The sequence below is a fragment of the Podarcis melisellensis genome (genome assembly GCF_964234715.1).
Source record: "Podarcis melisellensis genome assembly, chromosome: 5".
Taxonomy (NCBI): Eukaryota; Metazoa; Chordata; class Lepidosauria; order Squamata; family Lacertidae; genus Podarcis; species Podarcis melisellensis.
Genome location: NC_138537.1, coordinates 68,013,747 through 68,302,104, shown reverse-complemented (window position 1 = coordinate 68,302,104; position 288,358 = coordinate 68,013,747). Strand labels below are relative to the sequence as shown.

The 288,358-nt window shown below is 42.9% G+C and overlaps 2 protein-coding genes and 1 long non-coding RNA gene across 7 annotated transcripts; 1 reads left to right on the top strand and 2 right to left on the bottom strand.

The window, feature by feature from the left end:
- Positions 1-8,972: 8,972 nt before the first annotated feature.
- LOC309370943 lies at positions 8,973-48,551 on the top strand. 2 transcript variants are annotated; one of them, XR_014168751.1, is made up of 6 exons: positions 8,973-9,114; positions 15,650-15,818; positions 39,601-39,708; positions 44,467-44,780; positions 44,890-45,009; positions 48,425-48,551. It is a non-coding gene; the product is annotated as an uncharacterized lncRNA (long non-coding RNA). The 2 variants fall into 2 exon arrangements; XR_014168750.1 differs by lacking the exon at positions 44,467-44,780.
- On the bottom strand, positions 46,521-73,856 carry DNAJB12 (DnaJ heat shock protein family (Hsp40) member B12). 4 transcript variants are annotated; one of them, XM_081913166.1, is made up of 10 exons: positions 73,672-73,856; positions 67,660-67,834; positions 63,947-64,092; positions 61,915-62,100; positions 58,512-58,631; positions 57,650-57,729; positions 55,606-55,715; positions 51,532-51,704; positions 50,726-50,877; positions 46,521-48,767 (listed from the first exon to the last, which is right to left on the bottom strand). In XM_081913166.1, exons 1-9 carry the CDS (start codon positions 73,802-73,804, stop codon positions 50,756-50,758), a joined length of 1,245 nt encoding a protein of 414 aa, XP_081769292.1. In that variant the 5' UTR covers positions 73,805-73,856; the 3' UTR covers positions 46,521-48,767; positions 50,726-50,755. The 4 variants fall into 4 exon arrangements, with proteins under 4 accessions (XP_081769292.1, XP_081769295.1, XP_081769294.1 ...); XM_081913169.1 differs by lacking the exon at positions 73,672-73,856 and adding an exon at positions 73,005-73,256; XM_081913168.1 differs by lacking the exon at positions 58,512-58,631 and having other exon boundaries at positions 73,672-73,855.
- Positions 73,857-99,873: 26,017 nt separating this feature from the next.
- Positions 99,874-234,127, bottom strand: MICU1 (mitochondrial calcium uptake 1). The gene is made up of 12 exons (XM_081913160.1): positions 233,991-234,127; positions 217,251-217,412; positions 196,421-196,607; positions 190,591-190,753; positions 183,761-183,804; positions 167,477-167,591; positions 152,866-152,948; positions 150,193-150,390; positions 132,257-132,394; positions 125,618-125,726; positions 107,359-107,448; positions 99,874-101,102 (listed from the first exon to the last, which is right to left on the bottom strand). The coding sequence occupies exons 2-12, from the start codon at positions 217,409-217,411 to the stop codon at positions 100,942-100,944; spliced, it is 1,449 nt and encodes a 482-aa protein (XP_081769286.1). The 5' UTR covers position 217,412; positions 233,991-234,127; the 3' UTR covers positions 99,874-100,941.
- Between the last annotated feature and the right edge of the window lie 54,231 nt (positions 234,128-288,358).

Here is a 288,358-nt window from a genome sequence, read left to right as displayed (position 1 = left end):
AATCTCTGGAACCTGAGAATTTGTTATTAAAGTATTAACAGCACGTTATATGGTACACTTTGTGAGAGAGTACCAACAAAGCAAATCTGGTCAAAATGTGAGCCCACAAAAGTCATCTATGCCCTTCTACCGGCCAAAGATGCCTTTGAGCATCAGCTGAACTCCTCAAAGCTGTCAAGATACACACAAACTGCACTGGCCCACCATGCTGTAATGTTTAAGGGAATCCATGTTTTATGCATTCCAGTTCACTGGCCTCTAGAGTAGATACTGCTGGGTTCTACACAAAGCTCAGCAGCTCTAGAGACTAAGCCCTGAGGCAATTGGCCAGAGAGAGAGAGAGATCTGGTGGCCTCTCCTCAGGCCTAGTCTGTGCCGAGTTTGTTTCTGAATCAGGGGCCCCCAATCCAGTGAGCCGCATTCAGGAGATCTGTACAAATGCAATTAAAAATCATACAGCATCTAGTACAGCACGTGACAACTGCTGCAATAGACAGAAAAATCATTAAGTGATCCCCAAGACCCTCAGTAATTTTCACGTGATGTGGTGGTGGTTGGGGTTTGGGAACCCCTGTTCTAAATAAAGTGGTTTGGTCATCATCATTCCTGTAAATCAGTGTTTCCCAACCGGTGTTCCGCGGCACACTAGTGTGCCGCGAGACGTTGCCTGGTGTGCCGCGGGAAAAATTAAAAAATTCGAAAGATATCCAGAGAGGCGGCCTTCAGGCGAGTTTTAATTTTAATTTTCCTTCTCCCACTTAATGCCCCACGCTCGCCCGAGCAGCTTGCAGTCCTCGGTAACCATGGCGACCCGAGAGAGGGGAGGGAACAGGGAAGTCGAGGGCGGCGGCGAGCCGCGATGACGTCAGTGGGCCGCGCCGCCTCGCCCTGGCACGGTGTGAGAGCCCCGGCTAGTGGCGCGAGCTTCGGAATAAGTGGGATCCGCGTGCGCGAGACCGAGATCGCGGGTAAGGAGCTCAGCCCTGGGCAGGAGGAAGCGGGGCCGCGCGTGCGGGCCACATCCCCACAGAGAGCGAGCCTCCCCCGGCCCACCACTCCGGGCAGGTCCACTCGCATGAGGGGGCGGCGATGGCGACGGCCGGCAGCTTGCCTGCAATGCCATCCCTCGAGCAGGCGAGGAGCCCGGAGGCTACCAGATGCGAGTCCTCTTTCCCACCCTGCTCGGGAGTCCAGAGCACTTGGTCGCATTCAGGATCTAGAGTGGGGAAGCGGGGCTTGTGTCTGGGCTGGACACATTGGGCTGCCTGTGCCGCTCGACCTGCGGGGAGAAATCAGGGTGGGAGTCATGACCGTGAGGCAGGGCTGCCAAGTGTGGCAGAAGAGGACACGGCCGTCGCACCTGTCCTTAGGTAGGAGCTTCTTCCGTGTCGACCTGCTGCCCTAAAGTCTTGGCTTTTTTCTTGGCTTTTTGGCGGTTGGCACAGAAGGAAGGCAAGGGGGAGGGGAAAAAATTGAAACTTACACTTTCGTGCGTCCCTCCCGGCGTGACGCTGTGCGCTGACGTCACGGGGCTGTAATGGTGGTGTGCCTCGAGATTTTTTTCATGAAACAAGTGTGCCTTTGCCCAAAAAAGGTTGGGAAACACTGCTGTAAATAATATATCCTCTTTAACTTTTTTATATGTTTTTACTGTGTGTCTTTACGTATTTTTTATGTCAACCACTTTGATATTTTTATGAAATAGCGGTTATAGTTTTTAATAAATACATTTATGCATTTGTTTATTTATATACAGTTTAATGGCTTCTCAGCTGTTTCCAAGTATTAAAACTATATCAAACAAATATAAATCCATTTAATTAAAATTCAGAATAAAACAGTTGATGGTGCCAAGTTTAATTGCTTCTTCTAGTCACTACATGGTTGATATTCAACTTGTTTGTTTTTATTTGTTTACCACCCTTCATCTGAAGATCTTGGGGCGGTTCACAGAATAAAGATACAAAATGAAAACACAAAATACATAATAAGAACAAGAACAAACAAAAAAACCCAGATGCAATGAGCATGGCTAAGAGAAGTCCATTAATTTCAATGGATCTGCCCTGAGGAAACTTTAGTAGAGCCATGATTCCAATTCCAGGAACCAATCAAAAGAGGACCTCAGTCAGCTCCTGTCAAGAACAGTGACATATCTTAAGACTTAGACAGCACTTTATGAATGGCTTCTTCAGCACTCAGCATGTTGGGCAGCAGCCCAGGACAGGTCAACTTGACCCAGGTTGGCACAGCTTTTCTAAAATACATTTGAACCCATAGGGATTTTCACATAACAGACTGCAGGTCCCAGGATAGCCTGTTTCCATCACATGACAGCAGTGGCAGCATTTAGATTATCAGGTTTACCAGGCAACCAAACAATGGTAAATCACTCCATTGTGCTTCCTGTAACACCATCTGCTTATTGGTGATGGGTGGCATATGTGCCTGAGGACATCTATGCATATTTACAGGTTAAAAATAAGGCTGTCAACCAACTAAATAATATTTAGTATGTTAGCTGCCTATTAATGGATGGATGGATGGATGGATGGATCAATTGTTTGTGGTTATTACTATTCCTTTATGAATTGATCACCTTATAAAAGGTAAAGGTAAAGGACCCCTGGACAGTTAAGTCCAGTCAAAGGCGACTTGGGGTTGCAGCACTCATCTCGCTTTCAGGCTAAGGGAGCCGGCATATGTCCACAGACAGCTTTCTGGGTCATGACTAAACTTGTGCAACAGAACACTGTGACGGAAGCCAGAGCGCACGAAAACACTGTTTACCTTCACACCATAGCGGTAGCTTTTTAACTACTTGCACTGGTGTGCTTTCAAAGTGCTAGGTTGGCAGGAGCTGGGACAGAGCAATGGGAGCACACTCCATTGCGGGGATTCAAACCGACCTTCCGATCGGCAAGCCCAAGAGGCTCAGTGGTTTAGACCTAAGGTAACTTACATCAAAGTAAAGAAAGCCAGGTAGGAGTACTATATTTTTTTACCTGGACCCAACCAGCCAAGCAGGACCAGAGCCACTGCAAACCAGCCCTGCTCATCCTCATCACAGACAGTCACACCAACAGGATACCATGGTTGATGGGAGCAAAAGCCGCTGAGAGATCAAGAAACAGCTGGCTCACATTCCCTCTGCCTTTCTCCTGACCAAGGGACAGGGTGGTCAAGGTGGTTTCAGTACTAAAGCCAGGACCCTGGACTGGGCCTAGGAAATCAGTCTCATCTGACAGTGCCTTGGTGGAGGGAAACAAACAAACAACGGAATGATAGAGTTCAATGGCAAAATAGTAAACATGGTGTCAAATCTGTTAATGTTCAAAGTTCAGTTTTCTTTTTACCCATGTACTTTGATGATATGCCTTCATTTGTGTACTTCTTAAAAAGGTTCAAAACATGGTAGAGGAAGACAATCTAATAACCTAGATGTGATTTCTTTTGTGAGAGTCAGCAGAGAAACGGTTAAGAAAGCTGACATTTAATAGTCATCACATCTGATCCCTCAGTTGACTGTGCAGGGGGAAGTTCATACCTCTCTTGGCTTTTATTTTTATAGCCTCTCTGGAGACTCCCAAAGACAAGAAGTCCACAGTCACACTTTTGAAGGTTATCTGAGCCGAAAGAAGTGGCAGGTTTTTCCTTCCTTTGCTCTTTCCCTCAAATGAAAAAGCCTTGTAAGCCAGCAAAAACAACAAAACTTTTGAGGGGAAATGTGTGCTGCGATCCCAAATCACACCCACTGATTAATGCAAAGTCCGCTCAAAGGGCCGATTTGCCAGCGTCAATAATTTGTTCAGGGAATTTGAGCACTGAAATGCAAGGCAGGAGAAACCCAGCCTCGCCCTTTCCCCTCATTTTGAGAACTGATCAAAAAGAGGAAAAGGGACAAAAAAAATAAAATAAGTCACCTTCCTGGTCAGGGCCTGCCCAAGACATTATGCTGCCTGTAGGGGCAGGAAATGGTTCTCTCCACCTTTCAAGATCAAGGTGGCTTTGTGGTTGTAAAATGTTGCATTTGTTGCATAATTTTATTGTTGTAACCTGCCCTGTGACCTTGTGGCAAAGCTGGGTCACATCCACACTATACATTCTCCCAAAGAACCCTGGGAATTATAGTTTGTTAAGGGTGTTGTGGACTGGAGCTCTGTGAGGGGTAAATTATGGCCCCCAAGATTCTTTGCAGGAAGCCTGGGCTGTTAAAGTGGTATGTGTGTGCTTTAAGTGTACAGTGTGGACTTAACTCAACAATTGAATAAAAGTGCATAGTACCCAAGCTGGTTAAGTCATTTTTGCACGTGTGGCAGAAAAGATCCTATGAACCTCCCTTCCCCTTTGGAAGTAGAAATATAATGACGTGTCTCTTCCCTTACTGCATATTTATGAGCAAAACTCATTTTCTCTTTATTTGACCAGAGCTGAAAAGAGAAATGGATTTGAGACAAACGTTTGGCTTTTCCTTGATGCAACATATCCTAAAATGTTGGATCAGAGGGGGAAAGTGTGTGTGGCCTGTCTTTTTGAGAGACATGCCTGATCTGTGATGGAGACTCTGGGTGTGGTTCTCTCTGTAGCTCAGTGGCAAACAGTTGGAACCTTTGTTTTCTTCCCAATGGAATAAGTCACAGTTGTTTTGCTGAGCTGTTTTTTTAACAAATAAGTACAGCTATTGAAATTTCATGGACTCCTGGTATTAGGATAGGCCCATTGCAAAGTTTGCCCACATATTGAGCACCCTTCACAAACCCACAGAATACTACAGAGGCAAAGTGCCACCTTGACTTTGAGGCAATGAGCAGCCATGAACCAGAAATCATTAAACCAAAGATTTTGGATTTAAGCCAACTTGCTTTCCAATCCTTTGTTATTGTTAAGATAGGTCATTAGAAATTGAATGCTCAGAGTTAAATATTCTCCCTGAGTTAAGGAACACTGGGTTGCATACAGCTAAGTTATACGAAGAGCAGATCCACTGAAATGGATAGACCCGAGTTCATGCCCATTCATTTCAGTGGGTCTACTTTGAGTAGGACTAATATTGGACACAGCCCATCAATGGAGAGAGGGGTGATTATGCTACGTTTACTCTGAGATATCTTAATAGCAATAAATTAACACCAGTGTCAACTTTCCTCCCAAGGCAAATAGCAACCACAAAGACACCAGACTGGAACTGTAGCAGGGACTAATGTTAAATTCTTCCCGACTGTGGTCCCAATCCAGAGCCTCCTCCGGCAACTGTTATTTAGTAAACGAAAAGCAAACACACAAAGATCAGCCACATGATTGACATCACCATTTGACACCTCAAAAACCCCTGAGGCAGTTTGGATGAAAATCTGCTACCTGGTCATGTTCAAGGTGCTGGTATTAACACAGGGGTCAGCAACCTTTTTCAGCCGTGGGCTGGTCCACTGTCCCTCAGACCATGTGGTGGGCTGGACTATATTTTGGGGAAAAAAATGAATGAAATTCTATGCCCCACAAATAACCCAGAGATGCATTTAAAATAAAAGGACACATTCCACTAATGTGAAAACACGCTGATTCCTGGACCGTCTGCGAGCCAGATTGAGAAGGCGATTGGGCCGCATCCGGCCCCCAGGCCTTAGGTTGCCTACCCCTGTATTAACATATAAAGCTCTATACATTTCTGGGCCAGGCTACCTGAGAGACCATTCAATGAATTGCTGCAGAGAGGTTTTTTTGCTGCAAATCTTAAATATCTCAGAAACCCACTCTGCAATAACTCAGAGTAGGGCTTTAAGTGTAGCTGCCCCTGTTCTGTGAAATAGCATTCCTTTTGAGATATGGCAGCCACCCACTGCCTGCAGTTTGTGGAAACAATGGAAGAGATTTTTGTTCCAACAGGCTTTCCCAGCCAGATAAATGGGCCATCGCTGAGTGCCTATTTTGTATGGTTTTAACATGTATTTGCTGTTTTAGAGTTTTTAATTCTTTAGAGTAAATCACTTTAGGATGGTTGTTTAGAAGGCAACTGATAAACAGATGGAGAATATTTAGCTCAGTGGGTAGAGCATGAGACTCTTAATCTCAGAGTCTTGGGTTTGAGCTCCACGTTGGGCAAAAGATTCCTGCATTGCAGGGGGTTGGACTAGATGACCCTGGGGGTCCCTTCCAACTCTGTGATTATGATGTTAATAATAGTAATGAGAGTTTAGTACAATCAAGGAAGTCACAGCAGCAGTTTAGCAGTTGTAGGTCAAGATGAACCAGGATTGCTAGGCAGGGTATTTAAGGCAACCATTGACTCATAACTCAGCTAGATAGGATGAGCTGTCAGCAGTGAGCAGAGCAACCCAGGAAAGGCCTCCTGTCTCTCATGACACCAACAGTTGAAGTCATGTGGCGCTGGCATGCATGCTGCAATGCAAAGCAATTCCGTGCAACACAGGCCACCGCTTTTGCCGCAGCAGTTGCATCATGAAGGCATGCTCGGTAAGCACTGACATGAGCAGTATCTGATTTTCAGAAGTGAAAAGTCTTGACTCATCCCACTTATTAAGAAAGTTCACGAGGAGAGGAGGGGTAAGTTCCTTACAAAGGCATTCACCCCATGCACATCGAGGTGTAGCTGTAGAGGGCCCTAATGTGGCAGTACAGAAATACTTTTAAAGGAAGGAATGAAGGACCCCTGTGGCTCATGTTAATGTTATCTTCGATCATGGGAAGGCAACCTATTGGCCCGGGGGCCAGATGCGGCCCAATCGCCTTCTAAATCCGGCCTGCGGATGGTCTGGGAGTCAGTGTGTTTTTACATGAGTAGAATGTGTCCTTTCTTTAAAATTCTCTGAGGCCTGTCTGGTGTTTTTACACGAGTACGATGTGTGCTTTTATTTAAAATGCATCTCTGGGTTATTTGTGGGGCATAGGAATTCGTTCATTTTTTCTTCTTCAAAATATAGTCCAGCCCCTACAAGGTCTGAGGGACAGTGGACCGGCCCCCTGCTGAAAAAGTTTGCTGACCCCTACTAGTTGCTATGAATGAAAGGGGATCTTCCACGGGTAGTAACTGTAACGGTGAAAGGCTGACCGTGCTAGGACAGCCTCAATGCATCTTGGGAACATCAAGATGATAAACAAGACTATCACTTTCCATAAGGTTGGAGGGGGACAGTATGGGATCCTTTTAAAGCAATACCTTCAGCACCAGACCTTTTTACTGTTCTTGTTACATTTTACTGAAAAATTTCAATGAGAAAATAAAGTAAAAGAAAGAAAAAAACAAAAAGGAAAAGAAAAAAATATTTGAAATTGCAATATGGAATATACGTATATAAGTAACACAGTTATTCCAAATAATGAAAAATTACTAACAATATATTATAATTTCTATAAGTGCATTATAACCAGCATTAAGGCTGGTTTACTCTGTGTGTTCACAGAGACAAGTAAAGATATGGAGTTTTAACTTACAAGGCTCGGAATGGCTTAAGCCCTGCAAACTTTAAAAATGACCATCTCCACATCTTCCGCATAATGTAAATGCAGTTTTCAGTTTATTGTGGCTAAACAGCCAGCATAGTAAAACCAAAATGTCAGCATAATTTTCACATAAACATTAAAATGGTCAAAGTGGAATTTAACAATCAATATACTAATTAAATAGATTTTAAATATGTATCCAGGGAAATATAAACTCCATTAAAAGTTTTTTTAAAAAAGTAGAAGGATTTGACTCTGAGCTGTGTCAATTTGTGACTGTTTGTGGAGCTGTATAATCTTTTGTTTTCTTTGACTTATGGCTATCACATAATGTGTATCTGCCTCTATGAGGGAAGTGTGTCTTGGGCTCTATTTTCTCATTGAGTGAAAACACATGGTACAGCCATTTTGTGCTTGAAACCCACTCTGATACACCCACACCCAGTGCCCCCCCCTAAAAATATGTTTAGGGGTACTGTCATTTTCCTACTCATATTGAAATACAGTACTGCCCCTCAGTGAGGCAAAACTTAGATTCACAAAATGTTTAGGGGTATGCATCCCCCTGCATCCCCCCAGACACCTGACATTTAGAGGCCATGGCTTCCTACCAAGGTATTCTGGGAATTGTAGTTCATGCCTCACAGAGCACCATTAACAATCTACAGCTCCCAGGATTCTTTGGGGAAAGCCATGTGCTTTAAATGTGCACTGAATGTGCTTTACAGTATGGATGTGACAAGTACTTGCTTTCTCACCTTGGTCAGTATTTTGTGGGATACATTCAAGTACATACAGTGGTACCTCAGGTTACATATGCTTCAGGTTACAGACTCCGCTAACCCAGAAATAGTACCTCGGGTTAAGAACTTTGCTTCAGGATGAGAACAGAAATTGCACGGTGGCAGCGCAGCAGCAGCAGCGGGAGGTCCCATTAGCTAAAGTGGTGTTTCAGGTTAAGAACAGTTTCAGGTTAAGAACGGACCTCTGGAACGAATTAAGTACGTAACCAGAGGTACCACTGTACAGTAATTATAGATTTACGCAATTAAATTGGATGAAAGCATTCTGTCGCCCTAATGCAACAAATCCACTTTAAAAAGCATCAGATTTTCTGTGCTTTGGAAAGTGATGGGAAAAAGGTATTGAAAGGTGTTTATTGAAAATTCATCCTGATTTCCTTACACAGAGTCTGACTACGTCTGCTCTTTTATTGAGCATTCATTCTTTTACGTTTGTGGGACAGTTATAGGACAAGGAACACTTATCCTGATTTGCTTGTGTGGGAGATTGCAGTCAAACATAACTATCCACAACTGCTAGTTAATGCATGAAGGGGTTAAGGACCACAGAGTAGTATTGCTAGATTGTCTCAGTTAAGCCATGCCCCCTCTTCTCCAGAGAGGAAGTGAAGCTCCCTTCCCCTTCCCCTTCCTTCCTTCCTTCCTTCCTTCCTTCCTTCCTTCCTTCCTTCCTTCCTTCCTTCCTTCCTTTTTCTGCAACATTTAACCAATGAAGGAGGACATGTACTTTAAGGTTGCTTCCAAGCTTACAACAAGCGTTTGGAACTATATTCTGTATTTTCTACCTGACAGTATTTCCCCAGTATTATCCTTGCTGCTGCATGGAACAATGCACAACTGACACCTTAAATCTGTAAGTAAATCATTTTAATCTTACCTCACAGTGTGTGGCCTGCTCATTCCCAGAGGGATAGAAAGAGGTCAGCTGTCTTGTGCAGCTGAACAGGATAAAAAAGGTTTAACAACCTTTATACCTAACCCTATACAGGCAACTCCCCATTTACAGGGGGGGTTACGTTCTGAGGCACCGCGTATTTATGTGAAATAATATATATTTGAAACACCATTGGAAAAGCCTGCAAATACCCTCTAAACATTTGGAAACCCTCAAATACTCCTTTAAAAAACCAGCAGCACTTACTAAAGGAGTTGGAGAGCTGAAAATAATATCAATATATTTCACATCTGACAACCAAGGCATCCCTTGGGTTTCAGATAGTACATGGGTAGATGAGTCTAAAAAGCCCGGAACACACATTTTCATGCCCCTCTAGCAGCTATGGTAGCTCATTTACCAGAGGTGTATACTCAGTTCTGACCAAACTACAATACAGTGGTACCTCAGGTTACAGATGCTTCAGGTTACATACGCTTCAGGTTACAGACTCCGCTAACCCAGAAATAGTACCTCAGGTTAAGAACTTTGCTTCAGGATGAGAACAGAAATTGGGCAGCAGCGGCGGCAGGAGGCCCCATTAACTAAAGTGGTGCTTCAGGTTAAGAACAGTTTCAGGTTAAGAATGGACCTCCAGAACGAATTAAGTTCTTAACCCGAGGTACCACTGTATACATAAGGAGGCTTAGTTTGGTCAGAATTGAATATACACTTCTAGACTTAACATTAAATTAATTGCTTCTGTTGCTGGATTACAACTCCCATCATCCCTGACCACTGGTCTTGCTGGCTAGGAATGATGGGAGTTGTAGTCCAACAACATATGGGGACCCAGAGGTTGAGAAACACTGTGCTAGAGGGCTGTGAAAATTTGCATCCCAGACTTTTAAGGATTCAGGTAGTTTTGAGCCAAGAACATTCAGCAAGTGAGGAATGCAGTGAGTACCTGGGCTGCATCTGGATGCACCAGTTTGCAGATATCAAATTGTAGCATCCCTTTGCTACAGCAAAAAAAATATGCTGGACTAGACAGGCTAATAGTGTGACTCAATGTATGACAGCGTCATAAAGTCGTATAGTACCGGGAAAGAAAAAGTGTGAGCGGATGATTACACAACACCAATTGAAACATTAAAAAAGGGGAAGATCTATAGCTCAGAGCCAGCGTTTTCTAGGCTACATGCAAATGACGGTTTGCCTTATGTGAGGTCAGATTCCTTGTCCATCTAGCAAAGCACCATGTAGCCACGCCCCCACAGCCACACACCCTGATAGCCACGCCCCTTCTGCAAACTTCTAAGTTAAACCATAATCCTGTCGTCATACAATAATTATTATTAGGGATGTGTTGCAACAATCAGTGCAGATTTCCATGTGTTCCCTTTCAGCGAGAGCTATTTTCTGTGCATATTTTATTTTGAAGTCACTTCGGTTGTGTTTCCCTTTAAGTTCCATTGCACGTAACGGAACTTGAACGCTATTCTCTCGAAATAGAAGCCCTTAGTATTTTTAGTTCCTAAATGCTAAACTTTAGAGCATGTGGAACAGCTCCTCTGTGTTCTTCCCATGTACTTTCTCCAGAGTGACCCTAGGAACCAATTCGCTGTGACTGACATACCTCCATTGACTGTCATTGGCTCCAATCAGCACAAAGGGGGATAAAATTGGTGTTTTTATAATGTTAAAATACCCTGTGATCCTCAAATAAATGGTGGTATAATAGTAATAGTAGTAGTAGTAGTAGTAGTAGTAAATAATAATAATAATAGCTCAGTTGGCAGCACATGAGACTCTTAATGTCGGAGTTATGGGTTCAAGCCCCATGTTGGGTAAAAGATTCCTGCGTTGCATGGGGTTGGACTAGATGACCCTTGTGGTCCCTTCCAACCCTACAATTATATGATTCTAATGCTCATTGTACCGTAAGTGTCTAAAAAGCTCCCCTTTCAGTTTATGCACCCAATGAGGGGAAGGCAGAGTTCTTCAAGAAGTTGCATGAGACTTTAATGGACTTTATGGACTTTAAAATCATAATGATGGGAGATTTCAACGGAGTTGTCTCCACAAACATGGACAAGGCACAAAGACAAGTAATATCTAAGGACGGGAGACTACCAAAGACTTTCTTTGAACTCACTGACACCATGGACTTGATTGACATTTGGAGAACTAGGAACCCTCTGGAAAGAGAGGGAACCTTCTTCTCGGAAGCAAAAATGACCTGGACTAGAATTGATCAAATTTGGATTTCTAGCAGTCTGGCACCAAGAGTGAAAAAAACAGAAATCTGCACAAAAACCTGCTCCGACCATAACGCAGTCAAGATGGAAATGAAATTAACAACGGCTGGAACCTTCAGATGGAGAATGAATGACACCCTATTTAGAGATGAAGAAATTTATCAAAAGGCCCAAAAAATATTGAAGGATTACTTTGAGATAAATTTGAGAACGGAGGTGGAAAAAAGAATAGTATGGGACGCAAGTAAGGCCGTGATGCGTGGATTCCTAATTCAGCAAAATTCTATAAAAAGGAAGAAACAAAATGAGAGGAAGGAAAAGATTTTGAACCAGATAAAGGAAGGAGAAAAGAAACTGAGATCTAAACCGAAGTCTCATGAGATCTTAAGAGAAATAAAATATCATCAGACGCAATATATGGAATTGATGAATCAAGAAATAGAATGGAAGATAAAGCAAATGAGACAAAAGACATTTGAATCGGCAGATAAATGTGGGAAACTGCTGTCATGGCAACTGAAAAAGAGGCAAAAGTTAAACACTGTGACATCCCTGGAAATAGATGGGAAAATTATCAACAAACCAAATGAAATAAGTAATTGTTTTCAAAGTTTTTTCAAAAAACTTTATGCACAAGGGCCTACAAACGAACAAGAAATAGAGGAATTTGTTAAAAAATATGGACTATCAAAGATTTCAGAACAAAATAAAAAGATTTTGAATGAAAAAATTACAGAACAAGAAATAGAGGGTGCCATCCAGAATATGAAATTGGGGAAATCACCAGGACCAGATGGTTTGACTGCGAAATACTATAAAGATCTTAAAGAATGGCTAATACAGCCATTGAAGGAAGTATGCAATCAGATATTAGAGGGGAAAAAGGCTCCCGAATCGTGGAGAGAAGCATTCATCTCACTTATACCGAAGACAGAAACTGAGAAACATCAAGTCAAAAACTACCGCCCTATATCACTCTTGAATGTGGATTATAAAATTTTTGCAGACGTTTTGGCAAAAAGATTTAAGAGAGTTTTGGTGGAGGAGATTCATAAGAACCAAACAGGCTTTCTCCCAGGGAGACATATGTCAGAGAATGTGAGGAACATTATAGACATTTTGGAGATGCTAGAGGTAGACATTAATAGGAAGGCAGTTCTGATTTTTGTGGATGCGGAGAAGGCCTTTGACAACATTTCTTGGAAATTTATGAAGAAGAATCTCCATGGGATGGGGGTAGGCCAAGGGTTTGAAATAGGTGCAATAGGTATAGGTGCAATATATTCTGAACAAAGAGCGAAGCTAATTGTGAACAATGTGGTAATGGATGAAATATCAATAGAGAAAGGTACACGACAGGGATGCCCTATATCCCCTTTACTGTTTATATCTGTCCTGGAGGTTTTATTAAACATGATTAGGAAGGACCAGCTGGTAAAAGGAATACAGGTCGGATCCAAACAATATAAGTTAAGGGCATTTGCAGATGACTTAGTGCTAACTCTGCAACAGCCAGAAGCTAGTACCAAAAGAGTTTTAGAATTAATGGAGATATTCGGCCAGGTCGCAGGATTTAAATTGAACAAACAGAAAACAAAGGTGCTGGAAAAAAATCTAACAAAAGAGGAGAAAGATAGGTTTCAAAGTGAAACTGGGTTGGAAATAGAAAAAAAGGTTAAGTACCTGGGGGTAAACCTGACATCAAAAAATGTGAATCTATTTAAGGATAACTATGAAAAATGCTGGACAGAAGTTAAAAAAGATCTAGACATATGGTCTAGGCTGAAACTTTCCTTGTTAGGCCGAATTGCTGTTATCAAGATGAATGTATTGCCAAGAATGTTGTTTTTATTTCAGACGTTGCAGATTCTAGACAAAATGGACTGTTTCAAGAAGTGGCAGAAAGACATATCTAAATTTGTCTGGCAGGGCAAAAAGCCCAGAATAAAATTTAAGATCTTAACTGATGCAAAAGATAGAGGGGGCTTCGCCCTGCCGGACTTAAGACTTTATTATGAATCAGCAGCCTTTTGCTGGTTGAAGCAATGGCTACTTCTTGAAGACACAGATATTCTTGATCTGGAAGGATATGACAATAGTTTTGGTTGGCATGCATACCTGTGGTATGACAAGGTAAAGGTTTATAAAAGTTTTAAAAACCATATTGTCAGGAAAGCATTGTACAATGTTTGGAATAAATATAAGGATTTATTGGAAAGTAAAACCCCTAGGTGGTTGTCACCAATGGAAGCGAAAGCAGTGAAAAAAATTAACATGGACTCTAATTGGCCTAAGTATTGTGAAATTTTAGAATATGATGGCGAAAAATTGAAGCTACAAAGTTTTGAGAAGCTAAAGCATAAAGTTCGAGATTGGTTACACTACCGTCAGATAAATGAGATGTTTAAGCAGGACAGGAAACTTGGTTTTCAGAAGGAGAGGTCAAAGTTAGAAACAGAATTGTTAGAATCCAATACTAAAAATCTATCTAAAATGTATAATTTGCTGCTGAAATGGAATACACAGGATGAAACAGTGAAATCAGCTATGATTAAATGGGCACAGGATATTGGTCATGACATTATGTTTGACGACTGGGAACAGTTATGGACCACCGGTGTTAAATTTACGGCATGTAATGCCCTGAAAGAGAATATAATGAAAATGATCTATAGGTGGTACATGACCCCAGTCAAACTTGCAAAGATCTATCATTTGCCCAATAACAAATGTTGGAAATGTAATGAGGCTGAAGGTACTTTTTACCATCTTTGGTGGACCTGCCCAAAGATTAAGGCCTACTGGGAAATGATCTATAATGAAATTAAAAAAGTCCTTAAGTGGACATTTGTTAAGAAACCGGAGGCTTTTCTCTTGGGCATGGTCGGCCAATTGGTATCAAAGAAGGATAAGACATTCTTTATGTATGCAACCACAGCAGCAAGAATCCTGTTGGCAAAGTATTGGAAGATGCAAGAATTACCTACTCTGGAAGAATGGCAATCGAAGGTGATGGAATATATGGGACTGGCAGAGATGACCGGCAGAATCCGCGACCAGAGGAAAGAGACAGTGGAAGAGGACTGGGGGAAATTTAAAATATATCTAAAAAACTACTGTAAAATTGTGGACTGATAAGATGTTAAGGGGTAGGAAACAAAGAATTACAGCTGTAAATCTTAAACTTTAAGAAAATTCAAAAGGGACTTGACTAAAGACTGATCGATGAGTTGCTCGAAAAAATGGTAAAACAAGGATGTGGCGAAGGGAAGGCATGGGGAAGTCAATTTTTGTTGTTTGTTTTTAATGTTTATGTTTGTTTTGTTTGTTCTTATTATGTGTAAAAACCAATAAAAATATTTTTTTTAAAAAAATTAAAAGCTCCCCTTTCATGACAATTGGGCAGTTCTAGGACAATGGAGACAGGGATATTGCTGGGTACTGAAGAAATAGTAATGGGTCTTCAACCCTCTACAACTTTGGACCACTTACATACCTTTGTTAAGGGATGAATCTGGGATCTTCTGAATGTGAAGCATGTGCTTGGAAAAGATCATTCTAGGTTTGTTGTTGTTTAGTCGTTTAGTCGTGTCCGACTCTTTGTGACCCCATGGACCAGAGCACGCCAGGCACTCCTGTCTTCCACTGCCTCCCGCAGTTTGGTCAAACTCATGCTGGTAGCTTCAAGAACACTGTCCAACCATCTCGTCCTCTGCTGTCCCCTTCTCCTTGTGCCCTCCATTTTTCCCAACACCAGGGTCTTTTCCAGAGAGTCTTCTCTTCTCATGAGGTGGCCAAAGTATTGGAGCCTCAGCTTCAGGATCTGTCCTTCCAGTGAGCACTCAGGGCTGATTTCCTTAAGAATGGATAGGTTTGATCTTCTTGCAGTCCATGGGACTCTCAAAGAGTCTCCTCCAGCACCATCATTCAAAAGCATCAATTCTTCAGTGATCAGCCTTTTTATGGTCCAGCTCTCACTTAAGGCAGATTCCTATATTAACATTTTCCCCAAGGTAGTGTTTGTTTGCCTGTAGGCAAATGACCTGTGACATTCCAGGCAAGGTGCAGCCTTTTCCCCAACCTGCTTCCCCTCAGATGTTTTGGGCTACAACCTCCAACAGCTCCAGCCAGTATGGGCAACAGGCAGGGATGATGAGAACTGCAATCCAATAATATCTGCCTCTTAAGGAAGGCTGTTTGTAGGACCACACACTGAGGCCTCATCTGCACTCTCTGTTTTTTCCTTGCACCAGTGTCCACTCATGAGGCGGACTGTAGAAGCACACTTGAATAATGAAATCCTCTGGGGTGGCACCACCGTGGGTGCCCACCCACCTCGGCGATGGCGTCTTCCAGTGAGATCTCATGAGACCTCACAAGCTCTTGCGAGATCTTGTCAGAAGCTGCTGCTTCATGACCCTGGTAAGTGAGACTTGGGCAAAGCGGGCAGCAGGGGACAGCACATTCCTGTTTTGCTTCAGGTGGTAAAATGGGATGGGCCACCTGAGGCCTGCACCTATATTTAAAGCGGTGTCATACAGCTTTAAACAAGCCATGGCTTCTTCCAAAGAATCCTGGGAACTGTAGTTTGTGTAGAGTTATCTGGGAATTGTAGCTGTGTGAGGGGAATTGGGGTCTCCCTACAACTCTCAGCACCCTTAATAAACTACAGATCCCAGGATTCTTTGGTGAGAAGCTATGACTTTTTAAAGTGTAATAAACAAAAATCTGCCCTTATTCCCGTATGGGGGACACAAGAGCCCTTATAGAGTCCTTTGTAGGTTCTCCATCGGTCGGAGAAAATAACAGAAGCCAACCAGAGAATATTGAGAAGCAAAGCAGCTCATAAGCTTGATCTTTATTCAACTGTTGCAACAGGGTGCTCCCCTCACATGCAGGAAAGGAGGAGGACCCAGAACAAAGGTGTGCCCGCCCTTATATAGACATTTTAAATTGCCCGCCCTGGAGTCCAAGACCACCCTAAGAAAGATCATACCTACATCACAGAAGAGGAGGTCTAAAACAGAAAGCTGAGTGCCTTGTTTATCTCCTGTCTGGCAGGTTACCTGTTAATGGTTACTTGATTGGCTACCCTGGGGAGCCTGGTCAGTCTTTTGTAATGATAAATACGGTACTTAGTTCCTGAGCCAGGTCACAGGCTCATCCTATTCATACACAGGCATACCCTTAAGACAGGATTTGTGAATGAAAAGACAATGGGGAGGCTTTTCCATTTTCCTTTGACCTTGCAGAGAAATATTTGAGGTCAATTTGGGAGTCAAAATGGTTTCAGGGTGGTTTTCCTGTGCTGTTTCAGACATGTGGTTTATATATTTATGTACGTGTTTGCTTGGTACATTTATGAATGTTTATTATATACTGTATATAAGACCTTATTTTTTTATTTCAAAAGTAATATGATCCTGCTTTAAAAGTTGGCTCTGGGATCCAACAGGAAGTATATGTAGAAAAGAGAGTGAAAGAGCGATGTTTTCCTGCTTTAGTTGTGTTGTTAGTTTTTATTGTCTTATATTGTATTTATTTTGCTTTGTGGCCTATCTAGAGGCAGCTATATAGGTTCAGTTAATAAATAGCTAAGAGTTTAAGTCTTGTATGCAAGATCCAGGCACGTAGCTGCCAATTCCTATCATGTGTGAAATGGGTGTTGGTCAAGGGGGGTGGTGTGGAGTGTCTTCTGTCTACGTGGAACAGCCTGGGATTTCCTTCTTTTTTTTACTGGACATTGGCTAATAGCATCTGAAGCAATTGTAAAAAGTGAATAATGAGGAGTCAGGGTTCTCTAAACACTCCCCAGGTGGCTCCATGAGTCACAAGAAGCCTGTGAATTGGCTTGTAACTGGCAGGAGCTTATGAAGCAACAGAGGCAAGAGGAGCAGTAAGAACTTTTTTTTTTAACCCTCCTCTGAACAGAATGGTCAGTGTGACATTCCTCACGTATTTTTACCCCAGGCCATTAAGGCTGACTCTCCTGCACTGTCTGGAACTTGCACCAACTGAAACCTTCCAATTCCAGTACATTGGTTATGATGTCCTTTTCAAAAAACAGACGCTTTACTTAATGCTTTTATATTTCTGATTTTTGTTCAACATAGCTTATCTGGTCTGCTAGGTAGAGCATTTAAAATAGGAGGGATTATTTATATAAAGGTCATTCTATGGGTGGACAATTTTGCTGCCAGATTCAGGGGACCCTCTTATCCTGGACAAGGGGGAAATAAATGAATAACATAGCTGTTTCTGATCTTACTTGGGTGTCTTGAGAACTGAGCTCTTTTCCAATTTTTTTTAAAAGGTATTTATTTCCCAGCTTTCTTCCCTAGGAGCAATGGGAAGTACAACGGTAGGGATCATTCAGTCTCTAATGTAAAGGGTTGATTTTGTTCTCAATCAGTTACCTATGGGTGGTGATGGTGTCGCTTAGCAACAAGGCTGAGTAGCATGATCTGCACTGAGGTGACACATGCTCTGATTGGCCTGTAGTTCTGAGGGAGTTTTCCTGTGGTATGTTTTTGCTGAATGTCTTCCTGCTATGTACATAGTTCCTGCTATGAACTAAGGAAGACTAATTTCTCCTTAAATTGTATATGGTTTTGTTCAGTTTCCTCAGTAAAGCATTATCAAGACTTTTGTCTCTTGACTCCAGCTGTGTTATTCATGTGACTTCACTTAACAAGGGGTTTTCAAGTAGCTTCCCAACTCCAGGATTTCAGATAGGGTTCTCTCCTGGTCCTAGCTAGAGACACAGGGAGTTGAAACTGGGACCTTGCAGATGCTCCACCATTGAGTTATGGTCCTTCCCAATAGTACTAACGTACAAATCCCTAAATGGCTTGGGACCCAAATACCTAAAGGAGCATCTTCCCTAGTATCAACCATCTTGGACCTTATGATTTGCAGGGGAGACTCTTTGGGTGGTTGTAGTGTTGCTGATAATTCCCTGTTTGCGGAATACCCTTCCTGGTGTAGTGCAATTTGTTCCTTCTCTGTCACTTCCCTTATTATTAACACTCAGGAAGAATTAAAAAAAACACACCATTCCTGTTCATCCAGTCGTTTGATGGCTGAAAGATATTGTTCCTGGCAACCTTGGAATTATTAGCTGTGTGGGGGTGTGACCGTTTTGAAATGTTGTTAGATGTTCTTAGCGTTTTATTTTAAAACATATCTTTATTTTATTTTTAAATGTACAGTATTGTTTTATTAGTTCGTTGTCTGCCCTGGGCTCTTTTAGGAGGAAAGGTGAGATAGGAATTTAACAAATAAGTAAATACATTTATAATATTGGGACTAATCCAACGGATGCATCCCAAGGCTCCTACGGGTGACCTGTTCATCGTCCTGATCTCCTTGCCCAAAGCCTACATGGAGGTTATATGAAGTCCATTCTTTATTGTGCATTGTGATTAATTTGTGAAAGTTATACGACAATCAGCACCCGTCATAATTTACTTGTGTGGAGGTTATACATCATCCTGCCAATCAGTTGTTTATCTCACACTTTTTAGTGCATTTCCTTGTCACTTTTCTGTTTTTCAGAAAGGGAGTCTGTTGCACCAGAGCACTTAAGTCCACTTTAATCTTTCAAACCTCATTTTCTAGTATGCAAATTCCGTACCCCTCCCACAAAATGATGGAGGAGGCAGTAGTTGTAGATACTCTGTGTCATTGTTTCAGCAATGTTTCATGTTAGGTGCTAGCTCTTCTGGGGCGTTTTGGCTCTGGGGGCTGTGTGGTTTCATGAAAAAGTAAGATATCCTGCTGAGTCAGCCTTGCTTGAGTCTTCCAGCCTGTTCATATCATCGGATGATTCAAAGTTAATTGCTGGTGTAACCCTGGAGGCGTAGTAGAGATGGGAGGGTTCAGCCCAGTCGCCTGATGTAGAGTTCCACTGAAACACTCCTCTTCTGCCTGCAATATGGCAATCAGTGACATCACATCCTGGCCACAGTGTCGCTTCCTGCTGAGAAGAGGCTCAGATCACGGCTTGCCTGAAGCCTTCCAAGCTCTGTGGCATCTCAGTTCAGTTCAGTGTAAATTGCACTGGTCCTATTCCTTCTGAGTTCAGCTTCTTGTCAGTTAGGGACTGTCAGGACTATGGGGCATACCCTTCAAAATGAAAATAGGGACATTTCTCATTCCTGCCCCCCCCAGGTGATGCTCCTCAACCCAGCGTTTTTGTCGTGGAGCATTTCCTATCAGAAAGAGGACAAGTGTCGCCGCCACTTCATCAATGGGACTCAGCACACATGTTCTTCAATGTACTGAGAAAACCCCTTAATTCTTGTGTTATTTCATTTTATTCTTTGGGAGGTTTTCTTCTTGTAAACAGCAATAAATGAATTTTAGAAAGGGGCAAGATTAGATGTGGACGCACAAAGCATTTTTTTTTTTTAAATCAAGACTCCTTGTGCCCTGCTGCACTCCCCCTTTCTCCCCACCCAGGGTGGCCCTGCCCTCTGCCCACCCCCTTGAGCCAGCATGTCATGTGGGGCTGGGCCTTGGTGGTGGCAGTCTCTCTTCTGCCTTCTTGCCTGCTCTCTCTGCTTTGAGCTGGCCAAGGGAGAAGGTCAGCAGCAGTGGCCACAGAAAGAGCAATGGGATGTTCCAGTTGCTGCTGCTGCTCGGGACAAACGCTGGTGGTTTGGACAAACATAAGTGGCTTTCCACTTACCCTGCGCTGTCTAGGCATGGGTTCAAGGACTTTCCCCTTTGCCTGCCACCGTCCCTCAGAAAACCTGCTCTTTTGTGGTAAATCAGAACAAATAGCAATCTGCAGCAAACCCAGTTGCCATTTGTTTGTGGGTTTCCCGGGGTGGGGGCAGGAATTGGAGGTGTAGCTAAGCCCATAGTACAGTGGTACCTTGGTTTAAGAACAGCTTAGTTTATGAACAACTTGAATTAAGAAGGCTGCAAACCCAGAAGTAGGTGTTTTGGTTTGTGAACTTTGCCTTGGAAGCAGAACATGTTCCGCTTCCTGTTGAGTGTGTTCCCTTTGTAAATTGAGTCCCACGCTGTTATGGGGAAGCGCGTCTTGGTTTAAGAACACTTTGGTTTAAGAACGGACTTCCGGAACGGATTAAGTTCATAAACCAAGGTACCACTGTATCAGTGAACATTGTGCACTTCCTTGGAGGCCCCATGAGGGTGAAGAGTCAGGTTGTTATATATATATATATATATATATATATATATATATATATATATATATGTATCTATCTATCTATATCTATCTATCTATCTATCTATCTATCTATCTATCTATCTAATATATATTTCCCGCTGGGTGCTGTCTTGGATCCTAAAATATTTAACTAAAGGTAGTTTTGGAACACTGACTCCTTTGACAAACGCTAAATGCATATTGTCATTTTGATTTTTATAAAAAAAGAACAAGAAGGCTGCGAGCCGCAGGGCTTGTGTGTGTTTGCCTTGGATAGAAATGTAGCTTGGCCAGCCGAGAGTCATGCCACACTGCATCAGCCTATTTTGAGTCAAGGCATTGGCCACTTAGAATAAAACAAACAAACCCCTACAAGGAAATTAGTCACCCGAAGTCTCAACAGGTGAAGAATGAATGAGTCCCATTCAGGTGAGCCCTTCCCTTGCCATTCGCCAGGAAGGGTGTTTGTGATACCAGTCAGGCAACAATCCTGATTGTGATGACAGGCAAGCAACACATTTGGATTCATTTCCAGTTACTGCACCTGAAGAAACTGACCGTGTTTGTCCCTAGCATTTGTGCGGTGAGGCTCAGTGCTTTGAATATACAAAGTCTTGAGGGTCAGCCTTAGGTTAAAAGATCTCAGAGAGTGAGGCTAAAATAGACAATGGAGATAGGGTTGCCATACGTCATAAAAATCCAGACATATAAATTGTTTGTTTCAAAGAAATTTTCTAAAATAAAGCTCAACAAACTTTTCTGTTCGGATTTTGAAATATGACTGGAGATCTATGGCCACCTCTCTAGTCTAGGGTGACCAGTCATGCCCATTAATCTCAATGAGTCTACTTTGAGTATGACTAATGCCAAATACAACCTAACTACTGTAATTGAAATTGAAATTCAGTACATCTAGGCAACATCAAAGCCTCTGCTATTCATTTTTATCGTTTCTTTTCTTTAAAGCAAACTTGAACTGACCAGCCAAGGCACTTTAATGATTATTTGCATTGTTTTTTGGGGGGTGTTTTGCATATTATTGCTGTAGAGGGCCCTAATGTGGCAGTACAGAAATACTTTTAAAGGCATGAATGAAGGAATGAAGGACCCCTTCAAAACAGAGGACTCTTATTTATAAAGTATATCTGCTTCATAGCACTCAGAATCCCGAATGCAGTGGGGTATTTCAGACCAATCTGGCAATGCTAAAAAGATGCCTGCATGTGAGTTTCAAACAACCACCTTCTTGGGTCTTTCCCACATTTTCCAAGCCGTAGAGAATGCCTCAGTTGTACCTGAGTGTTGTAATTTACAGAAACTTTTAAATGAGTGCAGGGTTTGCAAGTCCCCCACCCAAAAGTTGTTAAACATCGGTGTGATTGTTGAGGGTCATTTAGCAAATTTGTGGGACTGAGGTAGGTTAACAATTGGGCAACTGTGGCTGCGCTTTTAATGATGGCTTGAAACGCAGACATGATTCATCTCAGTGCTGCGAAAAAAGTCATCTGCTAAGTACTACAGTTAAAAGCCCCGGAGCAAACTAGGCCCTTTATCTCTCATCAGTTGGCAACCCTAGAATTACAAAGGATAAGCAGGACAACCCACCACCACCAAACCTTCACTTGCAGGTGAAGTTGACAGGGGAGGTCCCGTCACCCCCCCCAAAAAAAATATTTGAGAGGGCCAAGGGCCCCCAAAATTGATGGGCGTTGCTGCTGCATCTTGTGATCAATTATGTGGGGTGGGGCTTACCTGTCCCCCCCACCCCAATATTTTATTCAGGTTGGCACCCTGGCAAAGTGTATGGGTGTGTGTTGTTGACTTGCAACATTCACTTGCTTTGCTGAATATTTGTGCCTACTGATTTACTCTCAAGCCAGTGGACGATTGCACCTTCACAGATTCACAGGTGATTTCAGCAGAGCAGGGGAAGAGCTTCAGCTTTCCATGCAGACGATATTGGGTTCATTCCCTGGCATTTTGAGGGAAAGCTAGGCAACGTCCCTGCCTCAAACCCCAGAGAATGGCTACTGATTGGTAGACATGTAGGGCACTTCCAGATGACCTGTTCATTGAGCAGTCATCCTGATTGGATTATCTTACATCAAAGCAAGGGCTATCTCACACTTTCCAGGGCAATTCTCTATCACTTTCCTTGCCACAGATGGGTTTGTTCTGGATAACGGCCCAATCAACTATAGTTGTGCAACCTGTATTTGCTGGCCTGTGATTGATTCCTGCCTGAAAATAGCAACAGTCTGGAAGCAGCTACCTGTGTTCCTATGCATGGGCTTTATGTGGACTCCAAATCAATGCTGGCTTGCAAACAGTAAGTAAAAACTAATTCTACTGTAACTGTATTCAAATCACCTGAAATAAGGGAGGGGGTCAGTTTCTACTGGCTTGTTTTCCTTTTCAGTGTAAAGAAGTAGAAAGGGTCCTTAAAAAACCATGGGAGCGGCTCTGAAGTTCCAAAAAGTAGTTCCCCCAACTTGGGGGTGGGGTGTATTGCAGTTCCAGCATGCATAAGTCAAAGTATTCCATTCATTGGGGATTGTGAGGCAGAATATATAAACTCAGGGGTATTTGCAGTTGTTCATATTTCCAGCAGCAAGTGTATGTGAATGAAGGTTACCAGATTTTTTTCAATGATTCCAGAGACACTTTTCAACTTCCTACTAAATAGATGGATTTTGTCAGGGGACTGCTTTGTAAATCCAGGGACTGTCCCCAGGAAAAGGGGGCATCTGGTAACCTTAATGTGAACACTGGCTCTTGTGAGATGGAGGTTATTTCAGAGAGATTTTCTCAATATCCAGGAGTATGACTGGGGACCCTTGAGGGGTGAACCAAAGACACCATGCTGCTGCTGCTGCTCGCCTTTACCCCAGTAGTCCAGGACCTCTTCAGCCAATGAGGCTCCCCAGGAACCAATGTTCCTGCTCCCACTTCTATAGTAGCTGGCATCAAAAGGGAGAACGTCTGTCCTCCATCCCCAGTTCCCATAACTTCTGTCTCGCTGCTTCCTCATTCTTCATCTCCATCTGAGCCTGCCAATCCATACCCAGTTCCCCATGGGTCATTGGACTCATGCTAGATTCCACCAAGGCAATGCCATAACACTACAGTCCTTGAGGAAATCAGTGGGACTAATAAGAAAGTGGGGGGGGGGCAGGCAGGCAAGGAGGTCAAGCCAGGCCTTTCCCAAAGCTTTCCATTTCTCCTGCCCTAGTTTGAACTCTTCTCATTCCAACCACCAGTGTTGCAATGGAAAGATGGAACTACATTACAGTCCCATAATAAAGGCTTTCTTTATTGGAGTCCCACAGAGAAGAAAGCAATTCTATGATTGTAGAGTTAACCCACTAGTGATGTTGATGAGTCAATGAGTTCAGAAGATGGAAGTTGCAGGTCTTCCTGTTGCAACGCTGGTGGATGAAATTAGTCAGGGAAGAGTGAGCTGAATGCTTTGGAAGAGATCTGGGCTGTCCCTAAGTATACACACGCATGGACACACACAGAGACAGACATGACAGTGAAATCTGTTTCTTATTGGGGCAGGGGTTGGAAAACTGCAACATACATATTGAATCCTTTGTACAGCACCTTCCATTAGAAATCCCAGAGTAGTTAGAAACAATCTAAAAAATCAATAACAATAAAACCAGAAAATATTCAGTCCACAGTAGATAAAATACATGCTAAAATCTAGGCAGAACAAATGCTTACCTGTTTCAATATGTGCAAATGTAGAATTGCCCCATTAGCAGCACTAAGGTTGATTTAAAGAGAACACTCTTCCAAGTTTGTTTGTTTCTATGGGGTGGGTGGAGGGGAATCGGGTACCAAGAGTGGAGATAGAGTGTTGACTTGATGAGAAAGGGGGAGGACCAAACCTCCACTCAGAGCCACAGAGTTCCTTGGCTGGCATTGGGCAAATCATGCTCTCTCAGCATCACCACTTCCTAGCGTTGTTAACGAGGTAAAAAGCTAAACGGCTGCTTACCTAGGTCCTTGGAAGAAGGGTTGGATACAAATGAGTTCAATTTATAAGCTGTACTTTCAACTTCTAGTTCAGAAGCTAGAAGTAGAGGGGAAAATAGGAAACTTCATCTCGTATCCAGACATGGAAGCTAGATGGAGCCTCCACATACCGGGGCAGGATACCTCTAGGCATGCCAGATGCTAGGGAGGGACAAACTTCTAGCGAAGACCATCTCCTTCATGCCCTGCTTGTGAGGACTTAGAGGCCACTTGATGGGAAGAGCGTGGGTGAAATAGGGGCTTCCCACTGATCAAGCAGAGACTTCTTTGACATTGACCATGGAGCATTGATTGCATGCTCTCAGGCTTGCATGGGAAAAATTGTCTCTTGCCGAAGTGATAGGGAACCAGTATGGTCCTCTAGGTGCCAGTGGACCACATCTCCTTGACCATTGACCCTGCTGTCAGGGGCTGATGGGAACCAGAGTCCCACAATGTCTGGATGGTCACAGGTTCCCCATCCCTCGAATGAATGGACCGCTGGTCTAAGCTGGTATGTTACATTACAGCGAGAGATCTACTGGCTGTGCTGCCTAGGGCTGATGGGAGTTGCAGCAGAAAACCTATGGTCGGCAAAGGCTGCCTTATAACAAGGCCATTGCTGGCTTTAAAAAGTAGCACGTGCTTGCTGTTCCAGAATAACCGAGAAGACACGGCCATACCATGCTGATTCTTCCCAAAATACCACAGACTCCAGGCTGTAGAAATGTGAGGAACTCTTCTGACACACATTTTTCTCCAGTGATGCTTCGAGTTCCTTTTAGTCTGCAATAGAGGACTTTGTTTTAATATGTTAAGAGTCTGATAAGCCGTAGAAGAGAGCCTTTTGAAACAACTGAACGTCTTTTCCAGCCAATGAAGAGTTTACAGATCTGGAAAGCGCAAAATCCAATTTACCATATTTACTCGAGTCTAATGCGCCATTGAACCTAATGCGCACCTCAATTTCCAGAACCTTGAAACAAAAAAATAGTATTTGCTGGCAAATGTACCGGTAAATGTGCCATCGAATCTAATGCACACCTTAATTTTTACAACATAATTTGGTCAAAAAAGGTGAGCAATAGAGTCGAGTAAATACGGTAAGCACCACTCATAAAAAAACATGGTGCAAGTGTAATTGTTGGGGTTTGGTTTTTTTTTATGGCAATGATGATAATGAAGAAGGGACAAGCGATACGTAGATGGAAAGGGAAATGGATTTTCCAGGTCAATCACAGGATGGGTTTTAGTACTTTAATGAGAAATGTGCTCTTAGCCTGGATTGCTAAATGGTCTCCACATACAGAGTCCAGGAACAAACAAGAAGGGGAGCCAGTTGCCTTCAGGCCCTGCTTCTGAGTTTCCCTGTCAGACAAGAGATAAAAGTTGGACTGCTACTTGGACCATCACCAGGCAATTCATATTCTTGTGAAATCCCAAAGTGCAATACTAAAGAGGTGCAATCTGATGACTGATCATGCTCTGGGCTGCACCCCACCCCAGCAGCAGACTCAAATGCTTTATGTGCTGGGCCACTGTGGCAACGATCGCAGATTGCAGACCAGGCCTGTGCAGGTGCTCAGAAGTAAATTCCAGGTGAATTCAGTGGGGCTGGCTCCCCAGCAGGACTGCTGGGAATTGAAAGAGGGATGGAGGCCAAGTGCAGCCCACTCTGGCCCTCAGGAGTCTCTCCAGGCCACACCTCCTCTCACAGGCCACACCCACCTTGAGGTGTTTTCTTTTAGCTGGAAGGCATTCTTGAACTCTGACACTGACCCTTGCATGCCTGGATGGACAATGGAGAGCGGTGCTTAGGTCAAGACCAGCTGTGCAAAGGTAATATTTGCATTCCTTGATCCACCCATGCAGGCCTCTGGCCCTGCCCACCACAGGCTCGTGGTCCCCAGGAGATTCAGTTGCCCAAAGGGAATGTGGTCCTGAGGTTGGAAATGGTTCCCCTGAATGAGATGAGCACACCTCAGCAAATTGAGTAGAATCATAGAATTGGAAGGATATGCAGCTGCCCTTTAAGGGAATCGAACCTGTGACCTTGGGGTTATCAGCACCACGCTCTAGCCAGCTGAGCTATCCACAAGTAGCATCCATAACTGTGCCTGATCCGCTCCTCCTATCACTGAATTTGTCTCTCCTGGCTTCCACACTGGAAACTGCTTCAGCAGGACTGGCTTTCACATTTGGCTTTATCAGCGGAGCTTTGTGCCGTTTCCCGGGCAACAGCGTGCAAAGGGAACACCAGGAATGCGCAGGCAGCAGGCCTGAAGCCGTCTCCTGACCTGCTCCCTGCAGGCCCCAACGCAACCGCTGCTCCAAATGGAATTTGTTCCCGCGGCACTTTATAGACAGAGTGTTCCCCTCCCGGCAGCGCTTGCATGGCACAGAGGCAGCGTGACGACAATGGCAGCTGAGCCGGCTGCCCATTTATAACAAGGGCTTGTTTATTTCTCGACTGGGGACACATGCGCGGAGCAGGGAACAAGGGTGGGGCTGTTCCCACAGCTTTCTGAGAAAAGGGTGAGCTAATGTGTCCTCGCCAGAGAGGCACAAAACAAAAACAGCAGCAGCAGCGCATGCAGCAATGAAGATTAGCAAGGAGAGAAGCCCAGAGCTGGCAGGGAAACAGCAGCAGAGAAAGAAATGCAGGGATCAGGAACAGAAATGGAGAAGGGAGGCACAAGCCCATTTATTGGGGAGGTAGCCCAAACTGAGCTAATGCAGCTCCTGTTTGTCTATTGATCCGACTCTCATCTGAGAGTTGAAAGGTATCTCAAGGGTCATTATTCCAATCCCCTGCAATGCAGGTATCTCAGCTAAAGCATCCATGGCAGATGTCCCTCCAACCTTTGCTTTAAAAAACCCACTTTCCGAAGGAGACCACTGCTGAACAGCTTTTGCCACCAGGAAGTTATTCCTGAGGTTTAGTTGGCATTCTTGTAACTTGAAGCCTCCAGGGCAGCAGAAAACAATTGGTTTATGCAACTGGGATCTAGATCATTGTGTGTGATGATTGCACATGTTGTTGTTGTTCAGTAGATTAGTTGCGTCCGACTCTTTGTGACCCCATGGGCCAGAGCACACCAGGCACTCCTGTCTTCCACTGCCTCCCACAGTTTCGTTAAATTCATGTTGGTCACTTCTGCCCTCAATCTTACCCAACATCGGAGTTTTTTTCCAGAGAGTCTTCTCTTCTCATGAGGTGGCCAAAGTATTTGAGCCTCAGCTTCAGGATCTGTCCTGATGATTGCACATACGTGTGACAATTCTCACACATGCATGACCATTACTTGATGGTGTGTTTGTGTTAATGAACATCCTAGGTGTAATGCCATGGGTATAACTTTTATTATTATAATTGGAATCAATTCATACATGCGGACAACAGTCATCAGACACTGGGTCACAGCCAATCACACTGCAACATCATGGTGTTTTACATCAGTGAATTTAAAATCACATAAAGAACTTAAGCATTGCCTCAAATGAAATGCTTTTTAGTGGATGTTCATACATTCAGCTGCCACAATACAATTTTCCTGTACAGGGGAGAGCAGTTATATCTGTGCAATGCCTGAATCAACTTTCTGTAATTTCTACATAAAAAACAGTCAAGATTTATAACAATGGCAGGACATATTCAGGAAATATGGCAGGACATGTCAGCAATATACTGATGACACACAGCTCTGCTAAAGGTGTGGCAATGGATTGCTGGTGGACCGTTGTCTTGCCTCGGTAATGGACTGGATGAGAGCCAACAAACTGCAGCTCAATCAAGATTAAGACTGAGGCACTGTTAGTGGGCAACTACCAGGAGGGAGACTGTCTGCTTTTAAGGGGTTGCATTCCCTCTTAAGGAGCAGGTGCGTAGCTTGGAGATGCTCCCGGATCCATTGCTGTCACTTGAGGCCCAGGTGGCCTCGGTCGCATGGAATGCCTTCTGTCAACTTCAATTGGTGGCCCAGATACACTCCTATCTGGACATGGGTAGCCTAACTTCTGTGGCCTATGCTCTGGTAACCTCTAGGTTAGATTACTGCAATGTGTTAGACATGGGGCTGCCTTGGAAGATGACTGAGAAACTTCCTTTGGTGCAAAATTGAACGGCCAGGTTGTTCACAAGGCCAAGATGAGTGGAGAATATAATACCAATCTTGGCCTGACTGCACTGGCTGCCGATTAGTTTCCAGGCCCAAATCAGAGTGCTGGTGATGACCTGTAAAGCCTTACATGGCTCAGGGTCACCTCACTATCTTAAGGATTCTCTCTTCCCATACGAACCAACCCAGACTCTGTGCTTGTCATCCGAAGCCCTTCTCTGTGTCCCTCCTCCCAAGGAGGTTTGGAGGGCGGCAACATGAGAACGGGACTTTTCTGTGGTGGCTGCCTGTTCGTGGAATGCCGGCTCGCTTGATGCAATCATCACATGTCTTTAGATTCAAGGGGAAAATATTCCTCTTTACCTATGGCCTTTGGCCATAAAACAATCTATGGGCTTTAAATAGGGTGGGGACTGTTATTATGATTCTTCTCTGTGATTCTTTTATTTTTATTATTATGCTTTGTAAATTGTTTTATAATGTTGTGCACCACCCTTGTTTGATTTGTGAGCTATCAGGGAGTAAATTTTTTCACAGGGCAGCCTCGCAACCAGAGAATCTTGCGGCAGCTTAAAGATTAATACATTGATGGGAGAATAAGCTTTCATATCCACATTGTCTGATGCATCAAGTGAAATCTTAATAGGCAGGTCTACAAGGAGGAAATTGGAAGGTGGAAGTTAAATGGCAATGATACGCAAAAATCTGTGATAATTGGAGCTTAATTATATGCTAAATAGGCATGCCTTTAACCTTTTACAGCAGCAGGTGATTGTTAAAACGATAATAGAATCATCACCTCTAATGGGACAGGAAACCTTGCCCAAGCAACAGTCATAAGATATCCTGGGTAAGCCATCACACGTGTAGAGCCGTGGCATTAAACTTCAGCTGTTTCCCTTGTATTTTCCCTTTGAAGTTATTTTGTTACTGAACGGTCAGTTACAGGACATCCTAGGAGGTTAAAATGTCCGCTCAGTGGTTTATGAATATTGCTCTTTCTGACGTCAGATGTATTCTTTTGCATGGAACTCCCCTGCCTGTCCTTTGTAGAAGGCAGAAGAGCATCTTTGGCGGATAATGGCATACATCACTTTGGAAGAGGGTCAGGTGAACGTTGTTGCAGATGACATTACTGGGTCCTGTTAGAAGAAGGCTTTTTCATGTGGCATCTCCCCCCCCCCAAGCATTTCTGGACATTCAGTTCGCATCAAATCACTGCTGGTGGTGACAGCACACACGTGCGATTCATTGCATGCGCCCACACTGAGAAGTTACAATCATCCGCCACAACTTCCCAGTCAATGAATTGCAACTGTTGATGCCCATTATAATCTACATGCCTTCTCCACCACTGCGGTGTTTTCTGATACGACAAAGCATAATTTGTGGAGCAGTCCTATCTCTTAATTATATAATGAGTTATAAATATTAAGGAAGTTTGCTGGGCATGCCTTTGATAGATCCGCTACTAGTCTGGTGATGATGCACAGCAGCCCTTTTTTCTGTGGTGCAGCCACATTTATGGAACACCACGTTTATGGAATTCCTTCTTGGAAGAAGCCCTCTGGGCTTAGAAAGTTTTGTTAATTAAGTGCTGCATTTCTTCCAAGCCAGCTTAAACTATGGGTGGGGGAAGACTCAGAAATTTGGGTTGCCTTTGCAAAGAAGGAAAGCTCTTCTGGGAGAACTTTTATCCCGGTGCAAAAAGCAGACCCAGAATGCCCCCCCCCCAATACCGAGTAGGATCACAGCAGGGGGCAAATGGTACAAGCATGGGAGCCCAGGGCCTGATTTTAAAAAGTACACATATTCACGTAGCTGCTAATCGCTTGAATAGCGATCACGTCTCATTTGGCCCAGAGACCTTGGCGAACTGCGCCGGTTCAAGGAGACAAGCGTGTTTTGGATACACACCATATGTCTGACTCTGTATAAGGCAGATTCATCCATTCAGATTATATAGGTGCAATGCCCCACTGTGCTCCTTAGTAAATGAATTCGCTTGGCACAATAGTAAACCCTCAAAATGGCACCGCGGGATAAATGAGATCGCCACCCCAATCTTCAATGCATCACACATGGACCGAATTTTAAGAATACTAATGTAGTTTGGAGGAAAGCTGGGAAATGCTAGGGGGAGGGGGGGAGACTAATATCCAGTTACATCCTTTGCCTCTTTCCAAGCCTAACACATCCTTTCTCTTCTCATTGGAAAATACAGTTCTTAGAAATATAAAGGGTGGCCTTTGGCCCACAGTCCAAAATCAACATCTCCCCTCTCCACCCCCAAATTCCTATCATACTTCACTTTCAGTCCAATTCTACATATTGCCCCTCTGGCTCCACACTGGGAGCCAGTGTGGTGTAGTGGTTAAGAGCGGTAGTCTCTAATCTGGGGAACCGGGTTCGCGTCTCCGCTCCTCCACATGCAGCTGCTGGGTGACCTTGGGCCAGTCACACTTCTATGAAGTCTCTCAGCCCCACTCACCTCACAGAGTGTTTGTTGTGGGGGAGGAAGGGAAAGGAGAATGTTAGCCGCTTTGAGACTCCTTAAAGGGAGTGAAAGGCGGGATATCAAATCCAAACTCTTCTTCTTCTTCTTCTCTCATAGGGAGGAAGCTGGATTTAGCTTCTCGGTGCTCAAATTTCATGAGCTGCCCTAGTAATGAGGGACGATCAAGAGTTTCAGCATTCGCCCACTGCATGCATCAGAAGCGATGCATGAAAGTTATCTGAACTGGGTCAGAAGAACCACAGAACCGGCCAGGCTACATGGAGAAATCTCCCCCCCCAGAGGCCATTGACAGATTTCTCAAGCTAGCATGGAGCCTGGCCATCAGTTTTCCATTTGATTGCAATGTTTTGGCTGCCTCCACCCCTCCTGTCAAGATATATTGGGGATCCAAGGCAAGGCATAAATCATTTGTATTTTGCAAAGTGGTGAGCTGAGAATTTCCTAGAAAGACCCTGTTGTCAGCCTCCTGATATTTCCACCAACGCCTAGTTGTTGTTGTTGTTTTCTTTCTGGAACAGCCCTCCCTAGTAAATGGAAACATACCATCGAGAATGCCAAGAGTTCCCCGAATGATTTCACAGCCCCGTTTGTGATTCTCAGAATCTGGATAATAAGAAGACCTAGGGCATGTAATACAATCGCAGTGCCAGCAGAACGACCTTTGGCTGAGCTGCTGGGGACGGCGATTGGGACATTTGCCACTTAATGGCTTCCTGCAAGATCAGGGAGGTGGCCCACATTCCCAGCTCTCTGTGGGAAAGCAAAGAGCCAGAAGTTCACTTTCAAACATGGGAAAGCGCCTGCATGGAAAGCACTTGCTGATTGGGCATCCAGCCGAATCCACACGTAAGATTGAACTTGGGCTTTCTGCATGCAAGGCAGATGTTCTGCCGCCTGAGCAAATGACGTCCTGACTCCCCTAGTGGTGCAGCAATAAAACTGCAAGAACATTTGCAAAGCTCAGCAGGGTCTGGTAGGGTTTCAAATTGGATGGGAGAATGTTGAGATTCCTGCATTCAAGAGGGTTGGGCTAGAACTAGATGAACCCTCAGGATCTCTTCCAGCTCTACAATTCTTCGATTCGCTGGGATTGCGTGACATTTGCACATGCACATTTCATCCTATATGGAATAGCTTTTCAGGTTAGGAATTACTTGACGTTTGCGGTGGTCCTAAGATTCCAGATGCATGCCCAAATGACACTGATGGGATTCAACTCCTGTGTTATTATTTAAAAGATTTATAGCTTGTGCTTCCATTGTAAAAGTTGGTCTGAAATACCGGTAATACAACAATAGGCAATCTAGACCAGAAAAGAGTTGAAAGTTCTTAATTATTTACTTCAGGCTGATCGCCGAAGAATTGATGCTTTTGAATTATGGTGCTGGAGGAGACTTGAGAGTCCCATGGACTGCAAGAAGATCAAACCTCTCCATTCTGAAGGAAATCCGTCCTGAGTGCTCACTTGAAGGACAGATCCTGAAGCTGAGACTCCAGTACTTTGGCCACCTCATGAGAAGACTCCCTGGAAAAGACCCTGATGTTGGGAAAGATTGAGGGCACAAGGAGAAGGGGACGGCAGAGGACGAGATGGATGGACAGTGTTCTCGAAGCTACCAACATGAGTTTGACCAAACTGCGGGAGGCAGTGGAAGACAGGAGTGCCTGGCATGCTCTGGTCCATGGGGTCACGAAGAGTCACGACTAAACGACTAAACAACAACATCTTTGTCATGGGAGAGGAAAGGGGGTGCCACAGGTGCACCATAATTGATCTTGAATCTGGGCATTCCTGCAGGCAGAACAGAGAAACAATTAACCTCTTTTCCTCATCTCTCCTTCTTGCAATCTTCCCCATATTCGACACTTCCAGGCTAGATCAAGAGAAATCTTAAGGTGGATTCTATATGGATGGACCCTAAATGCATAGAATTTGCAGCACGTTATGTGCACAATTATCCATGACTGGGTAGGGTGGCCAGATGGCAACTCAAAAGACTCCACTGGTTCCTTTCAATTCCCTGCTGACTCAGGAGTTGCAGCTGTGGTAATTGCTCCTTCCACCTTTTTTTTTCTCCAGGTCATTTCATCTGCCACCATTCCGCCTGCTGTTCAACCTACCTTCTGCAACAGGAGGGAGAGGGGCAGAAGGAGGAGGGGAGGAATGAGAGGGAGAAGCCACTGATTCCTTGTTTATCAATTCAAGTGGGGATTTAAAAGTACACTGAGTGTGTGTCTATGTATGTTGTGCCAAGAGAGAAATTTCGAGTCTGCAATCTGCCAACCCTGAGCTTACAGAGTATGGGAATTTTGTCACACATGAAACATCCCATTTTCTTTTGGATTGGATGCCATCTGCGATTTTATAGCAGTAAGATGGGATTCTGTAGTAGAAGGAACTGCTGAGGCGATCAAATCAGTCTCATTGTTAAGCTAAAGGGCCTAGCAAGCCTCCTAAGCACCCCTTTCACATGACTAAAGCGTTGGCTGCGTTGTCATAGAAACAACTAACCGGTGCTGCTGCCAGATGGACACGGCAGGCCTTCACCCCTCACCTGGCTGGGCCCCACATCTGAACAACCCTTTACAAAATTAAGCCTCCCTCTGAAAGCACTTGTAGTGGGAGCACTCGAAGCACTGTCTCAGGTGCTCAGGCTGACAGGCTCTCCAACAAGTCTCCCAGCCTTGCTGTCTCTAAGGCTGCCAGGCAGTGCACAATTAATTACCTGGGAGCAAGCCTGGGAGACTCAGGTCTGAGGAAACATGCATGGGATTTTAGCCCACAGGGTAGTGCCACATGTGAATCCATGGCCTCACAGTCATGTGGTGTGTGTCAGCTCGAGTGAGGGGTTACTTAAAATCCTGATGTGCACACTCACTTATTCACACACGCATGTGGAAGGCAAACAAGCTGTGGAGATGCATTGGAATGCTTTATTTAAACAGATCCCAATATAGATCCACTGCTTATGCCAGCACACAGGACGTTCTCTTAAAATACACATTGGTTTTTAGATGTAGCTTTTGATAGCAATGAAGTTCAGAATGATTATTTACTAGTAAAGCTTCCATTTATCATACCCGGTGCAGCGTGGCTTCATAGTTACGCCGAGTCTGTGAGCATTGTGTACTGTTCTATTCAAAGCTTAAATCTGGTCGCAAAGAGTCGAGGGAGAAAGAGCCCCCTTATATTTTGTGATTAGAAAGGTCTGGAGTGGGGCGGCAGCATGGTTTGGTGGGAGTCAGGGTTTGGAGCTTGTGGATTTCCTAAAATCCGCTCTTAAATTTGACTCCATAATCAGAGGTGTCACCCATGCATCTGATGGAATAGTGATGAAAGTTCAGGAGCAGACTTAAAGGCTGATGTCTCTTTGTGATGGGCCATTTCAGGTTGCAGAAGAGAAGGCGGCATTGTCCTCCCCGATTAGGAAGCACGTTGGTTCCTACTGACCTAGAATGTCTTTAAATGCTTCCGGGTGCAACTAGATATTTGTGTGGGCGTGAGCCAGACTCTAGTCTCCCTGATCTTGCTCTGGGTGGCTGCCTGTCAACTTGTTTGTTCCTGCTCTCTCCCTCCCTTTCTTCCTATCAGTCTGCCAGCTTCCCTAACCATTCCTTGTTCCATCCTTGCTCCATCCTACTTTGGGTGGACTTCTTGGCTTAGAAGCAGTAGACTTTGCCTTCTGATTGACCCTCCTATAGATCTGCCCCGAGAAACCCATCTATTGCTGGTCCCGATCCTGCTGGGATTCATGCTTTCGGCTCCCTGACACCACCCAGTGCTGGCACAGACAAATTATTTTTTCACAGTTCCTATCTGTTGCAATCACCTGCAGCACCACTTGGATAGACGGCTTATCCCGGGTTAAGGAAACAGTTCTATCAATTAAGCGATCCTGTTCACTGCACCAAAAACATAAAAGGAAGTACTGTTAAATCCACACTTTGCTTTTTTTATAGGCCATTTTCACATGCATATTAAATAATTTCCCCTTTTTAAATACAGTGATTAAGAATGGCCATGTGATTCTCCGATGAAATAGTGTGGGAATTCAGGAAACACCTGAATTACACTTTTCTGTGGTGTGTTGACATCTCCCCCACCCGGCTTGGTGGATGACATCCAGCTTTTAGATCACTGGTTGCTTATCTATCCCTGATATGAATGGTTATTGCTAGAACTGCGTCCTGTTTTGAAGGGGTCGTTGTTTGGGAGTGGAAGCTATTCAGGCAGAAATTCAATTGGTCAAAAATTTTACCCATTATTCCAATTCCATGTTACAAATTCTGCCGGAAAAATTTGATTGGTGGCTGGCCAGACAGCCACAGACAGATGGCAATCTGGCTGCTAATTATATATAGTGAGCAAAAATAATAGCAGGTATTCCTCACTAAGGTTTTGTTCCCTACGCAACCTTCCATTAAGCCAAACTTCTCCTGCCTTTTCCTTGTTAGCAGAGATGTCAGAGTTACAAAAAGCTGCTCTGGCGAACCTGTTCTGCAGATGGGAAGTATGAGGTTCTGTCTGATAGGTCATTCAGTGCTAGATAACAATGGTTTACAGCCACCCTCAGTTCCGGGACATTTAAAATGTGGGTTGCACAACACGCTACGTCAGTTGCAATGTTAACCTCCACTGGTTGTTTTCCTGCCTCTCCAGCACCTGTAGCAATAACCCTGAGGTTGTAATTAACTCATCGTAGTGGTACCACTTTTAAGAGGAGAGATGGAGAAATTGAGAGTGCAGAGATTTTCAGGCAACAGGGTTGGGTGTTGATCTTTTATGGTTGGAATGCCCACTTCTGTGTTTTCATGGGGCTCTTTGTTCTGCAGACAATGAGAATCATAGAATCTGAGAACCATAGAATTGTAGACTTGGAATATGCAGGAATATGCAGTTATCCCATATGGGATCGAACCTGCAACCTTAGTGTTATCAGCACCATGCTGTAACCACCATGCTCTAACCAACGTCAAGTCTGTGAGCATTGTGTACTGTTCTATTCAAAGCTTAAATCTGGTTGCAAAGAGTCGAGGGAGAAAGAGCCTCCTTATATTTTGTGATTAGAAAGGTCTGGAGTGGGGCGGCAGCATGGTTTACCTAAAATTTGGTGGGAGTCAGGGGTTGGAGCTTGTGGATTTCATAAAATGCACTCTTAAATTTGATTCTCTAATCAGAGGTGTCACCTATACATCTGATGGAATGGCGATGAAAGTTCAGGAGCAGACTTAAAGGCCACCCTAGATGCCGCGAGTGGCGCTGTGGGTTAAACCACAGAGCCTAGGACTTGCCAATCAGAAGGTCAGCAGTTCGAATCCCCGTGACGGGGTGAGCTCCCGTTGCTCGGTCCTTGCTCCTGCCAACCTAGCAGTTTGAAAGCATGTCAAAGTGCAAGTAGATAAATAGGTAACGCTCCAGCGGGAAGGTAAATTGCATTTTCCGTGCACTGCTCTGGTTTGCCATGCTGGCTTAGTCATGCTGGTCACATGACCCGGAAGCTGTACGCTGGCTCCCTCAGCCAGTAAAGCGAGATGAGCCCCGCAACCCCAGAGTCGTCCGCGACTGTATATAATGGTCAGGGGTCTCTTTACCTTTACCTAGATGCATAGAACTTAATATGTATTTTTTAAATAAAAAAACAAACGGTCATTTTTCATGTTCCTAAATACCTAGGGTTGCCATATCTCCAACAGAGCTCTTTTTTTGGTAAAAGCTACAAGAATTTTTGAGTTTGGGAGGTTTTTAAAGGCATTTTTAGCACAATTTAACTCCCATTGCCAGTTTTCCAGGACATTTGCCTGTATTTCCGAAAATAATCCAGGATGCCATTTTCGGAGGCAAATTCCAGGACATGGCCTGGAAAATCAGGATGCATGGCCAGCCCTATGTAATCAGAGATCAATAAGACTTACCGGGGGAGAATCAGAATTGCAGCAGCAATTTTAGAAGCTATGCATAGAAGAACAGAAGTGTAAATTGACAGGTCTCAAGCAACAGGGACTACTCCTGAAATGTGGCATTCTAATAGAGCTCTGAAATCTCATGAGGTTTCCTAACCATGGAAAAGCCTTGCTAGTCATACTACAGGCAAAGGCTTGGACCCCAAGATGCCGTGAATGAGTGAAAAGGTACTTCTGCTCAATTCCTCCTTCCTGCTGTGGGACATTTGCTATACCAGGTAGTGTCTGGAGCCTGACAGCTGCTGTGTTGTATGGCAACGGGGTTCATTGGCATCCATTTGTCTTGGGAGAGAATGGAAGAGTGGGAGGTTGCAGCGCTCGCTGTGGCTGTAGAGACCAATATGGGAGAGACATGTTTTGTTGCAGCCGAGGCACATGAAGGTCTCCTGTTGTTCTGCTGCAGATGCACCATGGTGTTTCTTTTCTCTGCGCTTCTCCCAGCAGTCCTTCCTCCTCTGTCCACTGCTATGGATGCACAACCTGTCTGTCTCCAGGCACCGCAGTCGCCTGCAAGGAATTCCCACATGGCGGCGTTGATGCTGCCAGCCTTCATGTGACACTTGCAGACAACTTTGTAATGCAGAGTTGGTCTGCCAACGGGCTTGGTGCCTGAAGCCAGCTCTCTGTCAAGCATGTCCTTGGCAGATCCTGCCAATATGCCTTATGGTAGAACCTCACAATGGGCAAAAGCTTAGGGCTAAAAAGACAACAGAGACCCGAGTTGTAGGCTTACTGGAGGGGTTGCCATCCTGGCGCCTGTTGGTGCCTGCAGAGGTCTTCCCTGGCGCCCTCTGGGTCCCTTCCGCCTGCTGAAATGAGGCTTCAAAGCCCATATAATAGGCCATGGGTAGGCAAACTAAGGTCTGGGGGCAGGATCCGGCCCAATCACCTTCTAAAACAGGCCTGCAGACGATCCGGGAATCAGCGTGTTTTTACATGAGTAGAATGTGTGCTTTTATTTAAAATGCATCTCTGGGTTATTTGTGGGGCATAGGAATTCGTTAATTTTTTAGTCTTCAAAATATAGTCCGGCCCCCCACAAGGCCTGAGGGACAGTGGACTGGCCCTCTGCTGAAAAAGTTTACTGACCCCTGTAATAGGCTGTCATCTGTGCTTGGTTGTGTGGTGTGTGTAGTATCCACAACAATTTGCAAATGTGCTCATGGACCCCAGAAGATTGGTGACCCCTGGGCTTAAGGGCCATAGCTTGATGAGAGGTCAGTGTGGACTATGCTGTTTGCCTATTGGCCTGTGGCTCCTTGGTGAGGCAATATGAGTACCGCTTTTAGCTCATCTGCCACTCCTAGGCAGCTGAGCTTGCTCCTGATCTAACAAGGGGATGTGCAGCCACAACCCTTCCGAGAGGCGCACCGTACGCCAGCCAACTGGGAAATGTGCCAGGGAGTTTGTTCGGATCCATTTCGGGACATGGTCAGATCACTGAACGTGCATGTGTGGGGGACATGGGAGGTCAGCTCTGAAGAAAATAAGGGACATAGTGAACAGGCAGAAGAGGATAAGTTGCTTGCTAGAAAGGCTTGCTTGCACCACTAGCAGGCATCAAAAAACGAGCCCATCAGCCACACATGTTGGGTCAAGCTAGGAGCTCAGTAAACTTGTCTGGGTTTAGTTGTTTTATTGTTTTCGGAAAGTGAAACATAGCTCATAAATAACTTAGACCATTTGCCAGAAATCAGGAGATCCCAGAAATCACGCATTCCTAAGTTATACCTAAAATATATTTATAAAGGCTGCATCAGAGCATAATTCCAGTTCTGAGCTGGTGGAGGACAGTGACTAGAGGACTGCTTTGTTTACGTGAGTGATAGAAGGAGATATCATGCTGAAACAAATAAACCTTGCTACCTTAATCAGTAAACCTGCCTGAGGGTGCCAAGTAGGTACCTTAGCAGACGTGGTTAGCAGACTGTGGATCACAGTTGTGACGACAATCTTATCTCTGTTTTTCAATGGATTGTATTTTATTTTACAACATCAATTTTGCAACATCACTGCCCCATGTTCCATACTATATTTTTCTTCTTTCCCCACTTTATTCTATGTCGGTCAGTACAACTCCTCCAAGGTGTAGCTGTTTATTTTCTTACTTCCTTTAGACTTTTGTTGATTTGGGCACCTGAAAATTCTAACTAGGGTTCATATGAAATAAGAAAAAAAGAAGAAGAAATTTTGGGATTCTCACTAGAGCAAAATAATTTTACTGGGTGGGGTGACACAAGCATAGTCCCGTCTGTGTAGGCCAGATGGCAAGAAGGGGAATGTGGTTTGGCTGTGTGCTCAGGGGAAAAAAATATATTTGGGGAACAGGAGGGGACAGATGGAGAGTTCTTCCAGAAAAACAATCAACACTTTTGATTGCAGCTGCCCTGTGTCTTTTGACAGCTGCACAACAGGAAGAAATGCATGCACTCCAGCTTCTCTGACATTGCAGCATCTGAGTCCTTGAAGAAGCAGCACCAGTTGAGTTTCTGCCCTGGCCTGGGTGGGTAGGTAAGTGGGTGACAACACTCCTGTTTAATGACAACCCCACCACTTCACTGATTCTAATATCACCCTGTTGTTATTTTAAATGAAAACACCCATGGAAACTCATTTTGCAACTCTCTCACATCTCCTGGATTTTCTTTGTATTGTCAAACCTTAAAATCATCAGCTGCGAAGTAGAATTCAAGAATAAATTGACATTCCCAGTTTGGGGGAGGACAGGATAGAAATAAATATAACAATAATAAGAATCATTATTATTATTACTACTACTATCCACAACTGATATTTATGCTTTGTTCTGCTCTGTAACATTATGACTAGCAGTTTCATTTATATTAAGGGGTTTTGAAACAACATAAGCCTCTTAAGACACTCTATCACTTAAAGCAGAATGTAATCAAATCACCACATTTTGTTTGGCAAACACAAACACACACACACACACACACACACACACACACACACACACACACGGACAGAGACAAGGGACATGGACACACCAGGAAAAGGAAAAGGACGCAAAAAGCCCAGATGGTTCAGGTCAAGGCAGAGTGGATTTTCCACCTACTAAAATAAAACGCAAAACTGATGCATCAGGGCTTTGATGAGCAGAGGTCCCTGGGCAGGCGTCTGCAACAGGAGCTGGAGCTGTTATGCCTTCTCCCTGGGACCTGGAGTTTATGGTGGGAAGAACAGCTGTGGAAGGAGGGGGGGGGAGAAGAGACCCCTTCAGGATTTCAGAGAGGGCACGTAGCTCATGTCCCACATGGCGAAGATAAGAAATGTTGGGGGCGGGGCGGAGGGGGTTGTAGGAAATGGCTTAGGAAAACCCAGCAGCACAAGCTAAACTGCAGCTGCAGCAACAGCTCAGGGGGGCTGGGGGGGGGGGAGAGGAAAACTGCACACAGTCAGCAGATTCAGCTCCTCTCCAGTGAGAAAAGCAAAGGGCTGCCAAACAAATTCCTGCCTGGAGGGAGAGGGGGCTCCTCCCAGCTGCTCTCTGAGCTGCCTCCAGCTCTCCAAGAAGTTGGCTCCGTGCGGGAAGGGCAGAGTTAACTCCGCAAGGCCTTACATGTGGTTCATATCAACAGAAGGGAACTTGGCACCAGGAGAACACGGGCTATCAATTTACCCCAGTCTGGATGACGTTTCCTCCCCTCTCTGCTTTTCTGGGTCTTTGCACACTCAACACACAGGAATCAATACATTGGCTGTAGGTGGATTTCTTTCTTTCTGGGCAGCAATGTTGTTTAAGGAAGTTTGGAGTGTGTTTTCTAAAGTCACCGTTCCACTTCAAAGTGGACAAGGTGCTATAAATAAGCATGTTAACTGTATTAAAAACACTCAGAGGAGTCAAAAACTGAATACGATGCTTTAAACAGCAGATCAAATGTCAGGGGTCTACTACACCAGGAAAATGCCTTTGGAAAACTCAAATATCCAGCCAGTTGGACATTCCATTGGATTCCACATTGCAGATGTTGACAGAATCAGCATCATCATAATTTTATTTATGCCTCGCCCACCTGGCTGGGTTGCCCCAGCCACTCTGGGCGGCTTCCAACACTATAAAAACATAATAAAATGTCAAACATTAATAATAACAATCTGATCCAATACAAAAAGTCACAATAACTTTAAAATAAACCACTTATATTGAAACAACAATCCATTATAATGAGGATGTGGTTGGTACTGTGGTCTAAACCACTGAGCCTCTTGGGCTTCCTGATCAGAAGGTCGGTGATTCTTATCCGCACGACAGGGTGAGCTTCCATTGCTCTGTCCCAGCTCCTGCCAACCTAGCAGTTTTAAAGCAAGCCAGTTCAAGTAGATAAATAGGTACTGCCGAGGCGGGAAGGTAAACGGTGTTTCCGTGCTCTCTAGTTTCTGTTACGGTGTTCCATTACACCAGAAGCACTTTATTCATGCTGGCCACATAACCCAGAAAGCTGTCTGTGGACAAATGCTGGCTCCCTCGGCCTGAAAGTGAGATGGGTGCTGCACCCCATAGTTGCCTTTGGCTGGACTTAACTGTCCAGGGGTCCTTTACCTTTTACCTTTTTACCATTATAATCTAATAGTAAGCAGTAAAATTAAATATCAGCATATAATAATTAAGCCGTTTACACTTATAACAATAAACAATTGTTAAACTACAATCAATAAAACTAATGGCAAGTCGCAATGCACAAAATACCACAAACATTACAAGGACATCATCCTGCCAGTGGCCAAACCATTTTTTAGCCAACAGGAACACCCTCACAGGCGGATGTAGTCCTCTTGGCCCTGGTCTCATTCTCTAGTCTGAACGCAAACTATGGTTTGCGGTTCAGTTGTCATAATAAACCATAATTTTTGCTGTGAGAAAAATATGAGCTGTTGTGGGGCAGGAGGTACAGGGTGCTTTTCTCATTGCTATCCCTCGAGCTACCATTCCCAGCAAACTAAAGTTCCCAGCATTCTTTGGTGTGTCGGGATGTGCTTTAAATGGATGGCATGTAAGCCAAACATCTCGTGGTCTAGAGAGGGAACTTCTGAGTTTACCCTGAATGCTAAGGCAGGCACTCTCCTTTAACCGAGTGTGCATGGGCAGAAATGGCAACATTGCTACCCAGTCACACCAAGCTGGATTGATTCCTGCATTGCAAGGGGTTGGACTAGGTGACCCGTGGAGCCCCTTCTAACTCTAAAATTCTATGATTCTTTGTTGTTTTCACTGGGTTGGTCTCATGCCCAGCTCTCCTCCTATAGTTCTATCCCTGCTATAATGTAATAAAACGTTTGGGCAATCCTAGGCCCTTTAGCACCGTATAGTTAAGGTAAAGGGACCCCTGACCATTAGGTCCAGTCGAGACCAATTCTGGGGTTGCAGCGCTCATCTCGCTTTATTGGTCGAGAGAGCCGGCGTACAGCTTCCGGGTCATGTGGCCAGCATGACTAAGCCAGTTCTGGCGAACCAGAGCAGCACACAGAAACAGCGTTTACCTTCCCGCCGGAGCGATACCTGTTTATCTACTTGCACTTTGATGTGCTTTCGAACTGTTAGGTTGGCAGGAGCAGGGACCGAGCAACAGGAGCTCACCCCGTTGCAGGGATTCAAACTGCTGACCTTCTGATCGGCAACCCCTAGGCTCTGTGGTTTAACCCACAGCCCACCCGCATCCCATTAGCACCATATAATACTGTGCTAAACATTTGGGGAGGGTAAAAAAAAAAAAGGTGACCAGTATGAGCACCCCAGACATGACTCTTGTTCCAGGATGAATAGCAGCACTCCTGTTTGGGGCTGGAGATACGCTGCAGCAATTTGTTGTGGGTCCCCGCTCCCCTTACCACCACTAGCCAATTATATTCTATGTCGGATTTTAATCATAGCCAGATTATGCCTGCGCTGTGGCCTTTCTCCACACCAGGTCAGGTTTAGATTATTTCATGGCGCTCTCTACCCCAGGCCTCCCCTGCTTTCTTCCTCTGCTCCTATCTTAATACATCTCCCGCTGAGTCTCAGCCAACAAGGAAGTTGCATCTTACTTCAAGGCAGCTATATTTCCTCTCTTAACAAAGGCAGGCTAGAAGTCTACTTCTCCTCCACCCATCCAGGCCCAGGCAAAGCAAGGGACGGGGTCCTAAGGCAATTTCCTGATGAGTGTCAGCTGTCACACTCTGTCGCACATTCAGTAAAGATCTGAAGGGCCTGGCGATGAGTGACTGGCCATAATAACGCCACACGGAAGAGAGAGAGATTTGGGGCTGGCTGGGTGGAAATCGAAATGGCACTCCTTGTCACAAATTAAAATTGTGGTGCCAGGCCCTCAGAAAGTTTTCTTTTGGGGATGGCCACAAGAGGACTTGCCCTCCCCCAGAACCACCCATAAAAAGCAGGAGGGTGACAGGGCAGCAGAGGTAGTCCTGAGGCTCTGAAACGAGTTGTTAAAGTATCTATTGACTTGGACCTTGCTTGTTTTTTTTTTTTTACTGAACTCGCGCAGAAGGAGGTGAGGATTTTTTCAAAAGAAGGCTGTGAGCCAGTGTTGGTTAAAATGGGGGCAAACCACTTTATTTGTACTCGTCTTAAAATGGGTTCCCAAGACCTTAATCAGACATTGTTGTTGTTGTTGTTTAGTTGTGTCCGACTCTTCGTGACCACATGGACCAGAGCACGCCAGGCACTCCTGTCTTCCACTGCCTCCTGCAGTTTGGTCAAACTCATGCTGGTAGCTTCAAGAGCACTATCCAGCCATCTCTTCCTCTGTCGTCCACTTCTCCTTGTGCCCTCCATCTTTCCCAACATCAGGGTCTTTTCCAGGGAGTCTGCTCTTCTCATGAGGTGGCCAAAGTATTGGAGCCTCAGCTTCAGGGTCTGTCCTTCCAGTGAGCACTCAGGGCTGATTTCCTTAAGAATGGAGAGGTTTGATCTTCTTGCAGTCCATGGGACTCTCAAGAGAATCAGACATTATTTATTATTAAATTTTATATTGCTTTCATATCCCACCTTTCATTGAAGAAGCTCAAGGAGTTATCCTTCTCCCCATTTTATCCTCACAAGAACCCTGTGAGGCAGGTTATGCTAAGATGTTAACACACTGGCCTGTTTTTACTTTTTTAAATGCTCTGCATAAAACAATAAGTGTGGCTCTCTTGTTCTATTTTCCTCTCTGTTTTCTAGCAAGGCTCCGGTGCTGTTGTTGTTGTTGCTGCGCGTCTGTGCGTGATTTTCTTGCGTTGCAAAAATATGTGCATTGACTCTATTTTCAGGTCATAAAGTCTCTTCTACAAATCATTAATATTGTGCACAGTATAAGGCTGAGGAGCATCGTAGGCAGAAAATTAAACAAGGGAGCTTGCCACCCACTCACTGCACACCTTAATGTGGCACATCACCCGATGAATTTCTGCCTGGCACATGCCAATTAAAGGCACAGCAACCCTGCCAGCAAAGAAAGTGGCAACTCTATCAGCTTGAAAGCATACTTCCCTGTCAGCAAAACTGGTGGGAAAAAGGATAATCTGAACGACTTTCCTTTTTGGGGAGAAGGGAGAACTGAATACCAGCCACCCTTGTAACAACTGTAGGTAGAATTGCTGTTTTCGATTCTAATTTTCCATCCCTTAATTGAATGGATTGCTGCCAAGGACACCCACTCTGTTTACATTCCATCTGCTTCTCCTGTTTTTCAGTAACAGCTTGGTGCAACAGCCTGCAGCTTCAGCTCCAGGCAGCTGGGGAATAGACACTCTCACTCTTTCTCAGCATCCCATCGCTTGTACTTAAACATCTTTATTAATGGCTTGAAGGAGGTGAGTAAACAGCACATGATGTTCTCAGTGCCAGGTAAAGGCCAATATATTTTACTTCCAGCTGTCTATCAGCTACATATTACAGATGGAAGTTGCAGACCAAGGGAAATCTGTAAATCACACAGGAGAGGCAGTTTCAGGAGGAGATGCTCACACCAGGGGCAGATTTTGGCAATATGGCACCCTGCACAAGGGCATAAATCCCACCCATCCCCAATTTCTTATTTTCACAATGATTCCTTTTGGTACAGCTGCTTTTTTATGGATCTTCTCTGCAGGTACCCATATAAATATAGGTATTGTTGTTTTTACTAATACTCCCTGGGCTCTGCGCCCTGTGCGGGGGACGGGGACGACCCGCACTGCTCTAAATCGGGCACTGCTGAAACAAGTAAATTTGCATGGGCTTGTGTTTTTGTGAGGAAAGGCCTGCCAAACTTGGGGTATCCTCCTTCAAGCATATTTTTCCAAATAATTTTCAGATTCCACCCCACCCCAGATGACTTCCTTTCCCACAGGTGCTACTTATCACTGTGTGGACATTCCCTTTGAATATGATCTCTAACTTTGGGCCAAAGCTGTCCTCTCAAAGGTTTAGCATGAGCTGCGCCCCGGATGAATATGCAGCAGCATGCGTCAGAAGTTAACAGACTGTGTGGCCCCACAGCCACCTCCGTATCTCAGTAGGGAGTCCCCAAACATCACCACCCTTCTCTTCTTCCTGCAGTGCTTGAGTCCCTGAAGGGTTGAGAGCCTTCTTTATGGTATCCCATACTATACAATGTGCTCTGTGTGTTGAGCACATGCTGGAGCTCTGCCACAGTAGGGCCTGTGTTGGTCAAAGCCAATCCACCCAGCTTCGTGGAAAGTGGGCAGGTTCCAGATCCTTTACAACACTGTCATCAAATGCAGTTATCCCCCCAGAATAGCAAATTATTGCTCTTCGTAATATTTCTTACACCCGGGGTCAGTTACAATAATGTAAAAATACAGTATTAGGCAGCTGAAACGCTAGGCATTCACTTATACGAAAGTAAACAAGGCTCCACTTTGGGGTTTTGTCTTCCTGCAAGCTTTAGCCAAAAATGTCAACCAGCCAGTGCTTAGGCCTGAGTTTTGATTCTTGGTCTTGCTAGAGTAGGACAGAATATCAGGCAACAGCACAGGCTGAAAGTTGCTGTGGCTGAAAATGTGTTCTTCGTTAGATAGCCTGACAAAAATGCTCAGCCTACAGCAGCTTTTCACATACAGAACTAGAAAACTCTCTGGCTTATGTTGTTTGTACCAGCAGGACACTTAATCCCTTCTGCTGCTAACAACTGGGTTTTGCCAGTCTTGAAGGGCAGAAGTATGTGTTCAGCACTAAAAACAAGTATCAGCTCAGCATAGTTCATTGTAAGGGCACTTGGCCCAGGAGTGCGCAGTGGGGCAGTGGTAGCATTGCATCCCCTTTTTGAGTGGACGACTCCTCTTTGCTTTGACCTTTGCATGACATAAATGCTGGCAGACAGTTTCCATGTTATAAATCTTTATTTATAGATGTACAATTGTATAATTCTAAATTAACAAACACAGCCTTTGCAAGTATCTCTCAGGATCTATGCTTTTTTATTGCACATCGCTCATAACATCCATGGCTATCTATCTACTTAAGAAATCAAAAGGTTTGTGGACAGGTAGGCACCGGGACTGCCAATGCCGTTTTCCGAGACGTCGGCAACTTCATGCTGAATGGGGTGACCCTCCAAACACGGTTGGAGCTCAAGGGATCACTGCAGGTTAGTTAACAGGACTAAAACAAAGATGTGGCCCAGGTCTTCCGTCACAAAACAACATGGGGCAGGGCGGTCTTCTTGGGGTTTTTAATACACACTGAGCGAATCCGTCCTTCAGTGTGGGCAAACGTATGACAGGTATCAAGACTGATTGAAAGGCAAACTCAGTGGCTTATCTTAAATGAATATCCAGTTTGTCGGCTCCAAAAGAACAGGATGAGTTAAAAGGATATTTTTCCAGTTACACCTAACCTGTCATTTGGTACCTGGTATTCTATTTTGAACAAGTGAATTTCCAGAAGGAATTCTGAATGCTCTGTATAGAAAATGCCAATGGATGAAAGGAAGAGCAAAATAGAGAGGAATTCAGCCGGTGTGGTCAGTGGTAACTCAGCGTAACTAAGTCTTCTCTTAACAGGACACATTTGCCTTGGTCAAGAGCACCTATTTAGTTCCACGCAGGAGGAATGAATGCAAGCTAACCTTCCTCCTTAGATGACAATGGAGGATCCAGCACAGAGACAGGAGGAGCACACAACTAGATTCGTCAGAACTGTGAGCATTAACCTTTACTCAGCTGCATGTAGTCATGTTAAAAGCACAGAATCTGCTTCTAAAAACACAAAACAAAACAAAAAACAGGATGGGCATCACTAAGGGAAATGAGTTACTATTTTTTAAAAAATCCAATGGAAAATAGACTATACTGTCCGGTCAAGTAAAAAGAATAGTACCAGTCCCTTCTTTTAACTTGCTCAAGCAAACAGAGATAGTAGCAAAACCTCTTTTGACAAAAAGACCCTGTTCTCTTACAGAAACCGATAAAGGGCAAAAGCCAGCAAACAAGGCTGCCATGCCTTAGACTTCCCTTCCTTGGGCTACCAAAGCCCCACCAGTATGAATGGAGGATGTGTATTGGGGGCGACCCACTTTGCTGACAGACACCAGGTTCCTGGAATGAAATCAGCAGTCGCTGTTTGCCAAGAAAAGGAGGCAGCTTTGCTTACAACTTTATAGCACTGCAAGATGGAAATAATCGGGGGGGGGGGGGGAGATGGCCAGGAGGAGGTTTCCACAAAGAACGTCCATGTACCAGAATGAACACTGATTAAAAGGCAGAGAACACAGGGACTGCAAAACATAAAAATAAGAAGTTCCACGCGAAAAGCACAAGCAACCTCAACAAAGTAAAGGGACAAATCTCTCTCCTCGCTCTATGAGCATCAAGCCCTCTGTTGAAAGGTCACGGATTTAGACCACAAATCCAAAACTGGGCCGAAAATTGTGTGTAGAAAAAACCTCCCTAGCAATTTTAGTGATTCTCTTATACAAAAAAAGGGGGAACGATTTCTCCAGTAAAACCAAGCTATTAAAAAATACAAAACTTGTGTGTCATCAGACAAGGTTGCTTTATGTAGGAAAGTTTTCACGGGGTCAAACAGAGAGAGAGAGGGAGAGAGGGGAAAAAGGCTAAAATTCACACATCTTGGGTTATGAAGTTCGGCAAAATAATGAAATAATTTAATTCTATCCCTGCATAGTTTAGAAGTACAACATATTTACAGCTATAAGTTAATTCTAAATAATTTATCTTGCTTTTTAAAATTGATTTTTTTTCTTTTTCTTTTTTACTCCTACAGATCTTCCAATTTCTCCCACTCTCTTCGAAGTGACCAGTGCAATTTCAAAAGCTCTCTGATTTTCTCCAGGCTTTAAAAGAAAAACAACTCAACGCTTGCTCTCAGAGACATATGACAGTTGATAGTGAAGGAAGCAGAAAAAAGACATGGTCTTCCCCCCCCCGTTCTAAGAGATGTCCGAGTCTTAACGCTGGACAGAGACACACACAGAGAGAGAGAGAGGAGAGGGCAGTTGTGCGTTGCTAATTCTCCAATTCCATTTTAATTTAAGGTCTGATTCTTTAAATAGAAAGTCTCCTTGGCTCAGTGCACTTCCCCCAAAGTCTTGAGGCATCTGAAGAGTCTGAGAATAAAAGCAGTAACAGTATTAGAAGGATAATGATAACCCCAGAAAGCATGTTCCACGGTTTCTCCCACCCCTATAAACTGGACTAACTGGAAATGCTAATCTGCACATTTAAATATATATAGTCTTGCCATTTGACAACTTGGTACATGGGGAAATTCCCGTAACAGTCAACAATGAGGCCTTGCCACTTTCTAGGTAGAGGAGATATTAAAACAGCATGAAGCACCAGAAGAAAGAAAAACCAAAATATGTCCATAGCTTCCGAAACAACAGGTGTAGCGATGCAGTCCAGGGCTTCCAGAAGAGGGTTTGGTGGGGGTGGACAGGTTTGAGAAAAGCAAATGCACATTTTAATTACCCCAGGAAAACCAGTGTGCCTTCACTACGCTCTGTTAAACAGAGTTGTCTCACTTCCAAAACCCTGACCAAAACTGAGGTAATTCATTTGTGGCTGGGCTGAACTACTTCAGACTGGAGTTGTAACCTAGCCATAGCTGTCAACGTTTCCCTTTTTAAAAGGGAAATTTCCTTATTCCGAATAGGATTCCTTGCAAGAAAAGGGGAAAGTTGACAGCTATGAACCTAGCCTACTCCCATAGTTTTCTACATAGAGGGATTTGTTTTCTGTATGGAGATGCATTCAGTCATGGGAACCCCCATCTGCATTCTGAAGTGGTACAGCCCAGGAACAGGTTTACCAGCCCGCTGGGTCAAATTACAGCCTGACCTCCTTGCCATTGCTTCAATTGAAATGCAGCTGTGGGGCATCTGAATGGGATTGTGTGTTGTGTTGTCTGAGGAGGGCGCGGGGTATTAACCCTTCCTGATGTCAAACCTACCCCCCCCCCCAAAAAAAGCTACTATTAGCCTGGCTGGAGAAACATGGCAGGTGCCTGCCTTTTTTCCTAATTGGCCTAATAACAGATTCCAGGGCTGAGCAATTTTGATTGGACAAACAGCCTGGGGAGAAAAGGTTCCCACAGCATCATAGCCCTGATCTACTTGGTCCCCCTACTGGCACAGCTGCTTTTAAGTTTTGCAAGGTTTTTGAAACTGGAAATTTCAATCACAGCGCTTCTGAGTATTACGCAGTTAGACCCTTAATGGGGAAGGAGAAGATACGCTCCTCACTGGCATATTTTTATACAGATCTTTTTTGAACTTTGCATTGGTTTTGTATTGTTTTAATTTCCTCTACGTCTCTCTATTCCAATATTTACAGGGAAATCTCACCACAAAGCGATAAAATCCTTGCCGTTCTCTGCAAACTCATTTGCACACATTGTATGCCACATTTGTACACAAGCAGCTCCTCAAATGGTTCCGGAGATGTCATGCTGCTGCAAAACCAGCTTTTTTTGGTTGTTTGCAACGACACAATGAAAATCGCAATTCCTCTTTAAAGAGACCCCCCCCCCCCAATTTCCTAGTTCTTTCAAGTTCTGTGCTGGTACCATAGAACCATTTTTCCCATTCAGGAGGCAGCAGGCAGTACACATGGGCTTATCACAGGTGGGCAAAGTGGTCCAGTTGCTCAGAGCAGCTTCAGATATCAGAGAAGCACCTTCAATGGAATGAGAAGTTACTAAACTGCTCATTCCGCTTCCGTGGTAGTAGCTGGAACCACTTTCTTTTCAGAGAAGTTCTGAAATTCTCAGCTAGATGAGAAAATAGAAGGATGCTCTCAAATAAACATGTGACAGCCCAATCAGCTGCAAGGTCATTTTTTTCTATCCCAAATGCTATAGAGGAGAAGCTGAAAGGACCCCAAAAGGCCAAAGTACAAACCAAGCCTAATGTCCTGGCGTTACGTGTGACTTCTTGATTAAGGGATGTCTGTGCATGAAAAAGGAGACCTACACCTATAAGTTAGACTAAGCCAGCAAATAAGGACTATGGTGCTGTGCTTGAGAATCGGGGGGGGGGGGGAGGCATTAATCACCAGCTCTTACCTAGCTCTCTATGGACTGTTTCCACAATAGTTATCCATGCATAGATGCCTGAACTTCAGACAGCCTGCTGCAGCTTGGCGTGCCCATCTTCTGTGCTCTCTGATACAGATCTGAATCTCCAAAGTAACGTGCCCGGTACAGCAAGCCTTCCTCTGCAAAAGAAAGCCATTGAAGCAACTATCATGACGGCTGGCAAGCATAATTATTCCCTTGGGCCTGTATAATACTTGTTCCCAGATACTCCCCATGCAGTTCACTGGAGAGATGGTTTGCTTCCTAGCTGCTTCTGGAAAGAGGACATTTCCCATCACCTATCCCGTTTTGTCACGGGTCCCTTTGAGCAGGGAGCTGTAAGGGAGTCAACAAAAACATTCATCTACTGCTATGCACCTGCCTCAGACATTGCAACTACAGCTTATTTTAGGGACGATTTCTAAATTAGGGTTGGAACAGGGCAGACAGCTTGAAACTGTCTAATGTACTGAAAGCACATCAGAACCTGTCTTTGTCTCTATCTTTTGGAGGATTATATCAGCAAAATTATTGTGCTGACCATAGGTGATGATGATCAGCTTTGTCTAAAACAAGATTTAGCTGTAGCATCTGAATACACTGGACCAAGGTCCTTCCGTGAACCAGACTTGTAAATATGTCAAAGTTGTCTTTTCTTTAGATCAGAACCTTCCAAAACCTTTGTCAAGCTCTAGGGATGAAAAAGTCAACTTGGAGAGACAGCTTTCTCTAAGGGATGGCCCAATAGCCAGCCTGAAAACCAGATCTAGCTCCACAAAGGTTGGGACACTCACTCTGTTGTTTTTCCTTCCAACAGTTATTTCGGAGATTTGCAATATAGTCGTCTTCCACGCTCCTCTCCACATTTTTCAGATTTGTCCCAGTGTATTCTTCTGCAAAGTTGTCAGCTACAAAGTAAGATACTTTCAAGTGTTCGGTCGTTCTCTTGTATATATGGCCGACCGACCTGGGAAAGGGGAAGAAAAAGAAAGATCTAAACCAACAACACAAATTAGTTTGAATAAGGAGATAATAAGCCATAGATCAGTCTTGCTAAAATGTGAGGCCCACCCAAACCAAATGCAGGACCCTCGGCCATGTAGGGTGGCCTATAAGGTGGAAAAAACAACAACCTCTGTTCCCCCCTGTCTAGCAAAACCAAAGTGGTTGTGAAGTACCTTGCAGGCCACAGTACCTTGCTCAATGGGACACAAACTGCAAGGGCAGAATGGACTAGGGACACGGGAGACATTCCCAGCAGGATAATACTAAATCTATTAAGCAACTACAATTTCACTTACTGCACTGAAGTACTTTGAAAAGTGAATAATAGTACACATGTTTTGGAACAGAAAAAGTGTAATTGACTTCATCAGTCTCTCCTCAGACCCAGCAGCATGCTCTTGCACCTTCTTTTGCCATTTCCTCCCCACACATTTATATGCCCAAAAGATGTTTATATGCCCAAAAGATGTTTGGTCACATTTATCAGCTTGGGACCTCTGGGCTGCCAACTGAGGCAGGCAAGCCATCTTCAAGAAAACCTCTTCGCTCTGCAAGCGAACTCCGGATATGGGTTCCAAGCAGAAGAGGCGTGTGCCCATTAGCTCACATTCACTTAATATGGCTGATGGGAATAGGAACATGGGGGGGCGTTCACTCTTCCTGATGGCAACCAACCCTAAAAACACCAGCTTGTGCTAACAAGAAATGACTTTCAAGTCCCATTATTCACCTGGAAAGAGAAAAGATCTGCTCTTCCCCTAAAGCAACAGGAGGCCAGACTAAAATAGGCTGCTGGCAAGATTGATATGCTTGCCTGAAAATATTCCCTAACATTGTCTCTAATAAGCTGTTGCCATTTTTCTTCTTCTAGGGAACAGAGTATAATTTCACAGTCTTTTAAACAAAATCAAAATCCATTCAATTTTCTTTCTTTTATTTTTAAATGCTGCCTTTTATCTCTAATGCAAGAAATCTGCCCATGGCAAAATTTACAGGAGCTTGTACTCCTGGAAGAGGAATTTTGAGTGATCATCTGTGGAGTGACTCCATCTCTCCGACTGACCCCCAACACACACACACACACACACACACACACACACACACACACACGGATGAAGAGCATGAGGTCACTTGGCCTTGCATCAAAATCCAGCAACAGGCCAAGGGAAATGCAAAAAGCAAGACTACCTGTACCCAGAGCATAGGGTAGTAGCAAATATTAAGGGGGGACTTAAAAAGAAACATGCTAGAGGTTCTTCTCAAGGGTTTATTTACACAGGTGACGATTTACAAAGAGTATTAAACTGATCACTTGGAAGCATTTAGATGGCTTCTGAACTTTTCAGCAGCAATGCACTTCCTTTTACCAGCCAAGACAGATGGTGAGCTCAGCTTACCAGATTTCCCCAACAGCAGCAGGGTCTAGTGCAAAGCAGTAGCTGGCGAGTCAGCATCGCCCCCTGCTGGCTGACACTGCACATTTGTCAGTCATAATTGCTGCGGCTGCAATGACGGAACGCTAGCAGAATGCGTTTATATTATATTCAGTTGCTCAGACAGGGGATGGGCTTGCTGCCAAGATGTTTGCCACTTGGATGAGGCAGCTAATTTGCTTGTGATGAGCCAACAGTGGAATTGATGCATTTGGCTTTCCATCCAAATCTCTATGGGGGAAGGATATGCAGTTTGATAAAAGGAGTCTGAGAAAAGAGGCAGCTCAAGGGCCCCAAACACAAAGGGGAAATCACAGGCTTAAGGGTTCAGACCCTTTTCCTGACTACTAAATATACAAAGGGACCCGGAACAAAGTATCAAACCTTAGCAACGAAGCTAATGTAAGGACCACCAAAACGAATTAATCCAATCCTTACCATTGATGGAGTGGAAGCAGTTGAGCGACATCACCCAAAAAGCCTTGATTTAATAAATATACACAAGGAAAAGCCTGTGTTACAAGCTACTAGCTTCCTCCTGTTTGGTGCTACTTTGGTAACTGCTTTCAATATGATGCTGCAGCAAATGAACGTTGGCTGCTCAGGGAAGCAAATAGTGCAGATGTGGATTTTCATTCAAAGTCTACCCCTGCCCCACGGCTTGTATCAAGCAGAAGCCATGGACTCAGTACTGTGGGCCCAATTCTGTGGAACTGCCTCCTCAGATCAGACCAGTTCCCTCCCTGTTGAACTCCTGATTCTGGGTGAAGACATTTTCTTTAAAACAACAACAACAAGCCAACAAACCAGCATGTATTTTAAGTAAGCCCCCCCCCCCCCGATTTTATAGCTGACTTCAACTGTATGAATCTATTATGTCTATCGTATCTCTTTTGCAACCTTATTATGCACTGCTCAAAAATTAGAGTGTTACATCTATGTAGCATACATCCATTTTGCAGTTTGTAAAATGGGATGGTAATATTTTAAATCTAATCATCCTCCCTGTGTTACATATTTGGGCTCCTGTACATATTCCAAATCATTCAGATGGCTCCCTTCTGTCAGGGGAATATATTCCAAGAAATAACAGCACATCCCTGGGGTTTTCCAACCTACTGAATAAGGGTAGAGACAGATTTCACTTGGGTATACAGAACCTGAGCTACCCGCTGAGCCCCTTAGCAGTAAGCTACCCTTGCCTACTCAGCCTAATCCTCAAACATCCCATCTCACAGATAAGGGCCGCAGCTTCCTATCAGGGGCACAACATTCCCAGTGAGCCACTCCAAGGGGAGTTTAGGCCAGAAACGTGCATTGCAAAGGACAAGCCCAAACGGAGCACTCTTCTCCGTGGCATCTCGTTCTCCTAGCCATCCCTCTCTTCCTTCCTGGAAGGCAGAATGGAAGGGAAAGACCAAAACAGATCAGTAAAAAAAGGACACCTCCTCTTTCTCATGGGCTCAGGTGTCCAGATGCCCTTTCCCTTCTAGAAGTGGAAGTAGCAGATGAGAGAGGAAACACAATCATCACAGGAACAGATCCAGCCTGTGGCTTGCAGAAAAAGCACGGGGGGGGGGGGGAGAGTCCATGGACTAAACATTCAGAAATGTTCTCCTTGCAGTATATCTAGTTCTTTCCCAGATAGCACCATCGTCAGTCTTAATCAGCTGGTCAACAGATGCACCATGAGAGATGAGCTGAGCTTATAGTCTCAAGCACGTTACAACTACTGAAACCTTTCACATGGCAGAGAAGACGCCAATTATTACAGAGGATACAGGTTTTGTCTCTCCCCCCCCAAAAAAAAATTTGATAAGCAGCTTGCAGGAATCAAGAACCTCAACTTGACACCACAGGGAACAGCCTGTGGGAAGAGGTGAAGGGTTCTCTTCACTCCTGCAAAACTTTTTTCCCAGAATAGTTTTTTCTTAACCCCTGCATAACTTGGAATGCCACTTGACACTGACCCATGCAAACCATGCTGGATCCTAGAAGCTTGTGCCAATGTCACTTGGAAAATTTATAAAATGAATGCATGAAAAATTCCAAACCGAAGATCTGCCGATGTAGAAAGCAACACAAGGGATTTGTTAAGTAACACATTAATTTGGGCAATGGCCACAGAATGTTTCTTTCTGAAACAGCAACCATTTTCATGATAACAAATCTAGTTGGGTTTCTGCCGAAGACATGTGCAGACAGATTCTGATCTAGGGGAAGTTTCACACAAGTGAGTCCTGCCCCGCATGCATCCTGAAGTCCTGTGCACAGAGCATTCTGACCACGTGAAGATCTAAAGGGTTTAATCAGCGTGAGAGAAAGAGACGGAAAGGAAAAGAAGCAACACAGGGGAAAGAATGCATCAAACAAAAACAGCAATTGGCAAAAGACTTAAGCCAACTGTGTAGAAGAGTAAAGGGAACTAACGGTCTGTGGCTCAAACTGTAAGGTGGACTGGAGACCATCATCTGGCTGAGAGCAGAAACGATGATGAGGATGAGAATAGGCATCAGCTGGACAAACAGCCCAAGGCCACCCTGGGGAGGAAGAAGGGAATGTCATCAGTGCATTTGCATTCACAGAAGGGCCTCCTCATTCTTGCTCAGACCAAGCCCCGAGTGAGGGGAGGAAAGGAGGGACTTGATGTTGAAAGACCAGCCACTGCAACAGTAATAACACTGAGCACTTTCACAGCACATTAAGAGTACTCAAAAGTTATTCTGAAGGCCTTATCTCAACAATAATTGCAACGGAGATGTGGTCTTCCATATGTTGTTGGCGCTACAATCATAAGGACACAAGGAAAGCTCTGATGCCAGCGGTTCTCAACCTGTGGGTCCCCAGATGTTGTTGGACTACAACTCCCATCATCCCTGAGCTCTGGCCTTGCTAGCTAGGGGTGATGGGAGTTGTAGTTCAACAACATCTGGGGACCCACAGGTTGAGAAAGGCTGGGTTAAACCCAGGAATTCTCCAGTCCAGCATTCTGTTCCCACAGCGGACAACCAGATTCCACTGGCAAACCCACAAGCAACATGTGAGTGCAGTCACGCTTTCCCACTTGTGCTCCCTAGTTACTGCTATTCCGGAGCACGCTGCTTCCAATACTACAGTGGTGCCTCGCAAGACGAAATTAATTCGTTCCGCAAGTTTTTTCTTCTTGCGAGTTTTTCGTCTTGCGAAGCACGGTTTCCCATAGAAATGCATTGAAAATCAATCAATGCGTTCCTATGGAAACCACCTTCAGACCAGGTCCTGGGACAGTCTGTCCCCCGACCTCTTCTGAAGGCTGGGGGGACAAGGGCTTTTCTTCCCACCCCCAGCATTTTAAAAAACCCCGGGACAGCGGAGGACTTCTCCGCTGTCCCCGGGCGATTTTAAAATGCTGGCGGGCGGCAGCGAAGCCTTCGCTGCCGCCCGCCAGCATTTAAAAAAACCCTGGGGCAGCGGAGGACTTCTCCGCTGTCCTGGGGCGATTTAAAAGCCCCCGGGAAGGCAGGCAGGGGGGACAAAGACTTTTGCCCCCCGCCGGCCTTCAGAAGAGGTCCAGGACCTCTTCTGAAGGCCGGCGGGGAGCAAAAGTCTTTGCTCCCCCCTGCCTTCCTTCCCGGGAGAGCGGAGAAACGCCTTCCTGGACCTCCTCTGAAGGCCGGAGGGGGGGAAAGGCTTTGCTCCCCACCGCCAGCATTTAAAAGAGGTCCCCGGAGATTTCCCTATGGGCTTTCTTCTTGCGAAGCAAGCCCATAGGGAAATTCGTCTTGCGAAGCAACTCGCAAATGGAAAACCCTTTCGTCTTGCGGGTTTTCCGTCTTGCGAGGCATTCGTCTTGCAGGGCACCACTGTACAGGAAATATACAGCCATCATAACTAGTTGCCATTGGTAAGTCTCAATGGACAGCCATCCACAACGGTTGGACATGCTGGCTGGGGCTGGCGGGCATTCTGAGCCCAACATGGCCCACAGAGCCCCCAAATCTGCCTTTTAACATGGCTGTAGGGTAGGCCAGTATCATCATCGCACCTTGTTGGGTTGAAATACAGATGGGGGCAAGGACTGAGAAAACAGTCTCTCTTGCCTAATGCCGCAAGCAAGTTCAGAGGCAAGAGGTGAACATCCTAGTTCACAGCCTGGCACTTGGCTTTTCTGTATCTGAATTATGAAACTTTAAAAAGGCACTCAGAGCAGTGCATTGGAGGATGCAATTGTACTGGTAGTTAAACACAATGGAAGACGAGTAGTCACTCGTCCTCTATTTGGCAACTCAGTCCTAAGGGCGTAAGCTGCATCCTGGGGAAAAAAATCCCAATCAAATATAAAAGCAAAAACCCAGTGGGTTTGCTTTAGCTTTCGGCTAATTAACAGTTAACAAACCAGCTGGGACAGAGGAGTACGGAGGAGCAATGTTTTACTGGAACAGGTCAGTATGTTTTGAAGCATTTTTACTTTCTCTTCCTTCTGGCCGCAACTTACATCGCCTTGATGCTCCCGCCTGTCTTGCCTCTGGTGGTAGGTATAGCGCATCCTGCCGTTGCTGTATACGTGAACGTTACCTGTGGGTGAAAGTGGGAGCTGTTAAGAGCAACTAATAATATGGTGTCAGCAAATTGAGGCAGCGTATGGCTGAGGCCACAGCAAAATTTGGAATATTTCACTGCTGGAATGGAATTTAACCAGGCCCTAACAAGTGCAGCGACAGGTTAGAAGGTGATAGTAAGAGCCCCCTTCATGAAAGGACAAACTCCATAATGGGAGAGATGACAGGCTGGGTTGTTCCAAAGGCTGCAACAGAGAAACCAGCTTAACCAAGACTTTATACTGAGTTACGCTCATGTGTGGAAGATGCGTTCCACTGCACTAATAGGTAGGTCATATTTACGATCCTTTAGCAACTAACCCCTTGGTGCGTCAAAGGAAATATGCATGGAAGAACAATGCAACTTTAAAGGCTTTCTCAAAAAGTAAGCGGCAAAACCGCTCAAGTCGCAACTGCAAAAGTAGACTAGGCTATTGACATGGGTGCAGTTCGGCTCGAGAGAAGAATGACAAAACCTTGTCTTATTTGCAACTTTTACTTTTATCGCAGGGCATATGCCACTTGGCAGGTAGATCACCCGGCACAGAGTTGTGAGTCTCTCGCTCAGGAAAGATGGGCAGTGGTCATAGAAATGGACCTTCACAGTCCCCTGGCGTTACTTTTACAGGCCTGTTCCCCTCATTCCTGCATGTCCCACTTTGTAGCTCTTAAGACAAATGATCCCCAGGCGGTTGCTATTCAGCCACCCCACTCCCTGAGCCGGGGGGGCTCTGGTTCCCAGGAGGTTCATCATCTCACGTGGCTCTCCCCGACGTTCCCTCCAGGCAGATTCCACCACTCTCGGAGGCTTCCTGCTGCAGGCAGAGACGGTGCACTCCCTGTGTCGTCTTCCTTTGGGCTCTCTATTAAGGGTGGGGCCTGCCAGGGAGACTCAGATAAGTACAACCCCCCTCCTCTCCTCAAAAGCCCTTCCTCAGTTCTTGAGAGCCCTACAGGTCACTTGGCCTCCATCTCATCTGTTCCCCCTTGCTTCTTTCCCCCCTTCCTGCTCTGGCTACCTGTTCACCATACTGTCTCCTAGACGTGGTCAGGAACTGGCACCAAACTGACACCGACACGCCGGTCAGAAATTACTCCTTAGAAAGAGGAGGGAGAGGTCAGGAATTTTCTTAAGATTGGTGCAGGCAATGACACCTTTGCTCCTGATTTCTTGGCTAGGCTCCCTTGCATCTGTCACACATCTGCCACTACGGAGCTTTCCAATCTTTAAGGGACGTTTAGTGCTTTCAATAGCCAGGCTCTAAGGCATGCTAAAATCCCTCCAAAAGCTTATGATAGAGAACAGCAACCTGCTGGGGATCACAATAGGTTAGAGAGCCAAAAGCTTTGGGAAAGTGGAAGGCAAGGAGTACATGCATCAGTCTGGTCACTAATTTTTGTATCTTAAGTGCCTTTAAAGCTCAGAATTCCGACATGCATATCAGGCATAAGACACACTGGAGAGATGGAGAGTAAACAGTGCGTGTTCATGGATGTTTTGGAAACTGAACATGTGCTTGCCCCCTTTGGATCTGACATTACTGCTCAAGGAGTACTTTTTGGCAAGGATCTGTGCTGTGGAAACATTGAAAACAAATATAATTTGGCCAATGTGTGTTTTTCTTTGAAAAGCACCCTAATATTGCACCTGTACATCATCTAGGAGTCTTTATCAACACGTAAATGTGCATATTTAACACACTGGCTTTGATGCTATATAAATATTTTTTAGATTTTTTTTTAAAGCTGTAATTTTCCGTTGCTTTTTCCATTTGTTATTTCCATTCAGCTGCAAGCTGTAATATTAGCAACATGCTTATTGTTTTTATGCCCTGAAGATTTGTGAATTCCTACAATGGGCTTCTCATCAATGGGCCGCTATCCATTTCTCTCATCTACCTGAAGGGCTTTTTCCATTGAAACATGCACTTCTTTTATAACACACAGCTATGGAACTAATAAAGCTTTTTGCAAAGGCCTGGGATTTTCTGCCTTTAGGATACAGTACAGCAGACTTATATTTCACACGAGTAAAGATAGGAGCGGAGATATGTTAACAGTGACTATTGTCCAGGCAGCACAAAAGCACCAGCAACTTGCATTTTTAAACTAGAGCAAGATATGGTGGTTTAATCCAATCCCTGGACCGCAAAGCCTTTCTCGGTGGCATGCAAAACATTTAGAAAGCCAGAGTCTTGTTTCAACGCCAAGCTTCGTTGATCACAAACACCAGCGAAGTGACCAGGGGAAGAAATCATAAAATCACAATGGCCAGGGACCATAGAGAAAAAATGGGTGCTCTTTCCCCATGCGTAATCACACCATAGTGCATGTTTTAGGCGAGTCAGCTGTCAAATGGGAGCTGAGTAAATATTGTTTCATGGCATCAGTTTGGATCCAAATGCTAGTACAGAACTGAATGTAGCAGGTCATAGGAAGCGCATATATATACAGGGTGAGTCTTTTAAAAGAGGGCCCGTGGAACATGTGTACTCTGTATCCACGAGGCCTCTTTTAAAGGACTCACCCTGTGTGTATGTGTGTGTGTGGGCTAGAATTCAAGGCTAGAACTCCTTTCTCTGATATGTCTGCTTTCTATGTGCCGAGATCTTTTTTTATTCAAGGATCATTCAATCACACAACCCCCCACCTGTACTTTGAAGTGGTACAGTTCACCCACAGTTTTGCCAGCTCATCTGCTGTTTATGTGAACCCACGAGTGACTTTAGAACTGGTTAATGTGTTGGGAGGCCTACGGCACCATTTCCTATATAACCTGCTACCCTTGCAAGGTTGAAATTTAGCTAGATGATGCAGATCAGATCCATTCCTGCTGGCGGACGGTAGAGCCTCCAAATTATCTAGTGCAGAAGGAAGAATGGGAAGGAGCTCTTACGAGGGCAAATGGCCGCGGACTAAGCAATCTGTCACCAGCAGCTCTACCAATTATTGAAACCACAAACAGTGTACCCTGCGGAAAAGGAACCGGGACGGCAACTAATTCCAAAGGATTCAAGCAAGGGAGCCAAGGCACATGCTGCCGGGAACACAACCTCTCCCAAACACTCCATCCTTCACCCCTCTAGTCAATTTCGACCCCAAGGAAAAGGCCTTCCTAGTTCCAAGTATGGTGATCATCTTGGGCCTCAGACACAGCACCTCTCTATGTTGTGAGTTCTGCAGGATGAGAGGGGGAGGCCCGCAGCACCTCCACTCAGCTGGCCGAATGATCTCTCCAGTAGGCAGCAATGATTTCCCTTTCCTTACCCCTGGGATGGGGCCCTGTTGCCCCCCTGATGTTGGTGGACCTCAACTGCCTTCATCCCTGACCCCTGGCCATGCTGAGCAGGGATGATGGAAGTCCAACCACACCTGGAGGGCGACAGGTCCTGTCTTCTACCTACAGGGAGGGAAAGTGTACTTCAAGCACAATACAGCCCCTGAGGGAATCTTTCTCACTCAACAGCTCCATTTTCGGTTGCACAGCCCAAGCAGGCAACCGCACCGGTGCTGGGCTGGAGTTGGGCAGCGCTCAGGAATTTGGGTGCCTTTGGCAAAGGACAAGATGGCGCCCCCTCTTCATTTCATATGCAGAAGCCAACTGGGCCGGCAGACGACTCTTGCGCCAATGCCAGTGACAGGATCATGTCCTCCACCATACCTAAGGCAGCAGGTCAGATCAGGCCTTGTAACAACAGAGAGGAGTGGCTGAGGAGGAACCGCCAGGGAATGCTGCTGCCCACCAATGTCCTCTACCTGAAGCAGTTGCCTAACAGTAGGGCCGGTCCTGGTTGCACCGATAAGGAAACCTAGGAGGGTGTATTGGGTCAGAATGGTTTTCATTTTCATGCAAGGTTAGACAGGAGAGAAAGGAAGCTTCCTTAAAACAGTAGTCTCTTTCCAACTCAACTTTAAAGGGAACTGCCACCAAATACGTTGCGGAAGGGTCTTTCACACTGCTTGCTAGAAAGTCGAGTTGTTGCTCTAACATCTGGATTCTATTAGCACATCCCTGCTCAACTGGGAGGGGGGGTTATCTTGCCTTACCTAGGGCCTGCTTTGGTTCTGGTAAGTGACTGTGGAGGGAAGCCAGCTGAGTGGGTGACTCCTCATTTCCCCAACCTTCTCCCCACCCCCCACGGATTTAAAACAAAAGGCTTACTAGAAGGAAAACCACCACCAAAGAACATATTGAAGAGGTCTTCAGGAGAGATGTCGGCCTCAAACCCTCGGTTGAAGTCCGTAGGGCTATGCCCGTGCCGTGTGGGACTGACTTTTGCATCTCCAAACTGGTCGTACTGCTTCCTCTTCTCTGGATTACTCAATACTGCGTATGCATTACCAATAGCTGAAATGTAAGAAAGAAGAAAGGATTCATATTTTTGCCTCCAGCGACAGCAAATGTCAGCCAGTGGCCTAAAGCCAGCAAACTGGAAAAGTCCCCAGTTTGTATCTCACATCAGGCAGGAAGTAAGTGGGTGGTCTCGTTCAGCCCACCTGTAGAATGGGGATAGTGAATGCAGATATACCCTACATATTCATTATGAAGTGCCTCAAGCATTTAAAAGAATGTGTTTTCGATACTCATAATAACAGCAGCCTCTCTTCTGTCTGCTTTCCATCCTTCTCTAGTTGATTTTAAAGCCCTTACTAAATCTCCATTTTAAAAAGGCATCTAAAGGATAAATGTGCATGAAAGAAAAATCTGGCCTACTGATGCAGCGGGTGCAACCGGTTTGCTAAGTTCATGGAATCATAGAATTGTAAAGCTGGAAGGGACACCAAGAGTCAACCAGCCCAATTGAATAACAATAATCAGTTTTTGTTTTAATGGCCTGCCTTTTCATAATGGTTCTGCTTTTATTGGAAAGGGAGTTCATAAATGATGAACGAAGTCCAAGCGTTCCAAACAGGGTATGCCAAGAATTTTATAAGCTATTAGGCCCCATCCCGATCACCTTTATGACTTGGACATATTCTTATGTCCTGGTTCAATTTTATTGAGGATATATCTGTCAGTGGCTCTACATTCTGATGCAGCAAAGCAGTTATTTTGTTCTTGCAAGCACACTCCTAAGAAAGAAGAGGACCATAAACAAGGTCCGAAGGCAAAAAATGTCACACTTATCAGAGATCACTGGGGGAAAGGAACACTAAAGCACCAGCTAACATCTGAAAAAATATTAACCAAGAGATTTCCAGAAAGGAGTGCATGCCTCTTTCCATTCCCCAAAGGTAAAGAGGTGAACTTTAGTGGGCACGTGGGTGCTAACACAGAGAGGGTAAAAGGAGGAATGAAATCGGCTTTGGTAAAGATAACCTCCTGAAAAATGGCCCTGTCAGGGAGGATAAAGCATTATCTTGCTTCATGCCCGAGTTGTGACATGCAACTCTTAGTAAAGCCTTCAGTAAACATAATAACAAAGTCTACAGGTGAAGAAACCTGCCTTTCGCCACCCTGGAGAACACACTATTGAAGAGCTTTTTTTGTGCCAGATGTCTAGACAAGTGCAGTTTTAATATAACCTGAGCACACAAAGGGTCAATTAGACCCTTTTCCTGTCAAATGAAACAGGCCCAGATTTAGGATCCCAAAAGGGACCGAACAGACTTGCTTTCTGTTTTCCAATAACATATTGGAACACATTCTGTATTCTGTATAATTACTCCTCCATTATTTTACTCAAATGAGAGCTCTGATCCAGTTCCAATTCTGAAAATCAGGAGGGACGCCCCCCCCAACCAGAACCTTTGGATTTTAAAGCTGCGTTTGAACTCAGCCACCATGATGATTTCCAATACAATTAGGAGTAGTAAAGAAGCTATTAAGAACCTAGAGAGGTAGTTTAACCCCCCTTAGTGCAAGGGTAACTTTCTGCCACTGAAATCAAGGGGACTTGCAGGGCAATCTTAGATGCTGCAATTTTAAGATGTGGTAGAAAAGTCTCAGCGTCAGATCCACGAATGGGACAAATAAGCTGGCCTCTCCTAGATTTTTCAAGGTGTTTGCAGTGGCAACAAGCAATACACTAAACCCCCAATCTCCAAGACTGAAATGCAAAGACACCAACAACAAACCCACTAATTCTAACCAAGAAAAAGCTACTAACCCTCATCTCTTGACCTCTGCCATCCCAAGGTACTACCTTTCATGGTCCTGAGAGACGGCTCACAAAAAAGAGACTACATTTTACCTTTAAAGGCCTCCGTTGCACCAGGTGCATGATTCTTATCGGGGTGAAATTTCAGTGCTAATTTCCGGTACGCCTTTTTCAGATCCTCGTCGGAGGAGTCTCTGCTCACACCCAGAATTTCATAATAGTCTTTACATTGTTTTACCCTAAAAAGTAAAGAGAAGAGCACATAGCAGCTGTTAATAAGAGACAGAAAATCTACTTTAAAAAATAGTTTAACTTTCCATTTACCCCAAATTACAATTCAGACTAATACTGCCCTCTAGTTTTATTTCCTCAACTGGTTCAAAAGCATTCATTGATGCTACACCATTAACTAGGACATCCATTCACCCTTTCCCCATCAGAGGTTCAGCTACCCAGCTTAACCATTTGCTACTCACCTGCAGCAAGCAACACCTGACCCCTTGCAAATCCTAAATTGCCAGCTGCACCTGCCTTACACACAAGGATTTCTCTTTTAGCCTTCAAGCTCTACTGTCCCTTTAAGGCCAGGGGAGAGAGAAGCAGAGCTGTGTGTGCAAGCTGGCTCAGCCCTGAGCTGCGTTTAAGGGATGCAAGCAAGGTTTCTCAAACATTTCTGAATTTGAACCTTTTAAACTCTTCTGTCTCAGCTCACTGACGACTACTTCTTTAGCAGGAAGGGGCACAGATTCCTCACACAGAGCTGCATGTATGCAGTCTGCTGCTATACATGTAAAAAGATCTGTGGGCTTGGACGCTAATCCAACGCCAGCTTTCAAAGAGGAGCAGGGCATCCCTGACTCTCTCTCCCAAAACCAGCCAACCAGGGAAGAAGTTCCACCGCCACCCTAAACGGCCATATGTTCCCTGTCCCTTTACGAGGTGTCTGGAGGCTGCAAAGCTCAATGTTTGTGGTAAGGAGGAATGTTTCCTTTACTCTCCAAGATGCAGGATAGTCAGGCATCATGACACAGAAATCACTTTGGGGAGGAAGGGCCTTTGCAACAGCAATTCACTCTCCAGACTCTGCACTGCTTCCAGTCATCTGGTGCTGCCACTGTGGCATAGCGTATAAGCTCCACTTCTGTCTTTTCTAAACAGCAGCTCTCAGATGGCAGGACAAATTCTCCCTCAAAGAAGCAGCAGTAATGCAGGCAGAAGTTGCCTATGTAGATCCATAGTAGATACATTTAAAGTCTACATTAAAATAGATTTCTATGGTCACAAAAGCTCTGGAGATGCCGCTTCCCTCAATGGCTTCCCTATCCATCCACAAGGAATAAGCAGGTCTACATGCACATTCATTGGTGCAGGAAGATGTCTGCTCCCTATACTGAAAGGAATGAGGAAGTCTGTATGCACACGAACACCATGTGGAGCTCGGGGGCCAAGTAAGCACATTATGCACATGATGAACTGGTTTCCTACAATGCAGATGATAATCCAAAGCTTGGCTACAAAAAAATAATAATCAAATATACAAAGTGCAAGAAAGCAACTTACTGATAACCATTTGTATGCGACTTATATGTGACTTGTGGGTTCAGTTCTAGAGAACTGGCCCTCAAAGATCAGACGCAATGCAGTGAAAATGCTGCCCCCAAGTGACACAACCTTGCATTACTCTAAAGAAAAAAAAAACTCGGAAACAGCTTGCCTTTATCCTGACCTAAACTTTAGGCATGTTCTGTTAGCTTTAAAATTCGGGGCGTCAAGACGAACTTCCTTCATTTTAGGCAAAAGGCACAAAAGACTAAATGGCCTTGTATAAAGAAATACCCTTCCTCGCTGAAGGGCAATGACCAAACAGACAACTGGTTTCGTATATAAGAAACCAAAAGTTAACCGAGACTCACAATGCAATCCTATACATGTCTACTCAGAAGTAAGCCTTACTGATTTCAGCTGGACTTACTCTCAGGTAAATGTGTAAAGGATTACCTCCCAAGTCTGAAGCCACATGATGCAGTTCTATTCCTGAAGCTAAAGGGATCTGTCTCTAATGAGAGATCATCTAGGAATCACATGTAAGCCACTGAGAGTTCTCTGGAGGAAGAGCGGATTGCAAGTGTAATTTAGAAACCATACACAATGCCCAGCAAGTAATTAACCCCCACAATAAAAGACAAAAACCCACAGGGCTCTAGCCCTTAGAACACAGCTTGCTTAAATTCTAGTGGTAAGGCTAATGGGTGTGCAATCTCTGATGCTGAAAGGTGTGCATGGACTCCTCCCAAGGATAAGGGTTCTCTATTGGGAATGGTCCTGCCACCCGCTGTGGTTCACCTCTTCCCGTTTCAGCCTCCCCAGCTGCTAAGGTCATCACATGAGGCCCTAGTCCATCTGCTTGTCTGGCTCAAGCGGTGGCACTTTTTCAGTGTTAGTATCCTTGCTACGGGGACGCGGGTGGTGCTGTGGGTTAAACCAGAGTCTAGGACTTGCCAATCAGAAGGTCGGCGGTTCGAATCTCTGTGGCGGGGTGAGCTCCCGTTGCTCGGTCCCTGCTCATGCCAACCTAGAAGTTCGAAAGCACATAAAAGTGCAAGTAGATAAATAGGTACCGCTCTGGTGGGAAGGTAAACAGCATTTCCGTGTGCTGCTCTGGTTCGCCAGAAGCGGCTTAGTCATGCTGGCCACATGACCCGGAAGCTATACACCAGCTCCCTTGGCCAATAAAGCGAGATGAGTGCCGCAACCCCAGAGTCAGTCACGACTGGACCTAATGGTCAGGGGTTCCTTTACCGTTACCTTATCCTTACTACACAACTCCTTCCCCAGAGAAGCTTGGTGGGTTTACTTGAATTGATTCTTAGACGCCAGCAAAGACTATTCTGTTTTGGAAAACTTTTAGAGAAATTACACGCTGCCCATGTTGCTTTAGGAGACTTTAATGGGGATATTAAATTGCTTTGATGAACTTTGACTGCATTTTTTATGGCTTTATGGTGTTGTTCTACTTCATCCAGCTTTTACAACCGCATGTTGTTGTTTTTAGGTCTCTGCCTAGGATCGTGGGTTTTAAAACAATGTTTTCCGCATGCTTTTAAAACACATTTTTAGTTGTTTTTCTTGTAAATCACATTAAGACTTTATTGCACATTAAGCAATAAATAAAAGAATAATAATGCTTTTAATGTACTGTATTTTAGTACATGTTTTATTCACTGATGCATATATTGTACGCAGCCCTGGGGGCTCATCTGAGCTATTTGGAAGGGTATAAAGTTCCAAAGTAACACAGGAACAAAAGGAGGCTGCCTTAATCAAACTGCTGGTTCATATAGCTCTGTATTGTCTACCCCAGTATTGTGATCCAGGAGCTTCATTCAGGTAGTCTGCAGCCTGCCTGTGGATTTGCAGTTGAAGGTGTAATTTCTTCTGTTGTAATTTACTGCATTATAATCATAACCAATAAGTTATACCACAAGACACACACCCCCAGCAATTTTCAAGTGGTCTGTGGGGGTGGGCGTTTGGGAACCAAATAAAATAATAAGTCCTTATTGTGCAATTTCAGCATCTTCAGCAAAAGCAGCCCAGCTCCTCTTTGGTGAATGCAAAGAAGCAATTTCTAAGGTAAACAGACCTGTCTTACCGTAGATGTTGCTCTCCATGACTACGTTGCCATAATTCATTGTAAGTCAGCACCTGCACCCTGAACTTACCTCCCAAATGTGACCGAAAAATGACTCTGTTATAGCAAGCCAGGGCCCTCCAATAAACAAACAAAATCTGATGTGTACACTTACCTCTTAACTGCATCTACCTGATCCTGAGTGTAACCTTTACTGATATCCCCACCTGCCTCTCCATTGGCTGCAGGGATGTCCCCACTCATTTTTCTAAGGTGGGGGTTTGTGGATTCCTTGGTTTGCGAATGGCCATTTGATGATTTTTCACTCCTGGTGAGAGAATCGAGCAGCACTGCAAGGAAGAAAACACAGGAATGGGTCAAATTTCTTCCGCTCTTTCAATATTTTCATTTCTTTCACAGTTACTACCAAATGTTCTCATATTCCCCCCCCCCCTTTTGCTGGTCCTCTTCCAAAAAGCTTCAATACTTTCATCCAATTTTATTTTATTTTTAATAAATCTAGCCAGCTGAGATGTTCACTCTTTTACATCCTGACAGACAGAACACCATTTGATGCAAATCATTTGTTGTCTAATCTACTTATGCTAACAAATCAATAACCCCTTAAGTTTTGAATGTATCTATGGGTTCATGTTCAATCAGAGGGCACAAGACAAGAGGAAAATTAGAAAAAAACAACCTGATGATTAAAATGAAATATATAAAGTGATTATAATATTTAAAAGAAAGCACCAAACTAGACAGTGTTCAATAATAAGCAGAAACCACCCCAAATTGATACAGTTAGCAAGTTCCACATGCCAACAAGATGATGATGATGATAATAATAATAATAATAATAATAATAATAATAATAATAATAATAATAATAATAATTTATTTATACCCCGCCCATCTGGCTGGGTTTCCCCAGCCACTCTGGGCGGCTTCTAACAAAAGATTAAAAATACATTAAAACATCAGTCATTAAAAACATCCCTAAACAGGGTTGCCTTCAGATGCCTTCTAAACGTCAGTTGTTTATTTCCTTGACATCTGATGGGAGGGCGTTCCACAGAGAGGGTGCTACTACCAAGAAAGCCCTCTGCCTGGTTCCCTCTAACTTCGCTTCTCACAGTGAGGGAACTGCCAGAAGGCCCTCAGAGGTGGACCTCAGTGTCCGGGCTGAACGATGGAGGTGGAAACAAAATAAAAAAAACTCCTTCCAGTAGCACCTTAAAGACCAACTAAGTTAGTTCTTGGTATGAGCTTTCGTGTGCATGCACACTTGTTCTTAGTTCTTGGTATGAGCTTTCGTGTGCATGCACACTTCTTAGTTGGTCTTTAAGGTGCTACTGGAAGGAGTTTTTTTTATTTTGTTTTGACTATGGCAGACCAACACGGCTACCTATCTGTAGATGGAGGTGGAGATGCTCCTTCAGGTATACTGGGCCGAGGCCATTTAGGGCTTTAAAGGTCAGCACCAACACCTTGAATTGTGCTTGGAAACACACTGGGAGCCAATGTAGCTCTTTCAGGACCAGTGTTAGGTGGTCTTGGCAGCTGCTCCCAGTCACCAGTCCACCTGCCACATTCTGGATTAGTTGTAATATTGTTTGTACTATCACTCATCCTACGATATTGTATGCTTGACCTGCTTTTACTATCACAGAATCATAGAGTTGGAAGGGACCCTGAGGATCACCTAGTCCAACCCCCTGCAATGCAGGAATATGCAGCTCTCCCATATGGGGATCGAACCTGCAGCCTTGGCGTTATCAGCACGGCACTCCAACCAACTAGCCATACTATGGTTGGAGTAAAAAATCTGAGGTAGCTATCAAGTTCACAGGGTAATCTTAGGTCTGTCACTCTCTCTTTCACAGCGTTGTTTTGAGAATGAAATGGATGGTGGAGGGGACCGGGGGACTATAAATGTCAACTTGAGCTCCTTGAAGAAAAGGTGGGACACAAATGTAAAATATAAGAATTAAAAATAATTTGCTAGCCTCTGACAGTGAGTAGTAGTTACCCACATAGGATAATGAAATAGCATAAGCTAAGTGGTTGTTCATTTTCTCTCTCTTAGGCTAGCAGCCTCTAAGGCTACTACAGCAAGAAGCACAGCCATGTGGCTAGATGACTGTACTCTGTCCACTGTTCAACACAGGACAGCACTGAACCCAGTCCTGGGTTCAAGGGAGGCAACAGCAAGAAAAAAAAGAAGAAAAAAAAGGCCAGTCCCTGTATTCAGACTCCTATTGGGAGGAAAGAAAGAACAAAGGGATCAATATCCTTCACCAATTCCCCCAAGTTTTAGGGCACAAGAAGCTAAGGTTGCCAACTATAGATCTGACCTGGCCGGGCTGTGTCTTTTACAGCTAAATATGCAGACATCAGCAAGTAGAAATATTTATCTCCATGCAATGAAACATTTTCAATACCAAACTGCTGTTCAAGGTGCAAGAGCAGAACAGGCTGCGTTTTTGCCCTGGTCAGTTGGCAGCCCAATAGCCCAGATGCATCTATTTCCCCAGCTTTAGAGGAAATAAAGCAAATAAAGGCTTGCCATAGTGGCACAGCCAAAAGCCAGTCAAAAGATCACCATTAAATCCAGTCACGATTATTTTATACAACTTCTCAAACACAGTCATGTCGCCTCCCTTCAGATTAGTACTGCTGGGGAAAAGCATCTCTCTATATCATACTGGTTGGAATGTTGGACTAGGACCTGGGAGACCAGGGTTTGAATCCCCACTTGGGGTCATGAAGCTCACTGGGTGCCCTTGGGCCAGTCACTGCCTCTCAGCCTAACCTACCCCACAGAGTTGTTGTGGGGACACACTGAGGAGGGGGGGAGTCATGCATGCACCATGAGCTCCTTGGAAGAAAAGGTGGGTTATAAATGCCATAAATAAAGGAAGTATTTCTAAATAAGTGCAAATAAATTTTGTATCAGATCTAATGTAAGCTTCTATATCTTGCAAAGGGACGTGGGTAGCGGTGTGGGTTAAACCACATAGCCTAAGACTTGCCGATCAGAAGGCCAGCGTTTTGAATCCCCGTGATGGGGTGAGCTCCCACTGCTTGGTCCCTGCTCCTGCCAACCTAGCAGTTCGAAAGCACATCAAAGTGCAAGTAGATAAATAGGTACCGCTCCGGCGGGAAGGTAAATGGCTTTTCCGTGCACTGCTCTGGTTCGCCAGAAGCAGCTTAGTCATGCTGGCCACATGACCTGGAAGCTGTACGCCGGCTCCCTCGGCCAGTAAAGCGAGATGAGCGCCACAACCCCAGAGTCGGTCACGACTGGACCTAATGGTAACGGGTCCCTTTACCCTTATCTTGCAAAACCAAACAAAAACAAGCACCAAATCTGGAGAGTAGATACAATAATTTGTTCTATCAACATTTATAAGCGAGCCAATGTGGTCACAAAGTGGTCACTGGCACTATGTACGCTCCTTCTCCCCAGTTTAAACACCAGATCATCCATTGACCTAATGGCTGTAGGGAAGCCACTGCCTCCTTGCTTGAGTTCCCTATCAGCAAACGGGATTTTTAAAAAGACCCATTTCACAGGGTAGATCTGATGATGAAAAATAAATTGTAAGGGATTATAAATCTAAAGACTGGTGGCGGCAGCAGGGAAATAAGCAAGCCTACATTATTGCAAGCAATTGCGCAAATTAATCTACAGTTCCCATAGGCATTGGTTGGCCACTGTGAGAACAGGATACTGGACTAAATGGGCCACTGAAGTGATGTAGTAAGTTCTTCTTAGGTACTTAATTATACATTTAAACTACAGAAGACATAAGTGACACCTTATCAAAAGCCTTCATTTTGTTTTGTTCCTGTCCAGCCTTAACGAGCCATTTTTAATTAAGGAAAAATAGGTTAAAAACAAACTTTTAAAAATGTTCCAACCCAAGGAACTACGACAGAAACAAAAAAGGAAGGGAACATATCCACAAGCAGAACTATGGGATTCAACTGCTTATGACTTTCAAGAAAGTTCAGGTAAAAACAAAGTGATTTCAGTAGATATTGCCGTTTGTTATATTTTCCCTGAATGCCACAAAATTATTAAAAAGAAAGCACTTCTTCATAGGAATAAGCATAGCATCCACATTACCACATCAATCCTAAGTGTGTACACGCCGAAAACTGAAGCCGAGCAGTTCTTCCCAGTCACACACACCAAAATCTGTGAACACTATCCCCACACAGGCATTCTTGTATAAAGTTAAGCTGAAATATAGAAAGGGCCATCTGCAAAAACAAACCTCCTCTTTGCTTATTGTTTGTATTATCCTGCAACACAGGATAAAGCATTTCCTCATTCAAAGTGAAAACAGGAAGAACATCATGACATCATTGTGTAACCAAATCTGATTGGCTATGAGATAGGCTGACTACCTGATTCCCAATTGGCTGGGATCACTTTCCATGAATCAGCTGCTCTAGTTTTCTTAAAGCAAGATTGAGGGCCAAACCCCCACAAAAATATTTTAAGGCCAAAATAATAATAATTTCATATTTGAATATTCAATACTTCCTTATTCTGTAACTATTTTATTTCTGTCTTTCTTGGTAAGGCTTTTAAAAGTTGGTCTCTTAATATTCATTTCCTTTCTCTCAAAGTTGTAAATTATTCTTGTTCCATGTCTGAGGGCTAAGATGAAATAAATAGATGTTGGAAAACACTATGTGAAATTTTCTCTGCTCCACATCACAAAATTGACAGCAGCAGAGCAAGCGGTTGCAACATTTTCTTTTTAACAGTTGTATGACAAACAGAAATTCAATACGTATATCTATCCCTAGAGATGAAGCAACTAGAAAGTGCACTTGTTTACTCAACTTTCAAAGACAGAAAAAGCAGCAACTCTAATTCCATATTACTAGATTGCATCTGTTTGGCTCCCCTCAGAAACGTGTATTGTAGGAATGGGAAATAAGACAGTGGGGGGCAAGACAGAGGAACTCCATATTTCTGTAAAGTGTAGAGGGGCTTCTGTGCTGTAACTAAGAATATAGAACAATGCTATAAGTTAAGGGGCCGAAAAGTTGTAATGCTCCGAGAGATGGGTGGCAAAGTGCAAAGCAAGAATAGATGAGATGACCACTCCATCAGGGGGGAAAAAGAGAGGAAGCTGAGAAAACAGAATCACAAAAAGCAAAGATTCTGTGCTGCCATCTTAGCTTAAAGCTGGACAAGTTGTTTAAGAGCTGAGGGGTCAACCGGAGACCAGGAGATTGGGGCAAGCAGTGGGCCAGGATGTGTGTAACCATTTCAGAGAGGATAAAGAGCCTCTCTCTGAGGATCAGCCCAAGCAATCCGTACAGCAGTAGCCCAACGTCCTGCTTCCACCCCAGTGACCAGCAAAACTACTCTCGCGGAAGCCCACGATCAGGGAGGGCATGAAGGCAGCAGCCTCCGATAACACCTAGTATACGTGAGACACACGCGATCTCCAGCGATATACTGGGGGCCAACGGTGGCAGATTTCTGCTTACCGTATGGATTTGGCGTCGTTTCTAAAAAGGAAGTGGCTAAAGAGGGGACGGGGGAAGATGCTCAATTGTGGGGCTGAAGGAAATCAGATGCTACGGATACAAGAGCGAACGGGGGGCTTCGGGGAAGGGCTGGGGGAGCACGATGAAGGGGGTTGGGGGACGAAACCCCAAACTAAGGCCTAGAGGAAAGATATAGCGAGCCACTGATTTGGGTGCGGGGGGAGCCTAAGCGTGTCATATCTAACACGGGGAAGCAGCAGAGAAAGGGGGCCGAGGGGGGGCACACAAGGGGGCTATTCCGCTCCCTGTATTGATGTGGTGTTGCCCCCCCTCCACACACGGCGCGGTGGCTTCTGGGAATTGTAGTCTCCCCAGCCCAGCTTCGCAAGGACCAGCGGCTGACTCTTCCTGCTCAAGACACCCAGGCGACTCTCCCAGCCAGGTCTCCCCTTACCCCCCGCGCCCACCGCGAAGTCTCCCTCCAAGACTGGCTTCGCGGCCCGTATCCCGCTCGCGGCACAGAACCGCCAGGGACTCGAACTCCCACGGTGCCCCGCGGCGTCGCAGCTCACTGCGCACGCGCTGTGCGGGTGAGAGGTCATTCCCCAGCCTCCACAGGCCCCGCCGGCCTCCCCAGCCCTTCCCGCCCGTCTCCGCCCCCGCTCACCGCGGACCCGCTGAGACGGGTAGAGGCGCTGCGCCTTCTCCAAGAAACGACGCGCCTTCTCGACCTGGCCGGCCTTGATGGCGCCCACCGCGATAGCGATACAACGCTCCGCCTCGTCCCTGTTGGATTCCATGGTGGCGGCGGCAGCGGCGGAGGAAAGCGCCGGCGCGCGGTGATGTCGTCACGCGGCGATGGCGCAGCGGCCCCTGCTGGAATCTCCCTAATTGCGCCTGCTAGCTCTACCGAACTCTTCGGGGTAGCCGCGGTGTTTGGTGCCGTATTGACCCGAATAGCCGGGCAATAAGCGGATAGGGAACCTGTGGCGGTTGCGCAGAAAACCAGTCAGAGTACCTGGAAATCTGCTCCTGAGAAGTCCGAGGGTTCGTGCCGGGACGGAGAAAAAAGATCCCGTTGAGAAATGCTTTGTTTGCCTTGAGGTCGCGATTCTATGGCCAATACAAGGGGACTTCTAAGGAAAGCCGCCTAAGATTGTGCTGCAAACTGCGTAATACGCTCTTGGTGTGTGCATTGCTCAGTTATCCCTGCATTGCGGATGCTGTGTAGTGTCAGATTTGATGGCAACAACGAAGGGATACTTTCATGCTGGATGTTTCATTTTGTCAAAATTCCAGCTTTCATTATCCTTTTAAACAGCAAACAATCAGAGTTGCACAATTCCAGTGTTTATCATTGTTACCAAATATCATTTAGCTTACTGGGACGCTTCTTTACTTCACTCTACAGAAGAGAGACCTTAAGGTTGTCTTATTAATAAAAAAAAGCTGGCCTTTCACTATGTATAATGAAATCTGCAAAAAAAAATTTTTTTTTAAGTTTTTAGCACTGTTATATGCGGCTGTATGAGGAAAAGTGCAGGCAAGCTTCCACCCAAACTTATCATCTAGTGCTCTCACCAATGAGCACAAAGTCACTGGAATGATTGACAAGCACTGGGCCTTGAGTGTATGTCAAATCTTAATTAAAATTTAAAACTAGCTCCCCAATTTGATATTCATAGAATGCATGCTTGCTCAGGAAATATAACTAGTTGCTTTAACATTTGACAATTTCATAAACACAGTAGCTCTTTCTGTGTATGTTTTTCTGGCACTAATTTTCCACCACATTAAGCACTCTAAATCTCTAGCTATGTGCTTGCTCTCCATTCTTTATAATTCATGAGATGATCATTCAGAATCAGAAGCTTAGCTGAAAATTAAACTGCAGTTCCATGATAATTGGGGACTGGGATATGTGTGTCTGTGATGATATACCGCCTTCAGAAAGTACCAGTTTCATTATGTTACGTGTTTGATAAGATGAGCTATTGCATATGAAAACCCATGCTGTAGTCAATTTGTTTCCAAGATAGCAAATTATCTTAAATCAGGTCAGACCATTGGTCTGACTGTGTTTAGCTCAATGCACTGACTGGCAGTGGCTCTGCAGAATTTCAGAGTGGTGAATTTCCCCACCCTTGCTGAAGATGGCCAGGGACTGAACCTGAAACTCTTTGCAAAACATGTGCTCCCACCACTAAGCTATGACCTTTCCCACATGTAGTACCAGCACTTTCTGGCTTCTTAGACAGGCATGTAAACACTCTTAGACACATGGCACACATATGCAAGAAAGGAGAATCCAACTAAACATTGACAGCAAGAGCTTCTTTGACCGTGGAATGGACTCCATCAGAAGGTGGTGGACTCTCTTTCATTGGAGGTTTTTAAGCAGAGGTTGAATGACCATTTGTTGTGGATGTTTTAGTTTAGATTCCTACATTGCAGGGGGTTGGACTAGATGACCCTCAGGGTCCCTTCTAATTCTACAATTCTTTGTTTCTATTATGGGCTATTAAGATATTCTCTCCACAGTTCTCTTTACAATCAAAAGCAGCCTTCTGAAAGTTTAGAAGATAATCCTAAATTCAGTTTTAGGAGATAATACATTTGCATTAAATTCAGACTTCATATCTAACCAGCATTATTTTTAAATGAAAATGTTTATATAAGTGAAGCTTTCTAATTTTTTTAAAACCAATTTTGATCCAGCACACCCACCCAGAGGAAGGAAAGCTGAAAACAAACAGTGAGCATTAAAGTATGATAACTTGGCATACACAGTATTGTTCCCTTGATCTCTTGTTATAGAACTAATATCTGATTTCTTCCAGCTTGGATACTTTTCTCAAGTGTAAGATTAATGTGCCCAATAAAATAAAAGCAATTTTGACACACAGGTATCTAACCCCTTGTAGGAATTCAAGTAATTTTGATTTCTCTCTCATTTCTTTTTGTTAGTGATCGCTGGACAGAATGATAGTTCTACCACGCAGTTTTCCAGTACTTGATTTTATTCCCTTTACAATCCACAAAGATGGTCCAAATTATTACCTTGCATCTGATGGAAAAGAACAAATGCTGTGGCAATTAAGAGGGCTCCCAAACAGTTTCCGACACTAAATTCCCATGGCGTGTTCTGACAACACATTATATATTATATCTTGCTGAAGCTAAGCAGGTGTGTCTCTGGACCTTTGAGTGAATGGGAGACTGCTCAAAACTTCTTGTAGGCTCTGGATGGAAGGAACCAGGCAGAGGGCCTTCTCAGTAGCGGCGCCCGCCCTGTGGAAGGCCCTCCCATCAGATGTCAAGGAAATAAACAACTGATGTTTAGAAGACATCTTAAGGCAGCCCTGTTTAGGGAAGTTTTTAATGGTTGATGTTTTATCGCATTATTATTATTATTCTGTTGGAAGCCGCCCAGAGTGGCTGGGGAAACCGAGCCAGATGGGCGGGGTATAAATAATAACTTCTTGTTGTTGTTCTTGTTAGGTTGTGTATGGCTGCAACAACTTCTTATGCTTGATCTTTCTCTAGTATTTTACTTTTCTGGAGTTTTAATTTTAGAGAAGTTCAAGAGGTTCACTGGGATAACGTTTGTATGGGGGGAAAGATCCTATCAGAGGAGTCTTTTGAATGCACAGGTTCCAAAGCCCTCCAATTCCCTTTTTTAAAAATAATAATATTTTATTGGTTTTCAACACCAGCACCACCACAAATTGACTTCCCTCTAGTCCCTTCCCTCTAGTTCCATTATTTGTCAACATGCTGCATGTCCATTATTAAATTTATAAAATATTTAAATCACTATTATCCATGCATTGTAAAATTACAAGAACTTTTAAAACCCTGCTGTTGTATTAACCTGTGTACAATGCTTCTGTATACATGCAATAAACATCTTCCATTCTTCCTTAAATTCATTGTCGTCTCTGCTTCTTAATTTCATTGTCACAAAGCCCTCCCATTCCCAGCACAAACACCCCTGACAAAACTGACAACTACACCACCAAGCAGTTGTAGTTAATTTCCACTCCAACAGAAACAAATGGGATTGATCTTGTTTTTATTTTTCCAACAGGGCTTTGGTAGTAGTTCTTCCTTTACTACGGTCCTTTACTCTGTCTCCTCTCCATGGCTGTAGGATTGCTCTGTTAGTTGCCTGGAAACTAGGTTTGTTGCACACCTACAACCATTTACTTTTAAAAGCCTGCCTTTTATCTAAAATTAAGGCCCAGTTCTGATGGTCAGGGTCAAGCCTTATTAAGTGTGCCTGTGGTGAAAGGGGAAAAGAAGCGGACAGAAGTGGCAGACAACATAAGGGAGGTCTGCCAAATGTTCTATGCACATTCATCGTTAAGTTTACAACAGTGGCGAAACATGATGACCCACTCCAGCCCTACACATTGCAGAACTCAGCAGATGGCGTCCGACTGCTTTAGTGTTTGCATATGGACTCAGGCCTGTGAGGAGCTCTGAATGCATGTGCTCACGCTGTGTGTATTCTAGGCAAATACGATAATAAATATTTCAAAAATCATATTATTTGCCAATATTGGCCCAGATTATATTGCGGCGGGGTAGAGGTTAGATTCTGTGCCCTGCTGCAGTTATGGAACTCTACATTCTTTTGCTTATTTTGAATAATGTATTCCATTTCTGGTCATCATGGAAAGAGGCACTTTGTAACTTATAAAGTAGCACTCTATACGTGGCAGCTAAGAAGATCAGGAGGAAAGAACTTGATAAAATAGCAGTCAACTGCAAAGGGGATTCGGATATTTAATTTGGCACATTTTACTAGAGAACCTTCTGCTATTCTATTTTATGCAGAATCTTAGTAGTTGTCACCATGATTTTTATTGTATGTGTGGTGCCCAATGATTTTTATGGTTATTGCTGTTTTTCCTTTTGTTATTTTTCTGAATGATGCCATGGCCTACAGCTAGCTCAATAAAAGTCTATGATGATGATGATGGACAGAGGCAAGGAGATATGCAGAGTACTGCATATCATCCATTCTTACTGGATTCTGCCTTGTATTTTATTATTGTATTGGTTTTATATTTTTAGTGATGTAAATCAATAAGCTGTGAAGTCTATAACTGATAACCAAATAAATTCAAATTAATCCATATAAAGATTACATTTATGAAGTGGGAAATGTTACACTAGCAAATAAAAGTATATAAAGCTCCCAACTCCTTGCATTTATTTTGTTCCCATGATGCAACAGATAAGATTGGCTCAGCCTGTCTAATATGCCAAAAATAGTAATACCCAGTTTTCCAAAACCTAAGAAGGGTGTGAGTTTCAATTTGTCCCTTCTTGCTGAGTGGAGGTTTGTTTACTTCAGGCACAGGCAAACTTGGCCCTCCAGATGTTTTGGGACTACAATTCCCATCATCCCTGACCACTGGTCTTGTTTGCTAGGTATCATGGGAGTTGTAGTCCCAAAAACATCTGGAGGGCCGAGTTTGCCTATGCCTGGTTTACTTCAATCCATAAGCTTGAACAGTCTTTGAAAGGGGAGATCACCTGAACCTACCTGGCCTGCCAAGCAGATGGGGGGGGGGGTATGTGAGAGTCACTCACTCTCATCAGGTTGAGGTTTTTTGGGTTTTCCCCTCTGCTGAAAGGTCACCCATTAGCCATGCTGAATCAACTGCCCAAGACATCCCTGCTTGCAACAGGCCAAAATTTAATTATGCACCTTCATTCTGTAGCTATTGTATCAGAGAGGTTAATTAATTCCAAAGCTGACGAAGCTTGGAACCTATTAGACTGAATTCAATAGAGGCCAAATGGCAAATGAGAAGGGAGAGAGTGTGAGGCCCTTGTGTCCTAGAGATTAATTAGGACTTGGCCACTCTTAATGCAACGAGGCAATAAGTTGGATTTTTGCCGGCTCATGTTGTAGCCAGGATAACACAAGGTTGTTGCCCCAGAACAACTCACAAGAGTTTCCGGAGGGGCAAGAGGTCTGTAAAAGAAATTATTATTTGAACCAGGAGCCGGGAAAATCCACCCATGAATGTTTCCATGGCGAATTGCAGAAGTCTAGAACACTAGATCTCAAGGTCACCCAAAATAATAATAATAATAATAATAATAATAATAATAATAATAATAATAATAATAATAATTTAGTTATACCCCACCCATCTGGCTGGGTTTTTCTGGAAGCCAAGCATGCTCCATTTTGAGTGTTATGCTGGTGACTTGAGTGCCACACTGAGGTCTGTCTGTTTTTGCTATTTATTTTGCATTTTTGTTTTTGCATCTGTTTTTGTTTTTGCGACTGTGTGGAACCCAGTTCAGCTACTGATTGATTGATTGATTGTGTGACTGCAGCACATTGTTTATTGCTTTAGTTTTTATGGATCAATGGTCTCATTAGATAGTAAAATTCATGTTAAATTGCTGTTTTAGGGGTTGTTTTTAAAAGTCTGGAACGGATTAATCCATTTTGCATTACTTTCTATGGGAAAGTGTGCCTTGGTTTCGGAACGCTTTGGTTTTGGAACAGACTTCTGTAACGGATTAAGTTTGAGAACCAAGGTACCATATTGAATCCAAACATATTACATGGATGTATTTTTCCAATAAAGCCCCACCATGCTGATTGAGGAGGATCACAAGAACTGGTGTGGCCAAGCAGTGCCATCAGCAGATAACTTATAGTCCAACCAGAACAGGTCATTTCCAAGAACAGAGGAAGGAGAACAGTTTGCTAATGGCACTACAAGCACTTAGCAGCAGATTTTTCAAGCTTTGATGGATTTGTTAGCTTTATCATCTGTAATAAGGAAATAATCAGCTGCCCCACCACCTAGCCAGCACAGACCTTGCCCTGAAGTGCTGATTACCAAACGCCTCTGACAAGACACACAGCTCTGATGAGCCTATCTGGAGTCATATGTGAGTGAGAGCCACTTAAAAAGCCATCAAGGATACAGAGTGGGCATGCCATATTAATAATAGACAAAGCTCAAAAGGAAATTAATGTTGGAAATTATTAAGACGGGAATTAAATAATAATATGTAACATCTGTATAGCGGTTTCAAGTGTTCAAAGCACTTCACATGCATTTTTTAGCTGTAACACTTTCCACACTCTTGTAAGGCAGAGTTAGCCAAGGTGGAAAATGTTCTTGGACTCCCAGTTCCCAGCCAGCATGGCCATTGGTCAGGGATGATACTCCAACATCTGTGGGGAATCACATTGCCCTTAAGTCAGCATTACTATCTTCCATACTGCAGGTGGGCAAGTATATGAGGACATTGTTCTAAACCTGTCAGAAGACTGTGTACATTTCTCAGATGGTGCCGTCCCAAAAAGGATATTGGTGGGAAATGAAAACGATTCAAAGAGTTGGAGCATCCATCATATGAGAAATGTTCAGAGCTTTATAGTTTGAGGGGGAAAGATGACTAAGGGAGGCCATGAAAGAGATTTATAACATTATCAACTGTGTGGAGAGAGGAAGAGAGAGAAATTGATTTTCAAGTAGTTGTGGGACTAACAAAAAAAGAAAATACATCTTCACACAAGTTATGGAGTCAGTTATGGAATTCACAAACATATTGCTGCATATGTTGGCTTCCGTCTGTCTCGGGAGACAATGGAGGAGTGTGCCTTTGGGGGTGAAGTCAAACTGTTAGAAGGTCACGGTGCCTGCTGTGGCTGTGGCGATAGATACAGGAGAGACATGTTTTGTTGCAGCTGAGGCAGATGAAGGCTGTAGTGCTCCAAAAGGGGAAAGCTCTTGTCTCATAACATCTTTCTATGTGAATCTTGGAAGACATTCCCCCCCTCCTACTGCAACCCTACACAGAGTTATCAGGAAACGCACCTCACTTAACACAGTGGATTTATTTCCAAATAAACATGCATAGGATTGTGCTACATTTAACCTTACTGGTAAGATTCTTCTTCCCATTGCTCACCTCTTTTCTACTTTCTTTCAGAATCACTTTGGGTTGGAGAGGCAGGTTCTCTAATAAGGGGTTGCCAATGGGGCAGCCATGGGAAATTAGGCTTGACATAAGCACTCTGTTGTAGCCCATAAAATACTTGGTTGTGGGGTGTGTGGAGTGCTCACAACAGTTTCTCTGGTTTGCAAATGTGCCCATGGGCCAAAAAAAGGTTGGCAAGCCCTGCTTTAAAGATACTGGGGAGAGGGGGCAAATCTCTGAAAGATGTGCCATGGTTTACAGGATGCTCCGTAAAGTGAAAAAAGGATGTCCTTTGTAGACTAAAGTCTAGAAACCACCTATATGCTGGGGTATGAGGGAGATAAAGAGGAGAACAAAAGATAGCAGCCATGAGATCACACACAAAACTGTTTAGTTTTTTTTTTTAATGGTCAAGGTCCTGGTCAAATCATGACAAAGAGTGATTTTATGGAGAAAATGGCAGACTTGTCGTTGTCAGAGTTTCTCTTCATAGCCATTATTGTGGAGGAAATATGGAAGCATGGCTATTTTAGTGTTTTCCACAGTGGAAGAAATTAACAATTTGTTTTGGAATTCCCTGCTGGGCCATCTCTGCTAATGAACACATGTGATAGCAGTGATGAGTGCCATGACAGAACACTGATAAGATGAGGCAATTTCACACAGTAATGAGATAAGCTCTTAAAGTCACCTTATAGTTACTATGGCTTTTTTTTTTTATTATCCAGCATTCTGTGGAGGAAATAAGAAATTTCCAAAGCAGTTAATTTGTGTAAGAATTCAGCTGCAGGGCTTGGTGCCAGGGGCTGAAGTATGGGTTTTCATAAGGCACTTAAATAATTGCAGGGTGAAGTGAAGCTCTTAAGTCTGCAAGAGACCAACATTGGAGGAATATACTTAACAGAAGTGTGAGGCGAATGCTGAGAAGAAGAAAGGAGGGAGGGGCAAAACAGGGATAATCTGTATTCAAGCATGCCAGCTTATTCTAAAAGAAGTGTGCTTTGCAACACAGTGTTGAGAGATAACACTTTGTGAAAGAAACTGTTACCCACAACACCCCTTCTGACATGAAAGACAACATGGGGAAAATATGTCAGTCAGAGGGAACAAACTATAGACATTGTCTTCCTGCAAAAGCCAAATGAACTTTTTGTTCCAATTTTACCTCAGGTTTGTCACTTCATACACTCGCATGCCCCTCCCTGCAAGATTCCTGGGAATTGTAGTTTGTTAAGAATGCTGGGATTGCAGCTATATGGAGGATAAATTACAGTTTCCAGGGTTCTTTGGGGGAGAGGTTATGCTGTAAATGTATGGTGTATATGCTCAACCTAATTTTTCCATTGGGAGGGGGAAACATAATGGTTTGCGTCCAGCAAAGTTGTCCTGTTAGTGCAAGGACTTTTCCATGCACAATAGGACTTTCTCTTTTCACTCCCCCCCCCAACCCAACCCAATCTGCTCCAGAAGGTTAGAGGAAAACCCAGTACAGTTTGGGGAGAACACAGGGGACAGGAAGTCCTGTTGTTCAGGTGAAAGTCCTTTGTGTCAACAGGACAACTTATCTGGATCCAACCCAATAGGGCCCCAAGTCAATGACCTCCAAGAAGTCACTCTTGCAGTTCCCTTTCCCACACCACAAACCCACCTATTAAAAAATAACAATAATCTAGGAGAGAAAAATAACTTCTGCTGTCTGTTAAAAAGCTTCCTGATTCTGCAAGTGACTGCTGTTTATCGGATATGTACAGAAGCACATTGTCCTCCTGACTCTCAGTCGTTCCTTATCAGGCACAAAACTGTTTGACAGCTTAAAATATCAAGTTACATTTGCATTTGGACAGAGAATGTACAAATAACTGAGACAGCGAGGCACTGAATTGCCTCATTTAGATTACCCTTGAAATCATCCAGGCACCTTCAATCGGATGCTTTTTTTGGTCTACATAACTATTGACCATATATAATAAGGAGTAACTGAGTGATGTGGAGCTCAGTGGAGTGTAAACAGCTTCTCCTGCTCATTGCTGGATCTATGGGGAAAGTTACACTCATCATCTCCATGATGTATGTGGGGTTGCTACCCTATTTACCCAGTCGTCAGCTCTGAATGTTCAAAATGCTGGAGGCATTTTCCGTGTTGACATTCATACCTACTATACACATGGATTTATGCCTCAGAAAATGCTTGTGCCTTCTGCGTTGGAAAAAAAAAAAGAGTTCTGTCACATTCTAGATTCTGTAAATGAGTCCTTATATCAAATGTCACAGCATTTATTGTAAGAAAACTGGTTTTCCCAGCATGAAACCTTGGCTTGAATTCATCCTCTGCTCCAGTTATTCAGTCTACCGTAACTAACACAGCAGAATTGGGCTCCCCACTCTCTTATCTCCTTGGTCAAAATCCTGGTCCATCCTCTGATTGACCTCTGTGGCCTTGGCAAATGCAGTTGCGGTTTCTTACTGCATCTTGCTGCTTTCTCCCTTATACCCAAACACTCCGCTGCCAAAATCATGTGCCTTTATCCCTGCCCCTTCTCAAACCCATATCCTTCCCTTTCTCTTCCTAACACTAACACATTCTCTCTCTCTCTCTCTCTCTCTCTCTCTCTCTCTCTCTCTCTCTCTCTCTCTCTCTCTCTCTCTCTCTTTCACACACACACACACACACACACACACACACACACACACTGCTCTTTCTGACTCTCTCCAGCTTGCTGCTTTTCTTCTCGGTCACATCACTGCCATGCCCTACTCAAAATTCTGGCTTTGTATTCTAACCAGCCATGAGGTGGGGCCCCTTTTCCATCTCACACAGAAGCCCCTTTCCTTTGTTTCCCTTAATGGCCCATCGCCCAGGCTATTACCTCAACACAGGAAGATAGACTAGCTTATATTTCAACACTTGCTGGGTCCAAGGGTTAGAAGGGTCTCTCATGCGGCCAACTTCCTCCCCTCCAATTCATAAACAATATCCTTGCCACCTTCAGCTACCAGAATTATCAACCTCCCGCAAATTACTGCCCCTCTTTTACTACACTGTCCCCTTATTCCTGGGAACTTTCCCCCAAGAGTCCTCCATTGTGTTGCTGCCAATCTCCCTTCACATGGCTCCTCAAAATCTGCAAACCTTTACGCCATAAGCATTTTGGCCTACTCTTTAGTCCAATTAAAATGAAGTCTAAATACATGTAAAATGTAAATCTGGATGGCTAACCTTTTGGGCTCCAATTCCCATGAGCCTCAGCTGTTGCTTGCTCTCTATACCTCCTCAAACTGCAGTCCTCTTAGGTGAGGTTCTTTAAGTAGCATCAAGACAAAGTGAGCTTTTGTGTCTACAATCCATGGTTCTGACAGTGGCATCTGAGCTCAGCCAGGCCCTTTCAGAGGTATAGGTCACTTCCAGCTTTTGACACACAAAAACAAGGTAAGGTACCAAAAAAAGAAGTGAGCAATTTATTTCTATAATCACCTGATCTGAGTTCATCAAGACCTAATATTTTGCCATCAGAACTGGCATATTTTTTATTAATATTTATAAACATTTTAAACCATTTTAAAATGATAAAATGCACATCAGTCAACGAGGGACACATGTATTTTACCACAACACATTTCTCAGTTTTGCAGCTCTAAGCTGAGAGTGTGTACATGCCACATTTTGGTCTGATGCACATAAAACAAGTTGAGAGACTTATCAAGTGCCAAAATGAAAATAAAAATGATCAAGTGTCTAAATCAGTTGTCGTTGTCCCCCACCATTTGAGCCTGAGGCTCAGATCACATTGCCTTCCTGGCCCCACCTCTGACCCCCCCCAAGGAAAAGTGCTTACACCTTCCAGCAAAGCAAGCTGTATGATGAGCCCTGTAGAAGTGGGTCCCAGGGACCCAGCCGCTGCCTCATTACAATTACACCTATATCACCTTCATGCACAGCCATACATCACCCTGCTTGTCAAGAGCTCCCTTCTCTGTAGGAAATAAAGCCCTTCATGGGGAATGATGCATTACCATATATTTCCCATCATCCAAGTTTTATCTGTACAGGTCCCATTACTATGGTGCACGTCACAGAGGCATTAGTATTATGGAGGCAAAATTGGTTTCCTTTTTTCGGATTTGGATAACCTTTATATCCTGCTATGAGGGAGCAGCAGCCTATTAACCTGCAATATGCCACTGAAATCATAATCCTTTCCCTGGCTTTTGTCTCCGCTGCTATCAGATGCCTGTCATTTGTTGATAATACAGCATTCTCTTAAAACCTGGGGGCTTGGTATGCAGAGGAGGTTTACATACGTTTGGAGGGGGGGTGCACCATCATACTGTTTAGCCCAGTCTTGTCTACTATGACTGGAAGCAGCTCCTCAGGGTCTCAAGCCAATCTTTCTCCTTACCTGCCACCACGAGGTACCAAGAGCTTGAATCTGGGACCTTCTCCATACCTGTGCTCTGCCAAAGCCCCTCCTTAGAGGCCTCTGCTGACAGAATGGGAACATGATGTGCTGACATCCGTATTGCTTTATTTCTTTATCTGAAATATTACTAAGCCACTCTTCACCCAGTAGTTTTGTTTTAATTCCTTTCCTAGGTGGCGCTGTGGGTTAAACCACAGAGCCCAGGACTTGCCGATCAGAAGGTCAGCGGTTCGAATCCCTGCAACGGGGTGAGCTCCTGTTGCTCGGTCCCTGCTCCTGCCAACCTAGCAGTTCGAAAGCACGTCAAAGTGCAAGTAAATAGGTACTGCTCCGGCGGGAAGGTAAATGGCGTTTCCGTGCGCTGCTCTGGTTCGCCAGAAGCAGCTTAGTCATGCTGGCCACGTGACCCGGAAGCTGTACGCCAGCTCCCTCGGCCAATAAAGCGAGATGAGCGCCGCAACCCCAGAGTCAGTCACGACTGCTTATGTCCCTTTACCTTTAGAGACCCCTAGCAGGGAATCTTGTTTTTTCACAGCTGCTACACCGTGGGTCGGCATCTTCTTTGATCTATTATGAACCCAAGGTCTTGTTCCTGGTCTGTCACTGCCAGGTTTTTTTTTCAGCTGGAACTTTCCAGAACTCAGTTCCGTCCCCTCTCAGGTGGGCACCATTGCCCTCTAAGAGAACAAGAAAAGAGAACATTCTAAGAGATTCTAGAAAAATAGCACTGGTCACTGTCAGTTCAGTGAACTGGCCCCACGCCCAGTATAATCCAGCCATGCTCCCATCTAGGCACCAACCAGGCCAAGGTGGCTGCAGCATGTGTGTCCTTTATGTTCACACCATGTTCCTTGTGCTTGAGTGACAAAGAGTCTTGGATCTCCAAAGCAGGCTTTTTGTTTTAGATATTCTTTCAGCTTGCAGCACTACTGGCTCCTTTTTGACCCATTTACCTGCCCAGATACTTTTTATTTCCACAATGCCTGACCTATAAAGCTATAAAGCTGTATACCTCTTCCCAGATTCACATCCCTTTGCCCTAAGATCCTTAATGGAGGCTCTTCTCTGAGTGCCACCTCAGTATAAAGGCTATAAAGGAGGAGGCCCCTCGTGGGGATTATCTGGCACCCACATTAATAACCTTATTGTGTCAGGTAAAATGTCTTCTATTCTCCCAGGCCATTGAACATCACTGAATATCATTTTAACATTAGTCTCTGCTGATTGATGGTGGTTGGCTGGCTTCAGCTCCTATAAAAGGTGGCATTTAGCTCTTTTCTGATGTGTTAAACATTTCTGTTGCTGTGGCTGGCCTTTGTTCTATTCTTTTCATTCTGGGTTTAGATTCACTGCTGAATTGACTGCACTTCTGTTGCGTTCTGTTTTCGAGCTGATGTATTTATTGTATGTCGCTTAGAGGAAATTGTTTTATGAGGTAATTAATAAATATGAATAGCTAAATGGCTGATGATGTAGGAGGTACAGGGAGGGGCCTGCAGCACCCACCATTTTAAAAATACTGAGCTCCTTTCTCATTGGACTCAAACATTATTTTAAACTGCCACACAGTTCTGTATCACACCCTGCTCACTACTCACACCTCTGCCATGGCTCAAAGTCACACTTTCCCCATTTCCTTTATCCAAGCCTCTGCCTTATTCTAACCTCTAAAAGGTAAAGTACCCCTAAAAGTTAAGTCCAGTTGCGAACGACTCTGGGGTTGCGGTGCTCATCTCGTTTTGCTGGCCGAGGGAGCCGACATTTGTCTGCAGACAGTTTTTCTAGGTCATGCAGCCAGCATGACTAAGCCACTTCCGAGCAGCGCATGGAAACGCTGTTTACCTTCCCGCCGGAGCGGTACCTATTTACCTACTTGCGCTTTGACGTGCTTTCAAACTGCTAGGTTGGCAGGAGGCTGGGACTGAGCAACGGGAGCTCACCCCGTCGCGGGGTTTCGAACCGCCAACCTTCTGATCAGCAAGCCCTAGGCTCAGTGGTTTAGAGCACAGCGCCACCCGTGTCCCGTTCTAACCTCTGCTGTTGTCTAAAACCGTCATTCAAAAGCCAGCCTTCTGCATTGCTCCGTCCCCAACCTGAATTCATGCAAATCCTCCAACCAGGTGTGTGTGATGACAGCCTTACATGTTTATATGTATATAGGAAGACATTGTCCTATATTTAGCAGCTGGCTTAGGTTTTATGGAAAGAAGCTCTGGGCTCCTCCACACTTCTGCTCGTCCCGCTGTTTTACCCCAGGGGTAAATTGCCGCTGAATCGGGCTCTCCCTAAATTAATATTTGCTCTGATTCAGCGGTAAAGAGTAGGTTTTCCTGGGGAAAGCAGTGAGGCAAATGGAAAACTGCTTGGACCCATGTCTTAGAAAGCACAGGACAAGCAGAAATCTCATCAGACCTGTGCTTTCTAGGCACAGGACTAGCAGAAGTGTGGATGGGCCCTCTCATTCTACAATGCATTCTGGTTTTGCCAGAGCTATCCCTTCTGGGGCTTTCTCTTCAGCAACACCAGAGTAATTACCAAATACATGAGCATGCAACACATTAAGCTGAGGTGGTGGTGGGAGGAAGAGAAAGAAGCAGGCAAGACTGGGGCGAGAGACAAGTTTACATCTTGAGGCACCTCACACCTGCTTCAGCTCATTCCAATTTATTGGCAATATCCTCTTTTTCAGAGCTAACTGTGTTTAATCAACAATCTTAAATTGCCTTTTCACATCCAAGGGAGACTTTGGGGAGCACTGCTTGTAAAAACAATAAGATGGGAAGGCTGTTGGATGAAGAAAAAGGCCCGTGTCTGTTTACGGATGTAGGCCGGAATCCTGCTTTGAAGAGAGCCTAGGGAAGCAAGCAAGTTACAGAACTGAATCCGTGTGAGGGAGATTTATGGCCTGCTATACAGTCTAGAGTATTTCACAATTACCTAAACAATCAAGTTCTGGCCTCCAGTATTTCAGAAGTACAGCACATTAGATGAGCCTGCAGCCAACCTGGATGGTTTTCTGTAGAGATGCAGTGTAATTTCTTGTAGCCTTCCGGGCCTGATTCTGTACCTCAGGACTTTGCTACTGGAGAATGAATGGGACAAATATTTCAACATCTATATTCTGAACTAGGGATGTGATTAGTACCCTGGCCCAGGAGCCTGGCTTCTACTATCAGTTTTGCTGTGCCACTGTGCCCTCACCCCAAAACAGCACCTGGTCTATGGTAGACCCCACTTATAGTTGCCAGAAAAGCAAAGAGTAAACCCAGTCCCCCCTCCTCCCTCCATTGGTTCTCTTTAAAACAAATAAATTTAATTGTTTCATATCCTGCCCTTCTTCCCAAAGGAGTCCAGGGAGGCAAACCACAAGTGATAAAACAACAGAACCATCATAAGAGCAACTCCAATGCAGATGCAGACTAGGAAAGGTCTCAGCTTAAAAGGCTTGTTGAACAAGGAAGGAGTGCTGAAAAGACAGCAGAGATGGTGCCTGTCTAATATTCAAGGGGAAGGGATTCCAAAGGGCAGGTGCTTCTGTACTAAAGCCCCAATTCCTACGTTGTGTAGAAGGAAGCTCCTTATAAGAGGGCCTTCTTGGTAGTGGCGCCCATCCTGTGGAACTCCCTCCCATCAGATGTCAAGGAAATGAATAACTATCTGACTTTTTGAAGACATCTAAAGACAACTCTGTATGGGGAAATTTCTAATGTCTAATGTTTTACCATTTTTAATGTGCTGTAAGCCCCTCAGAGTGGCTGGGGAACCCAGCCAGATTTGGGGGGGGGGTATAAATAAAACTACAACTACTACTACAACAACAATAAATGCTGGCTATCTTTGCCTGCAGAGCCCACAGGTCGACTGGGTATATAAGGGGTGAGACGAGATTTCAGATATACTGGTCCCAAACTGCATGGGGCTATAGACACCAAAACCAGCACAGCACCAGATTTGGGAAGATGCAGGCAGGGCCAAGCCAAGGAGGCTAAAATTGAGAAGATCCATTTGAAGGCGCCAAATTTTCGCCTTGCTTGGGGTGCCATATTACCAAAGATAACCAAAGTCTGCTCTGACCAGCACTTCAAACTTAGCCCAGTAACTAAAGGTTTATATATTATATTGATAAATAAAGCTTTTATGCTGATTGTGCCCAGCCATTAGATTTTTCAAGAGTTGACAAGTCAAGCTTCACTACAAAACAAGGTTATTAGCTTCATGAAAGCCATTACAAATCCACATGTGGATTTCTGTAAAAATAAATGGAAAGTGGGGGGAGGGGGGAGTTCCTTGACTGAAGGCTGCTGTATTAGAGCTCTGAGTGTTTGTGAGGTATCAGTTTAGCTGTGGAAGCAAGCATTTGTGTTGCCATAGCTAAGACAGGTGAGGGTCTGATGTTGTTGGGCTTTAACTTCCACCAACTTGAGCACTGACCATGTTGCTGCAGCTGATAGGAGTTTGAGATTCTCTTAACATCTAGAGGGCACCATCTGGCTTAAATTTGAACCAGATCACTCACCTTTAAACAGCAATGTGTAAAGGTAAAGGGACCCCTGACCATTAGGTCCAATCATGGCCGACTCTGGGGTTGTGGCGCTCATCTTGCTTTATTGGCCAAGGGAGCCGGCGTACAGCTTCCGGGTCATGTGGCCAGCATGACTAAGCTGCTTCTGGCGAAACCCACCGGAGCGGTACCTATTTATCTACTTGCACTTTGACGTGCTTTCAAGCTGCTAGGTTGGCAGGAGCAGGGCCCGAGCAATGGGAGCTCACCCTGTCCTGGGGATTCGAACTGCCGACCTTCTGATCGGCAAGTCCTAGGCTCTGTGGTTTAACCCACAGCGCCACCATTTGAAATGTGTAGATTTCAAAATAAAAATGGTGGACTATCCGAACCATATCTATATACTTTGTTCCAGATAGAAGAATCTTGCTCCAGAAGGATCTCGTGGTACCTTCATGGTGACTTGAGGGATTTCCCCTTCTCCACAGACTCTGGCATAGAGGGCCCAGCATTTGGATCTCAGCAAAGCTTTAATTTATACCTGTATGACATTTCCACTGCTAAATATGAATGTATTGACAATAAAAAAAATGGCTTGAGGCCTTCTTCTTCAGTTCAGTGTTAAATCGTTGCTTCTGCTTTGGGAGTAGTGGCATTAAACAGTTGCCAGGTTGCCTGCAACTTCTTTCCCCCCCTCACATTGTCGCACAGCGTGACTCCATTCCAACAGCCACAAATTCCCATCCTCTCAGAAATCTCATAAATGAGCTGCAAGCTCATTTGGCCGGCAGATGGCAGAGTTGTTCCTTCAGCTTGGAGAGCTTTGATCATTCCAGCCACTGTATTGTCCTGGCAGCCTCAGGGAGGAAAAAGGTCTTTAGCTGCAGTGCAGGCAACTCCACTATGAAAATATCCTTCTTATTTATTTGTTGTCCGGACTTTGGCTTCTTATGTAATGCGCTCCTGGCACCGCACACACCATTTGTCACAGCAGCTGGGGCTTATGGTCAAGGAAGTGTGTTGACGTAAAGTGAAGCTGCTCAGTCTGCAAAATGTGCAGATGTCTAGAGGGAATCACATATACATGCTACATGGGGGCACACGACAGAAGACAAATTTGCATACAAAAAATGTGCTGCAATCAGCAGGGCAGCAAAACACTGCAGTGTGGAGTGCTTCTGTTCAGCATCCTAGTCATTCCATCCCATCACTAAAACCTGTTTTCCAGTTGCTCTCCTGCTGTCAGTGTTCCATGACCACTGAGCATGCCTTTAAAAATAATATTTTTTAAAATTAATTTTCCAATATTTACCCAGTTTTCCCACAGCTTTGCCAATTATACAGATTCCAATTAATATCAAAATAATTCCAATTATTTCCAAATTTATACAATTTAATCAAAGTGGTTTCCTGTGCTCCTTGATGGATGCTTTTTGTCCAGTTCTTATATTGCTGTGGGTCATATTTTTTATTAACATCTAATTACATTTCAGTTGGTATATTAATCATTAAGATAACAGCTGCATTTTTAGCGATTACTATTCATGTTAACACCTTATCTAACTCTCCATAGGATTTCAAATGCGGTGCTCTAATTATTTTCCTTTTCTCTGCATGTGTCAGTCAGGGAGCAGGTGGCGCTGTGGTCTAAACCACCAAGCCTCTTCAGCTTGCTGATTAGAAGGTTGGCGGTTTGAATCCCCGCGATGGGGTGAGCTCCCATTGCTCTGTCCCAGCTTCTGCCAACCTAGCAGTTCAAAAGCACACCAGTGCAAGAAGATAAATAGGTAAGTGGTGTTTTCATGTGCTCTTGTTTCCGTCACAGTGTTCCGTTGTGCCAGAAGCGGTTTAGTTATTTTGGCCACATGACCTGGAAAGCTGTATGTGGACAAATTCCTGTGGAGGAGCCAGTTGAGGTCTTCTTGGGTATGGGTGGTGCCTTTTGGGGATCCCTAAGCCATAGCACTCAACAGTCTTAGTATGAGTAACAGAGGGAATGATAATGTATTTTTAATCTCTGTTGGAAGCTGCCCAGAGTGGCTTGGGAAACCCAGCCAGATGGGTAGGGTACAAATAAATGATGATGATGATGATGATGATGAAAAGGAACCCCCAAGACCCCTGGAAACTCTCTCTTCAAACTTGTTTGAAAACTATTTTGTTGGCTGCAACCTCTCTCTCAAGGAAAGCAATCAGCCTTGGACCAGCGCTGAACACTATTAAGTTTCAGCTCGCTTATTCTGAGCAGTTGCTCTTTCATGCCAAATAACGCAGTTTCAGGACAAATCTATATATACAGATAATCATGCAGTTGCCAGCTCCTAGGAATGTATCATTTTAGATGGCAGGTGCGGGAACCAAATGTTCATGTTCCCTCACCTCAAAATCTCTCTGCTCTTCCTCATCAAATGCTATTTTTTCATCACAAATGGTGTCTTGTTGTCTTAAGGTGGGGCGAATTTAAACATATGATGCCCAGTGTGCTGCAACCTAATGAGATTGGCTCTTGTCAAGTTCATTCACAGTTCTTGACATTACAGCAGGGGTGATTTAGCAGAATTGAACCTTTTCCTTTTTATCTTTAACCAACAGAATTCCAACAGTCCAGTGATGCGTTGAATCTATAAAGGAAGAGTGTTTTTGTGGGTCTGGAAAACACATGTGAGATTTCCCCAATTTTGCATATAATTTCACTGTGTTTGTAGAATTAAAGATTGCTTCTCTGTTTGGGGCATCATATTCTGAATGCCATATCTGCTCCTTTTGGGGTAATGAAAAGTAGTATTCCTGATACTTGTAAATTGGAGCTAAGGAAGAGCATATCCTTGCCCCTCCCCCTTAATCCAATTTTCATAACCAACTATAACTATCTCTGAATATAAAAGGAGCTAACTATATTTCATTGCTTTGACTGGGGAAAAAGAAATTGTCAATTTTGTAATGGGATGGCATTTTTTGCTAAATGTTTTCATATCCACAGATGGGCCTGTAACAGCCACTTCCCTAAGCCGTTAATGTCTGCAGATCCAAACAGCTCTGTGTTCATTACAATGAAACTAATGAGGGTGTATTTTTCACAGAAAAACATCTATTCACATCTGGCATATTTCATGGTGATATTGTTGAACAGGTCCAATCACAGTTATCTTTGGGCAATTTTTTCAACACAGGGCAGCTGGGAAAGAACATTTTAGCTTTTAGGCTGAAAGATGAGTAATTTGTCCAGAATATTATCTGATTTTGGAGATGCAGCCGATGAAATGTGTGCTTTCTATCAGTGAAACCCAAATTATATTCTTGAATACAATATGGGGCCCCATCTGCACCACACATGTAAAGCAATGATTGTCATTTTAGACACCATGGCTCCCCTCACTAAATCCTTGGAGCTGTGAGAACTCAGTTCCTCTCACAAAGCTACAATTCCCAGATCTCTCTGGTAAGAGGGATTGTTAAGCCACTCTGGGAATTGTAGTTCTGTGAGGCGTCTCCACACCTCTCTCAGCACCCATAACAAACTACAATCCCCATGATTCCTTGGAGGAAGCCATGACTGTTCAAAGTGGCATGATAATGCTTTAAATGTCTAGCACAGTTAGGGGTCTGGGTCTTAAATCTGGGAAGCACAACAGCGCTTGCAATCTGGAATTCAAAACCTAGTACAGAAAACTGTTTTGGATCACCCGAAAGTACTTCCCTGCCAACCTATGCTGGAAGTAGTAACACAAGCACATTTGCATACTTTAAATTCCTGCCTCATGATCCAAGCTATCAGGGAGGATATATTGCCCAAGCTGCACATTAACGAACAAATTTCAAATGTGCTAGTGAAAAGGAGGCTCACAAAATAGGACAGAGGAAGGCAAAAGTAACATGAGCTACGTGTTCCTGAGTTTACTACCTTGATGGAATAGACCAGGGCTTCCCAAACCTGGGTCTCTAGCTGTTTTGGGAACTACAAGGGCCATCAACCCTGACCACTGGTCCTGCTAGCTTGGGATGATGGGAGTTGTAGTCCAAAAACAGCTGGGAAGCCCTGGATCAGACCAAGGATACACAATTTCACTTCAGCACTGAGTCACCCGTATATCACAAGCTCCAATATACTCAAAACAAAAGTTGCTTTGGCAGAAGTTTGGGGTGGAAAGCATCTGTGGAAGAGAGAGGACGTAGCTGGATACCTAGCCTCATTACTGGCATGCAGTGTTTTTGTATGACAATTCAAGCAGAGAAACTGTCACCAGTCCTAGCTGAATCCCAGCCCATCGGGGGCTGCACAGCAAGAAACAGAATTATTCCTAGGAGAGTAAGCTGTCTTTGCAACAGTGACAATCAAGACTTGCAAGGAATGTTACTTGCTCATGATAAAAATGTTGTTTCTTGCAGAGGGGGCATTAACTATAATTCTGCTGTGATGTTTTCATATTGCAGATTTCTCCCTGCACCCGAAACACTGTTGTTTCAATCACCAATGGTTGAAATGATAGAATGTATCAGTTTGTGGCTTGTCTCAAACTGCAGAGGTGAGAATTCCCCATGGAGGCACAAACTGTTGCTGGGGAAAGCTGGTTCCATGCATAAGCGTTGTTTGGTACTTTGTTGTTCTATATAAGAACATAACTTCACATTTATGAAAATGTAATAAAGAAGTACAGTTCCCAATATAAAAGCAGGATCAACCATATCAAAAACTTAAAATGATTCAATTTAGTAAGAATTCATAAATTGTACCCTAGCAGAAGACAAGCAATCTGCAAGAGTGCTTTGCAAACTTTTGAGTCTTCAGCAAACTCTTTCCACAGTTGATTTGTCTGCCAAGCCAGTACTATGTAGCAGTCCTTGAAACCCTGGGCACTGCAGATTCTTGGAAGAGGAATGGTCTTGGGCACACACTCAATTCACAAGAAGGGCGACGTCTCTTGCGCCTCATTGTCTTTATATGTATACTGAAATTGTGCCCCATAGCAGGAGTGTGCAAAAGGGAGAGTTGGATCTTTGGCAGATCTGTGGGGACTTCGCAGTAATCAGCCAAGGATTCCGACATCCAATTGCATAACAAAAGCTGCAAAAAATTGACCCTCCCTATAAATTGTACTAGTGAAATGGAAAACCATGGGGCCACCAGGAATTGTGTTTCATGTGGAAGGACTGTGTGAGCTCCCTGCTCTGGAACACAGTTCGCCAATCTCCTATGGCTGCACTTGGCAGAAGATCGGTGCTGGTGAACAAGCAGTCTTTCATCTCAGATGCTGGCTTGCCATTTCTAATCTTCTAAGACTGAGAGCCTTCTCTCGTGTTTGACAACTGTTCCTTTCTTTTGTTTGCAGTATCTTCCAATGGAACCATGTCCCATCCTTGGAAGTCGAACAGAATCCATTCTGGTAGTCCGTTCAACTTCCAAAACGTTCAAAAACCAAAGTGTGGCTTGTGATTGGCTGCAGGAAGCTGCAGAAGCCCCGCCAGATGCTTGGCTTCCAAAAATGGTTCGAAAACCAGAACCCTCACTTCCGGGTTTCAATTATTCAGGAGCCAAGGCATTCGAGATCCAAGGTACAACTGTAGGTAATTGCTAGAATGACACTCCCCTGTTGCACCTTCTCCCATTTTTTTTTCCTAAGGAGTTAACACACATAGTTAATACACTAGCCTGCACAATCCTGTGGCAAGCCTCTCCAGCTCAGAAGAAATGGAATCAATTAGCCGTACAAGGATCTCATTAGAGACGAGCTTTTTTGAAGCAGGGACACAAAAGCTATGATCTGTGTCAACTGTAGTAAGACTACCATCAAAACACAGACAAAACGAGCGTTATCAAAAGAATTTCAGCACCCTGCTGGCTCAAAGAGACATTTGGCTGCAGAATATCTGTCTGCTTTTCCAGAGGGTTTGGCTGCAAAGGTCAGCTCTGCTGGGCGGATAGCTGCCAACAATTTGCTGTAGGCAAATCAACTCACCTTGCAGGAATGTGTAACCACGGAGAGAAAATTTAAAATAACAACCACCACCATGTTTAAAGACACACCAGCAGTTTATTTCCTGCATCTGCTCCAAGTTTCTATCTTGGGGTGGAAATACTGTCAGAGGAAGAATGCTTAGATGTCTCACTGACCTGATTCACTAAAGGCTGTTGCCATGTTCCAATACAGCGGCAACTCCAGCAGCTGATAAGGTTACACCTGTGTGATTGGAGTCTCCTATCTTTCTCAGCCAGTGTGATATTTTAATGCATACCAAAAGGGAAGCCTGAAAACCAGAGATACTCTGACCTGCGGAAGCAGGATTACTGCTAGCACATATAGAGCTATTTAGAAACAAGTCGGTCTAAAAGATCATTGTTGAAAAGTAAGCAAATTAAAATGCAACCCTCTGCATCAGGGATGGGGGACATTTTCCAGCACAAGGTCTAATGCATTTCCTTCTAGGCAGCCTTTCAGGAGCCACAACTTTGTGGAGCAACTCATATAAATGCTACTTTCGCACAGCAGGCTTGTTTCTATATGCAAAGGCACACTTCCATCTCGAGCTTCTAGCCACCCGGGGAAGCAGGAGGCATTAGCAGATCTCAAGGACACGTTTCAGCCAAGGAAAAACATTCAAGGAGGGTGTGAAGCCAGGCCAGGAGAGGGTATGGTGGGGGAGTCCCAGGGGCTCAGAGTATCACACCCAGACCCCCCAACCTGAGGTTCTCCACCCTGCCTCCACAGTAGCACGACCCACTGCGTTGGACTAAAGCCTGAATCCATTCATTTGAAGGTCCATTTGCACCTGAATGAAATAAGCTGGCAAAAGTATATCCAGGATTATTATTTATTAAATTTGTATACGGCCCTATACCCACAGGTCTCAGGGCGGTTCACAGCATAAAACCACAACATAAAAACTCATAGCTGAATGTGCTCCAGACTCCAGAGGCACCTCAAGGGATCCTGTGGTTTACCCAAATCAAGATGTAGCCTAAGGAAGAATTATTTGCAGACCACCCAGATGAATGGTGCAAAAGACTCTGATTTTTGAGAGTGACCTGGGCAAAGGGCCCTTTTGGTGGTGCCAGTGGGCCTGGCTGAACATACCTGCCAAGGGTGGTAGCACTCTGAGCAGTGCTAGGTGGCTGGGTCTAGTCACCCCTCCACATTTCCAACAATCCTCAGGAGTAATGCCAGATTGGGTGGCTAGATCTGGCAGCCTGCCACTGCTTAATTCTGGGCCAGAAAAACCACAACAGGGAAGTCCTAGCCATGGGTCATCAGCAGTGGTCCCTGCAATGGTCCTGGCAGATGTCCGATGCTAACGCCAGCCTTTGAAACCTGGCTGTTTCTCTGAGGTTGGGAGTTTAAATGAGGAACCAGAATCCATAGCTTCATCATGTCTCCAATGGTCCAAGACTCCTCGGTACTTTGTCAGTTCTCAGCAGAAGAGGCAGAGGAGCAGGTGGGGGCTGCTCGGTGATGCTACAGTTTCAGGCAGAGAGCTGCCTCTTCAAATTCTTGGATTTGTGACATGAAATGCCCCAATACTGTGGCAAAGTCTCCCGGACAGGGAGAGCTACATCTGTATACCAACATGGTGGACATCCTTCCAAAACAGCTCAACCAAACCTACCTGGGTAGCCGCTGCTGGACTTGTGCTATAGATCAGCTTCTTCCACTTTGCAAGCTCACTTTGCTGCAGCAGGAGAGGGTGGAGGGATCCTGCTACACAACCATCACCCAATGGCTAGGGGATTTCTCTTGGCACATTTGTGATGTCACCACTACCTTAGTTACAAACGAATAAGTGTGCCTGAGGAGGATGTGTGCGTGAGAGAGAACGCAAGGACAGAAACAGACAGAATCTCTCTGAATTCTAGAGTTGTAAGCCAAGGCCCATGCCAATTGTTTTGTTTTGCAATGGGATACAAAACAGTTTCCCACCGTTTATCTTTTTTCGTCTCTCCCTCCCTTCGCCTTTCTCATCCTATAGCAGCAGAAGCAGCTTCTTCTGTTTCCATGGGGCTTCCCTATGCCATTCCTGGAAAAGCACACGTCCCAAATATAGGGAGTTACTTCTGTAGGAAATCCATTGCAGGTCCTCTGCTCAAACCAGAAACCTCCTGGTTTGAGCAGAGGGACTGATGCGTTGGTGATGGCAGCAGTCCAACTTGTGCAGAAGAGGTTCAGAAGGTGGTTCCTTGAGCTTGGCCTCCATGGAGCCAGCTGCCAACACAGCCACTCCGTGCTAAAAATGAGCAGCAGTCAGCTTGAGTGGCGGGGCTACTATAGGTCACATAAGCCTTGTCCCACTTCCCTTAAGCTGTAAGTGGCCTTTTATTCTCGCAGTTTAAATGATCTAATGTGGAGAGATGAGATCATGGAGGGACGTGTGTCTGAGGAGACACATCCTCAAGGAGACTCATCCCATCCCTGCTTGAAACTGAAGAAAAGCAGGCTGCAGATCTCAAGTTTCCTTCCTTCCAGCCTAATTCTCAAGCCCAGCTGGTGAAGGAGTTCGGAGATGCACAGTTCACTAGTCTCTGCTGCCAACATCCAGAGGCAAGAAGCACACAGAACCCTCATTCCCCATCATATTTCATTTGCGGGGAGAGGTGTTTATATTTTGGGGCTTTAAAAAAAAGTATTTTGAGTTTCCTCTCTCTGCACCCTGTCTCCATGCCTGCGACACACTCAATTTCCAGAATGCAGTGAACGATGGAGAACACTGAAGCAGGGGAAGCAAGGATTTCCCAACACCAATCTAAGCCACGGAGGATGTTGAGAGCAGCCGTGCCAGATTAAGAAACATGCGGCCTGTCAGCTTGCTCAGCTGAACTGGAAATCAGGCCACTATAGAGCATTGCACGGCAGGTTCCCTCCCTTAGTCATGACAGCTGGATTGTGCAGCGTGTGGGTAAGGGCCAGATCCAAATGGCAGAGTATCTGCTTTGCATGCAGAAGCTCCTGGGTTCAATCCTTGGCATCTCCAGGGAGGGCTGAGAGAGAGCTGTGTCTGAAAGCCCGATGACTATGTTTTACCACTAGCCCCATTGAAATGTATGAGCATGACTAAGTGAGGTCCATTCCTTTCAGTTGCTCTATCCTGAGTGCCACCCTACTGTATGTTCTCGCCGACTATGTGCTGCTATGAGTGACACAGCTCGGAGGCTGGCTTTACTCTTGAGATATCTCTGAAATCAACAAGGGTGTCCGAATTTAAACAAACAGCAAAAATAATACAGGCAATTTTCTCCGGTAATGAAACCGAACACCCCACCTGCCCGGCTTTCAGACAAATGGGCTATTTTCTCAAGGACAGCTTTCTTGCAGCACTTACCAGCGCCCCGGCAATGGGGTCCAAGAGCTTCTTAGCAAAGCTTGATAGCAACGTGTGAGTTTATACAGGCTGAAACACATTTTTTCACACAGCTAAATAGGCAATCATGGAGCAGGCCTTTGAGCCTTGCCCGCCTTTCAAATAAGTGGAAGAGTGACAGACAAGTTAATACAGTGGGCAGGAAGGCGTAGATCACAAAGACGAATGAAAGCCTTGAGATGACCGACTAGTATTCAATGTTAAATTGATAGTATGAACTGCTGCTTTAAATTAAGGAGACAAGTTGTGCCTATAAAGGAAGAAACAAACAAACAAACCCAGAAACGGCTTCTGAGCTTATAAGCCCATTCCACTAGCAGTTCTGGCTGGATCTCCAGTTGTGCAAATTTTTGATGAGTGGCGATGCAAAGGCTAAATGTGGAAACAGGAGGCAAGGCTTTTAGTATTCCAGGGTTCCTCACATAGGAAAGCTCATCATCTTCCATCTTGCTCATGAAAATGGGGCTGTTGGCTGATGAGCCCAGAAAGCCGCCAGCTGCCTGAAATAGCCCTCCTCTCTTTTTGCATCTGGCAGCAAGGCAACTGTATTTTATAGACTGGCTGCTGATGGAAAGTCAAACCTGGTTAAATTCACAAAGCTTCCCGGAAAGAGAAAGATGACATAGGAAAGCCTGGCTGTTTGTTGGGAACCATTATAATTAAAGTAATATTTTACAAGCATTCGAGAACTCTGTAAAAAAGCAGCTTTGAAACTATATGGGGGGGGGGGGAACAATTCACGATGAGCAAACACTCTCATTTAAAAGGGGGGGCAGATTATAAAGTGGGGCATATACATTGGAGTGCATGTACAAGTCGGGACGAAAGGATTGTGCAGAAAAGCCATAAATGCTTAGCCAAGCCTTTGAGCATTTAAAAGAAAATTAAACAAGGGCTGTCCTGCTGTTGAGCTTCCATACTCTACTCCTGTAGAGGATGCTGATAAAAGGCAAATACGGATGCAGAAACAGGCTTACCGTAGCAATCCCTCCCCCTCTCCACCCTTCCCTGGGCATATTTTGCCTTGGAACTCACGGACACCGAAAAGAATAGTACCAGCTTTGACATTTATCATATATGTCAGGTTATAGTCCCCTTCCTCCACGTTCTCTTTAATAAAAAGCCCAACAATTTCAAAACAGCTTCAGGATCAGGACAAGATGAAGTGTTGAGTCAATCTGATGGGCATTTCTTGCCCCAGCAGTACTTAAAATTCTAGCCGCTGCTGATGCAAGCAGTATTGTTGCTGCTGCTTTGAAGCATCCTTGCTAAGCTGTTTTGCTGGAATGCAGGAGTTTGTTCGGGAGAGAGAGAAAGAAGCTGCAATATCCAAAGCTAATTTTTCCGGTGGTCTGCTTAGTTTCCTTCCTGAGAGATTAAAACGAAAAGGAAAATATGGAAACTGTGCGGATGCATGGCGGGAGAGGGTGGGGAGGGGGCAAAGCGGTTGAGATAAATGCTGAAGGCAGAGTGCGCTCGCATTTCTGCTTAGGTATTTTTAAAGGAAAAGTTGCCGTTGTTAACAGTCTTTGCCAGAGTTTGTTTTTCAGTGCAGCAACGGAAGGAATGCTGTCGTTCCATGAGAGAAGGCCTTTGTCCACAGAACACCGAATGTGACGACACCACTTATCCGGCAGAGGCAGCACAACAGCATTCGGGATCCTCACATCTGTGTGGCATCTGGACCATTTCTCCTGGCCCGTGGCTACTGCTTGGGCATGGCAAAATCCCACGCCGTCTCCTGAGCACATTTCCACATGGCCCTCATGAGACGTGTAAACCCCATGTCTTTGGGCTTCTCCAAGCCCCTCATAAGTCTCTGCTTCATAATGGCAACAAACTCCTTGTTGCTTAGCTCTCCGTTCCCTGTTAGAAGAGGGGTGGGGTGGGGGAAATCAGTTAAGACAATTTTTAAAAATGTTCCAAAAACCTCAGAAGGCATCAGGCAAAGAGCTCTGAGAGTAGAATTACTTTACGGCTCACCCACATTGGTTGGCTCCAGACGGTGAGAGGGATTCGAGCACACATACTGGAAAATTTAGGTTTGCAGAACTGAAGTGGATTAAAGCACTCTCTCACCTTAGTGCAATAAATCCATTTTAAGAACAACTTTATTTATTTATTTATTTATTTATTTATTTATTTAGCAGTTGGGAAAGCGAGAGGCAAATGCATGATTAGCAGGAGTAGTATAAACACAGTGCAAACAAATGAGGATAAATGGTCATACGATCTCCCTGCAACTGAATCAGAATGAATACCTTGTTGGATTCAACTGGGATACAACTCAGCTTGTCTTATGGCTGATGGGGTTTGCATGGAGAAAAGGTAGACAGAGAGAGGGGAACCTCCAAGCTTCCTAGACTCTCTTTGACCTAACCTGTGCTGAACTTCCTTCTGATGTTAGACTGATGCCTCTTAGGTTTGCTGACCTCATTTCCTGCTCCTCTCCTTCTTCTTCATCCCACCATGAGAAAGGAGACACCTTGTGTCTCTCTGCTGAGATCAATGACCAAGCTCGGCTGCTTTGCATCTCCAACTCAGTTAAACAGAACTAGGAACTCTGTTACTTGTATATCCTGTAATTAACTTAGCTTTCCTATTTTCCATGCTAAAAGTCTCAATGTGATTGTTTCGAAAGGTTAAGCATGCTTCTCCAAGGCATTTCAGATTTCTGCTGATGCATATAAATTGTGTATGTTTTCAGGTTTTAGACCCAGGGTGTAAGCAGCTTCCCTAAGCATTGTACAAATGAGATGAGGATAGGAAAAGATAAGAAAGGCAGAACAAGTGCTTGACAGAGAATGGACATGATATTCTCTGTGTGTGCTTTGTTTAAGGAAATCAGGATGAATGCTCAATAAAAAGGAGCCCACTGACACTCATTAGTACCAGCCATTTATCACACTTTAACATGAATTTAATTGCACATCTTATTTGTGATGTTTGAACAAGCCACAGGGTGGGTGTAGCCCATTCAAGCCTTCCTGGATTACAATGGAGGTTAAATGTGCACTGAAAGCCTTGAACACTAGCAGAAATTTCATTTTGACCCAGGGAAGCTGCCTGTCCTGTCTTCACCTTGTTGCCTTGACCTTCTGGGCTAAAAAGATGGATTTTCCTATTAGTTTGTGTCTTTATTTTCTTATGAAGATGACACTTTTCGGCTGTTGAGCAAATGTGTCATTCTTGTAAACACAGGTGAAAGAGAGAGAAAAAGGAGGGAATGTCTATTTAGAAGAACAACAGAAGAAAACTCCAATTTTCTTATATCAAGCCACAGCCCAGAGACCATGATATATGTAGATGTATGAGATACAGGTGTCACAAGGTGATTCAAGGAGACTCCAACCCTTTAAAAACTACAAAGAACTCAGATTTCACAGGCACTTTAATCAAGGCAATTCCCTGTAGACATGGAAAAGATGTTATTCCACACAGCAGTTAAGGTGGAGCGAAGTTTTTGAAAGCTTATATAGCTCACTGCCCCCACCGCAGGTAATTAAGCAGGTAATTACTGCATCAGAAGCCATGCCCAATTTACTCCCTTCTTCCTCATTTTCTAACTCCATTCAGAAGTGAAGATGCCATTTCTGACTAGGCTGAACTTGCCAGTAACTTAGCTCACCTATGTCTCCATCTTAACTCTCCACAGAGCAAGGGATTACCCCCCAAACACTTGCAACATAAGCCTTTTTCACGTATTATGAAAATAAGTTGTCACATGAAGTGGGGGGAAATGGGAATGAGTTTGTGCTAGCTCTGTGCTCCTCCCTCTGTGTGCCCAATAACAAGTTTGAAAATAACTTCTACTCTTGTACGAGTATGATTCAGTTTATGGCTTTTCAAAAGACAGCATGCTGAGCCACACATTGGCACATCTATTGTAGCATTTACTACCCACCAGAAGTTAACAGTTTCTGCACCCTTTTTGGACAAGTCCAGTTATTTGTTTTTACGGACAGACCTGGTTCACTGAGCCTGTAACTTAGTGCTGCTCTGCTATCTTAGCCAGATATAAACTCCGTTAGCAGTGCAGATCAATGTGTATCCTTAGGGAAAGGTGAGCATCTTTCCATTGCCGATCTGATGCCGGTCTCTATGTCCTTTTAAATGTGTTTGTGGAAGGTTTGTTGTTGTTTTTATTATATATTGCGTATTCTCATTTTGTATTTTTATGTTGAGAGCTGCCCTGTGATCTTTGGATGAAGGGGGTATACAAATTTAAATAAAGTAACAATGATAATTTCAGCAGAATGAATCAGTAAACCAAATCCCACACACCTTGACTGGAGGGTTTGGCAGACCTGCTATCGAGACCATTGGGCCATGCTCTGACAGCTTCCCCAAGACGTGTGTACTCACAGTACAAAGGAAAAGTATATCTTATTTCAGGTGCAGCATGGGAGCAGAAAAACCTTTTTTATGGTATTATGGCCTAGGTGGGTTTCTACACAGCCAGTGTCAGGCAAGTTTTTATATCTGAGATTCCTTTTGTGTAAGCGGGTGGCGCTGTGGTCTAAACCACAGAGCCTAGGGCTTGCAGATCAGGAGGTCGGCAGTTTGAATCCCTGTGACGGGGTGAGCTTCTGTTGCTCGGTTTCTGCTCCTGCCAACCTAGCAGTTTGAAAGCACGAAGTGCAAGTAGATAAATAGGTACCGCTCTGGTGGGAAGGTAATCAGCGTTTCCATGCTGCTGCTCTGGTTCGCCAGAAGCGGCTTAGTCATGCTGGCCATATGACCCGGAAGCTGTACGCCGGCTCCCTCAGCCAGTAAAGTGAGATGAGTGCCGCAACCCCAGAGTCATCTGGGTCCCTTAGGGCATTAGGTCAGGGGTCCCTTTACCTTTCAGTTCTTCCTAGGCTTTTATTTGAACACTGGAACGGCTGGAAATAACATTCTTCCACCTTAAGACCAAAATGTGACTGGGAAGGCAGTCTAAAATTAAGTTAAGGGGAGTTATTTCCAAAGCTTGGGGAAGGGGAGAGAAAGATGAAAGAAGAGTGAGAGAAGATGATCTTTGAGTTCTTTAGCCTTCCAAACATAACAGGCAGAAATACAGAAAAGGATGCTAAGCCAAGGAAAGGTGTTGGAGGTGATTAAACCAGGCACAGTAATATGAGGAAGCATCATCTTGCATGTATATTAAATTACACTTGACCTGTTTGAACAAGGCTAGAATTCTTGTCTTGGACAGAGTTCCACAGATTGTTAATGCCTTGTTTGTAAGTTGATTGCCTGCTTAGATCTAGGCAGCATTTCCCTAGTCCTCAACCACAATGGGAACGCTGCCTGCTTCAGAAAAGGGCAAGGCTAATATACAAGGGTATTTTGGGAGGGAATGATAATTCTTAACATACAAAACAGGCATCCCTTTTGCCATTCCTTTCTGAAAACCCCTGCCTCTATAGAACTTTCTAAACAAAAATAATTCTTTAGTTCAGTGCAAGCAGTCCTTTTCATAACTGAGATAAAACCTTTAAGAAGCAATTACTGGGAGTTGGGATTAAAGGCAACACATGCACAATGAAACCGTGGGCTCTTTATGAATTTGTAATTTTCTTCTTCCTACAGCACCTATGTAAATGCATGCTATGCAGCGCTGCCTCTTGGACATGCAAAAACAAACAAGTTGAAAACAGGAGTCTGCAGCTTTCAAATGAAAAGTGCCGACACAACAATGGTGACAGTTTATTAAAATGGAAGATGGGAAAGTGCAGAAGCTTTAGCAGGAGGGATACAACGGGCAGCATGTGTTAATTTCAATCATCTCCAGGGCTGAGAATTTAAGGTTTACTTGCTGAAGATTGTAATGGGGAAGAGTCAATATTTCTCATTCTGAAAAGGGAATGTCACCAACAAGGCAAGACACATTATGCATTGCCTTTGACTGCTCCACTGCCTTTGAAATCCCACTCCAATTTCCTATCACTTTTGCAGGCATGTTTGCTTCCCCCAGATCTCTTGACAAGGAAAGAAGAGACAATTTGTGCCAGCTCTAATCCTGGTGCCTTTTGCTTATCACCTGGAGTCTCACCTAAGAGAGTTTCTGTCTCTTCCAAATTATTTCTTAGCAGCAAACAGTCCCCTTGCTCACTCTGCACATAAGTCAAGGAAGGCATGATGGAAAGGAGCAATTCGGAGACCATTCAAAGAAGCTCAGCCCTTTAGGATCAACTTTCAAATCACCTTCTGCAGCATCTCTTAAAACCTTTACTGCTCACTCAGTCCTCCTCTCAAGGTAGTTTCAACATAAGCCGTTTATTCTATTTGTACTGGGAATCCCAGACCTTTCTTGAAGATTTCAGCTTCTGTCACAGGGAAGCTAAGGCTACATCTCTCTTTCAAAGGATGATCCTCTCAAAAGGATCTTCCATCCCCTTGCCCGCAGCATACCTTCTCCAGCTTACAAACGTGGCAGAAGTAAGAAATAGCTCCGGATTCAGAAGCCAAAGAAAAATGTAAAAACTGTCATTGCTGGATCAGGTTAAAGGTACATTGCCTAACCCAACATGGTTAGACGAGTGATCCCTGGACAAACTCTCTAGCAGGATGGCTGCAGCCACCTCATTTGTCCCTGTCCATAGTATACTACCTTTGACATTGTCAACTATTATGCCTAATGGACACTGATGGACCTATGCAAAAATATGTCCCGACTTCTAATAAGCTATAGGAAATTGCCTAGAACCTCCTGGATGGCTCCCTGGAAGGTCCCATAAGCCTCCTTTTTAGTAATGGCTAGTGCATACAGGGACTGATGGAGAAGGCAGAGGGACCAAGAGTAGCCAACTCCTTCTAGTTTTGTTCCCATTCTCCTCCCTGCTGAATTCTACAAGGGTGTCAGGGACTGACTGATGAGTGGGGAAGGGAGTCTGACTTGGGAGAGGGGGCCACTGATTTGTGGGGAACTGTACCAGCCAGGAGGTAAGAGTCGGAGGCAGGGGAAGCTTCAGAGCTGGAGAGAGGAAGAGGCAGGCCACGCAAGTGAAGGGCCAGGTGTTTTCCTATTCTCCCATGCACCAAAAAAACCAGGAGAGAATTGAAGCAGGAAGAGCAGAAGCAAGCTTCGATGCAGGTGCAGCTTCCGACTACGTGTGCGCAGCCTGTCGGGGGAAGGTACATAAACTGGTGGAGGGGGAGTGGTCCCCGGTCGCTGCAGCTGCTCCATAGATACTAGATCGGTGTGCGTAGCTCTCCAGAGCTGTAGAAGCGACTGTGTTACTTTTGACAATAGAGTGCTGTGTGCATTCCCTGGATGGAAAGCACCCCTGACAAAGGGCAACATGGAGACTGAGAAACCTGACAGCCAGTGTCACCCTCTGGACTAATTGCAAGGAAGTAAGGAAGCAGGCAGGTGGGGGTTGGCTGAGGGCAGGATAAGGTTGGTGGGGCAGAGTCCCATTCGCCCTAAGGAAGAAGCCTCTATGGCTCCTTTGTGAGTGAGCGTCCATTGCTTAAGAACACACACACTGTAGGAGAGAAACACCTGGTAGGACCTGGGGCACCACTCAGCCACGAAGTTTACTGGGTGACCTTGGACCAGTCACAGCAACTCAGCCTAACCTGCCTCACAGGGATGCTGTGAGGACAAAATGGGCAGGAGGGAGTGTGGATGCTGCCTTGAACTCCTTGGAGGTAAGGTAGGATATAAATATGATAAAGAAATATTATGTGAATAAAGAATAAAACTTAGTCTTGCCTGTTAATTTTTATGGGTCAAGTATGAGCAAATCATAGAATTGGAAGGGACTCCAAGAGGCCAATACCCTGCAATGCAGGAATTTCAACCAAAGGATCCATGACCGCCACCCTATGTTTTTATGTTTGAAAACAAAAGCTACCAAAATATTACTATTTATTATAATTCTATCCCATCTTTTCCCCCAGGGAGCTCAAAGCAGCATACATGGCTCTCTCCTGCCACACACCATTTCCCGACCTCCTTGTGGCACCTTTCAGAAGAGGGCGAAAGATGACGAGTGCCCTTAAGCCACCTGCCTGTGAGCTTTATGGATGAGCTTGGGTCTCCTGAGTTCTAGACCAAGAGGACTAACCGCTAGCCCCCAATGTGATAGAAAGAGAAGGAAAAGGGCTGCGTTTAAAATATAAAAGCACTCACCGTCACAGTCAAAGAGGGCAAACACCACATCGCACACGTGGTCTGACAGCTCCACTTTCGCCACAGTCTTGGCTACCTGCTGCATAGTGTCTGAAAGATTAATGAGAACAAAATGAAAATCAGATGGCAATAAGGCAGAGGCGATGGGAGGAACGCCACCCGACCCTAATGATGTCTCTAGTTCTCTTACTGCTAATGACAGCGGTCAGGATTTTCTGTCCCCCAACCCCGACTTTGCCCTGAAGGGACGAGTCTTCTTCATACCCAATACAATTGGTAGTTGGAAAATGTGCTGAAACCAGCATGTAATTTCTCATCTAACTGCAGTGCTGAAGTCAATCACAGCAGATGCAGCCTGCCTGTCCTGCTGATGGGCATTTCATTACAATCCATTGGACACGGCAGTGGAGAAATCAGGAGGGTCCAGCAAAAAAATATGCAGGCAATCCACTCCCCGACTGCCAACATGTTCAGCAGAGCATTGACGGCTCGCTCCCAGAAGCACAAAGCTCACCGGGAGTCTTTGCCCTGTCAGGTAGCCTAACTGAATGGGTGGGAATGGTCCCTGCACAAGAGAAAATCTTGGTGGGCTGCACCCTGTGTTAACACATTCACAGCCCAGAGCCTGCCCCTAACAACTTTTTAAATATGTAGTGACCATAGATTAAGCAATATACCACAATCAAGACAAGCTAGATGAAACTATGGGTCAAGGGGAGGGAGAAAATGAAAATTCCTAATTAATGATCAGTGAAGTTATTCCTCTCCAAGGGTTTTGTCCAATGTAACTTCTACTCAGAGTAGACCTACTGAAATTACATTCATTTCAACAGGCTTGAGTTGAACTTTGTTGGACTCTAGTATTTATTTTGCGCGCACACACATAAACCCATCTGAAGTTGGATTGCCTGGCTTTCTTTTTGAAATTCTAGCAGAGAGAATTCTGCCCCAAAACATCCATGCAATGTTAAAGAAAACGAGAAATGAGAAGTGAAGCCCACTCACTTCTTACTGGACCCCACTCAGGGAAAACAGAAGTGATCCCCAAGGAAATGAGAGCACGCAACAAACAGGTTTCATAATGTTTGCTATGTGAAGCATTAGTGATAACTGGAGAGCCAAGATGCCCAAAGACACATGGACAAACAAATTTGCCTGCAATAATTACTGTGCAATAAATGGAATGCATCTTATGACAAATATTGAGATTCATTAAAGATTTCACATGTCATTGATTAAAAACAGGCACCCAAAAAGTAAGATAGCATATCTAGGATGAAACTTGCATCTTCAACCACTGCGGCAGCTACTTGTTATCCACACTGCTGTTATCTATATAGCCCTATTCAGGCATTATTCTCTCATATGATTAATATCAAGTGAGGAGCCTGCAACTGTTGGCCCCAACCCTGCTGTCACATCTCTTCACCCTTGTTGCCCAGGGGAAGGAATGGAGAGGGGAGACTGAGCCAGGCATATTTAAAATCCTGGCCAGTGAAGGCTGATGCAGATTGGGACTGGTAAGGCAGAAAAAGCAGGGAGACCTGCAGTAATACACAGCCAGAACTAATCTCTGTCACATAATCTCTAGGACAATCTCTTCAGAAATGCCAATTCTGTCCCTTCGCCCTTTTCTCCCCGCCTTCTCCTTTTGCTCTCCTATCTATGATTGCTCTCATTAGTCTCCTTCGACCCACACCTGTGCTAAGGAGGATGTGAGGCCAGCAGCAGAAATGCTGTTTCTCAGCAGATTTCATCACGACGAAAAGCAAAACCCTGCAGTGCCAGCCATGACCTAGCCCCCTTTGGTTTCTTCATCTTCAGTGGAGGAAAGCAGGCCAATTTCTTCCATGAGCTTAATAACCTGAAGAAGGGCTCCCTTGGTTGGCAACTTGCTGATTAGCATAATGGAAACTCCAGAGCTGCCAAGAGCATCAATACTCATGCTTAAAAGCACAGCCGCTGAAGAAAAATAACCCGTCTCACAGGCACATTGGTGGTTTTATCTGTGTCCCGTTTTCAGGGTCAATGAGCTAATTCATTTGCAATTCCTCTCCTGCTGCGTCCTCCAGGTAAGCCACTCAGTATCGCAGGGTTTCTAACTTTTATTGCAGGGTTGGGAAATCTTTGGTCCTCCAAATGTTCGTAGGACTACAACTCCCATGACCACTAGCCATGCTGACTGGAGATGATGGGAGTTGTAGTCCACCAATATCTGGCGGGCCAAAGGTTAGCCATTCCTGCTTGTTTGTTTACATCTGGACTAGATTCACATTCACTGAAATCATATATGTACCAAGACCAGACATGTACCATCGACAAAATTATACAACCATTGCCAACTGAAGATATAGAGTTTGGTCTCATCTACATATAGATGGAGCCTCACTCAAATTGCAACAAAACATGCAGAGTGAGCATACTGAATTGCAGCCTCCTTTTAAAATGTTTAATAGCACTTGTACCTTTCTCAGCAAAAGCAATTAAACACAGACACATGAAAAAAACTGAACGTCATGCTTTACCACCATAGCCACCCAACCCTTTGGTCAGTTTCAAAACCAAAGCAGTTGTATAACCAGCGTGTGTGACCCTGGGGGTCTGTGCCCCTCTTTTACACCCACAAATGTACCACCATTACATCACAGTCTTGTTTAAAGGTAAAACAAGATGCAACCTCTATGGCACACCTTTTCTACTTTGTACAGGAAAGAGATGGAGGGACACAAAACTCCGGAGGTTGCAGCTTCTTCTTCAACATGTACTGCACACTTAACACACTACTTTCTCAAACATCTTTAGGCGCAGTAACTGCTGGGCACGTGTCTGCGCATTTCAAAGACAAGGCAAGATGCAGTCCTGATAAAAAAACCAACTTCACACGGTCCTCTGCACATTGTTGTGACTCAGAAAATGGCAAGCCGGTGGCACTTCTGTTGGGAGCTATGAAAGGAAAAGCAACTTGGTGGCAGATCACACCCTTTGTGTACTAAAGGTCTAAGGTTCAATCCCTGTTATCTTCTAGCTGCGAAAAGGACTGCGCAGCAAATGATGGGAAAGACTTCTGCAAGCAAGTTGCAACTCCGCATGGGAAAATTAGACTAGATGCATTGCCGCTTGCCTGGGCATGGCCCACAGCCAATGCCCAGTCAGGCGGCAAGGTACTGCCCCTCCAGTGGGGCCTCTGATTGGCCCATTTAATTTTGACCTTCTGGTGGGGAATCCCACCCCATATTTCTGCTCCCCAAACAGCTGGCAAACACGTAGGCTTCTGCTGGTGGGGACGGAGGAGAGGGCCAAGGTCAGCAACCGGGGCCCACCTGAGAAGGGTGAGCAGCCATTCTGGGATAAAAACAGCTTCCTATGGTTTTTATTCCCTACATAAAAAGCAATAAAACCCAAGAGGCATTCATAACTGTGCTTTACTTGCTGCACTGTGATCTGTTTGTTTTTGACCTTCAGAGAAATAAGAGTATTCCTGCTTTAAATCTTCCACCCCTTAGGCCCCTTTATGTACAATCGCAGACGAAGAAGAAACTCCATTGGGTGCTCCTTGCATTTTATAGGCTCTGTAGCATGCACTGATGTATTTGTGAATGCTCAGGAGTGGGCAGGGTGTATGACAAAACATATTCTGTGAAGGAGGAAAGGGGGGGGGGCTTAATTTCCAAGCAATTTCTGCAGAAATTCTAGCTCAATTGGGCTAAACAATTCTGAATCAGTCTTTTGCCAAGTGAACAGCAGGGAAACCTCATTATGTGTAACCAATGCTCACATGGAGACACATGGTAAATTATGCTGCATCACTCGAGGTTTCAAGGCGAAAACAAGTATAGATACGTCAAGGGGAAACGCCAAGTCCATTTACAGCTTGCCAGCGTTTTAAGCTATTAAAAATTATAAAACATGCACACTTGACCTATCTGAAAACATGTCTTTCTTTCCAATGCTCCCTTAGGCACAAACCACACTTGGGTAGATGCAAGGCATTTGACTTTATAATGAACTGTAATTCAAGCTAATGGATGCACCGGATGAAGGCAATTCAGCCCTAGAAAGAGGGCTCCGCAATTGCCTATTGTGACACAGAACATTTGTACGCACCTTAAACACCCATGAATCATAATTAAATCAGGGCAGCCAAGTTGGTTTCTCCTCCCTACATTTATAAGGTAGTCAGAGCAGATTAATCCCAGGGCTTTTGCATATATTGCCACATAGCCCTGAGTGTTAGTCAGGTTTCACCTTCCCATTTAAGTTGATAAGGACATGCCAACAACAGACAGAAACAGTGAAGGTGTTGGTGTTCTTTATGCTCCGATCCTCCTTTCCAAAGTGCCTCTGGAGTAATGAACAAAAGCAGTTTGTTACTGTCCTGAAGCCTAATGAATCTGAGACCCAAGATGACACAAAACAGATGGGGCAAGCACACCTCTGTATAATGTTGTTGATGATCTTCTATTCACAGATAATCACTTTGCCAGAGACTTGTGACCACACCTCTTGGGATGGCTTTCATTTTGCAAGTATCCTCTGTACCAGCTAGCGATGTCTAGGACATGCGTTTTGGGTTACTGACGTGTTATTTAAAGCAGCCCATATGCATACCTGTCAATTTATGATCTAGCGTCAGGAAACAATAAATTAAGTGGTACATTATGGCCAGGATCTAAAGAGAGATGGGCTTTTACTGCCATATAGGACTGACCTTTTTCTTTGAGCAGCAGACTTCCATGTCATAAACTGTACTCAAAACTCCTCAGTTTCGAAGGGGTTTGTCATGTAGCATAAATAAGGCAGAAAAACAAGCCTGAACCCTGCTGGGCTCATAGAATGAAGCTCGTGGTTTGGGGGAGCCTATCAAATCTACAATATAGCTCAATCTATAAAATGCAATGTGCATTTATACCCATGTACACAACAGTGCTAGTGCGGTGTAGTAGCTAAGACTGCCAGACTAGGGGCAGGAAGAAGATCAAGGTTCAAATTCCACTTAGCCATGAGGCTCACTAGGTGACCCTGGTCCAGCCACTCACTCTCAGCCTATTCCACAAGGCAGTTGCTAGCCTAAAATTGGTGAAGGGCAATTGGTGATTATACTGCCTTTACCTCCTTAAAGGAAAGGTAGGATATAAATGGAGTAAATAAACAAGCAGGCCTTATCCATCACCTAAAGCACTTCGCAATCCTTCCTCGGCTATTGTAAACTTTCCCTTTGAAACTAGGGCTGGGTGATATCTGGTTTTCAACATCGTGATATATCAGCAGCTAAATACAGCGATATGCTGCTATATCACAACTTCTGACTGGAATGTATCTTGGCTGCTGCTGCTTCCCCCTGTTAGGGGAGGAAGAAGCAGTCAAGCTGCATCACCCAACCCTACAAAGCCCTAATACACACAAGCTGGAGGGACAGTGGGGTGTCATTCAACTGCTCAGCTGGTGGGTGGGAAACCTTCTGCCCCTCATCTGAGCAGCTCCCATACCCTTCTGGCTCATGCAAGCTGGAGGGGCATGGGGCTTCCTCGCAGGTGCAGGCAGGCATCTGCAGGCAATTTGAGCTTATACAATTTATAGCCAGCTAAAATGGTCTGAAACCGGTATCGCGATCGGAACGTCATACTGGTTTCAGATAATTTATCAATATATCGCCCAGTTCTATTTAGCACAGCATTTTGTTCTGCCCGCATAACTACAAACAAAAAGCAGCATAAGTGGGCTTTTCCTCTTGGCCTGGGGGGGGGGGGTCAGCCTTGCTCCTGTTGATCCTCCCTCCCTCGTCCTTTCCTACACTCCTCCAAAGTGATTTAAATTCACACTCCTGCGGAGTTAGAACCAGGTCAGCAGCAAATAGAAAAACCGTATGTGCTCTGGCTACTGCAGATTTTGCAGAAGGTTAATAAAAATTACAAGAGAGTCCTGCAAACTGGGTTACTGTGTTCGCTGAACGCTCTTGCTAGGCTGCCCTGGGAAGAGCTATTAAGCTTTTGTTCACATGAAGGCTTTTATAATTAATTAAAAGCTAACATGTTTTCAACTAACCCATGCTAATGAGCTTTCTTCGAGATGTTCAAACAGAAGCCAGCATTCCAGGTGAGCCAATCTGGGGCACGTCCTCAAAGGCATTAACAAGCATGGAGCTTGCTGTTCGCTAGGCCAAGTGTTCGCAGTTTACAGCTTTCCTTTGCTTGTGGCAAAGGCAGCATCAGCATTGATATGGCTACAGTAACTGCAGAACATTTTCAAATCTGCCAACTGCAAAACACCAAAGCAGGAGACTTGGGGCTAAATTGGGCACATGCAATTTTGCCTACAAAGAGATTCTGGTACCATCTATCACAGAATGATCTAAGGACCTACCTGCCCTGGCTACATTGACCATATTTCATGTAGACATCAATTTTGCCTGGATACCTATTTGAACATTTGGAGGGCTTATATGAACATATGCTTAACTTAAGATATACGGATGGTTAACGTGAGCTGGTGGCAGTAACTTCTGATCTATCTAGGTATTTCTTGCGGCGCTTGTAAAAAGATGGCCAGGACCTGTTGGAAAGGATCTAGATATCTGTGGGAAAATTCAGAACCAAGCTTAGGTTTAGCAAAATTACCCTAGCTGCAAATGAGCACAGGTGTTGCAAGGGTTACAGAGGACCTAAACTGATATTGTATATTACCAGACCCTCAAAGCGTCCCTCTTTTCCAGGGACGTCCCTGATTTAGAGAAGCCATCCCGGTTTCTGATTTGATATCAGAATGTCCCATTTTTCCTTATAATGTCCCCATTTCCATTGGAGAAACATTGGAGGGTATGGAGTCATCCAACCCCCGAGCCATCTGAGGGCAATCCTGCATAGGGAAGTTTTTTTTTTAAAAAAAGTTTGATGTTTTATTATGTTTTTATATATGCTGGAAGCTGCCCACAGTGGCTGGGGCAACCCAGAAAGATGTGTGGGGTATCCAATCCCCTGCCAATTAAGTTTGTTCCATTATGAGGGTGGGGAGGTGTGGCGGAGAGAGATGGAAATGAGAAACCATCTGCAAAAGCACCCCAAGAACACCCAGGGCCTGAGGAATTATGAAGGATGTTTTAGTAGGCCCAGTTTTCTGCTGGTCAAAAAACAAACACATTCTAAGGTCTCTAGTGGACAAACAAAACCAGCAACAAAATTTAATGTTGAAATAAGGAGTGGAGCCGGCAGCCCTTGGAGCATTTCCATGTTATTGCTTTTGAAGCAAAACCCTTTCTAGTTATGTCCAGGGTGATATATTCTGGACCATTTTTCTTTACAGACAGACACACACCCAAAGGGAGGAGGTGTGTGTTGAAACTGATTGAAATAACTCCAAAAAGCCTGAATGATGATTTCAGCCTACTCTAAAAAGAGGTTAATGAATCTCCTGGCCACAAAAAGCTATTTGGGCGGTTAAAAGGGACATTTGTATAACAGAAAACAATCAGTTACCCAATGCATTTCGTGCAGTTCTGTATAACATTTCTGAATGCTTGAACAGAATTTCATATCCTCTCCCACGTCCCCTGAGACTGCTCACTTTATTCAAACATTTTACAAAGCATGACTTGCATACAGAGGGAAGAGATTAGCCCAGATATTCTGGGTGCAAACATCTTTAATCAAATATTCTGTCTGAACTCTTATTATCAAGTAAGATACAAAACAAAACTCAACTAAGCAAGTGGCGGTGGGACATATCAGTGCCTACAATACCTGAGAAAGGCCTCAACAAAAGTATGTTCAGACTTCATCCAGAAACAGATTATACTTTAAACAACCCAAAGATCAACAGAGTGAAAATTCAGATGTTAAACTGTATACTTCTGTCAACATATGTGATATAATATACCACATTAAAATCACTTTTGTTTGGTTTTTTTAAAAATACCATATTTTTCGCTCTATAAGATGCACCAGACCATAAGACGCACCTAGTTTTTGGAGGAGGAAAACAAGAAAAAAATATTCTGAATCTCAGGAGCCAGAACAGCTAGAGGGATCACTGTGCAGTGAAAGCAGCAATCCCTCTTGATGTTCTGGCTTCTGGGATAGCTGTGCAGCCTGCATTCGCTCCATAAGACACACACACATTCCCCCTTACTTTTTAGGAGGGAAAAAGTGAGTCTTATAGAGCAAAAAATACGGTAATTTTTATTAACCGGCCAATCAAATCAAATTAAATCACATCACATAAATTCCGAATTACAAAGCCGAATTTTAAATTTTGTTGGGGGAACCCATATTTCAAGATCCGAAGGGGGATTCTGATCATCTTCTTGCTACTGCGTTAATGTCCAAATCAGTCCAAATCAATCCAAACAGAGTTCATAATTCTATCCAGTCTTATCTTGCTGTTTCCACATCACATCTTGTTCATATATTTTCTCTTTTTTCTTTATGATCTCTTCTGATAGTCTCCTTAAGCCGATAAACACCAATAATAATCCTGTGTGAATTTTTCCGTTCTTCCAATCCTCAAATCGAGATGGTTTCCATATATCATCGCCTTCATAGATAACATCGCTCTTTCCATCATTAATCTCGCAAAACTGTCTCTCTTAAGTCCCACTGAGGAGTTTCACCCACAATATAAAAACAGCTCTATTTCTCTATTTCTCCTCTCAGACTTAAGTCCTCTGACAGAACTTCCCAATATGGCGACGGCATTTTTAACTGCGTCATTCCAAAGCTCTTATACATTCCACGCTCTTCTTAAAACATGCTTTGGTTCGAAAGTTTATCTCTACACAGCCTTAAATCCACAGCTTAAGTCCTTAAAACGACATTTCTGACTCATGAGGGGAGGAGATTCTTGTTTAATCACATAAGGAAAGAAAGGAAAGTTTTTTCCCCTCCCCCATCAGTCATTTGCCATACCGAGTCTTGGCGTATCTTCTCATGATTTCTCTTATTCCTCCGACTCGTCTTATTTTATCAGAGATCTCTTCTGTTAGCAGTCTTTACTCCCCCTTCTTCCTTGAGATATGTGCATTCCTTCATCCAAATTGTTTCTTTTGAAGTTCTTGCAGCTAGTGGCGCGGATCAGGGACGGCGTCCAGGAGCACAGGAATCCCACAGGAGGCCTTTGTGCCTAGTGCCGCCATCCCCACAAAATCGGGGGTGGTATAGGGCACAGCAGGCAAGGCAGTCCCCCCCACCATCCTGGGGAGGGGTAGGGAGGCTAATTACTCCCACCATAGCCTCCAAATTACCTCGTGTGGGTCGGAGAGATGTTATTGTCAGCCATCTTCCAATGCGCCCCCTAGTGGCCCCCCATTAAAATCACTTTTGGATAACTTTAGGTCAGGAGTTAGGTAAATTGTGGACCTTCAGATGGTGTTGGATTCCCATGAGCCCCAGCCAGCTTAGCTAATGGTGAGGGATGATGGGAGTTGTAGGCCAACAACATTTGGAGGAGCACAGCTTTCCCACTCCCACTTTAGCTCTTCTCCATCACCAGACATAGGATGGTTCATAAAACTTAGGAGTAGGAGTCAACTACCTCAGCTCAGCAGGACTTCAGCCCAAGAAGTCCTGGAGGACAGAACAATGGCTCTTGCTATATAATATATGTTTTCCTTTGACCCATCGCTTGCTGCATATTACCCAGTGTAGTTGACTGAGTTAAGACACCAACTTAGTGAAAAGCAAGTGCAAACTTATCTCTAATTTGGTTGTCCTTCATAGCATCTCCCCGATTAATATGATTGGCTCCGTACTCTGCCTGAGGAGCCAAGCCTGTGTTGCTGAGCTGGAGCATCATCATTAGGGCTGCTCTGCCAATATTCAGGGAGTACAATTATATAGGACAAGAGTTTTGGAAGGGCACAGAGGGAGAACCCAATGGGCCACATCCTAAGACATCAAAGCGCCACGGCTGCCTCAGTGCTCGTGCAATGCTGAGACAGCAAAACACTTCTATTCAGAGGTCAGGAGAACTTTTAGGACTCTGAACCATTCTTTCCCAATTCCCAAGGACAGAAGGTCACTTGGGCTACCATGACTTGCCCACATTTGTGCCATGCAATGTTAAGTTAACTCAATACCGTACAATCAAGCTGTACATTATTTGGTACAGAAGAATGAAAGCATAAAATTTCAGTAATTATTATCCACACTTGTTCTGCTGCGGTTTCATTTTCCCTCCTCAAATGTTGTATATGCTGCCTGATTTATCCTTGCCTTTAGCCAATGTGAGCCTATTTGCTTTTCACGGTCACGGTTTTTATAGCTTTAATTAGAACTCTTACCTTAGTCAATTATAACTGCCTGTCTTCCTAATCCAACAACAGAGTATTACCTTTGCTTGCTTTTGATATTTATTAATTGATGCACTTCTCTGCTTAGCTCTAAGGCTCATATAAATCCTTCCAGCCTTTCCCAAGTTTCATTCAAATGCAGATATATATATATTTTTGCCCATTTTCTTACCCAGTCTATTTATGCTCTTCTGAAAGATTTGTTATTTTATTTTTTCCTGAACAGCAATAATGAATCCCTCAGCAATTTGATTCTTCTCTTTGTGCATGCTCACTAAATCGTTCTTGATGGCAAAGATAACATGCAAGGGAGCCCTGAGACAGACAGATGGGCTTTTAGGATTTATGAAACAAAATCAAGTTTCTCTAGAGGAGGTTCCCTCATAAAACAAACATGTTCAGATTCAAGGTTTCTTAAGTACAGCATCGATCTTTTCATATCAAAGCCAGCTTGAATCTTAAGCTATTTCTAAAGCCTGTATTTTTAGAACTTACCTTCCATCACTGACTAAAACATTTGTCAACATGTGTAGCAGCTTATTTTACATCAACAAGCGCTGAGAATCGACACACTCTGCCTTCAAATTCTTATTGTCTCTTTGAAGCTAGTGCTTCAAATCCACTGTATGCACAGTTCTCCACATATCAAAGGGCCCTAGAAGATTCTAGTTAGATCTTATGCTTTTATCATCAGAAACTGCAAAATGTAAAAGCTGCTGATCACAATAAGGCTTCATCTCTCAGGGTCAGGGAGTAGCAGTGCAATGCCCTGGGAATGAATTGGCAATGCTATTACTTTCTCCAGCCCAGTAACATATAGTCATCCTTCCTGTGTGACATTTTCAGATCTACCGTGTTTTTCACTCCATAGGACGCACCGGACCATAGGGCGCACCTAGTTTTTATGGGCATAAATAAAGAGCAAAGAAGCCAAGACAGCGAGCGAGATCCATCCTGCTGGCTGTCTTGGCTTCCTCTTTAGCCATGCGCAACCTCTCCAGCCGGGAGAGGCTGCATGCAGCTTTGGCAGAAGCCAAACCCCGCTCTTTGTCTTGGCTTCATTTTTAGCCATGGGGCTGGGGCTTCCCCTGACCCCAGCACCCAGAACAGGTCCAGGAGCAGCAGCAAGATTGCGTGCAACCTTGTCGCTGCTCCCGGAGCTTGTGGAGCTGAGGACGGGGGAAGCCTGAGCTTCCCCCGACCCCAGAACAGGTCCAGGAGCGGCCGCAAGATTGTGCACAACCTCGCCACCGCTCCCTGAGCTTCCCCCGACCCCAGCCCCCAGAACAGGCAGCTATCCGCAAGCCTTCTGAGTGCAGCGGGAACTCCCGCCGGGTTCCGAAGGCTTGCGGATAGCTGCCTGAAGCCCGGAGAGTGCAGTGGGAGTTGGTGCTGCGCTCCCCGGGCTTCAGGCTGCTATCCGCAAGCCTTTGGAGCGCTCCAAAGTCTTGCGGATAGCTGCCTGAAGCCTGGAGAGCGAGAGGGGTCGGTGCGCACCAACCCCTCTCACTCTCCAGGCATCAGCGAAAGCCTGCATCCGCTCCATAGGATGCACACACATTTCCCCTTCATTTTTGGAGGGGGGAAAAGTACGTCCTATAGAGCGAAAAATATGGTAAGTGTGGCTTACAGTACCATTCCCACCAGTGAGGCCTGCTTGTCACCTTGCAAGCAGAAAGACTAAGGAGGCAGAGAAACTGCTTTAGCCATGATTTGCAAACCTGCTCCAAACTATGGGTTAACATTCTGGTTTTCAGCCCATTCCTGACTATGGTTTAGGAATTCAAAATACTGCACAAAAAAACCTATTGTTAAGTAATGTATCTATATAGGTCCTAGACAGCCTAGGGCAAATAATCCCTTCTTACACTAACAAAGATATTTGTTATGAGGATAAAAAGTCCTCATTAGATTCTTGGAGAAGGGTGAGATACAAAAGTGGTAAATAACTGAGTTTGACATAGGATGTAGACTTTAGAATTTCTTCGGTAGCAACACTGTTTTTCTTGATGCTGCTTCAGGGGAGAAAAGAAATCTCTTAATTTATAAAGAAAAATACACTCTGGCAGATGGCACACTTATCACTTTAAAATTGTGAGTCTTGGTGTAGCTCTTTGCAGAACTGGATGCCAGAGGTTAAAGAGTCAAAACAACATGGCCTGATTTGTCATGCTGCTGGGCAGCCACATAGCTAAATGAGTTTGACAAACTTAACTTGCAATCAGAAAACAAGAAAGTTAATCAGGATTTTCAAGTTTTTCAATGTGCTTAATTTGACAGTAATATTTAGATGTTTGTTGGACAGTTCGGGATTTTAAAATCAGCCCATTATACCATGAATTTCTGCTCCGGACACACCCAAGTCTAAAAGAGAGAGATTATTGGGGGGAAAAGAGAACTGTTTAGTGCTGAGTCGAATTTATGTTCAATTTTGTGCAATTTCCATATCAAATGCTGCTTTTTTGATAAGGCAGGACTGAAAATATTATCTGCCAAAAAGAAGCAAAAAAACCAGGAACACCTTACGTTCACCCTATGCCTAAAGTGGTTCCAGTAGTTTTGGCTGAGCCATAGCATGAGATTGTGAAAAGTTAACATAAATGTATTCCGCCCTGTGGAACGCCCTCCCATCAGATGTCAAGGAAATAAACAACTACCTGGCTTTTAGAAGACATCTGAAGATAGCACTGTTTTGGGAAGTTTTTAATGTTTGATGTTTTGTTGCATTATTAATTATTATTATTATTATTATTATTATTATTATTATTATTATTATTATTGGAGCCGCCCAGAGTGGCTGGGTAAACCCAACCAGATGGGCAGGGTATAAATAAATTATTATTATTATTATTATTATTATTATTATTATTATTATTATTATTATTATTAAAAAGTTACAGCTGATCTTTTTTCTAAAGACCCGAGGTAAATATAGCTTTGCCCTCCTCTTTTTCAACCATGGTAATTGACTCCAGGGTGGGGAACAAAATGAAGAATTCTTACCAGCAAAGATAATTTTCAGTTCCCCAAGAAAAAAATTAATTAGCAAGAAGCTCCTTCAAGGTCACTGATTAGTATGTTAAACACATTACTGACAAAGATTTTGCCCATCAATCTCTTCATATCGCCAGCATTCCTTGATTTCCCCCCGAAGCTTCAATCTAAACCTTACATTTTCCTCTCTAAAAGAACTGTGAGAACATGAGTTATGACTAGAATTGCATTAATGTTTTCCAGCAGACTTGTTAAATTGTCCTGTCAGCTCTTGATGGGTCATGACTATAATTCTATGTTCACTAGAGCTAAAGACAAAAGAGAGCTCACTATGCGCTGCCTGTATCTTGCAATTGTGGCAAAAATATTCCTCCACAGGGTGCCGCCAGCCCCCCCCCCCAAGAAGAAAAGCATCAATCAATGCCAATTATGAGAAGGGCTTCTCAAAAGAGCTAAGCACAAGAAGATAGATGGCAATAATAATTGGTCTCCACTGAGTGCTGCATTTATGAACAGAGACAACAGTGGGCTAAGTTCTAGAATACATTTGTGCACACCGTGTGCAGTCGTGGACCTGGAGGAACCCTAATTTCAGTTATCCCCCCCCCCAAAAAAAATCTGGTCAAGAGGGACAGAAAAAGCAGGAATGTGACATTGAACCCAGCGTGCTTCTCCTTGTGGCTTGGAGTATAATGGCTGCACAGAGCCCAAACAGCTCCGTAACTGACTGAACACTTAATTAGATATTGTGCTTCTGAATGCAGTCGTCTTCCCAAGAGTCAAAGCTTTGCAGTGCTTTGGCCAGCTGGTTCTCATCACATCTTTCTCTTCCTCAGACTTTGCTTACTGTCGGGTCAAATGACTGCTGGAGACTATTGCAGGGTCTGCTGGGAACTGAAGGACCTTCAAGGCTTCTCCTGACATATCCATGCAGATCAACAATCCCACAAAGAACAGAGACACCTCCATTTAAAGGTCCTGGAGCTGGAATAGAAACGGCTAAGAACTGAGACTTTTGAGAGCTACTGCTAGTTCTGGATTAGGTGGGTCTAGTCCAGGGGTGGGGAACAGCCACTACAACCCTATCCCCTCTGCCCAGAGGCCATGATGGCTGGGGCTGATATGGGTTGGAGTACCACAACACCCAGAGGGCTGCAGGTCCCACACCTCTAACCTAACCTGATTCAATACAATGTGCTTTCGTATAATTTGCCAGGGACAAAAAAAAAACCAGCAGGAGTGAACGTTGTGATTTCCAGGTTCCCCTTCCCTTGCTGAGTTCATTCCTAATAGCCCTTCCTTGAAATAGCAGCCTTCCCAGTTGGAACTATTTCTCAACTTCCACATAGGAGGTTGCACTTTAGCACAACGGAATCAAATCTCGGTGGGTCTTGGGTGCAATGAATCAATGAAGCATCATTAAAAACGCAAAGCATAATGCCGACACAGAATGGGAAACTGGCTGGATACCTGCTTTCCTCAGACTTGTGCACCATAGCATTTGTTCTCAAAACACAGAGGCAGGAAATAGGGTAGAGTCACAATTTCCCATCACAGCCATGTTGGTTTATCATGCAATTTTTTTTGGGGGGGGGGACTGCTTACTAACAATGCTCATATTACAATTCTAACCCACAAAACATTTTTTTAAAGGGCTAAATCAAGCTAGAGGAGTAGATCCCAGCAACCAACACTTTTTTAAAAAAAAATTCTGAGGATCGTTCATCCAGCTTGTTGGGTGTTCTCTCAAATAAAGTGGCATGCTTTTGGGGTGGGTAGCTTAATGTAAGAAAAAGAGAAATAGATTGCAAGGCATAATTGAATTTTTTTTTAATGTACATATATTTTACATAGAAATGGGTTGCATTTAAGATGGGCCTCCCCAAATCAAGTCATAGGGGGGGGAAAAGCTGCAGCCAAGCAGCAGCATCTCAATTTTGCTGGGAAGCTCAGCACCTGAGTTTCATTCTGGACAGCTGCTAAAGGCCTGGAAACGATGCCTTATGAGGAACAGCTAAGGGCATGTTTAGCCTGGAGAAGAGGAGGTTAAGGGGTGATATGATAGCCATGTTCAAATATATAAAAGGATGTCACATAGAGGAGGGAGAAAGGTTGTTTTCTGCTGCTCCAGAGAAGCGGACACGGAGCAATGGATCCAAACTACAAGAAAGAAGATTCCACCTAAACATTAGGAAGAACTTCCTGACAGTAAGAGCTGTTCGACAGTGGAATTTGCTGCCAAGGAGTGTGGTGGAGTCTCCTTCTTTGGAGGTCTTTAAGCAGAGGCTTGACAACCATATGTCAGGAGTGCTCTGATGGTGTTTCCTGCTTGGCAGGGGGTTGGACTCGATGGCCCTTGTGGTCTCTTCCAACTCTATGATTCTATGATTCTATAGAAACCCCATGCTGCTTCTTAAACAAAAACAAAAACAAAAACAAAAACAGGGAAAATCTGTTCTGTATGGGTAGTTAGAGGGGAGAAAAAAAAAGCATATATGTTGGCAGCCTTCCCCCTTTATACAAACCTGTGCTTTAGCTGAAAGGAGGTGGGTGGTAGAATTTAACGAGCAGTTTGGTGGTTCTGCAATAGGAAAGAATCTCTCAAAATAATTTAGGTATGTTTCACCCTTCAACATGTGACCCTTCTATTCAGAACTGTAGATCTTGGAAGAAAAGGTGGTTCCATAGATTTAGTACTGTACTTGTCAAACCCCATGGATTGCCAAAAGTATTTTGATGGATAAAGTTTTCTGAATGGTTGCTGTTCCGCTGATAGAAATTATACCTTGAAGGTTTAAAAAACTAGTCTCACACATCACCCCATTCCTACAGTCTTCCCCCCATCCATGGTGGGGGCAAATGTCAGCTATGGTTCAAGGACGGAAATGGGGAGCAGGCAATAGCACTTTATACTACTCCCTTCCCACCCACGCATTTCGATTTATAACATTTCTAAATCTTTACAAATAAAGTATGCTACCTTGGAGGCTGGGTGGGAAAATGATTTATATGGCACACATAGATTGTGTTTAATGATCAAATAAAAGGTACTGTTTCAATAATCAGAAAATCTATTTCTAACTGGGCACATTACTGGGGGGAGGGATATTAGCTTCTTTTGTTATTTAGATATTTGTGCAAGAAACAACAAGCATAGCCTTTCCTTAATTTACCGGTAATGGAACTACTGACTTGTTTGGGAGATCCCATTTACAACCTTAGGTAAATGTACCATGTTATCAAACTAAGAAGATCTTGCCTGTATAATGATATTATTAATCACCATCAGAGGTTAACTGTCCCGAATCCTGAATATCAAACATTAATATTGCATTTGCAAAATTGCATCCAAATCCAACTTCCTTCTTCACAAGCTTCGGTTTTTCTCTGTTACTCCCACATCCACTGACAATATGGAACACTCACACAGAATTGGGACAGTGTAAAATATTGATGTTTACATCAGCATGAAGTATGCAAATACTGTTGTTTTTTTATATTATTTATATCTACCCCATTTCTAGTTCTCTCTCTCTCACCGTCTGAAAACCTTGTAGCAACTTTTGGAAAGTTTAGGACAATCCGCTGCAGCATAATTTAGCGCAGAGAACAAAATTGTGCAGTGAAATTTAAGTTGATCTGCTGCAAATGAAATCACTTATTCATGAACTCCGTTGCAGACATTGTCTGTATTTGCTATGCTAATATGTTCTGGATGGGAAATCGGGACGCTCTACGTTTTGTAACCAGTGCTGCGACAAAAATGGCACCTCCTCTGCAAATGGGAATCCAGAAAATCCAAGCAATGACCACAAGGAGCAATGGGAGAGAAGCATGTGAGCACGGGACTCCCCAAGTCATAACATGCTCATAACCTCCAGGTATAGGGTGGTATATAAATTCAATAAATAAATAATAAAATAACCATATTGCCTCCCGGTCGTCTGGAGATGCCGAGGGTCAAGTTGGAGCCAAGCTACTCACAAATATTTAAGAGGTTACAAATTACGGTGAGTGTCAAGATGCTTTGTCAAAACATCCCTAACTTGGACTGCAATATAACAAACTGTGCAAACATGCAGCTCACTACACAATTCATGTGGTACAGACCTTCCTAGAGTGTACCACTTAGACTGCAGTGCCTGTCTCCAACATCCTCTGTCCATGAACAAAGCACAGAGAGGGGAGTTTCAATTAATGCTGCACAACAGAGGAATCCAATACAGTCGCACCTTGGATCTTGAACGACTTGCAAGACAAACGTTTTGGGTCCCGAATGCTGCAAACCCAGAAGTGATTATTCTGGTTTGTGAACGTTCTTTGGAACCCGAACGTCCGTTGTGACTTCTGGAGCTTCCAATCGGAAGCCATGCCTTGGTTTCTGAACTGTTTTGGAAATTGAACGGCCTTCCGGAACGGATTCCGTTTGACTTCCAAGGTACCACTATTCAGCAGTTGTGCTAGTTGAATCTCATTGTGCAACACACGCTTGCACAACATCCTGATGGTAGAAAACATTATGTCAGCAGAATAAGTAACTTTAATGCTACATTGGATGCAATCCAATCCGGGAACACCTTTTTACAAATCAGCATTTTGTATTGGTACAATAAAATACATTGAATTCCAAAAGAAGAACTAATTTTTCACCCCAATCCATCTTTGAATGTTATCCTGCCTAAAAGAGAGCTCCTGGCATGTACAAACTAGCACAGGAACAAGATGGTTTGCATATAAACTCTTTCCCTGATGAGCTGTTTTTCTACAAGCAAGGAACACCAGTGCTATGTCACCTCCAGTTGGCAGAGCTGGTAGATCAGACTAGGTGGCCTGCAAAGGCTAATGTTCCGCCAGCCCTTGAAAAAAATATGTATCCAATAATTATCCCAAATATTGTAATTTAAGGAAGGTGTGGTGATGTGAACATGCATACCTGGCCTCCCTCTTTAAGAAAATACAACATCAAGGGCATAAAATATTCCATACCTTTATCAAGAGATGCTCCAGCCATGTGATAAAAGCTTAAAGCTGTATCCACATCATTTATATTTTTCAGGAAAGTGAAGAAGCTCTCGACCTCCTCAAATGTCAGGCCCTGCAATGGGAATGAATTTGCTTTCAGACTAGGACTTGAAGAAAGAGAAAAAGGATAGTGAAAATGCAAGTGTTTTAATTATCACCATATCCCCCCCTTTTTTTTGGGCCCAGGGGGCTGTGAGAACTTTGAGAAAACATGGAGGCTCAATGCAATGTGTACTTACTTGCAAATCATTCCTACTTCCTTTAATGGCTTGTACCTTAAAAATTGCAGCCTTAAATATGTGTGGAATGATGATTCCTGTGGAAAGCTTCATCACAACCAGCACAAAAAAATCATGCTAAATGCCGTGTTTAGACTCCCCCAAAACCTTGCCTGCTCTAAAGGAGGAAAAAATAAGGCATTCTCTAGCAGCACAAAATGAAAACAACTTTGATTACTTTTGCTTCTCTTAAGAGGAAGTGTCACTGTAACCTTCCTCATGTGGAAAGCAAGGCTTCGCTGACAGAGGTACATAGGCTTATAGCTCTGCAAGAACTCAATGGGATACTTCTATTGCCCTTTTGATAAAGTGTGGCCTCAATTGCACAGGCTCCCTTTGTGAGGGCAGTGAAGAGGATGGTTTTCTCTTAGCATTTGATGGTGGGGAAGACTAGATGGGTCCTTCCAGCTCCACGATTCTAGCAGGCGTAACTGAATTAGAGGGAATAAATGGCTTGGATGACAGGAGGCGCTACCATAAAAATAAATCTAGTGAGCCATGAAAGGGAGAGGATGAACTTCCAACATTTCTCCCCAAATGTTCTCACCGTCACTTTCTCCCGCAGGTAACACAAAATTCAGTCACATCAATTGGCTGGAATATACGAGGTGAGATGGATGAGTGGTTTTGGCCGCGTTTCCTGGGACCCAGGGAGTGCTGGCCAATCTTTGCTGCTTTAAACTGTAACACTGGGTCTTGAATCAAGTATAGAAAGGCAGCTTTTTTCTTCTCCCCTTCAAACGTATTCAGAGACAGAGCAAGAACAGGATGCTACAGGGCAAGTTTAGGGAATCAGTGAGGAGAGGAAAGGCTTTTGCCAGGTACCAAAACGTGAAGCCTGAAAAGCAGCATAATGCTGCTAAGGGATCATAAATAGAACTCGGCCAACTGATGAACTTGTCTGAAATGCTATTTAACCGAATAGAATGCCAATGAGAATTGTAAAGGATGCCACAGGTTTAAATGTGTTTTCCTAGTAAAACCTTTTTACTTCATTGTAAAGAGCTTTGATGGGGTGATAAATAATATCGTAATTTCCTAGATGTGGGCCTCAGAAACACAAGCAATAAATGCTTTTTTCAAGCTGGTCCCATCCCACCGCTACTATATTACTTCAGAAGAGCGAATTTGCTGGTCTATAGCAGCAAACACAAAAAAAATAATTAAGATACAAACTGGTAGAAGGAGGAAAGTCTTCCAACCCCAACTGGCTTAAGGAGAACTAAATAAAAAACAGACGCTTAATAGTAAAGGTGGCTTTCTCAACAGGACTTCCCATGGGAACCAAAATCTGCTCAGGAGGTTTCCCCAACCATTTCAAGCAATTTTGAAGGTTGGGGGTGGCAGAAGAAAGGAGAAGAGTGGAGTATTATGGTGCATGAGTGGAGCTACAACATGGGATACAACTAGTATCAGGAATTTATGTTTGTCACCAACTCTCTAGTTCTGTCCATGGGTAGCTTTCAGGACTGAAACAACACAGCCCCAGCCAATGGAGTGTATTCTGCCTGTACCTTTTAGTACCTCAACAACACAGTGGAGAAATCTTCTTGCACAAAATAATAAAAAAGCTACTATTCCCAATCATCTAATGGATGTACCAGCTTCCATGCTGGTAAACAAACTCTCCAATTCATGACACCAATGTGCCTGGGGTCCATGGCTGCCATTTTATGCTGCTGACACATCACTGTACAATTGCTCTTGTGAGATAAAAGAAAGGTAAAAGCAGTCAGTAGACATTTTTTTTCTTAAATGAAGGATCTGAACCAAAGATGACTTATCCTGGCTACAAACAAGCATTTTGTACATACGGACATCCAAGGCAGGCAGATAACAAAAGTACTTTTTGCAAGGACAACCAAATCCAGACAATGAGCTGGAAAGACAAGAACTGAATGTGAGCAAGCACTATCTGTGATGGATGGCAGCTCTAATTTAATTAGTTACTGCATAACTCTGCAAAAAAGCTGTCAAAGGTTTGCTGTGTGATGGTAAACACAACTGGCTACACTTGCAACTCCTGTATCCGCTCTAAAGTCCTTCCTAAAGAACAATTTGCTCCAGGGGTTACTAATAAAGTGGCCTTCCAGGGTACAGCCTTGAGCATTTAATATCTGTTCTTCAGTCTCAGATGCTATGCCATTTATAAAGAGCTTTCTTGTTAAAACAGCACATTTTGATCATTGCACAACCGATGCTTGGGGACAACAAAGAGGTTGCGGTGGACCTGTGCATTAAGATCAATTGTGCTAAACGCATGGAGAGTCATGTTGCTTTTCTCGCTCCTTTAATGAGAAAAGGGACTTGACCACTTACCGGAGGTCATACACTTACTTCCCCAGCCCCACACCTTCACGTGTCAATTTCACCTATTCCTCACATACACAATTTAGTGTTACCCTACTTTTCCGTCTATAAGACGCCCCCTATTTTGGGAGGCTCAAACTTAAGAAAATGGGGGAGGGCTGCATCCGCTAATAACCCACCCATTTCACAAAGCAGCAGCCAATACATAGCAGCCCTTGCAGCAGACACCATTCACCCACCCAGTTGCTAGATCCTGCTCGCGGATGCAACCAATTGCCCGTCCCCCCTCTGCACTACCCATGTATAAGACGACCCTTCCCGTTTTACTTTATTTTGGAGTAAAAAACCCTCATCTAATACAAGGAAAAGTACAGTATATCAACATTAATCAAACGTACCTCAAAACCCAGGGATGCAGAAAGCAAGCCATGGTTAACATCAGTCAGATATTAATACCTAACCATCATAAAGAGATAGAGGAAATGTAGATTCAAGAAGGGAGAGGTCCTCTTAGATAGAGTTGGAAAACCTGTGGCCCTCCAAATATTGTCCCTGGCTATTGATCATGCCAGCTGGGGCTCTTGGGCATCTTTACTCTTAATGGCCAAACTAGCATCCTGACTGCAATGGTCCTGCAGGCACTAACATAGTCACATATGTTACAAAAATATTCCATAAGAAAGAAGCAGGGAAAAAACTAAAAAAAACTGGAAGAAAGTGAGAAATGTATTTCCAGCTTTGCAAACTAGGCACGCTATTGCCCCAGTGACTAAAGTATTATTTTGGGAGAAGAGTAGTTATATACAAAGAGAGGAGAGCATTTCCTGACACAAAGCAAGCAAAGGAAAAGACACGTTAAGTGACTTTAAGGCTCTGGCTAATCCAGAGACAGAAACATTAATAGCAGGGATGACTTCCAGGTATTAGCTGATAATGAATGAAATCACACATGTCTTCATTGTTAAAAGCAGACGGGACCTCTTGACAGTCCTGAAAAAAACATGCAATAGTTGCTCAAAAGGACACAGTCCTTCCTACAAACTATTAATGAACCACTGTTCCAGACAAGTGCCCGGAATTGGAGTATTACCGGAGCAATATTTTATTGACGCTATAAAGCTAAATGGACCTTCTGAAGAACTGAAGTCATCACTGACACTGAGACTCTACCAAACAGTCAGGATGGTTAGCCCCAGTTTAGAGAGGCACATTTTGTCTTGGAGGCTCCCTTGCAAAAACCATTCAGGCTTAGAGATGCCGGGAAGAATATATTTCAGGCATCATTAGCCTCCACTAGTTTTACAGGATGATCCCCAGGCGACTTTGCTAGTATCTGACTCAGTTTAGTAAAATGCAGCTTGCACTGGCAGAATCTTTTAGGCAACGGAGTCATGGCCCAAGTTATTTTAACGAGGCCCCAATAAAAGCCTGTTTTGCAAAAGGCGTTGGCATGCTTGCTTATGTCATGTTTTCCTACAAACAACTTTGATGTGAAACTCTGTATGTTATGATTAGAAGATGTAGGTAAATCTGCATTAATGTGCAGAGTAGGTGTGCCTTTGTGTGCAGTTAGCTAACACATGTCCTGCTGAACAGTCAAGGGTTTCCAATCTGTGATCCAGAGGTCCCACATTGCGGAGGAGGAGACTTTGCAATGCTAGGAAAGCTTCCCTGAAAAGACTTGCCTAATATTGCAGGGGAGACCTGGGTACATTCTGAGTGCTCTCAGTGGATGATAATAAGACCCAATACAGTGGATGCTTGGGTTGCGAATGTGATCTGTGCAGGAGGCACGTTCACAACCCGCAGCGTTCGCAACTCATAGCATCGCGTCTGCGCACACGCGGGTCACGATTCAGCGCTTCTGCACATGCGCAAAGCGTGATTGAACGCTTCTGCGCATGTGCAAGCGCCGAAACCCGGAAGTAACCCTTTCCAGTACTTCCGGGTTTTGCGCGGTGCGCAACCCGAAAACACACAACCTGAAGCGTCTGTAACCCAAGGTATGACTATATAAACTTGAGTTGGTATCTTAGACTTAGACTATACCCCGATTCCTTTGCAGCATGCAAACATTCCTTGGAATAAACTCTGGGTATCCTCAGCAGACATGCTGATGTAGAAAGGATAGCCTGGAGCAAAGAAGTTCGAAAACCTTTGTCTTGGACTAAATCCCAACCTTCTGTTTCTCTCTCATAGGCTGCTCTTTTTTTGCTTTGTTTTCTGGGAGTGAGCCCCACTGAAAACAGGGTGACTTACTCTTGAATGAACGGGAAAAGATGTGCTCTGTTAACAAATTAAGTATTTATGTCAATGACTTCATCGATTCAGCTGCTTTTGAGCTTCTCTCCCTAATCTCTTTGGCTTGAAACCTGCACCAAGTCTCTCGCTCCCTGACGTGGTTATTTTCTTCATCTTGTCTCCAGCAACTGCTCAGACTTTCCACTAAAGAAATTCCCCTTATTGACCATTAGTTTGTCACTTTCACACTCTCCGTCTTCCCCTCACACCAACTCTACCTTTTGCTCCTTCTATGATCTGCAGTCTATCATTGCAATGGCTTTCTTTGAAACACTGTTCCTTTTTTAATGGCCGTTTTCAACTATGTATTCTCAACTCTGATTTGTTTGTCCCACAGTCCCATTCAACTGTTTGCTCCATAATCTCCAGCCCCAGCTTCCCTCTGAACTCATTATCTCTGTTCACACTCTTGAGTTGCTGAGCTCCTTCAGCAACATATCAGTCAAACTTCATTCCATTTAAAAAGTCCATTATCTCTTCTCCTCTGGCCAAGCACCATCACTACACCTCCTCCTAGGCCAACCCATTCATTCCAATAATCCTCAGAGCCTTTTCTCTACCTTTTATACCATACCAAAGCCTATTCCTTCCTCCTCCCCATCCTTGGACCAAGACCTCATCACTCCTCCAATTCAAAAAAATGAAAGCTCTCCATATTTCTCTTGCCTCTGCCACAATTTTTTGAGGTGTCTTAGGGTAAACCTACTGTTGCCAGGCCTCAAACCTGACCCCTTGAATCTTCAACATGGGAATAATTTTGACTTGGTTTGAAGGCACACTAAGCCAAACCATGGTCATGTTGTTGTCATGCCAGGCTTAACTACCCTAGGGCTTGGACTCAGGATTGCCAGACGTCCAAATCCAGTCTCATGGTTCAGCTCTCTCCAGACTACTCATGAGATGTAAAATAACGGTTTGTTCTTCGTTTATGGGTTGCGGTTTGTTTGGGAGAAGCTAAGCTAGGTTCAGAAGAGGTGACCTCAGTGTGGCACAGCAGAAAAACCACTGGGGAGCAGCGCAGCAGCTACAATCTGCTCCCTCAGGGGGGATGGTTGCACTGGCCAGCTCTGGACCCCACCATCTTGATATATTCTCTACTTGGAATTGGATTACAGCAATGGAAAAACAAGAAATGGCTTTTCAATGCAGAAACAGAGGTTCTTAATCAGTTCTCATTTTGGTTTAATTGTTACGTGCAGATAATAGTTAATCAGAAAAGGAGCACTACAGGTCTCCTAAGGAACTGTCAAACCATTCTTGTGCTGCCATAACTGAGTACTTTCATTAGCAGATTAAAATATGTCCTTTCACTTTTAAGTGTTTTTATTCAAGGTCTCTCAGCGTGCATTTAACTTCTGCAACAGCCCCAACCTCGTTCCCCCCTCAAAATTATGAGCCTACTTTCCATAATTTATTTTCCCCACATAAGTTCATAATATATAAATGACAAATTACCCAGTCAAAATGGATAATTAATTCAAGGTCACGCCAGTGGTTATGCATCTTTCCCCAGTTAACTCAGGCAAAAAAAAAAGAACACAGGGGCCTAGCGCTATGCAGAAGTGTGAGCTTTGAAAATCAACATGTAACCCCTACATATACGATTCATACGATTATCCCTGTCAGACATGCCAGCCCACAATCCAGCCAAACATTATTTGCGCTCACAATAAGTCGCAGCCTATCTCCGTTCCACTGCCCAAAGGCTACTCACTTCTCCATCCTGGAAATGCTTCTTGAGTTGTTTCAGCATGAGAGTGAGCTTTTTCGATTGCACTCCACTATAAGCCAGAAGCATGCTGCCAAACTGGCGCTCCGTGATCCGGCCATTTACTGGATCGTGCCTTTCAAACTGGAACAGAAAAGGAACAACACCGATTTGTCAGTTTCATGCATCGATAAACCACAACTTTTTGTGTCCTTTCATAATTAAAAAAAGAATGTAATTTTTGCTGCAGCAGTAGTAGAGATAAGTCGACCTTTCACAATAGCACTCTACATTTCTCAATTATCCCTGGAAAGGAATCATTCCCTTCACAATTCCCAGCAGCCATGTTAAAATGCTGATTTCCATTTTATAGCCAGGTTTTCTAATGGGGGGTCTCCATTAGGTCTCAATTAGCCTGGCATGTACAAGTAATTGTTTTATTCTAGTGTCTTGTATTTTTCAGGACATAAGGCATTATCTTATTAAATACCACCACAATGGTCTTCAAAGACGGTTTGCTTGGATTCTAATGGGTATACATGGTTTTATAATCGATTTTGGTTTCTAAATGAATCCAATATTTTCATTCATGCTAAAAATGTGAAGAGTATTTTTCCTTCGCCATTAAATACATTATGCATAACAAGCCTGAAAAACATGGCATTCTACACATTGATGTGTACGGGGTAGTCAGACTGCTTTGAACTAGAAGTGCTAGGATAAAGAGATGGCAGTTCCTTCAAGGCATCTTTCTTCAGAAGGAATAAGTCAGAATTTCTGACGAAGACTTGGTCACATTTTTCAGATGTCACAGCCAAACATGGTGTGAGCTCCTCCGTATTCCATTCTGAGTATTCAACCAGCACACTGATTCCCTTTTTGACTTCCTGGCCTCTGGCAAGCATAGTTTGCTGTGAGATCTGAAGCAGGTAAACAATGGGTGTTATTAACCACAATTTCTTTCCAAACTGGAATTTTGGGTGTGTGTTCTTTTTTGTATATTCTGTTGTTGTAAATCACCTTGTGTATAGTAATATAGAAAGGCGGTATACATAGTAAAAGTGAAATGAAATAAAATGAAATGAAGACTCTAAAACCTATTTAAAACTGGCTTCCCAAGTATTGTTAATATAGTATAATATGGTACAGTTTGCCTGATCTGGATTTCCTGTTTGCTGCAGCTCAGGAAGCGGAGAAGGGAACATGCACATGCTCAATGCTTCCAATATTCAAGTATTTTGGCTATGACACCTGAACATGAACCTCAGGATAAATAGAGGCATTTCCTTCTAAACACTCTATTGTAGGGACCAAGTGTTTCACATTGATCCAAATAAGTGCAATGATAGGTGCATGTTGTTGTGGGAATGCTGGAGGAAGAATGCAAGGAATGTATAAAGCTCCCATCTGTTTAAGCTGTTTTCTACCACATGCATCAGGTGAATGAGCCTCAGGCTCACATGTATTCTCAATCCCAGGCTAATAAATTCATATTTACTTGGACAGCTCACTGAACACGCATACTTCGACTGAAAGTGGAACACAGAAAGCAGACCTTGGGAAATCCCGAGTACAGGTGAACTGGGCACTGTGTGATTTCCAGTCATATGGAGAAAGACAGGTAAGAATTCCTATTAGGCCAAGACTTGTTTCCCTCCAAGGCTGGGTCAGGGCCAGTGCAAGTGCAAGACATTTTGCTGCCTGAGACAGAACAGCAAATCCCCCGGTCAGGGTGCATAGTAGAGTACTCATGGCTGCCCAGGTTATTTCGGCACTTGAGACAGAAAAGTCCTCAAGCGCCTCTCCATGGGAGCTAAAACAGAACTATCATAAATTAAGTAACTTGTTAAGAAATAATTTGTTGTCCTTTTTATGACATCCTAAATCAACTGCCTCACTCTGTTAAATGGTAGGGAGGCAGAAACAGGGGTGGGTACAGTCTCCTTGTACTGTAATGTCTAGAGTTACCCTAGATATTTTTCTAATCCATTGTCATTAAGGAACAAATATATACAATGAGTGGCTGTGTGGTATGTTAGGGTTGCCATATTTCAAAACGTGAAAATCTGGACACAAAAGTTGTTAAGCTTCCTTTTTTGCAAAGAAGTTTTTGAGCTTTTTTTAAAAAGGAAAATAACCAAAATCTACACTTCTGACATTGGTTGCCATATATCTGGATTTTCCCAGACTTTTCAGCAATTTCTGCCCGGACACTGTTTCTGACGACCTAGGCTACGTCTAGGAAATTCTGGATGTATGGCAACCCTATTGTATGTTGACATTTTCACACAAATTATGAAATAACCTGTTACTATCCAGCACCTTTCCCCAATAACAAGAGCATCTTGCTCAGAGGTTACCTGTTTTCATGTACTTGACACAGAAACTCATTCTGTCTTAGTTTCCAGTGCCACTCATTTTAAAGTGCGGCTCTTGAATGCTATACAGATGAAAGATTAAGAGATAGGTACTCGAGGACTGCTTCCTCCCATGCCATCCTGCCTACTCTCTAAGATTAGGAGAAGAAGCCCTTCTCTGTAACCCACCTAGAGTGAAAAGGATGCTTGACAATGGTAACAAGAGATAGGGCCTTCTCAGTGGTTGAAAGGCAAGATATTTCATAGTATTGATGCACAAAGTGCACATGGCACTCTCTCTGGCTGTCCTGCCCCCCTCCCCCCGGCTGGCTGGTAAAGACACTTTTATTCCAGAAGGCTTTTGCATGCTAAGGTTTATCTGTGAAGATTATTACTATCTGTAGTCTCTGCCACTGTTGCTCTGAAATGCATTTTTAATGTGCATTTTCGGTACCCTTGTTCACATACTTTTTTGTTTTCTTAAATCATATTTGTTGTATGCTACACTGAGTGCATGCATGGGCGCTAGAAGGGTGGAATAGAAATTTTTACATAAATATCTTCAAAGCAATCTATTGGGGCCACTCACCCTCCCCAATTTACAATATGAACAGACCTAGTGCATATCCGCTTATTCCCCTTAACATGGAGGCAGCAAAACATCTATCAGAGCTCATAAATTTACACAAAGTAACACAGCCTTTTAAATCATTTTCATCGGTGTATTTAAACACAAACACCAAGCATTGGTTTATTACGTTTACAGCCACATGGGAGCAATTAAACAAAAACTGCTCCCAGAGTTGTTGTTGTTTTTAAAATAACTTTTAAAAAGAGAGAAAAGGACATCCATCACAACTATCTGCAGTCACAATAAGCTGCAAGATAATGTGACCATTAGTACCTGAAGAGCAATAACTGTGTCCTAGACTAGCCTATAAAAGAAGACACAATAACTCTAAGTAAGTCTTAAAGTAAACTATAAAACGAAATAATATAATCCAAAGCATAAAGTTTTCGCCATTGGTATTCACGCAGTCCCTTCAGAAAACTTGCCAATGGAGACACAAGCCACAGAAATATAACAAGCCCAGTGCTAACCTGACAAACTGCTCTTCAAAAAGATCCCTGCCTTCATGCTGTTAGAACCTCTCTGGAATACTGCTGTATCATTTAGACAGAACTGCGTAATAACCCAAACTCACTCAAGCAGATGCCATTTGTCACTCGATCTGACAGCATTTAAGGTTTTCCCAATTTCAGAGGTTCACCAGAAACTCAAAAGCAAGTGCCCGCTGTGCTCATCAAAACAGAAGAAGGCTGCAGTAAGCATGCTACATTTATGGCTTACGTAACCGGCAACCCCAATGCACTCTGCTTTGGCATAAAAATACATCAACTGTTCTCTATACTTGACAGGAGAAAGCCAGAAAATCCCTTGGTGGTCACCATGGATCAGAATTCTCTGGATGTGTAAAAAGATGGCTCTTTTTTTACCACATGCCTACAGCTTGATAGGGCAGGTTAAGTATTGATGTTTCAAGAGAGAAATCTGGGATTTAAGAGCTCACCTGAGCCTTCTTCTGCTGCATGAAGAAAGGCAATGCTTTGGAGTTACCCCCAAGTGAATAAAGAGGCCTGACTTCTAAAATAAATAAATAAATAAAACAGTATTCCTCAGCACTCCTAACTGAGCTCTGTTGCAGGGGCAAAAGAACCGCCTCAGGCTGTGTCTGCCTGAACTCTCCACTCCTGCCATTCTGCTCCAGCACAGAGAGCTCCTTCAGAAGATGTGTTTATTCAACATCCATCCAGATTTGCTTTCAGAAAGCTTACAAAGCACTGCCTATATGGAATGTTGTTCAGATCTGTTTATACTGCAACAAGCCTGCATTCTGATTTGCTAGCAGTGTGTTCACACATCTTCCTGTTAATCATTTGTTCATCCCACACTTTTCAATGCAGTTCCCCATCACTTCCCAAGCCTCAAAATGCCTGATTATTATTTTTTTTATGCTAGGGCAAAATAGCAATTAAATTTGATTTATTTATAAAAGTATCTCTATGCCATCATAACATAAAATATCAGAGTGGTGGCGTACAACCACTATATATATATATATATATATATATATATATATATGCTTTCGTAGATTTTCACGGGTACAGGAATGCAGGTTTTGGTGTCCTCGGGTGTCTTCCCGTGTAAAAGTTGGGGTGTCTAGGCGACGTTTCGACGAGGTCTCACTCGTCATCTTCAGGCTGGTGCTTTCGGCTTCTTGTTACTGGAACAGAGCAGGATCTCAGTGTTTGAGTTCCTATAAATACTGTTGAGGGGGTGTGGTGTATAGCCTCCAATGTTCTGGGCAGAGAGGAAGTTCCCAGGCTAGTGTGCCTTTTCTTCTTTTGTTCCTTAATTACTTGAGGGATATCTTGAGTGATTTCTTGAGTGATATCCTGAGTACCACTTAGGTGGGTCATTAGGTGTGGATTAGTTGCTAAAGTCTTTGTGTCTTGACCTCTTGAACTTTGTGAAGAGTTTTTCTGAGAAGATGGCTGTACTGCACTTAGTTGTGCTCTGGCTTGGCTTCGTGTATAGGGGCGAGCTGTGGTTTTGTGGCCTGTGTCAGCCAGATCTGTGTAGGGATTGCAGGGGGGTGCAGCATCCGGAGGTGCCACCATGGTTTGGCTACTGGATGGTGTCTGTAATTTATCTGTGGAGAGGGTCTGGGTTTGGGTCTGGTGTGGTTGATTGGTGATAGCGTTCTGTGTGCCTCTGGATCTGGTGTCAGTTTTTGTGGGGAGGGCTAATTTCCAGATGTCTGGCAAGCGGGATGTGTCGTCACGCTTGTTCATGTTGTGAGGGTGTTTCTCTATCTCGATGGCTTCCATGATTATTCTCTTGTGGTGATGTTCCATGTTAAAGAGCAATTTGGAATCTGCAAAATTAATTTCGTGTCCTGTTTCTTTCATGTGTTGGAAAAGAGAGGAAGTTTTTTCTTCTTTTTTGACGGCATTCTTGTGTTCTGCGATACGTGCATTTATTCGTCTGTTTGTTTGTCCAATGTACGTGGCTGGGCAGACTTTGCAGGGTATTTCATAGACCCCTTGGTTTTCCAACTGGATTTTATCCTTGGGGTTTCTGAGGATATTGGCTATTTTTTGGTTGTACTTACATGCACAATCACACCACCACCCTGCACAAATAAACTCCGTAGCCAAGACTCTCATCTCCAGAACCAAACGCCTGGCTGACAAAGACCACTTGACAACTGAGTTACAGAATCTCTCAAATGTGTTAATTGCCAATGGATACCAGCAAAACAGGGTTACGAAGCTAATCCAAAAAGAAACACCCCCCAAAAACCAAGACACAGAAGAAAACAATGGCATGGCCCTCCTTCCTTATATCAAGGGCACTACAGATAAAATTAGCAAAATCCTCCATAAACACAATATCAAAACAGCCTTTTGCACCAACCAAAAAATAGCCAATATCCTCAGAAACCCCAAGGATAAAATCCAGTTGGAAAACCAAGGGGTCTATGAAATACCCTGCAAAGTCTGCCCAGCCACGTACATTGGACAAACAAACAGACGAATAAATGCACGTATCGCAGAACACAAGAATGCCGTCAAAAAAGAAGAAAAAACTTCCTCTCTTTTCCAACACATGAAAGAAACAGGACACGAAATTAATTTTGCAGATTCCAAATTGCTCTTTAACATGGAACATCACCACAAGAGAATAATCATGGAAGCCATCGAGATAGAGAAACACCCTCACAACATGAACAAGCGTGACGACACATCCCGCTTGCCAGACATCTGGAAATTAGCCCTCCCCACAAAAACTGACACCAGATCCAGAGGCACACAGAACGCTATCACCAATCAACCACACCAGACCCAAACCCAGACCCTCTCCACAGATAAATTACAGACACCATCCAGTAGCCAAACCATGGTGGCACCTCCGGATGCTGCACCCCCCTGCAATCCCTACACAGATCTGGCTGACACAGGCCACAAAACCACAGCTCGCCCCTATACACGAAGCCAAGCCAGAGCACAACTAAGTGCAGTACAGCCATCTTCTCAGAAAAACTCTTCACAAAGTTCAAGAGGTCAAGACACAAAGACTTTAGCAACTAATCCACACCTAATGACCCACCTAAGTGGTACTCAGGATATCACTCAAGAAATCACTCAAGATATCCCTCAAGTAATTAGGGAACAAAAGAAGAAAAGGCACACTAGCCTGGGAACTTCCTCTCTGCCCAGAACATTGGAGGCTATACACCACACCCCCTCAACAGTATTTATAGGAACTCAAACACTGAGATCCTGCTCTGTTCCAGTAACAAGAAGCCGAAAGCACCAGCCTGAAGATGACGAGTGAGACCTCGTCGAAACGTCGCCTAGACACCCCAACTTTTACACGGGAAGACACCCGAGGACACCAAAACCTGCATATATATATATATATATATATGCAGGTTTTGGTGTCCTCGGGTGTCTTCCCGTGTAAAAGTTGGGGTGTCTAGGCGACGTTTCGACGAGGTCTCACTCGTCATCTTCATGAAGATGACGAGTGAGACCTCGTCGAAACGTCGCCTAGACACCCCAACTTTTACACGGGAAGACACCCGAGGACACCAAAACCTGCATTCCTGTACCCGTGAAAATCTACGAAAGCAAATATATATATATATATATATATATATATATATATATATATACGTCCTAATCTACAAAAAACCGGATGGCTCCCTAGGACACACTATCTACCGGAAAAAAACACACACCAACCGCTACTTACATGCACAATCACACCACCACCCTGCACAAATAAACTCCGTAGCCAAGACTCTCATCTCCAGAACCAAACGCCTGGCTGACAAAGACCACTTGACAACTGAGTTACAGAATCTCTCAAATGTGTTAATTGCCAATGGATACCAGCAAAACAGGGTTACGAAGCTAATCCAAAAAGAAACACCCCCCAAAAACCAAGACACAGAAGAAAACAATGGCATGGCCCTCCTTCCTTATATCAAGGGCACTACAGATAAAATTAGCAAAATCCTCCATAAACACAATATCAAAACAGCCTTTTGCACCAACCAAAAAATAGCCAATATCCTCAGAAACCCCAAGGATAAAATCCAGTTGGAAAACCAAGGGGTCTATGAAATACCCTGCAAAGTCTGCCCAGCCACGTACATTGGACAAACAAACAGACGAATAAATGCACGTATCGCAGAACACAAGAATGCCGTCAAAAAAGAAGAAAAAACTTCCTCTCTTTTCCAACACATGAAAGAAACAGGACACGAAATTAATTTTGCAGATTCCAAATTGCTCTTTAACATGGAACATCACCACAAGAGAATAATCATGGAAGCCATCGAGATAGAGAAACACCCTCACAACATGAACAAGCGTGACGACACATCCCGCTTGCCAGACATCTGGAAATTAGCCCTCCCCACAAAAACTGACACCAGATCCAGAGGCACACAGAACGCCATCACCAATCAACCACACCAGACCCAAACCCAGACCCTCTCCACAGATAAATTACAGACACCATCCAGTAGCCAAACCATGGAGGCACCTCCGGATGCTGCACCCCCCTGCAATCCCTACACAGATCTGGCTGACACAAGCCACAAAACCACAGCTCGCCCCTATACACGAAGCCAAGCCAGAGCACAACTAAGTGCAGTACAGCCATCTTCTCAGAAAAACTCTTCACAAAGTTCAAGAGGTCAAGACACAAAGACTTTAGCAACTAATCCACACCTAATGACCCACCTAAGTGGTACTCAGGATATCACTCAAGAAATCACTCAGGATATCCCTCAAGTAATTAAGGAACAAAAGAAGAAAAGGCACACTAGCCTGGGAACTTCCTCTCTGCCCAGAACATTGGAGGCTATACACCACACCCCCTCAACAGTATTTATAGGAACTCAAACACTGAGATCCTGCTCTGTTCCAGTAACAAGAAGCCGAAAGCACCAGCCTGAAGATGACGAGTGAGACCTCGTCGAAACGTCGCCTAGACACCCCAACTTTTACACGGGAAGACACCCGAGGACACCAAAACCTGCATATATATATATATATATATATAAATAAATAAATAAATAAAGAGAGAGAGAGAGAGAGATAACCCCATTAATCCACTTTAAATGTTCAAACTTAAAAGTTTTGGGGGCGTTTAATCCCTTCTGCAAAATACTGAGTCTTAGATTCACACCGTGTGAGGCATGACTCTGGTGTGAAGCGGTCCCTAAGGTCGCAATCTTAAGCTTACTAGGGATGGAGATCTATTGGACTCAGCGGAGGGGATCTATTTCTGAGTAAATAGGCTTAGGATCATGGCGCAAACAGAGCACTAGAAATTTGCGCCAAGGAGAAGCCATGAAATAAAGAGGAGTAGCACATAATCGGTTTCACACACACAAACATTTTTAAAATACAGATTGAAAGGAGAGCTATTTGAAGTTCAAAATTAATCTAGCGGAACACAATGCTTCAATACGCTGAATGCAAATACTTCATAAAAGCACTTAAATATGTAATAAAAATGGCTAGTTATATAGTTTCCCCAAGGAAAGTACTCCTCTGTGAATAATCAAACCCAATTTATTTTCTGAGGTAGTATTTCTTTTTTCAGTTATCTTCTTTCTTTTTAGAAGTGCCCTTGTAGGCAGTTAAAACACACACACACACACATACTTGCCCTGAGATCAAACCTCCATTGAGACTTTAAAGAATAAAATGTAGAGACCAGGGACAATCTCTTTTCACTAAAAGTCTCCCCACCACTACTGAATAAGAAGCATTAAGGAGTTTTCCAATTTTGCACAAGATAATGGTGATGAGCCAAGGCTACATATAGTAAAACAATATCATAATAAAAAAATGATTTTTCAATGTAGCTTTTGTCCTTTTCTCAAATGCTTATCAGCCAATGGGCAAGGACACTTAAGAAAAGAGGGGGGAAATGACAAGCTGGAACTCAATGTCTCCTCTTTTTATACACCAACATACTTTCTCTTCAAACTTCTGATTAGTGAGGAAACTTTCCCTGAAAGCACACTGAACTGTAAGAGTCATTGCTTAGACTGGAAGGAGGCAACCCCACAGAATCAACTCATGCAGAGACACAACAGGCAGCTTTCTCCAAAGACAGGACATTCCATTTGAATCACTCCTGGTGAAGAAATGTGTGACCCAATCATACCCAACACAGGGGTGCAACGGAAAGGCCCAACCTCAATAGGAGGCTGATTGCAAGGAGGCAAGGTCGGAAGAATGAATCAATTAAGTAGGCATGGCTTGCAAGATATCAAATGGCGGCTCCATCACCTACTGCACTCCATGAACCATATTGCTGGAGATGACCTGCATATACACAAGTACAAACCTGCCTCAAAGTTACTATAGGTCAGAGATTCGGGTTGCCTAAATGTGTGTGTATGTGTGGCTTTTTGCTGTTGCTTTAGTTGAACAACTGGGAATCCCTTGCAGATTTACCGGAATACACTGTTCAACACAACCTTGAAAATATTAGCTCTGAGGTTATGTGATGGTTTATTTTTTATTAAAAGAAATCTGTATTACTTTGTTGTTTGCCACATTAGGATCCCTTGGGAGGGCTGAATAGATATCAAACAACACTGAAAACCATTCACCAATCTGTCTTCTGCCCCCCACCTGCTGAAGAGGTACAGCAAGCTGCCTGGGAGCCAGCAATTATTTAAATTTCTTGCAACATTCTTCCAATGCCAGCACTGAGCTGGGGAATGGCTGAAACAGGCCTGCAAAACTCCACAAGACTGTCAGCAAACCCAAGGAAAAAGATTATTTGTCCTTTGCTCCTGTCGTCTATCTCCAAGGAACTGAGACTGGCATCCATTTAGTGCCCCGCTTGCAAACACATGTTGCTTAAGGAAACATAAGCTATTTCACTGCAAAGACATGTTCCAAATAATAATCCTGGAAGCTTGCTGGTGTCAGAGGAAGTGGGCCTTGAAGAGGTGGAAAAACAGTACAGGCAAAAACACTGAGGATGATGGATTCGATTTAGATGTACGAGCATCAGCATTTCTGAACATCTCCTGCCTGCTCTAATCATTATAAAACAGCAAAATCAGGGAAAGCTCTCCATAGCTGGGACCAGAACTACCCTATAAAGCAAAATAGTTCTGCCCCAATAGCTCCTGTTTCAATTGAGAACAACAGAATTTCCAGGAGACTGGCTGCAGTGAGAAGATGAAACCCAGCATAGCACTGTGGGAATGACATTTAATTTACTTTATACTCCGTAATGTCAATAAAAAGCAAGGGGGAGAAGTGGGGTGGGGGTGGGCAAGACACCATCTTGAGCAAAGCAACGCAGCTTGGAAAAGCATTAAGCTGGCAGATGCAATTCTGGGCTTTGCAGAGTTCAAAAAGCAGATGAAAATTCTGCAGCCAGGCAATGCAAAGCAACAAGATGTCCCAAGGATGCTCGTGGCAGGCATTACAAAGCAATCAGTTTGTCCCTTCCTACACTGTGCTACGGTGGCAGAAGGGGAAAGCCTCAAAGCGATTGTCTAAGACAGACAGGGGGAAAAAATGTTTTCATTAATTACAGCTGGACAGTGATGCCAGAGAGCAAAGATTAAAAAAGAGTTTCCTGATAAAGCCACCGCTTGCTATTTCACCGGCATTCATGGCTATAGGAAAAGGTTGCATTGGACGTGACAGGAGATGGGAACAATAAATCAATGTTTGTTGCATGAAGACAAAGAGCCGGAAATGCAAAAGGTTGCACCCAACCAACTTTTCCTGTTTGGGCTTCTGCAATGGAACTTCCCCTCCCTCCCCTGGGTGTCCTCTTAACCCTCTGGAGCAGATTTGCTGCTGGGGTGAGGGGAGAGGGGAATCAGTTGTGCAAGCCCTTGCACACATGGAACATCCTGGTTGGGTGCAACGCAAACAGGTTTGCAGCTTACCATCTGGGGAAGTGATAATAAGAGTGTGATGTGAACCCCTTGAGAGGGACTGTCGTGGCCCTGAACGGAAAAATAACATTACTTCTTGTTATTGTTGTTGTTTAGTCGTTTAGTCGTGTCCGACTCTTCGTGACCCCCTGGACCAGAGCACGCCAGGCACTCTTCTCTTCCACTGCCTCCTGCAGTTTGGTCAAACTCATGCTGGTAGCTTCTAGAACACTGTCCAACCTTCTCGTCCTCTGTCTTCCCCTTCTCCTTGTGCCCTCCATCTTTCCCTCCATCAGGGTCTTTTCCAGGGATTCTTCTCTTCTCATGAGGTGGCCAAAGTATTGGAGTCTCAGCTTCAGGATCTGTCCTTCCAGTGAGCACTCAGGGTTGATTTCCTTCAGAATGGATAGGTTTGATCTTCTTGCAGTCCATGGGACTCTCAAGAGTCTCCTCCAGCACCATAATTCAAAAGCATCAATTCTTTGGCGATCAGCCTTCTTTATGGTCCAGCTCTCACTTCCATACATCACTCCTGGGAAAACCATAGCTTTAACTATACGGACCTTTGTTGGCAAGGTGATGTCTCTGCTTTTTAAGATGCTGTAACTAAATATAAAACACAAGTTCCACCATGCTCCCTATATGCTACTTCGTACACCTCTCCCACTTCCCCATACTCCAAGAACCTTTCACAGCATAGGCAAATTCACTGCCACCCATCCCTCCCTCCCTCCCTCCCTCCCTCTCAAACCAATGTTTGAGATGATGTCATTGGCCTGAAGCATGAGATGCCGAGACACAGAGTGCCTTCAAACAGTGCAGCCACCTGCCCCCCCCCCGCCCCACTTTCCAATCAGAAAGTTGGAGAAGCCCCTAAATGAACATAGGAACTTCCCCTATCTAACCCTAGTCACAACACTGCTCTATCTAACTCAGTGCTGTTTCCTTTGATTGATAGCAACTCAAGTCTTGTGCAAAGGTATGTTCATGCCCTGCTACCCAAGATTCTTTAACGGAACACTGCAGAATGAACAAGGGGTGTTGCGTTCTTGTGAAGAGGGCAGGCTTCCAGGAGAAATATGCTTGGCCACTGTGGCAAACCGGATCCTTGGTATGATCCAGCAAGGCTCTTAACATGGGATGTTATGCCTAAAAAGCATGCAGTTTACCACTAAGCTACAGCTCCTGGCCAACATTTTCTAACTTGCAGACCTGCTGTGCTCAACTCCTGCTGCTGCCAATTGCATGTGCTTTTGGACAGCTCCCAGTTTTGATTGCATCGGCATGGGAATGGCTTTTGAAAGTAGAAGACTGTTTAGATGCTTTCGAAAAGTAAAAGATGTCAGTGCGAAACATTAACAAATCTGCATAGAGAAACAGATCTCTCTTTTTAAAGAAGCTAGTATTTAAGTTTATTCAATAAACGAGTAATTATTTAAAATTTAATTTAAATATTTTTATTTTAATAAAATTTAAATAACATAAAAATAAAAATAGTTATTTAACATTCAATTTGCTTCAACCATGTTCAATTTACCATACAGAACACAAAGAAGGTAGTGCCATATAGAACATATTTTACAAGGGGTAAAAGCAGAACTATGAGCTGAATGAGAAGCAGTGAGGACAAGATAAGAGAGCTAACTGGTAGCAAAGGTGGTGAAGATCCAGTGAAGGGTTTGCTCAAAAAGAAAAGACAAAAAGTTTTGAAGAGGGCAAGGGAAATAACTTGTCATAAATCCTTGGGCTACGTCCAACATTTCCATCTCTTTTCCTAACTCCTAAAGACCCCTTTAAAAATAATAATGGGCAGTAATAGGGTTAGAAAGTATGTCTCCTGAAGATAGCAAGATCTTCATGGATGCCAGGTGTTTGAGGGATATTTCTGACCTGCTACTGACCTTGCAAATATGCTGCAGTCTGGAACGGAATGATAGAATTAATAGCAGCCTCTGGCAGTTTCTAGCACCTTAATGAGCAATTAAAAAGGTTATGTAAAGAAGCACTGCACCTTTAGCTTTCAAGTCATGCATGAAAGTAACTTAGTCTGCAAGAAGTAATCTGGGGCCACCCCCCCTTTTTTTCTGCAGGCTTCTTCTCCTGTAACCCTGGTTAGAGAAGGAGGGCAAGAAGTTTCTGGGAATGGGAAGTAGCAGTAAGTGAAGATTATAAAGAAAGATGAGACAGAAAACAGAGTACTTCTGAAACTGCAATTCATAAACTTAGCAGCACATATGAGACCATCAGAAACAAGATCTAGAAGTGATTCATGACTTAACCTTACTTTCTATTACTGCGACACAGGAATAAGTGACCAGAAGCCTTATAAGTATTCCTTCAGCTGCCCAATTGGATATAAGAGAAGTTTGTTAAGGGAATTGTGGCTGTGGCAACTGTTGGTTTTGGAGATGGGTTTAAGCTGTGATCATCCAAATTGAACAAATGTATCTCTGCTTATTAAGCCAATATATGAAAGGGTATTTTGCTCAAATACACAGCTCCTTCATTCCTCCTTCAGTGGCACAAGCAATCAAACCAGGAAGTCTCTAATCAACCACAGTTTCCTGTGTTCTCCAAACCAGGAAGAAGACCAGTTTCTGACCAGGCAAGGATACTAAACCAATTTATAACTGCGGATTAATATGCTGCCTTTTTCTGAAGCTGGTAACCATGGTTTTCTGGTTCAGGGAAAACTATGACTTGCCAGCTTAACTGCTTGTGCTACAAAAGGAGTGAAAGGGCTATGTACATGAGCAAAAGACTCTTTCATATATCGACTTAATAAGCATAGAATCAGGCCAATGTATCTTAATTCTTTCTCCCCATTACACATTATTCATTGCCAAAAATATGCCAATATACACCAAATTGATGGTTTTAAGAAATGCATCTACAGAAGGAAATTGTTACATGGGAACTGACTGCATCTATGTTTCTTAGAAAATATGTGTTTGGTAAAACCAGAAAGGATGCTCAGAACATCTGTCTGCTGTGATCTACTGTGAAATGACCATTGAAAATGGAAATCGGCTACTTAGCTCTACTTGTCTACATAAATTTCTGCTTTGTTAACCTACAGAACAACTGTAAAATGCAACGTGGTCATTATTATTTAAATTTGTATCCTTCCATTCATCCTAAGATCCCAGGGCCGTTCACAACAGAAATATTCACAACTGCCTGGCAGTTCAAGTGATCAATGAAAGTTGTTGGTTCTACATGAATCCACTTGGACAGCCAGCCTAAACCCACCTTTGGGTTTAGACTTTCCCATTTTGCAGATGTATAATGGCTCAACAAAAAAACAGAAAAGAATCAATGAATCTGCATGCATCATATCACTGCAGGTACATTCCTCCGTTATCTTTTCTTTCAGTTGCAAACACTAAGCTCTTTTGCGAGGATAGAAATTGAATGAATAAATAAAAATAAAAATAAAAATGGCATCATAATAATTTTCTCATCCAAGGTCAGTTTTCTAACATATTCACTGAATTGTTATTCACTGAAACAAAGTCACACACACATTAAATACTGTTTACGTGTATAGTAACTTGAGATTTATTGTGGCTTTCATTGCAACACTTGGGCCATTTCACTATTCTCTCATTTCTCTTGTGATGGGGACACAGTCAAGATTTATACGCTTTAATTATTGATGCATCCGGGCATCTCATCCAACAACAAGTTTAACTTTCCAGGCTCAAAGCTTGCATAGTTCAATTATGATTAGCTCAAACATCAATCCATACTAATTGATAATGACACATAAACAGAGGGCAGCTCCAGTTTCATGCAGCCCAAGACTTCCTAGAATGAAATAAAACATAAATTCACCTGGCAGAGAGAGATAAAGACTTTGGTCAACAGGTGTGCCTGTATTTATATCTACGGGGAGAATGCAAACAAACCAATGCAGCTTTAAAGCCAATCTAAATCACTTAGAGGAGACCGAATTAGTTGACACAAACACTTTTAAATGGACTCTGGGCTTAGTCAGCAATCTGCTTTCCTGCAGTGAGGACCAACACATCCTATGTAACCAAATGACATTCTGACATATAGACCTAAAGTTCGAGGAATGCTAAGTTTCAGTTTCCTGGTCTGCATCTTGTAACTTGGTTATCAGAAAGTTGCATTAGCTAGATTGTTGTTATGCTTTACTCAGACTTTATACCATGTTTGAGATTTGGAAAACCTGTACCTTCTCTTAAAAAACACTCCCTCAAACCCATCCCTTCCTGACTTGCTCGGTTGGGTTTACATTTTTAAAAGCCTTGTGCCCAAAATATGGATGGGGGGGCTCTTAAAATGAAGAGAAAGATACATTGAGGGTGACTGGATTATCCATATTTCTTACACAGGCCGTTACTCACACATTCTCCTCCTCGTCCCCAGTTGTGGCCTCTTTGCAAGACTCCTGACACCATTCCAGCCACAATTGGGGTTTTTTTTAAATTTCTTCACGAGAAGCAAAACCTGAACACAGGGCTCCAATGAAAACCCACTAAGGACAGTATAATTACTGCATCAAACCATTTGGATAACTTCTGGTAGCATACAGATACAATGTATGGCAATATAATCTTCTTTACACATCATCTAGAATTGAGCTAGTATATACTTGATTACATTTCTCGAAGAAGCAGGATTAATTTCAGACAATTATGAGCTAAGTTGTTCATAAAAAACGCATTCTAATTAACAAATGTAGTACTAAATCACAACGATCATATATAGCTCGAAATCTGATTAGCATATGCTTTTTTGGCCCTGTGAGACTTATGTGAATATTGATTTAGACATAAACCAGACACCACACACAATATAGATTTCTGTAAAAACCCGCTCAGCCACGTTCAACTTGACACATCCCTTTCTTTTCTTTTTTTTTGACACATCCCTTTCTGCATAACACCGAGCAAAATAAATCCATGCAGCTTTTGAGCTCACAAGCAAAAAACAAACTATTGCCAGACACCACTGAGATTGGGGGTCAGGTGGGGCAACTAAAAAACCCAAGACAATCCAGAACAAGAGCTCATTAATACAAATACAATATTCATATCTTATGATGCAACTCCACCCTACTTTGTTCGAATTCATCCCATGCCACCCACCCCCCAAATCTACCACTCAAACTATAGGCATTTCCAACACTTGGCCCATAACAGAATGGGTGGAGGGAAAAAGAGGAAATATATGAAAGATATGCAAAAGCTAACTTGTCAGGCATTTAAAAATGAAACAGATGGCGGGGAATGCTAGGAATGCACCTGTCACTGATGTCATGAACGCTACCCAATAGGTGCTGACTGGCTAGATCCAATCCCCCACCCAACTCTGCTCTACAGCCTGTTTAGAAGGTGCTGTCCAGAAAGAGTACAACATAATACAACATATCTACAGCCTGTTTAGAAGGTGCTGTCCAGAAAGAGTACAACATAATACAACATATTGTTGTAATACATGCAAAATAAGCACATGCAATAAATTGCCCCATTCCATCTAAGCACTTATGTCACTATGTCATAATACAGAGAAGGAGGTGGGCTTATTAATCCATTAAACTGATGGCTGTAACGAAAGTAAGCTCTGTGTATGTGGGGAGCGGGAGAGTTATTGTTCACAGATTGTGTTTCAAGTTGAAGCCAGAGCTCAGAGCTAGTTTGACCAATGCAAGGCTTTGGCCGTCGGACATGTGTAGTAATAATAATGTCTGTGCATGTGCACAATATCCCTCCTTAGTGAATAAATCAGTCAGCTACACACATTGTTTTTAAATTTATATCCCGCCCATCAGGTTGGGTTTCCTCAACCACCCTGGGTCGCTTACAACATATATAAAAGAGCAACAAAACATCAAACATAAAAAAACAAAATATCCTATACTAGCAACAAATAAACCAATAGAAATCAATAATAACTAAAATGACAACAATAATAAACAGTTATACCCAAATTAAAATAGCTGTCAACTCCAACTAAACATTTAACCAACACCAACCTGACAAAAACAAAATAGAGGAACCAAAATGAGAACCATTTAAAACATTTTAGCCAGTTGCCGCAAACCAAGAGTTGTTCCAGCAATGTCCCAGTGGCCTCCCAGGAGCCCCTTTCAGCTGTTCAGGGTGAGTCTGGGCTCCATCCCCTAAGCCAGGTGGAAATGGGCCTTGCAGCAGGGAGCGGTCTTCCTTCCAGCACTTATGGCAAGAGCAATGTCCCACAGGTGGGACTGAGGTTTCCTGATTATAGGGCATGAGTAAACAGGGCTGGTGCCAGTAGCTTACCTAGTGGTAACCACAGTTTCAGAGTCTTGAAGCCACCATTTTTGTTTCTCCACATAGCCCCTGACGTAGCATCACTCTGGGGAATTATGGGAAATGTAAATGGCAACTCCAGGACTCTGTCACTTTTTCAAAAGGGGGCACCATTGATGTGCTCTGCTGGGGTACTGGGGACATTGCAGCTGCCTGAAGACGACGTGTGTTGACACTGGCCAGCAACTAAAGAACTATAGCTTCTTTTCCAAAGCAGTATAGTAAGTGAACAGAATTATGTGTGCGGATCAGACACTAACCTCAAGCTTCAGAATGTCATGCTGAAGTTTGCGCTGGAAGTCCAAGAAGTGAGAGATGGTCAGTTTCCCCTTCAAATCAGCCCCAAAGAAGTAGGTGGTCAATGCAGAGTTGAAGCCCGTCTTCAAGGTGTTCCCTGTAGTTGAGCGGTCTCTATGACGCATGCCCATGCTAGTTTGGGAGCGAATGATGCTCTGAACCTAAGGGGTTTCCAAAGTTAAACACACAGCTATAACAAGGCAGGCTGCATCACATATCCCTAAAACCTAGGTCCTCCACAGATACACACCTTTGAATTGAATACAACAATATGTGTAGTTACATTATTAAACACATGGTAGGTTTCAAAACCCAGAAGTTTTCAGAAGTATGGAGTATCCCCCATTATGTTTCTGAGCACAATTCAAAGTGTTGGTGCTGACCTTTAAAGCCCTAAATGGCCTCGGCCCAGTATACCTGAAGGGGCGTCTCCACCCCCATCGTTCCGCCCGGAAACTTGGGTCCAGTGCTGCAGGCCTTCTGGGGGTTCCCTCGTTGCGAGAAGCCAAGTTACAGGGAACCAGGCAGAGGGCCTTCTCGGTAGTGGCACCCGCTCTGTGGAATGCCCTCCCACCAGATGTCAAAGAGAAGAACAACTACCAGACTTTTAGAAGACATCTGAAGGCAGCCCTGTTTGGGGAAGCTTTTAGTGTTTAACAGACCACTGTATTTTAATATTTTGTTGGAAGCCACCCAGAGTGGCTGGGGAAACCCAGCCAGATGGGCAGGGTATAAATAATAAATCATCATCATCATCATCATCAACAACAACAATTTGAAAGCATTGTTATTTTCCCTGTGAGTGAGATGGGGGACATACTTTTTACTATGCCTTCATTAAAATTTGGAAGGGTTAGTAAGGGCCAGATGGCCACCCGCCGCTCCAATGCTGGAGGGCTGAAAATTTATCCCAGGGACCCCACCTCAAAGGGGGAAACCTGTCCAGAGTTAAAGATGACAAAGTAAAAATAGCTCAACACTCAAACCTGTCCGCTGTGTGACCTGAGCAGATTTCAGAAGGACAAAAGGACGGAAATGCACAAGATCACACCAGTGTGCAATATGCCTTCATGAGGAAGGGCCATGGAGAACCTAAAACCTTGTTAAAACACACACACACAAAATGAAGCATGTCCCTCTGGCTCAGAGCAGTGGTTAACACATAGTGGGCTCAAGGACTATTCAAGGCATATAGAAAACCTGGACAGGCAAACTGGAGTTTGAAAAGGAAGGGTTCCTTTCTCCCATAGCAAGTGTGTGCAGCTTCCTTAGGAGCTCTCTTATAAGGAAATCAGAGCATATAGGGATATAAAATCACACACGGAAGCAATGGCTAAGAGAGTGCATAGAATTCTACGACTGTCAGCAACACACAGGCAGGGAAATGATCAAGCAAATGCTTAAAATTATTCTTCTCCTCGAATTGCAGATTTCAAAACAGATAATAGGTCCAAGCAGACATGAATTGCCAGTTCACTGTCAATCACCAGATTACTGTCAGACAACCAAAAAGCTAGAGTCAAATCCTGGCATCTGGAAAACTGTAGACTCTTTCGACACCAGCAGCAATAATGTTCAATCCTCAGGATTAGGAAATGCAGCCTGACAAAAGCAAGCCTCTATGCCTTCACATATGCAGTGGCTGGTTATTCGGCACTTCAGATGTAGAGAAAAGGGGGATAAGCAGGTGGGCTGAAAAGCAACCAAAGTAATCAACACAAAGACATAGCAGGGATAAGGCAGCAGAGTTCTGGTAGCATTGCTGGCCAGGTTTATTAAGGGATTCAATGGTGAATTATTTTTGTGATGTGTTGCATCTTGATTCTGTGACACGCAAATGCTACCTACCCTGTAGCAAACAGGAAAGGCTACAACTCTAAGATAGAAACATATCTGCTGCTGCACTGACTGCTGTCTCGGTGCACCAGGGAGAAGTCAACTTTCCATACCGATCAGAGGTCCATCAATTTTTAAATGCTCAAGTGCCATAGAGATCATAGGTAGCTGCAGTATACCACATTTCCCCCGTGAGGCAGGAGAGATGATGCACCTCTGAAGGGCATATTGTTACAGCTAATGTCACTAAATCATCTGAGTAGGAGGACTGGGATAATGTGCAGAAGATGGGGCCAATAAAAGCACAGGCCTGCCTCCTGGTTTTCAGACACAAGCTGCCTTATTTTTCATCTCTTTTTTTAAAAAATCACCTCTAGAAGGGACAGGTGAACTTCTCCCCACTCAAGGGCAGAAATTAAGAGTGAATTAAACACACGCACACATACACACCATACTGACATCATCAACAAGATGAGCCCCATCTACTACTGTACAGCTGTGAAACAGCTGTGATTTGAGAATGGAGGAAGTCTTGTTTTTCAGGCAAATTATGAACAAAGGCTGCGTCAAAAAGGACAAGTATAAGAGTGAGCAGCACACAAGTCCCCAGCTATAGGACACCCCACCAAAGTGTGAGGCATGTGTCTTGAGGACACTTTGCAGAGAGTCCATGGTTTTGCAGGTGATATATGTGCTCTCAGATAACGAAAGAGAGCCACACATAGCAACAGAAGAGGAGAAAGTGAGATTATTTGCATAATAATTTACATAGTAATGTTCTGGAGGTGGAGAGAACTTGCCTGTTCGAATTCTTCCATATCCACTTCCCCGTCACCATTCAGATCAAACATCTTGAAGGCAATTTCAAAGTTCCTTTGAGGAGCTGGGGGGTGGGGAGAAATACATTATATTTCAAGTGTTATAAAGAAACAAGGCTGCAGGGGGAAAAATGATGTAAGAGTTGTATGTGTTCTAACAGTACATCCCAGGAACAGTCTTCCCAAACACGCTTCCCCTCCTGAAATTATTCATTCTCTCTCTCTCTCTCTCTCTCTCTCTCTCTCTCTCTCTCTCTCTCTTCTCCTCCTAAACTGAAGTATTTTTAGGTAAAGGTACCCCTGCCCGTACGGGCCAGTCGTGTCCGACTCTAGGGTTGTGCGCCCATCTCACTTAAGAGGCCAGGGGCCAGCGCTGTCCGGAGACACTTACGGGTCACATGGCCGGTGTGACGAAGCTGCTCTGGCGAGCCTGCACCAGCGCAGCACACGGAAACACCATTTACCTTCCCGCTATAAAGTGGTACCTATTTATCTACTTGCACTTAGGGGTGCTTTCGAACTGCTAGGTGGGCAGGAGCTGGGACCGAAAGACGGGAGCTCACCCCGCCGCGGGGATTCGAACCGCCGACCATGCGATCGGCAAGCCCTAGGCGCTGAGGTTTTACCCACAGCGCCACCCGCGTCCCTTGAAGTCTTTTTACATTTGCACAACTAATTGTTTATCCATGGACAAACATTTGATGCAATCTCCTTCCAATAAGGAAGCAGATAAAGGAAATAAAAAAAAAAAAAAGATGTGATGAACCTTCTGTACCTGAACAAAATGCATTGAATGGGAGAATGATCAAAAATTGCAAATGGGCAACAGGCACAATGACATATAATAAAACAAAAAAGGGGGATTTTTAAATATGATATAAGCTCACGGGTTAAAAAACAACAACCGACAGCTTAAATCTAGAAATAGAAATACTTTATTGTCAGTGCACCACTTGTTTACAGTGAGATTAAACAAGCTCCTCCCCATCTCTCAGTCCTTGTTACACTCTGTGTGCTGTGGTACGATCACTAACCCTGAACATCAGCTGCAATGTTGCTGTCTTCCATTCAGCAGCCTCACGACTCATGGGTAGAAACTGTTCTTTAACATGTTGGTGCGGCTTATAATGCTTCTATATCTCCTGCCCGAGGGCAAGAGAATAAAAAGGTGCTGGCCAGGGTGTGAGTCATCCCTGAGAATGATCCTCGCTCTTCTGAGGCAACGGTCTCCTGCGATGACATCTAGCGGACTCAGGGGACAGCCCATGATATCGTGTGCTGTCTTCACCACCCTCTGTAGGGACTTTCTGTCCATGGTTGTCAAACCAGCGTACCACACCGTAGTACAGTATGAGAGAAATCATCAAGTGCTGTCTAACCTTGTTCTTTTGCAAGACCCTAAGGAAATAAAGTCTCTGTTGGGCCTTCCTAACCACCTGGCCTGTACTGACCTTCCAAATAAGGTCTTCACTAAGATGGACTCCCAGGAATTTAAAGGAAGAGACTCTCTCCACACTGCCCTTCCCAATATACAATGGGGCTAGCTCCCCTCTCTTCCTCCGAAAGTCCAACACTATCTCCTTTGTCTCGCCAATGTTTAGGTGCAGATTGTTCTCTGAACACCATGTGGATACCTTTTGAACCTCCCCCCTGTACAAAGATTTGTCTCTGCCTGTAATTAAACCCATTATGGTGGTGTCATCAGCAAACGTAATAATTGCAGTAGATGGGTCAGATGAAATGCAATCATATGTATACAACGAATACAGGTATGGACTTAGAATGCATCTCTGTGAAGTGCCAGTGCTGAGCTTCAGGGTGGTAGATGTAACAGGCCCAATCCTCACTATTTGTGTCCAATCTCTCAGCAAGTCTTTAATCCAATCACAGATGTTAGAAGAAAGGTCCAGGTCCCATAACTTTCCGATGACAATGTCTGGAAGGATGGTATTGAAAGCCGAGCTATAATAAACAGCATTCTGACATAATTCCCTGGTCTCTCCAGATGACTTGCTCCGGTGGAAAACATGTTCTAAGATGTTGAAGGACCAATCTCTCGAAGCATTTCATCACTACAGATGTTAATGCAATGGGTCTATAGTCATTTAGGCAGTGAACTGCTGTTTTCTTTGGGACTGGGATAATGGCGGCCGCTTTCAAACATGATGGAGCACAAGCGGTTTGCAGAGAGATGTTTAAAATCCTCGTTAAAACCCCTGCTAATTGATCGGTGCAATTTTTACCACTATTTCCAGCACCCCATCTGGGCCACCAGCTTTGCTGGGATTCACCAGCCGCAATGTAGCTTTCACTTGATGGTCATATAAAACAAGTGGCTGTGAGTTTGTAGGCTGGCAGACAGGAGCCGAGATATCTGCTCTTTTTGCCTCATAGTGGGCGAAGTAGAGGTTCAGCTCCTCTGCCAACATATCATTGGCCGTGATCATGTTCATCATATTGCCTTTATAGTTGGTTAGGTGCTGCGATCCTTGCCACACTTGTTTTGTATTGTTCTCAGCTAAGCAGTTCTCAACCTTGAGCTTATATTGTTGCTTTGCCACCTTGATGCCTTTCCTAAGCTTTATTCTTGCCTCTCTATATGTCTTCATGTTCCCTGCCTTAAAGGCAGTATCCCGGGCTTTCAAGAGTGACCTAACTTCAGCAGTCATCCCGGGTTTGCTGTTCCCATCTAAGTACTGAAAGTTAAGTCCTCCTGAGTACACTGGGACTTACCCACAGCTAAGTACTGTAACTTACGACACCATTGACAAGTGACAAATGAGATGCAGCACAGAATAGGTCACCTCCTTCCACTCACATCTTTAGTGTACCAACAAAAAACCCTGCAAGTTTTGTACATACAAGAACAGAAAAGCCCTTTCTCAAGTTTATATATCTGTGCAACACTCCAAAGGAGGAAAGTATGGGGAATTCCCTGAAGTGACAAGTCCATTATAGAAGGCTGCTACATTATTATTATTAGTAGTAGTAGTAGTACTTTACGGAGGCAAAGTCTCCCTACCACCTGCACTGTGATTCTCCTTGGCAAGGAATTTCTTGTGATGCCCACTAACATTCTGCTGACTGAAAAATCTTGCAGAGATGCTATTATTTGTAATCCTACACTGATCATATTTCACAGTCCCAGAGAAGAATCTTTGCCTTAGGGTTACCATCTGGATGCTTTCGAACCAGCTCAATGTGTGAGTTTCTCAGTTCCCACTCTTGTTTATAACCAGGCATTTTTTGAGCCTGTTCAAGTCTGTCCACCTACTGCTTCTAGAAAAAATGGCAAGCCTAGTTTGCCTCCAGCACCATCGGCTTTGCTGGAGAAAGTAATTCATGTTGTTCATTTGCCAAGTGAGAATTCCTGATCCTGTCAGTTGGTCTCTCGCAAACAAATCACACATTATTGAATTACAGTAATATAGAGTTATGCAATCAAATACAGCTTATAAGCACCGAAACACACATACACTAAAAAGCCCATGCGGTCTGTCTACCACTTTATTTTCTATTTCCCTTGTTCAACTTGGCAGTTTTAAGCAACAGTACTTCCAAGTCCCCTGTGCAGTGTTAAAATTTATTCCTACTTTTAAATGAAATGTGAAAGCAGCCAAAAGAGCAAGTATTATACACTTCTGAAGTCAACAACCATCCGTGACAATTAGCTATAGCAATTTTGTGTTATTTTCCCCTTTGAGATTAAATGCCCTCAGTTTCAGCAAGTACTTCAAATTCTCTGCATTTTGAGAACTGTCTAGATTGTAGAGTCTAGACACATTGCCCCTGAGCCACATTACGTTTTCCAATGTTAATTGGAAAAAGGCTAAGCAGAATTTGATCAAGTATGCACAGTTCTGAAACGGAGAATTAAAAGTATATTCAGAATGTTGATTCTTTAGTTAAAATGGCTTCATAGACATCTCAACATCACTCTCTTGTGCAATACAGAAAAAACACATTCAGAATGCCAAATCCTAATGGAGAGTGAAAGGGGATGTTTTGCTTAAATATTCTGCACTATACTATTAAGGCTGGTATTTTTTTGGCAGACAGCTTCCTACAAAAATAGTCATTTAATTATTTGGAAACCCAAGCTACCTATCGCAGCTAAAAAATTTTGCACTCCAAAGTTACACTTCTAAGTTCCCACAATGCAAATACAAAGTACATGTGCAGATCTGAAATCCAATATAAGGTAAAATAGAAGTTACTGCACATCTTGGTGTTTCCTTCCTCATGGCTATGAAACAGCAGGATATATGCCAGCCTCAGAATCAAAATACTTCTTATAAATAAGATACAGCAGAGTGTTCTTTCACACACAGTGGGAGGAAATAAGCGAGATACAGAAACTGTACTTTTCTTCTGTGCTACTCTGTCTATAAAACCATGCTAGATGTCTCTGTTATATAAACTTACACCAGTGTTTATAACGACCATGGATTCCCCCAAAGAATCCTGGGAATTGCTGTGTGAGACATCGCTGCAAATTCTCTGAGAACTCTACTGCTCACAAAACTAGTTTTCAGGGTTTGGTTGGGCAGCTAACCAAGTTGAGAGGTGTGAACAGGACCCAAGAGAGAAGTACGGTATTTTTTTGTGTATAAGACAATCCCCCCCCCAAGAACTAATAGGCCGAAATTGTGGGTTGTCTTATACATAGAAAGCAGAGGGGTGATTGGTGGCAGCAGGCAGAAGGAGATTGGCAGTGGCAATTTGGCATGAGTTTGGTACAATCTGCTGTTGTTGCATTGATTGGGCAAGGTGGGCTTTTGGTGGCCGTGGTGATGTATTCAATTTTCAGTTGTGGGCAGCCCCTGTAGAGCAATTGGCGGTGGTGACCCCCCCAAAAAAGCTCAACAACTGTGGGCAATCTCCCCCCCAAGCTAAAAAAAATAGGGGTCATCTTATACCTGGGAGCATGTTATACATGGAAAAGTATGGTACTCTTGGTTGCCTAAAACCAAACTATCTCCCCCTTCCCCACTTCTTTCAGGCCTTCATGAAAACACCCCCACCAGAAAAGTGGTTTTCCTGTTCTAGAAGACTATATAAATCAAAGAACATAACCCATTAGAAGTGAATAGTTTTGACAATACAGGTTACTGTATGTCTGTATACTGTATGTTAAGAGACTCTTAAGAGGGGTTGTGTATAGAAGAAACAGAAGACACTTACAACTGGTGTTACCACCTTCTTATTTAGACATCTGATATCAAGGAAGAGGTTGAACAACAAAATACAATGGAATCTGAGTTAAGATGTTTCACATGCATTACAGTAACACCAAAATGGCTGAAAATGATGCATGAAATACCTATTTAGATAAGTAGCTTAAGATATAATAGTAATGTTTTTGAAACTTGAGCTGGGTGAAAAAAGGGGAGATGAGATGATATAGGTTACTGTGACTCTAGACTTCTCAATTCCAACTTGCAATCCTAGGTTCCCAAAATGATTCCATAATTACTATTTATATTATATTTTTAATATATTAATAACCTTCAGTGTGCCTGTTCTAGAAATCCTGTGAAATGCATCACTATCATTCTTCTGTTAAAGATGAGAAGCTGATGTTCAAATAGTTCAGAATATAGTCTGGAACTTGTTTATGGTAGCCACTGGGAGAAGTAAAGTACTATGCAGGGAGGCAAAACCCCACCTTCTGTCCAATGGGAAACTTATTTAGGGACTGGTGGTGGGTTGCTGTTTATTAACTTGTCTAAAAACATTTTAGAGTTGGGGAACCATTACTATTTGTTCTAGGGACACAAAGTAAGTCCATTACAGAGACAGAACCTGATCCAACAATCCATCAATTGGATTGTTGGTATTGGAGGTCAATATTAACACTTACCTGCAGAGCAGGTAGTACATTATCATTCATGTGTTCAGGGGAAATCTATATTATTTGAGATTTATGCAACAGGCAGCTGTTCTCAAAGGGAGTTAACAAGTTACCTTAGAATAAAGCAGAGGTGTATTCTGTGCCCTTTCAACAACTGAAGAACAGTAAACAGCTGCTTTTCCATCTGGTGATACTACTAACAGGCTAATGGTATTTCCACTACAAAACAAAGGACTCAGCCATGATCAAAGCCACCAGCAAGCATCTCAGGACAGTCAGAACAAGAAATATCCAAAGAGGATTTTGTTCCAAGCAGAGTTAATATTATTCTACAACACTCCTCACAGTGAAGGTAAAGGGATGATTTTCTTATTATGCCAGTACAATATTAAGCCATGAAATTTCTTGCTTGAACAGGATTAGCTGCATACCTTTATGGCAGAGCCAGGTTAATGCTCAAAAGAACGCATTCATTTTCAGTGGAAATTCATAGTGCTGAAGATTTATCCTTCCCTCAAATGTTTGCATAACACGAAGATTAGCTGAATAAATGTGCGAATATTTCTCTCCTGGGACCTCCACAAGGACACATCTAAAATGCATGCTACTAAAAGGGAAAAGGTGGCTTGACATCTTGCCAACAGGGTGAACCACGCATCGAATATTCCATCTTGTAATTTGGCCATGTGTTAGGAACCTGGTTGGATTTTAAAGGCAGCATAATAGCATTTTCAACACCAACTAAGAAGGCAGGTTAAAGATCATCTCACAGAGAACATATAATCACCCAGATAATATGTTATTTGGCAATTTATAAATAAAATATAAATCTACAAATAAGGCGGCATTCATACAGAAAACCTGCCTCTAAAAGGGGGTAAGCGGGGTAATATGTACACTGCCACTGGTTCAGTGCAAGTGCTTATTGTAAGCAATTACAAGGGCTGGGGGGAAAAAACGGGGAAAATAATAAAAAACCATGGTGCCTCTACAGTTTGCAGTGAAGACAAGAGAAGTTTACAGTTTGTCTGAAGCAGAGGGGCTGTAATCCAAGCTTTATGTATTTGGTGCAATTTACACAGCTGTTTTTACAACAGACTTGTAAATCGCCTTGGGATAAAAGCAGGAGGAGATTCATAAAACAACACCACCATTGCAGGGGCATGGTTGCCACTCCCCGGTGGGTTTTGAGTGAACTGGGTTGGAAATGCATAAGAAGAGGTCATCGCAATGTGGGTTGCCTGGTCAAGTGGGCAATTCTCAAACCAGCCCTTCCCCTCTACCAGGGCTACAATTTCTGTGGGAAGTAACTGCCTTATCAGTGGAGAACCAGTGGCCCCCCAGAAGTTGTTGGACTACAACTCTCATCAGCCCAAATCAGCGTGGACAAAAGTCAGGGCTGATGGGAGCCATGGTACATGGTGCAACACAGTCTAGAAGGCTACAGCTTCCAAGCTCTGCTATAAATCTTCAAAATAAATATATTTTACGGGGTAATTAATTTCCAAATATTTAATGTCCAAATATGCAGATTATGTGTGGATTTTATGTTATTCAAAATGATACTGATCTTTGGTGAGAATGAGATTCAGATAAGACTATAAAGTCCTAGATGCCTGCATGCTATCCTTGTTCCTTCTAAAATTTAATAGAGGGTAGCAATACGTTACTAGTGAGCATTACTACTGGATTTACAAAGCAATCCTGTGCATGTTTACTCAGAAGCAAGTCCCATCAAATTTGAGGAGGGAGACTCTCCACCACTAAGTGTGTTTAGGACTGCAATCTAAGTCAAGATTTTCCAGCAGAGGCTCAGCACTTCCACAAAACATTAACTCCAGTCAGCAAAATTAAATCAACACTCGGCTGGCACTAAAAATCAGAACACTACAAACAATTTATACCCGTGCATAATGTTACACTGTAATTTAAGCAGACAAAAAGGGGAAAAGGGAAAGGACAAAATTGTTTCTTTACAACTCATCTTTACAACTTAATGAGATGGAAAAATTCCATTAAAAGGAACTTTAAACATATTATACTCCCCATCTCCATATTCAGAAAATAAAATGTCATATCCTAGCTAATATGAATTGAATGGTATTATCCGTCTGATTTGGGTTTATATGAAAAATGTCCTTTATGGGAAAGGGAAGAACAAAGCACCTTGAATTACCACACTGAAATTTGAGAAGAGAATATGGGTTAACTTGGCAGTAGCAAGAGGGGAGGGGAACACTGCTTGGACTCTTTATAGTCCAAGGCACTGGTATGTGCCACAGTTTGCAAAAAGTCAAAACCAAATATTATATAGTGCCCACTGTCGGTGCACATGCATTCAATGTGCCTCATTTGTTTCGCCTTAAGTTTGCAAAAATGCTGGATTTTCTAACATGGTAACCAGATGCCAGGAGCTGCCCTGACGGTCTAATCAATTCAACCAAAATCCCAGACTGTGTGAGAAATTCTGCTTTAGAACTGAATGAAGTTTGGCCTATAATCCACTGAAGCATTTATGGTTAGCTGAAGTGGACTCCTCGATCCAAACTAGATCCAAACTAGGTCCAAACTAGATCCAATGCCATTCATGCAACTGGAACAAGTGGGAGGTTTAGATCAGGTCCACAGTGTGAGGCAAAGTGCAAAATCTCCCCTAGCCTGCACATCCAGGTCTCTGTCCATATGAGGGTGCCCACAACCGCAATTTATTTTCTAGAAAGCCACTGCTAATTGCATGAATGACGTCATATACCTAGTAAAGTCCTCAGAAGAATCTCCAATGGCTACCAGCCAGCTATGGGGTTGCCATCTCCTGGCAACCATTTCACACTTGACCAAAGCCAAAACTCCATATGGACGCAAAATAAAACACACATTTAGTGGCAAATGACATAAGGCTTCTTTTAGGGGGTTTTTTAAAAAGTTTTTAGTATACAAATATATTAAATAAATGGCAATATGTGATTTTTTTAAAGCACCAATGATGAATACAGTTTAACTTATCTCTCCTTTGCAGTTTGAAGAGATAAGACACAATGTTTAGATGAGAGTACAAGCCTTATCTTTTAGCAACATTACATCAGTTATTGGCTGACCTTCAAAGGACAAAAACAAATGCAAAGACAAAGCTTTCCGTAGTAAATTCATGCTCAAGTCCTGGCCCAATGCTATATAAATGGCTATTCTAAACCTGCCTTGCTAGGAGGCTAGAATCCATCAGGTTGGCATGATGAAAATTGCATTATAAAGGGTTCACCTTATATAGAATCATTACCACTAACCCACAACTACTTTCTGTCCTAGATCTACAATTACCATTGCCTGTGATCTGGGAGACCACTTCTTCTGCAGCACAAAGCATACCGCTCATGGGTGGTAACCAGCATATGGACCAAAATTCTCAATGGGGATGATTTTGAGATACTGAAATAGTGAGAGTGAGTGTCCAATTTAGCAAAAGCTACTGTTCCCTTTAAAAGAACGAATACAACATTTTAGCATTTTCTTTTTCGTTCTCTACTGCAGAGTCCTCTAAGGTAGGGTGCTGGGGGAGGGCAGGTTAACCCTTTCCTTCTGCAGTACAAATCCCCCAAAGTTGCTATTTGTTCCAATATAGATCTCTGTATGTCTCCTCACAGAATTAAAATTGTGAGTGGAAAATTGGCTTTGATGGGTCACATATCAAACAGGTGCGCTCTCCCTTGCAGCTACACCAAGAAACTCCATCAGGTTAAAACTTACAAGTGATTTTTTTTATTTCTCTGGTTACAAATAGAAGTTATAGCTATAGGACCAGAATCATAAATATCCTTCCTTATGAGCTATTTTGAATTAGATAAGTGGGATTTACTTCTGTGCAAATATAGCCAATTAAAAAATTGTTTATTAAAAATAGTTATTTCACATGGGAGCTCACAACATTTTAACATAATTCAAGACCATTAGGATTGGGCTGAAAAAGCACTAGACCTATCTTTTCTCCTGCTGGTCTTGTTAGTGTCACATTTTCATTATCTCTGTCCTATAACTGCTGTACCAGAAAGTACATCCACCACTTCAAATGTCTTTTCATCCAGTTCAATTCTAAAGAATATAAAAAGGAAGTTCCACCTCTTTTTGTGTAAGCAGAGATATCACCTTGCCAACAAAGGTCCGTATAGTAAAAGCTATGGTTTTCCCATGAGTGATGTATGGAAGTGAGAGCTGGACCATAAAGAAGGCTGATCGCTGAAGAATTGATGCTTTTGAATTATGGTGCTGGAGGAGACTCTTGAAAGTCCCATGGACTGCAAGAAGATCAAACCTATCCAGTCTGAAGGAAATTAGCCCTGAGTGCTCACTGGAAGGACAGATCGTGAAGCTGAGGCTCCAATACTTTGGCCACCTCATGAGAAGAGAAGACTCTCTGGAAAAGACCCTGATGTTGGGAAAGATGGAGGGCACAAGGAGAAGGGGACGGCAGAGGACGAGATGGTTGGATAGTGTTCTCGAAGCTACCAGCATGAGTTTCACCAAACTGCAGGAGGCAGTGGAAGACAGAAGTGCCTGGTGTGCTCTGGTCCATGGGGTCACGAAGAGTCGGACACGACTAAATGACTAAACAATAACAAGTATCTCATCACTAAGGAAATTTGAATGGTGCTAATAAAAATTAAAATTGGAGAGTAGCTAAAGCAATGAAACTGGTGCAGCATCCTCCATGCTTTTTAATTATTATTTTTTGCTATAGCATTCATTTAACAGAAGACCAGAAGTTATTAGCACATTTGTAAATGTTATTTTATTATCTTTTGGGGGAAGGGGGGGGAATCATACAGCAGACTAGGAAACAGACTGCACGAGAACAGTAAATTACTTATAAATAAAATATGGTGACAGACTTCATCTTCTATGCAGTAGGCAAACAGCTCTCTGCTTGTAAAATGCAAATGAGTTGTATTTAAGGTCTGGCCAGCTGATGAGCACTGCGGTAAGAAAAAAAACCAACCCCCAAAATGAGACCCATTTTCTAGGGCTTAAGGGACTAGTGATTTCTAACTTTATTCATTGGATTGCTAGGGATATCCACTTAAGAGAGGACCCGTATGATTTTTGTAAAAAGTCATCACAATGGGTCTACAAAAGAAGGAGATAGACTAATATTTTGAAACAGAAAGGAGGGTAACTGGCAGAATAAAAACTGCAGATACCATCAAATCTCTTAATTTTGGCATTTAATTTTCCTTGCTTGTAATTAGGCTTTCAAAGGCTAGCACAGATGCGCTGAGTGGTGCCAAAATCAATGCCACATCGCTGATTAAATCTGAATTAAAATAAAGTCGAGATAAGCCCAATTTTTCACACCATCTATGTAGAAGAAGTTTATGATGCTGTTCCACTAGTTAGGATTACATATATTCTCACTCTACAGAGGTTTCTATTAGATAACTTCAAATAAGCCATTTATGGTGCAAGCTTATTCATGTTTACTCAAAAGAAAGCTCCATTGACCTAAGTGGATCTTACTCCCAGGTAAGTGCACAAAGAATTACAGCCATCTTCCAAGCATATTCTTTTCTATCTTACCTTAAAACATTTATAGCCACCTTTAAGAGTAAAACCTCTCCCAAGGCTGCTTTCCACCATAAGATATTAAATACAATAAACATTATCACGCACTAATAAAACCAGCAGAAAAGCAAATACATCTCACCCAGAACACAGCTGAAGCCAAAGCCAATCATAGCTACAGCCAGAGACTATTTGTTTTTGAACTAATTTGTACTCTTTAAAAACAACGAAGCATCCTGCAATTATAATTACACATAAGTAGTTTGTTAACATTCTGTTACTTAATAATGTATTAACGTTCCGTTTTCCTCCTTCTTAATGGTTTGTTTTATTTACACGCATTAACTAATTATTTTATTAGAGGCGTAAACTAATTAGGTTTAAAACAAATTAACAGGAGCTATGGAACAAAGGGAATGGCTCGATTCGGAATCATGGCAAACCACAGTGAAGGAAGCTTAAGGAATCAGTCATGATTGCACCAGCCCCAGATCAGGAGCCAAACATGTTAAAGGCAACTGGGTGACTTAGCATTGCTGAAGCAATCACCATAGATGACAGCAACATGAAAGGGCAGACAAAAGCTGAATGCAGAAAGGGCAGTAAAAGGATACGAAGTTCCTCAAGTTTAGAAGGTAATTCAGTAGCATCACAGAATTCAAATCAGGATGAGAATGACATCTGAGTTAATGGAAAATAAAACTTCCTGGGTTGGGTCTAACTAACACAGAAACTAAAAAAAACGAACAGGATGTGGACAGTGCAAATTACACCCAATAAAGAAGAATGGATTAAGCAAAGTGATGGAATATGCTGAATCAGCAAAGTTAACAGCTAAAATAAGAGAACTTAATGATTGCTTTATTGAAGAATGGAAGCCTTTTCTGGGTTACTTAAAGAAATATTATAACGTGATGAAACCGTGAGCAGGATTTGAACTATAAACAACAGAGAGAATTAGGGATTACTGTGTTAGGGTGCAGCAAAGGGATAGAAAAGAAGAACATCATGGGAAATGGGATGGGAAGTCAATAATATGAAAGGAAAATTCATTATGTATTGGAACTTTATGTGAAATATGTGGAAATTTAAAAAAGAAACAAATTAGACCCTTGACTTGAACCGAAGAAAACATGTTCTCTTGCAGTTCCATCTGCCCTGACTGGGGTATCTTAGATTAGAAGCTGAGGGTGTTGCCAATAACAGTATTTCTCCTTAGGTGCAATTTAGAGAGACTGGGTGCCTTAGCTCACATCTATGCACTGTTCATTCACATTATTTTGTACATTTGAGTTACATCCAAGAGATCAGGGAGGGCAACTGAAACATCTGGTGGAGCATCATGGAGCATCAAAAAAAGTATCCAGGGGAAAAAACACAATAGAAAAAGATAAAATAGCCCTTCCTAGGGTATAAAGCAGCTATATATAAAAGAAATGTGTGTGTTGTAATCCATAAACTCGTTTTCATTGAATTCTGCAGCAAGTCCTTGCTCATTTCGGTGGACAAACAACATTTTTTCCTCTCTGCACTTTTCTGGGCAAGAATAAAGCTAATGTGGAATTGCTGTTTTGATGCCTCAGCACTTCTCAGTGCTACTCTGAAAGTACGAACGGCTAATATATGTGCACAATGCGCACCAGAGAACAGGAACAAATATTCATATTTATGATTTGGCTTTTTCTTGCCAACAGGCTGTAAGCTTGGTTGCTTTGAAACGAGAGAAATTTCCTAACACACATTATTAGTGCAAACTGTATTTGTGTGTAGGTGGGGAGATTCAGGTAAACCTCTGCCAACTACTTAGGCATTACTCTTCTACTGTGAACATCCCAGTGGAAAGTGGAAAGGCAAGCATATAGGTAAGCATTTTGAGAAGCACCTCTATAGCACAGTGAGAGCCAGGTGCTGGTGTCCCATAGCTCTGTGGCAGAGCACATGTCTGTGTTGGAATATAGCTCCGTTCCACCTTAAAAAGGGAACAGGCTGTTGTGTGTCACATGCCTGTTTACTTCCTGCTCGCTGGGAGTTTCTGTTTTGTATATAGCTTTCGTTTTGGCTGTTTTTCCTGGACATGGAGGCAAGCAGTCATGTTTTCCCTTTGTTCTGATCTACGTTGAATAAAGCTGTAAATATGTTCTCCTGTCTGAATCTTCCATTGTGGAGACTGCCAAAAGGATGTGAACGAGTCTTTAATGAAACTTCCCTGAACGTATCAACACGTCCGCAGTGAGCCCTACCCAGTTGGCATGCCAACCTTGATGGTCCTAGACAGAAGATCATTACACTCACAAAGTGGATTCAGTATGGACTGAAACAAAGGACAGTGACCAGCCCTTCCCTCTGGGGGCAGGAAACAGTGAACTCCTCTTTATCCTCAGGAATGTAATCATGGGGAGGGAGAAAGGAGGAACCGGACAGGTGACAAGACACTCAGGTTACCACCACAACTCCTCCCTGAACCCCTCCTCTTTGTGATGTGTCAATGATGTAGTCATGATGTAGTCTTAGGGGTGTAGCATGGGGGATTAGTAGCTAATAAAAGCTGGGGTCTTCTTTTGTTCAGGGCTTCCATCTTGTTTCACCTGGTGGCAGGTGGGAGTCCTGTCGCGACAGTCTTCAATAAAGACCAAGCCTACTGGCTGCTGTTTTGCTCTGGTATTCCTGGCTGGTGTCCTTGTTTTTTGTCCAAGGGAGCCCTCAGATTTCTCCGATAACAGTGTAAACACTACTGATGTAGATGTTCCAGTGGTCTGACTAGGTACACGACAACTACGGTAATTACATTCCTAGAAGGGCTCTAAAGATGCTTTGCTATTTCTATTGTAGAACCATAGAGTTGGAAGGGACCACAAGGATCACCTAGTTCAACCCCTTGCAATGCAGGAATCTTTTTGCCCAACGTGGGGCTCAAACTCATGACTCTTGAGATTAAGAGTCACATGCTCTACTGGCTGAGCTATCCTGCAGGGCTTGGTAGAGTATAGAGCTGCTCTTTAATATAAAGAAACTTACTAAAATGCCCTTATCAAATAGTTTTGATGCAAAATAAGCTAAGCACCTCTAGTTTAAAGATAGACAAACTATAAGGGAAAAAACACCCCATATTGCCATCATTTAAGGATTTATTATTATTATTTTAAACACCCTCAGTGTTAATAAAATGATAAGGACAAAACATGTACTTACTGGAAAGAACTGTAGTGAGGAAGATATAGTCAGAAAAGGAGATCAAACCGCATTCTCCAAGTGCATAAAAGATGCTGTCTTCATCTGCAAACTTTTCACGTTCCTGGGAGATTCTCTATTTGAACCAATCAAATAACGATGTTCCCAAGAGAAGAAAAATAAACTCAGTTTAAAAAGCCAGGAGTTAAAACAAGACCACATCTTTTACACTTTTAATATTGTTGCCTCTACCCATCCCTTTCCCTAAATAAACCCCCTCCTATTGTCATTATAGATATCTTTTCCAGCCTTTAAATTTGTCAGTTGTTTCTTGAAGATTAAGATAAGAATCAAGCTTTATTCTCTATCTTACAACACACATTTCAACCCAGAAGAGTCAACTCAAAAGGTGCCTCACTGTTCCCTCCCACCAGCCTAATTGTTTGCAAAATGCTAAGGTATTCTAGGGGCTCTTTATTGCCATTCTTTATATAGTAGGCACATGAAATTTCACTGTCAGTTTCGTGTTTCTGTTAAAATAAAAAAAAGTAACATATTAGTACTTGGGATTGAGGGCCCCTGCTTTGAGTAAGCAAAACATCAACCCTTTCAGCAAAGTTTCTTACAGCAACTACTTCAGTTGCAATGCAGGTCTCATACAGACCCAAGGATGCCCCTCTCTGAACCATGGTAATTAAATTAGGAGCAGGCTGCAGGAGTTATGGTAAACAATGGTTTGGGTTACATGTACACTGATGCAAACCATGGTTAATGCTAACCATGGTTCCCCTGAAACTAGAAATTGTAACGATGGCATGAAGTAGGTTTGCAGAACATAGCTTCATGAGTTAGTCTCAACTGTTGTTTGCATCACTGCACATTCAATGCAAAACCCTTGTTAACCCTAGAAATGGAAAGGAGAGGAAAAGTTGCTACAAGGAGAGAAAGAAGTAGGATACACCTATGCTTCACTCCTGATCTCCGCACCATGGTTAAGATATCAACAACGTCACATCTGAACTGGACTTTGGTGAAATAAAGCACACTTATGGTCACTGTACTGCAGACCACACAAGTGTTCTCCCTTTACCCTACCACACACACAAGATAAATTGCTGAACTCAAGAGCGCTAAACCATTTTGACAACTGAAGATTTAAAGGCTGAAAAGTATGCACAAAGTGGGTTAGAGGTTGGGTTCTAAATTTACTAGTTCAGAAGTATTAAAAGACATCTCATACACACACACACACACACACACACACAGAGGAAAGAAAAATATTAAAGGACGGAGTGGAGTTGTGGTTAATGTGTATGAAAACATGCAGGCACAGAAGCACCGAAATAGCAAGCTTAAGTTAAGGAACAATACTAGGGAACAAAGAGAGACACCACCAACAGCACACCAGGGGGCAGTTATACAACTGTCCCCTATCTGTTACCTCTGTCTAGCGAGGATCCCATCATATACAAGATAAAGGAAAGACAATTTGTTAATGACACTTAAAGCACATCGAAAGCACATCAAAAACATTGCAGCATCTTTTGATCTGTTACTTTTGAAGACCTAAGGAAAATTTGGAGCAATTAACCAGTCCTGGTTACTGTATGTTCTTAATTAAGAAATGTAGACAAGAGCCCCAGGAGAGACCGTCCCTTGAGGTTCAGATGCCTATGAAGGTTTTCATCCCAGTTCTGTCTTGCAAAGCTCATTGTATTTAAATTGGAAACAGTCCATTGAATTTAGATAAAAGTTAGGCATTATCTGGTCCGCAAAGTTACAGCGGAAAACAGTAATCACACTGATTAAAAACTGCAAGTTCTAATTAAAGCCAAAATCTACTAGGCTTACACAAATGTGCACACAGTTCTTATTTTGTCAATGAGAGACTGCAAAAATGTCAGATGAGAAATCGTTAACAATAATCTGAAACATTTAACAGTGCAAACACTTTTAGGGAATATCAGAATGCATCCTAATGCTAAGGGTACATTTTCAATAAACAAATGGTTTTTGCCTTACCAATACCATTTTGATACTGCTTCGAAAACAAGTAACATTGTGGAAAAAGTTTTACACGGGCTCATAATTAACTTATTAATTATGTTAATGCTGTATATTTACCTCTTTACCTGAGATAGTTTGCAGATTTTGCATCTTTTATAGCATGTATTTAAGTAACCAAGGCAGTATTTATGATCCAAGTAACTCCCATTTTAACACCAAACGTTAGATGAAGACTATGTGCTATCAGTGATATATGGGAATACAATCACAGTATCACACATTTGTTTCAGGACCCAGAATTTCAGGACCCTGATGTTTATCTTAAGATTAAAGTTCTGGAAACATGCATTTATGAACAAATTCCAGTGTTCTATTTTTTTTTGGGGGGGGGGAGGTCTGGGATCTATTTAGATAAACACAAATGCATGGCCACATCAAGAAATTGCTGACATTCCCCCCCTGGATGGCAGACCCCGTGCCATTTGACAAACTACTTCCAAAGCTCCCGCCTCAGTTTCAAGCAAGGTTTACCATGCAGAATGGAAGGCTGAAATTCAAGAAACTCTTGTAAGGCCCCTTGGACACATGGAACTAGTCCCAAGGTTCCTAGGATCCAAGCAAAGAATTTGACCCACCCGTATTGATTAGCCATTGCTACTGCAATTCACTTTAAAGAAGGATCACGGCTGTGATTGGTTGGACCTCATATTCTTAGATGAGGCTCTGGGCAGATTTCCCACAATGCAATTAGCTTGGCATTCCCCCTCTATTTTATTATGTATCTTAAAGACTTAAGAATTTAGACAGTTATGATCCTAAATAGACTTAACTTACCAGTCTCCTTTCCAAAAGGATTTTCTCATAAAGTGTATTTGTTGATTTAGCAAAACCATTGTGTTGTTATCGTTTTTAAAGGGGGTGTAGTTTCAAAATTAAAGTATTCAAAACACTTTCAACTTCCATGTTGCACTTCTAGAAAGTTTACATGTGAATGAAACTTAAGGGGAAACCACCTCAATAATTATAATACACTTTCCTGTTCTGGATAACTTTTAAAATATACATAGTGAATGCGGGGTGGGGGGTGGGGTTGGTTAGAATGGGTTAAATCTATTTTACGAAACCATTAGACTAGGAAAAGAACCATATTCACCCAAAACTGTTGAGAATTTTTTTAATGTCAGACTTCCACTGGAATTCATTATAGAATTTTCCCCTGCACTGAGAGCAATAGCTATTGATAGATAATTAGTATTTAAACATGGTCAGAATGCAAGATGCACATTTGTGTTATAGTCCTGAATACCACTGAGTGAGCTTCCTATTCCCTCTGCAATTCTGTATATTAATTCTACAGGCATAAAATCAATCGCTTAAGCGCATTCCATTAAAATGCATTTTCTCTTGTGTATAAAACTGAGTTCTATGAATCTCAACACCACCCTCCCCCAATGATATTTGCTGCTGCTCTTTCTTGCTGCACAATGCGTCGTTACATTTGAAGGAATCCAATGCAAGGTATTTAAAAAGCAAACTCAACATGCAAATGGAGATAGGGGGAAAAGCAGTAAGTGGTATTTTGTTAGTGTTAATATACCAGCCTCCTCGCCTTATCACCAGTATGAATAATATTAAAATAACTTCAGCACAACCCTCACATGGTATGCCCTTTTTGCAACTGGATGCTAAATTAATTTCCAGCATCCAAAGCTAATTTAGTTTATTTGTCAAAATTAAGAAAGGAGTAAACACTTTATTATATGAAGCTCCCACTTGCTTTAGATATATTGCTCCAAAAGACCCTGGCTAGGAAAGGCAGTTTAGCCTACTGAAAAATGATGAATTAATCAAATCAATAGGGCTTGTTCAGAGTGTTGATCGAAGTTCACAACACAGATAAGGTGGAGAAAATGCACAATTCATTAGGACAGAGATTATTTACAATAACATTTCTGGAGTTGAGACATCCTGTTAGCCACAAGCATACAAGGCAAACATACAGACTTAGGCATACTTCGGTTAAATATATATATATATATATCACCACAAGCAAGAATATGCATATACAGAAGAAGTGAACAATTCAGTTTCCACCAAATAGATTTAGACCATCGGCTAAGTGAACAATCAAAGCAATGCTTCTTGCAGATGTTGCTGTACATGAACCATGCAGGAGAAGTGAATAACTATGACAAAACAGAACAGCCCATCTGTCAAAAGGACAGCAAGAAAGACTGTGAATACCCATTTTGCCCAATGGGTTGAATCATGGAAGGCAATACTTCTACGTATTTATCTTCCGGAGTACTATGATAATGTTGCATCTAATAAAACAGAAAAGAAATCCACATGTGTGCTATTGAATTCATTTCAGAAAGTCATGATATGAGGGGAAATGTTGCTAGGACCGGCCCTCTTTGAGAAATGAGGTAGGACAAATGTTTTTCTTTCCATCCCTAAGAACTTGGAAGTACAGGAGTTCCTCTAGCTTCCTGCTTATGTTGGAAGAAAGAAATAGCAAATGCATTGTCACAACAGCAGAAACCTGAGGGTAATTCTACACTGGGCATATTTCACAATCATAGGATCAGGCTTACTGTCTGGACCAGGGGTAGGCAAACTAAGGCCCGGGGGCCGGATGCGGCCCAATCACCTTCTCAATCCGGCCCGCGGATGGTCCAGGAATCAGTGTGTTTTTACATGAGTTGAAAGTGTCCTTTTATTTAAAATGCATCTCTGGGTTATAGAAATTCATTCATTATTTTTTCCCCAAAATATAGTCCAGCCCACCACATGGTCTGAGGGACAGTGGACTGGCCCCCGCTAAAAAAGTTTGCTGACCCCTGGTCTGGACCATTCAAGTCAAAAGGAGTTAAGATGTTTACAGAAGGGGAAATGGATCCACCCACTCACGTACTGTATATATGGGATATTCTGTTTTACTTCCTGTATCCCTATAGGTCTAAGGGGCATTATACCATGTAAAACCATGAGCCCATCTTGCCCTGTCTTATCTAGCTATACAAACTAGTAGGGGCAACCCAGGGTTTCACTACTGTACTTACTGTATATATTCACTGGCCAAACAGGAGTTGGTAGAGATGCTTTATTGTTCTATTCATGTGGCTGTTGAAAGGCTAGATAGATAGATGTATTCACTTGAACAAAGAAATATTTGCAGAGAGAGTGTCCTCTGTATTGAGGAAGAAAATGTCTGACCTAGTTTAAAGTAGGATTGCCACTTTTAAGTCAACCAAATTAATGACAGCCAGGTCCACCACCACATGAATGGAGCAATATGAGGACGACACCCGAAGGCCTTATTGTAAAACACAGTCAAGTGGTTTGACTTCTTAGGATTACTGAACACCGGCTAAAAAACAACAGCCCACCAATGTCTAATAGACTGGGATCTTCCTACCCAGCAATTTCAATTGTCAGAACAGATAGAACATGGTGTTACGGGCTGGATTCAACTAAACAATTGTGCTAGTGACAGCAAGCACAAGTCCTGTTAGTGGAACAGGGCTTCACCCCCACACTGTGTGCCCCCCAATCAGCTTGACAAGGGCTGTGGGGGTGGGGGGGATACCTCCAGAAATTGTTCCATCTGAAAAGCAAATAATGTTTGCACTGATAGAACACATGAATCTCCACAGCACTGTCCAATCAATAATGTACTCTGATTTATTAGTTTGTTTTTAAAACATACTTGGCAGAACACATATTTGAAGTGGAAGGCAAGACAGGCGATAGTTCTGGGGTGGGGATATTTGGCCTTCTAGGAAACCTGAGTCAAACTTTGCCCTTAATATATGCTTTTGACTCATAGTTCCCCAACTATAAACACACTAAAATTATAAGCAGGTGGCAATCTTAGTTCAAAAGTCACTAGCATGAATTTCAATAGCTTGGCTAAACCCAGAATAGTACTTTGCTCAGTAGCATTTGTGCACCCGTTAGACAATTATTTCTCTGTTAAGTCATGTAAAACTGACCATTGGTATTGCGACATGAAAGAAGGAGGTGAATGTTCAGTGATGTTATCCATGCCACTAATGCTTATGCTTCAATACCATTTTTCTGTGTGTGAAGATATGTGATAATCTTAAGCAATCATTGCATAGCTTCCTTCTCCAAATCTAAACAATATATGCTACAGAAGTTTCCCCGCAATCCTTAATAATTTGGATCTCATTGTGCATTCTTTCAGATTAAAGAAGCTGTATAATCTTTTTTCTTGCGGGGAGGATGAATGCTTAAGATTCTGTGTGTTCTGAGTTTGCTGTAATGCCATTCTCTTTCAGTCCCCGTTGACCACATCCAGTTTTGCTAATTGCACAATATTACAGAATTTGATGTTCTTTCCATTTCATTGGCAGCTCAGGCAGCTAAGCACATATTTGGGAATAGTTTGCATTCAACTTAATGTGAATTGTTCCTGAGTAAATATGCATAGGAGTAGGCTGAAAAGATCTTGGAGAAAATAATGTATTTTAAAACGTTAGGTCTTCTAGTTCAGTTCAGCGAAGACTTGCCAGGAAAGAGGCACCCCAAGTTTCTATAAGCGTGTTTAAGAAGAGACTGCATCTTTACCTGTAACGTCTTACTAAAGAGTGAACATCCATTTCTGCTTGCTACTTAACTAAACACTAAATTCAGGCAAGGAAAGCAGTTATCCTTTCCCAAGAAGATGCATAACACCTTTTCAATTAATACACTGTATCATTTAGTAATTCATACAGAGAGACACCTTAAATGTTCCTCTGGCTCCTTAGTTCTGTGATGCGATGTGATGTTTTAATGGGTGTTAATTAAAATGTGTTAGCTAAATATTTCTTTAAAAAATAACACCTTTTGGGGGGACTAGACTTTGCCTGTGCAAGTACACTTCATGGCCACACTTGGATAACTATGTTTATTGTGAAAGGAATGAGTCCAAGCAAAGCTCAGGCTTAGACGCCCCCCTCACGCCCATCCAGTGTGGCCAAAGGGACACGACTGGAAAACTTTGTTTCCAGTTTCATTTAATCATGGTTTAGTGCATATGCTTTGAACCTCCATTTCCTCCAGCCAGCATGGCCAATGTTCAGGAAAGATAGGAACTGTAGTCCAAAACATCTGAAAGACATTACATCTTATTGATGTTATTGCAAAAAAACAAACAAAAAAACAAAACAAAAAAACACAACCAAGTTTCGAAACCCAAAGTTTGGACCTGGTTTATTTGGACCTAGGTTTGTCCCTATCACAATTTGCAGCCATTACATATCATGGTCTACTTGGATGGTTTTAACTCTTTTAATTTAAATCAAAGAGTTTTTAATTAATTTATCTCATTTAATTAGACAAACTTATGTTTAGACAATGGTATGTTGAGATAATCGTATCAGTTTAACAAGTCAAGATGCAAGCAAACATTTTTGCCTATGTGGCACAAACAATCGAAACCAACAAGAATATAATAATAATAATAATAATAATAATAATAATAATAATTCATTATTTGTACCCCTCCCATTTGACTGGGTTTCCCAGCCACTCTGGGCAGGTTCCAGCATATATAAAAACACAGTAAATCATTAAACCTTCAAAAGCTTCCCTATACAGGGCTGCCTTCAGATGTTTCCTAAATGTTATATAATGATCCTTAACATCTGATGGGAGGGTGTTCCACAGGGCAGGTGCCACTACTGAGATGGCCCTCTGCCTGGCTCCCTGTAGCTTCACTTCTCGCAGTGAGGGAACCGCCAGAAGGTCCTCAGAGCTGGATCTCAGTGTCCAATTTATCACCTTCTCATTTTGTCAGAAACAGGAAACTACAGTTCAGAACAAGTCAGGCAATTAAGGCAACTTAATCTGAACAGGGAAATTCTCTATTCATAGTAATCTATGTGTATTTAAAGATGTTTCAAATGTGTTAAAAACAGCTGGAGGGACAAGCAGGCCCCAGGGTTATTTTAAGAAGTTACTTAAGGAGCTTAATGTATACATGCTTATTTTGCAGAAGTTTTTAATTCTAAAAGAGAACTTGTATCAGATTGTTGCTGTTATTTTTCTAAGATTGCATTTGCTGTTTTATGGTGTAATTTTGAGGTTTTAATTATTGAACTCAGCCTTGATGTTTTTTGGAAAAGCAGGATTAAAAAAATAGACCAAATAAGTAAATTCACACTCATTTAAAAATACTACTCAGATATAGGACAGCTCTTACTAAAAGCAGCTCTTAAGGAATTCCTATGTAATTACACATTTTTTTTAAAAATGAAAGAATTCCAATGATCCGTGACCAAGATATTTAATTTGGAGAGATCCACAGCAGACTCACCACACCAGGCAATGAATCCTTGCATCTAATTTTAAGAAATAAGAAATCCCAAGGCAGAGTCTCTGCTGCTAAGCACAGCTAGAGAAGCATGATGCGGTAACTGAATCTCTAGTGAATCTCAGATGCCGAGGTCAGATTACATCTTGCCTATCCCTAAATTCTACCCATAGCAACAATAACTCCAAACTAAAAAAAATTGAACAGGGTGGGAGCACATGGTATTTGGATCAAGTTGTGCTTTACTTTAGCTGCAAAATTATTTAAGAGAGACAGACAAACCTTCATATGAAGTATCACAGCTTTTGAAGCCCTTTCTTCACTGATAAAAACTACTAGTAAAGCAACGGCCCAATGCAAGTCGAAAAACTGGAACTATCCCACAAAAATGTGAATATTGATCATTTTAAGCCAGAGGGATTCCACTGGAACAACAAAACTATTTCTAAAGGAATCTGAACCCTAATCTACCTTTCCCTTTAAAAATTGAGTTCATTAAAGGTAGAACTTTAACTGGTGGTCTTCAGAGGCTAGAAAGAGAAATGTACATGTACCCACCCTTACAGCAACAGAATAAATATCCATCACCATTATTATTATTTTTTAAAAAGCTGCACCTGAAATGCAAGACTGGCATTCTACAGTCAAGAGGAAAAACGAAACAAGACACCAATGTCCCAAGACCCCTTCACAGGCAGCAGGAACCGAGCATGCAAGGGCAGAACCCTTGCAAAGAAAGCGAGAAGAGCCTCTTTAAAAAGGACAGAATATATTTTGCATTCCCCATTACTCTCTGAGCATTCGCAAATGGTTCTTGCACTTCCGTTCAAACAAACTATTTCTCGCACCATCATATCGCCATAGTTTATTCTTTCATTATATATCTGCTCACAATGCTGGATACAGTTTTAAATCTAAAGTGCTTATAAAACAAGAATCCATGCAGAAAAAAGACATGTGGTTTCTTAACGTATTTTTATGTATCAGAGACTGGAAGGTGAATGGCAGAATTGTCACTGAGCTTTGAGCATTCTCAGCAAAATTATAATTTAATCAATACAGTGATACCTTGGTTTGCATACGTCTTGGTTTGCATACATTCTGGATTACAAACCCGTCAAACCCGGAAGTGCGTGTCCTGGTTTGCAACCTTTTTTTGGAATACAATCCTTTTTTTTTTTGGATTACGAACAAATTTATTTTGGAGGTCCCATTGACGAAAGCGCGCCTTGGGTTACAACCTGTTTTGATTTACAAACGGACCTCCGGAACGGATTATGGTTGTAAACCAAGGTACCACTGTAATAGGTAAGCAAACCAGCCGCCTTCAGTGCTTCATTCCAACGTGGAAGATAGCCCTGTACCATTTCACTGGAGAAACTACCAAATTTATTATGCCGGGCTGCCACAGTTGCTGTGCTTTGGTGTGCATTCTCTATTTGCCTAGGGGGCCATGGCTGGACCAGATCACCAGCAAACTGAGCGCAGTGTGATAGAACTCACCCTTGCAGAAGCCAAACCGGCTCTACTTCAACAAGACTTGTTCTTCTAGACACTTGGTACTCCACTCTTTAATAATGTTTTTCCTAAACTTCCCTGGCACAGATGCTACACTAACCAGCCTGCAATCTCCTGGGTGCCTATTTAAAAATCGGTATTACATCGACTAGTTTCCAGTCTTCAGGGACTGATCTTAGGGGGGATGTGACATAGTTTTGTTAGAGGACTGGCCATTTCACACTTGAAGAACTCTTTTAAGAACTCTTGAGTAGAATCCACTCAGACCCAGATTTGCCAGCTTTTTATTTTGTCAATAAGGGAAGCTTAGTTCCTTGTCATCACTATTTGCCTCAGTTCCTCAGAAGCCCTTCCTGGGAAGTTAGTTTAGACACAGAGATATGCCTTATATCTTCCTCTGTGTAGAAAGATGAAGATAATTCATTCAGCTTCTCTGCTATCTCATCTTCCTTTAGCACACCTTTGACTCCCTTGTCATCCAAACACCCAATTACCTTCCTAGCTGGTCTCCTGCTAATAATGCATATTAAAATAAATGTTGTTGGTCTTTGTGTTTTAAGCAAGGTGCACAGCCTTACAGCCTTTCTGTCAAAGTTTGCGTTCCTTTTTGTTCTCATTTGGACAAAACTTTCACTTTCTGATTGCATTTCTAATTGCAATTCAGCGCTTGTCAGTACAGATGTTCAGATGTCAGTGAGCGAAAGAGCCTCTCATAACAGACTTCCAAAAGTCTTCAAGTGCTACGGACGTAATGCCCTATTTGCTTAGAGCATAATCCTTCATATTAAAGAAAGAAGTTACTCAGGGGAATGTTCTGTCACAGCTTCCTCAAGAATACATATGCTTGTCAAGAGAGGCAACTCAACACAGCGCTGCTTCAATGTGAATCTGTGCAGCCTTATTTAAGAGAATTCATCAGCATGCTGGACGCTTCTCACTTGAAAAATCCCCCAAGGCATTAGAAGTGCATTCCAGGCATAAACATCAGCAAATGTAAGAGTTGGAAAGCTTTATAAAATGATCACTGCATTTAATTAGAAGCATATTTTTGTCATTATCTGGCTTTTTCCTCAGTTCCCTCAGTACCTTTCAGTTAAAATCATGAGGTGAGAAGCACAGGGAATGCATTTTAATAAGCTGAAGCATTAACTGCAGTCAGACAGGCTTTAACACTCTATTTACCTAAGGGAGACCCGTCCTTGAAAAGTGTCTACACTATTGATTACACCAAATAAGTTATACAAAACAGGTAAATCAATATATCTGATTAGCTCACTCCTCATTCATGCAGTGTGCTACCTTTCAGAATGCACATAGCTCAGCCTCTCTTGATCACCACCTAGCCAGGTGGGAAAGGCCCCCACTATCAGCCTTATCCATGTGATTCCATGGCTTCTAACGTTAGTGAAATTGCGTGGATGTGACTCCTGAGATGATGTGGGAACACAGGACTTTGGGATCCTACCATGGGATAAAAGAAGAGCAAATTTAGGGTTGTACTGAATGCATCCTTGCATTTACCGTATTTTTCACCCTATAGGACGCACTTTTCCCCCTCCAAAAATGAAGGGGAAATCTGTGTGCGTCCTATGGGGCGTATGCAGGCTTTCACTGAAGCTTGGAGAGCGAGAGGGGTCGGTATGCACCGACCCCTCTCACCCTCCAGGCTTCAGGAAGCTATCAGCAAGCCTGGGGAGCCCGGCGGGAGTTCCCACAGGGCTCCCTAGGCTGCGGATAGCAGCCTGCTGCCCGGAGTGTGTGGCGCGCTGAAGCTGTGGGGGGGAATAATTCCCCCCCTTTATTTCCCCCCCAAAAAACTAGGTGCATCCTATGGGCCGGTGCGTCCTACAGGGCGAAAAATACAGTAATGTGCAGGGTGTTTTTTTAAAAATGCAAATTGCATAAATTGAGAAGGCTGGTTGTTTTTGAGATCACAGGCAGACAGAATTTATCTGCAGTGGGAGAAAGTCCCCCATTGGCACTAGTTCAATACCAGCTTCGGAAGGGATTTTCTGCAGAACCACAGTAGAGGAAGAAAGCATGAAATTCCCCTTCCCAATTTGCTCTGAATTATGACATACATAATTTTGTGGGTTTTTTAAACAAAAAACTGCACATTAAATTTCTAAGATGTATTTGATACCTTTGCATGTAATACTGATCACAAATTAGTCTTCCTCAAACATCAGTTTTGGACTATCATTAGCCCCAGTCCATTCAGCTAATGACCATGCTGACTGGGGTGGATGGTAGTTGTAATCCTACACAACCGGAGAGCACTAGATTGGTAAAGCCTGGTATAAACCAATATGCAATATGTGGGTTTGTGAGAAATGGGAATCCCTTCCCTGCCCTAGGAGGAGAGGAACAAAATGGGAGAGTGCTTGAACTGTGTACTTCTCATACAGAAGCTAATTTTCCTAATCATAGTTATGGCTACTGATGCATGCTAACAAAGTGATTATCATGTCTAGCTCAGCCCAAACACACCTCGTTTTGGAAGGCATGGTTGACTCTCTCGTGACACAAATCAGAGGTAGCTATCTCAAGGAAACTGATAATGTAAGCTGATTCTCTATCACTCAGTTATGTTGAACGGAATTCAGTCACCTGTTCCATCGTCAAGTAGTTTGTGGCAGATAGATTAAGATAGCTTCAAAGTACAGGGATATGTGGTGAGAATTAGTTTACGCATAAAATTTGGAATTTTAATGTAAATATACCCATAGGCAAATACCTCCCATTCACACAAAATATAAATTAAATATTTGTGAAAAACAGATTTGCCTCACTCTCTTATGAATAGAAAGATAATTGTTTGATTTTATTAAACCAAAATGGAAAAATCAACCATTGCTGCTCAGTAAAAAATGATCTCAAAAAGGAGAAGAAATTTAATGTAGCATCTAGTTGGTTTACCAAATGTTAAATAATTCTGTGTTTAAATGACTTAATACTGAACTCTTGCAACAACTTTTTTGTTGGGAAAAGTTAAGTCTCCATGTTTTTTAAAAAAGCCTTTTTAGATTTCAAATTATGAAAGCCAACAGTCTTTTTAAGGTAATGGGGGAAATAAGAAATATATACTGTCCCTTTTAAAAGGAGGTGCACATATGGGATCTGAAGCACAAATTGGTTGAAGCACATGCTGACAAGTCAGTACCTGCCAAAAATCCTGATGAGAGGGGGAAAGGTTAGGAAGAAAGGGAAGAAAATGAGCAAAGGTTTGGTTACAGAAACAAAAACAAAAAACAAAAACAAAATAATTACAAACTGTACATCGTTAGAGGAACCACAGAATAAAACAAATAAAGAAAAAAACCCAATTCATGTCTCAGGAACAAGATACTGCTGCACACCTTAGAACCAAGAAATAAAAGGAGGCACAAAAGGTCAGTGAGATTTAGGAGTTACCTGCCAAAACATAATAAAAATTAAAATTAGTAGTTACTAAAACAAAGGGAAAGAGAAAGAAAGACTTCCATAATTCCATCAGTTTATGCCAACAAAACCAATATGCCACAAAGCTTTGACAAGAGCTGGGAAGTAGTAGAAGGGAGGCTGCTCACAGATATAAAACAATGTTTGGAAGAGCCTACAGCATCCTCATATTGCAAGCACAAACCCTTAACAATATATTTTCTTATGCTTAAAAAGAGATGAGTCTTCCCTGATGGGCAACATCCGTATTAGGCCTAAGGCAGAAACCAATTAACCGCTGCAGTTAAAAATTAATGGCTAACCCCAGGTTAAAATCTAAGATCCAAATATATCACAGGCAGCTGTCCAGGTTCTCCTGTAGGACTAACATCCTAGGAATGAGCGCTAACAGCTGAACTTGAAGTGGACTGTAAAGGGCACAGGCACATTTTTTGTCAATCGATACTTCTTCCTGGAAGATAGCATGGCCTAGTTCACATATAAGCCAAACGATGAGCATGCAGGGCTCCCGGACAGATTGCAGGTGCTTTGTTCCTCCTCAATCCTGGTGCTCCACTGAAGTGAGCTAAGCCATGGTGTGCCTCAGTGTGTTGTCCATGCTTGAGGTGCATCTCCTTCCCAACAAGCCACCAGCTGTAAGCACGGTTTATTCTTGGGTTACAGCTGGCCATAAGTCTAGGTTTAGGAGACATGCTGAAGTCAAACCATGCCTTAGCTCACAAAAGCAGCAGCAAAAACTGAGAAGGAATGAAGTGCCCACAATCTCCTCTCTGAGAGCCAGCACACTTGTGCTCAGAGTTTCATGTACACTGAGCTATGGAAGCAGTATGTCGACTGCTGATCCTTTTCAAGCTGCTGTGTATTGTAAAGGCAAAAGCAGCAGTTTCGTACATAATGACATGCATGGCTCACGACTAATGCATTCCGGATTTGGGTTTTCCATGCCCAAGAAGCCACCCTAAATCAATCAGAACAATTTGCTGAAGCAAACAGCAAACAAAGACGTCTGGAACTTGACTGAGGGAGGGAGAGCAAATGCCCGCTGTATATTCCATTATGGAAAAATATGTTCTTTTAAGCAGCCCAATGGAATTTCTCACAGGTTACGTCCTTAACAGTTCGAATTTTCTGTCAACGGTGTGGTACAGTAAATAAATATGCAAAGAACCACCTGACAGAGCACATCTGTCACAAAAAAGGTCATCAAAAAGAGCTGAAACAATTACGCAGCACAAATTCAGATTATCTGGATAGATTCAGTAGGATTGGTGGCATTATATATATGCACATAAATAAAAACAGATCTGTAGGAAGATCTGAAATTTCAGAACAGCCAGTCCGCAGGGGCAAGAAAATATGCTTAGTGTCTATTATTGCAATGTCAATTAGCCAACTTGCCTTCAGGCATATGCTTGTCCGCAACACTATAAGCAGCAGGGTAGACTATTGCATTCAAGATTATATTCAAAACAGTCATAAACAAAGTCTTGATCACATCCCAGGATAACCAAGAAATAGAAGGTTATACAAATTAAGGTGTGTGGCCATGCAGAGAGGATTAATGCCCTATTCTCCAGGCCCACCCATATTCCTGCCATCACTGCCCGGCAGCAGCTTAAACTGAGAGCAGCTCAGTCCAAGCCAGAGCTACTATTGCCAAGTCAAAAAGAGTCCATCCTCCCCTTCAGCTGGCCAGGAGCAGAGGCAGATGGTGACACCATCCCATGTGTGCAATGAGCAGAGTGGGACGGGAAGGAAGAGACCAGTTCCACACCCTACGGCTGCACAGCTTGGCGGAGAAAGATGGTTCCCCTCCCCTTCGGAGGCAGGCTGCTGGGAATGGCACTCCACCTCCAGACTGAGCTGAACAGGCCTGCCTCCGAGGAAAGGAAGGGGGGGGGGAGCAGCCAAGGCTGTATTCTGGATGTCAGCTCTTAAAAGCACAGCAGCAACTGTGCACTTCATTATAGGTCAGCCCAGTAATGAGACAAAGCAGGAAAGCAGTAAGCAAATTTGCCTTTGCCTGAGAGTGCTGCTCAATGAAATAAAGAGCAGGAGGGACAAGGAGGCAAATGCAGCTTTGGAATTCTGCATCTCTTATATATACAGTGAAAGAAGTTAAAAAGAGCTCGGGGAGCAGGAATTCCACTGTCCCATTGATGGTATTTGGAGTTTGAAAGTTCAATTTAACACCGAATCACTGTGGGAGGAACATGTTTTACCCTAGATATAATATTGCGAACAAAGCTATGTTTCCTGCAGGAAATCCATGATTTGAGAGGAAAGATCCTAGTTCTAACTAAGATGGAGAATGCAACAAGCTGCGCTTGCTCTTGTGTCTCAGCAGTGGAGACACAAAGGATGTCTGCTCTCCCAAGGAAGGAGAAAATGAGGTCAGCAACTGCAAGAGTATCCATCTAGCCTGAAGGAAGGGCAGCACAGGTAAAAGGGCAGTCTAAGAAGCTTGGAGGTTCCTTTCTCTTTCCCCATGCAGATGCATCAACCTCCAGTGCAAGCTGACTTGTATCCAACACCCATTTTGATTTTTAAGAGACATAAGGATTTCACACACTGAATTTCTATCACAGGTGAAAAGAACACCACTCAGGTGAAATTATCCCGAATGAGAAAGGAAAAGCCACAACTATACTTTGGAAGCTGCAGCTAAGTATTAAAATTAACCGTGCTAAATCAGATCAAAGATCCACCTAGACCAACGTTTTGTTCCCACAGCAGCCAGCTAGATGCCTATGGGAAGAGCTCTGCTTTTTATTCTTAGATATGGTTCTACATTCTTGGTGCTGCAAAAGCCGGGCCAAGAGAGGCTGTTTAGAATCTCAAATTTAGTCCCCTTCTCCGTGGTGGCCCATAAAAATTCCCTGCTATAATCACCTCCAAAATTAACACAGCTTTGCTTACTGCTAGACAGTTTCACAGACAGAGAGGAGAAAACAAACATTTCCTTAGTAGCTAAAATGGTAATTAGCATGCACCCACAGGTTTAAGAATCTCACCTTCCCATCATAGCGTTTCACCACAAACTGATCAAGTCCGAGATCTAAAAGAAACAAGAGAAAAGCAAAGGCTTTATGTAGCACGGATTGAATGTTATGAAATATATTCACAAGGTTCAAACACATTAAGCTCTAAAGCTCTAACCAAAACAAAGAAAGTACAAGAAAGCTCAGCTTAATAGTAGCTTCATTTTATATCTTATGAAATGTGTACAGATCTGGGGAATAGTAGCTATAGCTATATCAAGACGTAATGGTGGTGCCACACCTTGCTTCTCTTAGAACTTAATACACAAGTTATTAATATCTCAACCCTTCCCTACTACCTTATACATTAACCTCCGTCCTTCAATATTTATACTGCCTTAAGCAACAGATGCCATTAACAGATTTCAAAATTGCCATCAAACTTTAAGTAACATTCATTTCATACAAGCTGAAAGCAAACGATGGTCTATGAGCTCCAAACTAAGTGGGTAGAAAAGGTAAATTTGAAAGATGCTGAAGGGAGAAGACAGTAATCAATAGTTAATCTTACAGAAGGAGATGAAACTAAGGAGCAGATGCAGCAGTAGATAAAGGTACTAGAAATGTTGCAGTAACCTGCCATTTGCCACCATGAAATACAGTGCACACAAAATGGTGTGCTGTGGGGGAGCAAGACCAAATGGGTTATATTCACCATTTGCAGCCTTGAAGCTTCCAGCACGGACTCAATCCATTATACCAGCGTTCTACTTGCAGTAGCTAAATTGAGGAAGAAGCCATGCACGGCATTTCCCCCATCACTGCAATCAAGATGCAATGAACTGGAACCTCAGAACTAGGAAGAAAAATAGCAGCCGGAACTATTCCGCACATGCCCGCAAAAGAGCTTATGCATGTGTTCAAATAGTGCTGTAATATGTAGGCACTATAAGCCATTCTTGTGCTTTTGCTTGAAGCTGTTCTGCTTGCGCAAGAGGGTCCACATCATCTTAGGATGTAATTTTACCTTTTCCAATCAACAGTCGAGCGTCAGATGTAAAAGAGTCTTCCTTAAGGAGAGTTAACTCCGCAACAGATTGTCAGTGGTTCCATGTGTTTTGTTACGCAGAAGGGTGGGCAAATGACTTTATCCGTCAGATTTAAGGGTGAAAAACTTGCTTAAACACATACAAAATTCAGCTGAATCCCAGAATGAATCAATTGTTTTTATTACGGTTCAACCCTAATTAAAGCTAGAAGCCAGGACAGAAAGCTTTGAACAACAAAATATGATGAGGTGTTTGAGAATCTCTCATACTAGAAAATCACAGGTAGTTATTAACATTGAATTATGGACCAGTAATCAGAGGAAGAGAGATGAAAGACTTAAAAAGATTGGAAAGTATGACATTGCCTTTGTTTGTTTGATGAAATTTATACACTGCTTGATTGGGGGGGAGGGAATGCCTCAAAGCAGTTTACAAAAAGATAAAACTATACAAAAGTTAAAATATTAAAATAGATTAAAATTACTTCAACTTTCTAAGCATCTGCGTAGGCTTGCCTAAACAAAAATGTTTTTAGCAGGTGCCGAAAAGAATACAGTGAAGGCACCTGCTGGATCTCAATAGGCAGGGAGTTCCAAAGTGCACAGAGCACTGTTAAGAAACTGACAGCTCCTAAATTGCTATTCCTCTTTACTATATTACATCCTGTTTGTTGTTGTTTAGTCATGTCCGACTCTTCGTGACCCCATGGACCAGAGCACGCCAGGCACTCCTGTCTTCCACTGCCTCCCGCAGTTTGGTCAGACTCATGCTGGTAGCTTCGAGAACACTGTCCAACCATCTCGTCCTCTGTCGTCCCCTTCTCCTTGTGCCCTCCATCTTTCCCAACATCAGGGTCTTTTCCAGGGAGTCTTCTCTTCTCATGAGGTGGCCAAACTATTGGAGCCTCAGCTTCACGATCTGTCCTTGCAGTGAGCACTCAGGGCTGATTTCCTTAAGAATGGATGTGTTTGATCTTCTTGCAGTCCATGGGACTCTCAAGAGTCTCCTCCAGCACCATAATTCAAAAGCATCAATTCTTCGGCGATCAGCCTTCTTGATGGTCCAGCTTTCACTTCCATACATCACTACTGGGAAAACCATGGCTTTCACTATACGGACCTTTGTTGGCAACATCCTGTTTAGCACAACCCTAAATATTAGCAGATTTTGTGTGGGAGAAAGAAGCAGCAAGGATCAATTCTGAGATACTGTGGAAGAAGTAGTTTATGAATAAGTTATATTACTATAAACTTAACTCACATAAATACTTATTGACTGATTTAAGACTTGATGTGGTATAACCAGCATGGGACCTCTGCAACATTGGAAACTTTAATAAGGTCCAGGAAGGGAAGAGAGAAAACAATTCAGTGAGGATAAACTAATCCACTGAGCAAATACACTCCAACTGAGAAAAACAGAATGTAGAACCAGCTATGTTTGAGACAAAAATGCGTGTTAAGAATTTCAATTTAAACCAACAACCTGGTCTGTTTGTTATGTGAGAAGAATATGATCTGTATACTTAGAATAATTTGATTCACAGAATATGAGAAGATAGATTACCACCCTGCATATTTTGTTCTGTGTTATCACCATTGCCTACAAAATCAGACATTTCATTATTCATAGCTAAGCGAGAAGATAGGACTCATATGGAACAGCCATATTTGGCAAGATGCTTGCTAATGCCCATTTAAGCACTAAAATGTCTAAAATACAATCTACTACACTATTAGAAAGACAAGGGATGCCAATTAAGTTTTTTGATGGCCAAATTTTACACATTTAAACACAAAAATGGGAATATATTCTTGAAATATGGAATGATTTTCATGAAGATTAAATTCAAACACATGGCAGTATAAGATTATTAATCATAGCCATTAAATCATAAAAAAGACCTCAGGATGATACCTACAGAATGGCTATGGAGGACTCTTACATTCATGGTGGATATGTCTTCCAGTTGAAAGATCTTGGTAGATATTTTAGAAGTAATACACCAGATCTTAAGGCAGCAGAACCCAGTGGTAGTTTTGATGAAATGGTTGAACAAATAATGGCTGGGGGAAACCCAGCCAGATGGGCGGGATATAAATAAAATTATTATTATTATTATTATTATTATTATTATTATTATTATTATTATTATGCTCCACCACTATGCATGAGCCATGTGTGTATGCAGTACCAATTCCGTGCTACTCAAACATCTCTCCATTATGTGTTTAGCTTCCAAACTGGCATATTATGGTTAACATCTAGGGCTGCAATCTTAACACCACTTACCTGGGAGTAAGCGCTATTGAATTCAATTGGACTACTTTTGAATAGACATGGTGAGGATTACTACCCAAGCCAGAACTGGTAACCAACCATAGGCATGCATATTCAGTCTATTTGTATTTTATTTCTTTTATTTCTATATACACATATACAAAAAGAATTCCAGATGAAATTTTAAATAATGACATTGTCGTCTTATTACTCAAGACTGGCAAAATGTGGGGAGCAGGGAGAGAAGGGGAAACCGTTGATCAGCAAGGCAGATATATATCACTGCCACCTGTTTATGAGTAAACATGATAAAATGCTTCCCATATATTCAGAAGTTCATAATGGTCATAGTGCAGGAAACAGAGTTATTAATCAACTCAGAAGATCTCTGAGACTCTCCTAAGCCAAGGCAATAAAATCTCCACTGTCATCAGCTTCATAAGCTGAGGAAAAAAGTTATAAGACTGTCAAGCAGTGCATTCGATTTGTGGATGCTGTGCTGAAGAACAATTACCTGAGTACACTGGCTTTTTTTTAAAAAATACTTTTGCATATCCAAAGACACACGCTTTTAATGGTAATTTAAGCTGAATGGGAGAGTTAAGCACCTGCTTGAATCTCTCCCACTGAAATCAATGGGTTCTGGCTTCATAAGGTCTAAAGAATTTGTGCTAAGTTTATTGCTATTTTATGCAATGCCCTTTATGCATTTTGCAAAAAAGAACAAGTTTCTACCCCAAGCAACTTACAATTAAAAACCCCCAGACAAAATGGAGACAAAAGGAGGAGAGGGAAACTGAGAAGAATTTGTGGTTATTTCAGTCGCACATGCTTAGGCTTAGTAGGATATTGGAATTTGGGGTTTGTTCCAAAAGCATCATGGAAAATAAGGTTTGTTTGATGATGCTCTTGTGAGCACATGAGTCACCAATAAACTAGGCCCACATAGTCCTGAATTTTGTTTTAACAGTGGTCCACCTCACGTGGTATGGCGAAAGACTTTCCCAGATGTCATGTTCCCAGCATCTGGTATTCATAAATATATTCCCTCTGTACAGCAAAATGCCATTTACCTATCATGAATAATTGCTGCTGATAGTCCTGCCCTACCACTAGATTTGTCTAAATCTTTTAAAAGAAAAACAAATTGTAATATGGAATGCTTTTTATAGCACATGAGGGACAAAAAGTGCCCTCTTGTCATTTTAAGCAGCAATGCCATTTCTTAAAATCCTTAGGTTGGCTTCATGTATGTGCCTGGAACCTACATGAGCTTCTTCTCCTTACCTTCAACCCCTTCCATGGCCTTGTCCCTCCTCCTAACTCACCGCCTACAGACCAAGACATCCCTAAGTTTGACTTTTGCTTGTCCAATCCACATTAGCAAAGGTCTCCTGTTCCCTCAAATGACTTATCTGCCACTTTAAAAATTATATTTATATCTCAGTTTCTTTGAGGTGGTACACATGGTTCACCCCATGTTCTATTTTAACTTTCCAACATCCCTGTCAGGTAGGTTTGGCTGAGAGACGGTGACTTGCCCAAGATCACCCCAGTCAGCTGCAATACTGAGCAGGATTTGAACCTTGGTCTCCCAGGTTCAACACTCTAGCTGGTATACCAAACTGGCTTTATATCTACGTGGGACTGCCTCTGCACAAGGCCACGGGTCTTGCTATACTCATGAAACCCACCTTTACAGCACAATCCTACACATATCTACATGGAAGACAGATCCATTATGTCTCATAAGCCTTCCTTCCAGGTAAGAGTGGATAGCATGCAGCCTAAATGCATTTGCTTGGATATTGTAGGGTTTTCAATATGACACTTACCCAACAGGGTAATTAGAAGGATGAATAACTGAGTATCATAAAATACTTCATATACTTAGTACCACGGAAATTAAATTTCTGTATTCTGCCATCAAACAAGTTGTAAAGAACGTTTATTTTTAAAACAGCTACTTCTGCCCAAGATATACAGTCTTTAGGGAATGTGCATAGTTCACATAAAGCATACTAAACAAAACTACTGTAGTCTAAAGTGAATCCAAATGCATTACTAACACACTGCACTTTCATAAGCTTAAAAAAATGACAGCAGTTGGGTCAGATATTTCAATTTACTGGCTTCTCCTTAGAAATGCTTAAGTAGAGATCAAGAGGTATACAGGAGGTTTCAGAGAAACTACTTGGCAATGATCCTTTCACAAGAGTTATTCAAAATCCATCAGACAGTAACCCCAGGTCACTAACAACCTGTGTTTTACATAGTAAAGAGCCCCTCTCAGATCTTAATTACTTCCTGCAAGCATCCCTTCCCTCCTAATACCTGCTCCCTCACATTTTCTCTCAGTAAAGCCTGTCGTTATTCTGTAATAACTTACCTCTAACCATATGTCTGGAGCAATTGTACTGTCTCGAGACAAAACGGCTAATGTCTGTATGTTTCAATATGGGTTGCACCAGCAAAGTATTTCAAGGACCGATTAGCTCCACACAAGCAAAGCCAAGAATCTCACAAACCTCATTTAACCCTCCTGATTTGGGAGAGAGAGAGAACTTCTCAACTGGGAGAAATTGTCAGCACTTGAAGTCTGAGCAAAATGTAGACTGGGGGAAGTTTTCCTGGAGTGCACCTCCATGTTATCCATGTGGAGCAGATACAATGTAGTGGCTAAGGGACTTGAACTATACTGTATAGAAGTTCCTGGGTGCAACCCCCAGTTGGTCTTATGTAAATCCACCCCTTTTCAGCCTCTGCTCTCCACCCATCTGCCATTTGAGGATAACATTACTGGCCTAGCTTACAGGGGTGCTGGTATGTGTTTTAAAAAACCCCAGATAAAATATGTGAAGCTCTTTGAAGCTTTGCATCTTTTAGGTCTACATAATACTGTATGAAGAGTCTCAAAATACTTTTCTCTTTGCAACACGATCTCATGAATTTGTTCTATAATAGCCACTGGAGAATGCTTCTTGTTTTTTCCTTTAATTTGTTTTTGGAAGGGCATATTCTAAGATGTTTTTGTCACCTGAGCAGCCAAGCCTAGAGATTAGGGGTGGCCTACAGTTTTCATAAATTTAGATCCCCCCTCCCAACAACTTCCATTATGACAGGGAAGCATCCACTTATATTTCATGGTAGCCTTAAGCTAAAAGCAAAATTATGAGTTGAAAGTCTGCATAATTAGCTTCTATTTCCATCTACTCCAAGCTCTGTCTTCAGGGGAGAAATTTGTTTCTGCTACTTCAACTTTTCAGTATTCCCTGCAATTAAGTTGCCCCCTCAACAGCACCCAACACTGTGGTACCTAAGACGAAACCAAAGAAGCTCAAAATTAAATCATCATTCCTGAGCCTCATTTCAGGAAGAAATAGCCAGAGCCAATATCTCTACATAGAAACTTATAGCTATTGATAGTTGACAAATGAAATAAGCCAATCAACCTTTTAAACGGATTACAATAACCAAGATTTCACTTCTGCATAATCACATATACTTGCTGTCATTATATACAAGGTCACTTACTTTCTGGTTGCTTTTCATTTGGAGTTATAGATCTCACAAAATCTTGTGGGGTCATAAATACTTCTGATTCTCCATGTTCACTTATTACTTTCAAGGTTGCAAAATAGCGAAAGATTTTATCTGGAGTTGAGTACGCTCGGATCCTGTTTTCATACTCCATTACCTAAAAATATAGAGAAAGAGAACATCAGATCCCCCCATTCAAACAGCACAACGATTTGCTTTGACACGTGTAGGTAATTCCATATACAACCCCTGCAAAATGCTAACCAATAAAACAACTTACTGTACTACATATAGAAAAGGGAATGATTTAGTGATGGGCAGACCCAACCAAACACTTTGGTTCTTTACTTTTCTTTGGATCCTTTATCACTATAGCCTCTTCTAAGCCCTCAAGCATGATAATTTCAACAAGTCTTTATTGGTCGGTGACCAAAATCATTCATTCAATATAGTATACGTCAGTAAAAAGTATTTGCCTCTGTTCCAGTAGTGTGGCATTTAATAATAACTAGCAAAACTGCCATTGTGACAGGCAGGGGGTGTTGAGAAGGCTGTGCATGTCTAAATAATGGGGACACATGGCACATATACATGATACAGAAATCATCCACTTATATGGGAAACATATCGGGGACTAAACCTGCTCCCTCTTCCTGATGACCACCATGTCTGGGACCGGTTGCAGGTTCATACCCATCTCAGCTGTGCCAGGATTGTGTTCACTGGCCATGCTAGAGTGTGACTGAACGGTCAGAACTAGTTATTAAAATGTTGCATTTTGAACACTAAATGTTGTGGTCCTTGCAAACACACCCCTTTATAACTCATTTAATTCCATTTATGAATGGCTTCCCATCAAATATTCTGAATCAATATAATAATAAAAATCTCCAGCAATATAAGAAACAATGTCAAATATATTTAAAAAATCAAATCCAATTCAGGTACACAGCCTGGGATAAAAACTTTATTTATAACTATTGTTGGGGGAAAAAATAAAAAAGGTGACTGTCTGATACATAACAGAACAGATTTCGTTACCCAGTTCCTATACTGAGTCAAACAGCTTTCCCTAAGGCCATTCATCAAATTTATGGCATATGTGAAAGGGGTACATCCCCCATGCAGACACATGATTACTTTGCCACATTAGGCCTTTAATCAACCAAATGGCCTTTTTTCAAAATGCTCTCACTTTCAAATGTCCATCTCCACCAGGATTTGCTTTAAGAACTCTGGTTAGGGGCAGAGTGAAAGTGCTTGACTATTTCACAGAAAGTGGGGAGGAGGGGAGTGACTATGCAAACAGGTCATCAGAAAACTACCTTCAATCAATACTCTACAGTATATTTTAAAGAAATTCAATTCAAGGCACATAGCAGCAGAACAAAACCACCTGAAAGTTCAGCTTACATCAGCTTCCCATCTTTTGCATTCTTAATAAACTGCAGCTTAAGGTCAGACAAATCAACTGAAAAAGGAAGCAAGTGCTAACAACTCTTCCAGCTGTTTATCTTAATTTAGCATGGATCTAAGCCTGGCTAAATTTTGAAAAATAGGACAGGGAAAAGCTGACACAGCAATTTCATGACCAATTGCAGTATCTGAAGTCCTCTGTAGCCTAGTTGTGCTTTCTCACTGCTGTTAAAATCCAAATCATTCCACGTTACGGATTGGACACACCTTATGCAACAATTTGATTCAAAACTTTGAAGGAACATGAGTAAGAATCTGCCTGCTGTTGTCACTTACTGCAGTCGTACCCTACCTCTCCTTCAAATAACTCAGGACACTGTACATGGGACATTCTCTATTTTTTGCTCACAACACCCAGTGAGGTAGAGTTAGGCAGAGAGGTCTTGGCCGGTGCAAGGTCATCCTGTGAACATCATGGCAGAGCAGGAACTTCATCCCAGATCCTTGCAGTCTAAGTGTGACACACTATTGTCTACAATGGCTTCTTGTATACCTGAAGGAGTGTCTCCACCTCCATCATTCAGCCTGGACACTGAGATCCAGCACCAAGGGCCTTCTGGCAGTTTCCTCACTGCAAGAAGTGAAGCTATAGGGAACCAGGCAGAGGGCCTTCTTGGTAGTGGCACCTACCCTATGGAACGCCCTCCCATCAGATGTCAAGGAGATTATATAACCTTTAGAAGACACCTGAAGGCAGCCCTGTATAGAGATGCTTTCTATTTTTTTATTGGTTTAATGTTTTATTAATTTTTATATACAGTGGTACCTCGGGTTACATACGCTTCAGGTTACAGACTCCGCTAACCCAGAAATATTACCTTGGGTTAAGAACTTTGCTTCAGGATGAGAACAGAAATCGTGCTCCGGCGGCGCAGTGGCAGCAGGAGGCCCCATTAGCTAAAGTTAAGAACAGTTTCAGGTTAAGAATGGACCTCCAGAACGAATTAAGTTCTTAACCCGAGGTACCACTGTATGTTGGAAGCTGGCAGTCAGAAGGGTGGGGTACAAGCAATAAATTATAATAATCAGCGCGCTTCTCCCCAGCGCCAGCCTCCAAACCAGGTCGGGGAACAGTGGGAAGGTGCACTGCGCCTCCCCGCTGTCCCCCGAGCTTGTGGGCTGCAGGCTGCTGCCCGCAAGCCTTGCGAGCCTGCGGATAGCTTCCTTCGGCGAAAGCCTGCATTTGCTCCACAGGACGCACACACATTTCCCCTTCATTTTTGGAGGGGGGAAAGTGCGTCCTATAGGGCGAAAAAGACGGTACCTAAATGAGAAGGAAAGCAATGAGTATGCAACATACATTTTACTGGAAAAGCAGCCATAGATGTTGCTGAACTAAAACTCCCGTCAGTTCCAGCAAGCATGGCCAGGGATGATGAAAGTCATAGTTCACCAATATCTAGAGAACCAACGGTTGCCCACATCTGCCTTAGTGCAACTATGTGCCCTAGAATCCACTGGAGTTCCATAGCAGACCATGCAGAAAAGGTTTCTGAAAGGCTGAGGAGCTTGAAGAGAAAAATGGCTGCTAACCTAAAACCCACACAGCCTGTCCCATTTAAAAATGTTTCATTTGGCTCACAGAATCTTTAGGAAGACAATGTGCAAAGCCAAGAGTGGGGTGCCAGCAATCTGAAGTTCCATGCTGCACTGTAATGGCAGAGATAAGTTGACATTTATTTTCATTTGGCAGCTTCCTGCAGTGCTCTAATGGGTAACGGGGTTAAAGAAAGATGCTCTAACATCTCACCTTTTGGCAGTGCTCTGAGAGCACAACTGTTACTTCAAAATAAAGGGACCGTGGGCTACTCCGCTGGACCACAGAGGGCAACAGAAGGGGCACAATGCACAGCCACCATCTGTTGTGCTATTTTAACACTTGAAAAATAAACCTGAAACAAGATCAAACTCATAAGGGATATTTCAGTCTTCATAAAGGGACAGAAACTTGGCTTTGGGTATTTGTTCCTTCTGCATCTGCAGCTCTTTCAGACAGTCCAAAAAGGTTAACATACAATCAGTTGCTTAATCAACAGAAACCACCAGAGGCACGAGCAGACCTTGTTAAAATATATTCATGCTACAATTTTAATATCAAAACAAGAGTAATAGTTCATCACAGGATCACAGTGAAGAAAGGGTAACTTAAAAAGTAAGCACGATCAAGAGAAAAACATGACAGACTATAGACTCCTTGACTTCCAACATCAATGGAACAGTTAGATCAGCACCATTTGAACCACCCAGACCAGAAGTATTCCTCATTTTCAGACTCAGGGCTTACTTTTAATCCTAACTTCCAACAGCAGAACCATTTTATTTATTTGACTGTATATATTGCTCTTTCTCTGACTGTCTGCTGATACTAGTAAAATGAATATTATGCTATGTACTGCTCCCATTTGGTATATATAATGGATCAAGACAGGTGATTGCATTTTTGAACTCTCCTTTTGTTATGGCTACGGATTATTTGGGGGTGTTCCCTATAAGACTGCCATGATGAACTCCTCCACTTCAAAATTTACTACAGCATCATCAGCTACAAGTTTATTAGTTCATTTTACCATAATAATGATTTTAGTAATATGTTGTAGACAGCTCCATGGTCATTCAGGGCAGTCCAACTAAAGAAAAACTTTATCCCTCCCTACTACAGTTTTATTGACAATATCCTGGGAATTGTGGAGAGGGAGAAAGAGAGAATGATTAATACTATGGCCCAAAATGCCCAGTCAGTTTTGGGGGTTCTTCCAATGGTTTGAATTGCCACAGCCTACATATGTTTAACATATCAAATCAATTTATACCAAATATTTTTCTTGAGATTTCCTTTCTTCATGCAGAATTTTTAACCAAAATGCAATCATACCAACAAAACAGGTATCAACAATTCACCTCCAAAATTTATTAAGAGAGAAGACTCCCCCAGCTAATTCTAGCTGCTCAGATTTACTGGCTAGGAAGGTTGCTCTTCTGGCAAATAAAAACAGAGAAACATGGATGTAGCAAAAGTGTTTTTTATTTTTAAGTATTTGTAAAAACCCAGCCATTTCTGATCACCGTATGTCAGCAAAATGGAAATCAAAAGTCCAGTAACTGTCAAAACAGAATAAAATAAAGGATTCCTCAAAGACAAATTCCCTTAACTAAAAAAGAGAAGTCTCATCATATTATCACCCATAGGGCAGTAATACTTGGAGGAGCTAATAAGTTTTCCCAGACATTACAGAAAAGTCCTACTGCTATATAGAACTATTCCCCCCCCAAAAGAATTACTACCCCTCACACCATTCATATTTCTTTTTACTGGTCATTAACCCTCAGTCACATCTGCACCTTTCCCTTCTCCTGGTGTTCCGAAGACTCAAGCGAAGTGGTTCACAACAAGTTGTCAGTCCCTGAGTTATTCGTACATGAACAAGTCGCAAGGATTTATCTGACAAAGGAACTATTATATTCTCACTTCCTTCACTACCGAGTCGCACTCCAACATGCCTCGCGTGTCAGCTTTGATTTACTCGGCCATTTTTAATTGCCTTCTTTAATGGTATCAAGGCAGAAATGGTTTCCAAGCCCTAAAGCTTAAAACAGATTTCATCTCCCCGCAACCCTCCTTTTTAGGTATATCACAATCATAAAACAGTTTGCTGTCGATTGCTCCACATATAAATTCATTAGCCTACCAAGAATGCCAGGACACCCGAGAAGCTCTTCTGCATAGATAAAAGCACACATCCAAAGCACACATTCTCCCCTAGGATGCAATGAAAGAGCAAAGAGCCTTTGGATGTGTATCTCAAACAGCAACACACCACACAGAACATAACTGCAGTTTATTTGCAATGGGGCAGAAGTACGTTCCTTTCAAAGACAAACACATCCATTAGTTCTTGGCCAATGGAACACCAGCTCGCACCCGAGCTCTGGTTCAGATAAAATGCTAAACTAATTAGAATTACACCCAAACAAGGTCCGAAAGAAGCTCTTTGAATCCCAGTCATAATTTTCTATTGATCCAGAATCGTATAAACCACCAACAAATTGGTAGTGAGACAAATGGGACATAAAGCTTTCTATTAATGACTGCCTTAAGAATGACCCAAGAAGAGACATGCAGAGCAGATGGAGACCCGTGTCATTCCATATGTGGTTGGTTTCTAACCTGCTATCTGTCCCAGCCAGTATGACTAGCGTGAAATGAGCTGTGGTCTACCAGATCTCCTATCCCTGCTTTACATTTCTACACACACCTCAGCAACTGAAGACCACAACAATTTCACACCTCTTGATGGTATAACTGACTGCAGTTTAATGCAAAATATTCCAGTGCAACAAGAATACATACCTTACGGTCCCGAAATCCAGACCGCTGCTTCTTCTTCTTTTCTTCGACCGGAGCATCTTCATCGCTTGACTCAACAGCTTTCCCATCATCACTTCCTTCATTCACTACTTCTTCTCTGTTCTTCATCTTCTCACCAGGCTCTGGCCTTATATCATGTTTCACAGATGATGGTGCTTCTGCATGGGCTCTGAGAGAAAACAAGAAGGAAGTGTGAAGCAAGAACATCTGATCTTTTAAAATGCCTGTCAGATTGTATTTTTGAAAAGCTACAAATTCAACAAGAACTTTGCAATTAGATCCTTCCTCAGAGAAGTGAAAACCTTGTTCTAGGTACCCAACAAGCACCTTCTGCATTTAAGGACTGTTAGCCCGACATGCAACCCTTAAAAGCTAAATAGAATTTCTTAGTGCAAGGTGGACCTAAAAGATAATAACCTGATCAGTGCCAGTACTAAAGGAGAAGATGTTGATTGCATTCAGACAATAGCCTGTGGCTTCAAAAACCATGATTTATAAAGCTATAGCTGAGTATCACGGCTATGCGCTCCTCAGACTTCCACTCTTCCTATGCCAGCTTTGTTCTAGATCTCCATGCCAAAGTAGGTACAGGGTGGGAGAACGGAGAAGCATGGCATTCAACTAAGGCTTTACAAATCATGGTTTATGAAGCAGTGGCTCAGCATCCAATGTAGTGACTAAATAAATATCACTGAAAAGTCACTTCTTAACAAGCAACCTAAGGGTTTTTCCCCAAAACAGCAGCACCCAATGCCAACATTTTACACCCAATATCCACTCACCATGTATACCTTAAATGGCACATACAAAACTTCCAAGGTCAGAAGCAATAAATAAATCTCACTATAAGTTTAAAACTCCCTGGCACGATGATTGAAAACACACAATTCTACTGACCCCAGTGAATGGAAACTATTATACTGGTGCATATTCCCAACAGCATCCAACAGTCTCACGGAATGTCTTCAAAAGTGGTGGAATAAGTTTCAGAGCAGTTCTTTCATTCAATTGAAACAATATTTTATAACTGCCTACACAATGGGCATTTTCCTGACTGTGACTTCCATGGGAATGATGGAATTAGGTTGCTAGATGTAATAAACTTTCTCTTGCCTCCTTTTCTTGGAGTTTCCAAATACCATATCCTTTGCTAGGGGAAAAGCAGATAGTGTATATTGTACAATAAATAGATGAATGCTGTATATTGTACAAGTCAAGATTTTTCAAAAATCATTTTTTAAAGGGAAATGCAGTGCAGTGTCTCTCTTTCGACTCCACCGAACCCAAGTAACTAAACTGTACTGAAATTACTTTTTTCTGGGGTTTTTTTTCCAGAATATTGACTGAGTCCACATTATTAAGTGAATTTCACACTTCCTCATCTGCTCTATTGTATGATGAAAGGGAGAGGGCACTAGTGCTTTCTCACCAGAAAAATATTGATCAGAAAATGCTTCTCACACACAAGCCCGAAAATTCTTTTAACTTCTCTGCCCCAAAATAAACAAGCAGTTAAAGCAATAAAGGAAGGATCATAAAAATTGGTTTTGCCTTCAGAACTGCAGCGTTCACAACAAACAACCTGCTCAGCCTCCGCTCTGTTGATTTATTTTTGATCCCCAACAAGTGATGAACTGGGCTGCATTCCTTTCCTTTATGAAGCCACAGAGCTTGTAGTGCAAAGGATTGATGATAATGGTAACTGAAGCTCCTTGGCCATAAGCTATGAGACGGGAACCCAAATGCATGGCACAGGGAGTCTCTGCTTTGCAAACGCAATTCCTGATACCATCAGGAGGTGGAAAATTAAGCACTCATTCGCAGCACAATCCTATGCATGTCTATGCTGAAGAGCATGCCTGTGAAACTCTAACTTTCTATATTTTGGGGGAGCAAGAAAGGACATTTATTACACTAAATAAACAGGGCACTTTGTAGAGTAAGATGAGCAAGAAAGGTCCCTGTCCAGAAGCGCTTTCAATCTAAATTTCAACAGAAAGTAGGACGGGGCAGAAAAGAGAAGAAAAAAAAATAAAGGAGCAAAAATTTGTGAATTCAAGTTTAGTTTTGGGGAGAGGGGGCTTAAAGCCTTAAAGCCAAACCTTCATGGGAAGAGCGAGTCTTTTGGTGCCACAGTGGTGTTCTTGAAGGAAGGAAGCTCTATAGACAACCAATAGCAAGGGAATACAGTCATACTTCGGGGTAAAGTAGCTTCGGGTTGAGTGTTTTTGGGTTGCGCTCCGCAGCGACCCAGAAGTAACGGAACGTGTTACTTCCGGGTTTCGTCGCTTGTGCATGCGTAGACGCTCAAAATGTTGTCACGCACATGTGCAGACATGGCGAATCGTGACCCACGCAGACGCGGGTTGCATTCGCTTCAGGATGCGAACAGGGCTCCGGAACAGATCCCGTTCACATCCAGAGGCACCACTGTATGGGCAGAGTCATTTAAGGGTGCAGAATACAGGGCTAGGTAAGAAACGGGCATAGGGATTTTAAATAGGAGAGACATTCCTCAATATACTGTGCTATTTTCACAAATATTTGCAAGTTGCTAGATTTTCAAGTCTGACCTAGAATCAACTCCAATTTTTAGGGTATAGATGTACACATAGCCACACACACACACACACACACACACACACACACACACACACAAAGCTTCCATTAAAATGCAACAGAGGGATCATGCACTCTCAGTCTGAGAAATCACAAGGAAGCCATGAAGAACAAGGCTGTCTCCCAGGAGTGATGGCCTCTCAAGTCCAGCTCTGCACACATATTTCCTCATTGCAAATATATGAATTTTAAACAGATTTAAGACCGGGGGGAAACTAGGACATCTGCTTCAGGAGAGGAAAAACCCATACACCCATTTCTCTTCATGCTAGCTGCTGATCAACCTCTGACACGTAGTGTATGTGACAGACTTGAAAGCACTAATAAATTAAAGCACTCTGTAGAACACTAGGGAAGTATTAAATCGTAGAGAAATGCTGCCAGCGTCCTTTAAACAAAGTCACCATTATGAATGCAAATTAACATACGCCTAGGTTATAATGATAAAACAGCAAAGCATCTACAATAATGTAAATCATAAAAATTTATGAAGCTTTTGCTGAGAAGTAGTGTTATTGGCTCATAAGGTGCTGGGCAAAGCAATATAGGAAAACCAGATTTACAGTGAAATCCTATTCATATCTCCTTGGAAGTACATTCCAACATGTTCTGAATGTGCAGCCTAAGTCTGCAATCCTATATCCAGTTTCCTGGGAGTAAGACCTACTGAACGGGACCTCAGTGCAAACATATGCAGCATGATGCAGTTAATCACCTACATGAATTTGCCCACACATCTGTTAGTACCAAAAAGAGAGAACCTCTATTTTAAGAAAATTAATTATTTAGGAATCTAGTGTGTCGGGGATGGGGAGGGAAGCTTATCTGAATGAGTCTGTTAAAAGAGTAATTCCACATATGTGGCTATCTCTACATTTTTAATACTCTTATAAAACCAACAAACTTGTAATTGAAAACATTGGGAACATTATGCAGTGAATAATCAATCTTCAATCTGCTTTACAATACATCTCACATTATTAACTACCTATAAAATATGACTTATGCAGCCATATTGTCGCTTCAGCAAACATGACCCAGAGCACTTGTTCTGGAATCCAACTTCACTACTGGGCATCCTTAATAATGACATGAAGACTTGCTATTGCACAGTTTTGATCAGGGTATTCCAGAGTTTGGCTTGTTATCACATCAGCAGAAACACAGAGAGACTCTATAATAGTACTTTCTACAGTCTCTATTTTTATCAGTCTTTTCCACTGGTGACAATAATAATGGAAGGTAAAGTACTGCAACCAGATCATAAAGCTTATGCATCAGAAATTATGGCAATTATTGTCCCTATATTGCAGTGGAAGGCTAAGAGATATTTGCTTATCTAAGGACAATTTCACTCAGGCTCAGGCAGAGGTGAGATGCAAATGGAGGCCTATCTGGTTCACAACCAACTCTCTTAACCACCTCTTCCTATCAGCCCCAAGGTAAGTTCATTAATAGGTATCCCCATAAAACGGGACAAGAACAATGAGCATTCAATCACCAGCCAGGCCTCTGTACTCTTTTTTAATGAGGCTTTAATTTAATTTAGTTTTCAAAAAGATCTACAGAAAATGGTGAAGTGATCATGGAGGCTCCTAGGAACCGTGCCAGGAGTTTTAAATAGGAATACGGCGCAGCTTCCGACTGATAGAGGATGTAAATTCTTCCTTGCACCAAAGTGATAAAAGCCCATTAGTGCATTAAAACATGAAAACTCTGTGTCTGAGAGGAAAGTGCTCATTCTTCAAATCCAAACAGAGCTGCACTTGCCAGGACAGTTTCAAAAAGCCGCACTAGGGGCCCAATTGCCTTGCAAATAGGCAAAACACAAGGGAAACTCACTACATGTCACTTGGGCTCATAAAAAGGACAAGTTGCTATTCAATTGTGTTTTGTCTTCTGCAGAATGCTGTACTCAGGCTGGCATGGAGGAAAAAATTCTAATATGTATTCTTGGGAGATATTCTACACGTCAAATCCACAACTGGGCAATATCTGTTTTAGCACTAAAGTGTCACAGTATTGTGAAAATCTACAATTTGCTCTGAGAAATGAGAGCTGGCTGTGTAGCTCCTCTGGAGAACATTTACCACCACCAGGGAATGCTTTAAAATACAAATAGTATATAGTGTGCACCATGATTTCCTCTCCAGGTTTACTTTGTAGGCCAACTTTTCCCGCCCAGCGATATGTGTTTTTAGTTTAGCTCCTAGTCCAATAGCCCAAAATGAGAAAATGAGTATTTTGAATTGAAAAAGAGGACAACCCACTACCACAATCTGTTTTCCTATCCTTTACTGCCTTTGAAAACACTTGGATCAGCCATCAGCAAGCCCTCTGCTTACTGAATTCTCTGATGATGTACAAATCTAGGCATGAAGGCTATACTCTGCCTCCAGGAACCTCTGGATATCAGTTTGATGGGAAAGAACAGTTGCTGGGCTATTGTGCTTTTGAGGTTCCCAGAGGCATCTGGCTGGTCACTGCAGGAAACAGGACCTGGACTACACAAACCTTTGTTCTAATCTAGCAGATCTCTGATGTTCTTGTACAACAGAAACCCTGCAAGATGCCATATATGCAAGGGCATATCAGAATTTCTATGCACATACAATCTCGCCTAGTTCATTTGGGACACTGTGGGGCTCCTATTTGATCTTTCTCTTGCCCCACAATAACTAAAAGGGAAGCTCAAACCATTACTACAATCATTTTGGGGATCTAATTTGGTCCAGATCCACTCACTGCTTCATACTCTGCCTGAGGTTCTACTCTTCTACTTCTCTCAGTATGTTGCTTTGTGAGGATTTGGCCCTGAAAAGCAAGAATCAGTAAGAAACAGGAATAAACTGATCTCCCTACTGATGCTTCCAAGAGACCACAGAGTTTCCCTGAACACAGAAGTCTACAGTATTAAATAAGACCCTTGAATTCTGAAACTCTCTTCCCAACAGCACTTACCAAATAGAGACCACAGGCACTCCTTAGCATTCATCTTTCCACCACCAGTCCCTTGTCCAGGCCCACTCACTGGTGTCAAGAGATTTGGAGGACATCCCTGAGTAGCCCCCACCTGCTCCTCACTAGGATTGCCCATTCACTTGAGGTGGGAACTGGAATATATTTCTAATCTACTCCTAGTAGAGACAACTATGTAGGGGATGGGGATGAAGTAACTGAATTCCTGCCCGTGTGCATAGAAGATGACTGAAACATGATTTATATGAAATGGGGATGGCAAGGCCACATTGCCAAGTATGCTGGATTTTCAGAGATATATGCTCAGAATATGGCATTTCCCAAAAGATTTATATCTGTATCATGTTACTGGGAATGGAAATTCCCTTACACTGTACCATATAAAACTGTCAAATGTGCAGTAGCCCTTCTGCTCATTAGGCATTTTTAAACTGTTTCCTGCTGACGAAGACATGCTAATACAGAGCTAGCTGATGATGAGTCTAAAGTACATATACCAGGAAGTTAAAAGCTTAGCTAGTTAATTTGAGCAATAAAACCATCCTTTACTCACTTTGAACCACAATATTATCCCCAGAAAACAATCATTATGCTGTTACCTCTGCTCTGCTGTCCACAGTTTGCAAACCTACATTTTCAAAGCTCATCAGCTACCATTGGCATTGACTTTTTATGAGGTACACGTTTGGACTATGAGCACTAACATAGCATTACAGAATTATATAGAACGGATTTCATTAGCAATTGTGGAATTAGAATTGCAAACTGGTGTGCCACCTAATAACTTTAAAACCTGTACTTTGAGGATGAAGATGAGAACCACCTATTCACCATTAATATGTTGTTTTTAGTTTGTGGATTTAAGTTCTTGTACAGCAACTAAATACTTAAAATGATGAGTTTCAGTCCCTAATTTCTTCTGTGAGGTACCAAAAACTTGCTGTGCGAATTTTTCCTTCCAAGGGGTGTCACAGCGTACCTTCCTATGAGATCTGGAGGTGATACAGAATTCTATTATAAGGACTCTTTTCCATGCACAAAGCAAACAAGTGGAAATTGGGGCAGTATTCTTGCTCCATCAGCACAAGGACTTATGCTTGTACAAAAAAACTCCCCCCTCCTCCCCTCTGCACCCCCTAAACATGTTCTAGGGTTCCAACAACCCCCCAGAGCAGTTTTAGGAAGAGCTCAGGCCCGCACAGCGAGAGGAGGAAAAGAAAAGTTCTGTTGTGCAAGTGGAAAGCCTTGTGGTGACAGAACAGGTTAGTTGGTTAAGTCCTGTCCTTCTAAGCAACTTTAACCTACGTTGCCCAGAATCAAAACTTATCATACAGGATTAAAACCTGAAAACCTGTTTTACCCACCTGCCTGTATAACTGGGTTGGTACACATACAATGGCAAACCAAGGTTTACTCTTACCTGAGTAAGCCTTTGGCTTATATGCTCTGTTGTTCCCTAAATGCTGCACCTATCTTGCTCAAACCAAAAGGTGACACTACATCTGGCAAAATCTGGTTTGCTTTTGTCCACCCAAAACAGAATAGGAAACCACATTCAAATCATGGTTTCGAAGTCTGGCTCGGAAGGCAAGCGCAAGCCATTGTTTGCTCACTAAGATGTAGCACAAACAAACAAAAATAAAAGAATAAGAGCACAGGAGGAATGGGACCACATCAGCCCAAGGTCCACACAAGTAACACCAAATTCACAGTGAACCAGTTATATATATGTGACAGCTCTGACCAGTGAATCAATCTGCAGGATTTCAAAGTAAAGGAGTTAAAACTTAGGACAGTAAACAAGAAGAGGAAGTGTGTCCCTTGCCTATAGGAACACACTTCCTAAAGTAAGGCAGAAGCAGCAGAACCCCAGTTGACTTTCAAGTACTATAGCAGGATTTTCTGTTTCTTCCCAATCTAGATTCATCTCCTACTTGCAAATGTACAACAGTGCCACACAGCTCATTAGTCACCACCTGGATGCACAAAAACAACCTTGCTTTTAACACGGCATGTTAAATTATGCAATTATGCCACTGCCTTAAATGCCTGTGCAGTTGCACTGAAGAGCCTTGCTCACACACCTACACAATAATTAGCGATGTCAGAGCAAGACCGTAAACAAATTTGCCCAAGTCTGTTTGACTGAAAGTCACAGGCAGCCTAGGGATTTCCTCCTTGCCTCTCTCAAAGTACATTCGGATTTTCAAGGGGAGAGCCTAGGTCACAAGAGTACCCAACAGTGTGTTGGGAAAGACACACACATTTTTCTGTAATGGGTCACATTCCCCTAAGGGTAATCTGTTGGGAGCCCCATGTTTCTTTCTATCGCTTCCTTCTCTTCCTCCTTCCCTCCTTCTCTCTTCCTTCTCACCCAGTACAAGGAGAGGTGGATCAGTCTGAACTGATCCCTGTTGAAATTAGGCAGAGGGCTGCATAAGTGCCTAGGGCCATATTTTGCCCAACTCTACAATAGTGGGATTAATGCAATGCAACAGTGTGATTACTAAAATGAAGGCGTGGGGAACTTTTTCCAGCCCGAGGTCTGCACTCTCTTGCGGGCAACTTTCCAGGAGCTGTGTGTCAGGGATGGGCAGGGCCAGGATGAGCAAAACAACTGCTGGAACTCCTACCTTTGTATGTTTAGCTACATTCCAGTCATACTAAAGCCGGAGGCCACACACACCAGGAACACCCTCTTCTTGTTATTCTAAAGCAGCAATGCGGCAGCAAGCAAAGGCTATAGCAGCCAAGACTGCTGCTTGTGGCTGGAAAGCCAAACAGGAAGTTTGTGACTGTTGCCATGGGAACAAAGGGGCAGTCCATTCTGTACTGAGCACCGGATGTTAGCTCAGTGGGTTTGTCATATGACCTGTACAGGATGTACATGGGTGGAGGTGGAGTTTTTTCTAACTGCTGATGAGTGCAGACATGTTTTCTCTGTACTGAAGTAAAAGACAGGAATAAAAGATGTAAATAGATTTCTGTCTGCTTCTTTCCCCTCCCTGGGGACACCAAAGGGGAGAGAGGAGCAGTTGGTGTGTTTTCCTCACAGCCTGAGGAAAATCGCCGGAACGGACCTTGCATATGTTTTATCCTGCCGGGAGTCGCCGGAGGGACGTCTAAGGAATTCAGCCGGTGCCTGAACAGATAGGCACATACCTCTGAGACGGGCTAGAATTCCAACAGTGGTAGCAGACGCCGGTTGCTGTTTTCATCGACCTCTGCATCAAGAAGTGGCCTCCATGGAAGCCTGAGGTGAGAAGGCTGATTCTCTGCAGCCAGAAGCTGACCAGAGGAATCTGAAAGCCAAGCTACGGAGCCCAGGTATGAGTTTTTCGGGCTTAGAAGAGTGAATGCAGATTGATTCATTCTCTGCTTCGAGGGAGGAACGTTTGGGAACACAGCTCCGGTCAAAAGAGAAACCGCATTCCAAACATTCCTGTGGTTTTTCCTGTCCAAGGAAAAGGAATGCTGTTGCTTAGCAACGAAGGCCATGCCTCAGAGAGGAGAAGTGAAAGTTAAAATGGAATGTTTTGTCTTCAGAGTCTGAAGAGCTCTTGGATATTTCCAACGCAGCCAGCGTTGAGAGCTGCCAGGTGGCACAGAGTGTAAACAAGCCAGCTATTGGATTTTAGAGGCTTGTGTTTGAGAGTCAGTGCAAGGACTCAAAATGGATGCCAAGAAGGGGGGAGGCCTGCCTACTCCAGACCTCCTGACCAGTGACAATTATGCATCCTGGTCTATTAAGATGAAGGCCCTGCTGCAGAATCAGAGACTGTTTGGGGTGATTGAGAACCCCATTCCAGCAGCACCAACGCGTGCTTGGGAGTCACAGGATGTGAAGGCCAGAACTGCTATAATTCTGTGCATGTCAGACTCCGAGTTGATCCACATACAAGATTTAGACCACGCGAAAGATGTTTGGGACACGCTGAGAAGGACACATCAGAGAGATGCAGGTTCTTCAGCGTTGCTGTATTTTGAGAAGCTGACCAACCTGAGGCTTGCGCCTGATGGAGATGTTCAAGCGCACCTGACGGAAATGAAATTTCTGCGTCAACAGATGGTGGAACGCAATTTCCGTCTGGATGAGGAAGTGTTTTGCTTCATGGTGATCAACAGCCTGAATCGGACTTACAAAACAGTTGCCAGTCAGCTGGGGTCCCTCCCAGCGAATGAACTGACTTCGGAGAGGGTCTTTGCCGTCGTGCTGAATGAACATGACAGACTTTCCGCCCTGGAAGTCAAGGACAAGGGGAGCAAAGAACGGAGTTCTAACGCCCCCACTGCTGTTGCTACTGGAGGAGACGCTGTAGCTTTAAACGTTGTCCGATGCTACAATTGTGACCAGACTGGGCATCTTCAGCGGTACTGCAAGAAGCCACGTAAGAACAGAGGAGCTAAGGCGAGCTCCGCAAAGTCTGAGGCGTCAGACAAAGGTCACACCAAGCCAAAGGCAAAGACTGCAAAGGCCTTGATGTCGCTAAAAGCCACACCAGAGGTGGGAAACTTCTTTGTCCTAGACACTGGAGCCACAGTTCACATGACAGGACACAGAGGACTATTTTCTACGTTTGAGAAGCAAAGCTTCGCTGTGCAACTAGCCAACGGTCAAAAGCTGGAAACGACCGGAATTGGGACTGTGTATCTTAAAAGTCTGAACTTGACTATAGACAATGTTTATTTGGTTCCAGAGTTGAAGTATAATCTGCTCAGCGTTTCGCAGATCGCCAAGAAGGGACTAAAACTGTCCTATGATGATCAGAACTGCGAGATCTACAAAGATGGAGAGCTGTATCTTTCTGCCAAAGAGAAAGATGGACTGTATTTGCTGACTTTTGATCAAAGTGATTACATGAATTGTAATTCTTGTGATTCTAACATGATCTCTTTTACAGGTGTAGCCAAGAAGAACACCAAGCAGGTCACCTCGAGGGTTGACAAGGCATTTCAGCGGGTGTATGCTGATGTGATTGGTCCTCTAGCGCCTTCTAGAGGCAATGCAAAGTATTACCTAATATGTGTTGATTCTTTTACAGGTTTTGTCTGGATTTATCTTTTGGAGAGACCGAAAGAAGCCTTAGAAAGGTTTAAAGAGTTTTGTGACAAGGTTAAAAATATGCATGATGCTGACATAGATTGTCTTTGCACAGATGAGAAGCCAATTTTTCTTTTACAGGAGTTCCAGAGGTTCCTGAAGAAGAAAGGGATTAGACACAAAATTGCTAGTTCTGAAGAAGCTTGGAACAAATGTGTTTGTGTTAGGGTGAACAAAGAATTGCAAAAGGGAATGCATGCGCAATTGCTAAGTTCACATCTGCCACATGAGTACTGGGCTGAGTCACTAATGTCATTCTGTTACACGTGGTTGAGAAAGTTTTCAAAAGAGTTGGGATGTTCTCCTTTTGAGAAACTGTTCCACAGAAAACCTTCTGTTGCCCATTTCAAGGTTTTTGGGTCTCATGTGAGGACAGAAGCTCCAGGTGGAGTAAAGAATGCCAGAGGCATTTTTGTGGGTTATGAAAAGGGTCTCTACAGAGTAATTTTGTCTGAATCTGGTCAGGTGATTCTCACAAAATTTCTAGAGAGTGCTCCTGAACAGGAGAGAGTGATTGTTCACACATTTCCCACGGGTGATGATGATTCTGATGATGATGATGATGAGTTTGATCTTATTGAGTTCAGTAGTACTGATGATGACAGCGATAGCTCAGACAGCTCAGTTGTCACAGTCATTGAGAGGAAATCTCAGATAATGACTAGACCCTCAGAAGAGGAGGATAAACCACTGATTAAGCTTAGTACTGGTTCTCCAGAAAGTTCAGAGGCTGAACCAGAAAGTAAAGGAGAGCAGCACCTCTTACGTAGGTCTGAGAGAGCAACGAAGGGTGTACCACCCAAGAGGTATTCACAAGAGTTTGCTAACTTATGTGTTGCTGTTGTAAACGACCAAGGTCAAATTGAAGCTGTGTCTGAGTCAGAGACAAAGGCACAACAGAGAGTTGCTAACCAAGGTAATGCAGAAGCACTCATTCCTTGGAAGTCACACAACCAGAGAGGTACATTGGTAAAACCAGTGGAGGGTAGTTCCAAGGGTGGAACTGAAACAACAGGGGAATGTTATAAGTATAACAACTGTTTGTTTTCTTCTCTGGATGACGCTTTGCTCGCAGCACGCATTGATACTTTGGGGGGAGTATGTTATTCTAAAGCAGCAATGCGGCAGCAAGCAAAGGCTATAGCAGCCAAGACTGCTGCTTGTGGCTGGAAAGCCAAACAGGAAGTTTGTGACTGTTGCCATGGGAACAAAGGGGCAGTCCATTCTGTACTGAGCACCGGATGTTAGCTCAGTGGGTTTGTCATATGACCTGTACAGGATGTACATGGGTGGAGGTGGAGTTTTTTCTAACTGCTGATGAGTGCAGACATGTTTTCTCTGTACTGAAGTAAAAGACAGGAATAAAAGATGTAAATAGATTTCTGTCTGCTTCTTTCCCCTCCCTGGGGACACCAAAGGGGAGAGAGGAGCAGTTGGTGTGTTTTCCTCACAGCCTGAGGAAAATCGCCGGAACGGACCTCGCGTATGTTTTATCCTGCCGGGAGTCGCCGGAGGGAGGTCTAAGGAATTCAGCCGGTGCCTGAACAGATAGGCACATACCTCTGAGACGGGCTAGAATTCCAACACTTCTATCCAGGAAAGTAAGACACATGTCAGGCAGGCAAAAGCACGTGAGGAGGGTGCAGAGGAAAAATATATATATAAAGGACTAAACAGGAAGGCTTGGAAAACTGCATTTCACCTATGGAGCAGTGGTTCCTCATCAGTCCACTTTCTGTATATAAAAAAGAGTAAGTCGTAGCTAAGATGGAGATTCTGAAACACAGACCAATATCTAATAATAATAAAAAGATCTGAGCTTGTGGGGTGAAGGAGAAAGAATAGCAGAGTTCATCGCCTGGTCATGAGAGGGACAAAAGATCAGTAGTAGAGCAATTATGTGCAGGCAGAATATTTCAGGTTCAGTCCACGGCATTGCCAATGAAAAGGATCCCTGGTAGCAAGGCAGGGTAAGACTTCCGCTGATACCTTATAAAACTTCTACCAGTTGGAATATATAGTACTGCATCCACGAGGAAGGGCCAAATTTCAGTAACAGAGCACCTGCTTTTGATACAGCCTTCTGGGTCAATCCCCAGCAACTCCAGGTATGACTGGGCCAGGAAATCTGGGAGAGCTGCTGCCAGACAACACTCAATTTGGACCACTAGACAGACCCAGGGTCTCAAGTAATCATGCAACAACTTCACAGAATGCCATGCAAAATTTATATAAAAATTTGCCAAGCATTTCAACTTGCACACAAAACTGCCACCCTGTAAGAACTCTATAAAAGTGAAAATTTGGGAGAGCAAATTTTCACGAATACTGGAGAAATGAAGTATGTAAACCACCCAAGTATAACAACATATTTGCTTTGACAAAGACAGAAAGAGGAACATCCTGCAATGAATGGTAAGCAAAGCATTATCTAATATCATGTTATTCAAATCAGCAGCTTCTCCCAGCAATAGTAAATGGTAGAGAATTGTAGGAACTGCTTGCTCAGCCCTCGCACTCACTCAAATTGTGACATATACCAACACAGAAGTACTGGTTTTAAACATCTACACTATGCAAATCATAAGACTTTAAAATATGATGGTGACGGAAGCTTTCCCTGCCTCCCAAACAGGAAAAAAAATGCAAGAAATATTGTGGGGAGGAAAACCCATATGCCATAAATCTGGCATAAACTGATGGGCTGTTGTAGCAGAAATAGAGATGGAAAATGCCTCAGTTAAAGAGGAAGGACAGTGGTATTTTCTAGGAGGAGGAGGAATGGAGGTGGAGAAGAGTCAGATTTTCCAAACAGAGAGAATATTTACTAAACCTTCTGCTCTACTATGAAAATCATTCAGACTAAGACCCAGTCAGATGTAACAGTCACCATCTCTTAGCCAGAACCAGGAGAGGATGTTGTGAGAGTTCCTTTCTTTCCTCCAACAGATGGATTTTCTTCTTCTTTTACTCCCCTCAACATAGGAATTTTCTTCCTGTCTCCCTTTTGACACTAAATCATAGTATATATGTATTGGTGTTAATTCTTCTCATAGGTAACTTGAAACTACAGTTTGAAGGAGGTTTTCACATTTTGGTTAGTGCAGGTGTCCCCTTAAAACCAAAAACAAAAAGGGGGGGGGGAGAAACCATGCATTAGAAGGGAAGAGGGGGAGAATCTCATAATATCCTGTTCCCCTAGCTACACAGTTCAAAGAGCAGGTACATTGCACCCACACCAAACCAATGTTATTGATAACTTTTCACTACAAGTTTATCACTGTCCTCGCTGTATGTTATCCTCACACATAGCCAGGCAAGGAAAGTGTCTGCAAAAGCCGTGCAGTTACTCATGATATAGTTATAGGTTAATTCCTGGATTATTCTGGACAAATACAATTAACCTCACAAGGCCAGACACACAAGCCACAGGACAACACAATTAAATGCAGGCAGAAGTAGATGGCCAATTGTTTTGGAAAAACAGATGCTACTGATGCCCGCTAGTGGACCAGATGTAAATCATGCTATGCTTGCGCATGTGTTGCAAGCAGACGTTATAATTTTAAGAACTGTACAGATAAGAGCAATATAGGGATCCTTACTTCGAAAAAGCCTATAAATTCAACTCCCCAGATGCGTAATAAAAATCTAATAAAGCCACCAAAGAAACAAATTAACCAGTTTCCTGGAGGCTGCATGCAGATGTTCGGAGGCAACGCAGCTGAGATAGATGCCAGCCATCTGCAGAATGCACAACAATTGGACGCCAATGCTAAAATGAGTTGCAAATACTCAAGATTTACTGAAATCAATGCATCGTAGGGGTGTGCAACTGTTTGATTGTAGCTCTCGCATATTTGTTATGCTTTGATCAATCTGGAGTTTTTGTTTACGAGCCTTTCAATCACTCTGCTTCCAGCTTCCCTTGGCAACTGGCAGCAGCATACTGTTTACTTTTAATAGGCAGAAGACGTATTTGCCACACAGGCTTCAAAGGGACACAGTGCCAGCCAATTCATAGTGGAATGTCTTTAGCAAGCCAAGATCATAAGCATATTTCCCGACAGGTCAGAGTGCAACAAGCTTGACTTTATCCTCACAATTCACAACAGCAAAAGCAGCAGGCTGAGTTGAGGCAAGAGGAAAACTCCTCTGGGTTGGAAGATACAGGTAAGGAAGGAGATCAAAAAGGAAAATTGGGATTAATTGATTTCATGAGCAAATCTCCAGGTTTGATCCAAAGAGATGCATTATGTAGCATTAAGCCTTCTGGAGTGGTACATTTAGGACCACTGAGTTTCTTAGCATGATTGTGGCTCCCTAAACAGGATTTACCAACAGCCACCAGTTTAGAAGTTGTTTCCCATGTTATCCACCAGAGGGTGCCCGTGCTGCTCTAGAAAAACCAACAGACAGAATTAAAAACGATGTTTAAGTTCCTGAGTTTGGAGTTCAAAGAAAATTCATTTGCCACTAATACATGGGGCATGGACATTTTCATCTTAGAATTACTTGCAACAGTTTCCTTGCTTCAGGTGAAGAAACTGGCGTGGCACAATTACTACACCTCAAAGCATACTTCATTCTAATAATAAAACACCAATTATGCTACTGATTTCCGAATGAGTCATTAAAGCATGCACAGCCATAAATATTCAAATGCGCCTAATAAAATCCCTCTGCCTGACAAGCAATTCCTATCTGTTGAGTCAGATGCAATTGTGGCACACGGTGAGATGACTTTTTATTTTCCTTTGCCAATGTATGAGTTAGTCTCTTGCCCTCAGCTATTCAACAGAAATAAGGGAAGCTAAGTTACTAACACAGCTTTAGGACTTTAGACTTTGGGATGTCCTCCAATCCTCTTTGAACTCAGGAAGAACCTATACACCAACACTTGAACCACCTATACAGATTCTTTAGTCTTGTCAGTTTTCTATTTAATTTGGGGGAAGAGAAAGAATATTTACTCAAAGTTTATACTTGTAGCAACTCTGAGGAAGCTCCACATTACTAGCTCAGGGCAAGTAAATTGGACAGGATTCTGCAGGCACAGAACAATATTACTAAACTAGAGACAACCATCAACTGTATCTGGAAAATAACCATACGAGGGACCAGCTCACACACAGCAGCTTTTGAAGGGAAGATAAGTGCCTATGACCCAGGCTTGCAAATAGCCACTGGCCTGGGTCACTTGTGATGAGCAGGACTCACTTCCAGGGTGCTCTCAGGTCATCTACACACCCCAAGTGTACACATGGCTGGGAAAGTCAGAAATGTTTGTGGGCTATTGAGAATGGCTTTAAAAGGCTGCTAATAAAGTGTATGGTGGACATATTCTGAGCAGTCACGATCAACTACAACATCCAACTATATGTCCACCAAATGCCTCCCTATGTTTTTAGGACCATGCTGTTCACTAAGAAGAACACAACTGTCAGGCAGATGCCTACCGGGCATGCAACATATGCATTCATATTCAAAACAAGGCTTGGAGGAGTGAATGTGTTACAGAAAATCTAGCCCACAGAGAACAAGCTTTCCTTAGTCACTGCTTGAAAATCTCAAGAAGCCCTAGCACTTAATGAAGCCTTCTTCCAGCCCTGTAGTATTGGAGATGGGGAGAAGCTAGGGAATTGAAGAAAAACTGCAGCCGTAGACATGGAACTGAGGCAAGGATAAATGCCTTCTAGCAATGAACAAGCTAAATGCAAGATTAGTATGCCTGTCAATGTTCAAGAGCCTTAATTTCCATTTATAGAAAAAATTGCCCTCCACTGTAAAGTTTAATTGCTCTCACCTCAGCCTCATATAGCTTGTAAAAGTAGATCTCTCAATATCCATGTTCCTAGGTTACTTCTATTGCCATTATGAAACCTTAAGGGGGGGGGGGGGAGTCCGCTGTGAAACTGCATCATGTAACCTCTACAGATGTATTTCCATTCATGAAAGACAACTCCCATTTCAGCCAACCAGAATGTTAGAAATGTTTTCCCTAGATGGGTTAAGAACTGCAAGTGGCATTTTGTCAGCAACTTCTGTTGCCCATCAACAGACTCTGTATTTGCAGCTGGTAATGACTAGGCACCTTTACCACTGAAACGACAATTGTCTAGGCAGAAAGCTGTCTGGGAAGAACTTCTAAAAGCATCACATCTTAACTTTAGCCTTGCCAAGCTCCTGTCCCACAGCTTCCCCTCCTAGAAAACCTTGTTAAGCTACAACTGGGAAAGCATCATTGTTCAAACTGGTGCAGAAAAGACTTTTGACTCAAGCACTGCATAGAAAACCATGCCCAATCTTTCTATGCCGGGGAGAGGAATGTTTTTCAGCCACAGGGCTACATTTCTTTCTGGGCAACCTTCCAAGGGCCACATGCCAGGAGTGGGTGAGGCTAAAAGCAAAAATGGGGCAACAAATGTAAGTTTTACCTTTGTATAGTAGGCTTGTTTCAATGCGCGCGCGCACACGCGCACACACGCGCGCGCACACACACACACACACACACACACAGAGCTTTCCACCCTCCAACCAGACAAAAAAAGGCATTATCTGACTCCAAGGACACAGTCCACCCAGGAGAAAACAATCACTGTATGAAGCAGGGCCAATGAGGGATGCGGCCTGGGAAGAGTTCTGGGAAGACAGAGAGGCATTCAACCCCCAGGCCTGAAGTTCCTCACCAATGCTCTGTGTGATCTGGACAGAGAGTCAGGGGCTGCAGAGGCCCCAGGTGGGGAGCTGGGTCTGGGTCAGAGCAAAGAGCTGACTGTGGAAGATAGCGGGTCCATTGCATCTGAGGCAGTTGGATAGGAACCTACCAGACCACCTGGGCTCATACGGCCAGAACCTGGATTCTCACAGACATATTCCCCTGAGTCAGAAGGACCAGATAACTCCCAAAACGCACCACCACTCTGGCAGCACTGGAAGCTGTGAAAAAAAGGAGGAGTGCCCATCTTCAGGGCCAGAGGGCTGGCCCTTTGAGGCTCTGAAGTTCTCTTGACGGGAAGCAGGCTGGAGACAGAGGTATGAAAGGCCTCAGCCCGGTCTCAACCTTTGTTGCAGCCAGCTGCTCACTCGGAGCTGTCCGTGGTCCAGCACCCTTCCTGCTTTCTCCTATGGGTTCCAGCACAGGACCAGGATCCAACAGTGCCTTTGGTCTTCCAGCTGGAAGATCACGGCCTGACTTAAGGTGAATTGCAACAGTAACACTACAACCAGCATACAGTCGCAAAGAGAATGTGCTCCACATTGGAGAAAGTCCCTGGCTCACGTCTCACTTGTGCTATGTGCTTACGGAAGACCACTGCACTCTAAGCCTCAGCCTGCGTGCCCCACCATAAGAACACAGAGTTCATAATAGTGCCCTAACTTGTAAGGTAGCAGTAAAGACTATTGAAAATGATTAGGTAGCATGTTGAGGATTTGGGTGAAAAGACTAGATGTAGTATTTCCTGAGTAGCCATGCAGTCTGCTCATGCAGATTTTAAAAGCTGAATCCATGTATTTTTTACAGAAGATCCATGGCACAGTTAATTTGCAAATGGGTCTTTGGCAACAAGTTTTGAAATCACAAAGCCAGGCACCTGTACTGTGCTTTACCCTTGGGATTAGTTAGAGAGCACAAATGTTGATGCGTGAGGATGCCCATGCAGCTGAAGTTAATTTCTATTGTGAACACACTTTCTGATCCAGATTCACAAGCAATACTAATCCCTGGGAAACCAAGAGGAAGGAAGAAATACACACCACACCAAGGTAGTTAAAAGAAGTGTTTCCCCCCAAGAAGCCATTAGAGTTGTTGTAGAAAAGCCCACAAAGCCAATTCATCTTCAGGCACAAAGGGATGGGCCCCCTGCAGTGGACAAGGATTACTATAATGGGCCTTCTCATTGAACTCTTGATTAAGTGCCACAGCTCTAGAAATAGACTACTCAAGGTTAACTGGAATATTGGAAGCCACACACTCCTTATTAGTGTCACATATCATCACAGTCTGTGCAATGCAAGGGAAGTTTTGGGGAAAAAAAGAAGCAAAACCACTATCCTCCCACCCCTGAGGAGGTTGCAGTTTTGTAGCACAGCAAGGATTCATATACCAATGAAAGCATATTTGCTTAACTAATTGAAGGAAAACAAGCACTGTGTTATATTGCCTCTGCAGTGGGTGAACTTCCCTGATAGAATATTTATACAAAGCCTCACTTTGAATTAGTTACTGTTCCCAATTAGAGGGATCCCCCTCCGAAAGTTTACATAACCTTGAGAGGCTTCTGACTTTACCTTCAGGTGTTTAAACAAGTGCTTGAGGATTCCTTTTTCTTTATTCCCATTTCTATTAGATCTGCCTCGGTCCTATCATGACCCCTAACATAGACAAGGAAGGTCCTCTTAATGTTAACACGAATCAGGACCACAAGAGATTTCGTATTGGCTGCTCAACTGTGGAATCCCTTCCCTTAGAATCAAAATCCAAGGTCCCTGAGTCTGCAATCCTAAGCATAGTTAGGAAATCCCACTGAACCGAGCAAGGCTTCCTTCTGTGTATACAGTAGTACCTCGGGTTACAGACGCTTCAGGTTACAGACTCCACTAACCCAGAAATAGTACCTTGGGTTAAGAACTTTGCTTCAGGATGAGAACAGAAATTGTGCAGCAGTGTCGAAGCTGCAGCGGGAGGCCCCATTAGCTAAAGTGGTACCTCAGGTTAAGAACAGTTTCAGGTTAAGAACGGACCTCCAGAACGAATTAAGTTCTTAACCAGAGGTACCACTGTACGTGCTTAGGATTGAACCCAGAGCCTTCCAAAATAATGAAATGAAACTGGTTTTTTTGACCAGGGTAAGAGGTGTGTTTAAATATGATAAATTTGGGAAGTGATTTTTCCAAGTGGATTACAGCAAAGAGAAAGTGAGGGGCAGTGAAATAGCACCTTAGTCCTTTCCCAACCTCAAATAAAGGGCCACATCTTCCCCTTCCACTGCCAGAGATATCATTTCTTCCACAACTCTTCTCCAAGTTGGAAACTGGGACTAGGTAGTATCTCTGCAGGCAGGGAAGCATATTTGGCTCAAAGATGTCTCTGTGGCATTAACAATAAGCAAATTGCTTCCCAGTCAAGTTACAGAAGGAGCTATTTCCAAGAAAAACCAGCAACTGTACTTAGCCACTATGCAGGTCAGAGCCAACATGCTGCTTCAAATGGTTTCAGAATACTATACAAGAGGATAAGAAAATGCCCTTAAAACCATTCAAGCATATTTGACAAGAGTTTCCTTTGGCTTGCCCAACTCAATGACGAAAATACACTGGACATAAAGAAGTGACTGAAAGATTAGCACTTCAGATATGTAGCCCATATTATCAGTGCCATTCTGCACATGGGACAAGCCTCCTATACCTTTTCTTTGTCACACAAAAATGGAGAAGTATGCAATAGTGTTGCAGTTGTGACTTCTCTCCTTTATGCAGCTAACTAATAAGCAGTGGCGGAGATTCATGCTCCAGCACCAGGGGGCGGAGAGCAGGCGGGGGTGGGGCTGGTGTGCGCCCCGGGGGCGTGGTCATGTCCTGGGGGCGTGGCACCCAGCGCAGGCAGGGGGGCAGCCGCGATGGCACCCCACCAGGATTGCGCTGCCGGAGGCGGTGCGCTCCCCCTGCACTCCTCTTCCTTCGCCAGTGCTAATAAGATTGCTTATTACACAGGTAGTCTGGCAACAGATGGCCAGTCTTGATGCATTTTTAAAAAAGTTATCAACTCTGAAATATATCTTCTTCAAAGCTTTTGAACTATGCATGCTGCTTTTGTGTTCATTAGATAAAATAGCTCTTTAAAAAAAAAAAAAGCACACCATACAGCCAGCTTGGAAAGGGTGGTAATTGAAGGGATGTGGAACACAACCCTGGTAGCTACTGGACCTGCTCCTTTCTTTGTCAGCTCAAACAGAGCAAAAAGAATGGCAGCTGCACTGCGCAATCAAGGAGCAAGATTTGTTCAAAATCAGCTTAATGGCCACTACAAACAGTAATTTGTTATCAAAGCAACAGCCTGAAGTTTAGTTTTGAAAGTCAAAGAGAGCTGCAATGGCAGTTCAAAGCACTTACCTTTTCCAAAGAAGTCCAGCACTTGCTGTTACAGCTGTTGTCCCTACAAAAGCCACCATCATGAGCCTACGCCGGCCGTGGAGGGAATGCGCTGTTCCATAGTGACGTCTAGAAATGGCAGCTAAACCTGCTGCGGCAGGGAGAAGGCGGAAGCGCAACATCCTGGGGAGAAAAGCAAAGAGTGCAATGAGGAGGGCACCACGGCGAGAGCTGAATATTTCCATTTTAACTGTCTAATCGGGTGTCTTTCAGGGGACAGGGGACCACATGCACGTGCAACCACTAAGTTCAGGAGTGAGGAACCTGTAATCCTCTAGATATTTCTTAGTTTCAACTTCCATCAGCCCCAGCCAGCATAGGGATGATGGGTGTTGTAGTCCAACAGAATGTGGAGGGTCATCACCTACGCTAGGGCGTAAACAGGCCAAAATGGGGAAGCTGAACTGCAAGTCATAACAGCAGCGGGACAAGGGTTGGACAGAAAAACTGGGGGAGATCCAGAAGAGGAGGGAATCCTGCAGCAAAACCAGTCAGAGGCTGAGGTCTGGGACATAGATCCCATCTAAAAGATGGGAGCTGGACTGAGGATGTAGGCAATGCTGCTCCAAAGGATAATGCTGACAAGCAAGGAGAGGAGGAGCAGGAAGGTAGACTGACAAGCTTCTCCACATGGGGCAAGGCCAAGAAGCCACAGAAAGACTAGAGCCTATTAACACAGAACCTGGACCTGGAAGCATGAATGGGCAGGCAGGACAGCGCGGCTTCTATAGCCTCCATAGCCTCAGAGAGGGGAAGCCAGTGGTTCACAGCCTAAGAGGATCCCAGCTTGAATCTTGGCGTTATGAATTCTTAGCCTACATTGCACAGGTGCTGGTTGCAGCATCTGCTATGAAGTCAGAAATTCTGACCCTAATCTAGTGGCACACATTTCTGTCTAGCACTCGTGTCAGGACCCTGGTATTACAATGGTGAATCATCAAGCACTTCACAAGGCAGGCAGAGGTACTATTCAAACACTTCTCTCTCCCAAGATGGAGAGACAAGACCCCAGTGTGCAATTATCAAGTCTGTTAAGCCTCCAGGCCTCAGGAGCTCACAGCCTCAACAAATGATGACTTTTGAAAATTCCACTGTGCATGTTTTGACTCTCAAAGAACACTTATTTTCATTTTGCGTATTGCATCTTTTCAAAGCATTAAAGCAGATCATTTTGCCTAAGTTTCAGTTCTAGGTAAGGTGGGGGGAGGAGAACAGCAATTCAGTTGAGGCGGCCGGTCTAAAGAGTGTAAAAACCTAAATTTGGCTACTACTGTCTATTGGGATTCATCTGTAATTAATACTTTCCTTTTAGAAAAGCAAATCTTTTATAACCAACAAAAATTAACCCAATGACCAGATGCAGTGGAAAGCTGGCTATTGACCTAAGTGGTATTTAAACATGAAATCTTTAAAGTGGAAACATCGTGTCCAAGCACAATCAACAACCTATTTAAGAGGCACCTGTGGGAACTGCAAAAATGGAAACAGTTGAAATAATAATGACTCCGGTATGTAAGTACCTTTACTGTGAGGCATGGTGTTTCCATCTTGCTGAATACCCATAGGTGTCAGACTTTTAAATAGCAATCCTAATGGACATGGTTTACTGAAATTCTTTACGTGGGAAATACACAAGTGAATTTGCTGCCTTTTCCGAAAAATGCCTCTTTTTACTGAACAGAAACTTTGCCAATATTTCCAAGATAAAAATGAGGCCACTGTCACACCCTCAGGCCCAAGGTACACAAAAAGTTTACTGGCATATTAACCATGGTTAGGACTGTAACTGTGAATGTGCAACAAAGCACTGCCTTCTTGTCCAAATTCCCTCCTCTCTCCTGGAGAGCTAGCGTGGTGTAGTGGTTAAGAGCGGTGGACTCGTAATCTGGTGAACTGGGTTCGCTTCCCCGCTCCTCCACATACAGCTGCTGGGTGACCTTGGGCTAATCACACTTCTCTGAAGTCTCTCAGCCTCATTCACCTCACAGAGTGTTTGTTGTGGGGGAGGAATGGAAAGGAGATTGTTAGCCGCTTTGAGACTCCTTTGTTAAAGTGGGATATTATAATAATAATAATAATAATAATAATAATAATAATAATAATACCTCCCCAGCCAGAGCGGCTTACAAGCAATAATAAAAACAAGTTGAATGATTACAACTTAAAAACAAAATTAAAATACAACATTAAAATATTAAAATATAGCCTCATCGTAGGAGGAGAAGGAAAGGAAAAAAGAAAGAGAGGGAGGGAATCAAATTGGCTCCAAGCCAAAGGCCAGGCGGAACAACTCCGTCTTACAGGCCCTGCGGAAACAAATCAGATCCTGCAGGGCCCTGGTCTCATGAGGCAGAGAGTTCCACCAGGCCGGAGCCAGAGTTGAAAAGGCCATGGCTCTGGTTGAAGCCAATCTAACTTCCTTAGGGCCCGGGACCACTAGGGTGTTGCTTTTTATGGACCTTGAGGCTCTCCGTGGAGAGGCGGTCTCGTAGGTACGAGGGTCCTAGGCTGTGAAGGGCTTTAAAGGTCAAAAGCAGCAAATATCAAATCCAAACTCTTCTTCTTCTTCTTCTCATCATCACTAACCATAATGAGTATTAGCACCAACAGCATCAAAGTCAACACTGCCTTCATCCCAATTCACAGGCCAGTTTACAATATAAAAACACAAAAATACGTATCATAATGACGAACATTAACAATACCTCCACAGACAGTTGAAAAGGCCATAGACTTAATTAGCCAAAGGCCCGGTTTAAGAAGAAGGTTTTTGCCTGGTGATTAAAGATATATAATGAAAGCGTCTAGTGAACCTTTCTGGGAAGAACATTCTACAAATGAGGAACCATTGCAGAAAAGGCCTGTTCTCCTGTGGCCACCCCTCTGGACCTCTCACAGAGAAAGCACACAATTAAGGGCCTTGGATCGGTGTATTTTGTGTCTGTGACATGCAAAACTAAAAAACTATTATCCAGTAGTTAAACAGATTACTTCAATTGCATCTGTCCTGAAAGCCCTGGTGCAAACTAGATGGACCGCTTTAACTATGTCTCCACTACTCAACCACCTATGGAGAAAGTCAAGGAAGAGTTATGATCAAGGAAATTACCCGACTAAAATGGAGACATACAGCTGTCTCCCATCATAAAAAGCCTTGAGAATGAGAGAAATTGTGAGAGCTAAGCGAAGGTACTTCAAGCAAAGGGAAAAGCCACACAATTCCACAAGCTAAATGGACACCTGGCAGAAGAAAACAAGTTGCTAGATGAGAGAAAAGAGGAGGCGAAAGTGAAAAAACACAGCTGCTCACAGCTCTCAAATTGTTCATGTTTCCATCTGGAACATGAAACGTCCCCTTTATTCACCAAATGTCTCCTTCATTCTGTCCCCTCAAACCTCAATGTTTGCTCCTAGCATTTGTGTTTGAAGGGACTGCAAAGCACTGGAGGGGACCTACATTGTTGAACTCCCATCAGCCCCAGCCAGCATGGCCAACGGCCAGGGATGAGCAAGATTTGGAGGGTCACGGGTTCCCCATTCCTGCAGCAGAGCCTTGAAGATCAAGCTCTTGTGTTGAATGAAACCTATGCCAGATGAATTTTAATTATGATATGAAGGAAACAGAATTTAAAAGGCTCCACCGTTTTGCGAGGGAGTTTTTTTTTTTTTTAAGGCAAGCGTCTTAATCAGACAGTGAGCTGAGTCAGTAGCATGCTATTTTTAAAATCAGTTTTATGCACAAAATTTTATTCACATGCAGCATTTTTCAGTAGGCTTCTGTCTCTCTCCAATTTGTTCATTCTTCATCATAGGCCTGACAATATATTATGCACTCTTGGCCTCTTTAGCACAGCTACTTGGCAGGCAGATCTGCACTTTATAAGATTACTTTTTAAGACTTACAATAATACCAAAGCCCCTATTGCCTTTGAAGTCAACACTGGCAAGCTAAGTTAACACAAGACCATTGCCCACGCATGCTTTTTATCTGACAGCTGCAGACTCAATTTCCCTTCTTTAAAAATATGCTTGTAATATGTTTGTATACGCTTGTGCTCATGCATGTACACAAGGGAGTAATAAGGTAAGCATTGCTGACAATTGTCCAAAATGTTCATAGTACATAAAGTCTGGGGAGTGTTAGCAGTCTTCCCCAACCTGGTGCTCTCCAGATTTCTTTTCAAACTACTCCCTTCATCCCTCACCACTGGCTACCACTGGGTCACAGTGCTAGAAACCCAGATATATAAGCTAGGCGCCATAGGGCTCATTAAACCAGGGTTACAGTCGCCAAAATGGAATGTCTAGTTGCCATTTTCGGGCCAGTGAACTCAAAAGTCGTATTTTTCAGTGTGACTTTTGGGTGCCTGAAATTCATTCTGATTGTGCAGATTAAAATATAACAGAAAGAATTCTACAGGTTGTGTCGCTAGTGTGTGAAAACAGTCAAGATCCAAGGATCCCTCGACACGCACCTCCAGATGATGAAGATATCACACGCCATCCTGGGACCTGAGCATCTTCACTTGGTCGCAAGTGGCCAATAGCTAAGTGCAAAATGTGCTTGGTGCCTGGCAAATTTTAAATGCTTATGGGTCACAAGATGTAGCCACTTCGCCAAAGCTATGGGGGATCTGGGTCTAGTCAGCGCCTGGATGGGAAATGGCACAGGAATTCTATGTATGCCACCTTGAATTCCATGTTGGAAGAAAAGAGGGATGCAAATGTCCTAAATACAGCAATAAAAAATCTTGCCAATCTGCTTAGCCAGGGTGAAAAAGCAGAAGCAGGCTGCAGGATTGCTTGATCCTTCTCCTTTGGCAGAACTCATTTACTCTTGCAGAGTCTGACCATGCTTAGAGCTGGGTTCTCTCTTAAGCTAGCATCTGAAACCAACCGAGGTGTCAGATCATCGGATAAGCAGAACTCTGGTTAATTAACTACAGTTCACACCGATGTCATGTAACAGCTAGTCAGTAATGGCCTAAAGGGGGAATTTGCACTCCAGATGATGTAAGGAAGGAGCATGTTATCTTGCAGCCTGCACCCAATTACCGGTACTTGACCATGATTAAGCAATTGGGCAGCCTTACATCTGAACTAGCCCAGGCAGTTTATTGCCAGAGATACACATACACACATACCCTAGGAAGTCATAACGAACACCCACCACAAGTAAAATTATCATAAGTAGACCATGAAAAAACTGAACAAGCTTAGCGCAAGTGATCTTCCCCATGCAGGAAAGAAAGAACACAGCAGCAGAAAGGGCTAACTGTGAGGAAAGCCAACAATTTTTGAATGGAACAGCCCCCAGAGATGCTACGTTAGGCCCATTACTAAACTAGGTCCTTTGAATCGAAAATGCAAGAGCCCCTGAGCAGCAGCTGGTGCGTTGTTTTCTAAAGAAGCAAAGCTCGTCCCTGCCCATTGAGAAGCTGTTGCATTCTTTTCTAGCAAGGCTCATGCCCCTGCACTGCAGTTTTTGCAGGCAGCCTTGTTTGGTCAGCATTGGAGATCAGAATCGAAAAATGCATTACAGCGGAGCAAATCAAAGCAGCTTTTCTGAAGGGAGGGAAAGTCAGGTACAAAATAAAGGGGGACAGCATTCTCGTCTTCAGCAGCCTCCTCAAACCTGGTGTGTACAGAAAGGATGTAACTTTTGCATGGGGCTTAATTCTTGAAGAAGTGGAGACGCAGGGCTCAGGTCATACCTGCTGACCAACTGGGAGGGGGCATCTTTCTCTGGGATCATTGAAGCAAGGTATACCTACAGAAACCCTATAAAGTAGATAACGCAGAAATGGAATGTCAACCAGTGAGTTTAGTGTCTGAATGAGGACCTGAACTCATGTCTCTCCAGTCCAAGCACAACACTCCATTTATTTACTGTTATTCAATTTTTTATATCCCTTCTTTCTAATGTGTTTGTATTAGTGTAACTTATAAGCATCAAAATGCTAAAATCCAAAGCACACACAAACACAGTATAACAACCAAACCGCATTAAAACCAAGCTTAGCAAATTAAAAGCCCTGAACAAGGTTCACCACATAAAACTGACCAGCATGCCAAAAGCATCTGACCAGCATGCCAAAAGCTGGTTGACCAAGAACATTTCCAGTGGAAAGTGGTGAGGAAAAAGTTAACAGTGGAAAGTGGTGAGGAAAAAGTTAAGTATCCTCTAAACTGTACTGTACATTTCTAAGTACTAGGAACACAGCAGTGATGGTGGATAGTAGCAGATAGAAACCAGCAAGGCTGGTTAAGAATCAATATAAAGAGCTAATTTTAAAAAGTCAAGGAATACTTGTGCTCTCCAAGCAGTATTTAGCCTCAGTGTATAAACTGGCTGAGATCAATAGTCAACTTCTAGGCAGCTCAAAACAGGTCAAGAGAGGCATGCCCCTCGTTCTTTCTTCCACCTGTGCTTCATCCCTGCTGAGATTTGGGGATTTGCAGAGCAGGGAGAAGAAGTTAGTTTTAGTCAGAATAACTGGGCTAAAAAATCTATGTTTTGAAGAACAGAAACAAAAATTAAAATCAAACTTGTCCTCTTCCAGGGTTTCAAGAAATGGTAGCATTTGAATGGCTTCTGCATGTAAAAGAAAGAGCAGGTGGTTTAGAGAAGGCGCTAAGCAGCAAGCCTATATGCAGTGGGGAACAGAATCACATTCCACACACCTGCTTCCTTGCCCCATCTCTGGACCCACTAGATGTCCAGTGCATTTGATAAAATATTTGCATAGGACCTATGCAACAGAATTGTTCCTTGGGAATTATTTTCATTAATGACCACATAATCCAGTGTCTTAACAATTTCATTCACCACTGTTGTCCTGGCGAGTGCCACAAGTCCAGATCCACCTCCACAGCCTGGAGCTGCAAGTGGGAGGATGACCACAGCACCACTCCCAAATGTTTTTGAATTAAGTGTGTGACTTGGCTATGTGGTCCATCACTCTGTTCTGGCTCCAGGGGGTGGGATGTAACAGAGATGCCTTGGTACCATACTCCCTAGGTGCCCCAAGTAGCCAACAAACACAAAGCCAAGGCAAACCCAGTTTTCCCTTCCTGCTTCTGAGCTTGGAGTTGAAGGTGGCAGCAGGGAAATGTCACTGACATCACACCGTGTTTCACAGGTGCACTGTCAAGGAGAACATGTCCACTGCTTAGTGGTCCACAAAGTTTGGCTTGCTCTTCACTTTTAATTTCACTCTTAATCACTCTTGATAATACTATACTATACTATACTATACTATACTATACTATACTATACTATACACATGGATATTCACGTTACAAAATATAGGTGGCTATTGTGGAGTTTGGGGAAAAGACATATAGAGAGGAATGAACTTGCTCAGTGTCCCACAAAAAGCTCAATAATTTTTGTCCTGGTATTGCACTGCACCAACAGTCCATCTAGCCCAGTATTATCAGGCACTGGTTTTCCCCACTTTCCTACTTCCAGGGATCTCAACACTACATCTCTCTTTTCATCTCTCTTTTCATCTATTCAAAATTCAGAATAGCATTGCCCGCTAGGTTTAATAAAGCATTAAATATTCTCCTCATTTTAAAGCTCATAACCAGTGACAGATCAGAGAAGATGATCACTGTACGATAGGTGCCCCCAAGAGAGCTAATCAGCAATACTAGATGCTGTGTGCAATATACACTTTCGGAAAACTACATGCTCATCTCAGTTAGAATTCAGAAGCCAATTAGTGTCAGCAGGGAGAAAAAGGAAAATGTATGCAAGGCTGTTAAAAAGAATGTTAACGCCATTAAAAAACAACAACCCAAATACTGCATTTAACAAAATGTTCTGTGTTTCTTGCCAATTTTAATTGCTTTGCAGCCATATGCAAGTTTCCTTCTGAAATGCAAGTTTACAAAGTTTCTAGCCCTCACAGCTAGGGAAAACTGGGCAAGCGGGACGGCGGTCTGAAAAAGTAATCAGAGGATAAGAAGAAGATCAATACGGTATAGTATAAGTTCCAGTCAGGTCTCTTCATTAGACCTCACATGCACTTTTGAGGCCTTAGGCCAGAGCTTTCTAAACCTTTCATGTTGGTGACACTTTTTAGACATGCATCATGTTGCAACACAGTAATTCAGTTTAACTAGCAAACCGGAGGTTAAACTAACCCCTTTCCAGCCCTGGGAGGAGTGTGGTGATCATCCGTGTGACACATTTACACTCTGCAGCTGGCACACTAACAGGTCGTGACAGACAGTTTGGAAAGCTCTGCCTTGTGCACTTCCAGACTGTTATTTTGTGGGCAGAATTTAGCTGCATACCAGCAAATTCAAGCTGTGCATTTAAAGTGCATTTGATGATCTTGCCCAAGAAACTTGCTTCCAAAAACAGCCTCTGGACTTTTTGAGATAAGGAAAGTGATGGGAAAATGTGCTGGAAACTGTGGGGTAACAATGCAATGTCTTTAAACTTCTCCGCAAATCAGGATGAACGCTCAATAAGCAGGTATTCTGGAAGTGACCTTCATACGGCAGGATATGCACAATTTATTTTATTGTGAGTGCTGAAAATAGTGTGTTTGTGTCTTCCCAGGTTTCTGGTTCTAACCTTGTGTAGAGGTTCTAACCTCTACCTATTTCTGCCAGGCAAAATAGCCTCTCCCCAAACAATACAAGGGTGAAGTAGCTGAAAAAGAGCACAACTTTGCGGATTATCCTGCGCTGCTCTTATGCCAGTTGCACTACCATTCTGCCTGCTAGAAAAACACAACTCCACCAACTCCAAAGCAAATGGGGTAGGATCAGGGTAGGAAAATCCATGGTTGTTTTAGCTTTCATAGCTGACTGAGATGGCACAAAGCTGGAGTAGCTGCAAATGAGACAACATGACTCTCAAACAAAGGAAACAGAATCTGTGACCCAACTGAAGACAGGTGATCATGCACAGGTGCATAGCCTTTTGATTTATGGTGGAGTATTTTCAAAGAAAAGGCGGGGGGGGAAGCAGGATAACAGGCAAGGAAAGCAAACAACACAGCATCTGCTGTATCCTGTTCAACCACCACAACGGTCAAGCCTTTCAAGATTTACATGTGGCGTTCAAGTTTTAATATCTTTTTCAGTATTGGTCAGTTTCAAGTGGAGCAAGTCAAACCTGCACCCAAACTCCATTGTGCAGATACCACAAATGAGAATTAACTGCACATTCACATGAAATGGGGCAGCAGCATAGAGGCGCTGATATAATGTATTTGTAGAAGGCAGAAGCAACAACAGAAACCAACTGCAGGAGAGCTAATTTAGCTATGATGTGGACACCCAACACTTGCAATTCACAGATCTCAACCTTCAGCACAGCAATTCATGTGTCTGAGTGGGTAGCAGTGGGCAAGACAGATTGTCGCTGCTGGTTAAGTTGCCCAGAGCTGTCTTTCCCAGGACTGCTTCACTGCCGCCTTCACTCACCTTGACATTTTTTTTCAGCATGACTAGGTAAAAGATTGCCCACAGTGCTTGCATTATTAATCTGAATTACATTTCTGAAGATGATGAAATTTTGTACCAGCATAATTTCTTCGATGGTGCTCAAGCTAATATTTCATCATACTAATTCCAACCAAGGGGGAAAGCCTGAAAGCCATCACTCCATCTAAATCACTGCCTGATCCCCATCAGAAACCCACGCCACTACCACCCCACAACTAACCCCCCCCCCAGCTATTATATGCATAGCCTTGCCTCCTGTCATCAGCCTCTGCCCCAGGCATGAGATCTAAAATGACAGATGCCAAGATTTTATTCATCCTTTCACCTAGGACAACTTATTATCTCCTTGGGTCCAGCAGATTCTGCTGTGGCCTTGAGGGGACACCTTTCCTAGAGAACACCTGCTCTGAAAACCAGCAGCTTCAAATGCATAATGCAATTAAACCTAAATTATATAAGAAGACAAACAGGCTCAAGATCCCTAGTGCTATTTCCATCTCTCTCAGTAAAGCACTGCATCAGTCAGCCAACAAAACTCGGATTGATTGACATAAGTGAGAACACAAGTATGCTACCCACTTTTTTTTTTGGCTAAAACATATTAAGGATCAGGTTATCTAAACTCAAGTCACATGGATGTAGCACCAATTAGAAAGGCAAGACCTTCAAGGCACTATGTAATTAACATTGCTGATAACCATTCAAATCAAAGTAGTATGCAGCTACTTATTACAATGCCCACCTGAAATTTATTAGCTGTAATTAGGGATGCTAGAGGATTCTGACGAAAACACAAACAGAAGTGAAAATTGCTGGCATTTGCTAAGTCATCCTATGCCTGAAATGGAAATTGATCAAGCAAATACCAAATGGAAATTGCTGCTGTTGTTTTCAGTCCACAAACAATATGTAATTCATGACTCCCCTGTTTCCAATTGAATCATGTTTCCTTTGCATTGAAAAGAATGCTACGGAAACAATTGCATCATTAATTGCATTAAATTTGTAACTTACATAAATAATAACAAAGTACATTAAATAGAGGACAGTGAGACAAAAAGGGTAGCATTTGGGGGGAAACAAACTGCAGCAGAACAGAAACAGCACTGATTGTGACAAAGGCCAGTCGGATTGGAAACTGTTGCATTCTTACACCCACAGCTTATTTCCCACAGTCCACCACTCTATTTAAAACACAGTCACAGAGACCATTACTGCCAATAAGCTTGCAGCCACATTGGCGTACTCTAAGTTAAGTCCATCATTGCCTACTCAAACACTCCACTCTTCAAATGCTCCCCAATATTGGGGGGGGGGGGTAATAAATGTTGGCTGATCTGGCCAGGTTGCTAAGGATTACAACTAGACAATGCATGTGAACTGAACACTTGAAAGCACTCTACAAAGGCTAAGTAGCATTGCATTATTATGATGATTAAGATTAATCACGGGGCTAAATCCAACTCTCAGTAAAAATAAAAATGCATTTCCATGTACCTGCCTTACAGCTCAACCTTCTTTTTCCATGTTAAAGAACAGAGAAGCAGAAGAAGAGTAAATGTGTTCCATGTTTAAAAACAAGACTGAGTTCCACAACTGCTTCAGTATTTACCAGAATTACTGTTAATCAGGATAAGACAATGGGCCAAGTCTTCACAGCAAGCCCCAACTCTGTTCACTGCCTCAGAACCCTGTTGAACTCAAGTGCCATTTCCATGCAGCACTTTAAGCTGAGGTTGTTCATCCTTGCTGGAGGTGCAATTCAAGCATACAACAGTTTTCCAGTATAGCTAAAATCACTTCCAAATTAAACAGCCTAATCTCATACACATTTCTACTGAGAAGCAGAGTGCTTCTGAGTTTTATGGGACTTACTCCCAAGTTTAGGTGCTACAGGATAGCAGCCTAAACCTCAATTTCTTTCATTTTGCAGGGCCAGGCATAAGACAGGATTAGTTTTGTATTATACCTTGTGATCCTTTGCTTCTGTGAGAAAAGCTAAGTCAACAAGAGATGTCTGCATTACCACTAACTTTTTTTTTTATTTAAGGAGTGTAATTCATTATGTTTACTAAATAGCAACCCAGCAAATTCTACTATTGAAGGAGCTAATTTACTATTAAACTGAGCCATGTGGCACCAAGACAATTAGCATGACTATAGAGTGGCAATGTTATATTAAAGACAAAACAGTAAAGAATATCTGAATAAACCTTTGCATATGCTTTCTTCCATAAGTAACAGGTGTTTTATTATTTCTAATTAAACCTTTTACGCTTATACGATTTTTAAAATGATGAATTTTCACACATGACTCATTCTTCTCATCCAAACAGCTAAGCACTTATTTATAATTTCTTGAAGACAAACCCAGCCAACATGATGAAAATCAAATTATCGATCAAGAAAAAAAGTAATTAATGTACAAAATCTATATCCCATTTTCTGACTAAGCCTCGCAAATAACTCAGTAAATCTTCTTATTCACAAAGCAATTTTCAACCCAGAGGTTTCCTCTGCAATCCTAAGCACAGACCAAAAAGCAGGCAATGTCCAATGATCTCTACCTCTGTAAAATGGTGCAGAATTGAATTGGAAGCTGGAATCGTGCAAAAACAAACAAACAAAATTCATTAGCAATGTAACCACTTCAGACACTCTTGTGAACAATGGGTATGCTGTTAAGAGTTAAATACAGATCAAAGAAGCAGAATTTATGTCTTTAAATTGCAGTCTTGAGTAGGCTTGAAAAGTTGCTGTAGCTAGCAAGTGCTATGAGTGTATGTCTGAGGAAAATTGAGTGGGTCGGAAAGAAAGAGAAGAGGAAAAATGAAAGACGTTTAATATACCATTGATTTCATGAAGAGTGAATTTATTGATGGTGCTGTGAATAGATGTGTGTCGATCTGAACTTTTTCTATGATTTATTACTGTAGGTCATGGCATGAGTAAAAAGGTTGGAATAACTTAATATGACAAGAGAACCTTCGTTATGAACTTTATTGACCCTGGCACTACCAGTCTGACCTCAAGATGTGTCCTGGAAGGCATTCAGAAGACAATTATCATATGTAAAGATCATCATATGTAAACCTAGCTCCCATTAAAATCTACTTAACATCTGAATGGATGTCATTATTCTTATTTTTATTTATTAAATTTATATACCACCCTTTATCTGCAGATCACAAGAAAATGTCAGGACCCAATGGCATTCTGGGTAAATTAGGAGAGTAACTACCACTGCTGTATTTCTCTTACTAATGGCAGCAATATTTTCTTTAATCAAAACAAAACAGCTCCAGCAGGCCTCCTGTGTCCCTGCATGCCAGATAATGGGCAATCTACAAAAGCATGCCATCATGAGGCTTACATTTGCTTGGCACATGAAGGAGACTGAGGTGATAGTCTCCTAGACCATACTACTGCAGACTGCAGGTGGGGGTGAATGATTTCTGAAAGTGCTTCACATGCAACCATTTCCCTGCAAGGAGCAGCTCAGAACCTGCCTGGCCCACTTCCTTCTCTGTTAGTTCTTCATTTTTAGCAATGTGATGTTTGTTTTTTAAACGTAGGGAGATATTTTTAGAAAATGATTGTGGCACTTGCACTCTGAAGCAGGACACCCCAGAACTCCATTATAGTCTCACGATTCGGTCGCCTCATTTCACATGTATAGTCCAGGCCTTAATGCTTCCTGCAAAGACAGAGCTGAATTGTGTCACGTTTTAATGATGGAAAGCTACGCCAAGCACAAATCTGTTACAGTGGTACCTAGGGTTAAGAACTTAATTTGTTCTGGAGGTTCGTTCTTAACCTGAAACTGTTCTTAACCTGAGGTACCACTTTCGGTAATGGGGCCTCCTGCTGCTGCAGTGCCACAATTTCTGTTCTCATCCTGAAGCAAAGTTCTTAACCCGAGGTACTAATTCTGGGTTAGCGGAATCTGTAACACGAAGAGTCTGTAACCCGAGGTACCACTGTTTTTTCATTTTAAAATATCTAAGGATACTCCCCTGTAAACATTTAGCCAATCCATCCCAAATAACCCTTACAAGTTCATTGCTATTGATGCCCCCCATAAAATTCTCTCTCTCTCTCTGCAAATCACAAAAGGAAGAAGCAGGAGCTGCAGAAAAGCCACAAGGGACTTTCTTACTAAACCTGGCAAATAATACATTCCATTTCTTTAATCTTTGGTCAGGAAGAGGGAGGACCTTCATTCTCTCTATACAAGATTGATAGCGATGGATTCTGGTCTGGGGAAGAATCTGCCCACTTGTCTCCCCAAGGAGCTGAAGAAGAAATGTATTAGTCTACATTTATTTATTTCTCTTAGTCACTTACTACAAAAGGCCTGGAAGCAACTATTGTTTTAATATTGTGTTATCTACCTTGCACTTATTTATTTTATTTCTATAGTGCCCTTCATAAGGATCACGAGGTGGTTTACAATATAAAAACCACAAAAATATGTAACATAGTAACAAACAAAAACAATACAGTTTAAAAGGTCGTAAAGGCCTGAGAGAAGAGGAATGTTTTTGCCTGGCGCCTAAATATATGTAAATGTTTATAAAAAGTTACAAATGTTAACTATTTATAGTAGTTAAAAGTTAACTATAAAATATTAAAATAAGTAATAGCATCTGGCCTTCTTGCTAAATTGAAGGGCCTTCTTGATTTAAGGTTGTTCTAACAAAACACACACACACAGAGTTTTCTAATAGAACAGAGCAGCCACTCTGAGTGGGTGCCACCCGTGGCTGAGGGCAATGACTTTGGCATCAGGCTCATGCACTGCCCTGTGCAGATATGCCAGCCATACGTTCAAAGGGTTGTGGAGTCGCCTCCTAACCAGATACACTACTTGTGTCGAGCCAGCATTGGTGTTGGGAGCAAGGGGGGAGAGAGCGGTTGCCACTGAGGAAGGGGCAGTGCTGCTGCCCATGGAAGCTGACCACTGTAGAAGAGGAGGAGGAGAGCGCCTGGGTTTTCCCCCAGAAAAAAACGTGTCAGTACTGCACATACCGCCAGAAAAAAGCACTGGGTAAAAGTGAGAGTGCATGAGTGCAGAGACCTACATTCAAACCCACACATAGCCAGGAAGCTCCCTAGATTACCTTGGGCTATTCACTATCTCTTTAATTTGCTACATGGCATTGTGAGTACTGGATAAAAGTAAGAAATGATGCACACCACCCTGAGCTACTTGGAGAAAAAGTGGAACCTGAACATGATGTAAGGTGATAGTTGCTTGTATGCTACTATTAACCTGGTCTATCAAGGGCTAAGATACCCCTGTCTTCTCAGTCCATTTTCATTTACCTATGAAAACTCATCCCACTATGGTCCATACCTCCCCTGTTGTTACAAACTGACTACTGTTCAATCTCCCTTGCATATTTTATAGAAAGATGGGGTATAAATATTGAAGAGTGTGGAGTGTGGAACTAGGGGAAACCTGAGTTCAAATCCCCATTCACTTACAAGGCTTACTGAGTGATCTTGGTCTAATAGCCAGCTCCACAAGTAAGTACACAAGGGTTCTTGTGAGGATAAAGTGCAGATGTAGGTTACTGTAAAATCCTTGGGGAAAGTGTGGGATAAAAATATAATTGTGAAATAAATAAATACTGTGACATTTGCAATCCTGATTTAATATACAGACAAAACACAATATTACAGGAGCATAAGCTGGAAAGCATTGTCTCTTAGCTGCAGACTTCCTAAACCAGGTGCCTTCTAGATGTTCTGCACTACATTTCCCATCAGCTCCAGCCAGCATGGCCAATGGTCAGGGATTATGGGAGTTGTGGTTTAAAAAAAACTGGAGGGCACCAGGTCAGGGAAGGCTTCTTTACTATAAAGGAGACCTGACCACCTTAGTTATACCACAAGGCAATTATAATGACAGAGAAAAGGGAGGGTCCATATTAGTTTCACTGTGGTTGAGATAGCGTTTTCCAACCAGTGAGCACACAAAACCCTATCAAGAGGCAGAAAAGTTTCTCAACATACCAATCATATATTTGAGAAATATGTCAGACTTACTAAAATAAAGTCAATTCTGAACTATGTAAGCACACTTACAAGAAAATTAAGTCCTACTGAACTCACTGGAGCTCATCTGAAGTAAACACAAATGGAACTAGGCAGTAAGCATTTTTCTTTAAGCCATAAGAACAGATGATTGGCTTAAATGGGCTTTCTAGGATGCAGGGGGTGTGGCGACTTCACCCATTTAAAGTAGTTCTGGGTCAGTTGAGAATAGATCATTCATTCTCTTTCTGAGGAAGCAAAAATATACAGTTTCTAGGTAGAGTTGCATTGCTAAGTTAAACGTGTGCAGCCACCACTACGAAATACCCCCAACTTTAAAATATGTTATACTACAACCAAAGGGGAGGGGGATAATATGAATAAAGAAACAACCTTCTGCTTATGTGATTCTTGTTTTCCTCGTGTCACTTAAACCCACTTACAGAATATACAACAGATTATATAGAGCCAGGAAGCAGGATAAGGGACACACTATGCTACCAGGCATGTAATTTCATGGATGCACCACATAAAACATATTCCTGTATCATACTCATAGCTCGGTACTTCTATAGAACCCAGAGTGCAAATTGCTTTACAGAGCTGTTCTTTTTATTCCGAATTAGGCACTTATCGCCTACCATAGGTTCCACACACACACACAGGCATCAGCAGCCGTCCATAAAATATGTCAAACAACAAAGGGGTGGGGTCAGGGTACCAAAATCATGGCAAAGGGGTTTCTTAAGCAAAATAACACCCCCCCCCCCGCCCTCCTGCCACTTCTCTCCTTATAAATGTGATATAAAGAGAAAGCTTGAAGGGAAAGCCCTTAATACATTAGAAGATGAAAAAAAACCTAGACTATCCCTGAATATGTAGCGGGGAGGGACAGCGCCAGGGGGAGCAAACATGGTTGTTCAAGGCTTGACAAGCTTGGGATTGAAACCACTTCCCGCGCTAGGACGTAAACAAGGCAGAGAAATCTTCCTGAGCATGTGCAGAGTGGCTTGCGTTTCTCAACACCGAACAGCTCCTAAACACCCGGGGGCGGGGCTTCCAGACGAGACTTCCAGCCCGTTTGAGACTCGCCGCCGGCATCTGCTACCGTGAATACGGTGCCAGCCCGGGGCTCCCTCCCTCTCTCCCTCCGCTACCTCCGTCGGTTTCTTGCCGCCCGAGCCTTACCTGGGCAGTAGCAGCAGCAGCCTTTGGGCTGAGGGGTCGGGGCTGAGGCGACTCCGCGTCGAGCGCGACCAAGACCAAGACAGGCAGCAGCGGAGCAATAACAGACCAGCTCCGCTCTGCCAGGCAAGGATGGGAAGCCAGGCCGCGGCGGCCTCGACCACGCCCCCGTCTCCAGGCCCCGCCTCCGACCCCGCCTTTCTGTCAGCGGGCGCGGCGCGATGGCATCACGAGGGCCGTCAATCCCGCCCCGTCGGCGCGCTTTGCCCCGCCCACTCCCTCCCTCCTTCTGGAAGAGTTTCCTCTTGTCGTGTTGGCGACGCTGCTGCGTCTCGATTCCGGCGCGGGCGCGTTGCTCTGCGTCGCGTTAAAGGCTGCTCAATATGTTGTGGGCATGAGGTCTCATGGGCTTCATTGCAATGGGAGTAAGCCCCATTGAATTCAATAGGGCTTGCTTCTGAGTAGACATGGCTAGGCTTGCGCTGTTAGCCATTATTTATGTATTTGTGTTATTTATTTATTTCATGGAATTTGTATGCCACTTGATTGTAGGGGTAAAACCCCCCCAAAGGTGATTAGAAATATACATACACACATATATAAACAATAAAATCATCACTAATGACAACCATGATTTAAAACGTACAGACAGTTAAAAGCACAATAGAATAGACCAAAAAAAAATTTTTTTTAACCACCTCATGCGAACTTCCTAAACACCTGGCTAGGCATGTCTAAATAAGAATGTCTTTAAGCAGGTGCCGAGAAGAATAGAGTGCCAGACTGTGATACCAATAGGCAAGGAGGGAACATGGTAAAAAGTTGTTACTAACGGAACTTACTGGTCACTATTTGTATAACTCAAAAGCAAGTTACAAAATATGCATTTAAAATGCCTCATAAAACTATGCATACTTTTCAGCAAAAAAAATTCTGCTGAAATAAATAGAAATCAAACTAAAACAATAAAACAAAATTAATTAGGGGAGGTGTTAAGTATTATCCTAAGGTGACAGGTAGGTAGGTAGGTAGATGAAACATCCATATATATGGATATATATGCACCTGCCAACTTATCCATGCACCTGATGAAATAGATGGTTAGGCCACAAAAGGATATGCCATAACAGATGTGAAAGTGTTCAAGATTTATTGGTTTTGTCCTAAGGAATTTTGTAAACACCCACCTTGTAGCCTTTGTGTATTGTAGTCTAAAGCAGAAGATGATGGACAGGTTGTTGAGTTTTTTCATAGGCTGAAGCTGCATTTTTAAAAACACGTTCTGAGGAAGAAGGAATTCCTTTCAAATCAAGCCCAGCTTCGGCTGGGGAGGGCGGGATATAAATAAAATTTATTATTATTATTATTATTATTATTATTATTATTATTATTATCAACAGATCCAGTCAAAGCCATAAGAACAAGACCTGGATTTAACAAAGAAACCAAGCCCTTTCCTTTTCCTTTTCTTTTATAACACTCAGCAATCAGTTGTTTTCACAAGAGATACAGTGAGATTGCTCTCAGCCAAGATTGTGTGTCTTTGCTCTAAATAAAGTGCAACTATGAGATGTTTTCCCATGTGCATGTGATTGCAGGACGGTTTTTTAAAGTAACCTTTCTCCCCATGATCTTCACTGTGGGACAGAAAGTATAAGAGCAACTTAAAAGTCAGATTTTAGTTTATCGGTATTCAATTAATTTAATGGGTAGCCTCAATAGTTTCAGAACCTTATATGCAGTGGCTGCATTAAGGTCAGGTTTTGTAGAGATTAAAAAGAGGGGAAGAGAAAGTTGAGGGAAAACTAGAGAGGGTGACACAAGAGGAGAGAGAAAGACACGAAAGAGTAGATACATTTTAAAGTGGATTCCACTTTTGGAACCTGGGGTAAAAGGTGGTTCAGGTCAGGTATAGAAATGATGAAGGGCCTTGCTATTGTCTGTCTAGGTTTGCCTTCACATTTCAGACTCTGTAAATGCAAACAGAGCTTTTTGTGCAATGTGAACATATCCTTCCTGTTTAGCAATCTCCACAGTCAAACCTCAACTTACTTAATGGTTGCTAGCACCCCCCTCACACACGCGTGCGCACGCGCGCGCGCGCACACACACACACACACACACACAGCTAACTTCTGAAACATTCCCATTACTGCCTCTTTTATCAGTGATTGAATCATCAGCAATTGGCAGAGGATAACAACCTCACCCGCTGATTTCTATAGATCAGTCCTCTCTTGAAAGCACAGAAGCTGGCCAGTTGGTGAGGATTTTCCTGGTCAGCTGACAACCCAGAATTTAACTGGTCTTAAAATATGGTAATTGTTCTGACTCATTTTAATATTATTAGTTGCCTTGGAGGACTTTTGACACATTGGGAAAAATAAAAATAAAAGCCCTAGCCTTGGCAGAACTCCTTTGCCTTAAACTGCTTATCAACCAGAAACTGTACATTAAACTTTTCCATTACTGCCATACCCATGCCAAAAAACAGCAACTGGTTTTATGTCTGGCATACAGGTGTTTTATATTTTTGTAAACCACTTAGATGTTTTCTTACAACAGGTGGTATATAATTTTTGATAGATAATAACAGAAGAACCAAAAGGTACCCCAAAATTTGGCACAAAATACTCTTGAAATGTTAACTTTTTGGGTGCAGTGAAAATTTTATGCTAGAATTTTAACATCTCCATGCAGTGAGTAAACAGATATATTTTCAGCACTGCCGCAAATTAATAATCCCCATGACACCTAGGAGATGGAAAGCCATGACAGTGAGATAGATTTCAAACTTGTACTGTATATCATTATAATATGCATGTGCTTTTAATGTTCCTACCTAAGTAGGAATTAATATTAAACTGAGCTTTAGAATGTTTTCAAATCTTTCACATATGTGCGTGTTTCAGCTTTAAACTCTTCACAATAATTTGATCTAAAACACACTTAACTAAAGGAAATGAAGGTCACATTGGCATAACTGGAAATTATAAATAAGCTAAGAAGCTTGGCCAAAATCTGCCTAACCCAAAATGTTTCTCTTCTATATAGCAGGCAGCTCAGCCCATACCAGTCCGACTTCCCCATTTTGTAGATATGAATGCTATTTGTTGAAACAAAATGAATCAATTCTTTTAAGCAGATATTGAATCATGATGGCAGCCTTCAAAATGCCATTATAAATAGTATAGATTGTGGACTAATCTCTCCAGGGACATCCAGAATCCTCCTCTGCTTACAGTTTCATGCAGCTAGGAACTTTCTGTTCCAGCAGACTTTTCATTTCTGATGTCTGCTCTGTCATATTTGTATTGCTTGTGTGATCTGTTTATATTTTGCTTTTATAGTTTTAATGCTCTATTTTTATTGATTTAAATCTGTTAGTAACTTGGTATATAACATAGAAAGCTGTGCTATAAATACGGAAAACTGGAATTATTGTTAAATGGATAGACCTTGAATATATCACACTGAAAAAGGAAATGGGAATTTTAATGAAGTTAACAGAGTCTTTAATCCAGTGTACATGGAATCACATATAACCAGACAGACAAGGCAAAAAAAATTATTAAAGGGGTGAGAATTCTATCATTTGTTTTCCACCGGAGCATGAAATTAACATTGCTTACCTTTCATTGTTGTTGTTTATAGAAAGACTAATGATCATCATGCAAAGACTTTTGTAACCAAATGGTTCATTTAGAAAGCAAGCAACAAGAAAATATAAGGGAAATGGGTTTGCGTAGATACTTAGAATATTGCTTTATATGTCATTTGAAAAATCTGTTGAAGGAATGACATGAGGATACTTGAAGAAAAAAATAAGGTAGCATTAGTTTTGGACTTCATAAAGTGCATTTTGCTTCAACCCAGTTAAAATGACCACATCCACTATTTCTTCCCTCTTCTAAAAAGCAAATCTTCTCTAAAAATCCACAAAAGAACATTTTACTGAAAGTCATATATGGAGCAGCTCAATGAAGGTTATTTTCTTCTTTTATTTTTTAGCCAACAGCTGGTGTTTCTGCTACAATGCCATTTTATCTAAGAATTAGTATACTAGCTTGTTCTTCCACATATTTGGGAATGGGGGGAGAGATGGGCAAAAAGGTGAGTTGGTTTGTTTGTTGTTGCATTTTTTAAAAAAAACATCTAAGATTATAAACCCAGGTAGACTGGTAGGAGATCTGGTCTACTTTATAGCAAAAATGTTTGTACGGTCATCACATTTTATAATTAGGTTATATTCACTGTAAAAGTCTTTTAATAGCCACTGTTGGGACATAAAATGATATAACACAGTCACTGACATACACAACTTAGCTATCCCACTAGTCAGCTTTGAAAGCGAAGTGTAAACTTCATTCTGCAAGGCCAACCCCTACACTGGATCAGAGGACATTTGGCAGTGGAGGCTGTTAAAATTGACTTCTAATGAAAATCCCTCCCTTCCTGCAGCAACTATCCTTGTATGCTTTAGTTATGAAGCATTCAACTCTGCAGCAGAATACATGAAGTAATAAATTATACATAAACACAGCTTCTTCCTGGTACATATGGCTCAGAGAGACCACCTGTCCCTGTGTGTTACTGCAAAAAGCACAGGTGCTGGGGCTTATAATAACAGGAAGCTAAAAATAGTGCATTTTCCCCACCCTAATTTTTGTCTATAATAAGCCTAACTTTCTCTCTTACTAGCTAGGGCATAAAACCAGATTAAGGGTTTGATGAAGTAGACTTATTCTTTGTAGTAAATGGTTTGCTTTCAAGTACGTGTTTCATGACTTTGCAATTGCAAAATATTAATTTTTCTTAAGCACTTCACCCTTCTGTTCACTGTAACATGAAATAAGGCACAATTTACATATTTCACCAATTTTAGTGTAAATAGATGCAGGGGGTTTGCCTTCATTGGGGTGAGAAACCTCAAGCACTAAGGGGCTACATGCAACCCTGAAGACCTTTCTATGTGATCCTAGCCAAACTCAGGCCATAGCTAGCTCTGCTTCAGATCATCCAACGGTACTTTTGCCTGGCAAAAATGGGTCCTTGAACTATGATCTTGCCTCCTCTTTACCTGGATGTGGGGTGGAGGAACGTGGGTAGAGGATGGAGAAACCTTTCCCTTTTGCATAGGTAGAACATAGCCTACTGAAAATGGTAAGACTCTAATTTCCTAAGCACTATGAGTAGAGTTTTTACAGCGCAATCACCCCACTGCTATTGGTCCACTTCCAGTATACCCAGTGGGCTTACTCCTCAAGAAGTGGGTGTTTGACTCCAGCCTCAGGTTGTGATTTTAAAGACTGTGACTTAAAAGTCCCAATGATTTTTAAGTGGATCTCCCAGCATTCCAGTAGACCTTCTAGGCAATAGTTCTTAGAACTGGGATGTTAGTAAACCATCCAAACCCATGGATTCAAGTTACAAGAAAGGAGATTTCTTGGAGGTTTTTGAGCAGAGTTTGGATGGTCATCTGCCATGGATGCTTTAGTTGAGATTTCTGCTTTGCAGGGGGTTGAACTAGATCCCTTGAGGTCTCTTCCAGCTCCTCAATTCTATTATTGATGGTCCAAGTCATTTCAAGTCTAATAAGCGTTCCCCTGGCTTGCCCCTGTTCCTTTCACAGGGATTTGATATGTAAATATAAGCAGTTGACGTTTTTCATGACATCAGGTCTATAACATGAATAAGGAACATGTGACCCTCTATATGTTGTTGGACTATAACTCCTATCAGCCCCAAGCCAGCATCGCCTTATTTTCATAGGACTGCAGTGTGAGTTATTACGAGAGCAAGAGCACAGGCCTGCACGTGTGTGCTCAGATGTAAATACCACTGAGTTCAATGTGACTTACACTCAGGTAAGCAGCTAAAGGATCACAGCTTGATAGTGCAATCAGATGCATGCTTACTCAAAAGTAAGGCCTGTTGAACTTAATGGTACTTTTGTTGTTTAGTCGTGTCCGACTCTTCGTGACTCCATGTAGCAGAGCACGCCAGGCACTCCTGTCTTCCACTGCCTCCTGCAGTTTAGTCAAACTCATGCTGGTAGCTTCGAGAACACAATCCTACCACCTCGTCCTCTGTTGTCCCCTTCTCCTTGTGCCCTCCATCTTTCCCAACTCCCATGTAAAAGTGGATATAATTTAATGTGGTGGCTGGTCCCTTCTTTCACCAAATAAGTAGGAAGCACATTTCCTCTACATGTGATCAAAGTGACTGAAAGGAATCTGGGGTACAGGTAGAAGCAGCTATAGAAGCACATGCAATGGCAGCAAAGGTAAACAGGTGAGACTGAGGTGCAAGAGCAAGCAAAGGATGTCTTTTGTGCACCACCTTTATGCCTGGAGCTTGGGACAGTTGTTCCGTATGCCCAAGGGCAGAGAACACCTACCAGCACTGCTGTATTATTTTCGAAACCATGAAACATAATTAGCCCAAGATGCTGTGTTAGTTCTTGTTTTTTTTATTTTAATGCTGGTTTCCTTTTCTTTGAGACAATAAGACTATTATTTTATGCCCTGGGATACATTTTGATACAGCCTTTCAGTATCGAGTATACATACTACTCCCTTGGATACAATTGTCGCACAAAAGCTGCTCTTTAAAAGTCCTTTGAACTGTTGTATGAATTTATGAATTTAGAACAAAGGTAATGGTACCTAAGAAGAATTTCAAAAGAATATTGAGTGACTAAAGAACTGTAGGACAAATCTGACTATATTGTCTCCCAGGGAGTGATTCAGATGTAGAAGAAAACAAATAGGGCAAACTGACATGCTTCCTTGTGCTAAATATTTAGGTGACACTGTGGGCCTATTGCAGGCATAGCCAACGTGGTGCCCTCCATATGTGTTTGGACTACAGTTTCCATCAGTCCTAAGCCAGCACATCCAACTGTCATGGATGATGGTAGTTGTAGTTTAGCAACATCTGGCGGGCACAGTTTTGTCTATCCCAGGCCTACACCTTCGTTTATTTCAACATTTTATAATTCTCACAGTATGGTGAATTACCTTGGAGGCAAGATTTGGAATTGATCTTTCTCACCTTGTACAACTATACATCTGACACACATTCCTGAGAATATTTATGTAACCACTGAAGTTCTGCTAGATTCCGTTCCTAAACAGCATCACACATATAACATCCCAAATTTGATTGCACTTTTTGAGTAGGTCCAAGCCACATTTTATTGTTAGCCTGTGCTGCTGTCTAAAATCCGGATAGGTGTAATCACAGGACCAATATAGGGAAGGGACTTTTGCTTGCTTGGATGGAAATCCTGTCTGCTGGCCTGGAAGTCCTTTTCCCTAATTCCAAGTTTTTGGTAGGTGGGGTGTAGTCAGTTCAGTAACAGGCTTTGCTCTTTTCCTTATTGGTTCACATATTCATACCTGGGCTGGTGCTCCCATTAGGCAAAGTGAGAAGGGCCACTTCAGGAAGCAAGCTGTGATCATCATAAAAGAACAGATTAATGCTATGTACCAAATGAAATCATATCTTTCCCTGCAGCCCAGGACCTGCTGTCTTCTTGGGAGTCTGCTGTGGTGTTCAGAAGCTGATGCCATGATTTGCTAGCAGTTCTAGCAAGTTGATCCAAGCCAGATTTTATTTAGTACTCAAGGTCTCTCTTTATTTAGTACTCCAACTTTTTCTCTCCTCCACCCTCCTGCTTCCACTTCTGCCTCCGCTTCTAGACTTCTCTCTGCCACAGACTCACCCAGCTCACTAAGCCCTGTTACCCTTCAGCTTCTGACACCTCCCTCCTCTTCTTCCTCTGACCGCACATCGTCATCCCACCACTAATCCCTGGGCCCTGAACCTTCTTCCCTTGGGGTTTCCCCAGGTGGTTCCCCCCACCATTCCTCTGCATCCAACTGGTCCATAGACATCTTTGGGCTAAACATATCCCTCAGCAGCAATGAGTGGGAATGGTCTGTATCCTCTAACAAAGTGATGCTAACAAGGGCATCTGGCAAGTTTAACCGGATATTTATCAGAAGCCCCATATTTCAGCCCACCTATGGGATGCAGCCTACTGAGGCTCGATCATCATTGCCTTTCGTGAGATAAAGATTGATGCATGTAACCATGTTTAAGAGCCTGAAAGGCATGGAGTGGCTGGGATCATTGTGACACTTTTGTTTGCCTGTGTAGATATTATGCGGCTCATCAGTTTATATGGTGAACAACTGTTTATGGTCTCGTTTTATGCATGGCACGCATTATTTTACTTTTCGACATCCCTGGCCTCATAAACAAGGCCTGCTTTTTCCTCTCTCTTTCATCCCATCCCCCCGCTAAAGCGAATCTAGCATCTTTAAAGATCATTGGATAGCATTGCAGTAGCAGTCGATTCTAGATTGATTTTAAGTATACTGTATTTTGTTTCTGTTGTTTTGAATCTTATTCTGCTCTAAACAGATCTGCTTGGGCTTAATTTGCAGCCATTCCATAAAGAAATCACATGATGATCATCAGAAAAACTTTATGTTGGATTAATACAGTAAAATAATCCCCGAGGATCTCATGGATAGTGTAAAGAAAGCTGCTGTTTGGTGAAAAATCTATCACCATGACCTTATTTTGAGTAGAGAGGTATTTCTGCAAACCCTATACTGTATGAGTTTTGGAAGACAAGCATACTGGTAACAACCAAAGTCTTACCTATTTGACTGATCAGTTATCAACAATCCTCTATCAGCCTTTTCTTCATTTTTAGCTCAATATTTGATGTACCCTGTCATTTCGGGGGTGGGGTTTAAATTCTTTTCTCCCTTGGATTTCTGTATTATTCTCCATTTTAAGGCTCTATTTCTGAACGTTGGAACTCTCTGCAATCAACTCTGTTCACTGTACTCTGTTTGGTGCCTGCTAAAAACATTCTTGTTTAGACAAGCCTACTCAGATGCTTAGAAAGCTGAGGTAATTTCAATCTGCTTTAGTATGTTAACTTTAGTACGTTTTAAAGTAGGGTTGATTGCTTTTCTTGCTTTTCTCATTTTATCTTTTTGTAAACCGTTTTTGAGGTTTCTTTTGCAATAAAACAGTGCATAAATTTTATGAAATAAATAAAACAAAGTCATCCTGGAGTGATGACTTCCTGGGGATACTTCATCCGCCCTGCCCTGCCCCCCCCCCCGAGGTTTTCTCTGGTCTGGACAGGGGTGGGGGAGTTTGAAGCCAGAAGACATTCTAGCCTTCGTTTCCAAGCACAATTCAAAGTGTTGTCCTAAACCCTAAATGGCCTTGGCCCAGTATACCTGAAGGAGCGTCTCCACCCCTATCATTCAACCCCGGACACTGAGGTCCAGCTCCCAGGGCCTTCTGGCAGTTCTCTCACTTTGAGAAGCGAAGTTACAGGGAACCAGGCAGAGGGCCTTTTCGGTAGTGGTGCCCACCCTGTGGAACAACCTCCCATCAGATGTCAATGAAATAAACAACTACCTGACTTTTAGAAGACATCTGAAGGCAGCCCTGTTTAGGGAAGTTTTTAATGACTGATGTTTTAATGTATTTTTAATCTTTTGTTGGAAGCCACCCAGAGTGGCTGGGGAAACCCAGCCAGCTGGGCAGGGTAGAAATAAATTATTATTATTATTATTATTATTATTATTATTATTATTATTATTATTTAAAAGGAGCCTAACAAGTGTCTTGCCAAATGCAAGGTGGTTCTTTTAATGAGATTCAGAAGCAATACAAACACAAGTGAGTGAGATTAAAGATTTTATTCTAAACAGCAAGCGTTATATACATTACCAAGCAAGCACTTCGATCTGCCACTGGGAAGCCCCCAAGAAGCAGCGAAGTGACACCCCCAGGCAGTCTTCATTTTTTGCAGGACCCTCTGGCCATCAGTTCGTGCATGAGCTTCTCAGAGCTATACCCCCAAAACCATCTGATTTATAGATAGCTAACCAGTATGGTTTGCCTTACTGCCTACGTGCTACTAGCTACGTACAGATTATTCATTAGCCACTCTGTTCTACACCAAAGAAGGTCAGAAGGTACCCATCACTATCGCTTCTTCCTTCCACCAGGTTACATTAAAGGCTGCTCTCAGCCATCAAAGCACTTTAACAAGAAATAGAGATGGGAAGTAAACAGAGGCAGGAAGAGGGCAACCGAGTGAGATCGCTAAACTCCTCAAAATACAAATATCTTCTGGAAAGGTTGCCCATACAACAAGCCAGAGCTTGAAGAACCAAAGCCAGGACTGCCGCAAGGAAATTCTCCTGAGTGCCTCTCATACTACCATGCCTGCCCAGTGCTTCAGGGAGCATGCCAGGCAGCAAATAGGCAAAGAAGCACGTGTCTGCAAACCAGGGGATGGACCATTAAGAATTTCTGTCCTTCAAGCAAGGGGGCAGAGGCTCAGAAGTCCACTATTTATGGTCAGTCTTTATCTAAGGAGGTTGCTCACTAGGAGATGACTTGTGGGTACCAGACAGATCGGTGCAGCAGGTTCATCAGGTCCCCCGCAATGATCATTGTCCTTGGTTCTCAGTGCTGCTGATGCAACAGTGCCATAGAATGCCACCAGGGAGACTCAGGTTCAAATTCCTGTTCAGCCATGTGATCTTGGACTAGTTACTCACAGACCAAAACTACCTTATATGGTTTATTTATTTTTATTTATTTCATAATTTTTATATAACGCTTGATTGTAGATTGAGGGTTCAAAGCAGCTATTTTTAGCACCACCTGATAGGGTGTTCTGCATTTACTCAGGAGTAATCCCCACTAAATTCAGTGAACGTTCCTTCCTAATGCTTGTTTTTGGTATGTTGCCTCACTTAAGCTAAAATCCTACCCAAACGTGCTTGGGAGTAAATGCTATTGAACTCAGTGGGATTTACTTCTGAGCAAATGCACATACAATAAGGTTGTCACAGTGATTTTCAATTTCTTTCCCCCTCTGTTTTTTTTTTTAATTTCACTCCCGCCAGTTTCATTTAATTTTCTTGATCTATATTTAGGAAGGGAATTTGAGATTACAAAAGACTTTTCATCTGAGCTCCTTTTCTGTAATAAAATCTGATTGGAAGTGCTTTTGATAGTGCTGAATAAGGCTTTTAAAAATATATAATCTTCAAAACCATGGAATAAATGCTTTGTAGTTGAGCCCAAAACCCAGTTATGATATAATGCTTGTGTTAAAGCCAATTTAATTTTCATGACTCCAGTGTCACTAAATAGGTTTAAATTTAAGCTTTTGTTGCGAACAGATCTTTCCAAATAGTGCAGTGCACCAAAAATCATGATTATGATGATAATAATTATAATAATATAACAAAATGTTAAAACGTTTAAACATAATGTTAATACCAACTAGAGTGAGTTTAGATTGGTACAATATTTCCATTTAAATCCTCCACAAGTTATTTTACCCCACAGGGCAAAGCATACAAATACGACATGATTACCTGTATATTATTCCCCCACAAATGTTTATTTATATTTTCGAAAGTAGGAAACAATAAAACTGAACGTTACAAGATGAAATAAAGCAAGGTCATGCACAACACAGAGAATTCCCCACTTGAGAGGTAGTGGTCTTTCCTGAAGGTGAATAAGAAGGTCCTGACATATTGCCATCATCATAGAAACACAAGCATTTATACCCACATAGAATCATAGAGTTGGAAGGGGACCCTCAGGATTATCTAGTCCACCCCCTGCAATGCAGGAATCTCAACTAAAAGCATCAATGAATGGTGGTCATTCAATCTCTGTTTTAAAACCTCCAACGAAGGATAGGTCACCACCTCTTGTGGGAGTCTGTTTCACTGTTGAATAGCTCTTACTGTCAGAAAGTTTTGTCTCCATATGTTTAGTCGAAATCTCCTTTCTTGTAACTTGAAGCCATTGGTTCGAGTCCTACCCTCCGGAGCTGGGTATCCTTCTATATCCTTCCAATATGAGTCCTGCTGTGTAGCAGGACAAATGCCCTGCACAGCCGTGTTTACAAAATATATGAATGGGAACCAAACAGAGTCAAATGCATCAGGATTGGCTTTGTCCTCAGTATATACAGTGGTACCTCGGGTTACATAAGCTTCAGGTTACATACACTTCAGGTTACAGACTCTGCTAACCCAGAAATAGTGCTTCAGGTTAAGAACTTTGCTTCAGGATGAGAACAGAAATCGGGCTCTGGCGGTGCGGCGGCAGCAGGAGGCCCCATTAGCTTCAGGTTAAGAACGGACCTCCAGAACGAATTAAGTACTTAACCCAAGGTACCACTGTATATATATTATGTGTTAGTTTTCCAGCCAATGTAATGCACCATACTTGGGAATAGCAGCTGGAAATCTCCATTCTGAATGGGGAATTATAAATTCCTTGTACAGTTTCCCCTCCCAACACATCTGAAAATATAGATGCCAGTAAATGTTTTTTAGCTTGACCCATGATCATTGCTATTCCCCCCCAAAAAAAAACTTGATTCCAGAACCCCGCAACTAAAGGACAGAACCAAAAGCATACCTCACAAGCCACAGCACCTGTTGATAAGCAGTATCCAGTGCACAGCGGAATGATGAAAAGTACGTGCCAACATACTCTATATTGCTTTATTTACATTTCAAAGCTGGTAAGTTACAGAAAAACATCTTCCCTCTGCCAGAGCAGAGAAAGCGTCATCTCTCCTCTAAAGCACGGAGAGAATAACAAACTGAAACTGCAAAGAGCAGGGAAAAACAGGAAACCAGTATACGTCACATCCAGTCTCCCGTTCCCGTGGGAAAACCTCCAACAGTACAGACTGTGTGGAATGTAAACACCTGTCTTGTGACAAGCACTTCTGCTGCTCAGTGAGGGAAGCAGAAACCAACAGCACCTCCAGCAGGTAGAATTCAATGTGTTGTGTATACCGCTCAATTTGACAGGTGTGATATGCCACCAATATGCTAACTTGCACGCACAGTTCTTTATGGAATCAAGCAGCATTCACCCCCATATTCTCTCCCACTCTGAATCATCTATCGCAACACCTAGACCCACCTCCCAGGCTGCTTTCATTCCTTGACAGGTGCCATGGTGCATTTCATGCTGCAAATCAGTCCTTCAGTCGGCTTGCTGTAGGCATTCAGACTCAGAAAGGAAGAGAAACACAAATTCCAGATATGCCGTGCAGAGCCCCTGACAGACTTTGAATTTGAAGCACCTGGATCCAATTTACTCTATGCAGTAAAGGGTAGCTATCTTTTCATCTGTGAGTGGCTTGCTTCAAACTCCCATCTTTTTCCCATTCCCTCAGTTTTACAAAATGCTTTCCCCCTTCAAATTCTTGGTCATCCAGGAAAGGACCATCACCTTCTGCTGAGCATCATATGAAATGAAGATTCAAATGACAAAGGCCCAGGTGAGATTAAACCCCATCTCCTAGCGCCACATTACTGATCTACCTGTTACACACCACCACCTCTCCATGAACTGAACCTGTGTCTTTTGAATGCAGTCAACGTGCCCAACGACTGAGCTACAGCCCTTCTTCTAAGCTACAACACACAAGAAGTCCCATTCACCCATATCTCATGTCATGTTGACTTTGGTCCTCATGTAAACACTGATATCTGACGCAACAAGATTAGGAACATGGTGACACGAAACAGCAATAAAATCAAATATTCATTTGAAAAAAGAGCCTGACCCCAGGATATTATTTCACAGCAGGCATTCAGCCCAACAACATATATGACATAATACCAACAAAAGCAGTGTGTGCAGAATAATATCCTTCTCCACCAAAGAATGCTTCTTCTTCTTCTTTATTAAATTTATAACCAACAGAAAGGGTACGTGAAAGAAAACAACGTGAGAAACTACATAACTTTTACACAATGTGGCATTTAAACAACCTAAGACACATGGGAACAGGTGGAATGATATTTTTTAAACCAGCAACTGTAGAAATATTTTTTTTGCTGGAAAATTCCTTTTTTATGATGAAAATGGGAGCGGGAGATGAGAGGAAGTCCAGAGAAGTTGTGAAAATATGTCATGGCAGATATTGTATTGTGAACCAACTATGTATTTATATTGAAAAACTTTAATAAATATTATAAAAAAAAGAAATATTTTTTTTGTTTGATTATATTACTAATGTAGTTACCTGGACATAGTTGGGGCTGTTTTTTTGGGGGGGGGTAGGGGAAAACTGTATTTGATTGCTTGTATTTGATTATATGTTGTTCTTATATTCAACTAATAAATTAATTAAAAATAAATTATAACCCACCCCCTTCATCTGAAGATCACAGGATGCTTTACAGTGGCAGAAGAATTTGGACATTTAGAGTTCAAATGATTGTCCAGCCACATATCTTTTCAGTGGAAGTAGATCTCATGAACACCTCGACCCAAAACTCTGTGAAATTGAACAATGGAATATTTCCCACCAGCTTTGGCAGTTTTAAAAGGGGTTAGACAAATCCGTGGATGAAAACACTATCAATGGCTGCTAGTCATGATTGCTGTATATTACCTTCAGGACCAAAGGCAATATGGCCTCTGAACACCAGCTACCGGGGAGACAACTGTTGCACTCGTGCCCTGTTTGTGACTTTCCCATGGGCATTTGGTTAGCCACAGTGATGACAGGATGCTGGACTAGATGGGCCTTTGGCCTGATCCAGCAGGACTCCTCTTATGTTCCCAGAATGCTCCTTAATTTATGCAGAACATTTTATGTCACTGGAATGATTGGGGGGAGTGGAATCTTCTTGAATCTGAAGTTCTATGTGCACTGTGCACATTTATAGTTGCAAGATCTATGTCAAATATTTTTATCTGGGCCATACTTTCAGAATAAAAATTGGCCTGATATTTTATTGATAAGAGATGCATTGGAAAACAAAAAGAAGCAACTCCCATATGATCCTGGGACATCGAGAAAGTTTAAAACAATGCAGCTCCATTATAACATTAATCGTTCCCACAATATAATTACAGTGGTACCTCGGGTTAAGTACTTAATTCATTCTGGAGGTCCGTTCTTAACCTGAAACTGTTCTTAAGGTGAAGCACCACCTTAGCTAATGGGGCCTCCCACTGCCGCTGCGCCACCGCTGCACAATTTCTGTTCTCATCCTGAAGCAAAATTCTTAACCCGAGGTAATATTTCTGGGTTAGTGGAGTCTGTAACCTGAAGCGTATGTAACCTGAAGGGTATGTAACCCGAGGTACCACTGTATAAACAAGCCTCCTACATACATCCCTTAAGTGTATATACAAACTCAATGAGAAGTGTCAGCTTGCTTTTGCTGGGTAATCATATTTATATTAGGTCAAATTTGAGACAAACTTTCATGTCCTCATTAACACAAAGAAACCTTTCTCTTTTCTGACCTTCCATATTTCTGAAAAGAGTTGAAAATCCCTGTTCATCACACAATACCGTATGTCATGGAAAATGGTAGAAGAGTAATCAATGCTCTTGGAGATTATTTTGGTACTCAGTGTGGCTTAATGATCAATCCCTCTTCCCAGGGAACTCTGGAAATGGTAGCTCTGGGAGGCAAATAGATATCTCTTAATAACTCTCAGCACCCTTAATAAACTACAGTCCTTTAAAATATAGCGCAGGTGGGACCATTTGCTGAGGCCATCAAAAGATTTTTTTAAAAAAACAACCTGTATAACTATTAGTACAGCATCCATTAATTGGGAGCTAGCAGTTCGAAAGCACCTCCGGGTGCAAGTAGATAAATAGGGACCGCTTACCAGCGGGAAGGTAAACGGCGTTTCCGTGTGCAGCTCTGGCTCGCCAGAGCAGCGATGTCACACTGGCCATGTGACCCGGAAGTGTCTTCGGACAGCGCTGGCCCCTGGCCTCTTAAGTGAGATGGGCGCACAACCCCAGAGTCTGTCAAGACTGGCCCGCACGGGCAGGGGTACCTTTACCTTTACCTTTATTGGGCGAAACTTTTTTTTCATGGTTAGCAACTGTTTTTCCGATTGTTTCATGATTGTGATATGTGATTGAAATATTCCACAATATGCTGTTAAAAAAGCATTTGTTTCAAAACAAAGTGCAGCATATGTTTTATCGCTATAGAAAAATAGGGTGAGCAGCCTTCAAGAAAGTAGCGTAAGTAGAATACACACACAACATTCCACTCCAAAAGCTGCTGTACCTTATTTTGTCTACCTGCTACCTACTTTCTATCCAGCCTCATTTTCCTTTTGATTCATTTTTAAAAATTACAAGCCTGTCGACAGACATGGAATTTTTTTATTCAGTTTTTTTTTTAAAAAAATCTTTAGTGCACCTGATGCATATTAGGCATTTTATAATTATGATAAATGTTGTACATTAAGAAAAGATCAGTGGGGAGTCAGCAAGGGTGAAAGCAATTTGAAGCAGGGAAATGGCAGGCAGCAAAGGGTTAACTACCCTCCCTTACTTCTCTGCACCAGGTTGTCCCTTCTGAAGCTGCTTTTCCCTGTGAAAAGCAGCCTTTTGGAGCATCTGCATGCAATGTGTTGTTCCACCCTCTCATTGATCTCTGTTGAGTGTGTATAATTACACACTGGATTGTGGCCAATGTCTTGTCAATCTTCCTGCAAATGGCAGTGCCAATTAACAACTGTAACTCTATGATCCTGAAGCAATAAATCAAAACCTGCAACAATCCATTGAGGTGTTTTGCTGTTAAGTCGTCCCACCCCCTGCCCCCCGGCAGGAAAGCTAAAGTAAAGGAAGTGTTTGTGTCTTGACTGAGGTCACATAAGAAGCCAGAGATGGGGAATGGAGTGAAATGTAGGACTTCTTAGATGCCAGGCATCTGCTCTAACCATAAGTCAAGCACAAGACCTGGGCACTGAAAGCAGGCAGCCGCTGGAATAGAAAGAATGCTTATTAAAGGAGGCAGCACACACATTTTCTGCTCCAGTGCTGCTTTGACAGCCCATCTCTCATTACAGTTATCACAGGCCTTCTCTCAATTTCTCCCCCTCCTCTTAAAGTCCCTGAATATGCGCCAGTTAAAAAGGAGAGCAGTCTAGAGGTGGGGAAATCAGTTGATTTCAAGAGCCCTTATATGCACCACCAGAATCTTGATCCGTATACGCTCAGAGTCGTTCCTGTGCAGTGAGCTCAATAGAATAATTATCAGAGTTCTCTGCAGTTTCACTGACAGCCTGAGACACTCCTAAGGCAAGAAGGCTATGGCGTTAAAATGGTAGCATTTTAATTCCACCTGACATGTTTAATCCTCACACAAGGTGCATCTGCAGGATTTTAGGGAGTGGAGTGGGACAGATACTGCTTCAGCAAGGCAGGAAGGAGCAGCCTGCAGCCTAACTGAGGAGTGAGGAATCTGTGGCCCTCTTGATGCTGCAAGATACACAGTCCCTGATTATTGTTGTTGTTTAGTCGTTTAGTCGTGTCCGACTCTTCGTGACCCCATGGACCAGAGCACACCAGGCACTTCTGTCTTCCACTGCCTCCCGCAGTTTGGTCAAACTCATGCTGGTAGCTTCGAGAACACTATCCAACCATCTCGTCCTCTGTCGTCCCCTTCTCCTTGTGCCCTCCATCTTTCCCAACATCAGGGTCTTTTCCAGGGAGTCTTCTCTTCTCATGAGGTGGCCAAAGTATTGGAGCCTCAGTTTCATGATCTGTCCTTCCAGTGAGCACTCAGGGCTGATTTCCTTCAGAATGGATAGGTTTGATCTTCTTGCAGTCCATGGGACTCTCAAGAGTCTCCTCCAGCACCATAATTCAAAAGCATCAATTCTTCGGCGATCAGCCTTCTTTATGGTCCAGCTTTCACTTCCATACATCACTACTGGGAAAACCATAGCTTTTACTATACGGACCTTTGTTGGCAAGGTGATGTCTCTACTTTTTGACCATTACATACCCAACAAGTGCTCCGTTTTAAGTGGAATTCACAGAAGCCAATCCTGGCTTCTATTTGATTCCCAGATGGCCTGTTTTTTGGTCTGGCACTCTGGCACGACCCTCTGACTAGCCAAACATGCTCTCTCGCCCTTGCTCTTGCCACGCTTTGGGGGAGAAGAGAGCGCCACAATCAAGTGACTCGCCCAGGAGTGACGCATGTCCCAATTTCAGGTTAGAAAAAGTTGGATGGTATGCCATTAATCATTCAGACTGGGGCTGATGGGATACTTTGAGTCCCCACCCCAAAATAGGGCCTAATTTCTAGGGACAGCCTAAGACATTTGGGCACCTGAGGCGAACCTTCTTCTTTCCCTTGGAATTAAAAAAAGGATGCAGCTAGAGACTTTTTAACTTCAACTTTCCATGTAAGTAATGGTCAGGCGTCCTATCAAAGCCATCCAGGAGGAAGGAAGACCAAGGTGAGAAATGGGGTTCCTATAGTTCACAGGATCTCGGGTAGTATCTAGGCCTGTTTTCACATTTTACACTCAACACTATCACTTTGGCTGCATATACACCTTACATTTAAAGCACCTTCCCACCCAAAGAATCCCAAGAACTGTACTTTTTAAAAGGTGTTGGGAATTCTAGCTCTTTGAGGAGTGAACTACAGTTCCCAGCTGCCTTTGGAGTAAAGCCATGTGCATTAATGCATTCAAAGAGCTTGAAAGGCACCCTTTTCACAATGAGATTTTCACCCAAAGCAGAGCCTCAAAATGGCTAGCATCCTAGTCTGTAGCTTGAATAATGTGCTTTATTAATATAGTCCTTGGTTTGCTAGTAATACTGTCACATCATTGGTTTATCAGTACATATTTTTACCATCTAGTAATACTTGCCTCAGTTTTCCCCCCAAAAAATCTGCAAACCGTAGTTTCTTCTGCTACCTAACAGCTTGAAAGAGACACTCGTGAGGGGAAAGTGTGATTTATATGTACACAACCCCTGATAGATTGAAAAGTGTTTCCAGAACATGTGTGGAAATATCAAAATTATAAACAATACAATTGTCTGCTAAATGAAAGAGATACCTGAGTTTAAATATTGCCAAAGAGCAGTGCTGAGGCTCTTTAGAGAATCAAGGCCTCACTAATAAAATGTTATTTTCAATGTAGTGAGATTAATGGAGTTGGCATTTTTAGACAATTTGAAACATAATAACTTGCCATGAAATCTAGTCTTTGTATCTATAAAAGAACAAGTGGTTAAATATCTCTCTGTTTGCTTCAGCAGTTATTGGATTACTGCACTAATATGCTTGACTTTGCAATAAAAGTTTTATATACCCAGCAACCAGTGCAATCCTAATGTTGCAGTGATGGAAACAGAATGCACGTCTGATCTGCATGCATTAGGAAAGCCCTTCAACATGCAACTTAATATGTCTTGGACCAGGTAACGCAGGCTGTTCTTTCCAAGTACACTTTAGAAGGCCACATAGGGACAATTATCCAGCAGGCCTTTTTCTTCACGCAACATTCCCTTCGCACAAAACAACTATGTGTAGGGGACAGAAATGCACCGGGTCCCATAGCCAACATAGGCCCAGATTGTCAGCTTTCATTAAAAAAGAGACAAGTCTATAGTACTCCAAGAAAGTTACAAAGCAAAATGTGAGGGCCCCCCCAATTTTTTGTGAGATGAACCAACCCAGCTGTTCCCTCCTTTCAGTGTTTTAGCCAATGAGTGAGTCCCCTCCACTACACTTTGCTTTTCCGGCTCGTGGTTCCTGCTCCTTGCAATCTCTGTTTCAGTTATTTTCCGCGTATTCTACTACATAGCAAGTGTGGCTGGATGTTAAAGACTCTCATGGTATACTTGTCTACTCACAAGTAAGCCTCTTTGTGTTCAATGGACTTTCTCCCAGGGTAAATGGGCACAGGATTGAACCCGAGGTGTTCTTGTGAGGAAGTGTTCACGGTGAAGAGAGTCCATTGTAAACTTGGTAGTAAGTTGACTTGAATACCACTGGCACCTAATTGCACAATCATACCAGATTAAGATTGGTTGAAGCCTTGGAGGTGTACTAATTTGGGTTGTGCTGAGACAGAGAACAAAACATGCCCCTTCACAAACACTTGGGTTAATGGAAGCAAAATCTCCTGCTTATAATACAAGCACTAAATCCTTTTCTGCAGCCATTTTATCCCTCTTTCTGTATCTTCACAATAGCTGTGTAAGGTAGGTTCAGGTGACAATTTGTCACTTGCCCAAGGCAGGAAGTAAGCGAAATATTGATGAGTTATGTGAGTTCAAAATGTGAAAAGCGTACATTTTCAGAGTACCTCTTTATATAAAGGTTGGCAAACTGGTTTTTGTTTGCTGTAACAAATGGAATGCAGCAATTAAAGGATGGAGGATGGGGAGGTGGAAATGTCTGCTTTCCTGGCTGCCTTATTTCTAGTGTCTTACTGCCTCTTTCTGCTAATACAGATTATACCATATGTATTACATTTTTAATATACATCAAGTTGCCCATTGTTGCTGCTCTTTTTACGGCATGGAGTAGTGGAATGGTGGACTGGAGAGGAAAGTTCATTCTGTGCTTCAAAACTGTGCTCCAAAGAAGGATAGAACCTTTTTTATGTATGCCACAGCAGCAACAAGAATACTCATCACAAAGCACTGGAAGACACAAGATCTACCCACCCTGGAAGAATGGCAGATGCAAGTAATAGACTATATGGAACTGGCAGAAATGACCGGCAGAATCCGAGATCAAGGAGAAGAGCAGGTGGAAGAGGACTGGAAGAAGTTTAAAGTTTACCTACAAAAATATTGTAAAATTTATGAATGCTAAGGGCATTGTAAATGAAATGAAGGGGTTCTAGTGATTAAGATAAATAAGAGTATAAAGGGAAGGATAAAGGATGAATTTGAATAATAAATGATTTTGCTGAATTAATTTTTAAAGTGGAATACAAGAAAGGAAGGCGGGTGGAAGTAAGGAAAATAAGATCTGAAAGGGTATTAATTTGAAAAAGAGTTTTTTTATATGCTAAATTTTATTTTTTATGTTTTTTTTCCTGTTTGTATTTTTGATGTGTGTTGTTTGATGTTTTTGTGATTTTAGTTAATTTTTTTTTATTGGTTGTTAACTTTTGTAAAATCTAATAAAAATATGATTTTAAAAAAACTGGAGTGTTGCTTCTTCGAGTGTTGTCCCCCCCAATAATAATAATAATAATAATAATAAATTTTATTTATATCCCGCCCTCCCCAGCCAAAACCAGGCTCAGAGCAGCTAACAACAACAAAATAGCACAAATTACATAAAATCACAGTCAATTAATTGAGTGTGAAATACAGTGAAATACAGCAGTGGCTGGGTGGTTCATTGTAGCAGCAATATTCAGAGAGGCGTGATTTGTTGCTTTCCCAACCATGGGGGGGAATGTGGGGTTATTTGGGGTGGGATGTTGCTGCTGGTGTAAACATTTAAATGGGTTGTTGTTATTCAAAGATCTCAAAGTGGAGTAGGCTAAGACACAGAGACTGGCTTAAGGTCATCAAGCAAGCTTCAGGGCTGAACGGGAATTTAAAATCCATTTTTTTGTCAATAATGGAAAAGAAAATCCGAGTTGATTAAAGTATTAATAAATAACAAATGAATATAGTGCTTGCATCTTAATTATTAAAATATTGAATTTATGCAAGCCTGGGCATCTGAACAGAACTGCTGTAAGTCTGTCCAAAATACTGTACCTGTCCAGAACCAAATACTGCATAATTAGGGCTGCCATGTTTCTAGAAGCAAAATTCAGGACGCAAAAGTTGTTGAGCTTTTTTCAACATCAATTTGTCGAAATACCCCACCCCGGCACTATTTTCGCCGGATAAATCCAGGACATAGTCCAGGAAATCCTGTTTACATTCCCACAGGCTGCTGCAGAAATGCTCAGAGACTATTATTTGACTGGGTCAACCAGAAAAACAGGCAGCCAATGTTTTCAAGCCTGAAAAAGTAGTAAATGGTCAAAGTTAGCTAGGGTCACCGTATCCCGAATGTGCAACAGGTTCTACTTCTGACCTTCCATGGCTTTCTCCTCAGGAGAAGCAGGCAGTGGTGCAGCTAGAAACAGCACCTTCTCTGTATGCCGATGGTCCCACTGCAACTCCTGGTGGAGCTGGGAATATCCCTTGTCTGAAATGTTGGGGAGCTACCACCAGTGTCTATGGTACTTTGCTAGATAGACCAATAGTCTGAAGGAAGACTGACTGGACTTACAAGGGGCCTCCTTTAGACATGTGTATCAACTGAGTTGTGAAGCACACAAATGAAGTTTCTATTCTCCCCACTCATGCTTTATATACAACTGCACCTCCATTCCTGACATGTTAGAACAAACAAACAAACCAAAAACAGCTTACCAACCTAACTTAACTAAACTAAACTAACTAACTAACAACTAACTAACTAACTAACTAACTAACCAAAATTATAAAGGAGAAAGGGAAGGATTTTGCTGTTTCTTCAGAGCAGAGGTAGCTAACTCTTACAAGCAGTAGGAACTATGCAAATTGTTGTGAATAAAGCCCCCAATTTGAGGCTTTCTGGATTTCCAACACCTGAAAGCATTTCAGTTTTCTGTTGTTCCTTTTTAGGAACAGATGGGCTTTTTAGGCTTATACCTTAGCTTTGTTGCTCTTCCTGTATTTTAAAGCAAAATGTTTTCCCGTACTTTGGTTTTGTGGGTAAAGGTCAAGGAAATCTGTCTTGCAGTTAGGACGGCTAAGCAACCAGGAAGAAAAAACACCAGCTTGGCTAATTTATTAGCTTTTGAGTTAGCTGCCAGAAAACCAGAGGGTGAGGCTTTTTATTTACCCTTGGCTATATATTTTTTATCTGTATACATTCCATGAAGGCATGGCTTTGTGTTGACTTCCACACCCAGCTCTGACCAGAGTGGGTTGCTGGGTTGGGGTTTCTGGCACTGCCATTCTAGCCCCAGAAGTCCCTCCCCACCAGCTGCCCAAGGTTTTATTTTACATCTCAAGTTGGAAACACTATTGGCTCCTGGTCTGACAAAGCCTGAATTTCTTTTGGAAGGACTATGCACTCTACAAAATATCAGTCACAATAATCAAACGCAAAAGCTACCAACAGCTTTTCAATATAAGCCCTATTTGTATGTTCAAGAGCAGGACTTAAATTGTGTTGAGCGTAAGGGGAATGGCTATGTAGGCATTACCCTGAATATTCCCATCCCTGTCCAATCCAGTTCTGACCTTCCTATACTGTGTTAGTAGATTTGAAGGAGGCTTCTAAGTTAAGGTTACCAGATTTTTTTCAATGAATCCGGGGACACTTTTCAACTTTTCAATGGATTCTGTATGGGGACTGGTTTGTAAATCCGAGGACTGTCTCTGGGAAACGGGGACGTCTGGTAACCTTATTCTAAGTGGATTCAACTTAAGAAGCCACCTCATGGATTGGGACTTTAAAGCGCACTCAGCCTCACAAAGAGAGATTCATGATTAATCCCCACTATTGCTGCTCTTGGGAAGCTTTGTTTGAAATCTGAGCCAGAGAAGAATTTGGGGAGTAATGGCGCTCAATCAGTAATGCATCTGAGAATAATGACTTTGATGTATTCACTATCCAGGCCAGTCAAGAAAATAATGATAGTAATAAATTGTGCATTAACATACAATGAATACATATTGAGTTCTCTTGAATATGTATTTTTGAAGGTCCCCCAAACTATTGTGTGTTAATTTTTGTGTGTCTCCCCAATGACAATATTGCCTCTTTGCTGACCACCTTAAGGCTTTAATGTCCCCTATTACTTTCAATAAAATATCAGAATCCACAATGGGTTGAGGATAAGAGGAAAATGCTTCATCAACAGAAACTGTCTAAATCTGAATGATGGGGTTATTTGGTGGCAAGCTCACAGTATTATGTATTTATAATGCACCGTTTAGTTTTTAGACTCCTTGGAATCAGGATGGGGGGATAGTTAAATATTCATTAAACAATGAATTCTGAAATCCTATTACTGAGTGAAGCTTGTGTGCCTATTTTCAGATTTAACACCACACTCTTACCTCCATCTCAATTGACTTTTGTGTGGGCTGCCTACGAAGAAAGGGCATGCAGTGTTAAAGCAGATAAAATGGGAACATCGTGGAAGAGTTTGCAGATAAACCAGTCCCTTTGAGAATAAATCCAAAGCACATACCCACAGCTCGTAACACCACTAGAATAATATTTATATTTAATTTTATTTCTTGTTTGCTCTTCAACAGATTCCTCTCCCCTTTGACTCATGTGAATTTTAGCCTACATTTCTGAAAGCTGTTATTTAGGTTGTTGTTGGCAATGGAGGAGTGCACCTTTTGGGGTGAGGTCAAGCTGCTAGAAGGTTGCAGAGCCTATTGTGGTTGCAGAGACTGATGCGGAAGAGATGGGTTTTGTTGCAGCCGGGGCAGATGACGGTGTCTGGCTGTCCTGCTGCAGATGCACCACAGTGTTTCTTCTCTTTGCACTCCTCCCAGTGGTCTTGCACCTTATTTAGGTACAAGAACTCATTCATTCATTTTATTCATAAATTTAAAAATTCAAGAACGTGGCCATTTAGAAAATGAGCTTTCATACTGACACTTGCATATGTATACAGATATCCCTTATGAGTTTTTTTCACATGAATAGCCCCTTTATGAAATAGTAAGATACTTAATACTTTTCCATTTTCCCCCTAGTTCACCGATTTCCTTAAATCAGCTAACAGATGTTTGATTTGATCAGAAATGAGCCCAGCTTGGTTCAATGGCATTTTCTCAGAAATAAGTTATCCTAGAGCAGGCACCCCCAAACTCGGCCCTCCAGCTGTTTTTGGGACTACAACTCCCATGATCCCTAGCTAACAGGACCAGTGGTCAGGGATGATGGGAGCTTTAGTCCAGTTAGTGATTGTCTGAAATCCCATACCACGTACCTGGGAGTAGGCCCTGCTAAACTCAGTGGATCTTACTTTCAAGCAGCCATATCTATGAAGCACCTTTCAGTCCAGTCATGCTTACTCAGGGCCAAACTAGAGGACAGAACACGTTGAAATGTATGAATGCATTTCTCATATGTGGTTTGTTTTTAAAAGGTGGAATGGGGTGTGCAGAACACGTGGAGAGGAATTTAACTTCCCTCCCCAAAACATAGCTCTGTCCTGATGAAAATGCCCCCCTCCAATACCCGAAGCTCTGTTGTCCCAGGAAAGAAGCTGCCATTGGCACCAATAATTAATTGTTTCCTAACTATGAATCATAAAACGAGGAACAACAAATATAATCTTTCTCTTCAGAATGACAGTGACTCTAAAGGTCAATCAGCTGGTGTTTCTTTTGTTCCCTTAATAAACCGTTTTTTCTGAACTGACACTATAGAATAGGGATTATCTAACAAAGCATTTCAAACTCCATTAAAATCACCTCCAAGGACAATTTCACCCTGACAAAACAATCCTATGCATGTCCTTTCGGAAGGAAACCCCACTGAGTTCAATGGGTATTATTCCCAGGTAAATGTCTATAGAATTGCAGCTGAGTGTAACAATTTCCCCTCCCCCACCGCAAAGACTTCAGGTTTCCTGTGTCCTTGACCCTATTATTTTACTTTACTATTTAAAAGTAGGTCATTCGTAAGAAAAAGTAAAGGTAAAGAGACCCCTGACCATTAGGTCCAGTCGTGGCTGACTCTGGGGTTGCGGCGCTCATCTCGCTTTACTGGCCGAGGGAGCCAGCATACAGCTTCTGGGTTATGTGGCCAGCATGACTAAGCCGCTTCTGGCAAACCAGAGCAGCGCACGGAAACACTGTTTACCTTCCAGCCGGAGTGGTACCTATTTATCTACTTGCACTTTGACGTGCTTTTGAATTGCTAGGTGGGCAGGAGCAGGGACCGAGTAACAGGAGCTCACCCTGTCACGGGGATTCAAACTGCCGACCTTCTGATTGGCAACTCCTAGGCTCTGTGGCTTAACCAACAGCACCACCCGCATCCCTAAGAAAAAGTAGTAGTTCAAATTTTTTATGAATTGTAACATAATATGGCAGAGATATTATAAAATGTCCAGGAGTGGGGTTTTTTGGGGGTGGTAGTGGGGTATTCATATAGGGTGATAGCCAAAGTTAGTCATACACTGAAATCAGTGTGCTTAAGTAACAAGTTCATTCACTTTAGCAGGTGTACTCTAATTATGAATTATTTGGGTAACACCCATAGATAAGACTGCCTCCGTGTATTAAGGTCAATTGTTTTAAGTAATTAGTCATTGGTAGCAGATATATGTGGCAAAGTTTTAACTTTAGGCAACTTTTTATACAGGCAAGTCCACTTCCTTCATGTACTGTTGTCATCTGTTCTCCTAGGGCCACCAGGACTCACCAGTCTTTTGCTGGCACCCGGCCCTTTTGGGTAGTCTTAACCCACACCTGGAGGCTCCAACCAGGCTGGCCTCAGATGCTTTTCAAGACTGATCAGAGGTTGCAGAGTTCTGTTTCATGCAGCAGATGGACCACATGAGGGTACTTATTCCTGAAGTCAAGTGGATGGGGGAGCTATGAGTAGCTGTCCTTGGCTCAATTCTTTGGGCACGTGCAGTGGGCCTGTTGTATTGTTCTTCAGTGGTGAAGGAAAAGAACATGTTACCAAGAAGGGTCAATAAGTCTCCAAGAAGTGAAGATACCATGGTGACAGCTTTGGCATAAAAATCAAAATAGAACAGAACAGCATGTCCTTGGAAAAGCATCCCTGGTGATAATTAGAAGATATGCTGGGGAAAGATTTGGGTTCATTGCACTGCCCTCTGCTGTGAAATCCTAGGTGGGAAATATCTACCAGATCTGCAATATCAAGGGTATTTTTAGTACCGTGTGAATGTTTGAGCAAACAGGGTCTTTAGTACAAAACTGTGAGGAGACATGAGACCGTCCATCAAACGGGAACATAAGCTCAGCATCTGAGTCTAAGCATGCACATTGCTAAACGTTACCAAGTGACTTAGCTGGAAAAAAACAAGGTGGGAGAGCAGGACTGGAAAATATAGCTTGAAATGCTCAACAAGTAACAATTTTGTCTGGCTGCATGGAACATAACACAGCCTGAAAAGATAGGGCTTTCTGAGAGAACAGGGGAGTGTTTGTATTTTTCAATAGCTGCAATAGATCGAAGACGCAACATACGAGAGATGTTTATAAAATTAAGCGTGGAAAAAGTGGATGGAGAAAAGGTTTTCTCCCTCTCTTATAGCACTAGAGCTCATGGACTTTCAATGAAGCTGAATGTTGGAAGATTCAGGCCAGATAGATAGAAAACATTTCTTCGCAGAATTCGCTCCCACAGGAGGCAGGCAACTTGGGTGTCTTTCAAAGACGACTGGACAAATTCATGGAGGAGAGGGCTGCTGATGGCTACTAACCATGATACCTATGCTGGGCCTCCATAGTCAGAGGCAGTAATACTTTTGATTACTAGCTACTGGAAGCCACGGGATGGGAGAATGCTCTTGAGCTTGGGTCTTTAGAGAACCAAAACCGATAGTTTCCCACCCCTAGCGCCTGTACAGTTGTACCTCGGGTTAAGTACTTAATTCGTTCCAGAGGTCCGTACTTAACCTGAAACTGTTCTTAACCTGAAGCACCACTTTAGCTAATGGGGCCTCCTGCTGCTGCCGCGCCGCCAGAGCATGATTTCTGTTCTCATCCTGAAGCAAAGTTCTTAACCTGAGGTACTATTTCTAGGTTAGCGGAGTCTGTAACCTGAAGCATATGTAACCCGAGGTACCACTGTACACAGAAAAGCAGAGCAACAAGGACGTTCTGGCTTTTGGGGTTCCTTGATGACTCAGTGTTTATCAGCATTGCACTTTGGCTGGGAGGGGGAGAAGAGACCTCCAAATCACCATGATTCACCTCTTTATTTGGCCCACATGCAGAGCTAATACATGCCTCCAATACACACTGACTTTTTTTTTGAATCCACATTAAGGATAGGGTATAAAATGTTCTGCCTCTCCTATGGTCTACCTCCATGGTCAGCATGCACTGTGGGAAGAGAAAAGGATGTTGGACTAGATGGGTTATTTGCCAGATCCAGCATTTCTCATCTTATGTTCGTTCCTATAAAAAAGAGGAAAATAAAACAAAAGCTAAATTGGCCTTGCCAGGGACAATGCAGATAGTTCTGCAGTTGCAAGAAATGGCGGTTGGTGGTGAAAAGTGAAGAACGCCTCGGATTCTGGCAGCACAGGAGGAAACATGACATTCACTGACAAAAAGACACATTTTTTAAAAAAATCTATCTAGCTTCCCACTGAACTTCCAGAATTTGGAAAATGATAGAATGGATGGTTCAATATGCTTGAAAGCACTGTGCTCAGTCATTATTAATTAGGATCCTAATTGCTGAGCTGTTGGTCTCTTTCACACAATTGGAGTCATCTATCTTTTCCCAGCAGTCAGAAGGCAGATTAAAGCTGATGCCCTGATTTACTATTATTATTATGGTTTTTTAGAAAGAAAAGACAAGAAAAGAAAATCCTTGTAACGTTGTAAGTGCTTTGTGTGGGAGGGAACCTAATGGCAGTTCTATAATCTGTGCTGTGATATATTACTCTTACAATTTTTAGGGCATGTAAAGACATGGATATTATGAAAAGATGTTTCTGGGAGGCAGGGGAAATAAGATTTTGTGGGGGTTTTGGGATGGGGTTGGGAAAACGAAAGACATCTATAAAGTCATGACATATCTGTTGGAATAAACATAGATACCCATACATACATACATACATTGCAGCAGAGTGCAGAAATACATTGTGTGTCAAACAAAAGCCATTGGTGAGTACAAGCTTACATGGGGGACACACAGGGGTATGCATACCCCTAGACATTTTGTGGATCTTTGTACTTTTGTCCATTTACTGTATTTATTTTTCCCAATTCGAACTATAAAATGGTGGTTTTCTTGAGTCAAAATGAGAGTACTCCTAAACATTTTTTTTTAGGAAAAAAAGCACCAGATATAAATATCTAATATCCCTTCAAAGATCTTATATCCCCCACCCAGTACTTTTACTAATGCCTGTTACTATAGAAATCTGCTCTGAAGTTATTTTAACTGCCTAGGAAACAGGCACCATTGAAGCCTCTGAGAAGAGCAATCCAGCTGCTTCATTTAGCAGTAGCCCTCCTCTTTTCACAATGCATGCGTCTTGTTGCCATGCATGAGATGCTTGAATTAGAGGTTTTTAGCCCCCTGCCGTTTCCTCTCTTTGCGCCTTCCATGGTTTTTTTGCATCTAAACTGGTGGTGAGCATGAGGAAGGATTAGAGCTCTAAGTAATCTCTGGCGGCTTGCGCTTTATGTCCTTACATAGTTCCTGCTAGTTGCCATTGTAATTCATTTTTGCACAGAATTTTAATGAGAAGATAACGATCCTATAAGCAGCTGGCTTTCCCGCCTTCCTCCCGAGTCATTTTTTTGCACACTGTGTTGAATACAAACCCTCCCACGGATGCTCTTCTGTTGCTATTCGGGTTGCTAATAAACACTGGCCTGTTCCTTCTCTTCAAGCCTGGCCATTCTTGGGCGGGAGCAACAATTCTCTCACTGTCCTTTCAAAATGGCAGCAGCTGTGTCACTTACGACCTGCCGAAGTTAAAAGCAGCTCCTGGCTCAGTGAATCAGTGGGAGCTGCCTCCTGCACCAGCAGGTTTTTGATACCTGTTTACAGGGTGTGTGTTTAAAAGGAGTAGAGAGAATGGAGCAAAAACATCCGGCCAAAAACGATAAACTGGTTTAACTAGAAGACTACATTCACTGTCAAACTATTTGGTTTGGTAGGGCAGTAAAGTAATTGGAACTCCTCTCAAATAAATGTCTGTAAGAGAGGTGAGGAATCCATGACCTTTCTGATGTTGCCGGGCTACAGATTCCATCATCCTTGGCAATTAATCATGCTGGCTGAGGAGAGCTGGTATTCAACATTGTCTGGAGGGCCACAGTCCCTTCACCTCTTATGTAAGCCCTTGGCAGGTGTTCCATTGCTTGTACACAGATAGGGTCACTTCAGACATCAAAATGAACGTGATTTGGAGAGGGTTGAGTCCCATTGTGCTAGTGGAATACATGACTCTCCACACACACCCTTCCCAAATCTGCTCTGGAGGGTTGAGAGAATGCCCCAAACAGCACACGGGGCAGTGATTGGAGAGATTGTTCCATTAGGACATCAGCATTTCAGCTGGCCTGATGAAACGGTCTCTTTTAGCACTACCACGAATAAGTTGTCAACTGAGCAGAGGAGGAAATGACCTGTCCTGTTTTTCATAATCCATACTAGTAGCTGCCAGGACTTTTGTAAAGTTGCTTCCAGACAACCTTGCTATTTATTGTGTGTTCATCGTGATTTGTTTGTGAGATTAGACAACCTAGGCCATGGGTAGGCAAACTAAGGCCTAGGGGCTGGATCCAGCCCAATTGCCTTCTCAATCCGGCCCATGGACGGTCCGGGAATCAGCGTGTTTTTACATGAGTAGAATGGGTGCTTTTATTTAAAATGCATCTCTGGGTTATTTGTGGGGCATAGGAATTTGTTCATTTCCCCCCCAAAATATAGTCCGCCCCTCCAAGGTCTGAGGGACAGTGGACCAGCCCCCTGCTGAAAAAGTTTGCTGACCCCTGACCTAGGCTATTTATTGGGCATTCATTTTGATTTATTTGCAGGGAGTTTAGATGATACATCAAGCAAATGTTACCCCGTATTTTCCAGTGCACTTCCTACCAGCATTTGTGAAACCAAGAGGTAAAAATCCTGCAAATATGTGTGATATGCGTAAGGAAAAACCCCACTTGCTTTACAAAGAATATTGTGAAAAGAGTGTCAAGCATGACTTTAAGCAGGACATAGTCTAGAAATGCATAGGCCCCAGGATAAGATGTGTTACAGTCCATTCTCCTGACCATTACATCCATTTATGTGCTGCAATTATTTATTTTTTTACGCAGAAGCATTAAATACAGACTCTTTCTCATTGCAGTGACTCTTGGCTGCACTCCAGGAACACAGATATAAACGGCTTCTTGACAAATGTTTGCTTCAGGTTTACAACCATGTTTTCCCTAGTAACGTCCACGCAACAGAACAGAAGGGTTTGATTTCACTTTGTGTGTACACACCCACCTCCCTGTTTAGTCAGTCACTGTGGAAAGGGAGAAAGGGTTGTGTGCTGCTTTGGGCCTGAGCTACCAAGGTTGCTGCTCACTCCTGTAGTTGGCAGCTGCTGTTTTGCAGAGACAGACAGAGGAACTAGCCTTATACGGAGTCAGACCATTGGCCAATCTCGCTCACTATCGTCTACACTGATTGGCAGAAGCTCTCCAGGGTTTCAGGCAGGGAACAGTCCCAGCTCTTCCTGGAAATGCCAAAAGTGGAACCTGGGTCCTTCTCCTACCATGACTTCTCTGAGCAGAAAGGACCAATATGCTATTGAAAAGAGAAGAAGTCTCATTTCTGTGCCAGGTTTATGAGGGTAATTTGAAGCCTGTTGGCAACAATGAACATAAAGGCCACAGAAAAGCCTAGCCAGGAAGTAAATTTGGTGTGATTGACCAGGTATAAGGGAGAGAAGGAGGTGGCCAGACAAGGACAGACCCTCCAAGTGTCCGTATTTTCCAGGGATGTCCCTCATTTAGAGAAGCCATCCTGGTTTCTGATTTCATCCTGGAATGTCCTACTTTTCTTTAAAGGTAAAGGGACCCCGACCATTAGGTCCAGTTGTGGCCGACTCTGGGGTTGTGGCGCTCATCTCACTTTATTGGCCAAGGGAGCCGGCGAACAGCTTCCAGGTCATGTGGCTAGCATGACTAAGCCACTTCTGGAGAACCAGAGCAGCACACGGAAACAGAGCAGTACCTATTTCCTCCAACCTGCCCTACCAACTGCTCCCCCACCCTCATAAAGGTTCCTAGTGGCAACAGAAACATTAGCCTGGAAACTTTATGTGGGGCAAAAGTGGTTGTTTGGGTTGGACTGAGGTGGATGAGGAAAGCAGTGGGCCCAGAAAAGATTATGGGTCTTCCAGTGATCACCTCTAATCATGTCTCCCTGGCCACCCATTGCTAAGGAGGAATAATAATAATATAATAATCATGGCTCTGAAAACACGCCATGAAGCAGAGTTGCTTTCTGCCCTGGGCAGCTTGTAAGGATTATGCAAAGCTTTGGGTGGAATATCGTATTACACACTAGAGTCACGAGCAGATCTGCATCTGTGATCCAGACTGATAATTCGTGGCTGATAAGTCTAATTTTAGCTCCGCTCTCCATAACAAAATTGCTGTAAGACATTCTTTGTGCTTGCTTCAGTCTTAAGCGTGTCTCTCTCCCCACCCCAAGACATGATTAAATTATGTGTTGACAATTTCACCACTTGAAACCCAAGTTTGATGTGACTGCTTCTTTTTAAAAGAAGCGGCTGTCATATTCTTTTGATAAAATTTGCTTTAAAGACTTATGAAGACATGGTTTGCTTCCTAGGGTCCCAGGCCTTAAACATACAGAACTTAAGTTTGTACTGTCCTTATGACAAACCCGACGTGCAGAGATGGTTAACAAAAGGCGGGTAACATCCAGAAACATCTGGGGATATGCCCATGAATTCGTAATGGATGTTAAGGAATGATTTTGTGCAGAAATGTCCACCCCGTTGAGATCCAGTTTTTAGATACTTTTGAGAGTAACCCAGACGTGGAACTAAGTGTGTGACTACAGGGCATTCTTCCCCATTTTATCTATGGGGAATTTCAGATTTCCTTCTGCAGCTACTTGCAGTGCTCGGAGAATGAGGTGGCATGTAACAATATGTTTCTCGTTTTTCTACTCTTAAGTTCTGTTCTCCTCATTTCCACATCTATTTGCGATTTTTTTTGGAGGGTGGGGGGTCAACATTTTTAGTGTGAATGTTTGTATGCAATTCTGCCTTGTATACACATTTCACAAAGCAATTTCCCCTTATATAGTGCACTTGTGCGTCACTGGTCACTAACATATGCATTTACGATAGTACCATACTTTTCTGTGTATAAGACTAGTTTTTTTTTTTTACTTTAAAATAAGGTTAAAAATCTGGGGGTGTCTTATACATGGATAGTGCATATGCCCATTTTCTAAATTTGGGGTCCCCAAAAGTAGGGGGCGACTTATACATGGGGGCATCTTATACACAGAAAAATACGGTATTTTGCACTTATTACTTTGCTGTAGTACTGCATTCCAAAATTTGCAGAAGTGCAACTTTTGAAGGATGGTCGTCTTTCAGTTCACGTTTCGTTTCTGAGAGTGCAAATTAGGTAGCAAAATGCAAAGTTCATAGAAATTCTCCTCCCCATCCTTATCCTTGGCTGAGCACACACTGGTTAGGGTGATTGTTCCACTGACATAGCGGTGACATGTCACCAGCTGCAGTGCAATGTAAGATTACGCTGCCCAGAAGTTGTTTTAAACAATGGTAAAAATTCTATCCTAACACAGACATAAAGACTGAGATAGATAAATACTGAGATCACCATAGGTCGCAGTCACGCTTCTGAAAAGCTCCCAGTGGGTCTTCGTCTTCCCCTTACGAATTACGAAATGTGTAGAGAGGGCCCAATTATCCACAGATCACACCACTCATACTTGCTCATGCATATGAATGTCTCCATCCAGGCAGGATACCAAAAGTATCTGTCAGTACTTGGAGATCAGCTTCAAAACTCACTCACACAGCACGAGCCCTTAGTCCTCAGCAAACAGAGGTCAGCTATTAACTCCAGCCTCACTTCCATTTGAAAGCTCTGCACTCTCAGTTCCTCCCTTCAGATAGAACTTCAGACAAAACGAGGATAAAACAATGGCAGATTTCAGGGCCCGGAAGTTTATCTATTTAATTTTTTTAAAAAAATTCCTACTATTCTACCTAATCAGGCATCGAAGGCAGCTTACAATGACACCTAATAAACATAAGGCTATTGCTAAAATGCATAGGTGACTTTTGAAGGTTTGAGGGGCAGGGTGGTAGTTGAAAATGTCTGCTCCTCCCCCTTTATATGCTGCTGCTGCAGTTTCAGTGCCTAGCCTTTGTAAGTTGAAAATGTTTGCCCCAGTGGAGGCAAATGCCAAAGGGAAAAGGCCTTCTGTACCTTTAATGGTTGTGTAGAAGAGGAAATTTTAGCAGGTGCACTTTGTGGGATAGTCAGTGCCAGATTTACAACTAAACAAGCCAAACAACGGGTGGTGCTGTGGTCTAAACCACTGAGCCTAGGGCTTGCCGATCAGAAGGTCGGTGGTTCAAATCCCCACGATGGGGTGAGCTCCTGTTGCTTGGTCCCTGCTCCTGCCAACCTAGCAGTTCGAAAGCATGTCAAAGTGCAAGTAGATAAATAGGTACCGCTCTTACGGGAAGGTGAACGTTGTTTCCGTGCGCTGCTGTAGTTCGCCAGAAGCATCTTAGTCATGCTGGCCACATGACCCGGAAGCTGTATGCTGGCTCCCTCAGCCAGTAAAGTGAGATGAGCGCCGCAACCCCAGAGTTGTCCGCGACTGGACCTAACAGTCAGGGGTCCCTTTATCTTTACCTTTACCATTACTTGAATAAGAACTTATATTATCTGCTTTGTCCTGTGAGAACAAGCAGTGCTATTGGATAATTAAAGAGTTTTATTTCACTGTTAATTGCAACAAATAGTGAATTAAATCGCTTGTCGTCCGTACCCCCACCACCAAATGAACTGCATACTTAAGAACTCTGTTCTGGCAGGCAATACTTTGATTTATTTGTCCCATCGTAGCACATGTTGAATGGGAGGCGTAGATGTGGATGCAAATAGCATGGAAACAGCAGAAAGGTGTACGTAAAGGAAAAAGGAAACCTCCTTGGGTGTGGGATGAGGAGAGAGAAAGGGGGATGGGGAAGGAAAAAGGAAAGAAAATGAGTTTCTCCAACCAAGCCAGCAATGTCTTCTTTGTAGGAGGGGGCATTTGGAGACGATCCCTAACTGGACCTAGAGAGAGTGAGCATGCAGTTGTGTTTGTGTGTGTGTGTGTTGCACATTGCGTGGGAAGCAGAAGCAGCAAAGGATGACAGCATACCCTCCAACATTTCTCCAATGAAAATAGGGACGTCCTATTCCATATTGAAATATACTCAGAGTCGAGAGTGGATTTCATGCTCTTTTTTCAGCTCATAGTGGTGAGGAGGAATGGAAGTTCCCTCACAATATCTGCTTTATATACATTATTTACACAATGGGCTGCACGTGACTGGCTAATTCCGGGATTCTCCTGTAGGCCAATCAGGTTGTGGATTAGCTTCCACCTGGAGCTGGATTGGGTGGCTCCTGTGGACTAATCATACTGCTGCATTGTTCTAGGACCAATCAGACTGCTGCATTCTGGATCCTATTCAACTCAGTACAGAAAACATATCCTCCAACTTTTCTCCAGAGAAAATAGGGACATCCTAAGGAAAAGCAGGACATTCTGGGATCAAGTCAGAAACCGTAAATCTGGGACTGTCCCGGGAAAATAGGGACACTTGGAGGGTCTGTGACAGAAAAGGGGGAAAGGTAAAAAAAGCACAGCAAAACTTCACTAATCTGCCCAGCAGCTGCGCTCTCTATTCCTCTCTCTTCCCCACCCTACTGAAAGCCATGAAGACCTCCCTTGCTTTCTCCCTCTCCCTTCCCTTTCCCGTCTGGAGTCCTGCCTGCATCCAGCAACTCCCAACTCTGATCAGTATTAAATCTATATTGCAAACATGGCTCCAACAAAGAGCAGATCCCTCTGTCCTCCTGCCAATAACCGAAGGGTTCTTTCAGGGGTAATGATGCATATCTAAAGCAATGCTATGCTCAAATGGCCCATGTTTCTTTTAGAAAAATCCTTTAGGGGATGCTGCATCTAGATAGCTGCAGTCAACGGAGCAAACACTGAGGTTGCATTGTTGCTGTCGAGGCAATAAGGGAAGGCGGCAGAGCAGGGTGGCGAAAAGTGTGTTGAGTTAGTGAAAAGTGTGTTGTTAAATACATAGCTAGATAGACAAACAAACAAACAAATAAATACCGTATTGGCCTGAATATAAGCTGCACCCGAATATAAGCTGCACCTTTAAAATTGGAGGGGGGAAAGAAAAAATACCTTATAAGCTGCTCCCTTTCTCACTGCTCCTGGGCGCATGGGGGGGGGCCGTGCTATGTTGCTGGCGGCTTTCCCCCTTCCTCGCTCTCTCCCTTCCTGGCCTTGGGGGAGAGGATGGGAAGCTGCCCAGAGTGGCTGGGGCAGCCCAGCCAGATGGGCAGAGTAAAAATAAATTATTATTATTATTATTATTATTATTATTATTATTATTCGCACAGGGTGGGCACCACTTTGCCGCGCTCGTGCCTCTGGCTGCACACCATAAGGGTGCGAATATAAGCCGCACTTTAACTTTCCACGGTCGGAATTTGGGGGGAAAGTGAGGCCTTATGTTCAAGCCAAAACGGTATCTTGTTTGAATCAGGCCAGAGAACAGATTCGGATTGCATCCCAAGTATCAACAACTTGTTACAATATCAACTTGGTGACCATAGATACATTTTGTGACAATATATCATTGACTTGTGTTGGAAGATAAGGTTGTGTTATCTTGCAGGATACAGCAAAATAATCCCTGTTCAATGGATATTGATGTTTGTGGGGATGTGGAAGGAACTTGATTAGGATTAGAACCTTCCAAAATACCATTAGAACTTGAACTTGTTGAGTGATTTGTTGCCAATAATATTTGTTGCAAATTATGTCAATTTTTTACTGTCCTAATGATCTGCAAATATGCTTTCCCCTAGGATTCTGCCAGCTCTAATTATAACTGCATTGGTTAAGACTCATTAGGTACATGACTGTTATTTTTATTAAGTATTTTAAAATATATATATAGACATTTCTGTAGTCTCTGGGAATGGGATTCTTGCAGATGTTTTGCATTTGAATCCTCCCTTCAGTGTACTGATAGGTAGATTTCAAATGCATCCATGTATTTTATGGTGCATCTGCTATTTCCTCATTATTCTTTTTTCCTGAGCAATCATTGCAGAGCCACAAACAAACAACTCTACACTTTGGCAGAGGGGTATTTGCAGAACAATAAAAGCAGAAAGGGATAACACCATCTGTTTCTGTAGAGATGTATGAGCATTTATACTTTGAGAGAGGAAAAGCAAATTGTGGCATCATTCACGTGCTTTGATTTATTCCACAAGAGAAGGACAAAAGTGTTAAGGTTGGTCCATGAAGACATGGGGGTGGGCAGAGAACATTCATTTGTATGCACCCCAAAAGCACTGAATCAAATTCTTCAATGAAATTATTTTATACATTTTTTGGATAGCATCATATGAATTTTTTATATCTTGTGTATCTGTATACAGATATAATGTAAGAATGTTATCACCCAGCCCCCACTGGAGGATTTGTCGTGCCTCATCACAATCCTGGGTTTGCATGGTTGGGGCAAAAGTGAAGGAAGGTTGCACAGCAGCAGAGGCTATGGCATGGGAATGAGAAGTGGGGGGAAAGTGGTGGTTTGAAACAATGCCATAAGTTTGAATACAGCAGTGATGGAGGAAACTCACATGAGTTTTAAATGACAGCAGAGCTTTGATTAAAGCAAGAATGTAGGCTTAATGAAAAGGGAAAGTGGCAATTTAAAACAACGGCACAGGTTTGGAAAGGCTCTGTTGTGTTAGCTTTTTGGTGTTACCTTCTTTATTGTACCCATCTCTGTTATTTCTGCTTGTTAAAATGGTGGTTTGTTTTTTTAAAACAACAACAACCCAACAACGCCTCAGTGTTTCTCCACTTACTCAAACCTCTGCTATTGTTTAAAAACCACATTTCCCCCCTCAGCATCACAGTATTACTCCATACCCATTTTATTCAAACTTCTAAGGTAAAGGTAAAGGTAAAGGGACCCCTGACCGTTAGGCCCAGTCGCAGACGACTCTGGGGTTGCAGCGCTCATCTTCCTTTACTGGCCGAGGGAGCCAGCGTACAGCTTCCGAGTCATGTAGCCAGCATGACCAAGCTGCTTCTGGCGAACCAGAGCAGCGCACGGAAACGCCGTTTACCTTCCTGCCAGAGCGGTACCTATTTATCTACTTGCACTTTGACGTGCTTTCGAACTGCTAGGTTGGCAGGAGCAGGGACTGAGCAATGCGGGGATTTGAACCGCTGACCTTCTGATCGGCAAGCCCTAGGCTCTGTGGTTTAGACCACGGCGCCACCCATGTCAACACTAGCCATTGACACAGCAACCAATAACACACCCAATAGCCACTGACAGCCGCAGCAGCAACCAATCAAACATTCACCTTATGCACTATCTCTGTATAAGTCGGCCTCCGCTTTTTAGAATTATTTTTAAAGAGAAAAACCTACTCTTATACACAGAAAAGTACGGTAGATTCCTTAAGCCGGCCTATACTTGCTCTAGGGGTTTTTTTTGCAAGAAAGCGAGGGAACAGAAATGGGGAAAGTGATGTTGTACTCATGTCATAAATTGCTGGCTTTGCATAGACATCTGGGTGGCCACCATGAGAGCAGAACAGTGGACCAGATAGGCATTTTGCCTGATCCTGAAAGGCTCTTCTTCTATGGTCTCATGATCTTGCAAAGCCAGTGTAACAGCTCATCTGAATGGTAAGGATGATTGGCTTTGAGGTCAGAGTTTGACATCAAGGACTACGGCTGCCAGAGCTTTTTCCTGCTCCCCCGCTCTGGCTCTCTGCTTGCAAGCCTTTAACAGCAGACCGACACATACGAGGTTTGTCCAACCGCTTATCAACACACCGGGGGAAATGTCACTTGCTAATCTTCTGTATGTCAGGCACGTTGTTTAAGGCATTGAAACTGGGTCAGAAGAAAAAGGACGGTTGCTGGCTATTCTCATTCAGACCAGAAGCAGCTCAAGACACTTTGCTGCCTGAGGTGGAGATATCTTCACCACCTGCCCCTCATTCCATGTACAGAAGTGAACTAGTCCAGAAGACGAAGCTTACTCCAACACTGGCAATGGGAGAGACTCCATTACACCTGGCACATGCCAGTGTGTCCTCTAGCTAGGGGAGGGGAAGGTTTTTGACTGCATTTAAAGGTGAACCTACCTCATTCACATTTTCCAAAATGATGTGCGAACCCAAAACCAGCTGCCATTTGAAATTTGCACTTCTCTTAATTTTGCAGTGCAGTTCTCCAGCCGAGAAATGTGTACAAAATGCCTATGCTAGGGTAAATTGTGGCTTAAAAAATGCACTTACGGGTGAAAATGACATAGAAAAATGCATCATATTAGGTGAAAATGAATACAAAAATGTGTTCGCTAGGAGAAAGACAAACAAAAATGTCGATGAATATTCATGATGACCTTTTTTTTAAAAAAATGAAAAACTGATGTTGGAAATAAGACTGGGAAAAATGAGAAACTAAGAGGAACCAAAATGGACAGATTTGCCCAAATCCTACTTCCAATACATTGCCACTACTTCCTGCTGCTTTCACCAGCCCACCAACACACACTACCAGAGGTAGAAGCCTGAGGTAGCAGTTTGGGGAATGAGGGACCTTCAAACTTTCATCTTTTTGGCCTGATATTTTATAATCTGAAGTCATTCTTTGGGACTAAGGGTCATAGCATGATTACCCTAGAAACATGAGATCATAGCAATACAAGGCAGTACTTCTTTTTGTGGTTCTAAAACTTGGTTTGAGACTGCCGTTTATGTTGTTTCTAAGCCTGAAAGCGGGGAAGCCAGAAGTCTGACTGATGGATTTAGAGAAGACAAAAAAGATCGTGGTGGTGGTATATGACTCATCAAATTGGCCTGGTTCTTATCCCCTTTCTCCAGCAGGGAGCCATAGAACAGATGGCAAAGGCAGAGGAAGTGAATAAAAGCAGATAGTGATTAAGCTTTTTTTAAAAAATGTAATAAATAAATACTTTTCATGTTAACAGCAGCTAAATGTGTCACGAGCTCTTCCTACAACTGGGGGGCAATCTGGGGCCACGAACATCCATAGGATGTGGCTCATTTCTTCTGTTATTTTTGCAAGTACAAACGTGGCATTAAACATTTCTTGAAACAGTACATAATCACATTTGGATGGAGGTGATGGTTGTGTACATCCATTAGGGAAAGAGTAGGCATGTGGCTTTGACTTCTAATGACAGCAATCCACCACACCTCTCATGATGAACATGCCCATTCATGTTTCTCCCTGACCTTTCCATGAATGACTCTTAAGGTGTCTCAAGGTACCATGTGAAACAGTTGGCGAGTTGGAAATAAATAAAAAGCGTGGAATAGTCAGCATAAGAACAAAGTCATCAGCGACCAAAAAAACTTGACAAAATACAATTAAGTCATCGCAAAGCCAAGTTCTGGCCATGCACCAGAAAGAGCAGGGGGTCAGCAAACCTTTTCGGTAGGGGGCCGGTCCACTGTCCTTCAGACCTGGTGGGGGGCCGGCCTATATTTTGAAGAAAAAAAATGAATGAATTCCTGTGCCCCACAAATAACCCAGATACACATTTTAAATAAAAGCACACATTCTACTCATGTAAAAACACCAGACAGGCCCCACAAATCACCTAGAGATGCATTTTAAATAAAAGGACACATTCTACACGCTGATTCCCGGACCATTTGCGGACAAGATTTAGAAGGTGCTTGGGCCGCATCCGGCCCCCAGCCCTTAGTTTGCCTACCCATGAGAAAGAGCATGTGACACAATTTGCGCTTTTATGCAATCTCACTTTCTTTCTTTTTTAATATCATTTTTATTTATTTTTCCTTGCTTGTTACATAACCAAGAAAAATACAGTGATACCTCAAGTTAAGTACTTAATTCGTCCCGGAGGTCCGTACTTAACCTGAAACTGTTCTTAACCTGAAGCACCACTTTAGCTAATGGGGCCTCCTGCTGCTGCCGCACCGGCAGAGCACAATTTCTGTTCTCATCCTGAAGCAAAGTTCTTAACCTGAAGCACTATTTCTGGGTTTGCGGAGTCTGTAACCTGAAGCATATGTAACCTGAAGCGTATGTAACCCGAGGTACCACTGTAATACAAAAAACAATACCTGAAAAGGTACAACTTAAGAGGGGAAGGAAAAAGTAATAAAACTTACACAAACTGTTATTAAGATAAAAAGTATGACATAAATTTGTGATTGCAATTTCATGTTACAATAAAAATAAAAATCTCATTATTTTTTATACCCGACCTCCCACTTATTCCTTAATTCTTTTTACATATCTTTACTGCCATAGCAAAATACTATTTCTTTGTGTTAATATTTTCACAATTTATAAATATTTATGTTTATATAAGCAATTGCTAAAAACTGCTGGGATCACTCAAAACCTCACCTCACTTTCAGTACTATTTGTGCCAGCACATACTGCTTCCTTACATGTCCTGTAACTTCCTCATGAAATCCTGCAACTTTTTATGCAACAGGTATTCCAGGTGTTGTTGGGTTTTTTTAAACAACAACAACCTTATTTCGTTGAGCTGTGGTGCAGCACTTCGCCTCCAGCCAGCGCTAACACTGAGGAAGCATTTGCAGAACACCTAATCCCTGTGACGGGGTGAGCTGCCGTTGCTCGGTCCCAGCTCCTGCCGACCTAGCAGTTCAAAAGCACGTCAAAGTGCAAGTAGATAAATAGGTACTGCTCCGGCGGGAAGGTAAACAGTGTTTCCATGCGCTGCTCTGGCTTGCCAGAAGTGGCTTAGTCATGCTGGCCACATGACCCAGAAGCTGTACACCGGCTCCCTCAGCCAGTAAAGAGAGATGAGCACCGCAACCCCAGAGTCGTCCGCGACTAGACCTAATGGTCAGGGGTCCCTTTACCTTTTAATAAAGAGGAAGGACGTGTGGACAGCCCAGTATGAATCTACCACCAATGCACTATTATTGCATCAGGGACATGGTGCGGAATACACCTCCACCTGTCTGGAGACAGAGGGGTGAGGAACTGACAATCAAAAGGATTTTCCTTGTTGAACCAAGTTCACCTGCATTCCGAATTCAAATGCAGTGCTGAAAGTGGGAGTACTGAATGAACGGGATGGTTTGGTTGGGAGAATGAAGGATGCAGGAGTGTTTACTTCCAGCTAGGCCAAACAACACTTGTTGAAAGAATTCAGGTTGCTTTAGGCCTGCCTGAAAAGAAGTGGGATGGCTTTCAGCACAGTTCAGCTGACGGGCATGCACACATCCTGACCCCATTTGCTATGTAATGTCTCCTTAGAACCATCACAAAAGACAGATTCAGACTACAACTGACCTTGTGATCCCAAGCCCTGTATTCCATCAACAGGGTTTCAGACCATTCACCACTCCATTGTTACCCTAATAAACCTTTCAGCCCCCATTGCTGTATTAGAAAATCTCCCCTAATGGAATGTGTTACTGGTGTCAGTTTTGGCAGCTTAATTTCCCATGATGTGCTCACACAGTTGTCCTAATGCATTGAGCATAGACGGTTCGGCTCTTTATTCACATCGTACTTTTCCCGCATGGGACTCTACGGATGTATACTTGTCTCCCAGTTCTGTTGCTGCTGTCAAATCCATCCTTCTGGGTGCTCTTCTGAGCCCTGGATTCCCTATCAGTTGGTGAATCAGCTTAACACATTGTGAGGAAAATAAGACATCATTTAAAGTTTTGATTGTCTGTGAATTTGGCTGTGCCCTGCAGGAACTGATACCGCAGGAGTCCAAAGACAGAGCTGGAGGCAAAATAACCAGATCCTGCACCACAGGGCTCTGCTTTTGAGTGACTCTAACAAGGTATTAGGAAGCAGAACGAAACTTCAGTTTGCAGGTGCTTTTGGTTTTGTTTTAAACTGAAGCAAGTATTGTAAGAATAATAATAATAATAATAATGTGAAAATATGTGCTGAGAAAATAACATGTTTTGTAAGCTACACACAAGTAGGCTTGCCATTCTGAGGCTGTCTTTGTGATTACGTTTCCCATCAGGGGTTCCAACTTGAATAAAATAGGGGGCAGGTAAGTCCTGCCCCACATTATTGATCACATGATGGAATGCACCCACACTATTTTAATAGCAATCCCGATCAACTTTGGGGGGGGCGGTCCCCTCAAATATTTTATTTCAAGGCAACAGCCCCAAGGAGTTGGCTCCTATGTCTCCCATTGTGAAAAGTGTGCCCATTGAGCTCTCTTAAAGAGGGTTTGGTTTTACCATGGAAAAGGGATCAGTGTCTATGGATAAAGAAATTCAATAAAAAAAATCTTTCTATACTGCAAAAGTGTTAACCACACTGCTGAGAGTGCCCTGCTCCTTCTAGATGACCGCTGCACTTCAAATGGAGTGGGAATGGAGATAGCCAGCAAGGCGCGAGACTTAATTATTGAAGCGAAGCCTCAATGTCACTGGCACTTCAAAACGAGAAGAGAGAGAGAAAAAAATATTGGTAGGAAGAGACTTATAAATATTCCGCAAACCACAACAGACTTTAAATACTGTGGGGTGTGAGAGAGTTTCAAATGAAATTGCTGAATCTCTCTTTAACCTTTGTCTTTCTCCGCTGAGGCAAAGATGAAAGGGAATCAGCAATTTTTGCCTTCACTTAAAATAATGCTGCAAATCATTTTAATTCTGATCTTCACTTTACCACCTTTCCGTTCACCTGGATGCCTACTGAGAATAGGATTTTAATAGTCCTGTCCTTCTATAAATTAGATAGATGTCATACTAGATTTACATACCAGACTGCTGATCAGCGTCTGCATAGCAGAGTTAAGAGAACTTGATCTCGGACTCTTACTTTTTGTAGGAGTGTAATGCTATGGCTATACTGTTCATGTTGGGGAACATGGCAGGGATCCAGAATAACAAGTTGTTCGGTTCCCCCGACTCACACACGTACTCATTATTACAGAGTATAACCTGGTGCATATCAGTGTACCTCCTGATCCAGCAAGAGTGATCTCTTAAGCAGACCCAGGCATGGGCCACCCTTTTGGATCCGGTGCTCACATTTATTTCTCCTCCTCCTGAATGGCATCCTGTTAAGATAACCTCCCCTCCCTTGGCCTAATGCGCATGTTCAGAAACACACAAGAATGGACAGGACCATGATCAGTTATCTAGTCATTAACAAGTCACAGTGAAGTCTAAGCCAGATAGCTGCATTACTAGCCATTGTTGGTGGGTTTGAAAATAAATAAATACAACTCTCATTCTGCCAAATTTGTAGATGAAATGCAAGGTGCCCAACAAGACTAGTCAGAAATTAAACTTATGTGAAGAGTGATTTTATGTCCACAATAACATTAGGCTGTGTTCCTACAGTAAGAGAGAAACCCAGCAGAAATATAAAATAAAAACCAATTCTGCAGTAATAGTTTTCTTTTTTTAGTGGTCTAAATATTTTCACAGCTGGTTCCTTACTTCTGATGGGGATTTGGGATCTATCGTGTGTTCTTATCATCAAGGTTTATGGATTTGACCCTGTTTAGGGGTCACTTGTTTTTGAATTGTTCACAAGATTGCAGGCTATTCCTTCAAGCTCTCTCTCTTGACTTTCCCAAAGGAAGGATATAACAGCATTTTAGCCTTGATTCAATTTACTCCCTCCTGTGCCCGTAGGAACAGTTTGCTGCACCAAAGGACATAGTTGCTGGCACCAGAATGCCAGCTGCTGCTTTTGGCCTAAATTCTATCCCGGAAAGACACAATTCTTGAACGTGTCCATCATTACACTATTAACAGCTAGATCGACTAACCTTCGTTATCTGTTGGTTAGATTAACCAAGGCTTCAGTTCCAAGCACCTTGATCTCAACACATTTATTTGGAAGCAAATCCTCTTCATTTCTAGAGGAAGCAAGCTTCCACTAAAAGAGTTGGAAGTAAATTACAAGTACAACTGAAATAAATAGGACTTGTTTCTATACAAGGAGCCCTGTTGGATCAGACCTGAACTCCCTCTCTCCCAGTATTCTGTTTCCTGTGGCCGCCAATCGCACGCTTCAAAGAAGGCCACGAATGGTATGGTACACAACTCCTTTATATTAACAACAGTTACCTGTCAGACTTGGTATTTGTCCGTCTTTCACATTGCTTTTGCTGGCTCCCCTTTGGACGATGAAAGAAAAAAAGAGAAACAAGTATTTCTTAGGCATACTTATTTGTCCTGAGCACACCCAGCCTAAGGAGGACAAATGGTTGGCCGTTTAATTCTTTATTGACAAAGCAAGAACTCACAGTAGTTCCTGTGGTGCACTAAACACACACACAATTATGGTAGCTAAGTAGCTGGCACCCCTCCAAGCTGGAGCAAGGGTGTGGCTACACCAAAACTTAAGCCCATGCTCTGATGGCAAGAGCACAAGCAACCTGCAACTTCTCCTACATGGAGGTTGTTGCTGTGCCTGCCTCTTCAAGCCCCTCCTGGTCCTAGGAGGCAGTGGTGATGGAGGGAGGCTGCCACCTGCCTCCCTCCTGTACCACCTTGCCCTCCACTATTGGGGTGTAGCCTGTCCGTCCTCCATCTCCATCTCTTCCCTGTGTCCTGTACCTCCTCCCCCTTAGAGGACAGTTGGCAACTGATGGCCCTTGTACTATCTGGGCTGGCCAGGTAGAAAGGGCATGAGGAGCAGCTCTCCACAAATATTCAATGTACAGGTTCTTGGGCATCCTACTGATGTCTGATGGTGTCTTCACTTGTCTCCCTCCTGCTGCTGCTTCTTAAAAGAGATTTACAGACTTTTGCAAGTCATTCTCAAATTGAAAGGCACGGCAATCAGGAAATGGTTTAAGTACCGGTATGTGTTTCTATGTCTGAAAATAAAGCCAGTGTACTAAGCTTTGCTGCCCCACTGGAAAGGACAGAGGTACCTCGGGTTACAGATGCTTCAGGTTACAGACGCTTCAGATTACAGACTCCGCTAACCCAGAAATAGTACCTCAGGTTCAGAACTTTGCTTCAGGATAAGAACAGAAATCGCGCAGCAGCGGTGCGGCGGCAGTGGGAGGCCCCAATAGCTAAACTGGTCTTCAAGCTAAGAACAGTTTCAGGTTAAGAACAGACCTCCAGAACGAATTACGGTAAATTCTTAACCCGAGGTACCACTGTAATGTTGAGCCAGTCTTTTCAAGAGGCAGGGACTGTTCAGAGACAGACATGTAATAATCCCTTTCCCCCCTTTTTTTTAAGCCACAGGGATGATCGTAGGTACTCCTTTTGCTTGAAAGTACAATATGAGAAGGAGCGATGATGCTGTTTCAGGAAATAGTTTACCTAGACACTGCATGCTAGAAAAAGCTTGATAAAGATATATAGGAATGCGAGCAATAATTCAGGACACAATAAACACTTTGGAAGCCAAATGACATTCAGGCGGCACTCGTTAATCAGAGCCTGATGCAAAGCAAGAGAAGAAGAATGGTTTATATTCTTTTTGCACTCCTATAGCAGTTACAGCTCTCTTTATCTTAATCTGTAGTATGATACAATCAAGATGACAAATGCTTATGTGATTGTTCTATATGATCTTTATCATTATTTCCATTTATTGGTTACTACAAAAGTTAAAAAGACACTTCCTGGCTCGGTCTTTTTTCAGTGCTGTAGCAAATTTTGTTGGGTGAACACAGGAGCTAGAACTGGTCACCACTGGGAGGGGCAGAGCAGAAGACAAATAAGAGCAGCAGTGGGTGGATACAGAGCCAGTGACAAGCAGAGCCACCTGTCAACATGTTGTGAGTCATAAGGCAAGTGAGGGACTGCCTGAGGGGTGGGGCTGTGTCCCATTTGCCCAAATGGGTTTGATGATGCTACTGGTCCCTATAAAAGCTTGCTCATTGATCTGATCCACATAACTTGATTTGTTGTTGCTAAAAACAACACCTTCAGGTTGCTCCCTCTCTGGGTTTCCTCCTCAACTTCCCATCAGCTTCACTCCTGGGCTTGTCAGCCAGAGACACTGAAGTGATCTCAGGTAGACATTACACTGCACCAATCATCCAATATATGTGCCAGTGTTTTTAGATAGCATGCTTGCCAGTGCTTTTAGGTAAGAAAGCCTTCTATGGTGCAAAGTATCTTACCAAGTGGATGTAAGCAGAGAGAGGGGTTGTAGGGTGGTATATAAATTTATATAATTTTATATAAATAATAATAATAATGCTTTCCAGAACATATGACCAACTCCAAAACATACTAGCAAATTCTCCCTGAAGCAGAGATGGCTGAGGTCTTACCTTTTGTGTCCTGGAAAGGAGGAAGTGAGTATTTCCTCCATTTTACAAGAAACCCTCCATGCAAAATGAACACTGTAATTCATCCTCATCAGCAAACCAATCATCTGGACTTCTCATTAAAAGCTGGGGGAAGGCATAAACCCAGCTGCTTCTCAGCCAAATATTTTATTTCATTCACAGCCATATTAGTACATGTGGGAACTGCTTGTACGTACACTGTTATGTACTGAGTTGGATTTCATACACGTTTCCTTTTCCATTTTTTAAAAAATTAATTACTTTAATGTATCAACTCTGGGGTGAATTCCAAAAATAAAACGGATGTTCATGTTTCCAGATTGCATTGGTTGTTGTTGGTTTTTTTGGTGGTTTTTTAAAAAACTGCTGCAGCTCAAAACGAGAAAGAATACCCTTCTAAGAAAAGTCAGCCAAATGAAAAGCCTTTCAAGGAACTGTTATGCACTTCAGATCACCCACCTAGCCTGCACACAGGGAGTGCTATACAAATATGGCACTGGTGAAGAAACTGAGGCCCTCCAAGCCTCGCTCTGTCAGCCGAGGAGGCTTTTCTGAATGGCTCTGCATTCAGCAGAGAATGGGACAGATCAAAGAGGATGAAAGTGCTGTAAATCCTCTTGGCTCCATAACTGAGGCCTATGGGGAGACAGGACTACTGCAGAGAAGACCCAAGATTTCGAAAATGCATTTAATAAAATAATAATTATTTTTTTATAAGGATTGCAATCTTAGCAATCGTGCTACATTTAAGGCATGGTCTATATATATATATATATATATATATATATGCTTTCGTAGATTTTCACGGGTACAGGAATGCAGGTTATATATATATATATATATATATATGCTTTCGTAGATTTTCACGGGTACAGGAATGCAGGTTTTGGTGTCCTCGGGTGTCTTCCCGTGTAAAAGGGAAAGCACCAGCCTGAAGATGACGAGTGAGACCTCGTCGAAACGTCGCCTAGACACCCCAACTTTTACACGGGAAGACACCCGAGGACACCAAAACCTGCATATATATATATATATATATATATATATATGTTTTCGTAGATTTTCACGGGTACAGGAATGCAGGTTTTGGTGTCCTCGGGTGTCTTCCCGTGTAAAAGTTGGGGTGTCTAGGCGACGTTTCGACGAGGTCTCACTCGTCATCTTCAGGCTGGTGCTTTCGGCTTCTTGTTACTGGAACAGAGAATATATATATATATATATATATATATATATATATATATATTCCGGTAACCTGCTTGATTTTACAAACGATTGTCTGATTTTAGGTAGCAGTGGGTAGGGTAGAGAAATGAATGCACTAAAATGCTCTTGAATTTTCATGAGGACTTTTTGAAAAAATGGCAAACTGATGTGGAAATGTTTAGAACTTTGAAGAGTAACAAAAAAAAGAGAGAAACAGAAAGTGCCAATTTCACTCATCCCTAACTGCCTATCACATGCTGTTATGTGATAATAGCGATCTTATACAAATGCCCCCATGAATTGAGGTGGTTTTTTTTGGATAACTGCTTTGCAGTGTGTTTGGTTGTTTTGACAGTCAAGTGGTATATACATTTTAATGAAATAAATCAATGAATGAAATCAATGTATTGTAATGACTCAGCCTGGAAAATACCTCTCTGCTTACACATTGCATTTGCTTGTCAAGCCCATACTGTGCTTGCATACAGTAACTTATTCCTGAGAAACTTGAGTACAGGTATAATTTTGAAACTTCCCCTGAGCGCTTGCTTATTTATTGCACTTCCTCTTCCTTGGAATGAGCTTCCACTTCTGCAAATTCCATCTTCTAACCAACAAACCGCCTGGTTGCTGGAGGGCTTTTCATTGTGACGCTTTGACTCTTCGTTTTCCGTTCATACAGCTGGTGACCCTAGGCTTTGCAGTGCATTTATCTATTTCCTCTGTGCTGCAACTGCCTCCCAGCATGAGTTGCAACCGAGTCACTAAATTTGCTGCACCAAGTAAGAAGTGACCCACCCCTCCCAGAATGCACCTCCAGCAGTGCAGCAGGAACAGCTTATAACAAAATTATGCTTCTTTAAGAGAGTTGCGACTACTGCAATTCTTGCACAGATGTTCCCCCAAGTGGTCCCTGCAGCTGTTTGTGCATAGGACAACCAGATGTTTTGGACTACAACAACTTCCATCGGCCCCAGTCAGCATGGGGGGGGGGGATACAGTGGTACCTAGGGTTACAGACACTTCAGGTTACAGATGCTTCAGGTTACAGACTCTGCTAACCCAGAAATAGTGCCTCAGGTTAAGAACTTTGCTTCAGGATGAGAACAGAAATCGTGCGGCGGCAGCGGGAGGCCCCAGTAGCTAAAGTGGTACCTCAGGTTAAGAACAGTTTCAGCTTAAGAACGGACCTCCGAAACGAATTAAGTTCTTAACCCGAGGTACTACTGTAGCATAAAGATGTGAGGGGCATGAGGTTTGTGCAAACCTCCTGCACACAACCTCTCTGTTGCTTTCCTGTTGCAAGGATCTCATTAGCAGTGGTTAACATTCCATGACCAGGTCTGTTGCAGTTCCTGAATTATCTTTGGGGAATGAAAGGGATGTCCCATTAACACAAGGCGCCTGAGGGGAGGAAGAAAGCATGCAAATTTCTTCATCTAAGGTAGAAAGCTGGAGAGGCAAGGACACCCCCAAGTGCCAGGACGCCTCAGTTTTGATGTTTGGATCTACTCTTATGATGCTAAGAAGGTAACTGCTGCTTCCACAGAGGAAACAGACTTTTTACCCATTCTTCTTCTCCCGGAAACCCAAAGCACAAGCTATTTTCCTGATCTTTGTTTCTTTCGCAGGCTACAGAATAGTAACCAGCAGATGGAAAGCTGAATGTGCCCATAATGCACAGCAGGATTTCTTACAAACATTCCAGGGTTTGTGTGGCTTTTTAAGGGCTGTGTTACTCTAGCACAGGGGTAGGCATCCTAAGGCCTGTGGGCCGGATCCGGCCCAATCGCCTTCTCAATCCGGCCCATGGATGGTCTGGGAATCAGCATGTTTTTACATGAGTAGAATGTGTCCTTTTATTTAAAATGCATCTCTGGGTTCTTTGTGGTGCACAGGAATTCGTTCATCCCTCCCCCCAAATATAATCTGGCCCACCACATGGTCGGAGGGACGGTAGACCGGCCCATGGCTGAAAAAGGTTGCTGACCCCTGCTCTAGCAGAAAGCTGTTAGGGGCCACATTCCAGTAGGGGGTTGGGTTAGACTGTTTCCTATCAGAACAAATGCAGATACTTAATTCTTATAAACACCACTAAAATGTTATATTCCATTTTCTCCATTGATTCTTTCTCCATCTTCTTTGTTGTGTGGTCTAAACCAGTGTTTCCCAACCTTGTGCCTCCAGCTGTTTTTGAACTACAACTCCCATCATCCCTGACTAGCAAGACCAGTGGCAAGGGATGATGGGAATTGTAGTCCAAAAACAGCTGGAGGCACAAGGTTGGGAAACACTGGTCTAAACCACTGAGCCTAGGATTTTGTTTCTGTAGGAGAACTATTATATTGTATTTAAATGAGTGGTTATAAAATTGCAAATAAGATGATAATTTGCTTGAAAAAACTTATTAATGATGTAAGTGGGAGCGGGAGACGTGAGGAAGTCTAAAGATGTTATGAAATTTTGTAAAAACAAAGCAATGCTGTTTATTATTTTTGTATTTCTTTTATTAAAAACTCCAATAAATATTTATAAAAAAATTAAATAAACCACTGAGCCTAGGGCTTGCCAATCGGAAGGTCAGCGGTTCAAATCCCCGCGACAGAGTGAGCTCCTGTTGCTCTGTCCCAGCTCCAACAAACCTAGCAGTTCAAAAGCACACCAGTGCAAGTAGATAAATAGGTACCACTGTGACGGGAAGGTAAACGGCATTTCTGTGCTCTCTGGCTTCTATCACGGTGTTCTGTTGCACCAGAAGCGGTTTAGTCATGCTGGCCACATGACCCAGAAAGCTGTCTGTGGACAAATGCTGGATCCCTTGGCCTGAAAGCGAGATGAGCACCGCAACTCCAAAGTCACTTTTGATTGGACTTAATTGTCCAGGAGTCCTTTACCTTTTTATCCCTCCCAGCTGCACAAGAGGTGAAAAGAACTCAGTAATCCCAGCAGAAGGAATTTTAAAAAGGTAAATGCAGGTAAGCCTTGGCTTGCAGCTAGTTAAAGCCCCAAACTTCAAAATAAGCAATTGTTTCTGTAAAATTGCAAGTATACAGTTGCAAAACACATCCCCATTCATTGTTACATATTTGCAAGGAACACATATCTGTTTATACACAGTTACCCCTCTGCTTTGGTTTTCTTGTACAAGGTACAAAAAGACCGGGAATGAGAATTTTATTCCAGAGTTGAAATACTTTATTCATATCAATTGCTATTATGGATTTTAAATTATTTTTTTATGCAGGGTTTTTAATTGATGTTATTGCATGCTTATGACTGGGTTTTATGTTTACTCCTATATCTGTCTGCGTGGAGGTAAGTCATATCGAGCTAAATAGAGCTTAGGCCCACATAAGTGGATAGAGGATCACAGTCGAATTGTTCATTGCCACGTATTTTTAAAAGCCTCCAGGGTGGGGCTGACTATAAATTGAAACAAAAAGTTCAAAAAGAACTGAGAATAAACAGAGGATCTTCCTAGTGTTCCCCCCCCCATATCAATCAATCTATCAATGTTATAAAACCAGTGATATAGAAATATTGCTGGAAGTATTCCCTTATGTGGGATAATTTTAGTAATAATGATAACAACAATAATTTTTACCCTGGGCTGGGTTGGCCCAGATACCCAGGGCAGCTTCCAACAGATATAAAAACATAATAAAACACCAAACATTAAAAAGTTTCTGATACAGGGCTGTCTTCAGGTGTCTATGTAAAGTTGTATAGTTGCTTATCTCTTTGTTTATCTTTTTGACATCTGATGGGAGGGTGTTCTACAGGGCGGGTGCAACTACAGAAAAGGCCCTCTTGTCTGGTTCCCTGTAACTTCTTGCACTGAGGAATCTAGGGTTGCCATATTAAAAAAAGTAAAAACCAGGACACCATGAAAGGTCCCCCCCCCGCTACAAAAACGCCAAAAAACCTGCAATTGTTTTATTGGTTTGCCTAAGATCCAGGACAAAGTGCCACCGTTTGGAAATTTCCCCCAGACGTCAATTCCGCCTTTGAAATCCCAGTAATGTTTGGACGTATTGCAGCACTTGGAAACTTCCAGAAGGCCTTTGGAATTGGATTTCAGTGTCCAGGCTGAAAAATGAGGGTGGAAATGTTCACTCAAGTAGACTTGTATTATCCAAAGGCTTAAGGCACAAAGCAACATTTCCAGGTGTCATTTTTTTATTTTATATAGTATTTCCTCCAAGTTGCTCAAAGTGAAGCACACAATTTTCTCCCACTCCATTTTACCTTTACAACCACCCTGTGAGGTAGGTTAGGCTGAAAGGTTACCCACTGAACTTAACACAGCTGAGCAGGGATTTGTACTCTGGTACTCCTAGGCCCTAGTCTGACCTTCACACCATTACACCACATTGGTTCTCAGCATCATGAACAGTGTTTTGAGTAGAGATAGTCTGCATGATGCCCAAGTCCCTTCTACTTTCTGGGGTCCTGGATCCAGCTAGGGTTAAAATCTAATGTGGGATTCCATTGTTGTACTGGTCAGGCAAGCTTATTTGTGAAATGTTGGCCATAGTTACTTCCATCAGTATAACAAAAGTAGTGCTCTGGTTGAGAGCTGAGCCAAAAGCAGGCAGCAACTCGAGAGACAGAGTCATGCTTGATTCCAAGACTGTGACTCTGGGGGAAGCAAGTGCTAATGCTAAGAGCCTCTCAATTTTAGACTTGAGTTGCATATATGTGTAATATGTGTGTGTGTGTGTGTGTAAGTAAACAAACAAACAAACAAACAAACAAACCATATGTCATAAAGAAACCACAGTCTCTGCCATCCCTCAGTCCAAGGAAACCAGACCCTGGGCACATCCCTAGAATCCCTCACCTCTCAGAGTTTGTAATGGCATGCAACAATATTTACATTTATGATCCTGGCCACGTCAGTGGTGGCTAAGTCAATTGCCCTATGGCTGACTCAGTAAACAGTGACTTGCGCAGGCCTGTTCTGTGAAGGGACAAATGGACTACTGTAATGTTCTTATTCACCACACTTCTTGTCTACTTCTTCTAGAAGCCAAATTCCACAATGGCAGCCGCAAGTTCTATTGCCACGAGGGGGTCAGTCCCATTGAACTCAATGGCCGGCAGTAAAATTGCACACTTTGATTAGAACCCATCTCTTAATCTGAAATTGAACAGGCATCACCCCAGCTCCTCCCTGCCAAATTCTAGATATTCTTAAGAGCTGCACTGTTAGGCTTCCCCTTTCTGGATTTTGCAGCTGGTATGCAGAATTCTGGGAGACTCCTTTCTATCTCTCACGCTGGGAGGTCCCCTCGGGGCAGAGCAACGCCTTTCCATCCTGCCGCCTGCCAACAAGCCTTCCTGCCTCCACAACCTCCCGGGATGGACGTGGCTCCCCTGCTCCTCCCGCCCTTGGCTGCTCGGAACTCTTCCGAGGAGAAAAGCGTGGGCGACACCTTCGAGGGAGCCAGGGAGCGGATCCAGCAGAACGAGGCATCTCGCGCATTCTGCACCAAAAGGGCGAGACCGAAATGCCTCCATAAGCAACCTGACGGCGTTTGGGACAAAGTACAGTCTAAGAAGGCGGGCAAAAGAAGAGCCGCCTGGCTTCTTTCTGACTGCATTTACGCATTTGATCTTCGCGTTTGCCGAGCGCTTTCCCCGATAGCCAGGCATCAAACAGCAGCCAAAGGGTGAGATTTCCCACCGGCGCAACCTTCACGACGTCTACACAGAAGTAATTCCTACTGAATTCAATGGGGCTGAGGTCAGGACTGCAGCCCAAACCCTTGAGGACTCGCGGCTGGGATCGCAGCACCCACTTTTTACGCGTCTCCACAGGACACCCCCTCAGCCTCTACCTGAGCTAGGCGCGCCTCTTAATAAGCCGCTCGGTTATTCCCTCCCTGTTTCTCCCGCCCCTCCACCTTCCCCGC

Excerpts from the sequence above, each read along its gene's own strand:
- MICU1 (XM_081913160.1), bottom strand. The coding sequence starts at position 217,411 with ATGTTGCGCTTCCGCCTTCTCCCTGCCGCAGCAGGTTTAGCTGCCATT. Across the intron at positions 196,608-217,250 it reads GCTGGACTTCTTTGGAAAAG|AGCCCATGCAGAAGCACCAT; the intron begins GTAAGTGCTTTG and ends GTTTTCTCTCAG. Across the intron at positions 152,949-167,476 it reads CCTCACTACAGTTCTTTCCA|CTCCTCAAAGGAACTTTGAA; the intron begins GTAAGTACATGT and ends CCCACCCCCCAG.
- DNAJB12 (XM_081913166.1), bottom strand. The coding sequence starts at position 73,804 with ATGGAATCCAACAGGGACGAGGCGGAGCGTTGTATCGCTATCGCGGTG. Across the intron at positions 58,632-61,914 it reads TGGTGGTGGTTTTCCTTCTA|GCCCCACCCTTAATAGAGAG; the intron begins GTAAGCCTTTTG and ends TCTCCCTGGCAG. Across the intron at positions 55,716-57,649 it reads GGCGGGAGCATCAAGGCGAT|GGTGGCCTTGGGCTGTTTGT; the intron begins GTAAGTTGCGGC and ends CTTCCTCCCCAG.